Source organism: Trachurus trachurus (assembly GCF_905171665.1).
Source record: "Trachurus trachurus genome assembly, chromosome: 1".
NCBI classification, from domain to species: Eukaryota; Metazoa; Chordata; class Actinopteri; order Carangiformes; family Carangidae; genus Trachurus; species Trachurus trachurus.
The window spans coordinates 16306470-16592301 of NC_139891.1; the positions used below are offsets into that span (position 1 = coordinate 16306470).

Sequence of the window (285832 nt, forward strand, 5' to 3'; positions counted from 1 at the left end):
GAGGAAGATTAAGAAGGACGTCGTGCTCAAGGGAAAGGAGACAACATTATGACGTAATACTGGGGTCACATTTAGGTGCTTGGAAGGGGTCCAACACCAGATCTGAGTGTGTGTGTGTGTGTGTGTGTGAGAGTGCCCCAATCATGAGTCTGTGAGTTTTTTCATTCTTCTGAATGACTTGGTTGATTGTAAATCACACTCTTCTTTCATTGGAAGTATAAAGGTGCCTCTTCTCAGTGACCATAGACTCAAGGCAAACTGATAAAATCACAATGGTCTAAAAAGAGCGTGTCACCATTGTACCAAAAAATACAAAGGTATTCATTCATGCCCATGTGCTCACACTCTCAGTCATACTGTACACACACACTCACACACACTTAAGAGGTGAAACCCCACAACAACCACACGTGCACAGTCAAGTGTTCAACCAAGGCTGGTGATGTTGGAGCGACCACCTGGGGGTGCTACAATACGGTGGCCAGACCGACGTGGGATATTGTCATCGAACTGTGCCCCTGAAAAATAAAGACAAAATTCAAATATTAGATTTATATCTTTCAAATAAATCTGGTTAACAGTATTTCTTGTACAATTCCTCTCCACATCTGCTTTTTTATGTCAATGCATCAAAGAAATCACTGGATTTTAAAACTTCTACAAAATTAAGTATGTCTAGTACCTGATAGGCTGAAGTTGGACTGATGTAGATTGCGTATTGGTGGTGGTTGGTGAGAGGTTGGGGAAGTTTTGGCTGATGGAGCAGGAGTAATGTATTTGGGTGTAGGAATGACATCATACACAGGGCCGTCATACATCCCACGAGTAACACCCTGCTTCCCCTTCACCTGGACGGACAACACAGACACACAAACACAAAGTACTCCTATTAGCACACATACTGCCTGTCACTGAAGACTGATAGATTGGAAAAACACAAATCGTCTGGAATGTTGTGGTTTATTATTCTGCTTTAATAATACTACTGGTATGCCAAATAAAATTAAATCAAATCAAGCATATTCTGTATATTAGTGTTTTCTGTATTCTTTAAGTATGGAAAATAATATAACTAATACATGTCCCACCTTTAATACTGTAATGGACATGTCTTTAAAATTAGTACTGTTCTGTACCTGGTTCCTGAACTTTACACGCTGGTAAGCATAGTCCGGGAAGGCCTTGCGAGGAATAAATCGACCAGTACCCTGCTGAGCCTGCAGCTTGCCTTCCTCATAAACTACACAACCTTGACTCAGCACCAGCGCTGGACCTCCGCGACACTCCAGACCCTCAAAGATATTGTACTCTGCAGCCTGTGTGTGGACACAGAAAAAAATATGAGACAAAGAAAGAAAGCTGAAAAAGGGAATGAGGTAGAGAGACAAAGAAGAGCCCCCCCCACCACCACCACCATTTAGAGCACTGATACCTGACATTGCTGAGGCCCACAGTGATATTTCAGCAAGAATTGTATTAAATCTAAATCCATGCAGTAAATCCCAGCAGTTGAGAAAATGCAGAGGTGAATAAAGGAGAGGGTCGTTGCATGTAGAAGGGGTGACAGTGTAAATACAGGGGGATGGGTAGAGAGATGGTAGCACAGAATGGGTGAGGGGTGAAGACGGATTATAACCTAAAGCCGGCAGCAGTCTGGATTAAAGCCTTTGAGAGTGGCAGAGCAGACAGAATACATTAACCACTCTCTTGTATCGTTCTGTATTGTGTCACATTGCTCAAGGCAAATTTCCACCCCAGAGACTGGAATTGAAATGCACTGCTTGGACTGGCAAAAAGAACCCATTATTTTATTTACATCTAGTTGTGGCTTGCTATGCAGAGAGTTGTCCATCTCTGAGGTATCTGCTGCCACCCCAACATAAAGTGGGTGAATGCCAGTTTCATTTGTGGTGCTCAAAGGATTATTAAAACAACAGGGTTCCAGTAATTTGCGATTCTCAGTGTGAACATTGTTCACAACAGTTTATTTGTATTCAAAAGATGGTTATTTTCAGTGTTCGTTTTAGAATGCAAAATCCCACTTGCAACCATTGTTAAGTTTGTGTTAAATTTTCTCAGATAACACGTCTGACTATTTCATACTTGCAGGATATGAGAAACTGCATCCTTTCACACTTTCGACAAATTGCCTTTTTAAAAGTTAAATATCGTATTTACTTTTCAATTGGCATTGGGGCCTTAAAAATCTTAAATCTAAATCAAATAAAATACAGTTTTGGCTATAATGTAATGCATGCATTTTTCCAATCCCACTGCACTTATGCAATGAGTCACCGCACTGTGCCCAGTGTTGCCACACTTGACTGATTAAGACTTTCACTTTAAATTAGATGTCAGGTTTCTCTTCACCTCCTATGATATAACACTTGGTTTTTTAACGTATTTTACCCTGTGCAGTCTTCCATATGAAACCTTCCCTCCTGCAGCCTGTGTCCCTCAGCAGCTGATTGAACCATCATTCTTCTTTTTCTCTCATCTTTCTGTTTCCTCTGCCCTACTTTCTCTTTGTCCTCACCGACTGCTGGAGTTTGGCCGTGATAGTTTTGACGCTGTCAGGATCCCAAATGACAATGTCGGCGTCGGAGCCCACCGCTATCCGGCCTTTACGTGGATATAGATTGAAGATTTTAGCAGCATTGGTTGATGTGACAGCCACAAACTGGTTCTCATCCATTTTTCCCATGACCTGAGGGACAGATAAATTGATGTTTAACGTGGTAGCCGGCCAAACACAGACTCACAGCTACACACAATATGCAAATGTGCAGGCACTCTCTCTTACACACACACACACACACACACACACACACACACAAACACCCTCATTGCTCACCACAGCCTTGTCCCAGACGAAACCCATTCTCTCCTCCACTCCGTTGGTTCCCTCTGGGATGAGGGTGAAGTCATCTTTTCCAATTGCTTTCTGGGAAGTGCTGTATGCACAGTGAGCACTGCCTACCGCCTGGAGGTCCCCACTGTATCAAGGCAAAAAAAAAAAAAGTTATAAACCTGTAGTTATAAAGCAGGCAAACATTCCTGCATATTTCTAAAATGTGTTTAACTGTTAAATCCATTTCAAACTTTATATGTTTGATACTCATTTAAGGGATATTTGGCTACAAAAAATCAATTAGAGACAAACTGAAGCAAAAATGATGAATACAGACATTTCTACTATTAGCCACCAGGTGTCCTCAGTGAGCGACTGAGTTAAAGCACAAGTCATGTAGTGGCCTGGGGAAAAACCAGCCAGTTGAACTATCTAGAATGGTGCATCACAGCTGCATTACCAGCCCCTTAAGCATTAACAAGAGTACACAAGATTCACTGTGTTATCAAAAAAGAAGCATCAACACATATATTTGTTGTACCTCCTGGTACACAAGAGGCTGAATTTGACTGATAAAGAGCTATCATTATCATCATTTCTCATCTAAGGCCTTTTATTCATTTGTTAATTACAGTGATTACTTCATGATAGGGAGCTAAGGGATCATCGCCCCATTGCCAAGAGAGTGCTTATCATGAAAAATAAAGGGCCTTGCTGAGACATGAGAAAAAAGGGTTCTTTTGTTTGCATCACTGCAGAAGAGCTGAAAAATACACCCTGTCGCTTCAGCGGCAGCTCAAAGACAAAGGCAGGATCGCACCACTGGCGTGACAGCACGGACCCGCCTTGAGAAGTTGGAGTTGCAGATGAAGGAGGAGAAGTGAGGTAGAGGAGGAGGAGGAGCAGGGAGGCACTCGGTAGCCAAGGCAACAGATGATGAAGGATTCTAGTTCCTGTGCTATTTATGGAATCGGGGACAGTCAAAAGTGTATAGCAGGATTGTCTCTGCATTTTGCATGTGTATGTGAGTGTGTGTCTGAGGTGAGAATTCAGGTGGGTTTGGTCTGGGGCACTTTCTCCATGAAAATGAACTTACCATTATCATGTACTGTATTTTTCATTTCATGTTAAAATTGGGTCAAAATTATCTTACAGTCCTTCTTCTACTATTAAGCCTCTCTGGTATTTCTTCTTCCTACCCATCATCTCCATATACATATACTATCACCTACTCTTTATCAATTTTTCTTTTTCACTTAAGCTAGGCTCACAGTGTGCATTGCACAGGCAGTTGTCAGTTTCATGAATACAAAGAAAATACCTAAAGGCAAACAGTGAAAGTTACATCTTTGCTGGAGTCTCCTTCCTTGTCATCCTGCTGATTTGCATTTCACATTGTGCAGAGGTTAAAGCTAAATTAAGCAGCTTTGTCTGTTACCTACCCTGCATTCATCTGTAAAGTTTTTACATGCTCTGATGTTTAGGAAATATACTGAAGAAGGCTACATGTTTTGTCAGGTTTCCTATAGTATTACTGGCTCTTGTGAACTCTGGGAAGTTGCTTTCATAGAAAACCTGTGCATTTACCTAGTAGTACCTATCATGTCTGATGGTTACAGAACCGGTGTTTAAGACATACCAGGACAGGAGGGTGTGGAGATGGTCTGGGGTTGTGGGATCAGGGCTCAGAGGAGGAGAGGTCACATAAGCAGCCGCTTTGGCCCAGTTCTTGCTCCAGTAATTAGAACCATCAGTGGCCAGGCTAGCTGTAATTGGCTCCCCAAATACGACAGAACCTGGATAGGAAGATAGGATGATGCAGTTATGTGAGCAAACCATCTCAGTATATAAATGGGTGGGGGTTGGGGGAAAAAAAGGCTTACCTTTCCTCCTGGCCTGGGTGATGGTGTCGGCCGCACTCTTGCTCATTACCTTGTCAAAGTAAGTCGAGTCCATTTTTATTTGTCAAAAACCATTTTACCACAGAAATGATTTTGAGGCACTTGCCAAATAGAGCATACCTTGGTGATGTAGACTGGGCAGTTCACACGGTTACCAAGAGTGATGGCACGAAACACCGCCTCAGCCTCCAGCTGCATGGGAAGGAAGGAAGGAAGGAAGGAAGGAAGGAAGGAAGGAAGGAAGGAAGGAAGGAAGGAAGGAAGGAAGGAAGGAAGGAAGGAAGGAAGGAAGGAAGGAAGGAAGGAAGGAAGGAAGGAAGGAAGGAAGGAACTGTTAAAACCTACACAATGATGGATAACTAATCTGACAGTGAAGGTGTGTGACATATCACCTCCTCAGGTCGACTCAAAGGATGTCCTTCAGGTCCAGTTACTCCCATTCCAAGGATTTTTCTCTGTTCCTAAAATTCAAATGGAAATGGTTACATAATTATCTCACTACACAGCACAGTAACTGTTAGCATTAAGTTCAGTACCTGTCAAGTCATGTTTTACCCACAAGACTCACATTTCAGCATTTTTGCTGATATCGCATGGCTGTGAAATGCAAATCTCACAGTGTGTCACACTATAAAAAGAAAATGAAGTGTGTACTGAAATCATTGCATGCCAATGCTCCATAGGGAGCTTGCGTAGGCTTCAGCCACTGTGCTTCTGACAGTGCTGTCTGGAGGACAGGGAAATTAAGATGAAAACCAGATCCCCACTCATCTCGTCCTTTTTTCTGGTTCCACTACTTGTTTTCAAAGGGATTGGTACTTATACTGGTTTTTCACCACCCATTTCCCAATTTCCATTACAGCTAGGTTAAGTAGTATATCATTATCATTTTTTATCAGCATGACCATTCATTACCCCCATTGATCTTCACAATAGATCATGTTTTTCACCATAATTCCCCCTTTAATCAGGACCAGCATCTCCATGACCACGACTACCACTATTCATCACTGCTGTCAGCATTATCAGCACCTTCACCCTCACTAGCTTAATCATCATTACATCATCATTAGTACAGTAATGGTGGCCTAAGATAAACCTGTCATTCTCAGCAGCAGCAGCAGAAGCAGCAGCAGCAGCATTAATCCTCTCTCTCTCTCTCTCTCTCTCTCTCTCTCTCTCTCTAACTCTCTAGGAGCTGGAGAGTTATACAACAAGAATATATTTCAACTGCAGTGCAGGACTATAAAGGTAGATGACTGGTCATGATTTAGTTCAGCCATTATATGTTGTTGGTTCTTTCACTACAGTAAACTGCTGTCCTTAGAGGCTATAAACCGACAGGTTGTGAAGGTGCTATAAGAGGAATGGGTTGCCAGTTGCCACATCAAGACGAAAGAGGAGGCAATAAAACACTTACCTGAGCAATTAGGTCTCCATTTTCAGCATGAACTAAGACCACAGCACCCAACTGCTTCAGGAAGGAGAAAGCCTCATAGAGCTGAGGGAGGGAGGGAGCGAGGGAAGGGGCCAGGGGCCAAGAAAGAAATTAATAGTGAAAGTGCATAGTCACAGATTTACTTGAGGAAATTAGCACAACATTTGTGATGAGCGTAATAGGTGACTTTTGAAATATACCTGAGAATCAGACATCTGGTACAAATCCTTATAAGCCATGTATACTTGGAAGGAGTTGACACCTTACAAGAGTAGAAACAACAAATGTATTTGTGACAAGAAGGTAATGAGGCTGCAAATTAAAGGAAAAAACATATCTACAAGCACTTCATCTTGCATGAAAGTCAAGCAGAGCAGAGTCAGCAATTACAGCCTCTTTATTCCTGACAGGAATTGGTCACACACGCAGCTGCTATGGCTCTGTTGCTAAAATATCTTGTAGTTGCCCCAAAAGAAATGTGATTTTTTACTTACAACAGATTACAAGCGAAATTTATACACTGCCGCCATGACAGCACCATAATGAGAACAATGGCTTTCAACTGTGCCTTCACTATAAGAGGATTCAGCACTTGGCCAAATTATTTCTAAATCTGTCCCAATTGTTCTAGTGCAGTGGTTCCAAAACAGGGATGAACTTGGAGCTGAAACAAGAATGACAGCAATGACAACACTATATAGAATAACTAGAAATTGTCGTACCCTTCTCTTGCACCAGCAGCTCCAGCTCATCTTTCACGGTCTCATTCCACTCGGGGATGTCTACGTGCAGGGAGTAGTCACAGCATGCCTTCTTATCTGCAGCCTCTTGCCAGTGCTCAAACGCCTCCAGCAGGCTGTCCCCAGGTTGGGGAGTCACATGGTCAACTGAGGGGGGGGGGGGGGGGGGGGGGGTGAGAGAGGTCAAAGGTGAAGATGGAAAGAGTGCAAACATCCCAGCATATTAAGTGTAGTATTCTTGTATCCAAGCATCCATTCTCACTGATCATGGTGGTGCCTCCAGCAAGTGCAGCCTTTGTGCCTTGGAGGAAATCATCAACAGGCTGTGTGCCCAGAAAGGGCTTCATTAGACAGGTGTTGACATCTATTCCTCCTGGTATTACCATGCGGCCATTAGCCTCGATCACCTTGACACCACCCGGAACAATCAGATTCTCCCCCACCTGACTGCCAAGAGCAGATACATGACGAGACAAAGGGGAGGGTAAACAGAAAGCAAAAAAGGAGGAATGGTGGGGTTGCGGATATGGAGTGCGGGAAATAACATGGGTTTCGGATGAAAGTTTGCAGAGCATGAGAAGATGGAAAACATAAAGAGAATAAAGAAGCAAAATCAATATCAATGTCAATCAATACTCACAATAATACAATCTTTAATGCCTCTGCAGTGATTGAACATAGCTAGCGCCTCATGTACATACTTGATGAGCCCGTCCTCGATGTAGACATCTGCAAAGAAAGACTGGTCATCATTGACCACCCGCCCTCCTTTGATCAACAGCTGCTCACTCTGCACAGGAGAGGTACAGAGAGAGAGAGAGGGGAGAGAGAAAGAGGAGGGAAGGGAGGAGAGAACATGATGATATATTGCACAATCAGTTATATAATCCCTGACTTTATAGCAATATTATGACGGTGCAGTGGATGAGTGTGGAGAGAAATGTGTGTGCATGGGTGGGGTCTCTAGGGTCTCCAAATAAAACCAATGTCTGACTACAAGACCAATTTGCATTCATTGTATAGGGTCATCTTAATGGCACAATCAGAAAACAAGCACATTTTTGTCAGACTGCTGTGTCCACACCCTCCACCAGCATGGAGGGCGCCTGGCAACAGCATTAGGGAGATGTTATGTTGCCATGGTAACTAGTGATCATCCATGGTTCAGATGAAGGCCGCTGAGAGCCCTTCTTAATGCTCAGCATATATAGCCAATACTGATGCTTATAATAGAGAAAAAAAACGTGACTAGAGTGAGAGTGTTGTTTTATTTCCCCACCATGAAGTGAAAAGCTTTGGTTTATTAATTATAGGCCTATATATGTTGCCTTTGGATTCATTTGGCACTTAATAATAGCCCTCATTGTGGAGCTCTGGGAGGGGAACTTTCTGCAGAATGCACTCTTCCAAAGATCACACCTCTCTGTTTCATACAAGTGTTTCCTGTGCAGCCCCTGGTTTGACCGTCAAATCAACCGACTTAATCCCTTTGACAGGCGGTGAGATTACACAACACTGTCCAACCCTGAGCAAGAATACGCGCTCGATTTGACGCACAGACACTGAGAATTGTCACCTCTCTGTCTCGGGTTTGCTGTTTGACACGGGACTAAACAGTAGCCAACGGGGGCCTTCTGCTCTTTGCCGCCTCACTAAGAATTTAATCCCTGCTCTACCGGCGTTGGAAGCGGGGATTTGCATACGATCGGAGAGCCTCTGACCGCCAAGCCGGGTCTCTTACCGTCAGATGGGGGATGCTGTTCTTCCCCTGGTAACCGGTCTCGGACATGCTCTCTCTGTCGCTCTGCCCCTGGGCAGTCAACTCGGTAGCTGCTTACAGTGACTCAGGCGCCCCGTGCTGCGCTCTACGCCCCTTTGACTCCCCCCGATGTTTCCCGGTTATTGTTTCCTTATGTAGAAAAGGGAGAGCGATGAATCCGCCGCCGTGCGGCTGCGTCAGGGTGCGTGGAGCGCGCACAGTGAGATGACAGGTGACGATGCTGTGCGTGCGCGCACGGGAGCGTCTGCATCGCACCGAGAATTAAAGATGGGTGTGCGGACGCGAGCGCCCTCACACCTCCTGCACAACACACAACACGCGCAAACACGAACGAACAGCTCACGTGAGGGCACAAAAACATCACAGCAAGAGGGGGGGGGCGTGGGGGAGCGATGTCTGGCGCTGTCCAATTCAGCACCACAGACTAAACACGGCGCCTGCAGGCCATGTCTCGACGAACATGCATTTGTCTAGATTTGGACAATTTTAATCGAGCGACGTGGATGTAAACCCATCAGGCCAAACTGCAATGCAGCACAGAAGTTCATAATTTATGCAGATTGAAGATTTTCACTCAGAATTACTTTCCTGCCGTTTTGTTGATTCAAAAGAGATGACAAATATGGTCTCCAAAAAGTCGTTTTTTTATTTCTAAATAAAAAATAAATTCGAAATGTTCATTAAGTGGACCATTTCTCCACCAGTTTACTAATTATAGGCTCTTTACAAACTGTTAAACATAGATAAACACGGATAGTTCTACCTTTTCATTCGGGCTTTCCTTCCCCGATGAACATCTGATCTCAGCCCCGGTGCGTGCGTTGTCCCTCTCCCCGGGCGAGTTGGGCAGTGACCCCTCCCGGGCCTCGCTGGGCGTCTTGCCGATAGGGTCACCTGTGTCCAAAAGCCTCTCCCGGCTCCCGCTTCTCGGGGTGCGGCTGCCTTTCCTCCCCACCGCGTAGTTATCGAAGTCTATGGTCTTGCTCTCAAACGCCCCCTCCACGGAGCTGAACATGCCGAAGGATTTTCGCTGGTTCGGCCCGGTGGTGATCGGCCCCGCCAGGTAGACCGGCAGCTCATCCTCCCGGTTCCACTGTCTTCTGCAGTCAGACATTGTGGCTTTCCCACGGGGAGACGGAGACTTCCCCCAATCTGAAACGATGGAGACAGCAGCCTTGTTTTTAACCGGGTCACAGTCCCGCCTCTCAGGCAAGCGCGCTCAGTCGATGATGTGAACTGTGAACAGAAGCTCTCTCCGGGCTACCTACTGCAAGAATCCCGCCTCTCAGCGCGCGCGCACACACGCACACACACACATGAAACAGTGCAATGATGCAGTGCTCCAGTTTTGATAGGAGGTGTGTCTGTGTGAACTAGTTTTAATATGAAGCATTAGCTCTGCTAGAGCCTAGTTTGTGACAACACGCACGCAAACAAAAAGAGAGCAAGTCTGGGTCTGTGTCCCCTCCTCTTTGTCTTTGTCTCTCTACCACCCCTCTCTCTTTCCTCTTAATGTGGGGGGCTGTGCATGAGGTCACCGGATTAAAGCAGTCTGTGTCATCTTTTAACCCACATCTGCAGGGATAGACAGATTGGAAAGTACTCTGTGTGCATTCAGTGTTAGAAGATGGTGTCAAACAGATTTACACAGTGGTTAAGGAGTTTATGAAATATAAGCTAATGGTGTTCTTTTTTCCCCAAAATCCAAAGATTTGACACAACGAAATTGTGTTTCAGAGTTTAGTTTTTTGACATCTCCCTTTAATCATCTCACAACCCCTTAATTTTTTCAGGTTTTTGTAGAGGTTTCACTCCCAGAAGCTACAACAGTAATGCGGCTTATGTTCAGTATTAATCATGAAAAAAATGTACACCAAGGGCTTCTTACAACTTCTGCTGTCAAAGCCCGGTAAGATGAGTATTTAATGTGCAAATCACATGGCAGTAATACGGTAGATGTACTGTAGTAGAGGTGTAGGCTGTGGTAGTATATGAGGTTTGCCTATAAGATTCAACACAGAACATCAGGAGAATTTTTAATAAAAAAAAGTCTGTTAAATCATTATCTCTGGATGAGGTGCAATACCAAAGTGATTAGCACACTGATTTTAAGAATTGCATCCTGCAAAAAACATGAAACATATGTGGCAATACATGCAACCTACTGTTGTTATACCAAAACACTTTAAAACGCACACAACAGTAATCGGATCTACATTAGAACTAAACCTAAACCTTCTTCAAGAAACAGAAAAGGTATGCCAATGGCAGTAAGTATTATGAGAAAACCCTTTGCAAATACATATGCTTTTGTGAAACCTAATGCTTGACTTGTGATGATCACATGCCTGACTGCACAGGATGTGTCAGGAGTTAGTATGACTTTATATTAATGGTTAATGCTTCTTGGATCTTCTTCTTAACCAACAATAATGCATGTTCATTTATATGCCATCAAATCCATGTCAGACCCTTGACAAGCCTGTCTGGAAACAGAATAGTAGGCACCCCATTGTCATATATTGTAGATATGAGGCTGTTCTTTATCAAACTTTATTACAAATGCAGATATCTTGCCCTACTGTACAACAAAAGCAATTTCATACTGGCATATAATTTAACATCCATAGTAACTAAAGAGCCATTAAGCATTAACCCATCACATAAACTTATACCAACTTGATTGTTTCCCAACAATGAACAGCAATGCACCTGCACTACTTTGTGCATTAAATCATCATACTTCGAGTATTTGCATTTGATTTATGCAACAACATTCTCAGCATTTCAGCAGACAGTCTTGTTGCCGTCTGCTGCCATATGGGACAAAGACTTACTCAATTAAGGCTGGGCCAACAGTACAGTATATGGCTTTTAACCTGGGACCTCATAATCTGCTTAAATGCTGTGACCCTGCAGTTGAAATAACCACACACAGCTTCACTGAATATCAGCCCCCCATTATTTTAAAGCATTTGTTGTTTTATGGGATATGATATTGAATACCTTTAATGTAAAACAAGATAAGAAGAAGATAACTGATTTTTATTGATTATTGATTGATTTTATTATTTAGGCCCTCACTGGTTAACAAAGCAAGATGTGCTTATTACCATTCCGACAAGTTGGCAATTTGAAGGGCATTTATAACCACCTATTAAGGGAGAGTCTAGTTCAAGAGGGCGGGTCACAAAGTTGGGGTGTTTTTTATAGACCAGAGACGTGCAGAGTTTAACCACAGCCAGTGTCCGTCTCTGGTTTCATGCAACACTGTGGAGCAGAATGGACCCCAGCATGGAGAGCAGTCACAACATTTGAACTCAGAAGAGCTATTTACTTTGTATCCAGGAGAAATCTACTTGAAACCAGGCAAAGTTTACTTTTCCTTATTTAAGTGTTGACTTGATCCAGGTTTGGTGTTGAAAACGCACTTGGGAGAGAAGTTCACGGTTCCTGTCTGTAACAGCATGTGCAGGATGACGCTGAGTAATTACACTGTTGTAAATAACTGTTTTAATGTTAGCCATCCATGTTTTCCAGTTCTGCATAGCCTACATGGTTACTGGTATGTTGCTGCTTCCAAATTTTCCTCTTTGTTTGGTGTTATATTGTTGCAATAGATATTCCATTGAGTTAATTTAATTAATTTTATCTAATTTCTTCCCTTGCAAAGTTGACACAATGAGTTGAACAAAGTTTTGTTTTCATTAGTTTCCCTTCTTTCAAAGTGAGGTATTATATATTAGTTGTAAAATACCAAGAGGAAATTTTCCTCCAAGCTCTCGGGCAGGGAGTTCACAGAGTCCACCTGCCTCTAGCATTTTACTGCAGTTGTGTCTGTCATGACATATTATTTACTCTCACTTTTTTTCCTCCCAGGCTTTTAAAATGGAGAAGGATTTCCCATAAACACCCACACCTGTCAACACCCAGGGGTCAAGCCCTATACTGGATGGACCCTCCCCCAAACAGATTCCTCCCCCACCCATCTCCAGTGATCTCTCTGCTCCACCGTCTCAGCTGGCCAAGTCTCCATCCTCCTCAGAAATCACAACAGAACCTAGAAAATCCTCCCATTCCTCCCCAAAATCAGCTCAGGCCATGTCTAAACCAGGCAACCCCCATCCTTCTCCAGACGAGTTGAAGCTCTCATCTGGTGTTGAGACTGTTTCAACTAAACTTTCTTCAGCCAGCATGGCCAACACTTCAACATATTCCTCTCCCTCACCCTCCACTACTGCTCCCACCACGGCTCCTGCAACTCCTTCCACCGCCCCCATGAAACGCACCTTTGCCTCCATGGCCAAGAAGGTGATAATCCAGGAAAGACTTAAAAAAGCAGAGGAAGAGGATCCCAAAGATGACGATGATGGTAAGAACGCCTCCATTGTGAGTTTGGGATTAAATCACACACTGAATTTTAATGACCTTAGGGACTGATGTAGCAGACCACACACTCATTGCTGAGTCGAGGTGTTAAGCCTTGTGCTACATTTTTGAATGTCTTTCCATGTGTGGCACAGTACTTAACATTCAGTTAACATTGTTTTCTTGTTTGAATGCTGCAAAACATTAATACTACAAAAGATCTTGTTATTATCATTGATGATGCCTTTATTTGTGCATCCCTGCTTGTTAGATCACTAGTCTGATTCAATTACATTTTGGGTGTTACTAAGGAAGTGCGGAAAAGCAGCTTTTCTCACCTTCTCCACTTTACTGTGACTGGCAGGTGAAAAGTAGTGAACATGCAAATGTGTGGAACACATTCCCTGTTGAACCTTTTTTGTCTTTGGATAGCAATGTTAATGTGATTGTCAGTCAGCCTATCACTTTGGTTCACAATGGAATAACTATCAGATGGATGAATGTAGGATGACCACCAGCAGGTTGACATTTCTGACCTCTAGTGAAATGTCTCAACAACTATTGGATGGATTGTCATTAAATCTGGGACAGACAATTGTGATGCCCAGGCAATTTAGACAATGAACTTTATTTCCTATAGCACCTTTTGGAGGTTCACATTTCTGCTTTTGAGGGAAATATCTCAGTCTCAGTGTGAAGTCGACTTGATTGGCTTGAAATTAGGTGTGCAAATTCATGCCCACCACAGGCTGGATTCTTAAAACCCTGGGGATCCTCTTGGTGACTAAAATTGTCTGTGCATCATCATTGGGCCAAAGGCTATAATTCCAATATTTTTGTTGTTGTGTAACACTTGTGAAAGAAATTAGTCTCGATTGTACTTTGTTTCTATGTTAGCATGATGTTTGAATGGGATGTCAGTGTGCAGCTCAAAGCACTGCTAAGTAAAGTCCAACATTTTACAGAAACTGAATAGGGCTAAACAAGTTATAGTTGGTAATCCTGTTCAGAAACATGTTTTTCTATACTGGGTGAAATGGTCCGTCTATCCTGAGAGTAGTCATTACATTATGTATTCAGAAAAAGGAACAAAAATAATGAGGCCTCTGTGGCAGCTGCAGGACTGATAAAACTCTGTCCATGCTTTTCGCTCCAAGAGCAAAAAACCAATCAGATGCCTTCATGTCTAGTTCTGCCCTCGCCCAATAAAGCTGCCATGTCTCTCCCCCTCTCGCTCGTCCCACTTGCGCAACCAGAGTCTTCCACTAGGTCCGCGGAAAAGTGAAGGCGTGGCTTCAGAGAGCAGTTTGAGGAAAGGGGCTGGGACTTTTGACCTCTGTGTTTTCAAAATGTAGCCTGCCAGAACAGTTTTTACAGAATCTCCAAACCTATACCTTTAATCGAAATATTATTGCAATCTGATCATACATGCCATATTCAAATTCAAGGAGCTGCAAGTTTGATATGTATAGGAGTACAAATATAACAAGCTTGTTTGGGGCAGGTTGGAGCAAAAGTCACATAATTATCAATTATTAATTTTTTATTTTAGAGAGAGCATTTGCTCTAAAATTGAGACTTATCACAATAGCAATATCAGACAGAATATTTGGCATATGATATATATAATCTTTTTTACTTGCATATCGTTAAGCTCTGTTGCTGAAATTTTTGCTGTGGATGAGAGACTGTGGCATTTGAAATAGGGTTACAGGCGAAGAAGCTGAACCCCTGTGCTTAAAGGACACAAGGGCGACAGTAACTGTTGCGAAACTGGGCACGGTGTTGACGAAGCCATGGGGTCTTGTCACAAGATATCAGCATAGACGGACAGATACAGACACGTTTAAAGTGAACACAATCTCACACATAGAGTGGATGTACACACCTTTGACTTCTTCTTATTCTCATGTTACAAGTTGTATGACAGGTGACTTTGATTAGTTGATGGCTGTGAACACAGCATGTGTAAAGACCAGCAATGAGGCATGCTGCTCCTCTAATGAACATGCCATTACAAATTTGCCAGCAAGGAGAATGTGCAGTGATATAGGAGGATTTAAGCCATTTCCCCTTCTCTCCTCCAGATGAAGAACCAGAGGAGGATCTGACCATCGAGCAGATGGAGGAGAAGGCCAAAGCTGGTGATGCCAGAGCTCAGACCCGGGTGACTGAAAGCACATACATCAAGACTGGCACTTGGCATTGTTTTCTGTCCTGCTGCATGATTCAGTCTGGTTGAGAGCAATTCTATTTTTGACCTCTGAGACCAGACTTTGAATATGATACACAAGATACTGTCACACATACAAATCATTAAGAACGCTATTACAGCGTATTGCAGCATGCACTGAATTTGTGCAAATAATAATGAAATATTCACATTCGCTTTGCTCCTCATTCTCTGTGCCAACCCATACAAATGTGCTGGTACTGTATAAGAAAAGGGGGGGAGTTGGGGGTAGGGGTTGGAAGATGAGACCAGACTTTACATTTAATACCCACCAGCTCTGAAAGGGTAAATTCTTAAGTGGCCAGCTATGTGGCTTGTCGTCAGGCTATAGGAGATGTGTGTAAGGGGACGTTACCAAACACGTGACCCCATAATTTCAGTAATTTGATATATACTATAGGCATCGAGGAATGGTTCACACACATTGATGTCTCATTATATCAAACGACACATGCTCTACACACACAGCATGAAGTCATACACAGGTAACCAGTAATGTTTTATGTTTATATCATCATCATAATAATAAAAGTGTCTTGATTCATGCTAATGAAATTCATGCTACTGAAAGATTTATGAGGCCTAATGTGTATTGTGTGTTCCATGGACACAGGCACGAGCGCACTAAATCAGAGCTGCTTCAGATTCAAACGTATAACCATTCAAACAGACACATTTGATGGTAACTGGGAGAGAAGGAAGTTATGAGATGACAGTTAAGATTAGAAAACAGTCACTTGATATGCCATTGGGGCCTCTGCTACCCCTGGAAAACACTGAAAGACAGAGGCACCGATAGTCATAGAGGCTGAGAATTAACTGTTCTGACTCAAGCTATTTTCTACCAAAGAAACAATCCCTATCATACATGTCTGTTCTGTGCATTGTCCAGAGTAACTGGGAAAAGTATGTCTCCAGTTCTCACCAGTAATAACCACATTGTCTTATTCTTTAATTTGTTCACTTTGTTCTTTGATATAGGCAATATATAGGCAATGCTTAACAATTCATATGAACTACATATGGCATGACTTAATTGTCAGATATCATGCAATAGATCTTACTGTAATGACATCAAATATCATACATGCTGTGATTTGTATGATGTAATGATGTGAAACTCTCTTATTCAAATACTTTATATTGTATTCCAATACACTTCAGGGCCCTTTGCGTGTCTGAGCCGCACTATAAGGTGGACTTAACTTATAAGTGTACTGACAGGTTGAAGAATTAATAGTTAATACTGGATGAATCTACTTTTACCCCTCTTCTGTGTTTCAGCTGGGTCAGCACTACTTAATTCTTGCTGAGGAGAAAGATGCAGAGACCAACAATCTCCTGGCTGTTAATTGGCTGATTCAAGCAGCCAAACAGGGAAGAAAAGGTGCAGCAAGGCAATTACAGCGCTGTTGGATCCAAAAGAAAGGTACAGAGTAAGAGTCCATGCATATCCCAGCTTATGTTATTGTTTTTGTTTGTTTTTTTGCTCCTGAACATTTCCCTGTCTGTCATTCTCTGCTAGGAATTACACCAGAGAATGAGGCTGATGTGCGCAAGTTGTCCACAGAGAGTAGGTTTGAGCTAGCAGTACGTAAAGCGGCCATGATGATGTACTTTAAGCTCAACCCAGAGAGGAAGAAAAAAGTGGCTATGACTGAGTTGCTGGAAAATGTCAGCCAGGTCAATGCAGTGCCAGGTACGATGCACAGTACATTTGTATTTTTACAACAATCCTTCATGTTGTATTACAGGCTGCCCCCAAAAATTTTGTAGATATTATATCTATAATTACTGTTAAATATATTGATTATTCCCCTTTGTGATGTCAGTGTTTGCAGCTGTCATGGTGAAGAATATCATATTACATGCAGGCAGTGTTTTGAAACTCAATGGTGCTGTGGTCATTTCTCACCAGTAGGTGGCAGTGCAAGCAGGATTCCTGGCCCGACTTCGAGCCAGACCCAGAAAGTGTTGGAAAGCATGGTCAGCAATGAGGGTAGGTGTCCAGACAGAGAGAGCGACAGAAAGCAGCAGAGGCGTTACTGTATAGTCTTGTATAATCCCCTGCATCATCTTCTCAGACAAACAGTTGGTGGACCTGGATGAGTTTGTTGAGATGACAAAACAGTATGCACAAGGCATTGTCCCCTCACAAAATGACAGTGAGGTCACAGCCAAGACTGAAAGCCCCGCACCCCGCAGCGGTGTTCAGAAGGTAAAAGACCAAATTAAAAATACGATAAATCATAATGAAACGTTTGACATGCAATGTGTTTGTTAAATATTCAGATAAAACCATTAAGGGTATTGATTGTGTATGTGTGTGTGTGTGTGTGTGTGTGTGTGTGTGTGTGTGTGTGTGTGTGTGTGTGTGTGTGTGTGTGTGTGTGTGTGTGTGTGTGTGTGTGTACAAGTCTGAGTTGGTCCCATCAGGCAAGAGGTCCTCGAAAAGTTCTTGGACTTTGGGCCGGACTGGGATGATATTGGGCACTAAGCAAAGAGCTCTGGACATGAAATCACGTCTGATGGTATCTAAATTGTATTCAGTATTATAATTGATTGTGTTTTTGCATATTCATTGAATTACCCTTCCATAATTATCAGTCCTTGTGGTTATGTTTCCTCTTGTTAGATCACATCTCATAATTTTCTCTCCTGATTTTTGCCTTTCATTCTCTCAGCCTCTCTTCACATCTGTCTCTCCTCACTCCAGATGCTGGAGTATCCGCTACACGCCGTCATGGAGATGAAGGAGCACCTGGTTGACTGGGCATCGCGGGCCGGTGTCCAGTGGCTGAGCACAGTCATCCCCACGCATCACGTCAATGCACTTATTTTCTTCTTCATCTTTAGCAACGTGACAATTGACTTCTTTGCGTTCTTCATCCCTCTGCTTGTCTTCTACCTCTCCTTCATCTCCATGATCATCTGCACATTACGTGTTTTTCAGAGCAGCAAGGTGAGCATAATGGGCAGATCTCAATTTTACTCAAAATAAATGGTAATAATAATTTAATTTAGCTTATTGAATGACAGCTGGATTTCTCCTGTTCCCTGTTGCTTTTCAGTGCGAAAACGATGTTGATCCACGTTTCTTTGTTCTGTCTAGCGTTTATTCGGTTAAAGGTTTTGTTGTGTTTAACTTTAACCAGAAAAGATAAACATATTTGAAGTTTTCTACTTGTTTTTCCATCTTTTCTTGTGGGATTCAAAGTAAAGTTATACAGTTTTACATGAAATCTGACTTGATGGAATAACATGCAATGAGGTGGTGCACTTTAGTAGTAAACATACTAAAGCCTCAATTTTTGCAGTAATGGTTAAATACAGTTATGCATATTGAATAATACATGCACTGTTTTTCAAGATTTCCATTTTTCCTTTCATTCCCTCTTTATTCTCCAGACTTGGGAGAACTTCAGAGCCCTGACGTCTTTGCTGATACGCTTTGAACCTGGGCTGGATGTGGAGCAGGCAGAGACCGACTTTGGCTGGAACAACCTTGAGCCGTACCTCTACTTTATTCTATCCGTCTTCTTTGTCATTTTCTCCTTCCCTGTAGCTGACAAAGGCTGGATCCCCTGTTCGGAGCTCTCTACTGTGGCCATTTTCTTCACTGCTGTCAGCTACAAGAGCCTCAGCTCCACTGCTGCAATGTACGCACGCCGAGCAATGGCCATAGAGGTCAGAGGGCACTTAATTTTCAGAATCACAGTTGCACAGTGCATGTTGTCACTTTTTCTATTGTGAACACGTTATCATCACTCTAGCCTGAGATAGCATGAGGTAAGTTTGAAGATCAGTGAACGCTCATGAAGTCATTTTATTCTCTGGTTTGCACAGACTTGAAAGGCGTCAAAATGTTCCACATTACCCAGTGTTTTCTTAACCACATTTGTGATCCATGCTTGAAACAGCATTACCTAAGAAGGATTAAATAACTTGTTAAATAAAAAGCAATGGTGTCCGCATAAAAGCCATTGATCTTCTAACATTTTGAAGAAGTAAATACATTCATGATCTGAGAAGATGCAGGGCTGTGATCTGACAGACTTGAATTTGGAATAAAAAGGTTCCTTCATAGCATTTCCAACCCCCTAAGCAATTAGTGGTGCACCAATTTTATATTATTTTATTTTGTTGGACTTTAATTGTAATTTTTTTCAGGTTTTTATACCATAAGCCACAGGATTTTATTTTTCATTGGATGGTGCATCATTAGTCATTTTTCTCCTTGTTTTAACTGTCTTAACTATCTGTACAGCACTTTGTAACTGTAAAAAAAAAAAAAAGCTATATAATGCTATATGAAAACAAAAAATCTAGTTTATGTATATGCTTCTTTTTAAATGCAGGTAGCCTCATCTCTGTGTTGCCTGACGCAGTTTCTGCCAGACAACATGACGGCGCTTCGTTCTCTTGGACACACCTTCACCACGCTGCCACTAGGGGAATCCGTGGTGCTGAAGCTCAGTCTCCCCTGCCTGCTGTATGTTTACCTGTTCTACCTCTTCTTCAGGTGAGAGGAAGCATTTGGTCTGCAGGATTTGAACTGACAAGTTTATGCCCTTAAAATTATTAATTTCTCTGTTTTCTCCTCAGCATGGCAAGGATGCGTGGCTTCAGGGGGACTTACTGCTTCCTGATTCCATACCTGGTGTGCTTCATGTGGTGTGAGTTCTCCGTAGTGCTCCTCCAGAGTTCCTCCGCTGTGGGTCTAATCCGCACCTGTGTGGCCTACTTTCTCTTCCTCTTTGCGCTGCCTATTCTTGCATTTGGCCTAGCTGCCATGCTCTTCATCCAGGTCTTCAAGTGGTTCCTTGAGTTGGAACTGACAAAGGTGATTGTGACCCTGGTAGTGTGTGCGATCCCTGTCACCCTGCGGCTCTGGACACGGTTCAGCATGTCTATTCTGGATGTCTTCCGCTCACTGACCCACCGCGGCCCAGTTAAACTCATCTTACTCTGTGTCTCCATGGTGTTATTGTTCTTCTCTGTCTATGTGTACCATGCAGAGGGGGAGAAGTTGTACAACTCCACGCTGACTTGGAACCAGTACAGCCAGTCATGCGGCCCCCCTGCCTGGGAAACCAAAGGCATGGCCCAGACAGAGATCTTCTGTAGCCACCTTCATGGACACAGAGTCACCTGGGCTGGCCGTTTCAAGCATGTCCGTGTGGCTGAGACAGAGAATGGGGCACAGTCGGTTATTAACATGTTGCCGTTGTTCATGGGAGACTGGCTGCGCTGCCTGTATGGAGAGACTTATCCCAAATGTGAGCCATTGAACGTTACGGTTGCAAACATAACAGCTGCAGAATTTGCCGCTGATTCTGCTCCAGCTCCTGTTTCACTGTCCATGCTTCTCCAAATGCAAGAGGAGGAAGAGTTGTGTCAGCTCAAGGCTCTGGCCAAACACACCTGCCATGTGAAGCGTTTTGACAGTTACCGATTTGAAGTGACAGTGAGCATGATCCGGGATGGAGTTGTGGGGCCAGAGGATATAATCCTAATGGCCAGCCATGAGTTCCGCGTGGTTCTGCTCAATCTTAGACCTGGGAACATGGTACAGTTCAGCACCAAGCTTGAAGGTCGCCTCGGAGCCAAAACCCCAGCCTTCGAGTTGAAGGCTATCCACTGTGTGGACTGTGTTTCCTCACTGTTGAATAGAAGCAGGCAGGTGAAGATAGAGAGAGACTGGAGGCGCACAACAATGAAAGCCCTCAAGTTTGCATTTGATTTTTTCTTCTCTCCATTCTTGTCTGCAAAAATCACTACCTGAGAGGAAAGGCAGCAACACAGTGAAGCCAAAGTAACAATAACAGACTTAAACCTCCTCGGGAAGTCTTTTTCTTGTGATCTTCCGAATGAAGCTCATAGAATTGGTTTTCTCAGTGCGGTCCAAGGACCACCAGGGATCCTTGAGGCTATTTCCGATTAAAAGGAGATTAATTTTTTTTCATTATTCTTAACCCAATGCACATTGACTGTCCGGGTCATGTTTTTTTCAATAAAACATCTAAAGGCCATAATTTAATCAACCTTGGGCAAAATCTTATGAAACAAGGCTCTGTGGTCTAATTAGTGTCAGTTTAAGGGTTCTTGACATGAAAAAGTCCAAGAACCACTGGCTTAGAGTATTGTTTACAATTTGATATGACAGGGATCTATGGCTCATTTTTATGTATCAACATTTTAATGTTGTGGAATCTTCCAGTTTAATATTGTTGACAGTACTACTTCCTGTTACTGCATGAGCTTACAAAGATTTCACTCTCTGAGTTCCAGAAGCCAGATTCCAGCATTCAGCTTCACATACTGGTCAGAGGTAAAAACCTATTCTTTACTCTGTATCATGTCAAGCTTCAGGTCTGTTACTGTAAACTGGTTGAACTTGTTCTTTGTAAGGAAGTTAAGACAGGGTGCTGATCACTTCTGACAACCTGGAGATACTGTCCGTTCCTTTAAAATAAGATGAGGGTTAGGTGACATTTTAAATAGAGTGAAATGTGTCTTTTATAGACCTATGTTGCTGCTGGTTTTTTCTATTAAGGAATTTCTTACATTTATAGTGAATATGTTTGCATGTACAATATGTGTACACATTAGCACAATTTTAAATGTACATTTACCTGCTTATTTATAGGTGTTTGATCATATTGGTTTTGTGCAGCCATGACTTTCTTTCTTTGTAGTCTTAATACGTTCTGGTCTTAATCTTATTTTCTGACTATTGATCACATTTTTCTGTGCCTTAGACTATACTGTACAGTACATGAAGTAGCATTTGGAAAGTCAATGTGAAAATCTGCTCCATTTTCTTATGTTTGCAGTGATACTGTTTAGGGTGAGCCCCAAAACCTATGTATGAAGCTGAAGTCTAGGTTTCATGGTTCTTACACTCTCAAAAACCAAACGCCATATCATAGATATCATGTTTGAGTCATGGTTAATTATGGATCTTTCTATTTATACTGCTGAACCATCTGTACAGCAGTTTATTTTAACCAACTGGGGGTGACTTCTAAATGTCATTTTTTAAATATACTGTACATCACTAGTCCTCACATTACTGGGGTTTATTTTTGGAAGTGTATCTTACAATATAATATGATACAGATATACTGGGGTTTATTTTTGGTAGTATATCTTGCAATATAATATGATTTAGATGCCAACAAAAGATAAGACACTGTTCATTCCCAATAGCTGTCCTCATATCCTAATAATTTAGACAAGAAAGAGGGCAAAATTCAAATTTTGTCACTGATATGATATAACTAGTTTAATTCTTATTCTTAAATTTTTAAAACAGTTAATAGTAGTATAGGTATTTGGAAAATGCATTGCAACAAAGCTGAATATGGGGCCGTACCTATGATTTTCACAGGCTAGCAAACATTTTCCCAAATTGTACTGATCAGATGATAAGCACTGAACACTTACAGTGCATTAAAACCCATCGATGTGAACACTGTAAACTGCACCTGTGAATGACAGTCTTTGAGGATAAGCCTGTACACTGTGAATTTATATAGTGATATATGGGTGTGTGCAATTCCTATAAATTAAAATGCTTAACTATGAAACAAACCCCTTGATGATGGTTTTATTCAGATTCATTTTTCCATTCATTCTTTTGTGAAAAAAATGATGTCCCATTAAATTTAGACACAGACATTGAAACGATCCAACAGTCAGATTTTCTGTTATTTTATTAATGCACATTCCTTTCATTCATCTCATTTGAGTTATGTTTTTTGTATTGTTAAATTTGTCTTTTTTAAAGTATGATAGATATACACGCTAGTAGCATTGAGTAATGGCAACATGCTGCTGCTGCTGTGCTCCTGAACACAACATTTCTCACTGCTTTTATGTGGTGGTGCTTATGATGTGATTATAACTGACTTGTTCTAAACTACAGCTCACCATCATAGGACTGAGTCCTGGAACTTATATAATGCTTTAGGATGGTCCGTCACAATGTAAACTGCTTTCTTGTGAGTCATTTTCATGGATTTAGTTGTGTTTTGTACACTTTGTTGAACCAGTCTGTGAAACACTGTGTCTGCATTCGATAACACCAATGGACAGTGAGGACCAAAATGTAGCAGGGGGGCCTTTAAGAGAGCCCCCTAGTTTAGCCCACAGGCTGCAACATAAACATCTGCGAACAGTGACTTTGAAACCAAAAGAGGTGAAACGTGAGGAGAAAGCAAATGAGTGGAACAGACATTCCCTTCTTCTCTTTAAGGTTAATACAGTGAGCTGCTGTTCATCAAAGTAATTGTCAGGTTTTGAAACAAATATGTGGTGACTTGACACTTTCCACCTCTGCACTGATTATTTTACTCCACCAGCTGCATTAGCCTACACATCAACACCACTTAGAATAATCCCATCGGGGCCAAGGTCACTTAAAAACAAACCATCTCACTGTAAACAATCAAATCTTGACCAGGTTACATAATTAATTCCAACGCAGACATCACCATACTGCTGAACATCCAGGAGTTTCAGTTTTGCACCCCAAAGTAGCATGTGGCACTGTGAGGTATAATGGTGTAATAGCATGTTATGAACCTGTGATATGATAAATTCACATGACATTATTGTTTAAAGACACGACAGCGATGGAGATAATGATTGCACTGAACACAACCTCTGGCCTTCAAACACACAGGACGAAACCTTAGTCAACAAAACTTTGAGTCAGCTGCCTCACTCGTGAACCTGTGCTTCAATTACAACTTTTTCCTGATCATTAGGTCCCTCACCAAATGTGCTTATGCATTATAAAATGAGCATATTTGCTCATATCATATTAGCATTACACTTGATAGCAATTCAACTTTAATCTATATAGATTTTATCACTAATATGGGAGAGGGCTTAACATCAACACCCTGTTGCCCCCATTTTCAATAATTTACCGTAAGAGACCCTGATACAGCAATCAAAACCCATCATAGGCTTAATATACACAACAAAACATAAGTCTTGGTTTGTGCACAATACTCTTTCTCTACACCCAGTAATATCTATACCTATGTATGAACTGCCACAAGCACAAGCTCCATCAATGCAATTCCGTAACCTTTCTATAAATGATATCTCAGTCTATAAGACAAAATAATTTTAGCTCCCTGGGACCATAAATTGGAAAGCCTTGAGAAAAACAAAAGAAAAAAAGGACACTGAATATTTACAGCGGTAAAAAGAGTGTATACATTAATGTTACCTGTAAAGGAAGAGCTTGTGTTTTAAAGCATACTGCTGCAATGTGTTTTTGTAAGTGCTATTATTGCAAAGTGAATAGGGTGAAGATTGGGTCAATTATGCGTGCAATCTCCAAGAGCACTGCTCTTAAGGAGAGGTTCAGCTGCTGTTGTCATTTGATAGAAAATAAACGGTTCAGGATGTTGTTGTGAAGAGCTGTACAGTAACACCACTCCTCTAATTTTCCACAGTTGTGAAAAAATGCTTAGATTTAGACATAGATGCGCTATCTGGCAAAGTTACTTGAATCCATTCCTTCTTTGTTGCTACTAACACTATATCTTCCATTTTGTGTCAAATAGTACAAGAGCACGAGTAAGGAGTGCAACATTGTGTGATCAACAGCACTGAGTCATTACAGATGGAGAGGTGTCCCCGCACCTCTTTTACTGCCCCTACTGTGGGGCAGTTACACAAACATCTTCAAAAAGTGGGAGTAGAGTGGGACCAAAAACCGTGTCCTGTTGGGTACTGGAGACATCAGTTCATCTCAGTGTTGGAAAAAAAAAAAGAAACAACATCCGTGGGGCTCCAATATATCAACAGTCTTGTCATTTTATCATGAATCTTTTATCAACAAACAGATTTTTTATCTCAGTATGTTTTGAGACAGCTTCCCATAGACTTAATCTTCTTATAAAGGCTGTCCACTCCCTATGCCTTCTCTAGGGCTTCCTGATATATTTGAGACACGGTCTGAGTTTCTGCGACAAATTCAATAAAAGCACTGCTTCTGCTGCTGCTGTCCATATTCCCGTCCCCTGTCACTGAGCCTGCGTCTCAGGGCTGACACGGTCCTGGAAGATGTACAGGTTGTTGGTTGCTGCTATGGCAATTATATTCTCAGACGGGTGCCAAGCCATGTGCAGGATTTTCTTAGTGAAGTCCAGGCTATCGACGCCCACATCTCCACGACGACGTTTGCCACCGGTATAGACACGCCGAGTCCGCAGCACAGCCCGAGGCTTGCTGCTTTCGCGCCATGCCTCGAGGGTTACACCTCTGCCCGTCTCCCTGTCAAACATCCGGAAGAAGCTGTTGTACGCCCCTGTCATGATCACACTGAGGAGAGGAGAGGAGAGGAGAGGAGAGGAGAGGAGAGGAGAGGAGAGGAGAGGAGGTAAACAAAATTAAAGGCACAAAGATTGATTTGATGTCTGCAAAGCTTGTCCGTGTGATCGATTTAAATGTCGTATACTGGTAAAGGTAGAGCATTTAGAGGATGGCTGTAAGCAGAATCAGACTGCCACATCGCTCCTTCTTTTACTTTCAAATGTACTTAATTAAAATTTTTCTCCATCCATCTTACTACCCCTTTCCCTCACTCACCTGTCTGAGCTGTTCCAAACACACTCGAACTTGTCAAAGATGCAGTCGTTCTCATAGAGAGAACACAGCTTACTCCTTAGGTATTCATGGACCTGGGAAAGAAGAAGAAACTGTTAAAATTCACCTCATCACCTTCATCACCTATTCCTCAGATTTCCAATGTCCAGAATACACTTCTTGCATATTGATCTGCATGGAGTATTATACCAAACTCATCCAGCACATGACATCTTAGGGGTTCCATCTATGAGTTATTGTATTGTTGTCTTTTTAAAAATCGAGTATTGTAACCTGCAAACTATTTAGCACTCCAAAACCAAAATTCATTTTTATAATTTCTATATTAAAATTTAATCATTATAAATAACAACAATGTTGTAAGTAATAAATAAAAGTCACTGGAAATTCTTCACATTCGGGAAAGAAACCTGTATATTTTGACTGGAAACTAGAACTATTACTTGAATGAATTGAGTCACTGTACTCTGACAGATGGCAGAGCAACATATGAGTAATAACAAGTGAGACTCAATATGGCACTACTACTCTAGAATTTAACAGGCTCGGGCTCCATTTAATCTAACACAGCCAACACAAAATGTAATGAATAAAGGTAAGACAGAAACATAGATGTGTTTTTTTTTTTTTTTTTTACCTGATATGTTTCCACAGGCCCCTTGTCCATGTTCAGGTCCCACACCTTGGCGGTGAGGTAGTCTCTGGTCAGCAGATAGCGTCCACTGTGGCTGAACTTGACATCCGACACAGAGGAAATGATCTCTGAGAAGAAGGACCGGCTACCTGGATCCTCCGGTTCCTCAAATACTGGACAAAGACATAGGATTTACTGTAGCCAAGTCACAGTGATTACTTTGTTGTGAGCCATTATTGTTAATTTAAATACATGCCCCCCAACTCAATATCACTGCTTACGTTTAGTGTGTTTGTCACAGAGTGCAGAGGCTCTCATGTCACAGAGGCGCAGGGTGCCCTTGCTGCTGCTGTACACAAACAAGTGGCAGTGGTGAGGGTGGAACTCTGCTGCTGTTATCACCTCCGTCAGATCCTCCATGTTGGCTGGTTTGATGTCCACAATGTCTGAGAGGAGCGACCATCAAGGAAAAAAAACTGATGGATGCACACTGAAGGATGTTGTGATGGCTGTATTCATGTTATGTCTGCAGGGAGGAGTTGTAATGCACATCCTGAGGGGAAAAACACCCTGGGATCACATGCAAAAAAGGGCACAGTAGGCAGCAGACACACCAACAAATCATTTATGCTTATTCAACATTTTTAGCTGCTTTCCAGTTTTAGATAAACATTTAATTTATTGCTCCATTTTTGCACCTCAATTCTTAATCATAACCCAAAAAACTGCACCCCAACCAACCCCCAATATGCACACACACACACACACTGCTCCTCTCTCTGTTCTATTTGTGGTAGTCCTATGTGGTTCAGTAGAAAGTGTACTGCTGGGTGAATTATTTAAACTCTTCTTCCATAGATGCCTCTGCGATTTTCTAGGTCAGCTTCCATTTGAATGGGAAGTCACCAAGTGCACTGCATCCAACATGCTACCGACTGCACTCAATACACCCTCCGAGGTGTTACATGGCTCTCTGATCAAAACATAAATCCAAACATTGTCATAATATGACTATGTTTGGATGCAAATAGCATATTATGCTATTTGCATTAAAAATAGATTAGAGAAGAATTCAGATGAACAAGAACGAGAGATATACTATTTCAGGAGGTAAAATTGTGTGTTTCATATATTAATGTATCTATTCAGATGTAAGGTTCTGCTAGTTGCATAGTGGCAATAGTAGAAGACTAATAAACACAAACTATACACACAAAGTGGATTTTAAAGTTCGGTATTTCTCCAAAGGAACATATGCATATGTATGTACAATGCATGTTAATCTGCTTCACCATCAAAGAGCATGCATAGTGCATGCTGGTGCAGATGCATTCAAGCTATGCACAGGAGCACACATGGGATTTATCTTGCTCCAGTTTAAAAAGCATATTTTAACAGCATAACTTAACTGGAGATGTTTTGCTCCCCAACTAAAATGTGATTTTCCTTCATGTGACATAATAAGCATTATCTTATATAAAATGTTGTATAAAATAATTTAAATACAATGCTGAATTTAAATGGGAACTCAAGTCAAAAAAATATTATTAATACAAACTTTAAAGGGAAACTTTAGTAGGGAAAGGCCCACTGACATACACATAAACACTGCTTTCACTCTCGTTCCTTTGTTTTATGTTCCAGCAATTGATTTTTCCTTCAAAATGATCAAAGGATGATTTCCTTGTTGCTGTTGAAGAATTGGTGGTGGCTCAGAATAACATAGGCCCAATAATCAACGTTTTGCTTTTATTTCTGGACATTTGCTGCATTGTGGAGAATCCTCCTTTAGTGACAGATCAAGGGAATGAAGAAAAGAAATCCCTGTCATGAAGGATACTGAAGCTCCGGTCTGTGATGCCCAAGTGCCACATATTGATGCGGAGGTCATCAGCAGACAGGTACGTCTCCCCGTCACTGTTGACTGAAATGGAGTTGACATGGTAGGTATGTCCATTGGAAAACACTCGTCTGGGACGAACCTCTACCATCAAATCTGTAGGTTTCAGTACTGGCACCTTACACAGAGAAAGGAAAGGAAGGAAGGAAGGAAGGAAGGAAGGAAGGAAGGAAGGAAGGAAGGAAGGAAGGAAGGAAGGAAGGAAGGAAATGATATGGGGACATTATGTGACATAAGCACAAAAGGCAGACAGTGAGCTTTCCAATGTCTTACGAACACCTGATACATATTTGACTGACCAAAATAAAAGTGTGCATGTTCGTGTGTGTCAGTATGGGTTTGTGTCCGTGCGTGTGTACCTGCAGAGAGGTGATGGTGGAGATGTCCTTGATCCGTCCCTCCTCATCCTTCAGGTTGTATCCCTCTGGTCTCTTGTCTCTCTCACTCACCTTCCACAGTTTAATGGTCTTATCTGTCACAGGCAGATGGATTGTCACAGCAGATGAAGTTGGTTTCATTCAGAAAAACAGAAAAACAATTGTTACAGACAACTTAGTTAGTTAGTTTTTGACAGATGTTCTCCTTCCTTTTTTAAGCACAGATGGCAAGTGTACTGTGAGGAAGCAAACTACCTTCAAAATATGATGCGTAAGATTCATGACAGGGACAGAACCTGGCAGTTCAGGTAGAAATCTGTAAGTTTTACACTGACAGTGTGGTGCCAACATTGTCACGGCTTGATGTTATCTCATCCAATCTAGGTGATAAAAGATGACATCAGACTGGCATAATGTTGGGGTTTGGTATTGCGCAGCAGTATCAAAATCCACACATTTTCACAGTTGATATGGCAGAAACTTGATACTAGTTGAGTTACATCTGAGCTCGGAACTGGAGATATGTACATGCTCCATGTCGCTGACATCTCACCATTGGTGGAGAGGAGGAAATGTGCAGCGTTCTGCTGTGGTAGCCATCTGATCTTGTTAATTTTCTCTTCAATCTCTAGACTCTTCAGGTAGTCAAAGTCCGGTTCATGGCTCTGGAACGTACTGTAGACATTGTACTCTCCAGAGTCCCCCGTCTCCCCTGGCTCGTCTGACTCCCCCTTAGACTGTAAAGGGTGAAATGTAAAGATATAGTGCAAACGCCAAATATGTGTATCACAGTTACAGCATGCTGACTCAGGATCTGGGTGATTGTTGCAAGTTTAACACAAAAACTGACCTCAGTCTCTCTCTGGAAGATGACCACTCGGCCACCTTTATCCCCTGTGGCCAGCAGGTCCCCCGTCTGGTTAAACTCCACCGTAGAGATGACATCAGCTAGGAGAGAAGATGAAAAAGTAGGAAGCAGTTAAGTGTAAAAGAAGTGTCGAGTGAGGGAGAGGAAGACAGAGGGATGATGGAAAATAAAGTGTTGAATAGGCACAGAGAAAACGAGTGGGAGAGAATTAAGAGACAGCAACAAAGGTAGAAAAATATAAAGAGTCTTGATCATATCTCATTTTTTGGGGGGGGATTATAAACCATACATCACACTTGGAGAATACAAGCTAACATTTAAAACAGCACCAACAACAAGCGTCTCTCGCTGAGTGTTCAATCAGTCATGGAGAGATGAATGTCAACATCCATTCCTCTTACCCAGCAGTGCGGGGATAATGCACCCATGAAGCTAAAATGAATCTGTTCCATCATACCGGCACGTTATCTGACACCACAGAGACAGCCATGACACACCGTCTGTTCTACCTTCGGTGACGTAGTCTCGCAGGAAGGTGTGGTTGATTTTGGGACTCTCAGCGTCCTCGCCCATCTGAAGCTGAGGGAGGGTGACCCGCCAGCGTGCCCGTCCTGAGGGGAAGGGTCCAATCCGTGCTCTCTCTCCCCACCCAGGCTCCGCCCATGCTGCTAAGGCCTAGCGGAGCGGCCTGGAACAAGGCATCCTGGGAATCCAGTCGGCCGGAAAGGAGAAGAGGTGTGAAGAGGAGGAGATGGGACGAAGATGGGGAGAGAAAAAAGGGGTTTGAGAAAAAAGGAAAAGGAGCAAGAGGGGGGAGAGAGAGAAAAAATAGATGCAGGAGGATATGAAAGAGGAAATTGGTGAGGTTGAAGATGTGAGGCAGGAAGTGGATGGAAAAGGCTGATGATGAGGATGATTTAGAAAAGGAGAGGAGAGAGCTGTCATTAGGCAGGCTGACAATACATGCACACAGCATGCCAAATGGTGTGACCTTTGTTAGACATTCAACACACTCATTATCCATGATACACATGGGCAGAAGCACGAGGCCCAGTCAATGCTGAAGCAAATCCCAGAGCAGTGGAGGAAAAACAAACACACACCTCCAGCAGATTAATGGAGAATATAAATCCTCATGTATGGATACAGAAGCACAAGTACAAAATGTAGAGCATGAGCATGTGAGTGTGAAAATATCCACTGCAACGTTCACTCTGCGTTGCTCCGGCAGTGGCACTAAATGCTCCCAGGGTGTGGTAGTCCTCTCTGCCTACTTTCCAGATCCCTGCTCTCTCTCTCCCTCTCTCTCTCGCTTTCTCTCTCTCTCACACACACACACACACACTTCTCAGATAGTCCTTGACGGAGATCAGGGGAGAATGCAATGTCTTGCCTGCGCTGCAGGAGGGAGGGAGATAGGCCTCAGCACACCTACCAGTCTGCCTGCTGCTGCTGCTGATACGACTGCTGCTGGTGCGGCTGCTGCTGCTCTCCTTTCTGGCGTGTGTGTGTCCTCTGCTGCAGTGTGCTCGAGCAGGCCTATGTGTCCATTGGAGGGAGAGGAACAGGGAGAGAGAAGAGAGAGCAAGGGTGGCGGTGAAAGGAGGAGAGGCAAAGGAGGAGAAAAAAGAGAACAAGAGAGGGATAATGAGGAGGATGGAGGTCCGCTGGCTGCCTGCTGATGCTGTAGAACTGATTCTGTGCAGCATCCAGTGTGTCATGGCAGCCTCCTCCTGGAGCAGCCAATCACAGTGCAGCTGTCATTGTTGGACCCACCCACTGCAGGTGATGAGAAGTGAGGGGCCAGCAGAGGGAGCAGTTACACGCTGAATAGTGTGTAGTTAAACAGTGATGAAGGTTCACAAAAAACTGTTTGCGTTTTGTTTTTTTTAAAGGAAAGATCTGAAATACACAATAAAATGATTTAACCACTCACAAAGCAAGTCCCTGGCTGCTTCTGCTGCTGTTGAATAAGCCACTTCTGATTACAGCACTGCTTGTCATCCCTGTAACTTAAACCACAGTCCCTGTGACCTCTGCCCTACACTTTTTTTTCTTTTTTTTTTGTTTACACGAACGTGATTTCACTCATGATGTCATTTAATCTAACAAAGACACTTCTTCAAAATTAAACACAGCCTCCATCCTTCATTCTTTTTTAAGCTCAAATATTTTACAACACTAACACTGTACTAGTAAAGGTCATAGTTTTATCACGGACATGTCTTAGTGCACTTTAAAAAGAAACCGAATGACATGTAGGCCTTAAGTTGATTTTTAAAAGCCTTATTCAGATTCCACATTATATAAAATTTTACAAAAATATCCAGTTCAAGATATATCTTTAATGTTATCCACCAATTTATGTACAAACCAGAACAATTAAGTAAACCAAAACGAATGACATAATTCCAAATTATTTTTTATTATATAGGCTAATGCAAAACTGCAGTATTTTCACTTCAAGTAAGGTTCCATTTAGGTCCGTGTACCTTCCATTTTTTTACGTTTTAGCAAAAAATATTCAAAGAATCTGACTTCAAGAGACTTCAAATATAGATTCTATTGTAATATTGTTTGTTTTATGCGTGTGTATTTAAATGCCTATCTAGGTGCACTTCCAATTAGTCTACCTCAGATCACTAAACTCTGATGAAGTTGGAAAACTCGAATTTTCGACAGATGGCAAAACTAGTCACCAACCAGAGGACTAACCGCCGAAGTCAATTCATAGGGCAGCAAAGCCCGAGTCCATTAGTTCTGTAATGAAATTTAAATCGGATCCCTTTAACGAATAAACCTGTGGTGCCAGTTCGGGCTAAATAAAGGTCAGGGGATTACCTTGACGCAATCGTTTCCACGGGCTTCTCCACAGACAATTAAGCTCTCCTCTCTGACACGACACTTTCAGTCTGCCTCGCTTCCTTCTGTCATGGAAGGTGTTTCTCCTATATAACGCCCCGGGCGTAAAAACAGAAAATCCTGAGTTTGATCGATCTTTTTTCACATTACCTGAGTGAGGGGATGCCCTGCCTCCACTCCGAAGCGCTGCAGTCCATGGAGCCCGGCAGCGCGAGTCTCGGGGCATCTCCTGCCGCCGAGACAGAGGAGTCCCTCCGCAGTGAGAGAGTGAACGAGCCGCCGATGGGGAAGGGGATGGGTTGGTTCTTCTCCCCACTGTGGAGCCCCCGCTCCAAGGCGCGTAGCAAGAGGTTTGGAGACGGTATGAGGAGCGACCAGGTGGAAGCATGGTTGGATGACCACTCTGACTTCACGAGGGCGTACTTTTTAAGGAGAGCCTCAGCGTAAGATATTTTGCATTACTTCTGACAGCTGTGAATGAAAATGAAAATGCACAACTACACTTGATATTAGTAATGACTAAGAAAAGTGTTGTAGGGATGTTAATGAAATTATGTAGCCTAATGCAGTAAATATAATTTCAAGAAAACTTGTATATGTTATTTTGATCTGTGTTTTCCCAGCACATCTGTCATGTATCCTAATCTCCCTCTCTGTCTGTGACTTCAGGGTCAGTGGTTCTCAGACAGAGGTGGCTCCAGTGCTGACCAGTCTTCCCCGGAGCAGCTCTGATCACTCTGACCTGCTCACAAAGGCTCGTTATCGCAGGACTTCATCTCCACTGAGCAACTCACACCTAAATGTCTCATCTTTAACAGACAGGCTCAAACCGCCCACCCCCACCCTCAGCGCCCCAGACTGGATGGATCCTTACAGTCCAGATGTGCTGGGCTGTCATTCACCTTGCTCTCCACGCTCTGCTCGTTCCTTCTCTTTTTCTCCCTGTCGTCCTCTTTCCCCCGCTTGCCCTTGCTCTCCTGACATGTCCCACTCTCCCCAGCTTGTGCGTCCAATTCCTACAAAGCCTGCCGCCTGCGGCCATGGGGATGGCTGCCTGTGGATGATGGAGCTGCTGAGAGGAGGTCTCACCTGGATGAGTTCTGTAACAGAGCTCTGCCTGGGGGCTGTCCTGCACGCCGGGGAGTTGCTGGGAGCTGAGGTCAGCTCCCTTTCTCTGGTGAAAAAAAATAGTGGTGGAAGGAGTACCTTGGAGGAGGTGGTCGGCCCAACAATGTTGGGGTGCCTGAACGAGGGCAACATCTGCAGCCAAGCGCATCTGGATCTGATGAAGGGTATCATGGGATGTGTACTGGCTACAGGGAGCCCAATGAACATGAGAGACACATCAGAGGTAAAAGCATAGACTGACACATAGGTTGTAGTTGTCATGACTCAACAATCTGCAGTTACCTTTGCTTAACATTTCTTTTCATTTATTGTTTATTTGTTTGAGGACAGTGCACATTAATGAACAGTTAACGCCGTGGCGTCCTGTAAGTGTGCCGGATTTAGCTCAGAGCTAGTTTCCATCCGCAGTCCTCACATTAAAAAAAACAGACAGACATATCACAGAGCACAGGTAATAGTAACAATAATAATTACAATGGAAGAGAAGACGGCATGCAACAAATCAGTTTCTACACATGATGAAATTAGTTGGAATTAGTTTTTCTTCTTTCTCCTTCCTTTTAGATGAGGAATGAGAACAGTTCATTGAATCACTCTTCCTATTTCCTGATGACCAGTTTGTAGATGATGACAAGGTTATTTCATGGAGCCTGAGGGCGTGTCAGGGAATCCCAGATGGCCTGCGTCCTTCTAATCCTTTTAGCTGCTTCTTGCACTGATTAACCTCTGATTATTGAGATGGTGATGTCCTGTACTAGGCTACGCATGTCCTTCCCTTGCACACACGCCCACGTACACACACCCACACAAAGAGAGAGGATAGCACAGTGCATTAGAAGACTTAACAGGAGGTGCCCACACCACCACCACCCCCCCTTTTGCCATCACAAATGTGATTAGGAATCAGTGCCAGTGCCTGGCAGAGTTGTACACCGGGTAATCCCTCGTTAGGCAGGAATGGATGGGTACGTTCTAATAACCTCTGGGGCGGAAAGGTCAGCGAGAAATGTGGGTATTCCTGGCTGAATGTGTCCGATGCTGATGAGGACGACTGATGAAAGTTCTCATCATGAAAGAGTAGGAATTAAATGAAAACCGAACACAATGTAACAAGCTTTTTGTCAGTGACATATTTTATGAGCAACAATATGTCATCTGTTTACTTCCTCAGGACCCAAGGTTCGCCTTAGATGAAGATCAATCAGACTTAAAAATCAGGACTGTTTTGAGTGTGCCCATCAAGAAACACAGGGGAGAGGTAGCATTTCTATCAGTTCTCTCATTTCACTTCAAGAGGCATGTGTGCATGTTCAGTGTTTCACTGTTTTCTGTTGTGCACATGCAGGTGGTCGGTGTAGTGATAATGATCAATAAGAGATTTGGAGATGGATCGGTTTCTGCTTTCACCAGCATGGATGAGAGGGTGAGGACCTGGAGATTCTCAAATTTGAAACAAAGCCACATATTAATCATGAAAATCTGACATTTGAATTTGATTGACCAGGTGCTGTCCAATCACATGGATGTGTTAGGGATGGTCTTGGACAATGTCCAGCTGTACGAGAGCTCAAGACAGGAGGCCAAACGCAGTGAGGTAACATTATAAGGCACTATCCACTAATCCAGTCATGTGTTCATATCATCTCTTTGTCTTCTGTGCACTTTCCTTCACTGATGCACTGAAACTAACAGAACTTTATGCTTCTGTGTCAGGCCTTGATTGAGATGGCTAAGGTTTTGTCAAAGGAGCACCATTCCTTTGAGGTTCTGCTGAGTAAGATGGCAGCTACCATCATGCCCTTCACACACGCTCAGTACTGCACCATCTTCATCCCCGGCCCACACAACTTAGTTACAGCACAAGAGGTGTGCCAATTTGTTAGATCAAATCTGTTGTTTATTGAGTCATTCATCTCATCTCACTTGCTTAACTTCCTACTCCACTGTTGGTATTATTTCAGATTTCCTTCTCACGAGTGATACACCTGGAGTGTGAGGAGCTCGGATCATCCTGCCAGATCTACAGAAGGTACTGACACTCTGCACAAGTCCCTATCACTAGTCTACATGAATAATAAAATAATATTTTATTGTATTCTTGTAGGCTATTTCATATTGTATAACAGTCCCACATTATCTTTCAGGGAACGTGACATCAGCGATATAGATCCATCACATGCCTTCCGAACTCTGGTCACTATGGCGACCCTTAATATGGCAGAGAGTTCTGAAGGATCAATAAAGAGTCTGATCTGCTGCCCTGTTAGAAATGAGAGGTCTGAAAATGTTCTTGGTAAGTCGCTCTCATAAGTTATTTTAAATTAATGAACAGTCAGATTGTACGCATTGTTTTATATAACAAATTATTATGAAGTCTGCCTGCTCTTAAACACACCATTAACTTCACTGTTAATGCTGTTGTATCTATCATTGATAGATACTAATGTGATGTTTACACCCTTGAAAGGGATGTCAACTATTAGCCAGGTAATGTGATTAAGACCATTAAGGAAGGATTTAATTTAACCCTTGAAAATACCGATCATGTGCTGAAAGAATAGAAAGGTAGATACAGTTCCAGTTCCTGTTTAAACTGGTCTTACTAAGATCCTGCCATACTTTACCATCACATGAGATGACACAAAGGCTATAGATGTAAAACTCTCTTAAAATTCACCTATTTTTATCTTGGCTTTTATAGCGGTGTGCCAGCTGATGAACAAATGCAGCAGGGACTCAGATGACCTGGAAGCCTTTAACAAATATGATGAGCGTCTCCTGGAAGACCTGGCAGTGTACTGTGGCCTGGCCCTGCAGTATGCTCAGGCTGTGCAGATCGTTGAGGAGCGAAGGGCCAGTATAGAGGTCACACAGGAGGTGGGAAAACTACCTGACCTTATTTGCCCACATCTCATATCATAACAAGCTCAGAGTCAGAGAAACCTAAATACTTAAAACATTGTGCATTTGTGTGTTGATTCTTTTCCTGCAGGTTCTTGCGTACCACATTACAGCAGCAGAACAGGAAATCCAGGCATTACAGGTGATTCTTCTTCTCAGCTGTCTGTGGGAGGGCAATCATCTTCTTCCGTATTCTTTACCGTCTTTCTCCATGCTCAATATTCTGCCTCTTGCAATCTCTGTAACAGTCCAACTCTGTTATTCTTAGTCCTTCATTCTTCCTTTTTTTTGTCATCCTGTCATTAGTCCTTAATGACAGTTTATTTCCGCAGGTCAGATTAACTGGCATAATGCTAACAGACAACTAATGCTCTACCCACTTAAACCTCTTTATTTGATGCTATCATTGTCTGTGGGTGGCAAAGGTGACATTATACCAGATAGAGGTCTTCCCTGGTCCTGTGAGTTGTGTGAACTGGAGGTCAGGAGAGAATTGGTTCACTTGATGTGTCTTTTTTTTCTTTTGGTTTCCAGGAGCTCACCATTCCTTCTGCTGAAGAACTGCGCATACTGGACTTTCATTTCTCTGATTTTGGCCTCTCAGAGGACCTCACCACACAGGCCACCGTCCGTATGTTCCTGGACCTCAATTTAGTGCAGGATTTTAAGATTGATTACAAGGTTAGTGACATACTAATTACTTGGCTTCTTGGAAACAACCGCAGTCTTTCTGAGAATATTTAAGTCCAAGTCAAATATCAAGGTCAAGGCCTACATTAGCACAATGACACAACACCAAACAAAAGAAGTCAAGTACAAATGCATTCAATGCTCAAGTCTGACTTGAGTCACAAATCAGGACTAGGGTCAGACTTTTAAGTCCAAGTGCTTGACTAGAATACCACAACACTGCAGGGTTTACCTGAATATGATAAAGAGATCGGGTTCATTTAGATTAATGATAAAAGTTGATGGAAATGGTGAACATTCATTTTTAGCCAACATTTTGGGGATTTCCTTTAATCTTTCTGCAAATTGCTCTCAAAAATAAATTGATATCATTATGAATGATAATTATTTACCACCTCATGGAACTTTCTCTTGCCTTCAGGATCTGTGCCAGTGGGTCCTGACTGTGAAGCGTGGTTACAGGAACAACGTGCCTTATCACAACTGGAACCATGCACTGAGCACTGCGCAAAGCATGTTTGCTATGCTCATGGCCACAGGCCAGCTCCAGGTCAGTGCATGTGTTTAAACAGATATTACATATGTGTACATACTGACTTTCACTTTTAATAAAGAAATGATATGCAAAACTGGTCTGAAATTCCCAGAAAATGTGATATACTGTATTTGAGATACAGTTGATTAAAAAATATCCAACTTTTAGTATAGTGGAGAAAATGATGTACCAACCATCCTCCACACTGGAAAAGGGGAGCTCGTTTGCACTTGCACATGCACTACTTTCCCTGCTAATGTTTACAAAACACGATTTTAGTAGGACAGTGCCAGGCACCAAATTAAGCCCTGACTGGCCACGTGCTAAAGCTATAATTAGTTACATTTTAAGAAGAAGCAAGAATTTAAACAGGTATTTCTGACCTCTCATTTAAATCAGCAGCAGATGCATTGTGTTATACTATGAATGTATTTCCTCTGTTTTGTAAAGATTGTGGAGGAGTCATTTCAGGACCGCAGGCTTCCTGCAGTACGGAGCACTTTTAATTATTTGAAAGAGGATTCATTTTAGACTCTCCTAAAACCTCTTATCTGCTTTCCATGGGGATAACAGGCTAGCCTAAATCTCTACGTAACTGACATTTGCCTCTCACTTCTTTTAGTCTCTTGCTATTTAGCCTACATGATTAATTGTAACTGTGAATTATAGTGTCATGAAACTGGTCACTTCATCCTGTTTGATTTGATGTATTTAAGGGATTGCAATGATAATAAGTCCAAAGAGCATGTTGGCAACATGTGCTTTATATATATTTAAATATTTCACACAAAATGCATTGTGAGCTGAAGTATTGAGGTTTCACACAGATTGTATAGGTGTGCCTACTTTCTTTGACTTATCGACTGAAAAATATGTGACTTTAACTTTAATGTACAGAAGCAGGGACATAACTCCCTTCATTATTTCTGCCTCTAACTCACTCTCAGTTTCTTTTTTGTTTGTATCTCAGACTATTTTTTCCCGTCTGGAGATCTTAGCATTGATGATAGCCACTCTGAATCATGATCTTGACCACAGAGGAGTCAGTAACTCTTATATAGAAAGGTAAATATTTAATTTTGTAACTATTTACAATTCAAATTGTTACACATGGTTATTTCTATTCATGTATTCCAAATAATTCATTATTTTAATATTTAAATTATATTTTCATATATATTTTTTCTTCTATTCAGGCAATATAATTGATCTCTCCCTCTCTCTCAGGAGTCAACAGCCTTTATCTCAGCTGTATGGACACTCTTCTCTTGAGAACCACCACTACAATCTGTGCCTATTCATCCTAAACAACACTGTAAGACTTCTTTCATCCATCTTTTCATTCACTCTGACCCCTCTCAAACTCACTTTACAGATTCAGTTTCATTAATATAATTTTCACAGCAAAGGTAGAGAAGAATCATTAAGAATAATCCTTTAACCAGGAATTATTCTGTTGTTTATGGGTTACAGTCAGTGTAGAGGTGAGCTTGTGTGTATTCCTGGCTGTTTCTGCATGTATCTGGTGATGTCACCTCCACTGCACCCTCTCACTCTACATCTCTTTCATCTTCTCCCAGGGGAGTCAGATTCTCAACGGTCTCTCTGCAGAAGACCACAAAACTGCGCTGCAAATGATTAAAAGGGCAATCCTCGCCACTGACCTAACTGTGTACATGGAGTATGTAAAAAAAAAAAAAAAAAGGGAAAAAAATAAACGTCAAAGTACCTGTTGGTAAAGCTATGTGTCAGAATTGTTTTAACTCACATGACATTTTGTTTGTGGCTGTGTTTTTAGGAGAAGGAATGAATTCTTTTCTCTCACTAAGAAAAGCAGAGTGAGCTGGAAAAATGAGAAACAAAGAGACCTGTTAAGGTGAAAATGATTATATGTATAGGTAGAATAATATGATAACCATGTGCATGACAAAAAACAGTGCCAGTGAGCTTTCTATTAAGATATTTCTTCACCCCGCAGGTCGATGTTAATGACAGCTAGTGACCTCTCTGCTATCACAAAGCCTTGGCCTGAACAAAAAAGGGTAGGTCTTATAAAATCCACTTCACAAATCATGTCTAAATTCATCACAACCTTAACCTCGCTCTTTCACTGAGACAGATTGCCAGGCTGGTTACCATGGAGTTCTTCGCTCAAGGGGACAAAGAAAGAGAAGAGTTCAAAATCAAACCTATTGTAAGTCTTGATAACAAAAATGCTATCCTGTCATATTCATCCTAAAATTCATATTTCTCTCTTTTTCATGTTATATTTGAGTGAATTAATTAAATTTGAATTAATTTAATATTGTTTTACAATATTATTGCCCTTTAATTTAAAAAATAGAGAAGAAATTGAGAAATATGAATAGACTCACTCTACAGTGGCTATTCATGGATTGTTATTGCTTCTCAGGTTGCACTTTGAGAACCACAAAACATATAGGCCTAATCTTTGACTAGAATACCGGTAGATCAATATTTCAATATAGTTAAATAGATCAATCATTAAGTGAACTTGTTCTATCCTTACAGTGCACAATGTTATTTTGTAATAAGGTCTAATTGATCTTTTCTCTTGTTACAGGACATTATGAACAGAGAAAACAGCACCCGCCTGCCTAACATGCAAGTGGAATACATAAATGACATCTGCTATCCCCTTTACAAGGTGCGTGAACCCAAATGTAAACCCAAATGCATGTAAACCCAAACAGAATAGCAGAGAGGATCCCTTTTATTCTCTTCTTTTTCCCCACCGTTTCTATTTCAGGCTATATCAAGACTGTTTGATCCGTGCTCCCCGCTGCTGAGTGGCTGTAAGAAGAACAGGGAAAACTGGCTTCGTCTTACTGAAGTAGCAGAAGGAGAAAACAGCGACGCCAATGAGGAAGACATACAGAAGGAGCAATAGAGGACTGGACACTTTAGCATATATCAGTTTCTTTCTACCCTCTCTTGGCCTCACCTTTACTAAATGCTGCCCATACGTTAACTACCAAATGTGTAAACTGTTCTAAACTTGTCTAATGTAAGAAATGTTGTAATTATGTCCCAAACTTTTGGCCAAGAGAATACACCCGAGCATACTCATTGTAAACCAAGTCAGCAGTGTAAAGTCTCACATTTTACCCCTTTTCTAACATGAAGCTGTGAAAGTCTGCAACATTTTCTCCGTGCGGCACCGAGTTTTATGAATGTACAGTATATCTAGATATGCAAATGTGTTCAAAGATTTAAAATGTTTATTTAAATTTGAAAATATTTAAACGAAAAGTTTAGTCTCAAGTCCATTTGTTTATGTTGCCATCGTTTGGTAAATATATATCCAACATTTGATGCTCTCATAGACATTTTTATGCAGTTTTTGGGAGTCATAGCAACAATCAACCACTGCCGCAGACCCACACTGATCTGTAAGGCTTAGTATAAACAGTCCTGAAATTTTGACACTGCGCTAATGCTGTCACAGTCTGAAGTTAAAGGAAGATTAAGGAAGAATTATTAATCACCACACATAGTGTATTGATATATTTTCTGAACATTATCATGTTATTCGTTATTATTGCAAACCTTATCTGTAGACATATAGGCTATTATAGCAAATATTAAACCAGAATTCTTCAAATTAGAAACCTACTGCGTGCTGGGACATTCTTATTCTGATATATATTCATTTTATTTTATTAAAAATTAAAATGAAAAAAAAAAATACTACTAATAATAATTGAGCCAGAAATACCATCACAATTGACACTTTTCAACACACATTTTTCTCCACAATCGTTTCCAAAATATATATTTTATTTTCAGTCCATGATAACTTAAAACAAAAAGAAAAAAGCTGCAGACTGTCCGCTGCATGTCTGTCCGCTGCTCGTCAGATGCAGTCCTGACAGATGCAAATACCTCAAAGTGAAACCCCACTTCAATGGATGGATAAACGAACTCAGAATGTATAAAAAATCTTTGCATTACATGAAAAGCAAAAATGCCCTAAAGTTATTTTCTTTGCTGGACTTATTTACTATTGTGGACTGAGACCCTCACGTTCTCTTTTCTTTTTCTTTTTGTTCTTGATTGATCAAGATAGCTGATTCAGCACTGTCAATTTATCCATTACCAATGTGCCTTTATGTTTGTATTTTGAAGTTACTTCAATAAAATAAAAAAGAGATGCAGTCCTGATCCCCGGCCACTGGGGGGCAGCAGTCTGCTTTAACGCGGCGCAGACGCCGTGGAGTCAGAGCTGCAGAAGAAGAAGCCGACGAGGAGACAAGAGGAAGGAAAATGACAGGGCGCGCAAAAAGAAAACCCAAATCAATTCAGGTAATTTTTACACTGTTTTCACCACGTTGGTTGGGTCGCCGACGTCTTTCGTTTGAAACAAGTGGTTTAGCAGACGTAAAAAGCCGTGTCGTGGTGTCGCCGAGGTGGCGACTGAGCAGCTTGTGTGAAACGTTGCGGGCAGAGCAGTTTGGTCCACGCCGCGAGAGCAGCAGCGGTCAGACGACAACATGGCAGCAGCTCTGCTGACTGATGCCGATAATATAATACATCCATGACTGATGCCCGTGCAGTGACGTTCACGGTGCACAGCAGTTTGTATCATCGTTACGTTTGGACGGTGCTTACATTACACCTCGCGCTGGATAGGCATTACACAAGTGAGAGGTGCTGAGTCATAACAGTATGTTTAAATCTCAGCAATGTGAGCTCGGTTTAACTTGACTCCTGCAGGGGGACGGGTGGTGCGGCTTGATTTTATCCGTTGTTTGATACAGTAAACGACCAAAAAATGCAGTGACCTAACTGCTAACTTTAAGTTAAAGCAGAAGTAAGCAGAATGTCTGTGTTAATATAAGTCTTAAATAGTTATATCTTCTGACGGCAATTACGTATATGGAGTGTTTGGTCCGAAACACGGGTCTGTCAGTCACTCTGCTCTGCTGTAAGCCGAGGAGAAAACTTTCCTTGTATCCTACAACCTTTATCCAATGAGGAGAGAGAACGACATAAAGGGGCGGTCCTCTCTGTGTGTGCAGCCAAGGGATGCGCGTGAATGTGGTGACGTAGGGACGAGGGCGGGGACTGCTAACTCCATCGGCTGACAAGAAGTTAGCCAAAACGACCGGATCGCTTACTTCTGCTTTAACTGTTGTATTTAACCTTAACTTGTAAGAGAGCTCTGTCACTGTGCCTGGTTTGAAATACAGAGCACACACTACCACTGAACTCACAAAGGCCTTATGCAATACAGTTGCCAGCTTATTGATTCATTTCAATGACAACTGTGCAATAAATCCTACCTCCATGATGGTCATAATGTTCACATGTGTCTTATTTTATTTAGCTGGGTATTTTGTTCATGTGGAGAGGATGATAACATGTGGAAACACCTACCAGTTTGTTAATCATCATTGCATTGTGCTGTTATCCTACAATACATCTCTCTAGGAGTCGGGCACAGGCAATGGAGATTCGAAGAAATCCCGCACTGATGAACCCAAAGTTGTGGCAGTGTCAAAGGTGGATGCAGCACAGCGGGATGAGTTGATGCAACTGTACAAGCTTCAAATGCCAGATGATCTGTACCACTTCTGGGATTTCTGCATGGAGCTTTGCCCCGACAACCCACGTGGTATACTTTCTAACATCATATAATTTTACAATAATACTGATGAGGCAGAAGGTGCATCTGACATTAAATCAATTCTTCAGTATATAGACACAGACATAACAGGATGGAGCCACTTGGTTTAGTGTTGCTTAGCCAGTGGAAAATCTGTCTGGAAGGGCTGAATGGACATTCACACAGTACCAGCCCAACAGCTGGGAAAACCTGCTTAGGACAAGACTGTTTGATGTTGGCTTTATATTTGCTAGTTTAGCATGGAGAAGCTGTTTCATGATCACACATCTCACATTTGAGATGCAAAGAGTGTAAAATGATGGAAGCTTTCCAGTTTATTGATCTTGTTAAATATCTTTCCAAAGTTGCAATGCTCTTCATTGTTCAGTAAGATGATAACCCTGCTTTTGTGTTTTGCAGTTATTAGTCACTATGTATGTCAGTTGATCTCAATGTATTGTTTTTATGTATATAGGTGCACTGAAAGACACGCTGGATTTGCGGCTGGTTGGTCCCTTCGACATTCTGGCTGGAGCTCACAAAAAGTCAGCGAATCTTCAGCCTAACTTCCATCTTCACTGGAGGTATATTTATGACCCACCGGAGTTTCAGACCATACTTCTGGGAAGTGAGGACAGCCAGCATCACATTGGCTACTACAGGTATAGCACACAATGAAGGTTTTTGATCTGCATTGAACCAGTATAGATGTTTTTATTTCAGAGTTTCAGCATCCACTAGACTTCACCTTGTAATAGTTATCGTGCCAGTTACAGTGTGGGGACATAATCTGGGCAATGAGGGAGTTCTGTTTTATTTTTTACTTGATTTTATTTTTCCCAAAATTCGACAGAGATACACCAGATTCCCACCCTTCATTTGTCGGGGAAAATGAAGCCAAGAAGGGCTGCACTATAACACAGATGGGGGAAAACTTGTTTGCTGCTGTCCTGTGAGTACTAGCCACCACATATTCACCACACAGGATAATATGATGTGTGTACATCTTCACATGTGTGGGAGCAGATGAGCTTTATTGAATTAGACTTTTTTTTCCTCTTTATCGTTCCCCGTCCATGTATGTCATTTTACCTACTGTTGATCTTTGTGTTCCCTTCTCCTCCAGCCTGTGTCTGCTGAAGAAGAGGAAAGAAAGGGGCAGCAAGAAAGCATGGGGGGAAGCTTTAGAAAGCTTGGAGGCAAAACTGAGAGAGAAGGCTGAGAGTCTGGGGTTGTCTCTAGAGCAGAAGACCAAAGGCATGAAGCAGAGGGACAAGAAGGTAGCTTACACAATACAGCCAACAGAGTTCTTATTACCAACATGATGTTGGTCATAGAACTCACTTGTAACTGTCCTACTTTGCACCTCATGTGCTTTGTCCCCTTTACTGCAATCTTAAAATACTACGTTGTTTCAGTTCAGTACCGTTCGTAATGTCTCACTTGTCTGCTGTAAGACAGCCAACTAATATCTTTGTTGGATTGTGTTTGCCACATTTTGCAATGGCACCTACAAGTATACTCCAATCACCTAAAACAGAGTGTATATTGGTTTCATGTCTATAAGCTTATTAGTGTTTTGGACACATTGCCAGCCTCATCACATCCTTTATCCCTCCCCCCTGCCTTAATGCAATAAAACTAAACATCCAATAAGATAATCACAGCCATCTTGCAAAATGGAGTCCAAATCATTCAGCAAAGTATGGATCACTAAATACAGTGGTGGTGGCAGCAATGTGTTCACAACAAAAATCATGTTTTTATAAAGTGCTTCATGAGAAACCTCTTGTCACACCACAGGTGGTTACCAAGACATTCCATGGTGCCGGCATTGTTGTGCCTGTAGACAAGAATGATGTAGGATACAGAGAACTACCAGAAACAGATGGTAAGCCTATAAAAACACATGAATCCTTGGTGATCGTGAAGGTGCCATGGCTGCATTTGTTTTTGATTACCCTATCTCCAACTTTTTCTGTTGCTGGTGTGAGCTATTAATTTCACCTAATGGGATTTCACCTTTTTGTTTAATACACAAATTTGTTATGAAGACTGGAGAGATTTGCATGTTTAGAAATACAGCCTAGAAACATCCCCCCCCACACACACCTATTTATCCTTATGTTTCTAGCTGGCCTCAAAAAGATCTGCAAGGCAATTGCTGAAGCGAAGAATGATGAAGAACGAGTCAAAGCCTTTGGACCACTTCAAGAGATGATCACGTTTGTTCAGTTTGCTAATGACGAGTGTGACTACGGCATGGGTTATGAACTAGGAATGGACCTCTTCTGTTATGGATCTCATGTAAGTCTCAAAGCTCCTACCATACTCAAACACATCAAGCAAAATAATCATCCCTGTGAGCGTCTCAGTAACTTACTTTTGTCATAATGTGAGTTGAAGAAATATATTAATTGTTATTTGGTTCCTTGTCCCCACAGTATTTTCACAAGGTCATCAAGCAACTTCTGCCAATGGCTTATAACTTGCTGAAGAGAAATTTATTTGGGGAAATTGTGGAGGCCCACCTCTCCAATCGTAGCCATGACAACCTGGACCAACTCTGTGCACATTAAAAAGACAAAGTTAATTTCAGTTCTTGTTCTCATAAGCTTTTCCCACCATGTGTCCTTGTCTTCTGTTTGTCATTGTTAATGTCTCTTGGTGGTTTTGGTGCTGCTGTCATTGATTGGAACCAGTTCAATGATATTTTGTTTGTAAAAGGTAGATGTCTAATAAAGTATTTTTATATTTTTACCTGTTCAATTTCTGTATGAAAGGCAATCTCAATGAATCCTTAACCAACTTATATTGATTATATAGCAGTGGTCGTGTATACTGTCCAGCAGTATAATCTTTGTATTTTGCTGCTGGTTTGACCACTGAATTGTGTTTTAAATGTAATACTATGCAGTGAAGACAGAGGGCAGTGTTTCCTATAAAAATGTATGATGACTTGTTTGTGAAAGACATCCCTACTTTCCCAGTTGAGTCATGATTGAGCAGTTATGAATTGGGTAAATGATACAATCTGTTCTATTCTTTATGTCATGCAGTCAGTCTTTCCTGTAACCTGGAAAATGACATTGCACTTAATTTGGATAATTATTTCCAGCCAGGGATTAGCAATAACTATTGTGGAAATTACACATGATCAATCATGCACAGTGGAAACAGCACACAAAAAGTTACATTTTCACTATGTTGCGAAGTGACTTAAAAGCAATCCGTTCTTTTGTTTTCTGATCCTACCTAGAAACACAGTTTGTGTAATTTGAAACAAACCAATAAGCTGTTATGTCTATAGACTGTGACACAGGCACCTTTAAGTTACAAGATGGGTCACAACATAAAGAAAGACAAACCTTTGCAGAATAAATGATGAGCAACCAGTAAGGTTCAAAGGCTTTTGGGTCAGTTGCCCTCAGTTTGCCCGGTAGCCCAGACTTGCTCCACGCCATTCCCAAAACACGAGGGGTAAACAACAAACTTTTTGGACATATTATGCCAAATTTAGTTTTTTAATTTGTCTATCTATCTCACAGATGTCTGCATCTTACCTGGACGACCAACATTTAAATCCAGTACTTCTGTTTAGTTTCCTTTCAGTTTATTTCCTTTAGAATGAGCATGAATCTGTGTTTACCTACTGGCAGAGGAAGACACATCCAAAATTAGTCTATTTCAGTAGCCTACTCATTATTTTGATGCTCTTTTTTTTTTTACATAAAATAATAAATCCAAAATTATTACACATTTTCTGAAATCATTGTTTATCCTAATTCCAATATTCACATAATTCACTCTGACTTTTGAAGAAAAGGTAAATGGTTACATCATCTGATCTAGAGCAATTTGATTTTACTGTCTAGTGTCTACTCACTCTGAAGATAAATCTAATGGCAAAGTTTTGTCAATTCAACATGATTTCTTCTTCACCCTATAGCCTACACACATACTGCCTGGTTTCTATGTCTCTAAGACATTGTCATTGATTTTTGCCCTGTCAAGTCCCATTAAATTTCTCACTCAGTGAAGAAACCCAGGCCAAGGCGAGGGCGTAAGAATACTAAGTGGGAGATGTAATGTTGTAGGCCCAACCCCACCGTGTCCTGGGCTGCGATGCTTTCGGATTTGTGTGACCAATTTTACGGCATTTATTTAATCATCATCATTAATAACGAGGCGCGCTGTTAACTTTCTTATCTGAAGCTGCTGCAGCAGAGGCACCAAGGGGTGGGGTGGGGTGGGGTGGTGGGGGACAAAGGCAAAACATGAGCGCACTAGCACTGGTTGAGGTGCATTCAGGTGACAGTGGTTCAGGGTGGTCTAGTCATAATATGTATTCTTATAAGTTTATCAGGCTATTTTATGACAACTGGAGCACTGTTCTGCTTAGATGTAGAACTCAAATAATAAAGCTGCTGTGGTGGTGCAGTTACTGCTATGTTTAAATGTTTTACTTATTTGTAAGAAACACAAGTTAAACGTAAAAAAACAAACAACAACAAAAAAAAACTGCTAAATGCCTCTTTTTTCTTCTTTTTAGAATACCAAACAATCACAACACATGTTAGTCACTTGCCCGCTTCAGGTTGTAAGTTTTGAAAATGGGATGTGATGAAAAATCACAGTTTATTTTTCAAAATTCTCAGATTGATCCACCAATCAAGATGCGCAGTCGATGTTCCCAGCTGTCCGTGAAGGCAGCATTGGTCCTGCGGAGTTTCGGGAAAGCGCATGACAGGCGCGTTCACACCTCCCCACATACACATACACTGGCAGGCAACACCGCGACACACCGGGAGCATCCCTTGAACGGAGGGAGCGCTCTGTTTGGTTTTGACAACCTGGAAGAATCACTGTAGCTATTTATCACGCCTGATCACTGACTGACGGTGACGCCGCAGAATGATCCGGGGCCCTGCCGAGCCTTTAGGACTCTGAGGCCCCGCACAGATATCCACCTTGCTCCGGCAAAAGGACCCCTCACTGGCTCCGTCGCCTCCCTCCGCAGCAGAAGCAGCAGTCAGCCCGAGACAGAATGGCAAGTAGCCCCGAAGAAAGTCATTCCAGGGGCGGCGGCTCCGACCGTGACTTGAAAATGGCTTCTTCGGGCAACACGTCTCCTGAGGGTGGACCACCACCACCGCTGCACCAGAACCGTATACGGCAGGTGGGTGTCTTGTCCGCAGCCTGCTACCCGCGCTTTGACCACCACCACCGGCCCAGTGAGCCGTGTAAACCAGCTGCACAAGCCGCTGCTGATGCTTTGCGCTCGGGGAAGAACAGTCAAAGGCGTCGCCGCGTTTAAAGCACGTCGGCGCTGTGATGTGACAGGTTTTCTTTGATGTGCATCAAACTCAAATTAGCTGCTTAGAGGAGGAAAGCTTTCTGTAGAGGAGATACCATCTGTTTTGATAAGAGACGCGAGCGATGTGCTTCGGGAGGGGTGTCATAGTAGAAATAGGCCAATTGCGGGAGTTTGTTATGGTCGTCAAAATAAACACCACCAGGCCTGCACCAACTCCTCTAGTAACTATAACGGGCTGCAGTGTAGAGCATGTTTACAACCTCACACCCAGCACTGTAGGTTTACTGTTTACATGGACCATCTTGGGCTTTACTGGCCAGAGGATGATCCTTGGCTCTGACTTCACAGCTGTCCACTTTGCCCCTTAAGTATGGTGTATTGTAGCTTTCTGAGAATACGGTTATAGAGGCTTAATAGGTGGGATGGGTTGTAGTTTCATAGCATTCTGTCTGAAACATATGAGCTCACACATTCATATACAAGTTCTTGATTGTGGTTCTATCACTGCATAATGCACAGCTGGTTGAAGTGTCTTTGTGTAGATGTGCCTACAGTACGAAGTGCTCTCTCAGGGCACTCTTGGGCAGGGCTGGTATGCCAGTAAGTCTTTCTGGTCTTATGTGAACTAAAATTCTGGTTACAAAGCAGACATCTCCAGCTCTCCTCTCCTCTCCTCAAAACTTCATCATATCCTTATTGTTCAGACCAACGTGTGTTTTGACAAATTCAGCACACCATTGCAAATTTTTTGCAGGCAAGAATAGCAGAAAAGTGTTACAATCTGTTTTTGAGCAGTGTGTGTGTGTGTGTGTGTGTGTGTGTGTGTGTGTGTGTGTGTGTGTGTGTGTGTGTGTGTGTGTGTGTGTGTGTGTGTGTTTGAGTGTTTGAGTTCAGTGAAAGTGAGTCAGGAGATGGTGGATGGTTGTTTCCTGTCTCAGTGCACTCTCTCAGGCTAATGTGATTTAGGTAATGGACTGTAGTATCATACACACACGCTGCACTCAGACACACACCTTAGTCTTGTGTTTTAGGGTGGGGTCCCAGCTGAGCTCATATACAGTACTTGGATGCACTCAGAGGTTTTTGTATAATTCGTGAAAAATCAAAAAGCACACTGTCCAAACAGGTAGTATTTGTTGGTCCACACAACCACGATGGAGTGGTCTAACCTGGAAAATAAGTCTCACTTTGACTTCAACTCGAGCACAACTGTATTCTCCAAGATCTCGATGCAAAACTTACAGCATCTCATAAGTTTTTAGCCAGGAAGTGCTGTTGTATTTTTTTTATTAATTTTTTACACGCTCTATAGCAACTGGTTACTGTTAAATAGTGTTAAATGTTACACAATGGACTGTGTGCTCCGTCTGATTGACCACAGTGGTGAAAAGGTTTTATATTTGTTGCTGCTTATTTGTTATGGTGGCACACTAACTGAGGGACCTGGTTGTCACATGGAAATAGTCAGTTACCACTGCAGAGTTCAATGTCTCGTCCCTAGCAGCAGCACAGTGGCCCTGACTTGGCCCCCACTGATCGATAATGAATGGCAGCACTGATGAATGATCAGTCAATGATCCTGTAGTGATTCCTCCTGGTTTATTTGTCTGTGGCTTCTCCTCAGACGGAGCCAGTAACCATCAGGCACTAACCGTAATGACCAGACTATTTGTAGAGCTGGACATCAGAAGCCAAAAGTAACATTGTACTAATAGAGGCATCAAACTTTCAACATTTTCTAATATTGATAGTGCTGTTGTTTAAATCATCATGTAAAGGCTGGGTGGGGCCATGCTGGGAATAATGTGATGTCACCACACCTATCTGCCATGGAGACTGAGATGAATAAGAATGGGATAAAGGTTCAAGTTGTTTGTTTTTACAAGATGCAGCAAGGGATGAGGAGGGTGTAGATTTGTACACATTCACAGTTTTGCCTTGTAGATTCAGATTCAGATTCATGATCTATGATTTTAAAATGTTAGAAAACATTTACCTATTTCTAAATCCAGTCTTGTCGTAAGTCATGGCTTATGCAGTTTCACGACAATGGATCACATTATTCAGTCATTTCTTGCAAAATAAACTGAATGTTAAAGGTGCATTTTGATTTGCTGAAGCCACACAATTTCCTTTTCCACACAGATCTTGTTGTGTATGGTTTTTACTTTTTCCTATTAACCTTTGATAGGCAGCACGTTGCAAGGAAGAACAGTTTCTGTACTGCGACCTCGAAGATAACCATGAATGAATATCACATTGGTTCATGAAAGACATTTGTAAAGTTTCTTTTAGCAGCATTTTCAATATTTAGACACCCCAAAACGAATTACCATTCAGTTTCATTATGTTGTGTTGTGTTCTGTTTGCACAGTGGTGCGCACTAAACAGGTGTGAATACACCCTAACATCATCTTAGAATTCTGCATAAAACTAATGGTTGTTTAGGTGCAGTCAGAGAGAGCTACTTGAGAACCATGTTTTGTGTGATTTGGGGGAACTGACTCTGCGATAGGGGGAAAAGTGCAAGAGAAGCACAAAATGATTTGACAAGTGAAAGATAACGTTTAGATTCATTCAGATAAAAAGTGTCTGGGAAAAGCTCAAAGTTTACATATAGCTCAGTACAGCAGTGATGGGTCTGCATGTGTGAACCAAAAAGAGAAAATGACAGGAGGATACTGTGATGTGAGGCTCTGACTTTCCGGTCTAAAAATACTTCCCGTGTATCGTGTGATTGTTCTGGAGAGAAATAGCTCTTTCCATGCCAAGTGGCTGTGTGTCCATGTCTCTGTGCTCACTGAACCTGTGTCGCTGGCCATCTACACGCTGCTGTGGGCTGGTGTTTAGCCATTTCCTCCTGCTTTCTCCTCTCTCCTCTATCTGAACAATACAGAGATGTGTCTTATTACTGTATGTTAAACCAATTCACTTTCCTGCAGGTGATGGATACTTAGAGTTTAGATCACAGAGATCAATCCAGAACTGGATTTTATATCATACTGCAGTCTGATATTGATACTGCAAATCTCTGAACCTCCAGACATGCTGGCCACATTTGGATATGTTTTCAGAGATAACTTAGAATGCAGCAGCACATTGCACTATTTACTGACTTTGTTTATCTCCATATACAAATGTCTATATTCAACGTGTGCCAGTCCTACGTCTGGAGATGCCCCGTGTTTAAGACTTAACCTTAACCTATTTCTTACCCATTGCTTGGTAGGAATATCCCATTTCCAGTGAACTTACTGTTTCCCTCCCTGCACCAAATTCCCCTGTTCTTTTTTCTATTTGGCTTGCCTTCCATCTTTCCTCCTCTACAGCCTCACTTCATCTCACTGCTTTAAAACCAAGGTTTGATCCTTTACCCTAGTTTTCTCCTTGTCTTCTTGGCTGTCATTTCTAGTCATCTCCTGTTTCCCTCCAAAATACCACCCTCCCTGTATCCCTCCCCCCTGTCTACCCTGCACTCCTCTCCACCACTGGTCCCTCCTCTGAGTTTCTGATGTGCCAGGAGGTCAGATTTCATTGCAGCCTTTGAGATTTCCATCTCTCTCTCTCTCTTCTACCTCTCTTTCTGTGTCTCCTCTGCCTTACTTTGTCTGCCTGCCTATCTGTCTCTCTCTCTCTCTCCACTGGGAGTGGTAAGATGGGACTCTGCAGGAAGAGAGTCCTAATGGAGCCATGGCCTTCATTACATTACCCCTGGAAAGGCTACATCCACACATACACCCACATATGACCACAGCTGTCCTCTACTGCATGGTGCCAAATAGGAACAGGCTCTCCGCTGGTGCAGATGTACAGGGTGTATGTATGATACACACACCCCAAAACACTCACAGACAGCATTATATAGCTGTATTTACTAGAGCTAGTAGAGCACCTGGTTTTAAGTGCTTAGACCTACTGGAAGATCACTACTTCTATTGATGGTCACCAATTGCCATTAAGAATTAATGTATGGTTCTTGTGAAATTCCTGCATTGTTTTTGCATTGTAGGCATGACTCAACAAAGTATGTCTGTCCATTACATATCTTAAATGATCAGCCATTTTATAGATTAGTTAACAACAGACAACAACAACGGTAATCAGTTGCAACAGGTTTTCAAATGTGAAGACTTTACTTTATTGTATGTTTGTGGACTTTTGGGTATCTGGCAAGACAAAACAAGCTAGTGAAATTTGCTACCTTATATGCTACTTTGCACAATAGCTCAAGTTCAAGAAGATAAAATTACTGAAAGTTTGGCAAAACTTATCAAAAGCACTTCTTTCTAGTAACTAATTATAGTGACTACATTCACCTGCAGGAGTGACCATATTAGGTATGAAGGTCAGCCCTCCAAATACCAACACCAACCTGTCAACCAGCTCTGATGCAACATACAAGCAACAGTCATATGATATTATATGTAGGTTGGAGTTCATTTGAGTTTCTATACTGTGTAATACTGATAGGGTGTTGAGAAAAACATCGGCATTCCTTGTCCCAGATCCAAAAGGAGCATCAGCATGTCTATATTTGGGCACAAACAACATCCTGCATTGGAGTTCTTGGTTGTCATAACCAGTTGAGGTGTCCTAGTTACATCTGACACCATCTTACATTGGCCTGTGTTCCCCTGATGGATGTTTGCAGGGCAGAGATAGCATCGCTTGATGAGTCATAGCTCGTCATCATCGTCATCACCTTCCTCTCCTAGTTTTAATGAAAGGCTCTTCATTAGAGGAGCACAGACAGTCGAAGTTGTGGCAATAAAAAATTGTCATAAAGAGAGAAAGTGCGAGTACATAGTGCACAGAGATGAAATGACTGATGTTAATGAACTGACTTCCACTGGCTTCAGGTGCATAACAACTAGAGGTTCATATACTGAAACCACGACAGAAACACAATCTTATACTGCAGTACAGGATGACGGCTCAGCAATGCCCCAACCACCAACCTGCTGCCACCACTGCAGGTGCTGCCTTTTGATCTCTCATTTCTTTTCTTATGTAACAAACATTTTCCATTTCACAGTTAACACTGCAATACATGTAATCTATTATTATATTTAAGTTCAGGCAAACCCTCTATTTTTACTCATTGTCCCTACTGCATTGCCACCCAACTGCACTGTGTTGGCCTGAATCACACCTTCAGTAAAGGTCAGTCCGGGCAATCGGTGCAAAATGGACAATAACCCTGAGATTGCAGAGGCACAATCAAGTCAAACACTGTTTATGAACCACAACTGATGGATTTATTGAATCGATCCACCCCTAGTTAGGAATATAAGCACAACGTTTGAAACGGAGCAAACAGGGAAGGATATGGAATTATTATTTACTGTCATAAGATGCTTCCTTTGCTAGTCTTGCTTCATAGAGGGCAGGTGTTTTTGGACTGAGGGCAGTGGGAGTCATTTAGATGTTAATTATTCATCATGGCCTTAGAACTGTTTCCCGTTAGAGAAAAACAGAAAGAGAGAGAGAGAGTGGAGGGTGTGGTCAGTGATCAATGGACTTCTCAGAAGCTCAGCTCCAACACCTTTGTGTAAATTAGCTCTCTCTCTCTCTCTCTCTCTCCGTCCCTCCCTCTCTCTCTCTTCTCCCTCTGTCTTTTTTTTTGCTGCCTCTCATCATGTTTGAGTTGAGTAAGTGAAGGACTTCTCACAGGGAAACACATCAAAGCTTTTCACTGTGTTGTTGAGTGTGGCTCAGAGCACTGCACATAGACAAACAGGTGCGCATGCACACACATGCACACACACACACAGGCCTATGCCAGCTCACCACCAGACTGCTTTTGCCACATGCTTAGGAAGACGCTGTGACGCAACTGTGAACTCCCACAGTTGGAAGATGGGAGCGCAGTTTACCTCAATGCCTATTTGTAATTTTGTGTTACCCAAAACAGAACTGACAAGAATGGCCACTTATTAAATGTTCATACTTTTGCATCTGTTTTGTTATGTCCTGACTCCCAGTGTTATGGGTGTTTGTTGGACTAATTGTCTGCCTGGTTATTTCTCTCTCTCTCTCTCTCTCTCTCTCTCTCCGAGTCGCACGCCATCACTCAGCATTCCTAGTATGACTGTGGGCTGCAGTGAATTTTTAGGTCACACGCTTCATTATTCATCATACATTCGACTTGGAGGTTAAATCGGTTTCTGCCTCAATACCCTTTGTCATCTGACGCTGGATGACATCAGCCCTCAAAGGGGAGTGCAATCTCTCATCATTTATAGCGAAACTAGCACATGAACAGTGGGCCAAATTGGAAAAACAAGGATTCTGTCTGTGTACTGTAACGGTGCACAACAAGGACATCAGAGTAATCAGATTTAAGATAAGTCACACAGATGACCATTTGAACTGTTTGTTTCCATGTCCACAGTATCAGATTTTTTCTGGTTAATTCAGTTTAGTCTCATGTCCAGATCACTGTATGGCTTAAATATTTGCCTTAGTGGTCCAGCACATTACAGACTACCTCAGACAGTCCTCACTCTGGTTTTAGGAATATTGACGTTCCTCATCAGCATGTGGCGGGATTACAGGTCCAATTGGAATATGGTAGTTTTTTTTTCCAGTGGGCTCAGAGCCTTTCTCTGATCTCATTAACAGAAACAGCAAACTGACGTCATGTGTTCCTTGGGGACTTGGGCAGCTCTCCAAGGAGGAAAAGAGGGAAAGCCGTAAATTAGTATGACGGCCATTTCCAATGCAGTGGATATCACACCAGCACTGCCGCATCACAGAAAGGCAGTCGGTGATGGTTGCAGGCGTTGCATTTTCTCCATAGCCTTTCTACAGAAACCTGCCATCACTTGCAGGAAGTGAATAATGAATTTACAGATGTAATCAGGTCACCTACTCTGCATTTTTGCCCATCTAGATTCTTTTAGAGTGCTCTTAGCTTGCTTTGAGAAAACAAATATGTTGAGGGCTGCGGCCTAATGTAGCAAAAAGCAAAAGCAAGCAATCCGTTAATGTGGCACTGGTGTCTGCCTATAGGGTAGGGTATAGCTTGTCTGTAAATGGAGAGAGCTGTTGATGTGGCAACACTGAAGGACGAATACAGCAAGTCATGTTACCAGTCAATCAGTTAAGTCACAAATCAGATGTATCTATTTGTACAGCTGCTCTGACAGGGCATGGTCTTCTCCACTTTCTGTCGCTCCAGTTGTCTTTCTCTTGGGGCGTATTATGTGACTATCAAGGTTATGTTCCATGCACACTCCATCTCTCCATTACCTCTCTGCTCATTTCAGGCGCCCACTGACCAACCCACCCACCCTGTCTCGGTGTGTTTGGGTGTGGTCTGATCTGGATTTTTAACTGCCTGCTTGGTTTGCTTCTTATTAAATTTGACTCTGTGATTTGGTTTTGTGGAAACCAGACAGACAGAGAGAGAGAGACCGAGCGAGAGAGAGAGAGAATGTGTGGACTTTACGGCTCTGACCTTTCTTAAGCAGTAAAAGTGGCCGCATAGTGACTTGACATTTAAATCACATCATTGAGCCAATCCATTACTGTCTCCACTCTCCTGACTATTTTGTCTCTGTGCAAGGCAGACCTCATGTATAGACTGGTGGTTTAGGCATTAACAATATTTACACTGACCTATGTACAGAATGGCATGCCATCCATTTAAGCGCACCATACAGTAAGTTGTTTTGAGGGGAAAAAAACTGCAGAGAAACCTTGTAATGTTACTATTCAGGGACCTCTCCAGTGTAAACTATTGGAATTTGCATTGAAAATAATCAGGCAAAAGCATAGTGTTGATATTCCATGTTACAGTCATGTGGTACAGGGTTCAGCTGCAGTTTGGAATCAATATCCTGAAGGGAGAGGATGAGAAATGTGTGTCTGTGTGCATCTTTGTGTACGCATGACATGTGCATATTCTGAGCTTCACTGTGGTCCCTGCAGATCTCCTTTGGTTTTCTGAATGTGGTGTCTTTTGTTTTGAAACCACTGTCCTTATTTGCTTATATTGCTACAATTCACTATGATGGACTACAAACATACAACTCTGTACCAACCACTCACGTGTCTCCATTAAGTAGCTCAGTGGCATAAAGATGGAAAACAGAGAGAAAGGATGTGTGGTTGTGTTTTATTGGCAGAGAAAAGTGTTCCTTTAGTGTTCTTTTTTATTTTAATTTTTTTAAAAGACACCTTGACACAAAAGTTCAGTTAACTAGTAAGACCTGAACTTTCTTTGGGGCAAAACCATTTTTTTGTGAGAAACTGGCATTGTTTCATTGTCTTCTGTGCATGAGGTTTTGTGGCCAGCAGTGTGTTGCCTTAGAATAACCCATTCAGTGATGCACTTGTGTTGACAGTAATGGAAAATGTATTTTGTAAGTGTGGAAAGCAACTGGTTCTCTTTGGTTTTAAACTTCCAGTCACCTCCTCTGTATCTGTGTCTTGTGTGGGGAGTTAGTTTCTCACTCTCTCACCACGTTAAAGTGATTGGGGTTGTGTGAGGGAGTTACATAGTCAGTGTTTTACTTGCAGTAGATTCTGATTGGGGAGCTGCCAGTTTGAAGAAGTGGGCACAAGCACCTGTAGAGAAGCAGAGTGATATACTGCCGTGGATGGGGTCAACTAAAAGAAATGTGCCACTCCTTTTGCTGCCAAACAGCCCTTTTCTTTGGAACTACACTCTCTCAACAGTTGAGCTGGCCTACAGTATTTCTAATAATAGCATTTTCTGGGCCAAACAGCTGATCTACAGTGTAATACAGTGCACACTGTAGGTCTGCCTGTGCACAGTCAAATTGTGGAATGTCTACTTCTCCAAACCGGCAGCAAGCTCATCTGAATAGCAGGTAATACATAGACTGTGTATAACTACCTGACACAACCCTACGTGAAAAAACCTGAACTATCCCTTTACTGTAACATAAGCATAATGCATCACTTAAACCAAACAAATGTAAGCACAAATGAAAGTGAGCATTTCTGGATGAGCTGCAGTTGTCATGAAAAATGTATGAGCTTCTTGAAGTCTAAATGAGTCATCTGAAACAGAAAGATCCTTCCTGCATTAAACCTCGGATGCATTATATTCTGCCAGACACTCATCGCTAACATTACTCCACTAGTCAGCAGTGTAGCTCCATTAGCAGGCAGACAAATCATAAACAGAGGCAACGGCAACAGCCAAAACAACCACACCAATCTTGGCAAAAACAAATAAGATACTGGCTAATGGCTATCAGAGAGGTAAGTTAAAGAAACACACAGTGGTTTTATAGTTTTTAGCTTGTTTGCTATGCATAGTTTAAATGTTTGAAAGCATAATTGAGGCAGCCTCTGGTTCATTTTAGTAGTTAGTTGATAGACAATATTTTGTTGAAAAAATCAAACAACATTGCCAAAAGACAAGGAATAATCATAACTGTGAAATGTATGTAATTAATATCCAAACATATAAGAGAGAGTGTGTTTATACATATAGATGTAGATGTGTTGAAGCTCAATCATCCAATCACAGTTTGAATCACATGAACAGGCACGGGAAACGGATATGTGTGCTGATCTGTGCGTCTCTCATATCTGTCTATCAGAGAGTCCTAATGGGTCATATAAAAGCCTCTGGATCTATAAAATGGAAAGCAGACCATTAACCCCTCCCCATCTAGAGGATCCACTAAACCAAGAGAAACAAGAGCTCGTACGTATCACCTCTCTGTGGAGTGCCCTCCCTAAATGTAATCTGACTCCCAAATGGCCGCGCGAGCACACACACACATTAGTTTATAATGTATTCTCCTAATCCTCATCATCTTGCTTGAGTGATGGAAGGAATCAATGGAGGTCATTGATCAGCTTTTGGTGTTGCATAGACACAAAAAAGTTCATAATATTAATATAGAAATACTGCACACATAGTAGGCTACATATACACACACAAACTGCTGTAACAATATTACTGTAAGAACAGTGTTTTAGGATCAACTAACATGCTGATCAATATGCTTATAGATTTTGTCTGTTAACTCTGAAACTCAAGAAGCCAGGCAGCAGCCAGTCACTGTTGTTGTTAGAGTTTAGATTTTTCAGAGTCCTGTATGTTTAGTTTTCTTTGTGTTTCAGTTTTAGTTATTGTGACTTTCATGACTGAAATATAACTCAAGGAGTTATAATATTAGTTATATTATATGATATTCAGTTGCAGTTAAAAGGTTCATAGGCAAGACGATACAAGGTGCAAAAGACCACCTTAAAAATGTCAACTAGTGTCAAGCACTGGGGGTGGGACATAAGGACATGATGTGGGCTCATGGAAATAGCAAAAACAGATTCACAGGTATCACTGCAAAGCTGAGAAAAAAGCCATTACTTAAACATTGATAAACAATTCTGAGAAATAAAGTACATCTGAAGATTTAATCTTTTAAAATCTTGTTTTGAATGAGATAAACACAAATAAGTGTGAATGAGTATTATCAGAAACAAGAATGAATCTCTCTTTTCTCTTCTTCATCTTCTATTCATTGTGCTAAATCAAGTAGCAGTTTGCTCAAGAGAACAATAAGTTATTCTCTGTTTCACCAGCAGAGAGTGCTAGAGGAGCAGAGCACAAACACAGAATGATGTATTTCCTCCAACAACAGGATCATCCTGGAACTAAATGAAGCACTCAGGCTGAATGCACCATGCTGCAACATTTTAGAAACCATTACAGTGCGGGGTGACTCAGCAGATCTGTCCCCATTCATTAATAGCAGTAGAAAGAGATGTTGCGCTGGAGCCCGTGGAAACATAGCAGGCAAAATGTGTGAACAGAAATAGAGGTGTGAGATAGTGTCCCTGTCCCTGGTGCTGAAATTTCAAACTCTTAACATTTGTAGCACTGACAGAGAGAGAAGCTTGACATTCATCTGCTGGTGGTGGACACACATGCACACGCACACAAACAAACACACGCACGCGCGCATGAGCTGTCAAATAATATTCAATCAGCTGCCCGTACTGAGGGTGCAGTGCGGTTGAGATTCAGACCAACCCACTTTCTCTCCGTGCAGAGGGGAAGCCTGTTAGCTGCAGGTGATTGGGAGCCTATGCTCAGTGCTAACTGGTCCCCCCTCCCAGACTAAGTGGAGTGTCCCGTCTTCTCTGCTGTCTCACAGAAGGACAACCTGTACCCAGTTTCTCCATCCTAGTCCTTCTCTCTGTTATTATAATAACAGTTTATTCGATAATTAACTTGCTTATATACATTTGTTATAACTCAACTTTATTCACTTTCCCCTTTGTTGATTTATTGCTCAGCTGATGCAGATATTTCTTTACTAGACTTATGGGTTGGATTTATCTTCCTAAAATTATTTCTGATAGTAAAAAGTCTTGCTTTTCTGCTACCACCACTAAGGGGGGTGCCATCATTGGGCAATGGCTTATACATTCACCTTATTTCCCCTGTTTTCAGCTTCTAATTCACCCCGCTCCCCTCCTCACCCATTAACCTTTCCTGCTCCTCATGTGTCTTTCCCTCGGGATAGTGTGCAGCAGTAGTGAGAGTAGCTGTTGCTGTAGCAGTCAGCTGGCTGTTGGCATGCAGCCTCCTTAAACCCCTTACACAATAAACACTTTCCTGTGACTGTGGCTTGCATACACAACATTAGCATTCACATGCATGCACGTGCACATGCTGCACACACACAAACACGTTTTGTTGTCACATCTGTTCGCATGAAGCAGGGTTTTGATGTACATCTGGACCGGGTCATTCCCTGTTTGTGTGTGTATGTGTGTGTGCTTGTGTGTAAGTGGATGGGTTTTACTCTCATCATTTACCACCCTTTTTTCAGTCCCAGTTTCCTGCACTCTCTCATGTTTGCACACATGGATGTCAGTTTCCTTATTGTGTGGATGTGTGGACCTGTGTGTGTGTGTTTTTCTGAGAATATGATCGTCTAGTATCGGTTTCCAGCTTTGATGTGGAACTACCACTGATGGAGGATAGAAGAAAAGAAAACATGGTCGGACAGTTTATTTCAAGTTTGTATTGAAAAGAGGAATCATTTTTGGACCGAAAATACTTCTACAAGTTCTTCTAGTTTTTCTTTGCTTTGGGAATTTTTATATAATTTTGATAAATATTTTTGGCTAAGGATGATGATTTGGATTCGGATGATCATAGATTTGAAGGGGGTTTGCTGTAGTAATTTTAACATTATCAATTTTTTTTTCATATTCATTGAAGAATTAATTTAATAAATGTATTTGGCTTCATGGCAAAAAAGTAGAGGTAGTCTGTCCATATTAGGTTAACACAGTGAAACTCCAACATTTTATAAAACAATTTTTTGGGACAGACACGGGTAGAAAAGTGAGGTCATGGCTCATGCTGCTGCCCACCTGAAGAAAGCTCGTGAGCTTGAGCAACATCCAGAATATAGGGCTCTGCAGAAAGCCAGGGAGAGGAGGAGACGGCATCGTGAAAGAGCTGAGCGAAAGCGGCAGGTAATCATTCATAGTTTGTGTCATGTATCCTCTCTACCATTTAGATTTCATGCTCCTGTGGATTCAAGACTACAGTGTAAGCATTGGTATGGGGACATTGTGCATGAGAGTGGGCTGTGGGGGGTAGCACAGATGTGGATTGTGGCTGACCATGCATGGTGCTGAGGCTGCTGTCCTCTCAGATCCTTTAGTAGGGAGGCGGATGGTGGTGGACTAGATGACAGATGTGGAAAAGGCTTGAACTTAGAAGAGAGAGGGTCACAGTATGGGACATTTTATGATGCAAACCTTTGATGACATCTGTGATTACAGCTATAGTCTGTGAAATAAAAAATGAAAGAGACCATTATAATCTTTTAATATCAGAAGGATTAGGATTTAAGATGTAATTAATGGCTCCAATAATGATTAATAAATAGTTTTCCAGTGATGTACAGATCAATTTTATGCCATTAATGCCAACTTTTGAGTTGCCATGTTGTGGAAAATCCTCCTCAAGCATGGCAATTAAATGCATGATGGAGGACACACCATTAAATCTACAGTCATAAATGTTATCAAGTTATTAAAATAATATTACCGCATTACCTAATTATTAATTGTGTATGCATTTAAATGTTAGTATGGCATCAATTTACAAAGCATCGTAAAAGCACTAACTATATTGTCAGTCAAGCATAAATGTTTATCAATCATTATTAAAGGATTACAATAATCCATCAAGTCTGCAGCTGTGAATGTTAATAAGCTTTTATAGATTGTACCACCACTCACCTATTGGGGAAGAGCTGCAGCACATCTGGACTGATATCAGTCAGTTAGAAAGGTCTCACTACTGATATCAATATCTTCATGTTTGAGGCAGACTATATAAATAGTGCCTTATCAGGAGGTGGCAATGATATATGGCAATGGTGTAAGTAAACAACTAAAACTAACTAGAAAATTTCCTCTCGGGAAATTTTGAATGGGCCACGGGGCTACTGCCGGTTTTGCCATCTCTGTCAACATGGGAATCAAACCCACGATCTTAAGGTCAAGACAGAGCTGATCAGACAGACACATGATCATCTTTCTATAAGCACTGATAGAGGAGCTGTAACCACATTAGGTTAACTGCGTGTGTGTGTGTGTGTAATCACATGAAGTTACCTGTGTGTGTTAGAGTGTGGGAGAGGAGTGCGCGCTTCCGCGCGCATTTGTATGTTACCTGTGTGTTTTGATGTGTGTGTGTGTGTGTGTCTGTAACTGTAATCACATGAAGCTGGTTCTAGAGTCTGTGTGTGTGACTATGAGCTGCATCCTGTGTCAGTCTGATTTAGCTGTGTGTCTGTGTGCATAAACATTTAAACAAGCGCCAGGTGGTTTGTTTATGAAGTTAACGAGCTCTGGCCTGAGAATCAGACATTACCACGGCAACTCAAGGTGGTTACCACGGCGATAGGGGCCCCCCAGGCTGAGACAGACAGAAACGTGGAGAAAAAGAGCCATTTTCTGCCTCTGCACCGGTCTCACATTTAGGCTTACTGTGACAAAACGGTAACTCCTATCAGAACAAAACACAGATCACATTGCTCTAAGGACTTCCTGAAAAAATTGGTACGATTTGGTGTTTCTACAGTAAATATAGATATTGGATATATATATTTGTATTGGAGTCAATGAGGAGCAGAGACAGATGTGGCCGCACTCAGAGGCTTATTCTGTAAATTCTGTAAGTCTCTCTGATATTTTGAGCACATGATATGAGAGATAACAAGTTTGTCTTACAAATTCTGAAAAAATTATGTGTGTAGAGTGTAAATTGTGGCCGGGCCGAGTGTGGAAAGAGAAAAAATCTGGAGTTTTTCTGGCATCTCTCCCACTCTAACCGATGATGTCACGCACTCTGACACGAACATTCCGTGCAATACACAACCATTATAATCTCATAATTTCTCCAAAAATGATCATGGTCATTGAACAGGGATTGATCAAAAACTATATGACCTATCAAAACGTGGAGTAATACAACAATACACAAGACTTGTGTCTACTGTTTAACGTTTAAATGAAGTCTCTAGGTGAAAGTATGCCTGAGCAGTAGACGTTTGTTAAACTCCAATGATTGGTCTTTTTCGCTCTTTTTTTTTCGCCCGTCCCATTGACTTCAATGCAAAATTTTGCGCAGTTTTTCGTAAACTGTTGAGAAAAGTAATAGCACCCCGATCCCGATCGAACCGCACGTTTTGATATATAATTTGTCCTGCAACTAGTAGCGAATCGAAAATCGTCCGGAAGATGAAGGAGAATAATAAAAAAAAAAGAAGAAAAAATCCACACAATAACCGTGGCCCTAATTACAAAGTAAGTGATCTTAAAAGGTTTGTGAGTAGAATAGTAAAAGTTGGCCTAATTTGCAAAATCAAGTATACTATCATACACTTTGCTCTCTCTATTTAAATCAAGCCTGTCTTTTACAGCAGTTGTCCTCATCATGGTTTTGGTCTTGTAATACAGACATAGTTGATAGTGCTTAAAACATGGTGCTCTTGTACACTTAAATTAAGCTGCTGATGGGATGTGTATTGTAGCTCCATTGTAAGCACACACATGGACAGAGTACAGTGTATAATCCAGTATCCTTCATTACATGACCGTTTGCGGGTCAATCTACACAAATCCTGCACAGAAACACAGATTACAGCTGGTTTTCAATCAATCCAGTCTCTACTGGTGCAGTGTGCTTCATGGCAGAGAAACATAGATACCTAAAAACACACACATACATACATACATACAGGAGACACAATACAAAACACAACACAATACAAAACATGCAAATAAATAAATACAATTAAATAAAATCTGTGCCTTTCCTACCTAATCCTAATGGGATTTCTTGGTTTCCCCCATCAAACTCATCAAATACACAATCCAACATCTCCAAAACACTCTGGTGGACAAATGGTGGCCTGCACAATCACCACGCTATAACGGAACTTTATGAGACAGAGTTGTTTTCGAGGCAAATGCAGAGACTGCTTGCTGTATAACTGCCCCCGACGGGAACGCGCATCAGCTGTTTTGCATGAATTTACCTCTAAAACAACTCTGTCTCGTAATGTTCCGTTATTATCTCATAGTGTGGTGAATGTGCAGGTCACAACTTGTCCACGAGAGCAGTCTGAAGTTGTTGGATTGTGTATTTGATGTGTTTGATGAGGGAAACCAAGAAATCCCATAAGCCTCTGTAGCGTAGCTCTGAGCAGCTCGCCACTTGGCTCGGCGGTTCTGAAAATAGCTTGCACCGACAATTAAAGGTAACGAAACTACTCCTAACACTATAGGGAGAATGGACCAATTTATTGAACTATCCCTTTACTAATTGCAGAGCCCAGAGTTGTTTTTGCATTTTAACAATCTGTTGATTTGCACTTCTGTTTGGATGCAATCTGAAGAATCATACGTCAATCATGCTGTCCTGAGTTTGAACCAGTACCTGGAATATTCTGCATTTGTGGTTATAGCATTTAGATAGATAGATACGTTTATTGTCATTGTCATTTCCACAACAACGAAATTAAAAGTGCATCTCCTGCAGTGCAAAATTTCATAAAAACATAAAAAAAAAATTAAAAAAAGCATAAAACACACATTGACCACTCATCATTACTCAGTGTTAAGTGCAGTCACTGCTTTGGGGTAAAAACTGTTCTTAAATCTGTTTGTGGTGGCTTTAATTGTCTTGTATCTCCTGCCAGAGGGGAGTAGCTCAAACCGACAGTGGCCAGGGTGTGTTGTGTCTTTGAGGATTTTTCTTTGCCTTTGTGAGGCATCGGGAGCTATACAGTTCATTCAGAGTGGGGAGAGTGCAGCCGACGATCTTCTGGGCAGTGGTTATGACCCGCTGAAGCGCCACCTTCTCTGCTACTGTGCAGCCGGCATACCACACACACAGACAGTACTGTATGTTAGCCAGCTTTCAATGCAGCAGTGGTAGAAGGCTAACAATAGCTTCTGGGAGAGGCAGTTCTTCCTGAGGAGTCTGAGGAAGTAGAGTCTCTACTGTGACCTCCTCACCAGTTCTGTGGTGTTGTCGCTCCAGGTCAAGTTATCTGTGATCTGAACTCCCAGGAACTTGAATGTTGTTGCCCTCTCCACACAGACCCCATTTATGTAGAGTGGATGAATGTCCGTTTTGTTCTTCCTGAAGTCAACGATCAGTTCCTTGGTCTTGGTGGTGTTGAGGACCAGATTGTTGTCCCTGCACCACACCCACAGCCGCTCTACCTCATCCCTGTAGGCCGACTCATCTCCCCCAGAGATGAGTCCAACCACGGTTGTGTCGTCTGCAAACTTTATGATGGTATTTCTCAGATGAAACTCTATGCACATGGCTAAAACGTTACCTGTCTTCTGAATCATGTCTACATCTCATAACATTTTCTTAATTCCTCCAATGTTGAACTACACATTCTGTGGATTGTTGTAAGTCAGTGAAATTTGATCTAAGTATTGTGTTCGGGCTCATTGAACCTTGGCGTTCCTGGGAAGCACCACAGGCCACACAGTCTCCGGCACGACTCAAACGCAGCTGTCCCCGCTTCTGGACACACTCAGCAAGGGGTTGGGGACTTGGTAGGATAGCAGGCCTGAGAAGTTTAAAAATAGCCAAGGCGGGGAGATAGTTAGGGTTAAATGTTTATGGTTGCAGTTGTTATCCTACAGAGAGAGGGGAGAAGTAGTGGAAGAGTAGGCAAGGCATGGGCCTCGGTTAGACTCTGTTCTCATACTGAGATAGAGACAAAGATATGGAAAGCTAATGGTTTTTAGCTGGGCAAGGGATAAATGGGCACAGAGAAGGGATAGAGTGATGGTAATAGTGAAGTAAGTGAGATTTGGTTACATTAATTATGTTTGGATAGAAGACATGGAGAGATTTAATGGATTGTAAGATTCATTGATGCAGCAAGGAAGTGAGCTGGAGAGGTTTTTATCAAAGGATGCTGAGTGAGAAACTACAAGCTTTGCATTTTGGTGGACCATACAATACCACGCAGTCATAAAGCGAAAGAGCAACAGCCTCTGTTTTAAGATATAGCTGGGAAATTGTTAACAAATTTGCAAGGTAACAATGGGTAATGCGGCAACATGTCAGGCCTGTGGATCAGATAAAGCTTTAAATACTACTGGGAATGACAGCAATTTAAACCAACACGCTGACTACTATGGAGCTGCTGACCCTGGACCTGAAGTTGATGATTCACTGGTAAGAGATGGAGAGACATGATTATGCTCTTTTAAGAACTTCCATAGTTTGTTACCCATGCTGTACTTAGTCTCGTCTTCAAGGAAACATGTTAATCTCTTTGCCGCAGGCGTGTTGTCTATGTGTGTGGTGACATCACATGTGAGGGGCTTGACCCTTGATCCCTTCACAGGGGTGTGGCCTCAAACCAGACATGCACGAGGGAGTTTGTTTGATGTTGCTGACCCTACAGACTAACACCCAGTGGTGAGCAGCTGACATGTTCCTGCCTTAACCCCTCTGAAAAGACACTGATATCTTGTCAACACTATCCAATCAATAGACCCAGTGGTACTGTAGTCTGCAAAGGAAGTCTGACAATTCACTTACTATAGCACAATTGGATTAAGTCTGCAAGTGTTGCTATGTTTCCGTTATTATTATGATGCCCTATGTAAACCTACTAGGTGTGTGTATGAATCGATCAGCAGAAGTTTTGAAATTCAAAATTTTGTTGTGATCTTACTCACTTTGGATTCTCGTGGACTGACTTTGGTATTGGCCTCAATAATCCCATATCAGTTGGGCTCTTAAGTTTCATTCTTGCTGCAGAGATATTTCTGCTGATCGCTGTGAGTAAAACTTTGAGGAGGGCTCAGGTTGTCTTGAGGAGTCTTCAATGCTGATATTGAATCCAGGTCAGAGGAAGAGGCCCTGTGGATCATGAGTTACTGTACATCCTTTAAAGGGAACTAGGTCAACATTATTGAAGACTTCGGAGTGAAACTCAAAATTTGCGTACACATAGATTTTTTTTTCTTCTAAATATTCTTTTTCATTTGTGCGTACACATAGATGAGGCAAAATATAGATGACCACATACTGTACTTGCCGTGTGTGTGTGTGTGTGTGTGTGTGTGTGTGTGTGTGTGTGTGTGTGTGTGTGTGTGTTGCCTTGATGTCTGGTGGCTAAATTTAGATTAGCCAACTCAGACAAATTATTGATACAAGGAGGTCTGACCTCCATAAAACCATTAGACATTTTCTGAATCATCATGTAAAATAAACTATGCACAACAACAAACAACTATTTCATTTTCTTCTTTTCATCACTTTCCATCCCTTTTATATAATAAACCTTAAGACTTATTTATAATAATAAAAAAATGTCATACATAGTTCGTTCAAGATAGCAAATGTGTTTTGTGTGTTTTATCTGCAGGGTAAGAAAAAGTTCTATATACTTTTGGTGTAATAAATGGCGTTTGACCTAAATATGCCTGAATTGACCTTTTACACTGTTCCACTGCCATCTTTACCAGGCATACCAAATGGAGACCTGAAATGTAATTAATTTTAATTAATTTTCAAAATGAGTATGGTTTGTATTCTGGTTTCTAATATTAGCCTTCATTCTGTCTCCATCCCTCTAGTCTGACAGCAACACAAGTTTCCTTCGAGCTGCCAGGGCTGGAAACATTGACAAAGTCCTTGAATTCCTGAAAAATGGAGTAGACATCAGCACCTGTAACCAGGTAAGTCAGCCTCTTAACAGCCATACCTTTAACCTTTTTATTCCTTCATACAGCAAATTCATTTCAATGCTAGTGACAGTGGTGTGTTTGGTTTATGTTATTTGAGATGGAGCGTGTTTATATAGTAAGCATTTTTCAGTATGTTGACATCAAGTTGGGTTTTAGCTGGAATCTATAGTTTAATTGTCTCACTCAATCTCCATATATTCATTGGTGCAGCATGATTGACAAGTGACACATAACCCCTGAATCATCAGCAATGTGTCACTGCTTGGGAGAGCAAGCATGTGCCAATGATTTGTTGTTGTGTACTGTAGATGACAGTCAGACTTTGTCGTTATATTCAGCTTATATTAAGAAAACATTTATGAAACAGCTGTAGCTTTTCGTGCAGTTGCGTGGGAGCATTATAGACTATTTAAATTCCAGTTGTTGAATTTCGACTAAGCTGTACATATTTGTAGTCAGTTGCCATCTTCTTGCAACGTGCAAATACTAACAGGCTCAGCAATAAATGCCTTAGAGGGCAATGTAGAGTCACAAAGTCATGGAGGGATTTATGCTTAAGTCTTAAGTCTTGTGACTCCAGTCAGGGTTTTAATTCATTGTGCCCTCAGTTTAAGTCTAAATCTTGCCAAAGAAAAACAAGCTGTTTTATTGTCGACTGTCAAATTTATTCTTATTTTGAAGTGAGCTCATTTTTAAAATAACAGTTTTGACATAGTTCTGAATACTATCCACATGGTCCCCGTTTGCTTCATAATGTTAAATGACGTTATGAGGCACATAAAGGCCAGCATACAGCGCATGTAATACATGCTCTCATTAGCAGCACAGACGGTTAGAGCTGTAAACTCGTCTGTCGGTCTAAAACCTGTTGAAATGAACATTCACTGTCTGCTGTGTCATGGCAGCGCGGTCAGCACATACCTTAACCTGCCAGCCCCCCCCCCCCACAGCATCATAACATCTCCTCTCCCTGCACCACACCCTGCTTTCCAGTCTCAGCTGCACTTGAAGAGTCTCTCTAACAGCTGCTCTCACCCCCACCTCCCTCACCCACCCGCACCCAGATTCCTCTGAGGAGGAGGGAGTTGGGAGTATGCCAACCCCCCCCCCCCGCGCCCTACAGTTCTGCACACACCCCCTTGGCCCATGTATGTCAGTGTGATTTACAGCAGTCACAAGGTAGCTTAAAGGAAGGGAGCTTGGCTACATGACTGTGTGTGTGCGTGCGTGTTCATCATCAGCTCTTCATATTTGCTACTGTGTCATTGGTGGTGGCCTTTTCTAAGTCTCCAGCAGTTCAGTAATGACTGTTTACACTTGTCTGTGATTGGCTGGCGGACAGGAATTGACAACTGCTCACCCACAGCTCTACTAGCTGTACTGTTGTTGTCATAGACACCCCGGGGTTTGTTTTGTGCACCAAGAGGGAGGCCTGACTATTAATTGCTGCTCATTGCACTGAATTGGCATCGACCTCTCAGAAACACCTCACACACGCGCGCGCGCACACACACACACACACACACACAGCCCCCTGCCACACACAGTCAGGGCACCATTGGGATATATATGAAAATGTCACTGACATTTTTGGTCACCTGACAAGGGCTCAAATGTGATCATCTGACCCCTGACAGATACTATGAAGGCCACGGCTCTCCTGTTGCAAGTGTGTGTGTGTGTGTGTTTCCAAGGGACCAATGCCAACATAGTGTAATACCGTAAATTTAATCTTGTAAGGAGATTAGATAACAGACTTGCTTGGATTTTGCATGTGCGCGCGTGCGGGTGCACACACACAAACACACTTTAATTTGAAATAAATATCCAAATTTGTATGGACACACATTGCATACAACATGTTCTCCTAGTGTTATTGGTTCCATGTGTCAATTTTAGTCTGTTTTTCTTACAGACCTTTACATGCATATTTTACCAGTCTAGTATTTTATTCCTCCTCCAGGCATGTACCGTAGGTGGACAGTTATTTTGTCTGATTCTGACAGACTGTGATACTGTGAGGGATCACCATCATCACCAGCTGTTCAGACTTCTGTGTTGTCATGGTCATAGGTTTTTGACTCCATTGTCATAAGCTGTTTAAAGCCAGAGCTAATGTACCTTTTGTAGGAAGGACATTTAGCACGCGGCCAAACAAAGCATCCAAGCATCACACCGATGTAACTTTCTGGTGAATATGCCTGATGACATTTTCTGGCATAGAGATATTTTTTTATACCTGATACATTGGCAAACTCACCACACTGTGGTATACAGTATAACCATCCTAAATGTGGTAATTGAAATGTACCCAGACATGATGCCATTTCATACCGCACAAACACTACACTAATACAGTAGACCACCCAGATGATCATTCAAAAGCATCATGTTACTCTTGATTAGCAGCAAAATTGCTCTCAAGGAAATGAGTGGATGAGAATCACGTCAGTGGAAAGGCACTCCACACAATTACAGAGACATTATCAGTAACTGCTCTGTCAACATTGCAGTCAGAAGAGTCAGTGCTCTGATTATTATAAGAGCATCAACAGACATGAAGTAATATTCATTAAAATTCAGCGGCCTGCCTAATTGAAAGAAACAACTCAGTAATTTGCGGTGACTTTAAAAACATGAAAGCTCATGTTTGTATCTAAACACAAACTGGATTTTGTAGATTATATTTTCACATTGTAAGAGCTGTTTACACTATGATATCAGCAATATAAATTACTTTGTTGTTATTAGATATGATCCAATAACAAAATGAATGGCTTACATCACTAATGATTAGTCTGTATGTCTGCAAGTACATGGGGCACGCTGGAACGTCACACAGGAGTTTTGAGTGTTGCCCTTGTGTGCCTGTTCATTAATAACTGAAGAGTCAGATCCTAGAAAGCAGCAACATTGTAGCGGCGGCCAGAGTCTGGCGCCAAGGGCGGAAAGCTGTCCAAGTCAGTTTAAGAGAGGGAGAGAGAGATATATACTCCCTGTCTTCCAAGTCCACAGTCAAACTATCCTTCTCTATTTCACTGGCTTTATGAATGAGACAGGCTGTTTAAGCCCCCAATTTGTGACTTTATGAATGCACAAGCATGTTTTCATCTGTTTATAATATAAGATCTGGTTAGACACAATATGTTCCATATGAGTGTGTTAACTTGTCAATGTGTGACTTTGTATAGAGCTTTGTCATGTCCATGTCCTCACAATTGAAGGACTTCCTCTCTAATCTACTCTCTAAAATGTTAATCCTTGGTGAGTGATATTACTTTTTAATCTGCATTTGCATTATTTGCTCTCTTTTCCTCTGCCATTTATCCCCTCTGACACTTGGGTGAAAACCTGACATTTTTATTACCATCTGTGATTATAACAAAGGTCAGCGGTCATGACTATTTATCTGCTCTGGACAGAGCTCCCTCCTGCCAGGGGGAGCTACAAACTGCCTGCAGGGCTCAACGTCCATTAGCTAAATGAAGCCTTTACTTACAGCTCAGAGGAAAAGGAGATTTAGATCAGTTTGTGTGTTAGTGTGTATACTGTATATGTGTGTGTCTGTTGTGGGTTGTACTTGTGTCTTTTGGAGAACATAATAGTTGAAATGTGATTGAAACGCTCTAATAAGATTGCGTAATTAAGTCCATCATTTCAGAACGGACATGTACAGTTAAAGCTGAAACTCAACTTTCCGCTCGTTCAGACTGCAGCAAAGAGCACTTAGTCGCACATTTGAAAGTTGTGTCACCTTGTGTCTTGGCGCTGCTGTTGAAATGTCACTGGCTGACTGAATGACTGACTGACATGATGACACCAGAAACAAGACCAGTGCAATCTGACAAAAGCAAACTACAAGCATTTTCTTCTTAGTGTGACCACGCCCTTAACCTGCCAACAGTTATGAGGATGATAATGATGTTTATAATAGATCTGAAATTGTTAAATGATTTACAATTCTGATAACAGACTAATAGTAAAAGTCATTTATCAAGCAGATTGCTTTAAGTGATTTTCTGCTGACTCAGTCCAGAAAGAAATTGCATGGAATTAAAATGCCAATGATAAATCAATTAAGGTTTTCCAGTTCCTCACTGAGAGCTCATTAGAAATATTAAGCACGTGAACGTAAATGTTTTCCTGTATTTTATTCTAGGACATAGACAGGAAATGATGGTGGCTCTCACTTGTACCCTTTTAAAGCCATGTCATACATCTGGGACACAGTCGCTCACTTGACTGGACTCTCACTTACTGTACACACATACGCCTCTGAGGAATTGCCCTCTTTTTTTCATTTTGAAAGGTTGACATTTTCAGTAGCTTCTATATATGACTACCAATGTTTGTGTGTGTGTTTATGTCCTACATACCCTCTATGACTGTGCAGAAACATGACACCCCTTTGACTGTTTGGCATTTGGCAAGTCAGAGAGAGAGAGAGGGAGGGAGAGAGAAAGAGCGTGTGTGTGTGTGTGTGTGTGTGTGTGTGTGTGTGTGTGTGTGTGTGTGTGTGTGTGTGTGTGTGTGTGTGTGTGTGTGTGTGTGTGTGTGTGTGTGTGTGTGTGTGTGTGTGTGTGTGTGTGTGTGTGTGTGCGTGTGTGTGTGTGTGTGTGTGTGTGTGCATGAAGGAAGGAAAGGGGCAATGATAGAGGTGTTAACAGTTCCTCCAAAGTCAGGATCCACAGTTCCTCACTCTGACTCATCTCGGAGAGCTTGCAAGGAGGGAAAAGGAAGCAGGGACCCAGAAGCTTGGGCCTCACCCAGGGCAGTGGAGGAAAGAGGCAGAGGACCTGTGCTGATAGCCGGTGCTCCATCACTTTGAAAAGCAGCTTGGTGCAGCATTTAAGAAGGCAAAAGATTAAGAAAAAAAAGAGCAAAGACACAATTACGAAGAAACGGAAAGCACAGAGAGGAAGGAAGACGAAGAGAGATTGGCATTTGGTTTGAAAGAAAGAACGGAAAGGATTTGAAATACTCTCCTTAGTTGGTTGGTTTCAGAGAGACACAGCGCAGAATGGAGGAAGAGGATGATGAGGTGAATCATGCGTCTTTGTGTTTATATATATCTGTCTCAGAGGAAATGTGTTCATGTGTCTGTTGTATAAATACATCAGTTATGTTGTGATTGCATGTCAGAGTGAAACATTTACTCCACTTTCATCTCCCTGTGCTGCTGCTGCTGCTGCTGCTGCTGTTGACCTGTAGCTCTGGTTGATGGACCAGAGGCCTTTGTTGGAATGTTCACACTAATTCTACCTCAGAGGAAAATCAGACACAGTTTCTTTTTAGGTTGTTCTTTGGTGCATAAGTTTAAGTTTTCAAATCTTTTTTCATAATTCTACCCATTTTTAAAAATGATTTAATGCATTCATTATTTTCCACTACTGTTAAGTTCAATGTTCAAAGAATGGATTCAATGGGCTTTATGCACAGCTCCACTACTTCCTGAACTTAAACAAGCTCCTGATTAATCCAGGTGTGTCTGAGTAGTCACAATGGTCAGACACACCTGGATTAATCAGTTTGTCCAATAATGTAAAACAGGAAATAAAGGAGCTTGTTTAAGTTCAGTGGAGCTGTGCATAAAGCCTATAGTACAAATACATGTACAATATGATGCATGAATCATTACTATGACTTATAGCTTTGCCTTAAGTGCCAGCATATTGTATTCTCAATTCAATAGATTCAATGGAGTGTGCAGTTGTTGATTCTTGTTATTGCCCTAGCTGGGGATTACTGTAATGTTGTTATGTAATAATCACATAACCATATTTGTTTTCTTGAAGTCTTATGTTGATGTTTTCTGTTGGCTTTCTCTCCAGAATGGCTTGAATGCATTACATCTAGCAGCTAAAGAGGGGCACACAGATTTAGTAGAGGAACTATTGGATAGAGGAGCACCTGTTGACTCGTCCACCAAGGTATGTGCATGTATTAGTGTTTTCATCATGCTGTATCAACCTTGCAGATATGAGCATAGCACAGTTCTATCTTTAGCCCCACTAAGGGGATATTTGTGGGGGGAAAAAGACAGGAGGGAGGGAGAAAGTGATAGCTGGGTAACAGAGAGATAAAAGGAGAATCCTTAACGTATGGTGGTATCAGTTGAGACGTACTGTGTAAATCATCATGAAGAGGTATTTTACTTCAAGTGGAAAGGAGAAAGGGGAGTGGGAGTGACTGTGGGGTAAGCTCTGCGGACGTCCACTGCATCACGTTCAACTGCTCGCAACGGTAAACAGCCAGGAAGGAATTTGTCGCCCTTCCTGCCCATGTCCTTGGATTGACTTCAGTATGATCTTTGGTATTATTCAGTGTACAACCGCCACATCCTTAAAATATCTACAGACACATGAGCAAAACATTTGCGTGTTATCTCTTTGCAGAGTTGGGTTTTCAAGAAAGTATGAAGGGATTTGTACCCACACAATACACACTCACACAAAATATATGACGTTCTTTGCAGAAAGGAAACACTGCCCTCCACATTGCCGCGCTGGCAGGACAAAAAGAAGTAGTAAGACTACTCGTGAAGAGAGGGGCAGATGTCAATTCTCAGTCACAGGTGAGAAGACTCAATAAATGGAAGCTACACTAAACTATATAAAAGTGTGTAAGGCAAGACTCTGATCTTAAATTGTATGTGTGTATGTATTTATTGTCCTTGCAGAATGGCTTCACCCCACTCTACATGGCAGCCCAGGAGAATCACCTGGAGGTGGTGAGATACATGCTGGAAAATGAAGGGAACCAAAGCATTGCAACAGAGGTTGGTGTCTGTGTGATCAATACACTCACGTATACATTTTTCATTTTCATTTTCTTCTGACTTTTTACTTCTTGTCTTCCTTGTCTCTGCTCATCCAGGACGGCTTCACTCCGTTGGCCATAGCTCTCCAGCAGGGCCACAATGCAGTGGTCTCCCTGCTCCTGGAGCACGACACCAAGGGTAAGGTCCGACTACCGGCCCTGCACATCGCAGCCCGCAAAGATGACACGAAGTCTGCCGCGCTGCTGCTCCAGAACGACCACAACGCTGACGTCCAATCTAAGGTGAGGGAAAAAGCGGCAGGAAGAAACTGAGAGAGCAAGAGGGTGGGGTTGTGATGGGCGCAGTGGAGCGAGAGATTGCAAGAGAACAGGAAGGAGTAGTTAAATACAAAATGGGAGAAGGAAGGAGAAATGTAGAGAAGGTGCCAGACAGTATGAGATAATGCATCTGACTGAATGGATACATTTTTCATGTTGACAGGTTTATTCATTTTTATCGATTGTGTGTGTGTTAGTTTAGAAATATGATCATATTAATGGACTGAGGCAACCATTTTTGTTCACTTCCTTGTATTTGGATTTTGTTTTCTATTTGTGTGACCTTGTAAACTTACCCTGTGTGTCATTTGAACGTCGTGATAAGCCCTTTCCTTAACAACCCAACTCCCTATCCCCCACTTCTCTCCCAATGCATCCCAACCAGATGATGGTCAATAGAACCACAGAGGTATACAGACTCATCACCTCTTAACTTGTTTCCTATCTCTCACTTCTGACCATCTTTTTCAGCTCTTTCATCCTGATCTTTCCCTTATTTAATCAGGAATTGTAAAATCCTGCACGTGAGAAAAATGTGTTACTAATATGAAAGCATGCAGCTAACTACGCTGTAATACACACTCCTGCATGGCTGACAGTAAAACACAGTATGTTGTATTAACAGATCCCAGATTATGTCAGTTTATTGCATTTAGTTACTGGTTGTTTTTTTATTACTCTATTTTATTTTCAAAATTATAAACAATTCTTTAAAATGTGTTAGCATTACATATTTCTATACTTACTTTTATTCTGATAGTTTTACTTCCTCATTTATTGCTCTTTTTCTCTGCATAATCTACAGCATGTATACTTCTGAGCACGTAAATATCATTGTTTTTCCTCTCTGAAACACCTCGATCTTTAAGTTAACTCTGTTTTTTAATTAAATTGCACCATGTCTATCAGAATGGGAAGGTAAGGACTGAACCCACCCTATGATTGTGTACTGTAGATATTTGTCTGTCCAAGCAGATACACATAGTTTTGTGTATTTGAGTTTTGGTATTGAATGTTTTATTTTGACCTTAGATCTTTCTGCTTCATTTGTTTGCCATTTGTTGTGTGTGGGTTTTTTTTTTTAACAAGCTTTGCGGAATTACAGGGTTTTGCATGCATTATGTATAGCATGTGCTATTCGGGGATATGCTAATTCTTATGCTTCTTACACCAACATATCTGATTTCTTTTTTCAGCATGCAGCCTCATCATGATACTGCTTTGGCAGAATCAAGTTTCTTTCCTGTAACTGCTACAGAAAAATCTGGTCTTTCTTTCTTTCTTTCTTTCTTTCTTTCTTTCTTTCTTTCTTTCTTTCTTTCTTTCTCTCTTTATTTCTTTCTCTCTCTCTCTTTCTTTTAATTTTACCTTTGCTCTTTTTTTGCAAGTGTTCTCCTTTTTCCTCACCTGCTGTTTCAATCATTCTTCCATTCCGCCTTTTTTGTGACATTCAGCCTCTGCTTCTTTCCTTCTCACTCTCTTCCTCCAACCTCTCTCCTTGTCTGTCTCAAACAGAGTGGGTTCACCCCTCTGCACATCGCGGCTCACTATGGTAACGTGAATGTCTCCACCCTGTTGCTGAACAGAGGAGCTGCTGTGGACTTCACAGCCAGGGTAGCGCCCTATCTCCACTTCCTAGCAAATCAAGACACTTTCTCAACCGCTGTCTGTTACTGTAAAACATGACACGCGTGTTTGCTGAACAGTGTTTTTGCTATTGTCCATCATAACTTTCCTATTTAATCTAAGCCTTTACTAACAGCATTTCTCTGTAGCATTTCAAATATTGCATTTATTTCTGCATGTTTTCAGCTAAGTAGCCTATGTGAGTCTGGTGCCCAAAATTAGTTTATTTACTATAATGCATTTGATAACTTAGAGATGTGTATTGCTACTACCACATTCAACTCAACAGATACACACATTTAAATACAGTGGAATTAGAATGAGATTTGAATAGTTTCTGCTCACTGTGACTTATATTTTTGTGAATGTGTATGCTGTGGTAAATCTTCCTTTCTTTTCTTTGATTTCTTTGTTAGAATGGGATAACTCCTCTCCATGTGGCCTCCAAGAGAGGCAACACCAACATGGTGGCCCTGCTGTTGGACCGAGGGGGACAAATAGATGCTAAAACCAGGGTGAGACTCTGATTTTAAGTCTGGACATCAGCTTTTAATAAACTGTCATAATTATCTAACAACTGCTTAAGAGAGTACAATCACAACTCTATTAATGCCTGTAATTTGTGTATATTTATGTGTTGGTGTTTTTATGTGACTTTGTGCATATGTGATTGTCCTTCAGGATGGGTTGACCCCCCTGCACTGTGCAGCCAGGAGTGGACATGATCCTGCAGTTGAGCTGCTGCTGGAGAAAGGAGCCCCCATCTTAGCCAGGACCAAGGTATTGTACGGCAGTGCCAGCACCACTTTCATCAGATTAAATGTGTCTAATATGTGTTATTAGATTTTAGTTTTCCTTATTGCTTCTCTTCTCTGTCACCTTTTTCTTCTTGATATAATTTTTTCTGATCTGTGGCACATGTCCATGTGTCCACACAGAATGGACTGTCCCCACTGCACATGTCGGCCCAGGGAGACCACATAGAGTGTGTTAAATTCCTGCTGCAGCACAAGGCGCCTGTTGATGATGTCACCCTGGACTACCTCACAGCACTGCATGTCGCAGCTCATTGTGGCCACTACAGAGTCACCAAGCTGCTGCTAGACAAGAAGGCCAATCCCAATGCCAGAGCACTGGTAGGTGTTCTCAGGAAGTATTGACTGTACAAGGACAAAAATAGGCATCACACAAGCTCATAAAAATACACACATGTTGCAGGTATACAGTATATTAACATTTGCAAACACAAGTGACAGACGCTATTGTCAATACCAAGACCTGATATTGAGAGAAGTTGATCATTGTTATGGTTAATTTTGCCACAAAGAAACCCTGATAATTAGGACAATGATTGAAAAATTAAAGGATACAAAATGAACTGCTCAACAACAGCATAATTTTCTCCAGGAAGAATTAATTGGCAATTTGTCATTTCTGGAAAAAGTAATATACATAAGTTGAGTAATTAGTCACCAGAATGTCAGCTGTATAAAAAGCTAATGTCCATAAAAATGCTCCTCAAAAGTGTGAAGAATAATTGTAGATCATACAGACATTTATTTTACGCCTATTAATTTTTCTCCCACTCGCTCCACCAGAATGGCTTCACTCCCCTCCACATCGCTTGCAAGAAGAACCGAGTGAAGGTGATGGAACTGTTGGTCAAATATGGCGCCTCCATCCAGGCGATTACTGAGGTGAGATTTTTTTCTGGGAAGGCCTCAGGTTGGCATAATACTGTACATGCTTCTATTGCCCCTTTTATGTAATGCATATCCTTTCTGTTTCCTTTTTTTTCTTATTCTAGTCTGGTCTGACCCCCATCCATGTATCAGCCTTCATGGGTCACCTCAGCATCGTCCTCCTTCTGCTGCAGAATGGAGCCTCTCCTGATGTCCGTAACATTGTGAGTAGGAATCTGTCAATTTATTTGTAACTTGCACTCAGTGGTCAGAATTACATATGTCAGGTAAGTAAGCATATGTCATTCAAGTATCAGTTTTCATAGTGCGAGCGCCTGGCAGCTGCTGCTTGTAAACGTTCTGTCTTTGCTTATCAGCGTGGCGAGACGGCTCTCCACATGGCAGCACGGGCAGGTCAGATGGAAGTGGTTCGCTGTTTGCTGAGAAATGGAGCGTTGGTGGATGCCATGGCCAGGGTGAGTCAGCAGTCCCATCATCAGTTCATCACTGTTTCCTCCTGTTAATTATAAAATGAGCACATTTTACCCACTGGATTGCATAAACACAGTCTATTCATGGTTTATGTCGCCGGCCTCAGCTCTGGTTCCCTCGTGTCAGCTCTCCTAATTGCACAACCTATGTCTCTTTCCATGCCTTTTGCTTCTCTTCCAACTCACACACGTTTGTTTTATCCTTCATTCACAGGAGGAACAGACTCCCCTCCACATTGCATCCCGTTTGGGAAAAACCGATATTGTCCAGTTATTGCTGCAGCACATGGCCTACCCAGATGCTGCCACCACGAACGGTTACACCCCCCTTCACATTTCAGCCAGGGAAGGCCAGGTAGAGACTGCCGCTGTGCTGCTGGAGGCGGGAGCTTCACACTCAATGGCCACTAAGGTGAAATATAGAGAAATAGTGATAACAAAACAGTTTGGACATGTACATTTGAAATAACCAATGTCTCCCTTTTTACTCTACAGAAAGGATTCACTCCATTACATGTAGCAGCAAAGTATGGAAGCCTTGACGTAGCAAAACTTCTCCTTCAACGCAAAGCTCTGCCTGATGATGCTGGAAAGGTAAGCTAAAGATACTTGTACTGTATATTATTTAAGGGTAATCCTGTTCATTTCAGTGCTCTGAAACAGAAAAATCAAATTTTTCCATAACAGAAATATCATTGCTTTTAATTAAATAATTTTCCTCTTACAGAATGGCCTAACTCCTCTACATGTGGCAGCTCATTATGACAACCAGGAAGTAGCTCTATTGCTACTGGATAAAGGGGCATCACCTCATGCCACTGCAAAGGTTAGGCCAAGCATGTACTACACACTCACACTGTTGTTTATATGTGATGCATTGTGCTACAGAAGTTATTTCATAATAAAGCACTTGTGTTTACTTAATGAAAACTGTTATTTCAAATTATACAACCTTGGGAATGTAATATTTTCTTGTGGATGGTGTTACATTAAAGGAGTGGTGGCATAATGAGAGAGTGAGACTGATACTGAGAAGCTCATGTTTTTGGGGGGAAGGTGTTATCACAGTATCTAACGGCTAACCTCGCTTCCTGTGCAGAATGGCTACACTCCTCTCCACATTGCAGCCAAAAAAAACCAGACGAGCATTGCAGCAGCATTGCTGCAGTATGGAGCGGAGACCAATGTCCTAACCAAGCAGGGAGTCAGCCCTCTACACCTGGCAGCCCAGGAAGGACATGCTGAGATGGCCAGCCTGCTGCTGGGCAAAGGAGCTCACGTCAACACAGCCACCAAGGTCAAACATGAACACAATTTAATTATGTCAGACACTTGTTTTGATGTAGTTAGGATGCTGTATCTGTAACTAATTACCGTCAGTTCTTACAATCTCACTAGGAAAGAAACATATTTGCCATGACAATATTCACGTGGAGAAACCTTTCATAATAAGCTGCAGTGATTTAGTTAAAGGTTTGAGTGCATGATGTGATATATGCTTGCTTTATGTGTTACAGAGTGGATTGACTCCTCTGCATCTCTCAGCCCAAGAGGACAGGGTCAGTGCAGCAGAAATCCTGGCTAAACATGATGCCAACTTGGACCAGCAAACTAAGGTAGCGGGAACAGAAATTCCTTCTACTAGCTGTTTTATAAATGTAACCCACACACACACACACATACAAATTTAGCATACCTGCCACCTCCTGGTTGTTGAGATGCATGGCAATGTCTACATCATAGAGCGATATCAGATGAGAGGCTTTGCATATGATAATGTGTTCTTGGTGTACATAATGGTCATATTTCAGCAATGGTTGTGAATCAAAGAAGTGCTTACTCACTAGTTTTTTTTTTCTTTTCTTTTTTTTAAGATAATTCATTTTAAAGATATACCTGCTTCTCACAGCAAACCAGCAAACCAGCCCAGTTTGAAAATAACATTTTTTCCCCTGCATCATCACATCCTCATTCTACTCTTTAGCTGGGATATACCCCTCTGATCGTGGCTTGTCACTACGGAAATGCCAAGATGGTGAATTTCCTATTACAGCAAGGTGCTAACGTCAACGCCAAAACCAAGGTAGACTTCATATATCATATCTGAATCACACTAACTCTGCTCAGTTAAATCTAAAAACACCTACTTTTTACATTTTTAACATTTTTAACTTATTTTGCTCTACAGAATGGTTACACACCACTTCACCAGGCAGCACAACAAGGGAACACACACATAATCAATGTTTTGCTGCAGCATGGAGCCAAGCCTAATGCTACGACAATGGTAAGAAAAAAAAATCCACTTTTCACTCATAAACACAAAAAAGCTCTGTGAATATGGCATCACACAAGCACTGTGTCTGTCTTTCTGTTAGAATGGAAACACTGCTCTGTCAATCGCTAAACGTCTGGGTTACATCTCTGTGGTTGACACGCTGAAAGTCGTTACCGAGGAGATTGTCACTACCACAACGGTAAACCTTTACGTTGCAGAATTTGGATCATTTTTTTTCAGTTTTGACTAGCATTTCCCACAGAGTCCAGTTACATTTCTATGTTCTCTTTATTTTTTTCCATCATCTTAACCGGATGTCACAACAGACGGTCACAGAGAAACACAAGCTCAACGTCCCGGAGACCATGACGGAGGTCCTTGATGTTTCAGATGAAGAAGGTGAGTTATTCTCAACAGAGCAAGCAAGAACCAGATTAAAAATAACACAATTTATTTCTCCACATCAAACTCATTGTTCTACTGGCAAAAGAAATGTGCAAATACTTTAGGTGAGTGTCAGATTCTGTGAGACATTTTGTGTAGCTGTGGATGTTAAAGTTGTGTATTTCATAGCTCTGAAGCTGGAGGATGAGCCATTGTTTGAGATGTCTGTGAAGCTGGAAGGTACTGCACAATATCTGCCCTGCCCTGTCAGCTTGGTGTGGGTTACATTTGTGTTCTTGTAACAGTGAATGTATTTGTAATGCCAATTAATTTTTCGCTAAGAAAATTAATTTTGACAATAATGTTTCCCGCGTTTTAGTCTCACCTTGATACCTAAATGCCTTGGTTGTCTGCCCCTTGACAATCGATGGGTTGTTGCTGTTGTGCAGCTACAGACCTAATTTTACATAAGCACACCCTCCTTCATCTAACATCTTGTTGGTCGTGTTTTATTGCAATGATGGAATCAAACCGCATGCAGTGTGTGGGGATGTGGATGTTATCATTACATTAACGATGGTTGTGGATGATTGATTACTGCACTGTCAAATGTAGCAGTTCACTTCTGCTGCAAGTATGTAGTTTGTTCTGATGACTGAAACATGTAAAAATGATCTCATTTTCTCAAATTGCAGCTAGTGTGGCCCAGTCTGCAAGTTCTCATGTGGTTCATCAGGCTAAGCTATAAATTAAAAAAGCAGCAGGGTTGTGAGTCAGTTTAATTAAAATCAGTCCTAAAAGATCTGGAACTTCTAGGCCAGGTGTCAAAAATATACATTTTGTATGCTATATCTGAAATGGCACATCTTTGTTTCCCAGGCGAGGACACTATGACAGGTGATGGTGGGGAGTATCTGAGAGCAGAGGATCTCAGAGAGCTGGGGGATGACTCTCTCCCAGGACACTACCTGGAAGGCCTCAGCTACATGACCCACAACCTGGACAGGTCACAAACATCCCATTTGCAGTAACACTTATACATCTAACTTTGGTAAGGACAACACATGTGTAATTTAGGGTGATCACTAAAACAAAAATCTGCCATGCTTTCCAACAGGCAGCAGCACACTCCCATTCACCAAAGTTTCAATCCAAGAGAAGGAGTTCTTATTGAAGAAATGCTCACAAGCCACCAGGTGAGAATAAAACATGTACTGATATTGCTCAGTATTAGCCTATTGACTCAGCTAACCTCTGATAACCTTGTTTAATCTATTGTTAGTTTAAAATATTTTATATTTATTTTCTGAATGTGTGAATGTTCCTTTGTAGATGTCAGCGTTGTCGAGAGAGCACGAAAAGGAGTCGTATCGTCTGAGCTGGGGTGCTGAGCATCTTGATAATGTGGTGCTCTCCACAAGTCTGCTACACTCTGGGTATAAATCTCACTTTATCTCACACATACAAACGACCTGGAGTAAAAGTGACACTAAAGGCACTTGCTATTGCTCATTTTCATGTATGTGTATGAATCACCTGTGTATCACTTTTAATTTTTCCTCACATTATTTTTGGTGACACTTAATTTGGATAGTCTGACTACAGAGAGTTTACAGAGTATTTGTAAGATTTAACAAAAGGTTATTAGTTGAGAGATTTCACAATTCCTTACCAAAAGCCTAATCACTAAATGGCTGATTACATGTTTATTAAACATTTGTATATATGTTGGTGAAAATTAGGCGAGCATCTGAATGTTCAGCAAACGTAAATGAAATGCTACAAATAGTCTCTGTAGGCGGACTATCCAGAGAAAGTCTTACCTTATTTTTCACTTCACATTTTCTATTCTCTTTTTATCTTTGCTTATATGTCTTTTTCTGTCAAGTTTTTCCTCTCTTTTACTCTTCATTTATTCTCTTTTTGACAATTCTCTTGTTGCCTCTTTGTGCACACTCTTGTCTTGTTGTGTTTGTGATTGTGTGTGTGTTGTTGTTGTTGTATTCTGCTTCTAGCCGTTCCTCTCCGTGCCTAGACAATGACAACAGCAGGTGATACTCTTTATTTTTGGCTACTCTCTTTTTTATCTCTCCTATGTGCTTTTTTTCCTCATCCACTACTAATTGACCCTCTTGTCCAACATCCTGTCCGTGTGCATGATTTCACAATGCATGACTTAACATTTCCCGGGTTGAGATGTTGTTAACTAGAGATGTTCCACCCAAGTTTATTGTTTATTCTTGATGTAGATCTGACCCATTTACTCGTGGCAATCTGCGAATACAGTACATAGAACCGAGATGCTAGCTACTTATATTATTCCATCTAAAATAACATTGCATAATGTCACACAGTTGGGCTTTTATGAAAGCTGCAATTTGATGGTCCATAAAGAATATGTCTGGTATTCAGTATTGTTCTTATTGTCAACAAATCCCACAAAGAAATATTATTCAATGATGTGGTAGTACTTCTCTCAATATTTTCCAATGTCCTCCATGCTCCAAGCCTATTTGTTCCTCATGGAGACAATAATGTGTAGAGACTAGTAACAAATAAAAAGTTCCATTAAAAAAAGACCTCAGGTGGGCACTGTTGTTTTAGCAACTAAAACAGGAGTAAACTGTGTATTTGTTGGACTATGTTCAGTGGTAGATTAAAATATGTTTAAGACAGAATGAGATATGGGGGATTGGTTCATAATAAACTGCCATCTTCTTTTTCAGCACAGTGAAGTCAGATATTGCCCAGTGCAACAGTGCTGCTCTAGTGTGTTATTTGGTTCTGAAACACAGAGCTATAAACTCACACAGAGTTTGGCTACACAGATAATACTTTTTCGATCAATTCTGGATAGTTTTTCAGTGGGTTTTGATCTCAATAAGAAGATTATAGAATATTGCCAGCCTTTTTCTATTTGATAGCTGGGTCATTATCAAAATACGGTGATTTTCCGAGAAAGAATTTCACTGTACTAGCTGTATATGTGACAAATAAAGTACCTTTACCTTTACCTTTACTCATGAAAGAGACACTCACAATGTATTGTCTTAAATGGCTCTTTTTCTTCTTCTCCTTTCTGACCTTGGGAGTTCTCTTACATATTCTTAACCTTTCAAAATAATGGTCTGTGATACCAGTAACACCAATGACACCAAATCGAAGGACAGAATTCTTTTTAAAATATTTTTATTATTAAACAGCCAATTTAGATTTAATTTTATTCATATATTAAGCCCAGTGTTTGCTCATTATTGACCACTTATTTTTATACTATTTTTACACTGTCCAATAGCGTTGAACCATGGCAGTGGGACAAGTGTTTTTTTAGGTACAAAGGAAATTAAAACTGAAAAAAATAAAACAAAACAGTAAATATATAAACTGAAATTATCATCATCATTTAAAATGGTTTAAATTACATAATTTTGGTTTAATGTGGATGATCTTTTTAAATTTTCAAGCATTTGTGTGTCTGGAAAGTGCAGGGACATGTTTTTCACCGTATTTTGATAATGACCCAGCTCTCTGTTCCATGTCCTCATCAGTTCCCGTACTGGGCTCGCAGTTTGACTATGGACACCTTTAAGTTAACATGTGTTAACATTTTGTGTTGTAAATGAAATGTGAATATAACTTTTAGCATTTGCCTGCTGATGACATTCAATATCTGAATTCATACTTATTTGCTTCTAAGTACATACAGTATGACCCTCAAGACTTGTCTTGCAAGTTTAACATTAAGTGGAATGAATCTCGACAGGCTGGAATGAAATATTATCCTGTTTGCTGAGACCTGTTCATTAATGTATCATTACTAACTGATTTCTTCAAAGTAGGTCCTTCTTTGCTTTAGTTGGCTTCTCTTGCATGGTGGCTTATAGTCAAAGATTTGAGTTTTTAACAACCACTCTTTCTTTAGCTTCCTAGTCAGCTTCATGGTAGATGCCAGGGGCGGGGCTATGCGTGGTTGCCGTCACAATGGCCTGCGAATCATTGTACCACCAAGGAAGTGTTCTGCACCTACAAGGGTAACATGCAGGCTGGTGAAGAGACACCGTCTGGCCTCTATGCCCCCTATGGTGGAGGGTGAGGGGCTGGCTGGCCGCATCATTGAAGTAGGACCCACTGGAGCACAGTTCCTGGGGTAAGTGTGTGTTTGAGTGCATGAGTATTTGCTGGTGTGATTGTGCATACACAGTTGTGTGGTGTGTTCATAATTTCTTCTTCACTCCTCCTCTGTGCTGCGTACGGATCAGTAAGCTCCACCTCCCCACAGCTCCACCCCCTCTGAATGAGGGTGAGAGCCTGGTCAGTCGTATCCTGCAGCTGGGTCCACCTGGAACCAAGTTCCTCGGGTAGGACCATGGGTGGAGGACACCCTGTCAATCTGGAATCCTGGTCACATGCTCCCCCACATTTTTCCACCACTTCCACCCAAAACTATAATTTTTTGAGTTTTTACATGGATATGCTGTGACTTTTTTATTTGTATTTTGTTACTTTCTGTCTTTCTTTGTACTTTTAAAGTACAAACTGAAGTCTGAAATCTTATCCTATGCCTTGTTTTGGTTTTTTTTGTGTTATCCCCACCATTTTCTCAGTCTCCAGTGCCCAATGCCAACCCCCATAGTTTTGTTTGGTTAGATTTTGTTCCTGATATAGAATGGAGGTTTCTCTCGTTTTCTATGTTTGCAAGCATGCACTACAGGATGCTAGATGATCAAATTTGATGATCAAATGTGTCTCTTTTGATTGCTTTTCTTTTTTTGTCAGGTCATGCATAATTCAACCCAAACATCAACGTTTGCCCAGTTTGTGTTTGACTTTACCTTGTTACCTGTTTTAGGCCTGTGATCGTGGAGATCCCTCATTTTGCAGCCCTGCGAGGCACAGAGAGAGAGTTGGTGATCTTGAGGAGTGAGACAGGGGAGAGCTGGAGGGAACACCACTGTGACTTCACAGAAGAAGAACTGAACCAGATACTTAATGGCATGGATGAAAGTAAGGGATCTCACTGGACTGTGATGCCAAACAATAATTGTTTATAGAGGATTCAAACGTCTCACACCTACAACTCCATAAACTTTACATAGGATACACTGACTATTTCTCATCTTCACAGAACTTGATTCTCCAGAGGAGCTTGAGAAGAAAAGAATATGCCGCATCATCACCCGAGACTTCCCTCAGTATTTTGCAGTGGTGTCACGAATAAAGCAAGACAGTCACTTGATTGGACCAGAGGGTGGGGTCCTTAGCAGCACTCTTGTGCCCCAGGTCCAGGCAGTTTTCCCTGAAGGAGCCCTCACCAAGAAAATCAGAGTTGGACTACAGGTACATACAGTCACACATCAGTTAGATGTAAGACATCAAAGGAATCAGTGAAGCTGTTAGATTTATGTGGTTTTTGTACTTCGTTTTAGGCTCAGCCCATTGGTGTGGAGTTAGTGCGAAAGATTCTTGGTAACAAAGCCACATTCAGCCCAATTGTCACACTGGAACCAAGAAGAAGGAAGTTCCACAAACCAATCACCATGACAATCCCTATTCCCAAGAGCTCCAACAGTGATGGCCCGGGCGCAGTATGCAGTGGGGAGACTCCCACTTTGCGTTTACTTTGCAGTATTACAGGTATGTTTTGGCTTTTTTCATTATTAAGCTTGGAAAGCTCAGAGAAGTCCTGCAATAATTCTTCCTTTCTATAAACCAGTTGGTGAACCCCTGTGACGGTTGGGTTAATGTTCCTGTTTCTGTACTTTCAGGTGGAACCACTCCTGCCCAGTGGGAAGACATCACCGGATCCACACCTCTCACATTTGTTAACCAATGTGTTTCCTTCACCACAAATGTATCAGCAAGGTTAATACTGCCTACATTCTAAAATATGCACTTTGCATAATCCTTGTTCTCTTTGATTTAGGGGATGACTACCTTGCAAGTTTTCCAAATAAAAGCCTTGTTCTTATTCCTAGGTTCTGGCTGATAGACTGCAGACAGATCCAGGAGTCTGTTAGTTTTGGCTCCCAGCTGTACAGAGAGATCATCTGTGTTCCATACATGGCCAAGTTTGTCATTTTTGCCAAGACACTGGATCCTATTGAAGCCCGCTTACGGTGTTTCTGCATGACAGATGACAAGATGGACAAAACCCTGGAGCAGCAGGAGAACTTCACCGAAGTTGCCCGCAGCCGGGATGTTGAGGTGCAGTGTGAGGGGATTATGGTGGCAGAAAGTTGATCAACTGACAGGGGTTTTTAGAAATGTGAGAGGAGTAATACTGAATAAGTCTGTTGCCAAAGTGCAAAGATATGGAGAGTCAGGGGATACATTTTAATCATTACAGCTCATGTTTTAAACATTAAAGGTTTGTTTGAATCATAAGGACAGCTGTCAATCCACACACAGGTGCTCGAGGGAAAACCTATATTTGCTGACTGCTTTGGAAACCTGGTGCCTCTTACTAAGAGTGGACAGCATCACATGTTCAGCTTCTACGCCTTCAAGGAGAACAGACTGGCCCTCTTCATCAAAGTATGACTACGAATATGCTCTAGATCAAAATGTTTGAAAACAATGGCTGATTATCTCAGAGGTTCTGAGATCTGATATGTGTGTAATTAATGGATTAAATTGTTGGTTCACAGATTAGAGACACAGCGCAAGAGCCATGTGGCCGCCTGTCATTCACAAAGGAAGCACGGACATACCGTACTCTTAACCACAATGCAATCTGCAACCTTAACATCACCCTCCCAGCATACTCAAAGGTTCGTTTGAATACGATTTATTTTTTGTGTATTTAACTGTAATTTATTCCTAATTCCAGTAACTGCATTGTTTGCTTTTCCTCTGTTGCATTTTACTCTTTAGGAGTCTGACTCAGACCAAGATGCAGATGATGAGGTAAATACAGCTCTCTCCATACAGTTGTACACGAAAGAAACAGTAATGTCATAATTAGGTTGCATCTAATACAATACTTTTTTGATCTTTTTCTACAGAGTGAGAAGAGTGACAAGAAATGTAAGCTGAACTCTTTTGTTTGACATAGGTCAAATAATTGCATGATAAAGGTCCATGCATTTCAGTCATTTTACATTTTCAGTGGTCAGTGTTGGTAGTGAGGGAACCAGTGTATAGTTTTAAGTAATTGTATATTATGCAGTTATAACAGTCTAAATTGGACATGAATATGAAATTTACTGGCCACAAAGATTGCAAATGGCAGAAATTGTTACGTGCCTAGAGATGCACTGACTGATGTATGTAGCTTTCTGTTTGGATTAACCCTGCTCTGTTATTTTGCTTTACTAACACTATAGTTACATGTTTGTTAATGGCAGCTGTGCTATGGCTGATGTACTCCACATTCCCCTCACACCAAACCTCACTGAATTTCTTTCACCCTTGACATTTTTATTTTCTGAAATTGCTATGACTTTTTTTTTTCTTCATGAATCATAAATGAAGGTCAAAATAATACTTTTTATCAAATTGGCTAAAAATGCTTCTTTTAAAAAAAATTTGTGGTAGAATTTTATCTTGTCTTGAGAAGATTTATGGTTTTTGGTCATATGTAAGAAGTATTCATTTTGACCAATTATTGTTCTCCCAGATATCATTTTATAGCAGTTTTACCAGTTGCATGCTGAAAAACTTTTCATATGGAAATAATTGACAAACAATATAATGTTGTTTGTTCTTTGCTTAGGAGTGTAAATGTATTTCTGGTTAATTTTTTATCATCATTCATTTTGTGTGATTTTGGCCACTGCTATCTCTTTTGAAATATTTACTTTAAGTACACATTCCCTCTTAATTTCCCTTACCTCAGTTTGTTTAATTCATTCATTGATTTGCACTATTAATTTAATAGTGCTATTGATTATTTTACATCATCATTTCACATCACCAATTTTTTCTGTATGTGAGCTAATAAAGGTCACAAAACAGAGTAAATGAACTATGTAATAAAACTGACAAATTAACTAACTAATTGAACTTTTCATTATATTTAATACCACAGACATTGCAACTAAAAATATTAATTTTTCCACCTTAGATGAAGGAAATAAGTAATTTTCAAAATGTTAGAGCACACAAACTTAGTGGCAACACCCTGACATTAATTACACCACTTCCCACAAAAAATACAATTTTTATATTTAAGTTTATTATAGTTTCTTTGTTTTGAAACTTTAATTTGCAAGCAGACATGACTATTCATGTCAGCAACAATCTTGAGAATTTTTGTTTGTTATGTCTTCCTTCCTGTCCCTTTGTTCCATGTTTAAGTTTCTCTTTTTCCTTATGGTTCCATTTGTGTATTTTACATTAGATTTCTGAATATGTAGACAAACAAATTAAGTAACATTATTCTTGTCCATACGCTACCTGTTTTGTTACTCCTTCTGGCTTTGCTTATGCTGTTGCTGCTCTACTCCCCTCCAAAATCTTCTGGATCACTTTTATCATCTCCTTTTTGGTCTTCTTTTCAAGACTCCGTTATCCTGTGCTCTATGAATCTTCCTCTTACTCTGTGAACTGAAGATGGATTTTTGATGACAATGTCTTGATCACAGTTTTCTGATGTCTCTCTTCCCCACTTAATTTGTCCCTTATGTTTTTTACCCTTTTTGGTTGTGATTCTCTTAATTTAAGATGATGAATCAGAATCAACTGAGACATTCTCCCTGAGAACTAACCAACCTCTTGACCCTGCAACCCTTGCAAGCCCAGACCTTCTCTCAGACATGTCGGACGTCAGAATGTGTGCCATTTTGACCACAGAGCAAATAAATGAAGAGGGGGTTGAAGCTGGAGGGTTGGAAGAGCGGTTGAACATAATGGGACAGTTTAAACATGGGCTAGAAAAGGTTGGGGAGACTCAAAGAGATGGAATAAACATCAGTAAACAGGAACTACAACGAGGTGATGCTAAAAAAGAGAAATGGGCTTCACTCTGTGAAACTGAGGTTGACATGAGGAGTTCCCTCATTGAAGAACCAGTCATACAGGAGATTTGCATTGAGAGGAAGACTGTAAGGACAACTACCACAGAGGACAGGGACATGACAAGAATGGTCTCGCACCTCAGTATGGACATAGAAGAATACTTTGAGCAGAGCCCTGTATTAAAGAGTGGTTCTCAAGAAGATCTTGTCCAAGATACGTTTGAACAGATTATTATAAAGCGTGATGGCAAAAGGCGCCCCCCAGATATCAAGAAACCTATTAGGAAGAAACTTAGAGACAGGGAACGTTCTAGATGTAGCAGCTCTGAGGGAGAGCTGGAAAGGGTGAGCTCAGAGGAGTCTTTAGATGGTGATGTTGTTCTTAAGGAGAGTGGCCTTGTACCTACCCCAGCTTTGGATCCCCCAGCTTCTCCTTTAGTGGTTGAAACACCTATAGGATCTATTAAAGACAGAGTTAAAGCTTTAAAAAACAAAGTTGAAGAGGAAGAGGAACAGAAAAATAAAGTTCTCATACAGGGGGAAAAACCCTCTGTCACCAAAAAGTGGGAAGAGGAAGTCATGCCAGAACTTCCCAGGGTTCCCAAGTCCCCTAAATCTCCCAGATCTCAAACAGAAAGATTGGAGGAGACTATGTCTGTTAAGGAGCTAATGAAAGCTTTCCAGACTGGGCAGGACCCTTCAAAAAGTACATCTGGGCTGTTTGAACACAAAGCCATGGATTCTTCACAGGAGTCAAAATCACAAATCCCGACAACACAGAGCCTGACATTTGTCCTCAATGAAAATGATGCCAAGAAATCAGACATTGAGGATGAAGCAGATATGTTAATCCAAGATAACTCTGGGGAATCACAATTCATGTCAGATAGTGCTCATCCCAGAAAGACAGTAACATTTGTTGATACAGTTCCATGTGATGATGGATGGGTTAGTCCACAGAGAGAAACCCCTGAGAAGGAGACTATGTCTGTGAAGGAGCTGATGAAGACATTCCAGTCTGGACAAGATCCCTCAAAAACTAAACCAGAGCTTTTTGAACACAAAGCCGTAGCTTCTTCTTGTATTTCAACATCAAAATTTGAATCAGCAGATTCTGGAGACAGACAGACATCTGAGAAAAGTCTCCCACAAGAGCGAGAATCACAAATCCAAACTCAGAGCCTCACAATTTTCCATGAAGAGAGTGATGTCAAGAAACATGACAAAACAGACTCAGAGAGTCAGCCTGTCAGTTTAGACAACTCGGAGGAATCACAGTTAATATCAGATAGTTCTAATTTTGGAGAGATGGAAAACATTGTCAGTACAGTTCAGTGTGATGGTGGAAGGATTAGCCCACCGAGAGTGACCCCAGAAAAGGAGACTTTGTCTGTGAAGGAGCTGATGAAAACATACCAGACTGGACAGGATTCATCAAATACTAAAATAGAGCCTCTGGAATCACAATCAATGGCTTCAACACACTCTGAAGAGATACAGGCACCTAAGCAAAGTCTTCCGGAGGGGCCAGAATCACACATCCAAACTCAGAGCCTCACAATTTTCCATCCACAGAGTGATGTCAAGGAGTATGACAAAACAGGCTTTGACAATCAACCAGCTGGTCCAGTCAAAGACAACTCTGATGAATCACAGCTATTTTCAGATGATGCTGACTTTAAAAAGACAGTAACATTTGTTGATACAATTCCGTGTGATGATCAATGGGTTAGCCCACAGAGAGAGACACCAGAGACGGAGAATATGTCTGTGAAGGAGCTGATGAAGACATTCCAGACTGGACAGGATCCTTCAAAAACTAAACCAGAACTTTTTGAACACAAAGCAGTGACTTCTTCTTGCATTCCAACATTGATATCTGAATCAGCAGATTCTGGAGACATAAAGACAACTGAGAAAAGTCTCCCACAGGAGGGAGAATCACAAATTCAAACTCAGAGTCTCACAATTTTGCATGAAGAGAGTGATGTCAAGAAACATGACAAAACAGACTCAGAGGGTCGGCCTCTAAGTTTAGATAACTCTGAGGAATCACAGTTAATATCAGATACTTATTTTGGAAAGACAGAAAACGTTGTCAGTACAGCAAGAGAGACCCCAGAGAAGGAGACTTTGTCTGTGAAGGAGCTGATGAAGACATTCCAGACTGGACAGGATTCATCAAATACTAAAATAGAGCCTCTGGAACCAAAATCAATGGCTACTTCTTCTATTTCAACATTAACATTTGAATCAACACATTCGGAAGAGATACAGACCCCTGAGGAAAGTCTTCCACAGGGGCCAGAATCACAAATCCAAAATCGGAGTGTCACAATTTTCCATCAACAGAGTGATGTCAAGAAATGTGACAAAACAGGCTTTGACGATCAACAGATGGGTCCAATCAAAGATTACTCTGGTGAATCACAGCTAATTTCAGATGATGCTGACTTTAAAAAGACAGTAACATTTGTTGATACAGTTCCGTGTGATGATCGATGGGTAAGCCAACAGAGAGAGACACAAGAGAAGGAGACTATGTCTGTGAAGGAGCTTATGAAGACATTCCAGACTGGACAGGATTCCTCAAACACTAAGGTGGTGCTGTTCACCACACAAGCAGTTTCAACACTGATAACTGAATTAACAGATTCTGAAGAGATACAAAAACCTGAGCAAAGTCTTCCATATGAGCCAGAATCCCAAACCCCGAATCAGAGCCTCACAGTTTTCAATGGAGAGAGTGAAGAAGTCAAGAAGTGTGACAAAACAGACTTTGAAAATCAGCCAGAAAGTTTAATCAAAGATAATTCTGAAGAATCACAGTTGATGTCAGATAGTGCTCATCATGAAAAGACACTTCAATTTGTTGATATGGTTCAATGCAATGAAGGAAGGGTTAGCCCACAGAGGGAGACGCCAGAGAAGGAGACTAAACCAGAGTTTTTTGAACAGAAAGCAGTGGCTTCTTCTTCAATCATATCTGGGTCAGATAATTCTGGAGAGATACAGAAACCTGAGCAAAGTCTTCCACTTGACTTATATCAACCAGTAAGTACGACTGGTAAGTGTGATTCTGAGGAATCACACTTGATCTCAGATGATGCCTATTTTGTGGACAGTACTGATGCAATTCAATTTAAGGATGGAAGTGCTAGCCCTCAGAGCAAGGGGCTAGACCTTTCAGGGAAGAGCCAGGGCATGATGCAATTAAAGGAACCAATCATAAGTACTGATAGGAGTTTATCTGAAGACATACAAATAAGCCCTGATCGCAGACCTTCTGAGGACTTCAGTGCTGACATAAAGGCAGAGTTGGAAGAAAGTCCCGAGTACCAGCTGTTCAAGCAGACATCAGCAACTGCAGACATGAGCTGTCAGCTGGAGCCACCTGAGCTGGAGACCCTTGGTGATGATTCTGATATAAATCCAGCATCCATTTCAAGTCCCTATTCTAAAAATTATTTTGAGAAAGGTGTCTCTCTTATTGAGAATCAAATGAAAGATGATGATCTAAGTGCTGAGTGTCCCAAGCATGAAGGATTGGCTGAATCCACAGACCCTGTTGTTGATATTAGGACCCCTTATTCCAGCTCTGGAGACAGTGAAAATTACGAAGACCTCACACTGACCCATGAAATGACCAGTGAAATAATTACTTATTCTGCTAAAAAAGAGGAAAAGTACACTATACCTTCACCAGAGGAGAAAATTCATCAGTCAAAAGACAAAGACAATACAACAATTACACATGAAACACTGTTAACACAAATAGGCACTGAAGTACCAGATGTCAATATTGAGGAGCCTGTACTTACAGAGGTCCACATTGAGAAGAAAACATCCATACAGGCATCCACAACAGTAAAAGATATGTCAGGGTTATTATCCCTATTGAAGACTGACTTGGATCAGTATCTTCAAGATAGGCATGTGGAAAGCCAGCCATTGGAGGAAGATACTCTTCAGGAGAAATTTGAAGAAGTTGTTTTAATAAAAGACAAAGATAAAGAAGGTCTCACAGTTGTCACAAATGACAGTAAAGGAGCAATAATCGATGGCACAACAAAACAAATGGACCATGAAACTATTTTAGAATCAACAATCAATAATCAGGGGAAAGATTCATCCGAGATGCTTTCAGTGATGCATAATGACTTCGAACACTATCAAGAACCAGGACCTGTGACTGGTCAACCAATAGAAGATAATGTGCAGGAGCAATGTGAAACTTTACCATTTTTCACTGATGAAAATGAAGAAGTGACACCAGATGACTCAGCTAAAGAAACAGATTGTGCTGGATTGAAAAATACAGTCATAAGTGGTGGTGAAGAATTAGTGTATGACTTTGAAGAAATCCCCTCAAACTTGACTGAAGAACTCCCCATGAAGGAAATATGGGTAGAGAAAAAGACCTCATACCAACAATCTACAAAAGAGAAAGACATGTCAGGTATGCTGTTACTTCTCAATACTGACTTGGATCAGTATCTGAAGGACAGGCCAGTAAAAAGTAGGTCTCCAGAGGAGGATGTTAGCCAGGAGAAATTTGATGAAGTTATTCTTAGCAAAGTCCGAAAATCCTCAAGTGAGGAGCATCAACTAAGAGTGTATGAAAAAACAGAAATAGTAGCTGGTACCAGTGTGGATGATGAGATAGAAGGAGAGACATATGAAAAGATACAGACCCATGTGGTTGAAGTCAAAGAAGTGACACCAACTTCAACTGTACTGGAGAAACCATTCCAAGAAGTCTGTATTCAGAGAATGACAGATGACCAACGGTCTACAACTGAGAAGGATATGTCAGGCATGTTGTCACTTCTCAGTAGCAATTTAGATCAATATCTCAAGGAAAGGCCAGTGACAATGTGTCACCCTGAGGAGCCTCTTGTCCATGAGAGCTACAAACAAGTTGTACTAACAAAGGACACTAAAAGAGAAACCACTGTTATCTCTGTACATAAGATGATGGTACCAGAAGATAAAAATATAGAGACTGTAGAAATAGATGAAAAGGAAAGTGATTCAAAGACATGTACCCGTGAAGATGAAAGTGATGACTTGGACAGTGATCATTCAGCTTGTAAAACATACACATTTTCGCAACGCCCAAGTAGTTTGGACACACAACGTCCAACTGATTTGGAGAACCTAAACACTGCGTTTTTTGATGACCCAGCCAAAGAGCTGTGTCACCAGGATTCACTAGAGGCAAGTCCTCTCACGGAAGATAAATCTTCAAAAAAATCCCCTGATTCAATTGAGCCAAGCCCTATTGGAGAATCCCCTTGTCCAGACTCTCTTGAAGGAAGTCCCACAAACTCAAAGGACTCAGAACTTCAGATGCCCACCAAGACAGCTGTGTATGAGGATTATACTTCCCAACTCAAAGCGTGTTTTGCTTATGACAAAAATGTTTACAAGGATGAAAGCGAGTATGATGAGCAAGAAAATACAGGTGAGAATATCCAAGGTGAAAATGAAATTAAAGATGACAGATCTTTCAACTCGGCAGTGGCAGTAGCTGATGACAACACATCCACTGACCCCAAAATGTATGACAGTCAGAATCTTCATATGCTCATAAGGCAAGACTCTCTTGACACAAATGAAATTTTAGATGATATCGTTGATAAACAATTCACCCCTGAAGAAGAGATGTTTAAAATGGCTGCAAAAATCAAAACATTTGAGGAAATGGAACAGGATGCTAAAATGAAGAGAGACACGTCTTTAGAGACAGGTGATCACAAAGACAATGAACTAAATCTAGATTTTGACCCAGTTGCACACTCTTCCTCAAATGATACACTACGCAGTTTTGAACAATGTGTTACAGAAGATACTTACACACTTACTGAGACAACAGATATTTCCTTGAACATTACAGAGACAGTGGAGTGTCAATCACAGCTGAAAACTACTGAATCAACTGATGGTTCATTGTGTTTAACAGCAACAGAGAGAGAGGAACAAGATGAAATTGAGGAGCCTGTGGCACTATTGACAGAAAAGGCAGCTCAAATACACCAAGTTGAAAATATTGTAACAGGTGACTGTTCCTCAGTCAGTGACACACATTTTTCAAGCTGTGTGGCAGATGAGCATCATTCAAATGAAGACAAAATAAAGTTATCACCGGCAGATGATTCAGATTCCATCAGCAGACCTGGGGACATAATGTGTGCAAGAGAGCTAGAAAATGTTTTCTCAGGTTGTGAGGGTAATGATGAAGCCTTTGATGCGCAGGTTGAGACAGAGAAAGAGATGAGTCTTGCAGAGGACATGCAAACACCTCATAAAACACCTGTTCGAACTCCAGGTGATGTGGCAAGCCCTGACCCATTTCAATTTCAAGAAGGAAAGCTGTTTGAAATGACCAGAGGGGGAGCTATTGATATGACAAGAAGAAGCTTTGATGAAGAGGATGAAGGATATGCACTTCTTCATATGGGGGAACATCCAGTTGATGAAGTTGTGCCAGAGGAGATGGAGGAAGGCCAGTCACTCAGAATATCTGTAACTTTAGATGATAGTGATTCTACTATTGACACAACACTTCAAGAGACCCCAAAATCACCTCTGAGACAAGATGTCAATGACAAAATTCCTACACCCAAACCAAGAACTCTATTGACACCCTCAAGTGAAAATTCCAAGAGTGAAAAGCCACTTTCTGAAGCTGTCCTTGGTAGCTCCACAGAGGTTCAGCTTGGTTCCCCCAATACTTTGGAGAGACTAACCAATGTTCAAGTTGAGGTTGGAGCCATGGAAAGCCTTGGCCTAGGCTATTTAGACTCTACCATAGCTGACCTCCAATCAGACACATCCACAGCTGGCCATTCAGTGTACTCAGAGCAGAGCCATGATTCTCCAGACTCATCTAATGATGATGATGATGATGATGAGGAGGAGGAGGAGGAAGACCAATGCTCAGTCATAGAAATGTGTCTTCCAGCTGCACAGGGTGACATCTCAGCATATCATCAGGATTCACCCCAACCTTTGGAAATCAAACAAAGCAACACAACAAAAGAAGCTCACTATTTAAAATCTGAAATAATCGCAAAGGCTTTGCAGATATCTGAGCCTGGTCAGGTTCAGAGAAAAACAGAAAAAAGCTCAGCCTTTGAACGAAGGACTAGATCTGAGGCTGATGGTGACACAGCTAAAGCATCTAAAAAAATCAAAAGGAGTTACTCTGACAGAAGTCAATCCACGCATAAATCAAACTTTTCACCCTCCAAACTTCCTGTAATGAAGCAACAGAAAGCTCATCTGATCTCTCCCTCTTCCCCCCAAAAGAAAGAAATCCAAATCTCCAACACTACAGAGACATCTGTTAGGTCTTCTTTTGATACAGATGAAATAAGCAGTGCCAGTCAAAGAAGCCCAGATTCTGTTATTTTCACATACGAAATCCCAGCATCAGACAGGTCTGATGGCAATCTGTTGCCAGGTGTGCAACCATCCTCTGGGAAAGAGGATGTATTTGAATCAAGGCCTTCCTGGGATGACACAGTGGAAACTCAGATGCAGAGAATCACCGATGACCATACTCCAAAATGTGCGTCAGGTATGGCCAGACCTACATGGGCTTTTGCTTTTCTATCTCTTCTCGGCTACAAGACCCTTATTTCTCTTCTTTAGAACGTAATATCACCATTTGTCGTTTTATGTAGTTTTAATGTGGTGTGATTTGTCATGCTCCATGTTGCATTGAATTTCTTTGTCTGTATTTTTTTTTTCATTCATTCATTTAGTGTGGATGTGTGTATGTGTGTGCATGTGTGCGTGCGTGCGTGCGTGCGTGCGTGTGTGTGTGCGTGCGTGATGATTTGTGTGTCGATAAGTTACTGTTCCATTTGTGTTTGTGTACGTGCAATCTCAAGATTGGATGACCATTTTGGTTAAAGCAGCTTCAACAATATTTCTGCAGACTTCCCCAGCTAATACAGCACTACTAATGTTAGCGTGCACCTTGCTCTAAATAACTGACATGCTAATTGTGACTACATAATTATAGTTCATAAACAAGCCAATTCCTGCTCACAGTTTATGAATCCAACATTTATCATCAGTTATCATCCATGTGATCATCACAGATCCACAGTTTTCAATATTGCAGTATACAGCCAATAACATGGTGTCATCTGGACATATGATATATCTACACTCTTGCACATTACTTATACCTGCAATGTGACAAAACTTTTACTTTGAGCTATGACTTAGAGCTTGAATTTCAGAAAATGTAATGTTTGGTTTTGGACGCATTTTTTAGTGGATTGGCAGGATGATGCTGACAGGAAAGAGGAAACACTGGCTATCATTGCAGATCTTCTTGGCTTCAGCTGGACTGGTAAGATTTTAAAATTATTTTATGTTTCAAATTTGAATGTCAATTTTATTCACTGGAATATATGATGCACTTTATTTATATATATTTGTGAGCAAAAGTGGGGGAATAGTTGAAAATGCTATGAAAGACTATCTATGTTCAAGCAGTAAAACATAAAAAAAAACATACATATAAAAGCATATAAAATATATATAGTTTTTACATTTTCATCCCTTATGTATTATTTATCACCCCAGAGCTGGCAAGAGAACTGGAATTCAGTGAGGATAATATCCAATCAGTGAGAACAGAGAATCCCAATTCCCTCCAAGAGCAGAGCCATGCCTTGCTGCAGCGCTGGGTTGAGCAGGAAGGTAAACATGCCACAGGTACATGCCATTTTTATAATAACTTTCAGTTTTACTCATTTGTCAATGCAGAACTTCAAATCCTGTAAACATTGCACATTAGTTTGGAGATGCTGAAGGCACTGTTAGTTTTTTTTTACTTTGATTTGTGTGTTTAGTAGACATATTTTCATACTGTAGATCAAGGTAATAATCAGGTTTTCATCTTTTTGATTGTGTTTAAATGTTTTTCTATAGTCTAGTAATGACTGATAAATCTTTTCACAGAGGACTGTCTGATTAAGAGACTAACCAAGATCAACCGCATGGACATTGTCCATCTTATTGAAACCCAGATGAACAAGTCAGTTCAAGAGCAAACATCTAGAACCTATGCAGAGATAGAGAAGACACTGGATCACAGTGAAGGTAGCAACACTAAATAAAAAACTTGATTCAGCGATTTTGAATTTCGATTTGTGTTAACTTGCATTCTTATTCATCATGTGTATTTTTTTCAGTCTCAGTAGCCCTATCATCAGTGCAAGAGGATGCAGACAGCCCCAGAGTTGTGAGAAGGGTGGAGTCAGATCGCAGACCACCTCCAGCTGTTTCTGAAGAGGACCTCTCAGTTGCTTCCCTACTGGATATTCCTTCCTGGGCAGAACCTGTTGGACATACCCCCTCAGAAAGCATGCATGGGGACCTGTTGGAGGAGCTCGAGATCCCTCAGTAAGTCATTAATTTGTAATGATTCCTGAATTTGCAAGACAACATGTGGTGTTTCATAATTTTTCTCACTTTATTGGACATACACCAGACACAACACTACCAAAAGTAGTCAAAACTTGCCTCTCACCCATTCAGTCTTTTCAAGAGTATGACCTTGATTTATCACATTCATGCAAAGGATTTTTTGTGACCTAACTTTCCTTTTGTGTTACAGTGAATTAAACCCTAACCTGTGGACCTCTGAAGATGTAATTTCACCCGAACCTAGATGTTATGACAACTCAGATGAGCAAGTAAGTACGCTTCCCACTTCAGAAGAGGCAGCATTGGGAAGCCAGACAATTAAGGCTCATGACCCCAAAAAGAAAGACCAGAAACGCTGCAATGATGAAGTTCATTTCGCCAGGCCTTTCCAACGTGGCACTCAGTGCAAAGTCAAAGATGACTGCAGCCAAACCATACCATCAGAACAGCGTGGTTGTGAAGATGGGCTAAGGCAGTCACCTAAAATTCTGAAGTTATCATCAACCATAGCTGTTAGAGACTTTAGTCTGAGCCTATCAGAGTCAGACCAAGCTGAGACTGACTTCAGTGAACTCTATAATGAGTTTGGCTATGCACCACAGCATGGCGATACAGACACATTTAAAACCATCAAAAGAATATCTGACCCTATCCTGTTAGCATTGTCAACAGAGGACCACCAAGCAACTTTGGCCATGACTGAAGATGACACAGAAACAGATGTAGCTCACAAAAGCAAGCTGTCTCAGAAGTGTGATGAGGTCACAGCCAAATTCATCAAAATTTCATATGGTAATGACAAGATCCCTCAAGTTTCATGTGTGGATACAAGCTTCCAACACTTCAAGTCGAGCAAGAAAGAAAATGCAAAACATCCAGTACACAGTGATGGCTATCCAGATAACATGCCCTTCATTGATGATAGTGATGATGTCCAGTCAGTTCCAACAGCTAAGGACAGCATTGTGAAACCATTCAAAATGAAGGTATCAAAGCCCACATTTCCACAGAGTCTGACATTCAGTGACCCTGCTTACATGGCTTGTGACTCAACTGATAGGTACCATACTGACCATGTCAGGGAAAAGACATCCTACATTTCTGAGCCAAAAATTTCATCCTCCAGGCTATTTCTACCCATCACCAATCTCATGCCACAATCACCAGAGCAAGAAGTGGCATTACCTTTAATTAAAGAGTGTAACACCTTGACCCCTGATTCTTTTGAATCTGAGAAGCAGTGTGGTTCATTTTCACCTGAAAATGAAAGGGGTCTCCTCCCAGCAGAGGCATGGATATTAAATGACTCCATACATAGACTGTCATCCCCAGAATCTGTCATGTCAGTTAATGATTATAGGGCAATGTCACCTGACTCCCCTCGGGCGGAAAAAAGAGACTTATTTGCAGACTTTTTTAGCATATTGGATGACAGCCGGGCGTTTTCTCCTAGGTCTGATCCATGTAGTTCACCTGAAGTTACATTAAATTTTACTGAAACATCAAATATTAGGTATGACGAATTTGTGCAGAAAGATGCTTCTGATAAAAGAGCATGTTCACCTGACCCAGTCATATCTATTTATGGATTTGGATCATCAGAAGAGGATTGTCGCCCATACACACCAGAATCTCAATCCTCTCAGTGCAGTTTTTCATTTCTTGAACTCTTGCTGTCAGAAACCGTCCGTGCTCAACTTATGAGTCAATATTGTGATTATTACTTAGAATATTCAGGGGGAAGTCTGACTTCACCACCACTGATGCCAACAACGAATAAAATAGTCTGCAATGAAGAAACGTGTGAGAGTAAGCCCTTGACACCAAAATATGTAGCTTCTGTTCTTTCATCACCTCTTGATGAATGTTTCAATGAGAAAAGCACACGTACAGCAAATGAAAATAAAGTACCGCTGTTTGCTGTGTCGGATGTAACATATCTTACACAGTCAAATGTCAAAAGTATCCAGGGTGAGGAATCAAGTTGTTCAGTTAAAAACAAAAGATTGCTTGAAGTTGCACCACTGTCAACTGTAACCCCAACAACAGATGGGAAAAATAATCAATCTTTTCTTGATTACTGGTTTTCTAAATTACAACATCAATCTAATGAGTATATAGAATTACCAAGGCAATCAAATGATAACTTCACAGACAGTAAACAAAAGTCCTCAAACGACAATGACAATGACGACAAAAACGTAACATTATCCAATCCAATTGTGTTTAAGTTTGTGGAAAGACCAAAATATATTTTTGAATTTCAAAACAACATTTTTTTAACATTGTCTGACGACAGCAGAGCAGATTTGCCGGATTCACTTAGTTCCAAGGTCGAAGGCACAAAAGTCAGCATGACCACCTCCCAACCACTGTCTTGGGACAGACCTCTTACGTATGCAGATGTTGTTCGGGGCTTTGGACCCACAAAACCAGCACAGGCTTTGTTGAGGTGTCAAGAATGGGAACCTGTCTGCGCTCCGTCAGTGTCATCGGACATAGAGTGCCCTGACACCTCCACAGAGCATTGGGTGAGCGAGTTCAGGCTGCATTCTCCCGAGTCGGTGGCGTCTGAAAGTGAACTCAGGCCCCTCTCCCCTGACTCGCCTGTCCCACAGTACAGACCTCACCACATCGCTCACGATGTAGAATTGTCAGATCTCAGGTCGTTTACACCAGAATCAACATTTTCAGACTGGGAGGGGACTGATTTGTGTCTGGAGACTTTGTTTAACGAGACTAGGCCAGACTCTCCGCAGTCAGTTATGTCAGACTTTGAGCTTGAGAAGTTGTTTAGTAGTAGGGCGTTGTCACCAGAATCTGTGTCTTCCGATTTGGACTTTTCACTGCTGCAGGACTGGTTGGCAGACTTTAGAGCGTCCTCACCGGAATCTGTGGCATCATTTGAGCAGCGAACTTTGTCTCCTGGAATTACGTTTGGCCAGGTGACAAGTCAACGTTGCAACTATTACTTACAGTACTCTGGCAGTAGACCAGTGTCACCTCGTTCAACACTGTCAGATGTTGAGTATTCCACATATTGTCTGGAGGAATTGTCTGACAACAACAGAGCAGATTCGCCAGATTCACTTAGTTGCGGGGTCAAAGGCACAAAAGTCAGCGTGACCACATCCCAACCACTGTCTTGGGACAGACCTCTTACATATGCAGATATTGTTAGGGGCTTTGGACCTGCGAAACCTGCACAGGCTTTGTTGAGGTGTCAAGAATGGGAACCTGTCTGCGCTCCGTCAGTGTCATCGGACATAGAGTGCCCTGACACCTCCACAGAGCATTGGGTGAGCGAGTTCAGGCCGCATTCTCCCGAGTCGGTGGCTTCTGAAAGTGAACTCAGGCCCCTCTCCCCTGACTCACCTGTCCCACAGTACAGACCTCCCCACATCGCTCACAATGTAGAATTGTCAGATCTCAGGTCGTTTACACCAGAATCAACATTTTCAGACTGGGAGGGGACTGATTTGTGTCTGGAGACCTTGTTTGACGAGACTAGGCCAGACTCTCCGCAGTCAGTTATGTCAGACTTTGGGCTTGATAAGTTGTTTAGTAGCAGGGCGTTGTCACCAGAATCAGTGTCTTCCGATTTTGACTTTTCACTGCTGCAGGACTGGCTTGCAGACTTTAGAGCGTCCTCACCGGAATCTGTGGCATCATTTGAGCAGCGAACTTTGTCTCCTGGAATTACGTTTGGCCAGGTGACAAGTCAATGTTGCAACTATTACTTACAGTACTCTGGCAGTAGACCAGTGTCACCTCGTTCAACACTGTCAGATGTTAATTTTTCCACATATTGTCTGGAGGAATTGTCTGACAACAACAGAGCAGATTCGCCAGATTCACTTAGTTGCGGGGTCGAAGGCACAAAAGTCAGCGTGACCACATCCCAACCACTGTCTTGGGACAGACCTCTTACATATGCAGATATTGTTAGGGGCTTTGGACCTGCGAAACCAGCACAGGCTTTGTTGAGGTGTCAAGAATGGGAACCTGTCTGCGCTCCGTCAGTGTCATCGGACATAGAGTGCCCTGACACCTCCACAGAGCATTGGGTGAGCGAGTTGAGGCCGCATTCTCCCGAGTCGGTGGCTTCTGAAAGTGAACTCAGGCCCCTCTCCCCTGACTCACCTGTCCCACAGTACAGACCTCCCCACATCGCTCACAATGTAGAATTGTCAGATCTCAGGTCGTTTACACCAGAATCAACATTTTCAGACTGGGAGGGGACTGATTTGTGTCTGGAGACCTTGTTTGACGAGACTAGGCCAGACTCTCCGCAGTCAGTTATGTCAGACTTTGGGCTTGATAAGTTGTTTAGTAGCAGGGCGTTGTCACCAGAATCAGTGTCTTCCGATTTTGACTTTTCACTGCTGCAGGACTGGTTGGCAGACTTTAGGGTGTCCTCTGAGCATTGGGTGAGCGAGTTCAGGCCGCAATCTCCCGAGTCGGTGGCGTCTGAAAGTGAACTCAGGCCCCTCTCCCCTGACTCACCTGTCCCACAGTACAGACCTCCCCACATCGCTCACGATGTAGAATTGTCAGATCTCAGGTCGTTTACACCAGAATCAACATTTTCAGACTGGGAGGGCACTGATTTGTGTCTGGAGACCTTGTTTGACAAGACTAGGCCAGACTCTCCGCAGTCTGTTATGTCAGACTTTGAGCTTGAGAAGTTGTTTAGTAGCAGGGCGTTGTCACCAGAATCAGTGTCTTCCGATTTTGACTTTTCACTGCTGCAGGACTGGCTTGCAGACTTTAGAGCGTCCTCACCGGAATCTGTGGCATCATTTGAGCAGCGAACTTTGTCTCCTGGAATTACGTTTGGCCAGGTGACAAGTCAATGTTGCAGCTATTACTTACAGTACTCTGGCAGTAGACCAGTGTCACCTCGTTCAACACTGTCAGATGTTAATTTTTCCACATATTGTCTGGAGGAATTGTCTGACAACAACAGAGCAGATTCGCCAGATTCACTTAGTTGCGGGGTCGAAGGCACAAAAGTTAGCGTGACCACATCCCAACCACTGTCTTGGGACAGACCTCTTACATATGCAGATATTGTTAGGGGCTTTGGACCTGCGAAACCAGCACAGGCTTTGTTGAGGTGTCAAGAATGGGAACCTGTCTGCGCTCCGTCAGTGTCATCGGACATAGAGTGCCCTGACACCTCCACAGAGCATTGGGTGAGCGAGTTGAGGCCGCATTCTCCCGAGTCGGTGGCTTCTGAAAGTGAACTCAGGCCCCTCTCCCCTGACTCACCTGTCCCACAGTACAGACCTCCCCACATCGCTCACGATGTAGAATTGTCAGATCTCAGGTCGTTTACACCAGAATCAACATTTTCAGACTGGGAGGGGACTGATTTGTGTCTGGAGACCTTGTTTGACGAGACTAGGCCAGACTCTCCGCAGTCAGTTATGTCAGACTTTGAGCTTGAGAAGTTGTTTAGTAGCAGGGCGTTGTCACCAGAATCAGTGTCTTCCGATTTTGACTTTTCACTGCTGCAGGACTGGTTGGCAGACTTTAGGGAGTCCTCTGAGCATTGGGTGAGCGAGTTCAGACCGCATTCTCCTGACTCGGTGGCATCTGAAAGTGAACTCAGGCCCCTCTCCCCTGACTCACCTGTCCCACAGTACAGACCTCCCCACATCGCTCACGATGTAGAATTGTCAGATCTCAGGTCGTTTACACCAGAATCAACATTTTCAGACTGGGAGGGGACTGATTTGTGTCTGGAGACCTTGTTTGACGAGACTAGGCCAGACTCTCCGCAGTCAGTTATGTCAGACTTTGGGCTTGAGAAGTTGTTTAGTAGCAGGGCGTTGTCACCAGAATCAGTGTCTTCCGATTTTGACTTTTCACTGCTGCAGGACTGGTTGGCAGACTTTAGAGCGTCCTCACCGGAATCTGTGGCATCATTTGAGCAGCAAACCTTTTCTCCTGGAATTACGTTTGGCCAGGTGACAAGTCAACGTTGCAACTATTACTTACAGTATTCTGGCAGTAGACCAGTGTCACCTCGTTCAACACTGTCAGATGTTGAGTATTCCACATATTGTCTGGAGGAATTGTCTGACAACAACAGAGCAGATTCGCCAGATTCACTTAGTTGCGGGGTCGAAGGCACAAAAGTCAGCGTGACCACATCCCAACCACTGTCTTGGGACAGACCTCTTACATATGCAGATATTGTTAGGGGCTTTGGACCTGCGAAACCAGCACAGGCTTTGTTGAGGTGTCAAGAATGGGAACCTGTCTGCGCTCCGTCAGTGTCATCGGACATAGAGTGCCCTGACACCTCCACAGAGCATTGGGTGAGCGAGTTCAGGACGCATTCTCCCGAGTCGGTGGCTTCTGAAAGTGAACTCAGGCCCCTCTCCCCTGACTCACCTGTCCCACAGTACAGACCTCCCCACATCGCTCACGATGTAGAATTGTCAGATCTCAGGTCGTTTACACCAGAATCAACATTTTCAGACTGGGAGGGGACTGATTTGTGTCTGGAGACCTTGTTTGACGAGACTAGGCCAGACTCTCCGCAGTCAGTTATGTCAGACTTTGAGCTTGAGAAGTTGCTTAGTAGCAGGGCGTTGTCACCAGAATCAGTGTCTTCCGATTTTGACTTTTCACTGCTGCAGGTCTGGTTGGCAGACTTTAGAGCGTCCTCACCGGAATCTGTGGCATCATTTGAGCAGCGAACCTTTTCTCCTGGAATTACGTTAGGCCAGGTGACAAGTCAACGTTGCAACTATTACTTACAGTACTCTGGCAGTAGACCAGTGTCACCTCTTTCAACACTGTCAGATGTTGAGTATTCCACATATTGTCTGGAGGAATTGTTTGACGACAACAGAGCAGATTCGCCAGATTCACTTAGTTCCGGGGTCGAAGGCACAAAAGTCAGCGTGACCACATCCCAACCACTGTCTTGGGACAGACCTCTTACATATGCAGATATTGTTAGGGGCTTTGGACCTGCGAAACCTGCACAGGCTTTGTTGAGGTGTCAAGAATGGGAACCTGTCTGCGCTCCGTCAGTGTCATCGGACATAGAGTGCCCTGACACCTCCACAGAGCATTGGGTGAGCGAGTTCAGGCCGCATTCTCCCGAGTCGGTGGCTTCTGAAAGTGAACTCAGGCCCCTCTCCCCTGACTCACCTGTCCCACAGTACAGACCTCCCCACATCGCTCACAATGTAGAATTGTCAGATCTCAGGTCGTTTACACCAGAATCAACATTTTCAGACTGGGAGGGGACTGATTTGTGTCTGGAGACCTTGTTTGACGAGACTAGGCCAGACTCTCCGCAGTCAGTTATGTCAGACTTTGGGCTTGATAAGTTGTTTAGTAGCAGGGCGTTGTCACCAGAATCAGTGTCTTCCGATTTTGACTTTTCACTGCTGCAGGACTGGCTTGCAGACTTTAGAGCGTCCTCACCGGAATCTGTGGCATCATTTGAGCAGCGAACTTTGTCTCCTGGAATTACGTTTGGCCAGGTGACAAGTCAATGTTGCAACTATTACTTACAGTACTCTGGCAGTAGACCAGTGTCACCTCGTTCAACACTGTCAGATGTTAATTTTTCCACATATTGTCTGGAGGAATTGTCTGACAACAACAGAGCAGATTCGCCAGATTCACTTAGTTGCGGGGTCGAAGGCACAAAAGTCAGCGTGACCACATCCCAACCACTGTCTTGGGACAGACCTCTTACATATGCAGATATTGTTAGGGGCTTTGGACCTGCGAAACCAGCACAGGCTTTGTTGAGGTGTCAAGAATGGGAACCTGTCTGCGCTCCGTCAGTGTCATCGGACATAGAGTGCCCTGAAACCTCCACAGAGCATTGGGTGAGCGAGTTCAGGCCGCATTCTCCCGAGTCGGTGGCTTCTGAAAGTGAACTCAGGCCCCTCTCCCCTGACTCACCTGTCCCACAGTACAGACCTCCCCACATCGCTCACAATGTAGAATTGTCAGATCTCAGGTCGTTTACACCAGAATCAACATTTTCAGACTGGGAGGGGACTGATTTGTGTCTGGAGACCTTGTTTGACGAGACTAGGCCAGACTCTCCGCAGTCAGTTATGTCAGACTTTGGGCTTGATAAGTTGTTTAGTAGCAGGGCGTTGTCACCAGAATCAGTGTCTTCCGATTTTGACTTTTCACTGCTGCAGGACTGGTTGGCAGACTTTAGGGTGTCCTCTGAGCATTGGGTGAGCGAGTTCAGGCCGCAATCTCCCGAGTCGGTGGCGTCTGAAAGTGAACTCAGGCCCCTCTCCCCTGACTCACCTGTCCCACAGTACAGACCTCCCCACATCGCTCACGATGTAGAATTGTCAGATCTCAGGTCGTTTACACCAGAATCAACATTTTCAGACTGGGAGGGCACTGATTTGTGTCTGGAGACCTTGTTTGACGAGACTAGGCCAGACTCTCCGCAGTCTGTTATGTCAGACTTTGAGCTTGAGAAGTTGTTTAGTAGCAGGGCGTTGTCACCAGAATCAGTGTCTTCCGATTTTGACTTTTCACTGCTGCAGGACTGGCTTGCAGACTTTAGAGCGTCCTCACCGGAATCTGTGGCATCATTTGAGCAGCGAACTTTGTCTCCTGGAATTACGTTTGGCCAGGTGACAAGTCAATGTTGCAGCTATTACTTACAGTACTCTGGCAGTAGACCAGTGTCACCTCGTTCAACACTGTCAGATGTTAATTTTTCCACATATTGTCTGGAGGAATTGTCTGACAACAACAGAGCAGATTCGCCAGATTCACTTAGTTGCGGGGTCGAAGGCACAAAAGTCAGCGTGACCACATCCCAACCACTGTCTTGGGACAGACCTCTTACATATGCAGATATTGTTAGGGGCTTTGGACCTGCGAAACCAGCACAGGCTTTGTTGAGGTGTCAAGAATGGGAACCTGTCTGCGCTCCGTCAGTGTCATCGGACATAGAGTGCCCTGACACCTCCACAGAGCATTGGGTGAGCGAGTTGAGGCCGCATTCTCCCGAGTCGGTGGCTTCTGAAAGTGAACTCAGGCCCCTCTCCCCTGACTCACCTGTCCCACAGTACAGACCTCCCCACATCGCTCACGATGTAGAATTGTCAGATCTCAGGTCGTTTACACCAGAATCAACATTTTCAGACTGGGAGGGGACTGATTTGTGTCTGGAGACCTTGTTTGACGAGACTAGGCCAGACTCTCCGCAGTCAGTTATGTCAGACTTTGAGCTTGAGAAGTTGTTTAGTAGCAGGGCGTTGTCACCAGAATCAGTGTCTTCCGATTTTGACTTTTCACTGCTGCAGGACTGGTTGGCAGACTTTAGGGAGTCCTCTGAGCATTGGGTGAGCGAGTTCAGACCGCATTCTCCTGACTCGGTGGCATCTGAAAGTGAACTCAGGCCCCTCTCCCCTGACTCACCTGTCCCACAGTACAGACCTCCCCACATCGCTCACGATGTAGAATTGTCAGATCTCAGGTCGTTTACACCAGAATCAACATTTTCAGACTGGGAGGGGACTGATTTGTGTCTGGAGACCTTGTTTGACGAGACTAGGCCAGACTCTCCGCAGTCAGTTATGTCAGACTTTGGGCTTGAGAAGTTGTTTAGTAGCAGGGCGTTGTCACCAGAATCAGTGTCTTCCGATTTTGACTTTTCACTGCTGCAGGACTGGTTGGCAGACTTTAGAGCGTCCTCACCGGAATCTGTGGCATCATTTGAGCAGCAAACCTTTTCTCCTGGAATTACGTTTGGCCAGGTGACAAGTCAACGTTGCAACTATTACTTACAGTACTCTGGCAGTAGACCAGTGTCACCTCGTTCAACACTGTCAGATGTTGAGTATTCCACATATTGTCTGGAGGAATTGTTTGACGACAACAGAGCAGATTCGCCAGATTCACTTAGTTGCGGGGTCGAAGGCACAAAAGTCAGCGTGACCACATCCCAACCACTGTCTTGGGACAGACCTCTTACATATGCAGATATTGTTAGGGGCTTTGGACCTGCGAAACCAGCACAGGCTTTGTTGAGGTGTCAAGAATGGGAACCTGTCTGCGCTCCGTCAGTGTCATCGGACATAGAGTGCCCTGACACCTCCACAGAGCATTGGGTGAGCGAGTTCAGGACGCATTCTCCCGAGTCGGTGGCTTCTGAAAGTGAACTCAGGCCCCTCTCCCCTGACTCACCTGTCCCACAGTACAGACCTCCCCACATCGCTCACGATGTAGAATTGTCAGATCTCAGGTCGTTTACACCAGAATCAACATTTTCAGACTGGGAGGGGACTGATTTGTGTCTGGAGACCTTGTTTGACGAGACTAGGCCAGACTCTCCGCAGTCAGTTATGTCAGACTTTGAGCTTGAGAAGTTGTTTAGTAGCAGGGCGTTGTCACCAGAATCAGTGTCTTCCGATTTTGACTTTTCACTGCTGCAGGTCTGGTTGGCAGACTTTAGAGCGTCCTCACCGGAATCTGTGGCATCATTTGAGCAGCGAACCTTTTCTCCTGGAATTACGTTAGGCCAGGTGACAAGTCAACGTTGCAACTATTACTTACAGTACTCTGGCAGTAGACCAGTGTCACCTCTTTCAACACTGTCAGATGTTGAGTATTCCACATATTGTCTGGAGGAATTGTTTGACGACAACAGAGCAGATTCGCCAGATTCACTTAGTTCCGGGGTCGAAGGCACAAAAGTCAGCGTGACCACATCCCAACCACTGTCTTGGGACAGACCTCTTACATATGCAGATATTGTTAGGGGCTTTGGACCTGCGAAACCTGCACAGGCTTTGTTGAGGTGTCAAGAATGGGAACCTGTCTGCGCTCCGTCAGTGTCATCGGACATAGAGTGCCCTGACACCTCCACAGAGCATTGGGTGAGCGAGTTCAGGCCGCATTCTCCCGAGTCGGTGGCTTCTGAAAGTGAACTCAGGCCCCTCTCCCCTGACTCACCTGTCCCACAGTACAGACCTCCCCACATCGCTCACAATGTAGAATTGTCAGATCTCAGGTCGTTTACACCAGAATCAACATTTTCAGACTGGGAGGGGACTGATTTGTGTCTGGAGACCTTGTTTGACGAGACTAGGCCAGACTCTCCGCAGTCAGTTATGTCAGACTTTGAGCTTGATAAGTTGTTTAGTAGCAGGGCGTTGTCACCAGAATCAGTGTCTTCCGATTTGGACTTTTCACTGCTGCAGGACTGGTTGGCAGACTTTAGAGCGTCCTCACCGGAATCTGTGGCATCATTTGAGCAGCGAACCTTTTCTTCTGGAATTACGTTTGGCCAGGTGACAAGTCAACGTTGCAACTATTACTTACAGTACTCTGGCAGTAGACCAGTGTCACCTCGTTCAACACTGTCAGATGTTGAGTATTCCACATATTGTCTGGAGGAATTGTCTGACAACAGAGCAGATTCGCCAGATTCACTTAGTTGCGGGGTCGAAGGCACAAAAGTCAGCGTGACCACATCCCAACCACTGTCTTGGGACAGACCTCTTACATATGCAGATATTGTTAGGGGCTTTGGACCTGCGAAACCAGCACAGGCTTTGTTGAGGTGTCAAGAATGGGAACCTGTCTGCGCTCCGTCAGTGTCATCGGACATAGAGTGCCCTGACACCTCCACAGAGCATTGGGTGAGCGAGTTGAGGCCACATTCTCCCGAGTCGGTGGCGTCTGAAAGTGAACTCAGGCCCCTCTCCCCTGACTCACCTGTCCCACAGTACAGACCTCCCCACATCGCTCACGATGTAGAATTGTCAGATCTCAGGTCGTTTACACCAGAATCAACATTTTCAGACTGGGAGGGGACTGATTTGTGTCTGGAGACCTTGTTTGACGAGACTAGGCCAGACTCTCCGCAGTCTGTTATGTCAGACTTTGAGCTTGAGAAGTTGTTTAGTAGCAGGGCGTTGTCACCAGAATCAGTGTCTTCCGATTTTGACTTTTCAGTGCTGCGGGACTGGTTGGCAGACTTTAGGGAGTCCTCTGAGCATTGGGTGAGCGAGTTCAGACCGCATTCTCCTGACTCGGTAGCATCTGAAAGTGAACTCAGGCCCCTCTCCCCTGACTCACCTGTCCCACAGTACAGACCTCCCCACATCGCTCACGTTGTAGAATTGTCAGATCTCAGGTCGTTTACACCAGAATCAACATTTTCAGACTGGGAGGGGACTGATTTGTGTCTGGAGACCTTGTTTGACGAGACTAGGCCAGAGACTCCGCAGTCAGTTATGTCAGACTTTGGGCTTGAGAAGTTGTTTAGTAGCAGGGCGTTGTCACCAGAATCAGTGTCTTCCGATTTTGACTTTTCACTGCTGCAGGACTGGTTGGCAGACTTTAGAGCGTCCTCACCGGAATCTGTGGCATCATTTGAGCAGCAAACCTTTTCCCCTGGAATTACGTTTGGCCAGGTGACAAGTCAACGTTGCAACTATTACTTACAGTACTCTGGCAGTAGACCAGTGTCACCTCGTTCAACACTGTCAGATGTTGAGTATTCCACATATTGTCTGGAGGAATTGTTTGACGACAACAGAGCACATTCGCCAGATTCACTTAGTTGCGGGGTCGAAGGCACAAAAGTCAGCGTGACCACATCCCAACCACTGTCTTGGGACAGACCTCTTACATATGCAGATATTGTTAGGGGCTTTGGACCTGCGAAACCAGCACAGGCTTTGTTGAGGTGTCAAGAATGGGAACCTGTCTGCGCTCCGTCAGTGTCATCGGACATAGAGTGCCCTGACACCTCCACAGAGCATTGGGTGAGCGAGTTCAGGCCGCATTCTCCCGAGTCGGTGGCTTCTGAAAGTGAACTCAGGCCCCTCTCCCCTGACTCACCTGTCCCACAGTACAGACCTCCCCACATCGCTCACGATGTAGAATTGTCAGATCTCAGGTCGTTTACACCAGAATCAACATTTTCAGACTGGGAGGGGACTGATTTGTGTCTGGAGACATTGTTTGACGAGACTAGGCCAGACTCTCCGCAGTCAGTTATGTCAGACTTTGAGCTTGAGAAGTTGTTTAGTAGCAGGGCGTTTTCACCAGAATCAGTGTCTTCCGATTTTGACTTTTCACTGCTGCAGGACTGGTTGGCAGACTTTAGAGCGTCCTCACCGGAATCTGTGGCATCATTTGAGCAGCGAACCTTTTCTTCTGGAATTACGTTTGGCCAGGTGACAAGTCAACATTGCAACTATTACTTACAGTACTCTGGCAGTAGACCAGTGTCACCTCGTTCAACACTGTCAGATGTTGAGTATTCTACATATTGTCTGGAGGAATTGTCTGACAACAGAGCAGATTCGCCAGATTCACTTAGTTGCGGGGTCGAAGGCACAAAAGTCAGCGTGACCACATCCCAACCACTGTCTTGGGACAGACCTCTTACATATGCAGATATTGTTAGGGGCTTTGGACCTGTGAAACCAGCACAGGCTTTGTTGAGGTGTCAAGAATGGGAACCTGTCTGCGCTCCGTCAGTGTCATCGGACATAGAGTGCCCTGACACCTCCACAGAGCATTGGGTGAGCGAGTTGAGGCCACATTCTCCCGAGTCGGTGGCGTCTGAAAGTGAACTCAGGCCCCTCTCCCCTGACTCACCTGTCCCACAGTACAGACCTCCCCACATCGCTCACGATGTAGAATTGTCAGATCTCAGGTCGTTTACACCAGAATCAACATTTTCAGACTGGGAGGGGACTGATTTGTGTCTGGAGACCTTGTTTGACGAGACTAGGCCAGACTCTCCGCAGTCTGTTATGTCAGACTTTGAGCTTGAGAAGTTGTTTAGTAGCAGGGCGTTGTCACCAGAATCAGTGTCTTCCGATTTTGACTTTTCAGTGCTGCGGGACTGGTTGGCAGACTTTAGAGCGTCCTCACCGGAATCTGTGGCATCATTTGAGCAGCGAACTTTGTCTCCTGGAATTACGTTTGGCCAGGTGACAAGTCAACGTTGCAACTATTACTTACAGTATTCTGGCAGTAGACCAGTGTCACCTCGTTCAACACTGTCAGATGTTGAGTATTCCACATATTGTCTGGAGGAATTGTTTGACGACAACAGAGCACATTCGCCAGATTCACTTAGTTGCGGGGTCGAAGGCACAAAAGTCAGCGTGACCACATCCCAACCACTGTCTTGGGACAGACCTCTTACATATGCAGATATTGTTAGGGGCTTTGGACCTGCGAAACCAGCACAGGCTTTGTTGAGGTGTCAAGAATGGGAACCTGTCTGCGCTCCGTCAGTGTCATCGGACATAGAGTGCCCTGACACCTCCACAGAGCATTGGGTGAGCAAGTTGAGGCCACATTCTCCCGAGTCGGTGGCGTCTGAAAGTGAACTCAGGTCCCTCTCCCCTGACTCACCTGTCCCACAGTACAGACCTCCCCACATCGCTCACGATGTAGAATTGTCAGATCTCAGGTCGTTTACACCAGAATCAACATTTTCAGACTGGGAGGGGACTGATTTGTGTCTGGAGACCTTGTTTGACGAGACTAGGCCAGACTCTCCGCAGTCAGTTATGTCAGACTTTGAGCTTGAGAAGTTGTTTAGTAGCAGGGCGTTGTCACCAGAATCAGTGTCTTCCGATTTTGACTTGTCACTGCTGCAGGACTGGTTGGCAGACTTTAGGGAGTCCTCTGAGCATTGGGTGAGCGAGTTCAGGCCGCATTCTCCTGACTCGGTGGCGTCTGAAAGTGAACTCAGGCCCCTCTCCCCTGACTCACCTGTCCCACAGTACAGACCTCCCCACATCGCTCACGATGTAGAATTGTCAGATCTCAGGTTGTTTACACCAGAATCAACATTTTCAGACTGGGAGGGCACTGATTTGTGTCTGGAGACCTTGTTTGACGAGACTAGGCCAGACTCTCCGCAGTCTGTTATGTCAGACTTTGAGCTTGAGAAGTTGTTTAGTAGCAGGGCGTTGTCACCAGAATCAGTGTCTTCCGATTTTGACTTTTCAGTGCTGCGGGACTGGTTGGCAGACTTTAGAGCGTCCTCACCGGAATCTGTGGCATCATTTGAGCAGCGAACTTTGTCTCCTGGAATTACGTTTGGCCAGGTGACAAGTCAACGTTGCAACTATTACTTACAGTATTCTGGCAGTAGACCAGTGTCACCTCGTTCAACACTGTCAGATGTTGAGTATTCCACATATTGTCTGGAGGAATTGTTTGACGACAACAGAGCACATTCGCCAGATTCACTTAGTTGCGGGGTCGAAGGCACAAAAGTCAGCGTGACCACATCCCAACCACTAACTTGGGACAGACCTCTTACATATGCAGATATTGTTAGGGGCTTTGGACCTGCGAAACCAGCACAGGCTTTCTTGAGGTGTCAAGAATGGGAACCTGTCTGCGCTCCGTCAGTATCATCGGACATAGAGTGCCCTGACACCTCAACAGAGCATTGGTTGAGCGAGTTGAGGCCACATTCTCCCGAGTCGGTGGCGTCTGAAAGTGAACTCAGGCCCCTCTCCCCTGACTCACCTGTCCCACAGTACAGACCTCCCCACATCGCTCACGATGTAGAATTGTCAGATCTCAGGTCGTTTACACCAGAATCAACATTTTCAGACTGGGAGGGGACTGATTTGTGTCTGGAGACCTTGTTTGACGAGACTAGGCCAGACTCTCCGCAGTCAGTCATGTCAGACTTTGAGCTTGAGAAGTTGTTTAGTAGCAGGGCGTTGTCACCAGAATCAGTGTCTTCCGATTTTGACTTTTCACTGCTGCAGGACTGGTTGGCAGACTTTAGGGAGTCCTCTGAGCATTGGGTGAGCGAGTTCAGACCGCATTCTCCTGACTCGGTGGCATCTGAAAGTGAACTCAGGCCCCTCTCCCCTGACTCACCTGTCCCACAGTACAGACCTCCCCACATCGCTCACGATGTAGAATTGTCAGATCTCAGGTCGTTTACACCAGAATCAACATTTTCAGACTGGGAGGGGACTGATTTGTGTCTGGAGACCTTGTTTGACGAGACTAGGCCAGACTCTCCGCAGTCAGTTATGTCAGACTTTGGGCTTGAGAAGTTGTTTAGTAGCAGGGCGTTGTCACCAGAATCAGTGTCTTCCGATTTTGACTTCTCACTGCTGCAGGACTGGTTGGCAGACTTTAGAGCGTCCTCACCGGAATCTGTGGCATCATTTGAGCAGCAAACCTTTTCTCCTGGAATTACGTTTGGCCAGGTGACAAGTCAACGTTGCAACTATTACTTACAGTACTCTGGCAGTAGACCAGTGTCACCTCGTTCAACACTGTCAGATGTTGAGTATTCCACATATTGTCTGGAGGAATTGTTTGACGACAACAGAGCAGATTCGCCAGATTCACTTAGTTGCGGGGTCGAAGGCACAAAAGTCAGCGTGACCACATCCCAACCACTGTCTTGGGACAGACCTCTTACATATGCAGATATTGTTAGGGGCTTTGGACCTGCGAAACCAGCACAGGCTTTGTTGAGGTGTCAAGAATGGGAACCTGTCTGCGCTCCGTCAGTGTCATCGGACATAGAGTGCCCTGACACCTCCACAGAGCATTGGGTGAGCGAGTTCAGGACGCATTCTCCCGAGTCGGTGGCTTCTGAAAGTGAACTCAGGCCCCTCTCCCCTGACTCACCTGTCCCACAGTACAGACCTCCCCACATCGCTCACGATGTAGAATTGTCAGATCTCAGGTCGTTTACACCAGAATCAACATTTTCAGACTGGGAGGGGACTGATTTGTGTCTGGAGACCTTGTTTGACGAGACTAGGCCAGACTCTCCGCAGTCAGTTATGTCAGACTTTGAGCTTGAGAAGTTGTTTAGTAGCAGGGCGTTGTCACCAGAATCAGTGTCTTCCGATTTTGACTTTTCACTGCTGCAGGTCTGGTTGGCAGACTTTAGAGCGTCCTCACCGGAATCTGTGGCATCATTTGAGCAGCGAACCTTTTCTCCTGGAATTACGTTAGGCCAGGTGACAAGTCAACGTTGCAACTATTACTTACAGTACTCTGGCAGTAGACCAGTGTCACCTCTTTCAACACTGTCAGATGTTGAGTATTCCACATATTGTCTGGAGGAATTGTTTGACGACAACAGAGCAGATTCGCCAGATTCACTTAGTTCCGGGGTCGAAGGCACAAAAGTCAGCGTGACCACATCCCAACCACTGTCTTGGGACAGACCTCTTACATATGCAGATATTGTTAGGGGCTTTGGACCTGCGAAACCTGCACAGGCTTTGTTGAGGTGTCAAGAATGGGAACCTGTCTGCGCTCCGTCAGTGTCATCGGACATAGAGTGCCCTGACACCTCCACAGAGCATTGGGTGAGCGAGTTCAGGCCGCATTCTCCCGAGTCGGTGGCTTCTGAAAGTGAACTCAGGCCCCTCTCCCCTGACTCACCTGTCCCACAGTACAGACCTCCCCACATCGCTCACAATGTAGAATTGTCAGATCTCAGGTCGTTTACACCAGAATCAACATTTTCAGACTGGGAGGGGACTGATTTGTGTCTGGAGACCTTGTTTGACGAGACTAGGCCAGACTCTCCGCAGTCAGTTATGTCAGACTTTGAGCTTGATAAGTTGTTTAGTAGCAGGGCGTTGTCACCAGAATCAGTGTCTTCCGATTTGGACTTTTCACTGCTGCAGGACTGGTTGGCAGACTTTAGAGCGTCCTCACCGGAATCTGTGGCATCATTTGAGCAGCGAACCTTTTCTTCTGGAATTACGTTTGGCCAGGTGACAAGTCAACGTTGCAACTATTACTTACAGTACTCTGGCAGTAGACCAGTGTCACCTCGTTCAACACTGTCAGATGTTGAGTATTCCACATATTGTCTGGAGGAATTGTCTGACAACAGAGCAGATTCGCCAGATTCACTTAGTTGCGGGGTCGAAGGCACAAAAGTCAGCGTGACCACATCCCAACCACTGTCTTGGGACAGACCTCTTACATATGCAGATATTGTTAGGGGCTTTGGACCTGTGAAACCAGCACAGGCTTTGTTGAGGTGTCAAGAATGGGAACCTGTCTGCGCTCCGTCAGTGTCATCGGACATAGAGTGCCCTGACACCTCCACAGAGCATTGGGTGAGCGAGTTGAGGCCACATTCTCCCGAGTCGGTGGCGTCTGAAAGTGAACTCAGGCCCCTCTCCCCTGACTCACCTGTCCCACAGTACAGACCTCCCCACATCGCTCACGATGTAGAATTGTCAGATCTCAGGTCGTTTACACCAGAATCAACATTTTCAGACTGGGAGGGGACTGATTTGTGTCTGGAGACCTTGTTTGACGAGACTAGGCCAGACTCTCCGCAGTCAGTTATGTCAGACTTTGAGCTTGAGAAGTTGTTTAGTAGCAGGGCGTTGTCACCAGAATCAGTGTCTTCCGATTTTGACTTTTCACTGCTGCAGGACTGGTTGGCAGACTTTAGGGAGTCCTCTGAGCATTGGGTGAGCGAGTTCAGACCGCATTCTCCTGACTCGGTAGCATCTGAAAGTGAACTCAGGCCCCTCTCCCCTGACTCACCTGTCCCACAGTACAGACCTCCCCACATCGCTCACGTTGTAGAATTGTCAGATCTCAGGTCGTTTACACCAGAATCAACATTTTCAGACTGGGAGGGGACTGATTTGTGTCTGGAGACCTTGTTTGACGAGACTAGGCCAGAGACTCCGCAGTCAGTTATGTCAGACTTTGGGCTTGAGAAGTTGTTTAGTAGCAGGGCGTTGTCACCAGAATCAGTGTCTTCCGATTTTGACTTTTCACTGCTGCAGGACTGGTTGGCAGACTTTAGAGCGTCCTCACCGGAATCTGTGGCATCATTTGAGCAGCAAACCTTTTCCCCTGGAATTACGTTTGGCCAGGTGACAAGTCAACGTTGCAACTATTACTTACAGTACTCTGGCAGTAGACCAGTGTCACCTCGTTCAACACTGTCAGATGTTGAGTATTCCACATATTGTCTGGAGGAATTGTTTGACGACAACAGAGCACATTCGCCAGATTCACTTAGTTGCGGGGTCGAAGGCACAAAAGTCAGCGTGACCACATCCCAACCACTGTCTTGGGACAGACCTCTTACATATGCAGATATTGTTAGGGGCTTTGGACCTGCGAAACCAGCACAGGCTTTGTTGAGGTGTCAAGAATGGGAACCTGTCTGCGCTCCGTCAGTGTCATCGGACATAGAGTGCCCTGACACCTCCACAGAGCATTGGGTGAGCGAGTTCAGGCCGCATTCTCCCGAGTCGGTGGCTTCTGAAAGTGAACTCAGGCCCCTCTCCCCTGACTCACCTGTCCCACAGTACAGACCTCCCCACATCGCTCACGATGTAGAATTGTCAGATCTCAGGTCGTTTACACCAGAATCAACATTTTCAGACTGGGAGGGGACTGATTTGTGTCTGGAGACATTGTTTGACGAGACTAGGCCAGACTCTCCGCAGTCAGTTATGTCAGACTTTGAGCTTGAGAAGTTGTTTAGTAGCAGGGCGTTTTCACCAGAATCAGTGTCTTCCGATTTTGACTTTTCACTGCTGCAGGACTGGTTGGCAGACTTTAGAGCGTCCTCACCGGAATCTGTGGCATCATTTGAGCAGCGAACCTTTTCTTCTGGAATTACGTTTGGCCAGGTGACAAGTCAACATTGCAACTATTACTTACAGTACTCTGGCAGTAGACCAGTGTCACCTCGTTCAACACTGTCAGATGTTGAGTATTCTACATATTGTCTGGAGGAATTGTCTGACAACAGAGCAGATTCGCCAGATTCACTTAGTTGCGGGGTCGAAGGCACAAAAGTCAGCGTGACCACATCCCAACCACTGTCTTGGGACAGACCTCTTACATATGCAGATATTGTTAGGGGCTTTGGACCTGTGAAACCAGCACAGGCTTTGTTGAGGTGTCAAGAATGGGAACCTGTCTGCGCTCCGTCAGTGTCATCGGACATAGAGTGCCCTGACACCTCCACAGAGCATTGGGTGAGCGAGTTGAGGCCACATTCTCCCGAGTCGGTGGCGTCTGAAAGTGAACTCAGGCCCCTCTCCCCTGACTCACCTGTCCCACAGTACAGACCTCCCCACATCGCTCACGATGTAGAATTGTCAGATCTCAGGTCGTTTACACCAGAATCAACATTTTCAGACTGGGAGGGGACTGATTTGTGTCTGGAGACCTTGTTTGACGAGACTAGGCCAGACTCTCCGCAGTCTGTTATGTCAGACTTTGAGCTTGAGAAGTTGTTTAGTAGCAGGGCGTTGTCACCAGAATCAGTGTCTTCCGATTTTGACTTTTCAGTGCTGCGGGACTGGTTGGCAGACTTTAGAGCGTCCTCACCGGAATCTGTGGCATCATTTGAGCAGCGAACTTTGTCTCCTGGAATTACGTTTGGCCAGGTGACAAGTCAACGTTGCAACTATTACTTACAGTATTCTGGCAGTAGACCAGTGTCACCTCGTTCAACACTGTCAGATGTTGAGTATTCCACATATTGTCTGGAGGAATTGTTTGACGACAACAGAGCACATTCGCCAGATTCACTTAGTTGCGGGGTCGAAGGCACAAAAGTCAGCGTGACCACATCCCAACCACTGTCTTGGGACAGACCTCTTACATATGCAGATATTGTTAGGGGCTTTGGACCTGCGAAACCAGCACAGGCTTTGTTGAGGTGTCAAGAATGGGAACCTGTCTGCGCTCCGTCAGTGTCATCGGACATAGAGTGCCCTGACACCTCCACAGAGCATTGGGTGAGCAAGTTGAGGCCACATTCTCCCGAGTCGGTGGCGTCTGAAAGTGAACTCAGGTCCCTCTCCCCTGACTCACCTGTCCCACAGTACAGACCTCCCCACATCACTCACGATGTAGAATTGTCAGATCTCAGGTCGTTTACACCAGAATCAACATTTTCAGACTGGGAGGGGACTGATTTGTGTCTGGAGACCTTGTTTGACGAGACTAGGCCAGACTCTCCGCAGTCAGTTATGTCAGACTTTGAGCTTGAGAAGTTGTTTAGTAGCAGGGCGTTGTCACCAGAATCAGTGTCTTCCGATTTTGACTTGTCACTGCTGCAGGACTGGTTGGCAGACTTTAGGGAGTCCTCTGAGCATTGGGTGAGCGAGTTCAGGCCGCATTCTCCTGACTCGGTGGCGTCTGAAAGTGAACTCAGGCCCCTCTCCCCTGACTCACCTGTCCCACAGTACAGACCTCCCCACATCGCTCACGATGTAGAATTGTCAGATCTCAGGTTGTTTACACCAGAATCAACATTTTCAGACTGGGAGGGCACTGATTTGTGTCTGGAGACCTTGTTTGACGAGACTAGGCCAGACTCTCCGCAGTCTGTTATGTCAGACTTTGAGCTTGAGAAGTTGTTTAGTAGCAGGGCGTTGTCACCAGAATCAGTGTCTTCCGATTTTGACTTTTCAGTGCTGCGGGACTGGTTGGCAGACTTTAGAGCGTCCTCACCGGAATCTGTGGCATCATTTGAGCAGCGAACTTTGTCTCCTGGAATTACGTTTGGCCAGGTGACAAGTCAACGTTGCAACTATTACTTACAGTATTCTGGCAGTAGACCAGTGTCACCTCGTTCAACACTGTCAGATGTTGAGTATTCCACATATTGTCTGGAGGAATTGTTTGACGACAACAGAGCACATTCGCCAGATTCACTTAGTTGCGGGGTCGAAGGCACAAAAGTCAGCGTGACCACATCCCAACCACTAACTTGGGACAGACCTCTTACATATGCAGATATTGTTAGGGGCTTTGGACCTGCGAAACCAGCACAGGCTTTCTTGAGGTGTCAAGAATGGGAACCTGTCTGCGCTCCGTCAGTATCATCGGACATAGAGTGCCCTGACACCTCAACAGAGCATTGGTTGAGCGAGTTGAGGCCACATTCTCCCGAGTCGGTGGCGTCTGAAAGTGAACTCAGGCCCCTCTCCCCTGACTCACCTGTCCCACAGTACAGACCTCCCCACATCGCTCACGATGTAGAATTGTCAGATCTCAGGTCGTTTACACCAGAATCAACATTTTCAGACTGGGAGGGGACTGATTTGTGTCTGGAGACCTTGTTTGACGAGACTAGGCCAGACTCTCCGCAGTCAGTTATGTCAGACTTTGAGCTTGAGAAGTTGTTTAGTAGCAGGGCGTTGTCACCAGAATCAGTGTCTTCCGATTTTGACTTTTCACTGCTGCAGGACTGGTTGGCAGACTTTAGGGAGTCCTCTGAGCATTGGGTGAGCGAGTTCAGGCCGCATTCTCCTGACTCGGTGGCGTCTGAAAGTGAACTCAGGCCCCTCTCCCCTGACTCACCTGTCCCACAGTACAGACCTCCCCACATCGCTCACGATGTAGAATTGTCAGATCTCAGGTCGTTTACACCAGAATCAACATTTTCAGACTGGGAGGGCACTGATTTGTGTCTGGAGACCTTGTTTGACGAGACTAGGCCAGACTCTCCGCAGTCTGTTATGTCAGACTTTGAGCTTGAGAAGTTGTTTAGTAGCAGGGCGTTGTCACCAGAATCAGTGTCTTCCGATTTTGACTTTTCAGTGCTGCGGGACTGGTTGGCAGACTTTAGAGCGTCCTCACCGGAATCTGTGGCATCATTTGAGCAGCGAACTTTGTCTCCTGGAATTACGTTTGGCCAGGTGACAAGTCAACGTTGCAACTATTACTTACAGTATTCTGGCAGTAGACCAGTGTCACCTCGTTCAACACTGTCAGATGTTGAGTATTCCACATATTGTCTGGAGGAATTGTTTGACGACAACAGAGCACATTCGCCAGATTCACTTAGTTGCGGGGTCAAAGCCACAAAAGTCAGCGTGACCACATCCCAACCACTGTCTTGGGACAGACCTCTTACATATGCAGATATTGTTAGGGGCTTTGGACCTGCGAAACCAGCGAAGGCTTTGTTGAGGTGTCAAGAATGGGAACCTGTCTGCGCTCCGTCAGTGTCATCGGACATAGAGTGCCCTGACACCTCCACAGAGCATTGGCTGAGCGAGTTCAGGCCGCATTCTCCCGAGTCGGTGGCTTCTGAAAGTGAACTCAGGCCCCTCTCCCCTGACTCACCTGTCCCACAGTACAGACCTCCCCACATCGCTCACGATGTAGAATTGTCAGATCTCAGGTCGTTTACACCAGAATCAACATTTTCAGACTGGGAGGGGACTGATTTGTGTCTGGAGACCTTGTTTGACGAGACTAGGCCAGACTCTCCGCAGTCAGTTATGTCAGACTTTGAGCTTGAGAAGTTGTTTAGTAGCAGGGCGTTGTCACCAGAATCAGTGTCTTCCGATTTTGACTTTTCACTGCTGCAGGACTGGTTGGCAGACTTTAGGGAGTCCTCTGAGCATTGGGTGAGCGAGTTCAGGCCGCATTCTCCTGACTCGGTGGCGTCTGAAAGTGAACTCAGGCTCCTCTCCCCTGACTCACCTGTCCCACAGTACAGACCTCCCCACATCGCTCACAATGTAGAATTGTCAGATCTCAGGTCGTTTACACCAGAATCAACATTTTCAGACTGGGAGGGCACTGATTTGTGTCTGGAGACCTTGTTTGACGAGACTAGGCCAGACTCTCCGCAGTCTGTTATGTCAGACTTTGAGCTTGAGAAGTTGTTTAGTAGCAGGGCGTTGTCACCAGAATCAGTGTCTTCCGATTTTGACTTTTCAGTGCTGCGGGACTGGTTGGCAGACTTTAGAGCGTCCTCACCGGAATCTGTGGCATCATTTGAGCAGCGAACTTTGTCTCCTGGAATTACGTTTGGCCAGGTGACAAGTCAACGTTGCAACTATTACTTACAGTATTCTGGCAGTAGACCAGTGTCACCTCGTTCAACACTGTCAGATGTTGAGTATTCCACATATTGTCTGGAGGAATTGTTTGACGACAACAGAGCACATTCGCCAGATTCACTTAGTTGCGGGGTCGAAGGCACAAAAGTCAGCGTGACCACATCCCAACCACTGTCTTGGGACAGACCTCTTACATATGCAGATATTGTTAGGGGCTTTGGACCTGCGAAACCAGCACAGGCTTTCTTGAGGTGTCAAGAATGGGAACCTGTCTGCGCTCCTTCAGTATCATCGGACATAGAGTGCCCTGACACCTCCACAGAGCATTGGTTGAGCGAGTTGAGGCCACATTCTCCCGAGTCGGTGGCGTCTGAAAGTGAACTCAGGCCCCTCTCCCCTGACTCACCTGTCCCACAGTACAGACCTCCCCACATCGCTCACGATGTAGAATTGTCAGATCTCAGGTCGTTTACACCAGAATCAACATTTTCAGACTGGGAGGGGACTGATTTGTGTCTGGAGACCTTGTTTGACGAGACTAGGCCAGACTCTCCGCAGTCAGTTATGTCAGACTTTGAGCTTGAGAAGTTGTTTAGTAGCAGGGCGTTGTCACCAGAATCAGTGTCTTCCGATTTTGACTTTTCACTGCTGCAGGACTGGTTGGCAGACTTTAGGGAGTCCTCTGAGCATTGGGTGAGCGAGTTCAGGCCGCATTCTCCTGACTCGGTGGCGTCTGAAAGTGAACTCAGGCCCCTCTCCCCTGACTCACCTGTCCCACAGTACAGACCTCCCCACATCGCTCACGATGTAGAATTGTCAGATCTCAGGTCGTTTACACCAGAATCAACATTTTCAGACTGGGAGGGCACTGATTTGTGTCTGGAGACCTTGTTTGACGAGACTAGGCCAGACTCTCCGCAGTCTGTTATGTCAGACTTTGAGCTTGAGAAGTTGTTTAGTAGCAGGGCGTTGTCACCAGAATCAGTGTCTTCCGATTTTGACTTTTCAGTGCTGCGGGACTGGTTGGCAGACTTTAGAGCGTCCTCACCGGAATCTGTGGCATCATTTGAGCAGCGAACTTTGTCTCCTGGAATTACGTTTGGCCAGGTGACAAGTCAACGTTGCAACTATTACTTACAGTATTCTGGCAGTAGACCAGTGTCACCTCGTTCAACACTGTCAGATGTTGAGTATTCCACATATTGTCTGGAGGAATTGTTTGACTACAACAGAGCACATTCGCCAGATTCACTTAGTTGCGGGGTTGAAGGCACAAAAGTCAGCGTGACCACATCCCAACCACTGTCTTGGGACAGACCTCTTACATATGCAGATATTGTTAGGGGCTTTGGACCTGCGAAACCAGCACAGGCTTTGTTGAGGTGTCAAGAATGGGAACCTGTCTGCGCTCCGTCAGTGTCATCGGACATAGAGTGCCCTGACACCTCCACAGAGCATTGGCTGAGCGAGTTCAGGCCGCATTCTCCCGAGTCGGTGGCTTCTGAAAGTGAACTCAGGCCCCTCTCCCCTGACTCACCTGTCCCACAGTACAGACCTCCCCACATCGCTCACGATGTAGAATTGTCAGATCTCAGGTCGTTTACACCAGAATCAACATTTTCAGACTGGGAGGGGACTGATTTGTGTCTGGAGACCTTGTTTGACGAGACTAGGCCAGACTCTCCGCAGTCAGTTATGTCAGACTTTGAGCTTGAGAAGTTGTTTAGTAGCAGGGCGTTGTCACCAGAATCAGTGTCTTCCGATTTTGACTTTTCACTGCTGCAGGACTGGTTGGCAGACTTTAGGGAGTCCTCTGAGCATTGGGTGAGCGAGTTCAGGCCGCATTCTCCTGACTCGGTGGCGTCTGAAAGTGAACTCAGGCCCCTCTCCCCTGACTCACCTGTCCCACAGTACAGACCTCCCCACATCGCTCACGATGTAGAATTGTCAGATCTCAGGTCGTTTACACCAGAATCAACATTTTCAGACTGGGAGGGCACTGATTTGTGTCTGGAGACCTTGTTTGACGAGACTAGGCCAGACTCTCCGCAGTCTGTTATGTCAGACTTTGAGCTTGAGAAGTTGTTTAGTAGCAGGGCGTTGTCACCAGAATCAGTGTCTTCCGATTTTGACTTTTCAGTGCTGCGGGACTGGTTGGCAGACTTTAGAGCGTCCTCACCAGAATCTGTGGCATCATTTGAGCAGCGAACTTTGTCTCCTGGAATTACGTTTGGCCAGGTGACAAGTCAACGTTGCAACTATTACTTACAGTATTCTGGCAGTAGACCAGTGTCACCTCGTTCAACACTGTCAGATGTTGAGTATTCCACATATTGTCTGGAGGAATTGTTTGACGACAACAGAGCACATTCGCCAGATTCACTTAGTTGCGGGGTCGAAGGCACAAAAGTCAGCGTGACCACATCCCAACCACTGTCTTGGGACAGACCTCTTACATATGCAGATATTGTTAGGGGCTTTGGACCTGCGAAACCAGCACAGGCTTTCTTGAGGTGTCAAGAATGGGAACCTGTCTGCGCTCCGTCAGTATCATCGGACATAGAGTGCCCTGACACCTCCACAGAGCATTGGTTGAGCGAGTTGAGGCCACATTCTCCCGAGTCGGTGGCGTCTGAAAGTGAACTCAGGCCCCTCTCCCCTGACTCACCTGTCCCACAGTACAGACCTCCCCACATCGCTCACGATGTAGAATTGTCAGATCTCAGGTCGTTTACACCAGAATCAACATTTTCAGACTGGGAGGGGACTGATTTGTGTCTGGAGACCTTGTTTGATGAGACTAGGCCAGACTCTCCGCAGTCAGTTATGTCAGACTTTGAGCTTGAGAAGTTGTTTAGTAGCAGGGCGTTGTCACCAGAATCAGTGTCTTCCGATTTTGACTTTTCACTGCTGCAGGACTGGTTGGCAGACTTTAGGGAGTCCTCTGAGCATTGGGTGAGCGAGTTCAGGCCGCATTCTCCTGACTCGGTGGCGTCTGAAAGTGAACTCAGGCCCCTCTCCCCTGACTCACCTGTCCCACAGTACAGACCTCCCCACATCGCTCACGATGTAGAATTGTCAGATCTCAGGTCGTTTACACCAGAATCAACATTTTCAGACTGGGAGGGCACTGATTTGTGTCTGGAGACCTTGTTTGACGAGACTAGGCCAGACTCTCCGCAGTCTTTTATGTCAGACTTTGAGCTTGAGAAGTTGTTTAGTAGCAGAGCGTTGTCACCAGAATCAGTGTCTTCCGATTTTGACTTTTCAGTGCTGAGGGACTGGTTGGCAGACTTTAGAGCGTCCTCACCGGAATCTGTGGCATCATTTGAGCAGCGAACTTTGTCTCCTGGAATTACGTTTGGCCAGGTGACAAGTCAACGTTGCAACTATTACTTACAGTATTCTGGCAGTAGACCAGTGTCACCTCGTTCAACACTGTCAGATGTTGAGTATTCCACATATTGTCTGGAGGAATTGTTTGACGACAACAGAGCACATTCGCCAGATTCACTTAGTTGCGGGGTCGAAGGCACAAAAGTCAGCGTGACCACATCCCAACCACTGTCTTGGGACAGACCTCTTACATATGCAGATATTGTTAGGGGCTTTGGACCTGCGAAACCAGCACAGGCTTTGTTGAGGTGTCAAGAATGGGAACCTGTCTGCGCTCCGTCAGTGTCATCGGACATAGAGTGCCCTGACACCTCCACAGAGCATTGGCTGAGCGAGTTCAGGCCGCATTCTCCCGAGTCGGTGGCTTCTGAAAGTGAACTCAGGCCCCTCTCCCCTGACTCACCTGTCCCACAGTACAGACCTCCCCACATCGCTCACGATGTAGAATTGTCAGATCTCAGGTCGTTTACACCAGAATCAACATTTTCAGACTGGGAGGGGACTGATTTGTGTCTGGAGACCTTGTTTGACGAGACTAGGCCAGACTCTCCGCAGTCAGTTATGTCAGACTTTGAGCTTGAGAAGTTGTTTAGTAGCAGGGCGTTGTCACCAGAATCAGTGTCTTCCGATTTTGACTTTTCACTGCTGCAGGACTGGTTGGCAGACTTTAGGGAGTCCTCTGAGCATTGGGTGAGCGAGTTCAGGCCGCATTCTCCTGACTCGGTGGCGTCTGAAAGTGAACTCAGGCCCCTCTCCCCTGACTCACCTGTCCCACAGTACAGACCTCCCCACATCGCTCACGATGTAGAATTGTCAGATCTCAAGTCATTTACACCAGAATCAACATTTTCAGACTGGGAGGGGACTGATTTGTGTCTGGAGACCTTGTTTGACGAGACTAGGCCAGACTCTCCGCAGTCAGTTATGTCAGACTTTGAGCTTGAGAAGTTGTTTAGTAGCAGGGTGTTGTCACCAGAATCAGTGTCTTCCGATTTTGACTTTTCACTGCTGCAGGACTGGTTGGCAGACTTTAGAGCGTCCTCACCGGAATCTGTGGCATCATTTGAGCAGCGAACTTTGTCTCCTGGAATTACGTTTGGCCAGGTGACAAGTCAACGTTGCAACTATTACTTACAGTACTCTGGCAGTAGACCAGTGTCACCTCGTTCAACACTGTCAGATGTTGAGTATTCCACATATTGTCTGGAGGAATTGTTTGACGACAACAGAGCAGATTCGCCAGATTCACTTAGTTGCGGGGTCGAAGGCACAAAAGTCAGCATGACCACATCCCAACCACTGTCTTGGGACAGACCTCTTACATATGCAGATATTGTTAGGGGCTTTGGACCTGCGAAACCAGCACAGGCTTTCTTGAGGTGTCAAGAATGGGAACCTGTCTGCGCTCCGTCAGTGTCATCGGACATAGAGTGCCCTGACACCTCCACAGAGCATTGGGTGAGCGAGTTGAGGCCACATTCTCCCGAGTCGGTGGCGTCTGAAAGTGAACTCAGGCCCCTCTCCCCTGACTCACCTGTCCCACAGTACAGACCTCCCCACATCGCTCACGATGTAAAATTGTCAGATCTCAGGTCGTTTACACCAGAATCAACATTTTCAGACTGGGAGGGGACTGATTTGTGTCTGGAGACCTTGTTTGACGAGACTAGGCCAGACTCTCCGCAGTCAGTTATGTCAGACTTTGAGCTTGAGAAGTTGTTTAGTAGCAGGGCGTTGTCACCAGAATCAGTGTCTTCCGATTTTGACTTTTCACTGCTGAAGGACTGGTTGGCAGACTTTAGGGAGTCCTCTGAGCATTGGGTGAGCGAGTTCAGGCCGCATTCTCCTGACTCGGTGGCGTCTGAAAGTGAACTCAGGCCCCTCTCCCCTGACTCACCTGTCCCACAGTACAGACCTCCCCACATCGCTCACGATGTAGAATTGTCAGATCTCAAGTCATTTACACCAGAATCAACATTTTCAGACTGGGAGGGGACTGATTTGTGTCTGGAGACCTTGTTTGACGAGACTAGGCCAGACTCTCCGCAGTCAGTTATGTCAGACTTTGAGCTTGAGAAGTTGTTTAGTAGCAGGGTGTTGTCACCAGAATCAGTGTCTTCCGATTTTGACTTTTCACTGCTGCAGGACTGGTTGGCAGACTTTAGAGCGTCCTCACCGGAATCTGTGGCATCATTTGAGCAGCGAACTTTGTCTCCTGGAATTACGTTTGGCCAGGTGACAAGTCAACGTTGCAACTATTACTTACAGTACTCTGGCAGTAGACCAGTGTCACCTCGTTCAACACTGTCAGATGTTGAGTATTCCACATATTGTCTGGAGGAATTGTTTGACGACAACAGAGCAGATTCGCCAGATTCACTTAGTTGCGGGGTCGAAGGCACAAAAGTCAGCATGACCACATCCCAACCACTGTCTTGGGACAGACCTCTTACATATGCAGATATTGTTAGGGGCTTTGGACCTGCGAAACCAGCACAGGCTTTCTTGAGGTGTCAAGAATGGGAACCTGTCTGCGCTCCGTCAGTGTCATCGGACATAGAGTGCCCTGACACCTCCACAGAGCATTGGGTGAGCGAGTTGAGGCCACATTCTCCCGAGTCGGTGGCGTCTGAAAGTGAACTCAGGCCCCTCTCCCCTGACTCACCTGTCCCACAGTACAGACCTCCCCACATCGCTCACGATGTAAAATTGTCAGATCTCAGGTCGTTTACACCAGAATCAACATTTTCAGACTGGGAGGGGACTGATTTGTGTCTGGAGACCTTGTTTGACGAGACTAGGCCAGACTCTCCGCAGTCAGTTATGTCAGACTTTGAGCTTGAGAAGTTGTTTAGTAGCAGGGCGTTGTCACCAGAATCAGTGTCTTCCGATTTTGACTTTTCACTGCTGAAGGACTGGTTGGCAGACTTTAGGGTGTCCTCAGAGCATTGGGTGAGCGAGTTCAGGCCGTATTCTCCCGAGTCTGTGGCGTCTGAAAGTGAACTCAGGCCCCTCTCCCCTGACTCACCTGTCCCACAGTACAGACCTCCCCACATCGCTCACGATGTAGAATTGTCAGATCTCAGGTCATTTACACCAGAATCAACATTTTCAGACTGGGAGGGGACTGATTTGTGTCTGGAGACCTTGTTTGACGAGACTAGGCCAGACTCTCCGCAGTCAGTTATGTCAGACTTTGAGCTTGAGAAGTTGTTTAGTAGCAGGGCGTTGTCACCAGAATCTGTGTCTTCCGATTTTGACTTTTCACTGCTGCAGGACTGGTTGGCAGACTTTAGAGCGTCCTCACCGGAATCTGTGGCATCATTTGAGCAGCGAACTTTGTCTCCTGGAATTACGTTTGGCCAGGTCACAAGTCAACGTTGCAACTATTACTTACAGTATTCTGGCAGTAGACCAGTGTCACCTCGTTCAACACTGTCAGATGTTGAGTATTCCACATATTGTCTGGAGGAATTGTTTGACGACAACAGAGCACATTCGCCAGATTCACTTAGTTGCGGGGTCGAAGGCACAAAAGTCAGCGTGACCACATCCCAACCACTGTCTTGGGACAGACCTCTTACATATGCAGATATTGTTAGGGGCTTTGGACCTGCGAAACCAGCACAGGCTTTGTTGAGGTGTCAAGAATGGGAACCTGTCTGCGCTCCGTCAGTGTCATCGGACATAGAGTGCCCTGACACCTCCACAGAGCATTGGGTGAGCGAGTTCAGGCCGCATTCTCCCGAGTCGGTGGCGTCTGAAAGTGAACTCAGGCCCCTCTCTCCTGACTCACCTGTCCCACAGTACAGGCCTCCCCACATCGCTCACGATGTAGAATTGTCAGATCTCAGGTCGTTTACACCAGAATCAACATTTTCAGACTGGGAGGGGACTGATTTGTGTCTGGAGACCTTGTTTGACGGGACTAGGCCAGACTCTCCACAGTCTGTTATGTCAGACTTTGAGCTTGAGAAGTTGTTTATTAGCAGGGTGTTGTCACCAGAATCAGTGTCTTCCGATTTTGACTTTTCACTGCTGAAGGACTGGTTGGCAGACTTTAGAGCGTCCTCACCGGAATCTGTGGCATCATTTGAGCAGCAAACTTTGTCTCCTGGAATTACGTTTGGCCAGGTGACAAGTCAACGTTGCAACTATTACTTACAGTACTCTGGCAGTAGACCAGTGTCACCTTGTTCAACACTGTCAGATGTTGAGTATTCCACATATTGTCTGGAGGAATTGTTTGACGACAACAGAGCAGATTCGCCAGATTCACTTAGTTGCGGGGTCGAAGGCACAAAAGTCAGCGTGACCACATCCCAACCACTGTCTTGGGACAGACCTCTCACATATGCAGATATTGTTAGGGGCTTTGGACCTGCGAAACCAGCACAGGCTTTGTTGAGGTGTCAAGAATGGGAACCTGTCTGCGCTCCGTCAGTGTCATCGGACATAGAGTGCCCTGACACCTCCACAGAGCATTGGGTGAGCGAGTTCAGGCCGCATTCTCCCGAGTCGGTGGCTTCTGAAAGTGAACTCAGGCCCCTCTCCAGTGACTCACCTGTTCCACAGTACAGACCTCCCCACATCGCTCACGATGTAGAATTGTCAGATCTCAGGTCGTTTACACCAGAATCAACATTTTCAGACTGGGAGGGGACTGATTTGTGTCTGGAGACCTTTTTTGACGAGACTAGGCCAGACTCTCCGCAGTCTGTTATGTCAGACTTTGAGCTTGAGAAGTTGTTTAGTAGCAGGGCGTTGTCACCAGAATCAGTGTCGTCCGATTTTGACATTTCACTGCTGCAGGACTGCTTTAGAGACTTTAGAGCGTCTTCACCAGAATCTGTGGCGTCAGAGAAAATCCTCACCCCGTCCCCATCTAAACTTGTATCTAGCGAATCTATACTATCTGACTCCACATTATTATCTAAGAAATTTCAACCTTTACCTAACAACCTAATGTCACATGTATTTGATCCACTTTATAAGGGAAAATGCTCTTGTTGTGATATAAGAGCCTTTGAATGTGCCCCAGAAAAAGCTCTATGTAGTGCTTTGCCAAAAAAAACATTTGACAAAATTGCCACCTCATTTGCAGAATATTCTTCAAGTTTTCCCCATTGCACATCAATAGACAAAAGATTTGATGTGTTGTCAAGAGCTGATTCTGTGTCAGCACATCAAAGTTATTCTGGTACATTACAGTTTGTAACAGGTGACACAAGATGCTTCAGCCCTCACCAGCATGTTGACGAATGTTACTCTAATGAGAGTACTTCACTTTCAGACTATACGCTTTCACCTGAAATGTTGTATTCAAAAGATGGAAGTCCATCATATTCATCTTGCGTATTCATTAATCAGAGGCCACCATCTCCACAATCATTTGCTTCAGTTGATGAGTTCACTGCCCTTTCTCCCGACTCTCAAATTGGTCAGTTTGACTTTCAACCTTGTTATTACATGCATATGTTTGAGTACAGATCTGTTTCACCAGACTCTATTACATTGGAAAGAGATTGTTCTGATTCTTGCTTTGATACTTTGTTTGATGAGATGAGACCAGATTCTCCAGAGTCCATTGAGTTTTACAGTGAATATAAGGAGTCCTTCAATAACATGCCATCAGACCATGACTACTCACAGTCATTCCTTGATTACTGGCTGGCTGCTTTAAGACCTTCTACGCCTCCAAGTCCTGAATCAGTAGATGGAGTTTTAAACCAGGTGCCATGTGGTCAAAATGGCCCAGAGAAAGCTTGTGATTTTGCAGTCAGCATGGAAGAGTCACATAGCCAGGCCAAATCTTGTCATTTTGAGAGCATGGTAGCAGACCCCAAACCATCACAGGATTCCACTCTCTCTGACTCTACAGTACTTAATCTCACAGTAACAGATTCATATCCTGAAATGACAATGCCACCAACTAGAGCAAGTGAGTTAGGACCCATAGCACCTTCCTCAAATACAAATGACCTGGACTAGATCACATCACATTATATAGAATTAGCCGCTTTTAGTGAGTTGAGTCACATTCCATTTGTAGTATAAAATTTTGGATTTCACCATGCTGTCTGGTTGGAGGTTTCCCATGAATACAGAAAAAGAAAATCAGAGAAACGAAGACAACTTGACCATGAACATAAATGGAGAGACCCCGAATCACAATTAAAGGTGACATGCCCCCAAGATTTGATTTACAAGAACGTGAAAAGAAAATCCATGAGTGAGGACGAGAGCAAAAGTTCCATGATTGGTAAGACAGCACAAACTCTTGCTCAGCAGTGATTGAAGTGTTGCTTTTAAAAGCAATAGATATGGCAATACTAAAAGCGTGAATGTAGAACTCTTGCATAAAGCTTTCCCACAAGGGCTTCGCTGTCTTGCTGTGGCATGTTTTCATTAGAATAGACGGAATGATCTTTCAGTGAACTACAATTCATGGACATTAAAGAGTGACCCACTTGAAGTGACACAAGCCTCTCTCCCTAATATGAAACGTTCTCATAAGCTGCACAGAGCTAACCAGTGATACCTTCAACTCACCTGATTTGACTGCGTCAAGCATTAGGGATTCAAGTGCCTTAATCAGATATTATCTATAAGGCATACATTTTCTATATTACAACCTACTGCAGTGGGGCGTCGCAGAGCTCACTGGGTAGAGCAGGCACCTCATGTACAGAGGCTATAGTCCTCGCTGCAGTGGCCCCAGGTTCGATTCCACCCAGTGGCCCTTTGCTGTCTCCCTATTTCCTGTCTCTCCTGTCAGTTAAAGGCATAAAAGTCCCCCCCACAAAAAATACAATCAACAGCAGTTCTACAAAGGTATATAGTACTATTCAGATCTTTGCCAAACATGTTTTTTTTTAATCTAAACTATGTGATGTGCTTGCCACAGCTGGAGGCATGTATTGTTTTGTTTTTTTGTCTTACTATTTTAAGGCACAGGATCCCACTGTTTTCATAGCAAATGTAGAAACTCCCAGATCTTAGAAACATCCTACTTTATTGATGCCTGTCATGTTTCCTAGCATGACTGTGACTAGTGACAACCATTTCCAAAGAGGCGCAAGTTAGAATTCAGGTCATTTGCAACTAATGTGATGACAGAATTGCATGTCTGCACATTGCATCCAACTATTGCCCTTCTCCCACATTTTGTTTTCTCAAATGTCTGCAGATGGGACTTTGTACCAGTTAGTGGTTGTTTATTTAAATGGTGTATGGTTATTTGTTGTTGATCTTTTTACAAAAATAGACATGGTTTTGGCTGTTGTTTCTTCTGTTATGGCAGAAGTAACTACCTTTTGGGAAAAGGGCAGACCAAGATTTTCATGGCAAGTCGATGTTTCCTGCTTCTACGTTAAAACAGGACAGCAGCCACCACCACGTTACAAAAATTCTGATATTGACTCAACTTCATTTGCGCCCCGCTTTAAAGATATTGTCACTGATGTACTCCACACAATATCTCCAAGTGTGCCATTATCAAGAACATTTCAAAAATGTTTTAAAATGTAATCGGTAATTTTAGTGCATTTTAAATTGCATTTGCATTTGTTTATTAACATGTATACATACTACTATGAATGGCCAAAATATGCTGAATTTACTCATTTGAGATGCTGCTTCTATGTATAAATGCAGAACTTGCCCTGAGAAATGCATGTTTCATTTGATCTTTCATCATCAAAAGAATTCACAAATCACATTTGTCTATAATTATTTCCCCATTCCACTGTATCATTTCTTGCAGGTATCAACTACATCTTTCAAGACAAATCTTTCAGAATCTTCAAATGAAAAAAATGTTGGTTTAGGACTGAGTCAGGTCTTTCCAATCAAGATGCCACCCTCTGCAAATGATTCAAACAAACTTCCCATTGAAAAACTAGATTTTCCAATTCCAGGTACCTTTGTCCCAAGTGAAACACAGTCTGAAATCCCATTGATCAATCAAAGTAGCTCACCACAGGAAAAACTGTCATTCTCCAGTCAAAGTGAAGACAACGTAGCTAAAACAAGCTCACTGAACCCAGACTCACACTGTCAAACAGAACACGACAGTCCAGATGATAAAATCAAGTCCCCTGATTCCACTCCAACACCACCAGGGTCAGGGTCCCCTCAGCTTGATCAGCTGCTGTCAGATCTGGAGGAGATGAAACTCAAGTTTAGACAAGAGACACTTGACCCATCTCTTTCAATATCCATTGATGAAAGTCCAGAAGTTGATCAAATTTATAAATGTGAAGACCTCTCACCTGAAGATAAATGCCCAACAGAAGACGGTGACAGTGTCAGTATGACAAATTCAGCAGTCACTGAGCATCTACATTTCAAGACATCCATTGAAGAAATAAATTCATTGATCTCAGTTGCTCATGAACCAACAAGAACCCCTGAAACAAGCGCACTAATAGGTCTTGGTAAACAGAATGATAATCCTGTGTCCCCTACTGACTCCCGTTCAGTGCCAGAATCTCCCCAAATATTTAGTAAAGCTATGGAACCATCACTGAACTCAGGTTTTTCTTTGAACATATCCCAGTCCAGAAAAAAATGTGACCATGCTAATGAGACATTTTCTTCAGTGTCTTCCTCCAAAATTGCTGTACAGATTGAATCAGACATACCTGAAAAAAATCTGGCTAATGTGTTTGAGGTTGATTGTACAACTAACTGTCTTCAAACTCAAGAAGAATGTGAATCAACTTTACCATCTGATGACACAAATGGTTTGAAAGAAGAAACTTCAACACAGAGTGTCCAATATCAAATTCCACATTTATGGGAGGTGACTTCTGTTGAAGACACTCAGACTGAAGATCTTTCCACTCAGTCTGTTTCTGATTTGACCACTGAGACAGTTACATCTGCAAGACGTTTTAGCTTTGAGGAATTAATCCCATACCACTCTTCAGGGAACTTTGAGACATCTTCAGATGAGGACAGGGCAATGACCAGTGGACAATATTCAGAAGAATCTCTGACTCCAGAAGATTATGATTGTTTTGCTTCCAAGTCCAACTCAGTTAAACCTATAGCAGAGATGACTTCATCAACCTCTGATGAAGAGTACAGCATCCCACCTGGGTATGCAGAGACCTCTTCTACTCACATGCCTCCAGGATATGCAGAGGTTGTGCATGGTGGTATAGACAGCCCTACCTTTGAATACTCTGACCCAGAGCCTTACTTCGACTGCGAACAAGCTGCATCAGATTTCTCAGAAACTGAGCCTGATGAACCTGAGTCAAAAGCTAGGTCAACTGAAAGTCAGCATCAGGATCATCTCAGCCATTCAAGAGTGCCAATGTTGCAGGACAGGGTGACCCGAGGAGTGCTGTTGTCGTCCGGAAGTGAAGATTATGAGGATGCCCTTTTTGTTCACAAACCCCTCCATACTGTACATGAAGAGAGAGAAGAATTATTGCACTATTCAGAAGCATCCGATGAAGAATTCATCTTATGTGAGGCTTCACAAGTGCCTCCTGTCTGTGAAATTGGGGCATATGATACAGATAACACTCTGACAAGGGTAAGATGAGATTTGGTAAACCATTCCAACCTGCAAGCTTCCCCAAAGCTGAGCTTAACCAAATACAATTTGCTTAAGGAAGGAATGACTGCTAACCCTCTGGCAACATGGATGGGATCTAAAACTCATCATAACCCTCATTTTGTTTTTATTTTAGATTCAACCAGTCCTAACTCAGCATGTCACTTTGCTGCCTGTAACCAGCTATACCAATCACAGTAATCGCATAAGCTACATGTTTTCCATCAGCAATAAGCACCCCAGTTTTTTAATTAAATAAAAGCATGGTGTGTTTTGCAGATATTTTTTCCAAACTACAGACTGCCATGTTGTTCTTTCCGATGAAACACATTAAAATTCACTGTAAATTCTCAAAAATTGAAGGAAAGTGCACCTTGTCACTCTGCTTATTGCTTACTTTGCTGCAAACGTAGTGTTCATATTGTCATTCATTAAATCTCATCGATTTCTCTTGCTTGGTCAGGAGATCACCGCAGAGCTTGGACCAGTGTCAGAAAGTTCAGATGATGAATTTTTGACCACCAGAGTAGTGAGAAGGAGAGTTGTCATTCAGGTATCTGGTTTAGCATGACTGATTGTGCTTTAAAGGCCGTGAAGGGTGTGGCTTCCTGTGTGCAACTTTAAGCAGGCTAGGTTTTCACTGTCAAGTTAAAATATTTTACTCTCTAACAACCTTTAATCTCATCAAAGTAGGTGAAAAAAATAAAATGTGTATATGAAGAGGATTTAGGGTTTAAAAGAAATCACTTGATTTGCATAGATGGTTTGACCCCATGAAGATCTTTTATGCTTTTGTGAGCATTTCTTTGTTGGTTTATTTGACAACATAACTGTTTTCCCCTGAGAATGCAAGTTTGTATCCCAAAGTCCCTACTCTCTCACTGAATTACAACCTAATATGCAAGTTTTTGGGTCCTTTTTTGTTTTTACTCTAACATGTGGCATTTTATTTTTGACGTAAAGAATTAAACGTTTAAACATAACACTGATCTGAGTTAACATTCCTGATTATCGTTTGTCTTGTTTCTCTTACAGGCTGATGAAATGCCTGATCTCCCTAGTCAGTCAGTGAGAGAAGAAAAATACAAGGATGAAAATGGACACATTGTTGTCAAAAAGGTAAAGCATTATTCTACATTCTTCACATACATAACTATGCCACTTTTAAACAGGTGGTGACAGTAATGCTTGACAAAACAAGGTTGCAATATTAGAGCTATACCAAAGGCAATACCTTGGCAATACCTTTTCCCTTAAACAAGAGCATCACCACCTAATGGTCTTTTACTCATGATATTCCTCAGGTTACCCGTAAAATTATTCGCAAGTGTGTTTCTGCCGATGGTGTGGAGCACCAAGAGGTGTCATTAGAAGGAGCTCCCCAGGGGTCCATCAGTACGGCAGAGGGAGATGGTTACTCGAAGGTTGTGAAGCGGACTGTAGTGAAAAGTGAAGGAGACCATACAGAGGTGTGTGTCTTTATACTGTATATTTGTTCATTACTATAATCTTGCCAATCTTGTCTTAATCCGAAAAAACATTTATATTGGTAGTAGTGTACAAGTGTCACTTAAATAACAAACAATTTTTTCCTGTGATGTAGGTAACATTTACTGAATCTGGGGGGTTCTCAGCATCAAGGCAGGAGACATCTGAGGGCGGTAAGGTCAGCTGTGTAGAGACAACAACAGTGGTGGAGGGTCAAAGGACAATGGCACAACAAGGTGATCCATCTTTGTCTTCTGACCTCCCCTCAGCCCAGGATGACTTCAATCAGGTTTGTTAAAAACACTTGTCACAATTATTTCAAATTTCAAATGAAGCAGATTATACAATGATACCGAACAGATTCCCTGTATGTAATGGGGACTTTATTAGCAGCAGCTCAGCTGTTTAAGTAGAAAATCACCATAGCAGCAATTCATTACTAAATCATTCTAATTTAAGTGAAGGATGTTTTCTTTTTTTTATGCCACCAGGCACTAGGTTATATATGTGGTTTTAGCAGAGCAGAGCTCCCTCATGTGGTAGAGAGAGAGACTGTCAAAGAAGATGGAACTGTGGTCAGGAGGTGTGTGAGTGTTGGAGTGCACCTTGAATGAGTCTGTGTGTGACTGCTTGTATTTTTTGTGTGTGAACTTTTTATTGTAACAGCTGTGCTCTGGTTTGATCAGTAACACTGACTAATATTTCAGTATCTAACACTGCTGTGTTTTGTGTAGGCTAGTCAAGTAGCGAACTGAGATTTTTAATTTTTTTTATTTTAATCTTTCACCATCAATCAAAGAGACATTACAAAACAATGAAATCTGTATTTGTAACTTTTCATTTACAAGACAACATTTTCAAGTCTACCACTTAAAGTACTTAAAGTGTGGAAAGTGTGTGCAGCAAATCATAGTTTTATCTTATGTCTTCTATTACTCCCATCATTATCTGTGTTTTGCTACATACTTGTAATACTGTGATAGCCCTGAGTGTTCCACATAATTAGGAAGTACTACCTCAATAGTTCTACGTTATTATCATCAAGGTTTAGAAACATTGTCAATAAAACATATGGTAAAGGTGTATGCAGGAACCTAAAATAAACAAGAGGAAAAACATGAATGTAGATTCCAAAAATGGCCAACATCAACTTTTGATATGAATTTGGTCAACAAAATCTTTAAGTTTCTGCAGACAAATGTAGGCATGATGTTTTTGTTTTTGCCTTCTTTTTTTCCATCATATTTGCATGCTGGATTGATAAGGCATAACATAATGTGTGGGTTTTTCTTCCGCGTGGAGATGTTACAACTATAGCAGCATCCATTACTACAATTTCTTTTCCACAGAGCCACAGATGCATGATTTTGAGGATGTTGACCTGTCCTGTTCCTCTGGTCATTTACTCTCCCTATTTTTTTGTCTTCAGGGCTCACATGCGTAAAGGTGGCACCCTCAGAAGAACACAGGCAGAAGGAGCTGGACAGCGCAAACAGGTTCTTCTAGAACGAATGGACACCCCCAGAAGAGGGTCAAAACCAAGTGATCTCCAGCAGCATCTCCACCAGCTCTTTCACCGTTACTACGAAGACGACAAGGAGGACAATGATGAGGACGAAGAGAGAAGGACGAGTAGGAGGAGGAGGAAGAGTAGAAGAATGTGTAAAACTCCCCCAGAAACCTGACTCCCTGACTCGGTCTATACTAAAGTCCCCCCTAATCCTATGCATTAGCCAACTGCAATCCCGGTGCACCACAGCACCTCAAAGCTACCACGGTCTTCCCATTTAAGTCTTGGAAGATGGTATATTGTACAATTTGGAGCTTTCATGTATTCATGATTTTCTTTTCACGTTCTGATCATTTTTGCCTTTTTTGTGACCAAAGAAAGCCTTCTGTTGTTTTCCTGATTCATTTTACTTTCCATGTCATAGTTGTCTTTGATATTTGTGTTCTGATTCTGTGGTAGAGCAAAGAAAAAACAAGAAAAAAAACACACAGAGAAAAACAAAGAAAACAGTGGGAAACTATTCACATCAACTAACTCACAAACCTCTTGACGGTAAAGAACACTTTACCTGCAAAATACTGGCACTACCGTCTGAGTAGGCGCTTGGACTCAAAAGACAATATTTCACACTGCACTGCCTCTCACAACCAGAGTTTCTCAGATATTGCTAACTGAAAAACTAAAACTGTCTTACTCACTGTACTAGCCTCTCCACTCTTTTGAGTCAGGTGGTCAAGATGTCACGCAGAGAAAACCAGACTGCATCAACACTGAATTTAACTGCTGCTGCTGTGTTTTGTGTAGGCTATGTGTACTCTGTCTTCGGGAATTATATATTATCTATACTCTAGACATTACTGAACATCTGTAGCCTAGGAATTAATAATCACCCATGTGAAGTAGAGCAGGCATGACTAATCAACATCTGTCATTATGATCCTAGCTTTGACTGCTTTGTAGTTATATGGATTGCCCTTCTGCCTCTCTTCCCCTTCTATGTGTGTCTTTCTCTGTATTGTTATGTTTAATACTAATTGTTTTTTGTTTCTTATTGTTTTGTTTGTTCTTCTTGTTGTTTCTTTTCCTCTTGAATTGTTGATCTTGTATTGTATGGCTGGTGAATGTGTGAGTGAGGTTGTACTGCAGCTCCTCTATGTCTGAGTTCATCCATGCATGTGTTGAGTGAAATACTGCACTGACAAGTGGTTTAGGAATTATTTATAATGCTGATGTTTGATGTCTTATTTCAGAGTTTATTTTTTTGATTCTTAGTTTTACTCATTAGTTATTATAAAGAACTTATTTAATCCTTAGTTTAAATGCCAATGAGAAGAAGAAGAAGAAGTCACCAGTGACAATTATTGGCACCGGTGAATAAAGGGTGGTTTCACACATGTCTGATATTACATATGTGGTAAGGTGATCAGGTGTTTAAGCTTTATTTTATTTTAGAGTTTATCTGTTGAACCAGAAAGTGTCGGACCAGATGTTAACAGTTGTATGGTGGGTATTTGTGAGTGAATGTGTCCGTGCGTGATGTTGAAGATTTTCGCTAGTTTCTCTCAGCAAAGAAAAAAAACACATTTATTTTACACACACCGCATTTGCACTCCTGAATGTCAGGAGGGAACACCTCCTTGCTTTTTGTGCACAGGGATTAGTCTCAGAGAGTTGACAAATACAAGATAATGATACACCAGAGGCGCACGTAATGAAGCAGGTTGAGAGCTTAGATATATCATTATTCACAGCTCTGAGTATCGCTACTGTATGTAACTACAACAAGTAATGTATTTATTTCACTATCACTGTTTACTTTGTGAATTCAGAAAAATGTAAAATGCAAACTAGTGGAAGTTCACTGTGACAGATATGCTTTTAATTTGAAGAATCAGCATCCCTTTTCTTTGATGATGACAGTTATATACATATACAATGCATATATTGATATCTATAAGGGCATGTATTACTGTATCAAAAAGACAAAAACAAAACGGCTGCTGTGTCTATGGCTGATAGAGAATAAAAGTCTACAAATGTACTATAGTGGTGTACCTTGTAAATTTCTCTGTGTGCAAGTGTTTTTCGCTTGCATAATCCTATAATTCCACTGATAACCTCCTCTTCATCTTGAACATTTACATTAAGATAAAACGTAAAGCTCATGTTCAGTTTTTTATCAACCAACTGCTGCTGCATTGACAGCTCAAATTACTGTAAATAAGCAGGGCAGGTCTGCTCTGAGGACTGACTAGACCTGGTGCATCCCTCTGCTGGGTATTTGAGGTAATGCAATTAGTGCAACTACAGATCTGGGTTAACATCAGTATGAGAAAAAGTGACATAAAATGATGACAATTCTAATGGCATAATTGAATAATTATGTTCTGAACTCTGAAGGTCAAAAAGACATAACACATAATACATTCAAATCAACCTTTAAGGGTGCTGTGCAGCCTCTTTTTTTAAGTCACATAAATCATTTGCTTGGGAAGAAGTGTCACTTGGTATGAATAAAGCAACAGCCATGTCAGTGGAGTTGTAATCAACACTTTGTTTTGGTTTTAAACCCTACAGTTATCAATGAACAGTAATTCATTTACTACTGTTACATACACATACAGTATTCTACATCTAGGAGGTCAAGATGTTGCAAGAGGTTAAGTCAGAAAATCACATGATTGCAGCATCTTTGTACTTTAATATTTAAATATATTGGTTAATCTAAGATTTCCATATTTAATCTAAATTTTATAATTACTGTAATAATCTGCCAAATAGAAAAATAGGCTACTGAAATTTTGAGAATTTACCTAGAGTAGTCCAGCTGGTGTTACCTTAGGGACAAATATATCACGTGTGTACGCCTGAAGAGTGTATTAGTATAGAGCTAAAATAGCATAGAAAAGTTTCACATACTGGATTTGGAAATCTAACACACAGCATTAGGACCCCCATTCCCACACTGAGCTAATGACGAACAACCAACAACATAAAATAGGTTCAAACTCATTCATTATCACACCTTTAGCTGATTTATTTATTTCTTAAACATGTTAAGCCATCCATTGCCGTGCTGGCAACGGGTACACACCATATAAGGAGTGGTGCATTGCATTGACATCATACGTTTCGTCAAAAGAATTATTTTTTTTCATCATATTTTTCCCCTTAAAAAAGAAGAGACAAACCAATTGAAAAGAGCAAACAGTACGGATGACAAAGACACTGGCATTGTCCTGCAGTGGTAAGGACACCACTGGCTAGTAGAAGCACTGATCGTCAAGGAAGACATCCCAACATTTATTACAGTCCAACTCTCTTTTGATCATCTCCTTCACTGTCCTCTCACCATACTCTTGTATGACTGCAATCCAATGATTTTATGACGCTTCCAGACGTATTGGCCCAACCATCAGGTTGACACTTCAGCTGACGGAGGGTAGAGACTGTAGTGCCTTTGCTCAATCTTCATCTCCACCTTCTCCCTGCAACTGGCAAAGTAACACACTGGAAATGACAAGAATAAAATGACAACAAAAACCCTACATACTGTCATACAATACAAGTACAAACATTATGAAAAATGAGCTTGTTTTCCTCTCATTTTTATACAAAATGTAAGGGGTGCTTCTGCAACCAGGAGTTTATTTTGCCTCCTCGTAGATATGGGGTTTTGATATTTACGCTGGATGTCAACCATAAATAACTGTGTTATTGTTTTTACAGCAGTTCCATGATATTGGAGGACATTGGAAACATTTGGGACAGGACTGATGCACAACATTAACAAATGCAAACAAACAAGTAAGTGATTCACAAATCAAACAGAAGATATTATAGTTTCATATGATCTTACTCACAATATTCCCCCCCATGCACTACACAATAGTCTTGAATTTTCATATATTACATATATGCTACATTCTCTTATTTCTTATTTCACTGATATAAAGGCAAACATACCTCAATGCAAAGTGTAAGCTGCTCTGCTTTTCTTTACATTTAAATTAGTATTATAGGTTGAAATCGGACAATTCAAACAGTATGACTTAGCTCATAGCAAACATAAATGTAGCTCATAAACTGGATTTTACGTAAACTCTTAATTCATCTGATAGCAAGAATAGCAATTTCAATGTTTGTTTTTGTTCTTATCAACAATCACAAGGTATATACATCACCAGAACTAAAGCAAGCTCAATTTTAACATTCTGATCTTCCAAATGTTTTTGTATTGCACACACATAAATACACATAAAAATACAGAACTAATTTTTGGGAGAGGTTACAGTAGTAGATTTTTAAACATCTCTATTTTATATTTAAAATGCATACCAAAACATCTTAAAAAACAAACAAAAAATGTCGTCAATATGCTTGTTTCATAATGTCCAGATACGGTGTGCAGCCACCCGATGGTGGTTTTGAATGATGTCCATTAATAAAATGCCATAACAGTAAAATGTATTAATACTTGTGTCCTGTGCGATGTCATGTCCTTATAGAAGGGTCAAAGGTCAGAGTCATGGGGTGGCTAGTTGGCTGCCCTACTAGATTTGCTGATGGGATTTTTTGATTTTTTTTTGGACCAGATGTTGATATTCCATTAACTGCAACAAGGGGGAGACAAAACATACATTTTAGTCTATACTGCCAGACTGCAAAGAGAAATGATGTTTACTGTGCCAAGAGATTATCAAAATACTAGCCTTTTTTTCAAAGCAAAATCACAACATGTAATAGCAAGAAAATCTGGAGTGTGGTCAATAAAAGGCCCTGGCATGTTACCTTTGTGCATGCTCTCACCTGGAATGCCCCTTTCCACACCTGTAACCCACCCACACAGGTAATTTCATTTATTTGGCATCTTCTTGGCAGGAATCTCACTTAATTTCGTCTGTCTTTTGTTAAACTTGCTGATGTGAAATTCAATAACCTTTATGATTCACATGTGTTTGTGGTGTTTGGCGACCTTAGGTAATTCTCATCATAACTCCATGCAACATTTGTCTGGGAACAAAATTACTTTTCATCAGTGAAATAATTAGTGACAAGACAAGGGTGCGCAATATGTCATGTAAATGTTGTAGAGCTGTTGTCAGCTTATAGGTCACACCTATTCCTTTCCTGCTATGACAAGTTAAAATGTAAGAAAAAAGACCTGCTAAACCTGCTGGTTCTTGTGATACACTGAAGTATTGAGTCTTAGTTCTCATAAATACTCCACCTTTGAAACTGACTGTTGAATTGACAAAACTCCTCCATCCAGCTGGTATTGTCACAACCATAACTGAGCAAAGTGAGTCTGTCAGGCTTTGGATTTGCCCACATGTTGAAGCTGTGTGCTAAATCTCAGGAGTTAGCAAGGTGCAGTTTTTTTGTATTTTAAAACATACCTGCAGCCATCAGCCCATTCAGCTAATAAGATTAGCCTATGGTTAATGGTATAGCTGAAAGAATATGCTAGCAACAACTGTCCTTCTACCTGACAAAATGGTTGGTTGTTCACATGGTTGTTCACTAAAATAAAAGTCGAAATACCTGTATATTCAGAGGAATAAATCTGTTCCCTTTTAAAACTGTAAACTACATCATGAGGAGTGATCTGTGACCTCACTCAACAGTGATGTAATGGTGTACTGACCAGGGTGTATGCTGTGTGTTTCTTACTGTCTCTTACTGGGAAGGGATGCTGGGTGAGCCAGAGCGGTGGAAGTGGATGTTCTGCCACTTGCCGTCGCGGCGATGCCACACACGGGTCTCCTCAGACTGCATGGTGCGGGGCATGCCGCTGCCATCCATGTACTGGGTCAGTCGAATATAGGCAATACACGCAGCGTTTTCCCCAATTAGGTGCACATGTGGATTCAAGAGGATGGTGTGCACCGGCTTATTCCCTTTGGAGAGAGCTGAGAATGAGAAACAGCTGCTGATTATGGGGAGGTTATGAAAATCTAATACAGCTGCATGGTTATACAAAACAAAACACTTCAGGGTCAGTGTTTTGTTCCTTAAAGGGATTATTAATTGACATGAACTAAAGTGTCTATATGTTGATGCTAGCACGGGCTTGCCAAGTGATTGAGGTTTCTGGGACATATCTAGTTTATCTGAACTATTTTTACAGCGACTGAGAACATTCTGCCATTTATAGAAGTCATTATTCATTAGTGATTTCATGTACCAAGGTTAGTCCATAATCACAGCTGTGCCCTTGTAGTACACCAGCAAACATGAACTTTAAAATGGTGAGGTTGATTATTTATACAGAACAAACAATTTATCAGGTACCCACTAATGCACAATTTACACTCAACTTTTGCTGTATGTTGGTGACCTTCCTTGTTATCAGTGAAATTCTCTCCACACTTGCTGCCCATCAACTGATGACATGTGACATGTCCCCACCAGTGTTGCTTAATTGTGCCTACCACTGTTTTTACAGTCTGTCACATGAAATTGCCATTTTCACTCAGCTCTGTTTTTAAAAAAAGCTGGACATCATGATCAGGAGTGAAATGGGATGATCTGGAAACCCATTTTAGATTAGATGACTTCATTTTGTCATGTTTCTCAACTAATATCAATGTATTAAAATAGTGAGTAATATGGTGTATATTGTGTACTTTTTTAAATATATTTTTGGGGCATTTCATGCATTTATTAAATAGGACAGTATAGAGAGACAGGAAAGCAGGGAGGGAGACCAGATAAATGACATGCTGTGAAAACTGTCGCGAGTTGGGAGTCCAACCAGCGATCACCGCTTCAGGCATCAACATGGGATGTCCTGTGTAATCTGGACTCTTAGCTGTAATGTGATTCTTGGCCAGGTCATTAAAGTTCTACCCACTAAGAATCGGGCAGGAAGGTTTCTCACATATGGTCCAGATCAAAGTACTCAGCCAATGAAAGCAAACAAAAAGAAAATCCATTAAGCACATCTGGAAAGCATCAAGCTCGAGTTAATAGTCAACTCACAACCTTTATACTTCTAACACCCTGACGAAGACCGTCTGATCAAAACCGGTCGGTGTCTTATATATTTTAATAGAGATATGCCCTAAATAAAATAAAGGCTTTTTAAAGAATTCCTTGGCTCGGTCGGAGTGCCTGAAGTAAGCGTTTCGCATCTGCTTAACCTTTATTTATTGTTCTATTGTTCTGTTGTGTAAAAGATCAGCCCACCTGCAACTGTGCTTGTGGTATTGTTAAAAAATTGCTATCTCACAAAGTCACAACTGCTACAGTATTTTTTTCAACTCACCATTCTCAAAATAAAAGCGATGAAAGTCATGTCCTTCCACCAAGTTACCCAAAGCTTCAGGCTCAAAGGAAGTCAGACCAGGATCACAAATCTTCCTGTGACGACAAAAGAAAGAAAAGAAGCCTCAGTAAAGGAAGCAGTAAATCCATTTTAAGTTCTACATTATCATATATGTAAATGCAAAGAGAAAGAAACTTACGCATATGCCTCAAAGTCTCCATTGTTGATAGACTCAATCAACTGCTCAGTTACTTTGATAATTTCCTGTTTGCGAGCTATAACACAAGATCACACAACGTCAGCAACAGAAACTGATGTAAAAATTACCAGTTGTTACTGTATATCAGGCAAACATAGGGTCTGAGTGCAGATAAAGAGAGTCTGACATCAATTCAGCTTCAAACGGGTTCTAGTCTATGAAATCAGCAAGATTTCAAAGTTATTAGAAATGGAAGGCGCTCAAAAATGTATTTCACAAAGTCATTTCATGTCTGTGTAACACAACAACAAGAAGGCCTCCCATGACTAATAGGGATATCAGGCAGGAAAATGCAGGCTGACACGATTCCTTTCACCCAACAAAGCTCAAAATGAACAAAGACAAACCAATGCTCAGATGCAAGTATTTTCTACAAAAGCAGTTTTAACTAAGTAATGTTGACAGTTACCTTTATTGTTATTGGTGCAGGCTGGGGGATATTGAAAAAAATACTTAAAATGTGCAACAAAAATACATTAAATAATAAAATAAAATAAAATAAAATAAAATACTGTATCAACATTATTCCTCCACATATATAAACTTCAATGCTGAGTGTCTACATACAGTATGTATGTATATATAAATCAGCTTTTTACTGTTCAGTCAGTCTTTTAATATCTCAGAACAAAAGGGAAATGGAGGCATGGGAAAGAGAATATGTATACAGCAAGAGAGCATCCTCTTCAAGTCGTACACAAAAGAAAGAGGGAGCGGGGCAGATAATTCAAGGGTCAGAAACAAAGGGTTCTTCTCTTTCAGGGAGGGATACTGTAGTCAGTGGAACACAAGGAGCTACATTCAATCATCTAAATCAGGGAAGTAATTTGAAAAGTAGGAACACAGGATTTTAGGCACTTTGCATGTTGGGAGCAGTCTCCTCCAGTGATGACTGACTAGATAATAAGGGGGGAACAAAACAGTGCACCTCCCTCGCTGTGGAGGGACTTACTCTGAACTGAGGAGGTGGGAGTCTGCCTTGAGTCAGACATCTGTGAGGAACGGCTCTTAGAGCTCAAGAGACCACTCACTAAGCTGCCCAGACGAACGGCTGCCGAGTGTGTGTTGTGGTCAGCGATGTGATAGAAATACATATGTATGGGTCAAGCCCGGGTAGAAATTATGGGGAAAACATGTATATATTCAACAACAACAAAAAGACGGAGAAAAGAAAACAGAAAGGAGACATTTAGTAATACTGAAAACAAGAAGGCATATGCAAATGAAAAAGAAAAAGTGTGCCGCGCTGACAAATGTCAGCATCAACCTCAGACATAAAATGGGAGAAACATGAGGATGCGAGGGAGGGTATAGGACAAAAAAAGAACAGGGCGGACAGCTTTTTGCAATAAGAGTTGACAGCCAGAGGGGGAGTTGCAGTGGTGATTTTGCTGTGCAGTTACAAAACAGGGTAAAGAGAAACATACAAAACAGTGATCTGTCTGAATGGACATGGTGAGAGTGACTGCTGTTCGTGCACAGGGTAGTTGGCAACTGTAAATATGAGACAACAAACAGGACGAACAAGTTTCCCTACCTTTTACATCTTCATCTTCTATGGTAGTATTGGCACTCTCAATGGACTCCTAAGAATGACAACATACACATTTTCAGTACTCTGGATTTGTATGTACTAATGATGATGAATGATGTGTGTTTTACAATATCAGTGATTGTTGAAATAAAGAAGTTGCAACCGTGTTAAAGCTACCTTTTCTGCATCCATTATTGCAAAATAGCACACAACAATAAGAAGATTGAGCGAGTTAATGACATGCAGCTAAGACCCCAGCTGGGTTTAAATCAGGGCTGCTGTAAATACATGGCTAGGGTCTTAAACCCGGAGGCCACCAATATCCCCCACTGAACATAATTTATTAATTTTAGGTTACATAACAGTCAAAGTTAAGAGCTATTTTTTTGGTGTCAGGGAGATGCTGTTGTTGTTACTGAGTGTACTGTGAAAAGAGACAGCCTGAAGTATCGGAGCAAACAGCTTTAATATTAATGAGTGCAGTTTACAATGAACATTGTGGTTTTGTTGTAATACCTTGTTTCCATCCACAGGGTTGTGAATCACAGTTGTCTGTGGTTCCTGAAGAAGAAGAAGTGACAGAGAACTTGTAGGAACTGAAGAAACACAGAAAAGGGCATGATGGCACAGAAACCGGTGAAGCGTGTGTGTATGATCTACCACTTTTCTTTCTTTCTTTCTTTCTTTCTTTCTTTCTTTCTTTCTTTCTTTCTTTCTTTCTTTCTTTCTTTCTTTCTATCTATCTATCTATCTATCTATCTATCTGTCTGTCTACACGGTTGCCCATAAAGTTAAATTAAAAATAATTTAAAAAAAATAATTTAACCTCTTCTAATGAAATGATGACAGACAGATATGTCTAAAAACAAAATAATTACAACTTTATGGGCAACCGTGTATTTCATTTATTTGTCCTTTTGCTTTCTTTCTTTCCTCTCTTCCTTGTGAATTGTTTCTAAATGTCTTTTATGTGTCTTTGTGTTTTGTCTTTTTTCTCTCATCAGCCCTCGCCAGTGTCCTGCCTTGGTAATCAGATGTCTGAGCTTTTGTGGAATCGATCCTGATGACCAGCTCAGTCCTTCTAATCACTCACCCAGATTACACTAGATTATAAAATCAGCAGCCTGTGTGTGTGCATGTGCGCGTGTTTGTGTGTGCATGCGTGCATGATGATTATGGAGAGAGAAAGGAGGATAGAGAGAGAGAGTAAGATATGTCATGTGCCTGTGTTCATGCGTAATCCTCTAGACAGCAAATGGGGAGACAGGAAGCTTTTGACATCATGCAGAGCAACAGTCATGTGGCCTGACGTAGGCAGCCAGTCAGGTGACACCATGCACAAGCCAATGAGTGATGACCAAACCACTCGGGGAACGTGGCATCGCATAGAGCCCAAGTAGCTGACAACTTCACTCTCCAGCCATGCACAGACAAACTCTATGATCGACACATCCTTGGATTCTTGTCAGGGATTTCATTTTTCACATGCAACACTCAAACAGTGAAGTACTTGTCATGAAATGGGAGGCGTTCATGCATGCTGTAGATGTGCAAAGAGGAAGGACAGGGGTGGGGGATCTTGCAGAGGAAAAGAGAGTAGGGGGTGGGGTTGGGGGGCGGTTGAGGTAGAGGTTGCCCCTAACTACAGTTTTAGGACCACACTACTCAAAGCTAAATCAAAACGTGTATGTGAAGTCTTATTGCTCAAGCCCTACATTAACACTATACAGATCCAGCAAATCCAAAATGGCCCAAACTCACGTATACCCCATGCATGCTTTGCTAATTCAGATGAATGAATGAACACATCGATCTGAATTATGAACAACATATCTTTCATATTTAGCTGTATCAACTATGGTGCAACTGAGACATGCTGTGCAGTGGCAAAAGCTTTCAAATACTATTTCATTCAGGGATAGCCTAAAGTTGAGCTACACATTCTTTTTTACCCTGGGTTATCACCCATTTTATTTTTCTAAATTGTAACAAACAAGGTTGAGATCAAACAGGAGCTGATCTGACCCCCTGCACTGTGAAAGGGTGAACCTGTACCTCCTCCACAGTTGAGGGTGTGAGATGGGGAGTTGTAGAAGTTTTGCAGATGAAGGTGCAAGTGTGGGTGAGGTTGTGTGTGTATACCAGTGCAGGGGCAGGGCCAGTGTCTTTAGGACTGGTCACTGTGTTGGCTTTGTTGTTGACCTGTAGGGGGCAGTGTAGAGGGGACATGACACACATACACACTTTTCTGACCCACTCATGTGCACACACGCATATACAAGCATACTGTGGCCACAGTCCATTCCATAGAGATCATCCCAAACTATGTTTCAGGTCCGATGTTGCTGACTGTTACACACCATCATCTCTTCATGAAATCTGAGTATGTCACAACCCAGAGAGGGCTATCCTGAAAAGTAATTTAGGAAAAACTTTGTGTGTTTCTAAAACCACATTTTTTGATCAATCACACATTGATTGAATTCCTATCTGCTAGAATCGCAGAATATAAATAAAATACAAAAGGGTTTGTAACCAGATGGGAGGTATGGGAGGACTTTTCTTTTTGACTCCACCTCTGTCAGATAACATACAGGCAAGAAAACAACTCAATAGCTGCTCAACAATAAATTGGGAACTTGCTATGCTGACAGGCGTTTGTCCAACTGAGATCATTCCAATACAATATTAAAATAAGTAATAATAATAATGTACACAAAAAAATGTGAGTATGACTGTCATATTCAGTGGACTGATACACTTGGGTGTTTATTTATAGGAAATAGTGAAGACAGAATTCAGCACTGGGTATAGTTCTCATGTTGATTCACTAATTCAGAAGCAATTGTTTTCCTGTTAACTTTACTATAGTCACTCTCTCCTTTCAATTTTGACTTTAATGAGGACTTTTACTTTCTCACTTTCCTTCGTCTATGTGACCACATTCACACTCCCTGCAATGGATCACACAGCATGACATTCTATAGGCCTGAGTAAGACCCAAACACGGTGACGCTGATTAAGACAATGTATGCAGAGGTCCAACCTCAAATTAAAACTCATTTAAATGCAGAACAGGCATACAATAAGTAAGTAACACAAAACTCTCAACACAGTTGTGCACATGTGGACACATGCACCTTTGTGTCAGGTGTTAATTTCAGATCGGACCCCAAACACACAGAGATATTACGACAGAGCACAAAAGGGGCTCTCCAGTAAAGATTAAGTGACTATGGAAACTATGACATGTGGTTTGTTAAGGAAATACACAGGAAGAGACACTATAGACACCGGTATTTGGAAAAAAAGAAATGATGATTGAATAAATATAGTCATTGATTTAATCAATGTGGTCAAGGTGTGCCACAAAACTAGTGTGGGATCAAGCTAAGAAAAAAAAACACTGCCTGCCCCACGGCTTGGAGTGACTGTCCCTGAATGATGATGCTGTTAAGTGCAAAATGCATAATAAAAATCCATAAGGCTCTTCTGACACTGAGCGTTCCAACAGACTAATGCAAGTAACAAGGCATTCTCTTCACTGTGCAAAGCAGCTCACCTTTACGCCGTCTGTCTTCTTGTTGAGCAGACTCTTGGCTGCTGTAGAAGGAAAGACAGAGACAGCACTTCAGCATGAGAGCTGACAAACAGAGTCCTGAGCCTGAGGCTACACTAACATGCAGCAAGCATATCAGTCAACTGTGCTTATCTTCAAACTCCAGGTGCAAAAAATCCAACTGCAAGATCCATGATGCAATGCAACAGATGCTCTGGATGGCATCCTTATTTATGCAAGGTTGTTCTCCTACTACATATCAATTCACATTTGAGGGGCTGACGGGTGGTTGACTAGGTGTATAGTTAGGTGGTGATGAAGAGGAAAATTTTCCTAACTCTAGGAGGCTAACATAGCATTCTTAAATTAACATTTGCACGCACACATGCACTTAACCACTAGCACCCACATCACTCATCTCGCAGTTTTAATGGCATAAAGAATAAATTGCACTTCAATATACATGCTGTATCCTTGTCTGAATTTTACTCTGATTTCTCTGATCTTATATTGGCACTTTGGCGTGAGATTCAGTGAATACCAAACACCACACCTCATCTTCATGCATTATGTGATTCGCTATAGAGTGAATTAAGACTAAAAAAAAAAAAATCAACTCATTGGCTGGGCCCAACCCCACATATTTCCCTGTCATTCCAAAACTCTTACCTCAAATGGATACCACAATCCAAACAAAAGAAGGAAAGAAAATTGAAAAAGGAAGAAGATGTTGAATAAAAAGAGACACAAATGCACTAATGCATTTTTACTGTAGAATGAAGAGAGAAAACAGGCTGGCAAGAGCCTGAGAAATTAGAGATAGGTCAAAGGAAATACATGCAAAAAAGTATGACAAGAGTGCAAAGTAGGGAGAGAGCATGGTAGAGCAACAGCTAGAAAGATAAAAAGAGATGACTTTGTTTATCATTGGCACATTGTGTTTGTGCCAAGATCATCTTTGTTTTGTAGAGAAACAGATCAAAGGCATTCCAAAATGGATTAACAAGCCCCTATTCTTTTTTTTTCAGAGTAAGAGATCGACTACATACTGTATATGTACCTATTTTGTAATGCCTCTGATTTGTGTCCTTGTGAATAGAAGATGAACTTTTCTTAGAGCACCTAACCAAACTACCTCCAATATCAAAGGTTAAGAAGTGTTTCCAACCACCTGCTTTTTTTCTTAAGTATAAATGTTTTTAGTTTTGTTTGGAAAAAACAAGTCTCAGACACTAGGCTGAGAGAGACATACCTGAGAAGTTTCTTGTGACCAGCAATGTGGTCAGTATGGCTCCCTGCAGTGATAGAACAGAGGGAAAGAAAAAGGTAATGGTGATGGAAGGAAGGAAGAGAGAAATAGGAATATTGATTAAAGGTTACAGCAAGAAAGTGGAGCACAGCAAAAGGGCAACTTGAAGGTTTAAGAGAACAACTCATCATTTCTGAGTTACCCTGAGAAGTCTTGAGTGAGGAAGACAGAGAGAGAGGGATGGATGGATGAATATTTCTACATAAATAGAAACACAAAGGATTGCCTGAAGCTCACCTTGAGTTTCCTCCTGGCGTTGAATTTCTTCAGGCACTCCACAGTCTCCTGCCTGTGCATCATGGAGGCAACAGTGGACCGTTGCTGCAGAAAGAAGATGAAAGGATTTGGGGATTAGGAGGACATGGAAACAATGGTTGGCATGAATGTATAGTTGTACATGTGTGGCCAATATGACCTTTGGAGATGTGCATTCATGGAAGTAAGAAAATATATAATTTAAGCGCCACATACGCAGATCCAGGGGTGTTTGAGGGCCTCTGCGGCAGTGATGCGTTTACTGGGATTGATGGTTAACATCTTATTGATCAGATCTTTGGCCTCAGGAGTAACAGTGTCCCACTCTGGTGACGGGAACTGGCAAAAAAATGGAGTGACAATAAGAACAACTTGAAGCAAAGGACAGAACATTTATAAAACGAAGATCCTCTGATGGAAAGAGACACAAGAGATAAAGTAAACATGTATATTTAAGACTATCTGTGTGTGCGGTAGGGCTCCTGTTTGAATTGGGTTTAACCGTCTACTGGTATTGATCTTGCTCATATTACGTAAATTCAATATTAACCCTATGTATGCAAGTACACACTTACATCATAGGCTCCAGCCTTGATTTGTTGGTAGAGTCGGTGCTGATCCTCATCCCAGAAGGGAGGGTAGCCCACCAGAAGGATGTATAAAATTACACCTGGTGGGTGGTGATATGTTAAGTTAACCAGGAATATTAACAGCAATATAGTGCAGCACTACTTTCAGAAAGACAATACAATTCAATCTTTTGATACTGCATTTTTCACTTGTAAAAACATTAAGCTGCAGTGTAGGAACAGAGCACATTTCTTCACACACCTGTCCAGTTCAGACAAAGCCTTAAGACTGAGGCTTTAATTACAGAGTCAAGTTCATTCAAACAGTTGCAGTGAGATAATTTTAATGTTATTTACCACAGGCCCACATGTCCACTGGTTTCCCATATGGATCTTTCCTCAGAACTTCTGGAGACAAGTAGCCTGGGGTGCCAGCAAAACCTGGAGGAGTGACATGGAGGGAGGGAGGAAGGGAGGGAGGAGATGTGGAATGGTAGGTGGTAGTGGGTATTTCATTGACTAGGCTAACTAAATGAGTGACTGCTTGATTGCTTGGTTGGTGGATTATTTGATTACTTGTTTGATTGATTGTTTGACTGTCTGATTGATTGATTGATTGATTCAGGTTGAGAATGGATGGATCGATACTCACCAAACCATGCCTGCTGGTCCCCCTGCACCTCGATTGCCAGCCCAAAGTCAGCCAACTTGACCGCCGCCCCCTTCAGCTTACTGGCCAATAGAAGGTTCTCAGGCTGGGGGGGGCGGAGTCAAACAGGTTAGAGGTGAGAGGTCACACGCTCTGGGAACAAGCCGCCCACAGACACAGATCTAAAATCAGATTAGCCAAACCAAATCCTAATTCAAATCATTAGGGGTCAATGATGCTAAACTGCTCTTAAATCAGTGTCTGGGGCAACTCCCTTTCTGCCACACATATGACAGAGAAACAGAAATGTGCACGGGACCAAATCTCTACGTGACCACGGACATTTCCATGCTGGAGCTGTGGACTTGCTCCCTCAGTCTCATGGATTCTGAGAGAGTGAATTGGTTGCAGACATGATACATTTGTCCAAAGGAACACCAATCCACTGTTAAAATCCATGAGTGGGAACAAAGTGCACACTGCAGGGAGAAGGATACAGGGGGAACGTGTGGTGTAACAGGAGACGTGGGTGTAAAAACAAGTGACTCGGCCACATATGGGTAACCAACAAACACACACTGCACACTAACACAGTTTAGCACAATTGTAAATATATGCAAGCCCCCAGCAAGCACACACACACGAGCGGACACAGGTGCAGAAAGGTCTTTGCTAACCTAAGGCCAGTTAGACAGTGGGCTCTAATGAATAATACATTTCCTAACATTTAGACTTTAACGCAGCCAGCCTGTGTGCAGTCAGTTTATGGCAGACATATGACTCAACAGGACATAGACACTAACTGACAACTGGACACATCTACATAAAGATTTACATAGTGATGAATAAATCTTCCTGATTATGAGGCATCTGAAAACTTTAAATCACTTAAGCAAATAACAATCTCCCCTCATAGAGTCGACAGATTGGAAATCTCATGAAGCATCATGGTTACTCTGTATTTCTATATTCATTTATCTATTTTCTTGGTTGCATTACGGGCTTACAATCCATCTGAACATATCCAAGAGAGCTTTCCTCCACTCCCTTCCCTCTTTCCCACACATAAAAACGCCCTTGAGAGGTTATGAGAACACAGACTAAGAATAGAATATTCATGACCTTGGAAAATCTTTCACATCTCAACATGATTTTAATATAATTATGCAAATCATGATCATTCCTGAGGTTCTGGTTTGTGGTTGCTCCTGTTCCTGTCACCGTAGTATTACAGACAGAGTACGACACACTCATACAAAGATGCTAGCATGCCATCTGAAACATAGTTGTAGTATTAGTAAAGGATCTTCATTCTTGACATTGGCAAAACAAATACAGAACCAAGACTATAGACTCGCCTAACAAGGAACAATATAGGAGGGCAGAATCTAGGACAAGGCCTTTGGCAAAATTTCTTTTTTGTTTCTAATCCAGCAAATCAGTATTGTAGCAAATCTCAGAGTTGAGGTCAAGGTCATATCACCTTCATTAATTGCCCAAAGCTTTCAAAGCCCATATAAGGATAAAGGTAGGATGTAAAAACAAAAGCAATCTCTATACTGTGCGCGGTTTCTTGTCACTGCAGAAAACACTGGAAACTTAATCTTTATTTCATCAAACAAACTATGAAAGAATGAAAGTGTCAAGATGCAAAGGTTAAGGACTACAAGGGAATTGCCATCTGTTGCACGGAGTCGAGACTAAAGAGAGCTGCACCTGCGCCTGTGGTGATACAAACCTTCAGATCCCTGTGGACGATCCCATTAACATGGCAGTGATGGACACTCTCCAGGATCTGCTGTATGCAGTGGCTGAGGGCAGGCGAGTAATGAACGAGTGCAGGATTGTGATGGAAGAAATGGAAGGAGAGACCGAAAGGCAGGACAGAAAGGTAGAGAGAAAGAGATGGGAGGGAAAATTAATTGAGAAGAAGAGAAGAGGAAACAATCTCATAACAATGTATCATATGGTCCTTTCATTAGACTTCTTATGAGTGATGCTGTTTTCCTGATGGATGACATTAAGTCACATGACGGCAGGTCATTTTTCACAGGATATAATGTATTACACTGTATGGACAAACCAAAGCTATGCAAAGTCTATGACAAGAAAACACACACACACACACACACACACACACACACACACACACACACACACACACACACACACACACACACACACACACACACACACACACACACACCCTTTCTGGTAATGTAATATAGGCAGAGAATGATTAATGCCTGAGGCTATATGTCGTTAATCACCTTTATAAATAACTCTACGAGATGCCTCAGAGACAAGGCAGCTGCATCACACCTCTGAGACGACCATATGTGAAACACACAAATATACACACACGTATATAGGTGCACACAGTTGTTCTCTCCAGCAACAGACAGAGATTCATAGCAGCTGCTGTGCTCAGCAGTGTAAGTGGGTGTGCGCTACCTGGCGTCAGCCTCACTGTAGTACTCCCTGGCTACGATGTCCTCGAACAGCTCCCCTCCTGTCACCCTGTGGGGAGACAGAGACAATATTAGTGTGTGGAGAGATCCTTACACAACATGAAGTTATTACATCAAGGATGAATTAGGCCAAGTAATGTATTGATGTTATCTGTCTGTTACTGTAATGTGCATGAGTTGCTGCTTGAGAATGTGCAAGAGGGTGTTCATGTGGTTACACGCTTCTCAACTGGATTTTTATATGTGTGATGTGAATGTGTTGAGCACATACAGTGCACATGCACAAAGGGCGATAAAGGTCAGGAGCCTGTTGCAACAGCTCTTCAAACTTAAAATCACAAAAACATGTTCTTACACAAGAGATTAACTGATACTAAATAGCATTCACCTTATAACTTCCAGGCTAATTGAGCTGATCAAAACACCTCTCACTCCAAAAACACTGCTTGGTTCTCACGGTGTAAGTAACTACATTCAAACTGCGCAGAAGCAGTTTCAATGTAGTTACTTACACCGTGTGTGAACCAAGGTAAGTACTAAGAACTTTTCACAAACTTGAGATGGATTTATAAAAGGCTAGATTTCATGAGAGCTAAAAACAGTACAGCAAAAGCATGGAAAGTAGAAGAAAACATGTGAAACTGGTGTGTGTGAGAGAGTCTCTTACTCACAGATCAAACACCAAATAATGGAAACCCTCTTCTGATATGCTGTCATGGAGTCGTACTGTAGAGGAGATTTAACACACACACACACAGAAAAAAAGACAGAAGAAGAAGCCAAATAAAAGAGAAATCGGTTAAAAGTAAAATCAGTACTCGTCATTTATGGTGTGAAGTGAAATCAACGGGCAACATTTGTGTTGATGTGTGATGATTTACCGCAACACCTATATTCTGTATGATCAACATATTAGTGGTGGTTCTTTGACTTTGTTGGATTTAAGGATGGTATGTTAATTGCTTCTGTTGAAGTCCAGTCATTTGTATATAAATTAAAAAATAACTTTCTGACTTTAGGCCTTGATCCCTATGCTATCGCTACTGTGTTAATCTGAAGTGTTACAGTAATCTACATAGGAGTTTGTATTGACATTAAGACATCAATAATGCCCTCAAAGCCCACTAAGCTTTTGTGCCTGAGAAGAATTGTCCCATGTAATTTCTTTGTTTTCCTCATACATTGTCTTTTGACATAATAGTGTTTTTGATTTTTCAAATTTCAAAGTCTGAGAGTCAAAATGATCAGTCATACTTTATTCTTGAACTTTAGAAGAGCAGATATGTCTTGAAAAATGATTGGAAATGCTGCTATGATGCCGAACTGATTTGGAATCAGAATTAATGAAAGTGAAGGAGAGGAATAACATGAGAGGATGAGTGTGAACAGAGGAAAAGAGAAGAGACAGATTCTGTCAGAGGCGTAATGAGGACGAAAGAGTGTAAAGGGTCAGTGGTTTAGAGAGAGGGTGTAGGGCTCCCATGTCTTTTTGATGACGCAGCTGGGAGAGCACGGAGATATATCATCATTAGATACCTGTGTAGGCACACGCGCACACAGTTGGTTTCTCTCCCTTGCTCTCTCACAACTGTATCTGGAAGATGAATCGCCATAGCAGGATTCACCAGAGACCCGAACAAGATATGTGTGTTTTCATTTGTATCTGCGTACTTGTGTGTACATATTTTGAGATCGAGAAACCTGCAACTCACCGATGTTGGGATGCTTCAGTAGACGGCAGATCCTCGCCTCTCTCTCCAGCTTTTGATGATCTGTAAAAGAAAAGAAAAAAACAGAGAACAGAGACCGGTTATTTTTAATATTCTTCATTATTCCCTGCTATGACTGGCTTTCTGAGTCATCTAACAGGAAGTTAGCTGCAAGTTAGTTTTGACTTCAGTGGAGGACACAGCACAGCGTTTGGGGTTGTTGTTGGCGTCAGTGTGTGTTTTTGTACCTGACATTCACACTACTGTATGCGTTGTGCATGTTTGTGTGTTGGCTTCCTGTCAGCCCTGGTCTTTTCCTTATCACAAGAGAAATGCTTGACAAAAATAATGTGACCTGATATGTGCTTGGTTATGTGCCACAGGCAACAGCGAAAAGCAAACAGTGGCCTCATTTTGACCTCCAGCGTCGGGCTTGATATGGGCGCCCTGCAATGAGTTTACAGGTTCCTTTGGCTAACCTAAGGACAAAATAAATGCACAAGGACGCAAAAGCTTCAACCAAATAAAATATAAACATCAAAGGTTTTTTTTCGTGCTATTACTATAATCAAAATTATTTGATCCCTGAATTAGTATCCCTGAACAAATGAAAATATCCATCCTTGATCAATGTATGTTCAATGCATTGATTTTATACATACAGTATATTAGCCAAAAAATCTAACATTTCTTCATTTCTAATTGCATGGAATGAACACAAAGCTCTTTATGGTGAGGCAGACAGGAGAGTAGCAGGGGTTACTGTACTCCTGCAGCAATAGAAGCAGGTCACATGGTATCCCAGAAAGCCTCTCCCCTCTTTTGAGACCACACTGATCCTATCTGACTTCTCAAGAAGTGATCAAATCACCCCCCTTCAGAAAAAAACAAGGTCCAGTAACTCTGATTAGGAACAACTGAGTCGGAGCTGCAGTCGTTATAATGAGTGATACAGTATGGTGCTAGGGCGACCCATTTCAGCTTCGCCTTGGGACATAGAGAGCAAGAGAGAGACAGTAAGAGAAAAAATGAGAGAGAGATAGAAGAACAGCGGGTTCTACTTTTTTTTCTCCAAATAAAATAGGACGCCTATTTTTCACTCTCATCCTTGTCTCCTTCCTCTGCTCTTCTTGATGCTATGGCAACTGTGGACTCAGTGCAGCTCAGAGGCAAGACCAACAAAGAACACCAAGCAGCTTGTTCCCATTATAGGTACAGGTATCTGTTTGTTTGTTCGTGTAGTGCATCTATAGGAGACGACAGACACACAAACAAACTTAGCTCCAGTATACAGTACTTTAAACGAAATGGAACTTGGCGTGCTCTCAAAGGCTCTGTAAAAATGCCAGTATAATATGAGTACTGAGACTGAAGGACTGAGTGAGCACAGCAGCACGTGGAGTTTATCAGTCGCAGTGAGATAGATGAAGCCAGAATAAAATCCCAACAGTGAAATGCAAAACAAATACAGCACGAGCTGTGGCTGCAGTACAAGTAAAGCTAAAAATACAGGGGGAGAAAGTATCTGCCGTGGAACTGAAAGGGAGATGAAGGCAAAATGTGCAAGTCAGTTGATGATCTTTTAAAGCAAGTCATATTACTAAAACTCTGCCACATCCCGTCATGCAAGTAGATGTGCAATTCATCAAACTGTAAACTTGCAGGGAGAACAGAAATCACACGACTGTAGGGCTGGTGAGGAAAACATCTGACCAAAGGCACACACACACACACACACACACACACACACACACACACACACACACACACACACACACACACACCCATTGTGTGGTCACACGTGAACCATGTCTGTGAGAGAACGCCAATTTCTTGTTTGAAGTACAGTATACTACCAGCTTTAAAGACAAGCACAGACTGGCACCCTGACAGGCAGAGCTAGAAACAAGGGCGGCTCAGCCATTATTTCATGATTAGCAGGACCCTCTGAGCAAGGTCAGTAATCTCTCCATCTCTGCCTCAGTCTTACCATATTACTGAATGGTTCATAATTCCCATTGCCTCTCAGACAAGCGCGCGTACACACACAGTATTTCCTATGCTAATTTAATTTGTTTCATCTTTATGTCACCTTGTTTTTGGTTATGCATGATTCTTAATTTTAGCACATTGCATGCTGCACTGGCTCTACAGTGTTTTTTTATGCATGTGTTGGTGACAAATTTAAATGACTTTTGTATTTATATCTCACTTTAGTAATGTTGCAAGATTTTCCACTGTAGTGGGTCTCCACTGCATTCATAATCGTTTAATCAATAATACGTCGCAATCATTTTTTAAATAAATGATTTATTCACATATAAATAATCAGATTCCATGTGTTACTGTAATTTGAAATGTCCTTACTGTTTTAAATAATAGCTCCACTAGGTCCACAAGTTACTAGAAATAATACAGTACTGCTGAATTTGGACTGGTCTTGATTTTTTGGGGAAGTAGACAGCCTTTCTCCTATTGTAACTTTCAACACAAACACAATTGCCACACTGCTGTTTGGTGTCTGAAATGTTGAAATTGTGAAACTTGCATATTTGTGGATTCACCCAGAGCTTAACATCCCCTTTCAGACGCAATCTTTTGGATACAATATTTTGCAACCAGCCTTGGGATTTTTCGTGTGAGAGCTCTTAGAAGTCAACCATCACAAAAAGAAAAAATAAATCGTAATCAATGTTGTTTTAGCCCTATTAGAAAGATGTATGTATATAGTTTCTCTGTGAAGCAATAAGGTCACCCTTGCAAACACCGCTTTGACATGCACAGGCAAGTCACGTTTGGTTGGTTGGTTTTTTTCACTGTACTCTAACTGTACAGCATGTCATACGATTCCCTCACTCCCACTCTCCATCAGTTTCCACCTCCACTATTCTTTCTTTCTCTCTCTCGCTCTCCCTCCTCCACAGGTAGTCCACCTCACAGCCGACCGGACATCTGTTGTCTAGCAACTCCTGCACCAATCAGAGCGTCAGGCCTATCCTCTCCTCTGCAGTGGAACCAGCCTTGCATGCAAATGGCCGACATGGGTAGTTCACACACAACTATCAAACTCTACAGAACTAGAGACAGAAAAGCACAAGTAACTAATCCTGTAGAAACATGCACACATAAAAAAAAGGCCTATTAAATTTTAACACCTCTCCTCTGTAACATAGAGCTATTTAACCCTTGACGAGTGCAGAGAAAAGGAGAACACACAGAACACAGATACCAAGACCAATCTAAATATTTGTCTGCAACTCCGCATAAGATGCTTTTGTGACATTTGCATATTTATGACATTAAGATCTTAGCTTTTGCAATGACAACATGTGTTGGACATGACAGAAAAGATGAGGCAGTTGTTGTAATGCTATTGGGTAAATGTTTTACAGTAATGTATAAAAACATTAAGGTCTGCTTAGGTTCACAGTAAACACAGACTCTTCAACTTTTCTCACTTAGGAGTTTGTATGTTCTTCTTGTCTTCCTGTGGTTTCCATTTGTTTATTATGTTACTCTCAAAAAATGTTAAAACCACAAACGTCCCCATAATTGTGGAGAGAAAGTTTAACTGAACAACCTGACTGAACAAACAAACCTCTGCTGCAGTCGACTTTGAAATCTCCCTGACTCTCAAAAAGTCTCAGACTGACAACAATGGGTTGTGACTGCTATGCTTTACAAACTGTTAATGTATATGTGTGTGCGTGTGTGTGTGTGTGTCCTATGAGAAACATTCTGCTTACCTGGTTAAAACTGACAGCAGCATTTCTACATAATGTGAGACAGTGTAATTGTGCAGACAAATGTGGAGCTACCGCAGTCAGCTGTTATCATTCAGGACTGTCTGGATGTTTTTTGGCCTGAACTAAGCTGCTTTTCTAAATACCAGCTTGTACGTATATTCTCTGCCCAGCAGTGCATAAATTACTATTCACATCGAAAGTGAACAATGATGAATGGCAATTTAATTTACAACATAAAAAGTGGCTTCCTGTTTTTAACTTTTTTTTTAAAGGCTGTTTTTTCTGATGACAGTAAATGAGCTATTAGTTAGGTTTACAACATTTCTTCCTGTTAAACAATTTAATGCAATAAAACATTACTTTGGTAAATACTGTTGGACACAGCCACATAAAGTGCTTCACTTATGGTCTTGTTTGCTCATGGCAAAAACTCTCTTAAAAGTTTCTGTAGTCCTAACGTATTACTTTATTATGGATATAGCAGCACATTAAAACGCATGCACACCTCTTATGTGAACCTGGTTAAATGTGCTGAATGCTGCATCTCTGTCAGCTGCTTTGCAGTCGGTAGAACACTGACCTCTAGCATTTGTCATGTCAAACCATCTTGTCTGAAACAATCTATTTCTTGACATCAGAATTTCAAGTATGTAGAATGCCCATATTAGGACTTTGTACCATATTTTTGGTGACAGTCCACTTGTCATCACGTCATACTGTATGTGTCACTTAGTCAAGTCTGACCTTACTAAAGAATTACCAATCTACAGAAATCTTACGAAGTTGTTGTTTTTTATTTTTGAGTCTTTCATGGAAACACTTAGTAATAGACGTGGGATTTTTAAAGTAAAAACAAATGGAAATATAACTCAGACCCTTCTTCTTTAGAATACTGTGACAAATAATTACTTATCGGGCCTTTTTTAAGTATTACAATGACACTGTTGACTCACCATCCATCTGCTTTCTCTTTGACCAGCCTGGTTAAAAATAAAATTAGCTGAAATCAGCTGTCATAAATCACTTCTCATAGAAAGCTCTCTCCTTTTACTAAGAAAAGAAAATGAATGATTAAAAAAACAAAACATTGATCCTCTATTAAAATTAACTGTTAAAGAAGGACAATATATGCATGTGATAAAAAATAAAAATAAAAAATAAAGAATATTAGTAAGATTGATATTTCCAAACAGGAGAAGACAATGTAGGCCTACAGGGAAGTGATCCTTTATCCAAAATACACCCCTGAAAACTTTAAAGGCTTTAATGGACAGTGATTTGATTGTTTTCTTTGACTTGTATCATCCTTTTATCCTTCATTTTCCTGCTATTGATTTGTTATTACCTACTGTATTATTCTCTGACAATTTGTTGTTTTTAATCTGCCATTCTGGTTGTCTGCCTTACTTTTTTAATGCACTTTAAAGACAGGAAGACATTGTCCCTCAGAGAGAAACATTCCAAGTCCAGAGACCTGCTTGCTTGCCCTTCAGAGTGATGTCTTTAAAAGTTGCTCATGCATTTTCTTAACACTGTAAATCACAGCTGTTACTAGACAAATTTCAAAAGTTAGAAATCTGACCCCAACAGACCCCTACCTCTATTTCCCCTCCTGTCTGTCTCTTTCTTTCTCTCCTGCTGCTTGTTTCTCTTCCAGTTTCTGATGTGTCACGTCTGCAACCGCACTGCAGCAGAGTATAGTGTACACACAAGTGTGTATGTGTGTGTAATTTCTTTGCCTTTTTGTAGCTTGATGTCCTGTTTGTCTAAGATGACCAAATTTAGGGACAGACAGAGAAGACACAGGCAGACAAGTGAGGGACAGAGACAAAAATAGAGACAGAACAAACACCTGTCAGAGATAGGTAGGGAAATACACACACAAAAAGATAACAAGGAGACAGACAAAAAAGATTGCATGTGAACTTCAAACATCTTTTCTATTAGGCTAAGTAACTGTCTGATCTGATCCTTTCAAAACCAATATATATTTTAAAGCTTTGTTCATTGTAGTACTCTGTACTATACTTTGGAGTATGAGGAGTTTTGGGAACTTGCAATATTATGCATAATTAGATCAATCTGTTTAAACGATCAATAATCTAATCAATGATGAGTATAAACCTCGCTTGACGTCCTAAACCTAATCCGCACACAAATTCACCCACCGTACACACTGCAACAGGGTGCTGCAATTGCTCTGCTTCAATTTAATTAAGAGTTTTAATTAAAAGATGTAGTGGGTTGAATGTAACATCCTCTGTGGCCAGAAGCTAAGTAGTCCTCCTCCATATATTTCCATTCTACCCCCCACAGAACCCAGGGGTCTAATGAAACCATCCAGGACGCAGAGACACAGTCACCCTTCGCTGGTTCCCAACAGAGGAAGAATTATGAGACTGATAACTCCCTTGCTTTCTCCTCTAAGGAGAAACAAAAGGTGGCTGGTGTCAGAGATAAAACTGCCCCCGGAGTATTGCTGGGAGTCTCATAACATACGGTAATGCCTGCCTTTATCTTATCCAGTGTAATACAGACACACACATTAGACTAATGTTTAAAAGTGCACTGATCCAAGAGACATCCTGGCAGCTGAACAGACACGTTTCTAATCATATACCCTATACATACACATAAAGCAACAGATTTGAATGCAGAGATGAAGCCCTACCATGCTATAGGGGTTATGCTATACTACTGAGGTAACATTTTAGTGCATGTGATGCACCCAAGGAGCATTGGATGCTCAAAGTACCAAACTACTTTACCCATCACATACTATTCTTCCTGATGATCTTATGTCTGCTATTGAAAGTGTGAAAATTTCCAGTAACTCAACAAATAGGGAAATAAAAAGGCAGATAACGAAGAGCTGCCAATGCATGAGACTTTGTTTGTACAAGAAGAAAATAGCCCGCGTTGCCTGATACTATGCAACTACGGACATTCAAGTGTGCAAAGAGCACTGTTGCTCTTTATACTTACAGGAAAATGCCACCTTGTCTGCATCTGCTTGTTCCTGTATTTACCCACAATACCTTACAACAAGCCCTTAGATATGTACCTGAATTTTCCATTTGTCTTTACATAAAGTGGAGGAAAGCATTAGTGAAATAACAGGATGTTGCTGCTACAATATGTTCCTGGTCTGCCTACTGCAGCTACTTTGGTCAGGAAAAACTGTACCTCTCTACCTTTTTGCTCCTTATTTCGGTCTGCAAGATTTTGGGGCATCCAAGGAAAATTGAACGTCTGGAAAAAAGAAGTTGCAAAGTAGTACTGACAATCACATCTGATATCATCAGGTGATGTTTTAGAAATGGAAAATGTTTTTGCAGCATGTGGCAGCAGTGCTTCATGGATCTATAGTATTCATCACCAGCTTTTAATGTTTAATGAAACAGAAATATAAGGCACTATAGCATTTAATGTTGATAATTACTATAATACTAACTATAATAAACTATAATAGGCGCTCATACTCTTGATATGGTTTTGCTGGGAAACTAATACACAAACACATTTGTCTGTGTATCTTTTGACAAACAATCTGATCTTTTTCTCGTTTGTCTATTTTGATGGCAACGTTATCTGTGGCCTCTGTCTATCAATATGTTTTCTGTCACTCAGTTTCAGAGCAGTTTCTTGTTTCACAGTTGAGCAAGTCTGATAAAGACTGCAATGCAATGAATTGTAAACACTCGAGGAGGGAGACCAGACTTGTGATTTCCAATATGAAACTCATAGAGACGCCAGAGAAGACTGTCATAGTTTGTGTCTCTCGTCCCTTTAGTTGCTGTTTTATTCTGAAGTCGGTGTCCTGTCTTCCTGTGTAAACCCTGCTTTCATTTCATTTATTTGTTTATTTGTAACGGGACTCTGCGTATTCATGAACATACAAAATGTAAATATACCAGATTTAGCTCTAGGCTAATTTCCATCCGTAGTCCCGCCGCTGTGATTACCTAATGTGCCTCACCTGTATTGTCTGTCTCTCATGTACTTAAAGTTATGGTTGGTAATCATGTTCAGAAACACTTTTTGTGAAATGGTCCTTCTATCCTGAGAGTAGTCAATACATTATATATTCAGAAAAAGGAACAAAAAAAATCTTTGCTGACAAAACTCTGACCAATCCATGCTTTTTGCTCCAAAAAGGAAAAACCAATCAGAGTCTTCACCTACGTCCACGGAAAAGCCACACTCCAGTCTGATGGGTGGCAATGTAGCTCTGGCAATGCGCATTGGGTGTCTTCACCTACGTCCACGGAAAGGTGAAGGTGTAGCTTCAGAGAGCAGTCTGAGGAAAGGGGCTGGGACTTTTGACTTGTGTATTTTCAAAATGTGGCCTGCTAGAACCGTTTTTCGAGGGCATACCTTTAACCTCAGTGTTTTCCCATTGACAGGTTTTCTGCGTTGTTGCCTGTTGTCTATGATCTTCGTTCGTATCTGCATGTGCTGTGGTCAACCTGAGTTTTTCCTGCATGTTCTGTGAGTTTAATAAATCTTGTTGTTCCCTCAGACCTGTTTTTGTCTGCATTTGAGTCCAGTCTCTAGAAAACCTGACAAAGACGTGAGGAGAAGAGGAGGAGGAGGAGGGTGGACAGTGCGGGGGAGGATTGTTAGGGAGGGAAAGGGTAAAATCAAACAGATAAAAAAAGAAAAATGGGTTGAAAAGGACACACAAAAGGCATGAAAGGGAGTGAAAAATAGTTGGAGAAAAGAAGGTAGGAGAAGACAGAGGCAGATGTACTACTCTGTAATTAAGAATGCCCTCGCTTTCAGCAGAGTCCATTACCCTTGTTAGTCATAGGCTACTGAAGGTTCTTTTCGGGCTCAACAATCAAAAAAAAAATGCAAGAGCTGCAGTTTTGAATACAGCTTACATTATTAACAAAGTTTTAAGAGCTGAAAGTTGTGTCTGATGACTGCAGATTTAAGGGTCCTTCGCTTAAAAGGATTGATGTTAAAACCTTCAAAATAATTAGCGGGTTCTCATAATGTCAAAGTAAAGCTATGATTTATTACTATCAATAAATTGGTCTATATTTTTCAGTAGTTAATGAGTGGTGAGTCTTCTTCTCTGTAAATAAACCAGCTGATTGCATCCCTTTCTTTCAGGCAGGTGTTTCATGGCTTGGGGACTGATGAGTGTCAAAGACAAAGACCTCCGAGTCAGACCTTTAAATACATGTAATTGCTTTTCAGAGCTATGAAGTAGCTTGTTTTGTCAGTCTGTGAAGCTAGCATTGTCAAACTGCCTCTTATTGTATGTGTTTAGGTATCTGTCAGGTATCATTAAACCATGCTTCAAGGCTGGGGTGGACAGTTCACTCTTGACCTTAAAAATAGTATTTTGACAAAAAAGAGGGAAAAAAAGATTTCAGTTAGGCGTATACATTATCTAATGGTTTTCATCAGTGATATCAGTCATTTGCTCAGTTGTCATGGTGACGGTTCAGCTGTCATCACTGAACAAACTCTGTCTGCTGGAGAGGATGAATACTGATAAGGGAGGTTGCTGAAAGCTTTGAAAGAAATCTAGAAGGAGGAACTCGATTTACGAAGTTTTTTGGCAAAGTCACATGTAATGTAATTTTCTCGTAAAATGTGAGCTGAACAGTTTCTTTACAAAGAAGCCACTGGGATTTTCTTTGGCACTTTCTTTGACTGGCTGATTGATTTGAATAGGAGACGGCAGGACCGGTTTCAAACAGCATCATTTGAGTTTATCTGACACTTTGTAAACCACCACAAAATGAGAAGTTAAAGGACAATGAAAAAAATATTTTCCCTCAAGTTGCCATAGAGGTACTGTAATCTGAACTGTCTAAATCACAAAGACATACACATGAATACTTTAGATTCACACAAACAATACTACCATAGTGTCAGGTACAGTTTTATGTGTTTTAATCCTCATATGCACCTGCTTATCCAGACAGATTAGTATTGACTGAAACCAAAAACTTGAGTCCTTTCAAAAATATGTTTTCAATGCTGTGTTTGAGTGTGTGTGTGCATGAGAAACAGAGACAGAGAGAGAGAGACCCAGAGTGAGAGAATGACCAACATTTATTTTTAGCCTTCAAGTACCCGGTGAGTCATGTGATCCCCCTTCTTCCTACTGATCCCTCCTTCCTTTCCTACCCTCCCATTTTTCTGTCTCTCTCTCACAATCACATCTCTATCTCTATCTCTCTCCCTCCCTCCTTCCCTTCACTTCAAAGTGAGGCGAAACAGTGTCACAGTGACACGGAAGAAAACAGGAAAACGATAGAAGAGGGAAAGGAAAGCAGAAGGGAAGACAAATCTTTATCTTGCTTAATGAAGTAAAGAAAGAGGAAGGGGAACGATATGCAAAAAGGAAACATGCGCACAAGCAAACATGGATCATCTGTATATGTAACACCGAGGCAGACTTGCTTACACCTTGGCAACAGCTATTATCTCTGTTACCATGACACCTCCGCATTACAAAAATAACAATGGCACAGCCCAATTACTGCCGAAACTGTCCACTCTGAAGGAGGGTCAGTAATGAATCAGTGGACTGAATGCCATTAAGCCAGAACAGTGATGATAATGATACCACCGGGGTTCGCTTTCAGTCAATTAAGAATGAAAACACACATAAGAAAAATTGGGAGTAAGATGATGGAAAGCATCATCAGTGTCAGCATAAAAATCTTATGAAATCTTTGTTTGGATTCCTCCCTTCTTGTGAACACAGACTCCCACTGTGCAGTTTATTATTCACACAGCTGCCTTTTTCAAAACATCTTTATTGTAATGGTTCCATCTCTGCAAATCTGTCCAACTGTTAAGACAAGCTGAAAGGGTCAGCAACGAGGCTACACAAACAAGGGCATTCACACTGCACAAACGCACGCACACAAACAGATGAGGGATTACAGACACACAAACACATGCACACTTGTATACATACACACAGCAGATCACAAGGAAATACAAAGTGACAAAAGACAGCAGACAGAGTTATAGTGACAGGACACTGAAGCATGCATGAAGGGAAAGGACAAATATTCAAGTGCTGTGAGGGATGCACACACAAACACACACACACAAACACACACTCAAGTGTTGACTTTCTGTTCTCTTTTTCTCTCTCATTATCTGTCTCTCCCCCTCTGCCTCCCATCTTTTTCTTCCTCTTTCATTCTCCCTCCACTGCTTCCTGTCCTCCACTGACTTATCTGCTGCTCTTAATGAAATGCTGCATAATCAGGATTGCAGATTGCAGGACTGCGATTGGTCCTATCGGCGAAAATGCACACGTGTGCATGCATAACCAGAAACACCAAACATAAACGCACACAGCGCCTTGATCTTCCCGCATTTCAGCCACCAATCCAACCCTAAACCTCTTTCAATGATATACACTCACACACACATGCACTTGCGTAGGCAAACACATACACACACAGTGGTGGAGCAGGGTTGGGGGGAGGTCATGATCCTGCCAGAGAGAAGGGAATCAGAGTTGCAATTCTAGAGCTTATCGCTGAAAGAGGGTAAGACCATATCTGACACGCCAGCATGCACAGTATGTAAACCTCTGTGTGTGTGTGTGTGTGTGTGTGTGTGTGTGTGTGTGTGTGTGTGTGTGTGTGTGTGTGTGTGTGTGTGTGTGTGTGTGTGTGGGTGTCCACAGCCTCACATGCATATGTGGTGAGATAACCCTTTGCAGTATTTTTGGAAAATCTATCCCAGCATGCAAGTGGTGAGACACTGATCCGTCTGCCGAGGTGTCTATTACCGACACTGCACTCAGCAAGCGGGAGGGTCAGCATGGGCAGAAGAGAGATAGAAGGAGGGAAAGAGCAAAGGATTTGTGAGGGAGGAGAGAAGAGTAGACAGAAACGACACGCAGCATGAGGGGAGCAAAGAAAGGAAGAGATAAGGAACAGAGCGATGGAAGGAAGGGAGGGCAGGGAGGGATAGATGGTGAGACATTAGTACCTGGGTGAGAAATATTAACAGTGCCTTATAAATCACCAAGAAAAAAAAAGCTAGAGAGATATGAAAGAGGGAGAAAAAGAAAATGCTAAATAGGGAAGAAGAGCAAATACACAAGAGCAGAGAACATGGAGAGGGAGGATGCTGAGGAGGAGGGACACTGGGAGCTGCTGGAAAGGAATGAAAGGTAAAACACTGCAAAGGGGGGGAGGGGTTGCTTGTTCATACACATACTACAGCACTACAACAAACCATAAATTTGCATCATCACAATCAAACTACAGGCAGTGGCACAACATAACGTGTGCACAACACCCATGGCAGTTTCCAAAAAATTGTAAACAATTAAATTTCAGTTAGAAAGCTCAGCTCACACGCCCGACTCCTTGTGTGGTACGGCAGCAGTCATTGGGCATCACAAACTAGCAAACACTGACAGAGCACGCTATTGGCTTACAGAAAAAGGGGGACAGCAAAAGGCACAGCACACCATTGGTTAGTAATCACCAATATGCTTTTGGCGGTTCCTGGGTCAGCCGTGTGCTTGCATGTGCACATATGTGTGTATGCGTGTGTGTGTGTGTGTGTGTGTGTGTGTGTGTGTGTGTGTGTGTGTGTGTGTGTGTGTGTGTGTGTGTGTGTGTGTGTGTGTGACTAGGCCTATATATGTGTGTGTGTGTGGGTCCCAAGCCTGAAGCAACCAGGCCAGCGGCTACAATTACAGTGACGGATGTGAAAGAACTGGGTCGGCTTCGCAAGAGATCTGCCCCTGGGACGACAAGACCAGCCAGAGCCCTGAATCAATACGCAACACAAGCACACTCACAGGAAGGCACACACACACACACAAGGTTGCAAGTGACAAACATTTACATAGAACACCAAAGGACAGAGATATGAATAACACAAAAAGGGGTACATACTACATGGACCACAGAAGTGCAAACGGACATTCAGCTGACATATTTTTCACCTTTCTTCCACAGAGACAGAAAATCTTAATCAACCAGAATCCAGATGGATGTCTGCCCCTGTGTCCCTGTCTGACTCTCACTCACTAACTTTCACACACACTTTCTCACAAACACACACACATAAACTTGTTCTCAAAGCCCCAAAGCCTGTTTCAGGGGCAGTAATGTTCACAGCTCATCCACACCTAATTCAGTGACACTGGGGGACATGTTTTTTTTTTCCTGTTCATGTGTGATGTGCGTTTCTGGAGGCCTATGTGTGTGTTTTTGAACATGTTTACATGTGTGTTCACGTTTCCTACCTCTGGCAGAAAGCTTCTTGGTGTTGATGATTTTGGCAGCATACTCCTGTCCAGAGGAGATCTTCACGCACCTCCTGACCACAGAGAATGCGCCTCTGAAATGAACACACACACATACAAGGAGATGCATATAAAAGGTCAAAGTAACAATATACAGAATGATCTATACTGACCCAATGAACAAACATGTGAGAGTTTCAAAACAGGAGCTCAGAAAAATTAAATTAAATTTGCCGATGATGGGGGTCTGTGTCAAATCATCATGAATATGACATTCATTGCAGTTTGTGAGTACTAGACAGGAGGGAGATGTTTCCATGGTAACTTATTTAAAGCTGCTTGATAAAACAAGGGTTTCTCGTTTAACGGAATAAATCTGGCTGAACAAATAACCTTACTTTGTGGTACAGTTCTCAGATGTCATGACTGACTAATCGTAAATGTGGCTGAGCTCAAATCTGATCTTTTACTGACACATTTTCACATAGATAAAGATAAAAGTCTAGCTGCAGTAGCAATGCAGCACACAACCCCACTCACACACACCACACCACCAGAAGATATTGTCTTTATCATCACCACAGGAGACCACCAACACCAAGCGAACATGCCGACTATTGTTTCAGCCGTATTTTGGTGTATGAAGGCACATGTATGAAGATCACAAAACTAGGTCAGCTATATTTGAGGGAGGAGAAGAGCAGAGTGCTGCATCTCTCATCTCTAAATGCAACCATGGAGCGATCCGCCTCAGCTCCGCTCTGCTCTGCAGCCATGCAGGCCGCTTTACTATTCAACCTCCATCTCTCGTCTTTCCCTTCAAATCGAATATGTTCCCTTCCGCAGCAAATTCCCGTTGAGCTTCAGACAACATCAGAGATATCACAAACACTTGGAGACAGACACAAGATAGACAAGGCTAAGAATGGCCATAACCTTAAATGAACCCTGTTCTTCCACTTACTTTACTTCTAATAGCTTACAACTGGAGCATGACATTACCACCCAGCGTTATATTATATTATTATTGGTAAGAAAATGTCTGTGCCAATCTAATTACTAGCTACAGTACTGCCATATATATACTGTATAGTATATAGGCCTACATGTAATGTGTATCATGACTATGTTATCTAATGTTCTCTGGGGAGAGCAGCTTGCCACTAAAGCTTACCTCTTATTTATAGGGGATTTGGTAAAGGAAATGATAATAGCATAACATGTTACATAAGAATTTTGCTTGACTATTCTGCATAGTTAGGCCTATGCTGCCACTGTGCATAATATTATGCCAACTGTGTCTGCTAAATGAGTCTCTACAGTGCTAAATGACAGAACCTAATATCAGTTAAGGTACATGTGCTTTTGTGTTTTAAAATGGATGGCATGTTAGCCAGAATAAGGTGCAGTGTTATCAGCTAGAGCATTATGAGGAACATTGTGTTTATTGGGGGGGTGCAGTCAAGCCAAATAAGGCTGCTAAATTAGACAGTGTACACTGTACATGATTGGCTGGGAACATCTGATGATGTAATTACATAAGATGCCTCACAAAAATAAAAACATTTTTTGCACAGGGATGCAGAGAGTGGATTTATATGGTCACAAACCAATTTGAGAATATATTTATCATATTTTTTTCTGGTAGTAAATTGATTAAATGTAGGCCTAAATTATCCTCTATGGTAAATTAATTTATCAGTATATTTAATGATATCTACCTATTGATTTTTCCAACATTTTAGAGCATGTAAAATGTAAAACAATCATTTGGTTATGGAAAAATTACCTACATCCACATATGTGGTCAAAAAAGAGAGGAATTTTGTTCCATCAGTTGCCTATAGCTTGTCTAGTGTCAGTATGGAAGGGAAATGGTGCTACACACAGTAAAGGGATCAGGTGAGTTAAAAGGTACTATAAAAGCAATAGGTATGGCTGCATTATTAATGACAGGCGGTGTAAGATGAACACAGGATAGGATCATAAAGACAGGGGGCTTAGGCTGCACAGGAGATTCCACTTTCTATCAGGGATTTCCATGTGGGGGGGGGGGGGGGGGGGGGGGGGGTCTTGGGAGATCAATTCCTTCAGCAAATGGGAGACACTGGGTATTTAGTACACCTCCATCTACTGAAGCTATCTCTGCTTTGGCTGAATGTCAACCCAGGCTGCAGACTTCTGGGGCTGTGTATATACTGACCACAGGGTGCTGGGCAAACTGCAGGTCAGGCAGTGCATGACCACATAAATAGCCTGCACACACACATGCACGCGTACGGACGTGCGTGCAAACCTATAGACACACACTGGTAGCTATACGATACACGTTCATGCCTCCATGAGCGCGCGCACACATGCAGGTAGGTGCGGATCTTTGTTTCCAATTCTCTCTCTCCCTCTCTCTCTCTCAGGGGTGAGGAATTCCCTCCCTGTGTCTGATAATTGACCGCAGCTCGGTGCTTGGCTAAGGAATGTGTCATCGCCGAATACATGCTGTCGCATTACAGAGTGTGTATTTCTGTCACGCTGAAGGGGGGAGTGAGGGAGTTGGGGGATGGGGCCGGGGGGGTTGGGGGGGTTAGATGGAGGAGGTGGGTTACCATATCACCCCCCACCCCCGGTTCCATTTACAACCCGGGAGCTCCGCGTCCTCCCGTGGCACCCCAAATGTCGAGATGCAACATCAGGTGCTGCACAGGATGGAGGCGAATGACGACACGCTCGACTCGACATCTTTCGTAATCATAAAACGTAAGCAGGGCTTCAAATGTGGGATTAAACGAATAAGATGCCACTGCACAGGCCTGTATAATAGCCGAAATGATTCGGCCTCCCTGCATCATATGTTTCAAGGCAACACTATCAGCAGCGCGCACACTCTCCAAAAAAAAAAAAAGAAGCGCACAGACACACAAGAGCCCGGAATCCGCGTCCTTAAACCAAGGCGGCCCATTACATAACAGGCTGACATTTCATACACGGATGATGCCAGATGATAAAAACATGCTTCCTTACTTCCCCAGCTCCTCGAACAGCTGATATTCGTCGGTAAATCTCGTGCAGATCGTTAACGCCATCCTGAAGGAGTCGCCCAGGGGGGTGTGCGGAGAAGCGGATAAGGTGCACTCACAAACGGTATCCACCACACACAGTCGTCTGCACCGCCCGGTTTTGTCCTGGACCTGCAAGCCAAACGGAGGGATTCATGCACAGCTTAAGCGCATCGACAAGAGCTCTGGTGGGATGACTTCTGCGGCAAAACACTGCCCTGCGCGAGTGCTTCAATCGGGGCGAGGGGGGCTTCCGGCGTTGTCGTTTGCTCTTTCTTTATTTTCTTCACGTGCAGCGGTCAGTTTGTCACAGCTCGTGGACGCAGCATTTTGTGTGCATGTCGGTATCTGGTGCGTGTCCGTCCAGCAGCGCTGTGAGCGTTGTCTCTCTACGCGCCTCAGACGCCGCACTACCGCACCTACCCCCGGCTGTGGCCCCAGTCCCGCCCCTTTGCCTGCATCCTCACTAGGCCAATAATAATAATAATAATAATAATAATAATAATAATAATAATAATAATAATAATAATAATAATAATATGGGAAATGTGTGTACCATGGAACAATATAGCCTACATCTATTTTTGCATAATTAATCAGAAAATATTATTTTTGTTATTTATTGTGACACCACGTTTGAGAGAATATTTGCTAATCACAGGAAAGTATAGATTTCTTTAAGCAGGAATCCACCTGTGTAGAATAGTTAGAATAGTTCTCCAAACTTTTAAAGAGGTGTGCAATCTCTGGATATCTCTCTCAAATGTAGGTTATATTGTAATTTCCTCTGAGGACATGTCATATCTTTATAAAAAAGTGACTGTTTGAGAAAGAGTTGGTTGCTCTTTGTACTCTTGCAGTGTGAAAATGTCAGATTGTGGTAGCCTCATGTGACAATAAACTCAAAAACATATTGTGAGCCTTGCTATTACAGAATTTACTCAATGGTTGATTTCAAAAACGTCAAAGTTATCAGAATTTGCAGAATGTGGATGAAGGCCTACCTTTTGGCACAGAGAGAAAAGTTTATGCGCTTTAATACACTGGCTGGAAGATGTTCTGTTCATGCACCCCAGCTTTCTGAGCAAAAGTTAAACCAGGGTTAAATTAATCTAAAATTAAAAAAAAAAAAATAATCTTTATAGTCATTTTAATATAATCCAGAACAGAATAAATCTCTGACTACTAAAGCCGTGCAAGTCACTTTGAGTTGACGCGGGTCAAACAGACACTTAAGTCTAGACTAAACTGGCCTATTGTCTTTAGTAATTGTGTGGTTTGTTCACCTGCTAATGGCTATTATTGATCCCCAAGGGGAAATTTATTTTTGTTGCAACAACAACATCTCCAGCTCAAAGTGTACAAGTTAAAGAGCAAAGTGGTCAAGAAATATAAAAGAAAGAAATATAAATATATATAAAATAAAATAAATAAAATATGTATGTGTAAAATATAAAAAAATATATGTACAATGCAAACATGGACAGGAGTTATTGTACAATAAATATGGCACTGAATGTGGATTATTGCACAGAAAGGAATGACTCAGAGCGTCTGACATTCAGAGTGAGGAGTTGTACAGTTTGATGGCCACAGGCAGGAATGATTTCCTGTGTCGTTCTGTGGTGCATCGTGGTGCCATCAGTCTGGTGCTGAAAGAACTCCTGTGTTTGACCAACACGTCATGAAGCGGGTTGGACACATTGTCCAGGATGGCTTTCACCTTGTGAAGCATTCTTCTCTCTGACACCACTGTCAGAGAGTCCATCTTTACCCCCACAACGTCGCTGGTCTTGCGAGATGGAAATTAGCGGTTCCGCTAAATCTGGTGCAGCCATCTTTTTATTGTCTCAATAATTAATGTCACTGCACAATGTCCTTTTTAAATAAAAAAATAAAAAAAATAAAAAAAAATCAGTCTGTTGGCGTCCGCTACCCTCAACTTGCTGCCCCAGCACACCACAGCATAGAGGACAGCACTGGCTACCACAGACTCATAAAACATCCTGAGCATAGTCCTGCAGATGTTGAAGGACCTCAGCCGCCTCAGAAAAAAGAGGCTTGTACAGGGTATCAGTGTTCTTCCTCCAGTCCAGTTTATTATCAATGTGAACCCCCAGGTACTTGTAGTCCTCAACAATGTCCACATTGACCCCCTGGATGGAAACAGGGGTCACCGGCACCTTGGTCCTCCTCAGGTCCACCACCAATTCCTTGGTCTTTGTCACGTTGAGCTGCAGATGGTTCTGCGCACAAAGTTGCCCACAGTAGTCCTGTACTCCACCTCATCTCCCTTGCTGATGCATCCAACTACTGCTGAGTCATCTGAGAACTTCTGGAGATGACAGGTCTCTGTGTGGTAGTTGAAGTCGCTGGTCTACAGGGTGAAGAGGAAGGGAGAGAGGACGGTCCCCTGCGGGGCCCTGGTGCTGCTGACCACCCTGCCGCACATTACCTGACTGCCAGTCAGGTTATCCACAATCCAGGACACAAGGAGGGAGTCCACCTGCATCGCCGTCATCTTCTCACTCAGTAGAGCCGGACGGATGGTGTTGAAGGCACTGGAGAAGTCAAAAAACATGACTCTCACAGTGCCCCCCGTCTTGTCAAGGTGCGTGTAGATGCGGTCGAGCAGGTAGAGGATGGCATCCTCAACTCGGGGCTGGTAGGCGAACTGGAGGGGGTCCAGATGTGGTGTGACCACAGGCCGGAGCTGCTGCAGGATGAGTCTTTCCATGGTCTTCATAATGTGGGGGGTCAGCACCACCGGAGTTTGGCGATGCGTCCTTTACACATAGCTGCTTCTGATTTCATCCCTGTTACGCGTGGTATTTGTTTAGTGGTGATCTGTGCACACTACTCATCTTTGTTACACGGGTTCAAATATAGGTTACTAAATGTTAGGGTCTTTATAAGTGGAAGGAGAGAACTTACATTTTAAAGCTGGACCAGCGTTTCATTGTTTACACTTGAGGTTTATTTATCCAAGTGAGAGTGAATTCCCGGAAAGTCCTGGCGCCAGGATTGTGAGGTCATTAGATAGCTAGCATCATGTGTTTTAGTTCTGTTTAAGATGACTGCTACAGTGATATAATAGCCCATACGGTGAGGAAGTGGAAAGAGGAAGTGAAATTCGGGAGATAACATCAAATGATTCTTTATCTAGGGTATCACAGTATTACATATGTTTGTGTTATTGTACAATATAGGTAATTACATGTTTGTGAGAATAATTGTCTGATTACAATGCACAGTATGTTACAGTGACTGAGTGATGATAGTTTGATTACCATGTTAATGGTAAAATGATCAGGTAAAGCTGGGAACACATTTCCATGAATTAATTACATGAAATTCTTGATTCATATTGATCATTTCATGCTTGCAATGAAAATATGACATTATAGTCTAACCAATAATATACAAAGTAATATCATTTTGAATTTGAAGTGATTTTTTTATTGGTCATTAGTATCAATAGATATAATACATAAATATATCAATAAATAATGCTAAATACATATTAGAGACAAGGGAGTAGTATCAAAAATAGATACAGGGCTGTCGAGCAGTCGAAATTGCATCAAAAAGTAGCAAGAACATTAACAGTTTTAACAGAGACGTGTTCATAAATAGCATGTTTGATACAAACAGGATTGGAGTGCATATATTCTGTTGAACACTTCAACAGTAGGTGAGGACATCACGTAGTTCCCAGGTCATGATATGAAATGAGGGCGATGGCTTCAACATCTGATCAAACACATACATTCGGGTATACTTTCATTTGTCCAAAAATGGCTCAGCTCAGCGCCTCCTGCTGCAGAGGTAAAAAAAAAAGAAGAAAAAGAAAAAAGGAGATAATCATTATTTTGTGTTTCTAAAATACTTCTGACATAACATATCACATTATCTAGTCGAACTTTTAGGGACTGCATGATTGACCTGTACTTACTTGGACATGATCCTCTGGATCACTTTCTTCACCCAGGGAGCCTCAGGGTCCAGGCAGACCTCTTGGCCGGTCTTTTTCAGAGTGGCACTGCAAGACCCAACAAGATGCAGAGATAGGGTCAGACCTTGTACACTTTGACAAAGACCTCATGCACTCATGCAGAAGCCAACAAGTGACAATGACAAAATCTCATAGTACCAACATCATTGCTATTGCTATATGGGATGAGGGCTTTTAAATGGGGTCTTACATGATCTCAGTTTCTTCGCAGTGAGAGTTGGCAGGAATCAGTTCAACCTTCTCGATGTGGCGGCCAATGGGTTTGCTCTCTGTCTGGATGCAGCGACAGTGCAATTCTACTCCCAGGCTTCTCAGACTCATACCTGTTAGGAGACAGGAAGCACATGCAGTCACACAGTGCAACAAATGTTTGCTGGTGTCTCTATATGCACTGCAGAAACAACAAAGTAGTGAGAGTGACACAAAATGATCTTACCTTCACTGATAGACAGGGATGCCACGAGCACCAGCATAGCAATAACCATAACTCTGCCGCTTATCATTTTGCCCTTTAAAATTCTGCAAGTTAAACTTATAAAAAATAAAAATGTCCTTCAGAAAGCCTGTAAAAGTAAAGTCAAGGAGGTGTTTTCTATACAGCTCTACTCTTTTTCGTCTTGTTCAGCTGCCTCTGTCCTTTCCTTTTTCTTTGCTCAGCTGCCTTCTCGCTCTGTTGTTTGAATCTAGCGCTGGGGGAAGGCTCTTATATAGCCAACTCCTGGAAGTGAGTCATTTCCCTGGCTAGGTCATATTGCGAAACCTGGGATTCTTGGCACATGACTGGGAAATTACACTGAAAGAAGAAGAGGGATGTCTGTGATTTATCCTGAAGACTTATCCTAACCTATCTGATAACAGAGTGACTAAAATAGGTAATAAACTAACTGATCCCACAGGAATGCTAATGAAAACTTCTCTATAACTTAGATATGTATGATGGTATTGCTGTTAACGCTGTATAATACGGAAGCGTATTGCATTCACTTTAATAAATAAAAAAGTCCGGTTTTTCTGGGTAATAAATTTTTATGGTCTGTTTTTCGAAGTAGGCCTAATTATTTCTGTTTTTCTAATTTATTTTTTGTTTTTTTTTTATTTTTTTTATTATTATTATTTTCTGTTTTTTGTGGTAATTTTTTTCCTCCTGTTTTTCAAGGTAATTTTTTTCTAACTTCGAGATTTCAAAATCCCGTGACACGCTCCCACCTGCAAGTAACGTAAGGACTGATTTCAAAATAAAGGTGCTACATCAGACTGTTCTGAGTGACACTCTCTGAGGAGGTATTCTCAGTAACAGGTAGTTTCCTTCCTATATCTGAATTTACTTGGAACACAGTGAAAATAAGACTGCATTTTTTTTGTGGAGCATATCCATGGATGTATGTTAAGCAATGTAAAAGAAAGCGGCTTTACCAAGGGGGCAGTTGTCGGTCTGAGAAGTGAAGCTCACTTCCGCGTTCAAAAAACTGCAATCCTCTCAGCTGCCACTGGGGGCTGGTGCCAGAAAGCAGCAAATCTCCATAGACCCCTATGTTAAAATCGCAGATTTTACATCCTAAATAAACATGATCAAACCAATAGTTTCTACCCCCGCACACACTCTGAGGGGGGTGAATTTTTTTTTAACTCTACCGTTTTACTATTATTAGGTTTAAAATTCTGGCCAATTAGGGCCCGAAAACGTTGAGTGACAGGTCCGGAGACCACTGCTTCGAGGCCAGTGGGCAGGTTCTAAATCCAACATGGCGCTGTTCAGGCCACCATATTTGAGTCACAAAAACGACTCCCCAAAACCAATGGGTGACGTCACGGATGCTACGTCCATATTTTTTACAGTCTATGGCCTTTACTCATTGTGTTATGAATACTTTTATTTTGAAGGCGCTCCCTGATGTGACGTGTGTAGCTTGTGTTCGAGCCATCAGTCTGGAAAATAATGGTGGAACCTGTACCAAAGTGGAGTTTGAATAAAACAATGTATCTCATGGATCTAAGATGCAATAGATCCTACCTGCCTACTTGCAGGTGGGAGATTGTCACGGGATTCTGAAATCTTGTTACTGCAAGTCAGAAAAAAATTACCACGAAAAACAGGAGGAAAGATATTACCACGAAAAACAGAAATAATTACTCAAAAAAATAAATTACTCAAGTGAATGCAATATGCTTCCGTAGTATGACACCATTACTCACTCAAAAGTCATGAAGTAGAGATTGGTCAATTTATAACTGATTCATAAATGGCATGAAATTAAATGAACTGTTAGATGCACTCTGTGAATGAATGGCTGACATAGGTGATTGTCATCCAAAGATTTTACCCTCAGGAAGGGACATTTATTGACTCTATTCCAAACTTTGCGTTTCACATAATAAGCTGCGTCACTGTCTCACACACTTTTTTAAACTGCTGTAGTTCATCACAGACTTCATATAGATAATGCACGCCTGCCTAATGTGCACCAACTTGTTACAAAGAACGTGTTTGTGCATACTTGGTATTTAGAAAGAGACAGGGAGAAAGCTGGGAGTTAGCAGCCTGGCAATATGATTTGACATACAAAGTAGTCTAATATACTGTATCTCAAAGATGAACCTTTGACATGTATGCATCATAGTCTGAAAGCACATTATTGCAAGGTAAACTTGTCAACTGCCAACTCATGTGTTTGACACATCTAAAGCAACTCCAGTAGACATGCCAAAAGCCCTCTGTGAACTAAAGTCTGACACAACCCCAGCAAGCACCAACAAGTCCGCTCACAGCCCTGACGTCACTACAGTCATTGTCACACTGCAGAAGAGAAGTATGGGCCAACTTCTGACAAGGGGGGTAATCTTGTGGTTTAAGACTAATGTGTCAGTTGTTGCACCACACAAACAATACATGCTGATTGAACGGTTCGTTGTTGTGAAAATAATATAACAAATGAACTGAAGTTTTTTTTTATTGAACATGAACTAAAACCATGGAGCTTAGGAAGTATATCCCTCTGAAAACACTCATTTCCTTTTGTGATCACTGCTGGTCATACCATACTGAAATTAAAAGTTGATGTGAATATCACGTTCCGGTAAATAGAGGATGTGAAAAACTTTTCTGGAAAATTACAAATCTAAAGTTAGTTGTTGTTCTTTTTTTGCCGTTAAGTTCATCCATGTGGTGTCATGAAATGGCATGACACTCACGTGTGTCCAGCATACATCACCTATTGGTTTCCCCCAGATTTACCCTGGGTCCAGAGTATCAGATCATTTTTGAAACTGAAATCAGGTTTCACATGTCTTTAGGTACATAACAAAAAAAAATCATATATCACCAATCTAAACACTATCATTAGTCTACTGTAACAGATATGGAAAGTTCAATTTGTTGAGCAGGCTCACTGTCCCATATATGTGATTCGCAACTTGATGCTATCACAGAGGATGTCGGCCTAATCTTGTTTGCTCACATCATACAAGATTTTTTGGGGGAAATTTCATAACTTCCCCTTGACCTCCGCTACAACTATATAGTAAATTGTATATAATACAGTATACACTAATTTCTAAAATTGGCCCTGCATTGTAATCATGAGTGAGTCATGTTACTATAATTATAGAAATTATTATTATCATAACAGTTTGCACAGACTTTCACATTCGCAGTGGATGAGTTCTAATCAGTGACACGATTGCTCTTCTTTTCTCTAATGCTAGGTGACAAATGGTGACATTTTAGGTTGGAAACATTTATCATTGCAGCTGCTCAGTGGAAAATCCCAATGTTTGATCTTCTGATATACTTCAGATAGTATCACCATTCACCTGAAACCAGCAGCTCAACAAATGATATTAAAGTGAGTTTTGAAAACACCAGACAATTGCAGAGAAAAGGCAAGAAATATTTTGCCATTGTTCTAATGGTGGCTTTGACCAAACAGGGCCCTTGGTCTTGTTACTTCAGTCTTTTAACATGTTACCTTCTTCTGCATAACAATATATTGCCTGTAATATACTGTATAGCATTCCACAAAAGAGTATGGTATAATATGGATAGCATTCCCTTTAACCATGTTTCCATCTATATGTTTTTATTCACAATAAGCAATATCAAATTAAAAATGCCTTATGGAATGACTGCCTTATCAGAAAGCAACCAACCATGCATGCTGACAAACCACACACTGATACCAATCACAAAAGGCACTGGGAAGTAAACAGGATCTGGGAAAATCGGGGATGAATCATGAACTTGTAATCACTTTAGCTTGCTTGTGGTTTCTGCTTTGTGTTTGAATTATAATCCGAGAATGAATACTTAAGCATGTCTGTGTTGCTTTAGTGGAAACAAACTGGTTACATTGAGAAATATACAAAAGTAAACAAGTGGTTTCACTTGGATGAGGAGTGCAAGAGGTGACTGTTGACACCTGGGATTTTCAATAATGGTCAGGAATTTTTTTTTTTTTTTTTTTTTTTTTTTTTACAAATGGCTGGTAAAAGATACAAAACTTTAACTTGAAGTATCAGTCTGATAGCAAATGGCCCTGCAGCAGTTTACATACCTCATCTGTGTAAAAGTGTGTGTCTCAAGTTAAGTATCATGCCAGGACATGTTTGCTGGCTTGTCATAACCAACAAATATGTAAATGAAAAGACTTTTAAATACCACATATTCTACACATGCATACTTCTTTTTTGCAGCACATATTACACTGAGATTAAAAATAAGAAAAAAAAACTTTGTCTTATTCTTTGAGAAGATTATATCTGTTATCTACATGTTGTACTACTTTTTTTCTGTGCACTGATTTTTTTCATGCAATTTCCTTGAAAGAGAGCAGAAGTGAAATTGCTCAAAGAGGATGTTAAAAATGAGGAACATGGGGGCATAGATGATACGGTACAGTTTCTCAGCTAAATCACTAAAGCTCCAGCAATGCTGTGTCAGTTTTACTGGGAAAAAAAACTTTAAATATCTTATTAGTTTGTTTGACAAACACAGCCCACTTCCAGATGTATTCATGTTGTGTGTGTGAACTCAATAGTAGAAGTATTTCTATTATATCATTCTTCCATGGAAATTTGGAAGAAAATGGGCTTGGACCTGCAGTTTGTCTCTTCAGAGACAATATCACTTCTGCAAGAAGAGTCATGTTATTGTAGGATTAATGATTCTTGTTATTATACGTAGTCGAAATAAACATGAAGAAAGAAGAACGGAAAAAAAGATGAATAGAGTAGGCTTCTTGTCCAACACTGTGTTGGTGGGGGGGGGGGAGAATTTCTTTGGAAGTGAGAGAGGGTGCGGAAGAAAAGAGTTTACACAGCAGGCTTGCATCACAGTTAAGGAGTGCAGAGGGAAGAGCCAAGCATAGTATTAAGTATATCTCTGACTTCAACTTCAGCGCAGATATGTCTACCATCACGACTGTGGCACTTCTGGTTTTGCTGATTGTTCCTGGGGGTGAGTCTAATCTCTCAGTCACTGTTGCAATAAGTGATTAAAAATATATATGTCTCTTGGTATTTAAACACTTCATTTCATAATTTCTTTATTGTCAGCTTGCATGCACTCTGTGATTTATGACAAATGCCTGTTTGCATTTAAATGTGCACCCAAATGTTGATATCCTTCTCTGACCTCTCTCAACCTCAGGCAACAGTCAGGGGGATCAAAGCATCATAAGGAGATGCCGATGTATCATCAAGGAGAAAAAGCCTATTGGACGTTACATAGCGAAAGTGACAGTGTACCCTGCCAGCTCCTACTGCAACGAAATGGAGATTATGTAAGCCTTAGGACCAAAGTTAATCAGTTTTACTGTTCATTTTTACTCACATGCCTGAGATGATTACCTGTTGTAAAATAATGGATTGTTATACTACATGTGATGTTTTTGATCTGTATATGCTCCTGCAGTGCCACTCTTAAAAGTGATCGGCAACAAATTTGCCTGGACCCTGATGCCCCATGGGTTAAAAAAGTTCTTGCCAAGAGACTAGTTGAGTATGTCCATTTTCCATGTCCATACTCGTGTTTCTTTTTTATTATTATTATTATTACTATAAATGTGTGAATATATTGAATTGAGAAGAAGGCTTAATTTGAGTTTCAGTATGACACAGTAAAATTGCACAGTCTAAGGCTTGACTTTTTACAATTTCTGGTTGAGTCACTGAGCTCTTAATCTGATGGCAGGAGTGTAAAGACGTTTGCATATCAGGGAAAGGCATGGCAGTTCAGAGAAGTGAATTTAAGGTGTCACTTCCCATTTCCCTTTCCTGGAACTTGGCTGATAATAATTAAACATTAACTGAAAAAATGGGTGGGGTTGTACCGTTTGCTGAATACCTGAGGACACTGTTTACAGTAAAGGAGCAGTGTAATGTCTTAAAAGTTACTCTAAAATGGAGTGTAAACAGTCAGACTTGAAGTGCAAGACCGGGACAATCCAAATACCTGAGTAGTTTTACATGGAAAAGTCCTCAGAGGTCAAATGTTTTCGGGATAAGGTTGCGTCTGATTTCTTTTTTTTTTGGATGTGTCTGGGGAAAGATAAATATAGGCTGTAACTGAGGTCATTGATAAGCAGTTATGGAAGAGCTCTTTTTTGATTAATCATTGATGTTGCTATATCTATTCAATTATCTGATATTGAATTTATTTAATTGTGATCACAAAGTGAACAAATAGGTCATCTGGCATCAACTTCATATTCATTATGTCTATGTTAAATTAGCTACCCTTAATTATTTCTCTATTTTTCCCTTCAGGCGGACGCCGTGAAGAATGGACCCTAACAGTCTGGGGTCACATGTTGTATTCATTACCACTAATGTACAAAGTGGATGTAAAGATTGCACTTATGGAACACAAAGATCTTGTTTTGCATCATGTGAAAGATTCATGTAGCAGCTGTGAGGTTGTATCTAAGGGCATTGACACAAACCTGTACTATAAAATATGTTAAACATCATATCTGTACTAAATTTTCAGAGCAATTTCTCAGTTTGCCCTGTATCTCAATTATAAAGCTTGCTAAATGTAAAGTTCTGTTGACTTATCCTGGGATAATAAGACTGAAAATAAACACAATATTAAAATCACAAACCTATGTCATGTGTATGGAAGATATGGTAGATATCACCATGTTTAATTTGATATTGTCCAAATATTAAACATAATGTTTTTAGGTGGGTCTCCACATTATTCTCCACCTGCGGTCAAGGCAAAGCCCTCTGTATTTTGTCTCTTGAAAGGTCATAAAGAAAAAATCAGCAAATTATTTTTTATAAAGCCATGTTTTACAAAAGGGTTGCCTGAAAAATACTGTGTTGCACTAAACACTCCAATATGTCCCACCACATTTAGTATATCCTGAGACACTGCTCAGTATTTGTGGAGGTCATTTTGGTATTTATGACATGTTAAACGACAAAAACTGCTGTTGGTAAACAACAAAGTTTCACATGTGGGACATGGTGCCTAGAGTCAGGTTAAACTCTCAGTTGGGGGACATTGCCACCTCTTGGACGGTGTGCACATGATCAGGATTCAAATTAGTTAATTAGTTAGTTCTTTAAAACTCCTTTCTTTACGTTTGTCTTTAAAAATCCTTCATATGCCCACAATCCTGAAATCATATTTATTATTGCCACATTGTATTGTAACATGAGTCAAGTAAACATTCAGCCACTGTACAGCTGTACTCAATCAACAAAATGCACAGGGCAAGAGCCAACAAAAGAATTTTAACATACTTCCTGAACTTGCTGTTGTGCAATGACCAATGCTCTTCTAAGCCATTTGTCATATTCATGTTGTTTCTTTGGGTAAACTCCACTCAAGGGAGTTAGACGTCCCTTGTGGTTTATTGTTTTTTATAAGGGTCAATGACCTGATGCAACCCAATGTTAAATGGTGTAAATGGTATTTTTTGTACATTATTTTTGCAATGCAACACTATGTTTTTGACAAATTTTACATTTGTTGCACATTATTTAGAAAGAAAAGCGGATATCCTGCCCAGTGTTGCTAAAATGCATTAAATTTTAAATATAGAAATACACACACACACACAAAAACTTCAATTTAATGTTTTCAGAAGAAAGTAGGCTATACTTAAAATTCACTCTAGGTGGATAGAATATTTAATGGTAGGGTTGTGGATCTTATTCTGTGGCCTGTTTTACTGAATTGCTTTAAATCCTCTCCAAACCCGATTGCAACCAAGTAATTTAAAGGTGTACAGAAATGGCCGTTTGTCCTGTTTGTCGCGCCGAGTTGTCACGAGTTGCCGCACGAGTTTACCCGAGTAAGGAAAACGAATTTGATTGGTCGTTATCGAGTGGGCGGGATATTCAATGTTTGGGGTGAAACCGAGCTCAGTGTGTGTGCGTGTCTCAGACGTTTGATTTACGGATGACGGATCCAATATCAGTGGCTGATGAATCATGAGCAACGTGACGTATAATCCGTGCGCCTGCATTATCCAATGCGAAAAAATGCATACCCCACTTTCATCACGGATTTACTCAAAAATAGAATTTTAGAATTTTTCTTGTTTTGTCAATCAAACTCCAATCTCTGTTCATACTGCTCTTTGTGCACGTGTGTACGATCAGAGTGTTCAACGAGTTCGCCAGAAAAGACAACGCAATGATCCAATGTACACCACTGAAGTCTGGTAGGTGGTGATGTAGCTCTGAGCTTGATGCTGGATGGTTTATTATTAGGGCTGGGACGATATGCTTTTCTCCTGATTCGATTCTTCTACGATTTTTTGGATGGCGATTCGATTTAAATTGCGATTTTACGATATTGCAGATTCTCTCGATTTTTAGTCAGCATTTTTAACATTTATCTGCACACAAATACTGTAGGAGCCTATAAATTAACATGCTCCATTATAAAGTGAACTTAAACCCTTTTCAAAACCTGTACTCTCTGTATGTAAAAAAGGCTAACAAATGCACATTGCACAATATTTAAAAAAAAAAGTAAAAAAAAAAATAAAAAAAAATGTTTTCTAATTTATTTATTTTTTTCAAAAAAAAAAATCAATTTCAAAATCGTCAAAAAAGATATTGCGATATATATGTGAATCGATTTTTCTCCCACCCCTATTTATTATGATGTCAGGTGTTTTCTTATGGATGTGGATTTTAAAATACAGTCGAGCTATCACCAGCATTGTAGATTTTCAAAGGAAAACCCCACTAATTTTTCTTATTTTCACTGTGTTCCCAGTAAATTCTGATTTATATTGAAAGGAAACTATGGTACCTTACAGAACACCACCTCCCGCTTCTCACGGAATTTTGAAATCTCAATCAAAGGGTTAGGGTTATCAGAAACCCCAAATCAGAAAAAAAATTTCCCCGAAGAACAGGAGAAAAAAAAATACCACGAAAACAGAAAATAATTAGTCAGAAAAACAGGGGAAAAATTTGTCAGAAAAACATAAAAATGTATTCAAAAAAACAAACCAAAAAATAAATTACTCAGAAAAACAGAAATAATTACCCCCAAAACAAGCCAAAAAATAAATTACTCAGAAAAACTGGATTTTTTTATTTATTTTTTTATTATTCAAGTGAATGCAATAAGCTTCCGTAGTTCTTATTTCTGAATTTCTCATGTTGCCAATATGTCACTGGCCCATACATTGATGAAAATCAGACCATTTCTCAGCCACCCATTTACTGTGTCTTAGATGTTATAGCCTACCTTGCAACATCAAATCAAGTCCACTCTTGCCTTAGCTAAACTATGCCAGAGTGGTCTTACTTTATAAATTTGTTTGCGCAGTCAAACATCATACAAACTAATGGAAGTTTACTGCTAATTCAAGTGTACATTTCCCCAAAAGTTGCCAAATTAATCATGCTGGTCCTTTCAAATTTGCCCAATTTGTTTTGTCATTTCCTTTCCCCCAGATTGCATTATAGCATGCGAGTTGGACAAACATGTGAGTTGGCTGTGGCTGATGTTGAAATAGCAAAGCAGAAAGAAAAGGCTTTATAACAATAATATAATACATGTTATAAGCCTTTAAAGACATTATTTTCTATTTATAAAGCACTTTTCGAGCCAAAGAGACACTTCTGAACTCAATTTCTTTGTCTCACATTAAAGCAGAAGTAAGTGGTCCGGTCGTTTTCGCTAATGCTGCGTTCCAGGCAGGCTTTTGAAATCGTAAATGACAGCTTCAAGTCACAACTTACGACTTTGTAGCGTTCCAGGCAACCCACTCGTGTTTTTCCGACCTGTTTTACCGGTGAAAGTCACTATAACGGCCGCTCGTAACTTCTGACCCGTGAACTCGTACCAGATCGAACTGGTACGACTTCACGGTTGGAAAAATACGAGTTTCCTTGAACGCACCATAACAGTCCTCGTCCCTTCGTCGCCACATTCACGGCGTCCCTTGGCTGCACACACAGCCCTGCATGCCGTTCTCTCTCCTCATTGGATAAAAACTGTAGGATATATGTTTTCTCCTCGGCTCAGAGCAGAGCAGAGTGACTGACAGACCCGTGTTTCAGACCAAACACTCTATGTAAGTGATTGCTGTCGGAAGATATAACTATTTAAGACTTATATTAACACAAATATATCACTTACTTCTGCTTTAAGCCACTCGTACCTGTCCTTTAAAAACCAAAGTATGACGTGATGCACCTAGGAGGATAGACGCACCGCTGTCGGTCTCCTCACTGGTTTTAACTAAAACAATATTTCTCAGTTTACCCGTTGCTAAAATTGTGGTGAAATTAGCGCTAAACCTACAGAGACGTTGGACATGTCACTGGACAACTTTTTCATTATGCCCAAAAAGCGAGACACTCGGAAAAAGAACAAGTTGGCGGCTAACGAAGCGCTAGCTAACCCAGACGACCGAGCCAGGAAAAGAGTTTTCCAGCCCCACTAACGATGACACAGTGGTTCAGCAGCTGACGCGTAACATTAAGGAGATGTTGGACACTACACTCGCTAATATCCTGAAACCAGTCACAGAGATGTCAGAAAAGCTAGACAAAATAGTTGACAGACTGGGGACGGTGGAACAACGAGTCTCCGACTTGGAGGATAATGCAGCGACTAATACACCACGGCTTGAATCGGTGGAGTCAGCGCTGAAAAAAGCAATGTAAAAACTGGAGAATTATGAGAACCAGAGTCGACGACAAAACGTCAGAATTATTGGACTGAAAGAAGGCGCTGAAGGCAAGAATCCTCCCGTGTTTTTTGAGAAATGGATTCCAGAGGTCTTGAACATGGACATGCAATGGGAGCGGCTGAAAATAGAACGAGCTCACCGCGTGGGACCTCCGGTGGGTTCCACCGGCAGACACGGCCCCCACGCGGTCCTGGTGAGGCTTCACGACTACACGGACAGACAGAGGATCTTACGCGCAGCGAGAAACAAGGGCAGAGTTTCCACGGATGGTCAAGTTGTGTCTTTTTACCAGGACTTTTCTGCGGAGATTGTAAAGCGGAGGCAAGAATCTGCAGGCGCGCGCAGAAGGCTCCGGGAAGCGGGGATCAAACACGCCTTTGCGTATCCAGCTGTAATTAAAGTTCTCCCTCCAAATGGAAAACCGATCTCCCTTTCCACGATGAAGGAAATCAACGACTACATGACACTCCCGACCTAGTGACTCTATCAATCCACAAAAAAACAGAAAAAAGACTTATTATATGAATAGAGAACAACTCGCACAATGGACAGTGAGTACCATACAACGGTTCCAGGGTGCCATTCCGAACGTTTACTTTAATGTGTCGGAATGCCGGCCCTTAATTATTTATGGAAAGGGGTGCCTTTCCGAACCTGAAAAAAGTCCGCTATTAAAAGGTTTAAGGCACTGGGTACACGCATCGCAGCGAATGCTTTGGTGGGACGGCGCGGGAGATCAGGGTTCGACTCCCGGAGGTGCTGCATATTAGCAGAGACTTTCTTGGCCTCTACCTGATCTTTTTACTAAACTTAACCAACTCCTTTCTACATTGCCTAAACCCAACCAAAGCACAGAGCAAGGACATTTATTTTTCAGCAGGAGCGCCGCAGCTGCATCAGACTCTCGCACCTGGGTGAAACTTTGGAGGGGGAGGGGGGGCTGTCCCCGCGGCGCGATCGTGTCAAGCCGGGCAGGAAGTCAAACCACGAGAGAATCTGGTCAATTTTCTAAATAAAACACATTCGCAACAGCGGCCCCTCTGAAGGAATTTTCGGACTGCCAGACCGTCGGAATGGCGGTCCTTCGGAATGGGGGTCGCCCCCCCCCCCATACAACATCAAAATAACTTCTGCTCATCTTAATTTAAACACACTCACACGTGGATATTTCTCAGTTTACTTGAGTTGCTGTGTATCACTAGTATTTACACAGTCGTTGACATGCTGGCATTATAATTAATAATCCAGATGGAGAGACCCAACATACTCTTTCCTTTTTTCTTTCTCTCTCACTTTGATTCATTTGCCCCCTCAGCTGTACTGATATAGGCTAGCTAGAGTATGACAAGGTTTTTGTTTTTCGTTTTTCTTAGCTCTGTTTTAGCCATGGTAGATAGGTATTATCCAAGCTTTAGTTTGTTTTTGCTTGGATTGTTGGTGTTTTTTGTTTTGTGTCCAAGCAGGATTTCGGTTTAAAAGCATATCCAAATTATGTTATAAAGCAAAGGAGACTATGCAGCATGATATAATGTTACACTATTTTGAATATTAAGTTTTGTACCTGGAATATCAAGGGCTCCAACAATGTTGTCAAAAGGAAAGCTATTCTAAACTATCTTAAAAAGGAAAAAGTCCAGGTTGCATTCCTCCAAGAAACCCATTTGAATGAGGAGGAGCACAAAAAATATCTTAGGGAGTGGGTCGGACAGGTATATTTTACATCTTATTCTACAAACAAAAGGGGTGCAATTATATTAGTTCATAGATTGTTGCCATTTACAGCTAAAGATAGTTACAAAGATACAGATGGAAGGATAGTTCTAGTAAAAGGAGAACTACAGTATATGGAGAATCAGTATTGTTAGGAAATGTTTATGCTCCTAATGTCTATGACGAGGACTTTTTGGCCTTCCTACCTAAAATTGCTGAAATGGACTGTACAAATATGATAATTAGAGGTGACTTTAACTGTTATCTTTGTCCCTCTTTAGATAAAGACCCCCCTCATAAAGATCAGTCAAAATCTGGCAGAGCACTACAAAATTTCCTTGAGATATTGAACTTGTTAGATGGTTGGAGATACATGAATCCTAATAACAAAAACTACACATTTTATTCTCCACCTCACTTGTCATTCTCACGAATTGACTATATACAGTATTTATATCTGTACACCTAGCCCATTTAGTAGAACAATCTGATATTGGATCCATTACCCTTTCAGACCATGCTCCTGTCACTCTGGAAATGCAACCTTAGGCCTGCAGAGCGATCGTTCTCTTGGAAAATTAATGCATCACTGTTTCATGATGATAATTTTATCAAATTCTTGGAAATGCAGACGGACCTTAGAAGTAAATGACTGCAACGACTCTGATCCAAGATTGGTGTGGGAAGCTTATAAAGCTTACATGCGAGGCATGATAATATCATACTCTAGTAAGAAGAAAAAAGAGCGCACTCAGGAACAATTACGAATTGAAAATAAAATCAAAAAATAGAGGAAGATTTTCATAGATCCAAATCGGATGGGGTGCTTAAAGGGGAGACGAGACTGCTGCTGACTAACTTACTAACAAAGAAGGCTGAGTCTGATATTTTGTTTGCTAGACAAAGAATGTTTGAATTTGGAAATAAGCCAAATAAGTTCTTAGCTCGTCTTGCAAGAAACTCTCCCCAAAAAGCTTTTATTTCTGCAATATCTGATGAGGATCAAATTCATCAAACAAATAATACAAAGATTAATGAATGTTTTCAGAGATTTTACAAAACGTTGTATACCCCAGAACTGGACAATGATACACTTACTAGTAGTCATTTTTTAGATGGCTTACAGATACCTCAGCTAACAGATGAACGAGCTAAACTGCTGGAAGGACCTGTTACAATAACAGAAATTGATAAAGCAATCTCCTCACTCCAGTCAGGTAAAAGTCCAGGGGCTGATGGATTCTGTGCTCTGAGTTTTATAAAAAGATGAAAAGCAAAATTAACAAACTACTACAACGTGTGTTCAACAAATCTTTTGAAGAGGATGAACTCCCGAAATCTATGTACTAATACTGCTCATATTATAGTTATCCCCAAAAAAGGGAAAGATCCAGAACTATGTGCCTCTTATCACCCCATTAGCCTACTTGGAGTGGATGTAAAAATACTCTCAAAAATTGTGGCTAATCGATTAGAAAGAGTGGTGACTGATATAGTTAATGCAGACCAAACAGGGTTTGTAAAGGGCCGTACTTCATCAAACAACACAAGACGTTTAATTAACATTATTCACTATCTTAATTTTCATCAAAGTGCTATAGTAACGATGGATGCAGAAAAAGCATTTGATCGTATTGAGCGAAAATACATGCTTGAAGTGTTGAAAAGGTTTGGCTTTCAATCTGATTTTGTTCGATGGGTACAGCTTTTATATAAAATACCTACTGCCTCAGTCTTAACAAATGGTCAAATTTCTGCCCAGTTTCAACTTAACAGAGGCACAGCTCAAGGATCACCACTATCACCTCTGTTGTTTTCTTTAGCTATAGAGCCATTAGCAATTGCTGTCCGGCAAGCTTCCAATATCAAAGGAACAGTGATAGGAACAACACAGCACAAAATTCTGCTGTACGTGGATGACATCCTCCTAACATTAACAGACCCACAAAACTCAATACCTGCGCTAATCAATTGTGTGAAAGAGTTCGGTCAAATATCTGGATACAAGGTCAATTTTACAAAATCTGAAATCATGTCTCTCAGTTTTTCATATGAGCCCGACTTTGTAAAACCTTTTCGGTGGCCACCAGATGGATTCACATATCTGGGAGTTAAAATAACACCTACAATTAGTCAACTTTATGCTGAAAATGTTAACCCTATGGTAAAACACATTAAAGACAAGATGTTGAGCTGTAGGCTAACCTTTCTTGGCAGAGTCAATCTTATTAAGATGACAATTCTCCCCCAAATTATTTACCCTCTATCTATGCTCTTCATATCTTTAAAGAGAAACAACATCAAAGATATAAATAAAGCCCTCTCTGACTTTATATGGGCTGGCAGAAAGCATAAAATTAAATTAGATATTTTACAATTACCAAAAGAACAAGGTGGATGTGGCCTCCCCAACGTTACAAACTATATAACCTCAATGCAAGCCAGAATTATCTCAATATGGGCAACTGCTAAACCGAAGCCGCCATGGTTTGAAATTGAAGCAACATTCTCCAAACCGTACTCTCCTGTCAATTTACTTGATAAATGCAGGAGCGAATTACCAATTATGTCGAAAGACAATTATTTAATTACTAATGTGTGTGGTACCTGGAATTCTTTACGGAAATTATTTGGGACTAAACATAAATTGAGTTGTTTAACAACACTGACTGACAATCCTGAATTAACCAAGGGGGGCATTGGGCCCAACTTTCGGAACTGGTATGAAGCAGGAATTTACCATATTCATGACCTTTGGGATAGGGGAAAATTTAAAACATTTGAATCATTACAGGCTACATACAAACTACAAAGAATTTTACAATACCACCAGGTCAGACACTATGTGTATACTAAAATGGATACGCTCAATCTTCCAGATGACTTTAACTCATTAGAAAAGACTCTTTTAAACAAGGTCACTTTGTCTCCAAATTTTACTCCAAATTGCAATATTTGAAAACAGACAGATTATCATTCCTACGGAAACTATGGGAGACCCAGTTGAAAACAACGATAGACGGTGAAATATGGGAGGAAATCTTACTTTTACCTTCGAAAATATCCATATGTAACAGATTCAGAGAAATGCAATATATTATCTTACAAAATGTTTATATATCTCCATATATGTATAGTAAATATACAGCAGGGGCCTCTCCAAACTGCTCAAAATGTAAGACTATTTTAGGGACAAGATTTCACTGCCTCTGGGAATGTGAAAAGATTCAACGGTTTTGACAAACTGTATGTTCTGAGGTTAGTGTGATAATTAAACAGCAACTACAGCCTATTCCAACATTGTGTTTATTGGGATATATCCCTGAATCAATAAGATCACATAAGAACACTGTACACTTTTTGCTTATGTTGGGCCGAAAGGCTGTTATGACCAAATGGGTAGGAGATGAACCTCCTTCAATACATCTGTGGAAGTCTTTGATATCAGACTATATTTCTCTGGAAAGACTAAGATTTCATCGTTCAGAATGACCTTTTTACAGCAAAGTTTGACAAAGTGTTAAAGTACCTGGGAACTCAGAATGCAACTGCCTGAAATGTAAGACCTAACAAGGACCTTTGAGATCATTGCTGTGAAATATACTCTGGATTTGCTACATACTGTATCTATAATCTGTATGCACTGTACTGGACTGTTATAATTTTGAAAATGTTCAATAAAAAGAATTTTCAAAAAATAAAAAAAAATAAAAAATAAAGTCTTCCCAACACTCCCTGTCACCTGAGACACATATCCACCCTCAGATCTGTTCCCCTTCATCAGTTTACTGGTATGTATACAGCCCATTTCCCAACTTTCTTTGCCAGTTAATCTTTTGTTCTCACGACCGAACAGCTGTTTTTTTCTCTTTCTTGCTAGTTTTCACCTTCTCTCTATCAGCTTTTTGGACTATTGCCCATCTGCCTCTAGCCTATTGTGTGCATTTAATCAACTTGAACTCTTTTCTCACTGCTCAGAGAACTGTTTACACAGTGCATGGTGTAGCAATCGTGTACTCAAATAAACTATGGTCATTTTGTGCTGCAGTTAAGATTTTAATTTCTGATCCATTAAGCTGTAGCTATCCAGCCAAGTCATACATTTGAGTGTCCAGATTTCCAATTTGTCTTGTAAGAAGCCTGTTCAGTAAAAGACCACCTGTTGTTTCTGTGTCCTGAGAAAGCACTGTACCGTTAGTCAAAACTGCACACACTGTTACGCCCCAGCTAGGGGTCTCTGAGGAGCAACATGAATACGAGACCCTCTTCCCAGAACTCAAAACAGCCACCAGGATTCAAATGGGAAATAACTCATAATTTATTGGTACAACAATAAGTAAAGAAGATATAAATAACTGAGATGACTTCAGGGTGGACCCAGGCCAACATAACAAACAAAAGAGGAATCTAACTCAAAATAACAAACTGACCTGCAAAGAAAAGAAAAGGAAAGAACATAAACTGCCCTCCCTGGCTAACCACAAAACATGAGAAAACTGGTAACTGAAATGGCGGTCCACCCCTACAAAAGAACAACATAACTAAAGGTGGCTGGTTGGGTTGAGGAAAGGAGTCTTCTGCCGTGCTCTGCCCCTCTCCGACTGCTCAGCTGGAGTTTAAATGCCAAGCCCCCAGACCCACGCCCAATCCCCGACCAGGCTGAGGACGCCGCACCAATCGCTCGGGAGTGGGAGGAGTTTGCTGTTTTGTCGTGAAAAGTTTGTTTTATGGGTAAATCCACAAATTTCCAGTTTGAACTTTGAATCGGTCCGGACCGGACTTTAGGAGCCGGGGGAACCTTTACGAGCGCTGCACACAACAGCCTGCACGTCACACGTTTCAGGATTCTGCTGATTCTGATTGGCTGCCAGTACTGTCAATCACATCAACGTGGGTATTAGCCTCATTCTATTGGCTCTAACGGTTCGAATGACCTGCCTGTCAATCACTCAAATCAACCAATCCGCTGCAGAGATAGAGCCAGGCGTAACTGCACCCAAATAAGCTGCTCTCAGTGATTTACATAGGGGGACACAGAGGGCCTAGAAAGTATTTGTTATTTAGTCCCAGTTGATTCTTTTTCAGTTAGTTTATGCAAATTGTATGAAAATAAAGATTAAACAATGGTTTATAGTGGCAGGTGGTTCCAAGCTGTGCCAAAAATTGACATTTTGGAAAGCTCGCCCGAATATTTTGTGGTAAAATCTCAATAATTTTGTAGCCTACTGCTTCACTTTATCAGAATCAACCACTGCAGAGATAATGTTACATACATTGTACAATCATTTGATAGAGGTTTTGAGCTTTGGCAGCATCATCTTCATTTACTCTTCACCAGTAACACATATACTGAAATTTACACATCTCAACAATTTCTAATTTTTTTCCCTTTACTATGACACCAAAAGTATTCAAATAGACCTTGTGGTTGCATTATTATGGATATGCAATTTTTGAGAAAAGGCCTAGAAAATAGGCTTGGTTTTGCCGAAATCAGGTTTATTTTTCATTTATTTATTTATTTGGTGGGGGGTGAAGTCATCACTGACACAGAGCCACCATGGCGTACCACAATAGTATGTACAATAGTACAACAATAAATGAAGCAACATACAGCTGCCTTTGTGAAAAGCCAAAGTTGAGACCAGCCATGTCAAAAATTGACAGTCCCGGAAGAAAAGTGGACCATCAGGGACAGTTTTTGGCCAAGATAACAAAAGGTGACAAAAGTCAAAATGTGACAATTTTCTGAGCAGATCAGTTGCAGCTTACCTGGGCTTGATACAGCACATTGGATAAGTGGGTGTGTATGCAGAGTTGGGATTGCTTAAAGGATCCTGTGAAGACAGTCCTTAAAGAAAACGCCAAACCATACAGTGTTGCAGCACCCCGCCGCATACTCAGTCCACTCCTACCATGAGGTGAGGAGTTAAAGCGGATGGAGGAGAACAACATTATGAGCGTGTGACAGAGCCCACAGAATGGGTTGTGCCTATGGTGCCAGGGATGGCGGCCAACTGGCAAAGTAAGGATTTGTGTAGGCCATACTTAGATGAACGAAAATGTAAAAAGAGAAAAGTTTGTCCTGCCAACTGTCGACAGCATTCTGCATAAATTATCTGGAAGCTCCGCGAACACCACGCTGGATGCAGTGTGGATTTTGGCAAATAGCCCTGGATGAAGAAAGCTCAAACTTGACCACATTCATAACTCCAAATAGTCAATACTGCTTAAAACGGCTCCCTTTTGGAATAACATCAGCACCAGAGATATTCCAGAGAAAAATGCAAGAGCTATTGTAGGACCATGAAGGAACAGTGATCTATCTTGGACTATATTTTAGTATTCGGAGCCAAACAACATGAACACCATCTGGAAAGTCATGGAAACCATCCACAGGTCTGGCTTGAAGCTAAACCGCCAGACGTGTAAGATCAGAGACAGAGCTCACTTCACTTTCACACCCTGGAAACACCCAAAAATGTGTCTAAATTGAATGGTATGGTGAACTGCATCCTAAATGAACTGTTGAAAAGAACTGTGACATGGATGTGGGGCCCTCAGCAAGAAGAAGCCTTCAGGAAATTTGAAAAATGTATATCTTCTGGCTCCTGTGCTCCAGTACCTTGACCTGAAGCAGCCCACTGTAGTAGGCGCTGACACATCCAGTTATGGTCTCAAAACTGTAGCTTACTGCTCTTGCTCACTCACTGAAGCAAAAAAGAAATACACACCAATAGAGAACCACAGATACCTTGATAGAGCACCGTACAGATGTCAGCGATTTCTCATCCGTCTCATTAAGTTCAACCTAGTCACTGAGTATGTTCTTCGCAATAACCTGATTGTGCCTGACACCCTGTTAAAGGGATAGTTCACCCTAGAATGATATTTCGCTCATTATCTACTCACCCTCATGTTGACTAAGGGCTGGAAGAATTATCAGAGTCCACCGTCCCTTCTCTTAGTTACAGGGGGTCTCGGCGTCCAAATACCTCCATGATGCTCGTATGTAATGTCCGTCTTGTGCTGAAGCCCCAAATTGCGTAATTGTCCCGAAAAAAAATTAAATAAGTCTATATTTTAAGCTTGTTTGTAGCGGAAGCTTCTCGTCTTCTTCTTCTTCTCCTCTTCCTGGTCCGTCCAAATATCGCGTGATTTGCGCCGGCGTCAGTGCGGTTACTGCGAATCACGCGATATTTGGACGGACCAGGAAGAGGAGAAGAAGAAGAAGACGAGAAGCTTCCGCTACAAACAAGCTTAAAATATAGACTTATTTAATTTTTTTCGGGACAATTACGCAATTTGGGGCTTCAGCACAAGACGGACATTACATACGAGCATCATGGAGGTATTTGGATGTTTTTTTGTGTGTGTTTTTTTACGAAGAGCTCCGGTGTCCCTTTGCAACCGTTGCATTGAAATTCACTGCTACGCCGAGACCCCCTGTAACTAAGAGAAGGGACGGTGGACTCTGATAATTCTTCCAGCCCTTAGTCAACATGAGGGTGAGTAGATAATGAGCGAAATATCATTCTAGGGTGAACTATCCCTTTAAGGCACCCCGAGTCCAAAGGGGAAGACAATGGACTAAATGAGGACATCCAAGCATACATGCACATGAAGGAAATGCCGCCAAGCCTGCTATGGACTATTTCAGGGAGAGAGGTAGTAAAGAGCTAGGCTAAGGAGAGCAAATTAGATAGTGATTCCACAAACCTTAAGATCCGAGATGCTGGAAAGGATTCACCATGGGCATCTGGGTCTGAACAAATGTCAAGAGAGAAATGTCAAAAATCAGCCAAACCGTAAAAGATAAGGTGCTGTCATGCCCTCATTGTAATGAACACAAACCAAGCCAGCACTGAGAACCACTCATCACCACACCACTGTTTGAGATCCCTTGGCAAAAACTACTAAGGGAGAGAACTTTCTAGTAGTCATGGACTACTACTCGAGGTGGCTGGAGATAGGCTACTGAGCCTCACCAGAACCACAAGTCTGAGGTGAGCAAGCTGCTGAGTGTATTCACACGATTCAAGGATTCTATACAGCACAAAACATCAAGCTCGTACTACCCCCATGGGCTTGCTGAGCGTGCACTTTTCACAGCCAAAAGTAGTCACTTCAGCGTGTCCTAGGTCTTCCTCTGGGCCTCCTCCCGGTGGGACATACCCGGAACACCTCCCGAGTGACAGAGCTCCTCACCCTATCTCTAAGGGAGCGCCCGCCACCCTGCGGAGGAAGCTCATTTCAGCCGCTTGTATCTGGGATCCCGTTCTTTCGGTCATGACCCAGAGTTCATGACCATAGGTGAGGGTGGGAACGTAGATTGACCGGTAAATTGAGAGCTTCGCCTTTCGGCTCAGCTCCTTCTTCACCACGACGGACCGATACAACGGCCGCATTACTGCGGCCGCTGCACCAATCCGCCTGTCAAACTCGCGCTCCATCCTTCCCTCACTCATGAACAAGACCCCAAGATACTTAAACTCCTCCACCTGAGGCAGGAACTCTCTCCCGACCTGGAGGGTGCAAACCACCTATTTCCAGTCGAGAACCTTCTCATCCCTCATTCAAATTAAAACAATATTGCGAAATCTTAAACCTTAGGCCTTTTTCACAGCAGACATTTTGACTTGTCATTGTTAAAACAAGGCCTTAATGTGCTCAAGTTAGTAAAGATCCCCAGATTATCAATGGATTACCTCTGTTTCTATGAGAAACCTTCTACAATAATTACGGAGTAGCCCCCCCTTCCCTTTTTTTTTACCCCCTATTTCACCCTTTTTTTTAATTGTTGTCTATGTTCCTTTGTTTTCTCTTTCTTTTCCACTTTCGTTCTAAGCATGGTTGTTAATCATTTTTACGATTTTTATTCTGACTATGATTTATATTTATTTAATTTTTTTTTCTCAGTGGTTGTATGAGTATGTCCATGTTCGGGTTATATCCGAGATAGCCTCAAATTAGTGTAATGAATTTTGTGTACAACTTTACACTGTAGGAGGCTGTGCCTCACACAGATTGAAGAGGAGTGAACCAACCGTAAAACTTGTTGCCAATAATCATCAGGCAGTGTGGTTCCAAGTTCTTGCTCCAAGGAATCCTTGGGGACGACTAGGGAATTTGGGGTTCTGCTTCTGAATAAAATCCTTTGTCTGAAAAAAATTAAATAGCCTAGGTGGGATTTAGGCAGGTCATATTTTGTTGGAAGCTCAGAAAAGGACATAAAAGTCTCTTGGTTGTAAGGTCCCTAAAATTAGTTTATCACTTTATCAAACCAAGTCTGAAAGGTCAAATCAGTGCAAGAGAGCAGAAATAGGTGATTGTTTACAATGGGGGAGAGGTCTGAGGCTCTATGGAGGCCTAGGCTTTTCCTAATTTGAATCCAGATTCTAACAGAGTAATATTTTTTGACGCAAGCTATAGGCCATAACATCTGGGTTGAAGGTATGACATGACAAGTTGAATGTATATTGCCCCTTTTTTTGTTTTCTTTTTTTAAATATGGAGATAGAAAATTACAGTACCAGTAGTGTGGAGGTGAAGGAGCAGCTTTAGCCCTATGCTATCTCGCCAGGACATGTTGGTTGGTGAGAGAGGGTTAGTTGTGGGGCAGAGGAGTCCCACCATAATCCTCAAATTACCTGTCACGAGCTGTAAATGCTTGCTAGGAACAAAACTAAAGAGAAACAAATAGGCCTATTAAAAATAAAATAAAATAAAGATGCGCGGCCACAGAGCCAAACTGAAAATAGAGCTCTCAAGCCATCTTACCTTTCTTTTGGGGTTTCTAGAAACAACCCTGACTTCCTGCTCATTTAATGTTCTTGGTTCAAATTACCATCAGCGCTAACATCTCCACTTCTCCCACCATCAGCCAGGTGGACGCCCACTTTGGGGAAGCGGAAGATGGACCAGACTTGGTCTTCTGCCGTAAACTGGAAGCAAACGTCTGAACTCGTGAGTCGATGGCACATCAGCTGCTGCTGCTGCTGCTGCTGCTGCAGTCACCGTGGGTTATTGAAGGCTGGAGGCAGCGAGAAGTCGCTAATATCGCAGACATGTAGGCAAACGCCACAAGATAAAACCCAGCAGGTCTGAACATGTGCTGATAATATCAAACTGTGGCCAACCAGTAGAGGGTAAGCCTTTGTTATGTATGTTTTTGACGGAGGTGATGCTCTGCTGTGTTTTTGTTTTGTTGTGGCTTGCGTCCTTTACACAATGTTTTGCATTTAACGTGTGTTACCTCGCTAGCTCACCGTTCATAATCGTAGCAAACTTTCAACACGATATAACAGGCATAAATAGAGGTATTGGATACGTTAATTAAAATTACAGCAATGTTACAGAATTCACGACCTCGTTTCCATCTTGTCTCGTTGGCTGTGTGTTTTCCTGTTTACACGACACAGTATAGCTAGTTACGGTCTTAGCTGAGCGTCGAGATGACTAGGATGTGCCTGTGCAGACGTTTAAAAGCGGCGTTTTATGTTTGTTTATCTTTATTATTGTTGTTGTGTAACGAGTGGCGCTAGCGGTTTCCTGTTGCTTTATGTGCGCCTGCGTGTGTCTGTCTGTTTCCAGGTGTGCCTGCCGTCACTGCGCTCCCCAGCCGGTGTGTGTGTGAGTGTGAGTGTGAGTGTGTGTGTGTGAGTGTGAGTGCTGCCATGGAGGTGGGCAGCCTCCCCGTGGAGCTGTGGAGGGTTATCTTGGCCTACCTGCCTCTCCCTGACCTGGGCCGCTGCTGCCAGGTGTGCCGTGCCTGGCGGGAGCTCATCCTCTCTCTGGACAACACCCGCTGGAGGCAGCTCTGCCTGGGCTGCCCCGAGTGCCGCCATCCCAACTGGCCCAGTCAGCCCCACCTGGAGCCCCCATCCTGGAGGGAAGCCCTGAAGCAGCACGCCCTGGCCACACGCACCTGGACTCAAAACGGGCCAGAGCTTCAGTCTTCCGCCTGCCTCCTCTTTTTCCGCAGGCGAAAAGATCGCAGGGTCTGGCATGTGGGGCCTGGATGTGAGTTCGAGACCCTGCGTGGGGCTCTCGGGGTGGTGGGGCCGTACGACCGTGTGGTCCTCCATCCCGGGGTGTATGAGGAGCAGGCAGAAGTAGCACTGAAGGTGCCTGTGGAGCTGGTTGGGCTGGGACGACTGGGTGAGGTGGCCCTCCTGGTGTGTATGGAGCAGCAGTGTCCCACTGCCAGGCTGTGTAATCTGGTGTTCATGCCACCCTGGTTCTCCACTGTGGTCTACAAGGTGAAGTAACAGCTTATGGTGATGGTCTCTTCACATAGCCATGTTTTACCAACTGCTCAAAGCTGTTGGTATGTCGCACATCTTGGTTTGCTGCAACAGAAGTAACACTAATGGTTATTTCCCCATTAACCAGTGACATGTTGACTGTATAATGTCAAAAAATGATGAAGAATGGCTATCACAGTTTCATCAAGGTGATGCATTTAAAATGCTTTCCTGTCATTTAACCAGCCAAAACTATAGGTCAGTTTACTTTCACAAAAGACTAAAAAGCTGAAAAAAATATCTAATTTGAGCTGCTGGAACTGGGGTTAGTATTTATTGTCAGAGTAGTTTCACATCATATTTGTACTCATGTCTGTATCTGTTCTGATATATCTGTGTGTTTTTTGCTGAAATTATCTGTCTGACTTCGTGCTCTCTCTCCTTGCTTTGCTGCAGACGTCGTGGGGTCACGTCCAGCTAGATAACTGCAACTTTGAGGGGGCTCAGTTGCAAATCCGTGGCCCAGGAACCTGCCAGGCTCGCTTCTGCTCCTTCTCACAGGGCAGCTCTGCCCACTTGCTGGGTGTCGTCCTCAGTTTATTGGACAGCTGTGACTTCTCAGGAAGTGACACGGCTTCAGTCACTGTGGAAGGTCCTCCAGTGACAGAACGGAACTGGGCTTGTAAACACTTGGCTGCCCTGACCAGGACGTTCCCATCATGTAGCATGTCTGGGAGTAACAGTAGCCCTCCCAGAGGTCATCTGGCTGGCTCAACTGGTGGGCATCAACTGTCAGGGAATACTGTCCAAAGGGAACATGTGAGCATAGAGGACTGGCAGAAGAGGACTGGGGTAGATGCAGTGTGTCAGGGCACAGTGATTGAAGATGGCTGGAGTGATGGTGAACACAGCGAGGGAGAGGAGGAGAGTCGAGATGGAGAAAAAAACAACACCAAAAACACATTTACATTGGATTACAAAATTCCATGTGACAATCATGGCCTATCCCATTTGCTCAAACCCCGGGCGGATGGGTCTCTGCCACAGGCTTCATCCCCGAATCCTCCACCTGTAACCCCTGAACCTCTTACCCTTCAACAGGAACTAGACAGGGACCCAGAAGCTCAGATGTTGGCAGCATCAACCCTTGGCTGCATCCTTAGACGCTGCCTCTTCAGGGAAGGGAAGGGGGGCGTGCATTTGTCTAATTATGCACAAGCTCGGCTGGAAGGCAATGTTTTCCGGGGGCTGAACTACGCTGTCCGCTGCATCCAGAACTCAACAGTAAATAAATCCTACATTAATGCATCTTGACAAATTTAGGTTTTCCATGCTCAGTGACTTTTATTTCCAGCATGCCATCCGAGTAGTGTATCGAATTAAGGGAGTAACTCCAGATCATGAGTAATTAAGCAGCAGTTTCCTATTCTGTCATTTGAGCTGTCTTTTGCTTTCTCACTGGCTGCAGATAGTGATGCTGAGAAACGAGGTGAGTGAGTGCCGGGCGTCAGGTGTGTTCCTGCGTCTCTCAGCCCAGGGCCTCATCGCAGAAAACAACATCCACTCCAACGGAGAAGCGGGACTGGATATCCGAAAAGGGGCTAACCCCAAAGTTGTGGTAACTGCCGCTTCACTGTCTACATAAGTCCACAGTTTTAGGGAGGTGTACACTGTGCGATTGTGGGCTAACTTCAGACGAAATATGACCAACATAAAAGAAACATGATGATTTCTTGATGTCTACTCCAAAACAGTGGTCAGACTTTGAAAAAAGTTAAGTGATGGCTGTTATCACAGTCACAGAAATAAAGATGAACATACCACAATGTGTGCTGCTACTGTACAACCTGAGTCTGCTATTCAACAACTAGGAATGTATGACTGGCATCCCAAGTTTGCCTTTTCTCCATGGCCAAGGCCATTTCCCTCCTTCCTCTCTTCTTTGGGTTTTTTCCACATACAAAAAATACCATTATTGCAGTGGCAGGATTCTCTCGTTAAGCGTCATTGTTTGAATGTCATGCACCCATGGTGTTTTATTCTAGTATATTCTATGAATCAAGTGTTAATCATCATACAGTCTGTACAAATCCATCATGGTGTCATACCCAAGTAAATTAGATCCATGTTTCCCAGTGTGGCCCACAAAAAAAACCTTGTAATATTTCTGAAATCTCACAGTCCGTAGATGCCTTTTACCTCGTTGGGAGAAAATGAACCCGAAGAGCCATTTACTAACTGATCCCAGAATCTCAGTTTCCATGGAATTTATTGGGATTGTTTTGAGGTCCCAATCCCAGACTATCGATAATTATGAAGCACAATAAAAGAGGTGTATAAAAGCTGGTATTTGATTTAAATAGTTTAACACCAGGAGGTAAACTGCCGAAGATAACTGCTCCTAGCTTGATTGTCCTTTCTTTTCCTTTTTTACAATTCATTTTGTCTTTCATTCTGCAGTGCAACAAAATACATAGTGGTTTGCGTTCTGGAGTTGTTGTCCTTGGCAATGGGAAAGGCTCAATTCGGAGTAACCAGATCTATAACAACAAAGAGGCAGGCGTGTATATTCTCTTCAGCGGGAATCCTGTGGTCAGGTAGGCTGGACTCTAAAAACAAGCTAACTTTCCCCAAGAATGTAAAGTCATAATATTTGCATCAGTTATAGAGGTCAAATTAAAACAATATTGTGAAATCTTAAACCTTAGGCCTTTTTCACAGCGGACATTTTGACTTGTCATTGTTAAAACAAGGCCTTAATGATCCCCAGATTGTATCAATGGATTCTGTATATTCATACAAGCCTTTAAATATTGTTTCTATGAACCTTAACCTGCAAACATAACCTTGCATTTTACTGTAAAGTGAGTTACAACTTCTGTTATAAGACAGAGCTGCATAACTAATTGGTAATTAATTAATTAACTCTACAGTATTAGACTCTGTAGTTGTTCTACTCTTGTTCTATCTCTCTCATAGTGGGAATCACATCTTCCAGGGCCAGGCAGCAGGAATCGCTATAAATGAGAATGGCAGAGGGATGATAACAGGTGTGTAAGTGGGTCTGCCCCACCTCCTTAAATCATATGTTGTCCACTGTCACCCATTGCTTTGCCACTTCCAAAAATCACTACTTGTGGTTATGTGCTTACCTGAATTTATATCAGTTTTTTTAATATCCTGTATAAAGGTTTTTTTATTTTTTATTTCAGAGAATGTGATCAGAGAGAACCAGTGGGGGGGTGTAGACATCCGCAGAGGAGGTGACCCCATCTTGAGGAACAACTACATCTGTTATGGCTTCTCGGATGGCGTGGTGGTGGGAGAGAGAGGACGTGGACTTATTGAAGGAAACCATGTCTACTGTGTGTAATTTCAACCTGATAAGGGCAGCGACTTTATTTACCTCTGCCCATCAGTTGCACTGGTGTTTCATCTCTGTTCCCTTTTGTTTCTTCAGGTAACAAAGGCTGTGGTGTGTGGGTTATGTCGTCCAGCCTGCCGCAACTCCTGGGAAACTATATCACCCATAACTGTATGTATGGGCTGGCAGTGTTCTGCAGGAAAGACCCAGAGAACATCGAAGCGAGAGAGGGGAACTGGCCAGGGCAGGAAGGGATTGGTGGAGATGGAGGTAGCGGGGAAAGGAGGGGAGTAGAAGGAGAAGGAAGAGAGGGGCAGGAGAACTTAAATGAAGAAGGGGAATTGTTTGCGTGGGAGAGTGACCTGGACAGCGAGGACGAGCGCCATTCTGCACGACGCTCCATTAGTGTGGCCCTGGTGGAGAGTAACTGCATGAGTTACAATGGAGGTAAAAAAAAAAGACACCTGTTGCATCAAATACATCTAGTCTCAAATACAAATAGTCACTCCCTAACCTCTCCATCTTTCTGTTTCCCTCTCTGTAGCAGTTGGTTTGTACGTGAAGAGCAGTGAGCCCTTGAACGTTTTTGCTAACCTTGTGAACAGTAACCGCGGCACTGGAATTGCTGTGCTGCAGAGCAGTCAGCTGACCCGCCTGGTTACTAACTGCATACTTGAAAATGGTCGAGGTGGTGTTACGGCAGAGAAAGACTGCAGAGTGGAGCTTCGTGGTAACGGCATCTATGAAAACAACGGCCATGGCGTCAGTTTCAGCGGGAACGGGCAGATCGTGGAGAACGATATGGTTGGAAACTGCGGATATGGGATCCAAGTCTCGGGCAATGCAGACATCAAGGTGAGTTGGAGTGAGGCATGAACACAGACTAATGAAGTCTTAGTTGCTATATTATTTGTTTTGTTTTTTAATTATAATTCTTATCATTAGGTGCTGCGCAACCGTGTCCAACCAACACAGAGCTGTGGTATTGCTGTGCTCGGGCCAGTAAAAGGAGTTGTCCATGACAATTTCTTGTTCCAAGGCCACCCTGCAAACAAAAAAACACTGCTACATATGGATCCTGGCAATGATAGCTGTGTGCTGCGCAACAACAGTATTCTGAGGCATAATAACAGGTAATTAACATCCTAGACATTCAGATACCACCAGGATCTGTCTACTACTCCTTCTCTTTGTTGTGCTGCCTATGCACTTAATGTATCAAATGGTATTAATTAATATCACTTGTGATGATGAATGTACAGTGAATTACCACCTTGTGGGATTAAGGGAGTTGTCTTCACCGCTGTTGCTGTCAACATCTCCTGGTTTGGATTCCTTCTGTGTCAACTGGAGGTTTTTATTGGGAGCACTGCTGTGCTCTCGCCTCTAAAATAAGCCAACTAGCTGATTGTAACTGGAACACTGAATAAAGCAGTTAACCATTTACAGTCAGTGTTTCACCAATGCTGTACAGCTACCACAGGATGTCAGGAAAGGGCTGAGAGCTGAGACGGCTAACCTTTGTTTTAATTATTTATCTTAATAAACCTGGGCCCATATTCACAAAGATTCTCAGAGTCGTCTCAGAGAGCTCCTATAACTTAGCCTAAAAACTCCTAGCAAGGAATCTTAGCTTAAGAGTGATTTAGGAAGTTTCTGAGAGCAACTCTGAGTAAGGAGCGGACGGAGACTTTTATCTTAGCGAGGAGGTGTGGTTGACCCTGTTGCTAGGGGTGACTCATTTTTAAAAAATCTCTGATTGGTTGTTAGAAAAAAGGAGGGGAAAAAACAAATCCACTCCTAGTGATGAATGGACAGTGAAATTCACAAAACTTAGTTAGGCTATTACTGTAAGACATCGTGAAAATGATTTTGTATCATGAACAACTATTCATTTCATTTCATTCATCACAACTAAACAAATTTCAATAAATTGTTAGTCAGATTTAAAAGAAGCTGCAAATAGTTTGGAACATATACAAACTTGGGGCCAATAGTTATTAGATGTTTATTGCTTATGTTTAATCGCCTTTCTGGTCATTTCACATAACGATTTGAGAGGGAAATTCAGCTCTGGAGTTACAGCGAAAGCCAAGAGGCAGACTGGAACACATTGCACCGGAAACCCTGCTATGTCCATGAATGTCCGTTTGTGAGCCGGTAACGTGTGGACACATCCAGCGGAAAAACAAACAGCGCTACAGTATGAGGTTTTAAAAAGTGCTGTAATTGATCACTGTGCTGACCGGTCATTTTTTTAGTTAAACATTATAATGGTGTGATTACCTTCATTTCTACTGTAAATGCGTGGGCTATTTCACGGTGGGAGGTCGACCACAAAGATTATCCATGCACAGTCTAATATGTAGCATTTCATTAAATAGTTGTTAATCAATGTTTGGAGAATATATCTCTGACCTCTCTGTCTTTCTGCCATTTCCTTCTCTGATTAAGAAACTCTTAGGCCTCTTAAAAGTCCTCCTTTCTCCTCTTAACAGTTTGTCACCTTAGGAGTTAAATGCACTTCCTGGTCTGAAGCATGACTCTCAATAATTGTTTCTACCGGATATGTTAACAAGCAACTTCTTGCTAAGAAGTTCAGTTTATCTTATCAACTTGAAAGGAGTTGATGTCAATGTTGTGCTCACAACATGTTTGCTCCCAAAATGCCAGACACCCTAAATTATTTCACAGTTAACAGCTGCACTACTCAATGTTTCTCATGTCTCAATATTATTGTCTTTATGTGAAAAAATACCTTTAATTTGTGTCTTTGCATTCTGTAGCTGTACATCTGCTCCTCCATGGGTATTGGAAAACCCTCCTCCTCGTCCACTGGCCAGCTCCCCCTCTGGCCTGTCATCATCCCAGTATCCTTCCCGACTTGGGATTTCCATGACAACCAGGATCAGCGCCACAGTGGAGAGTGGTTGCCACAGTGGCAGCATGTTTTGCTCCATCCTGTGAATGCTGGCAAGCACTTACAAACCAACATGAACAAGAGGTCAGCATCTGATCACTTCTAAATTAGTGTTATTGTACATTTGTAGCACTCTAGACTTCCTCATAGAAGACCCTTCGCAACGATGCCGTTGTTGGGGTGGAGTAACCACCAAGTAGTAATAGCCAGCACCAAGTATAACCACTAAAGGGGCCATCCACCTTCTAGTATGTTAGGGTGGCACAACATTTAGTGAATCTGAAATCAGACTTTTGTAATTTTATGATAAAATGCCAGTGCTTTTATCAAATGTGGACTCATGAGGTGAAGCTGAAGTGTAAAATATTTAAGCATTTTCACCCACCTACATATGCTGTTTCCATACTAAAGCTTTAACTTGAAAAATCATGTTCTCTTTTAAATGCAGATTTCATACATGTGTACAGGACTGCTGTAGACTTTGTTGGTTTTGTCAGTTTGCTTCTCAGACTTACTGGTTAGGAAGTGCACATTCTTAAGTCCTAGCAGAAGTCAAAGGCATCAGAGATGCCAGCATCAATCATGCTACAAAGTAAAGCTGTGCCTTGTTGATTTTTTTAATCAATCAGTGATTGTAGCTGGGGAGATGAGTTGTCATAGTGTGAGGTGTATATGCAAAAAATAAAAAACAAAGCCAAACTTATGTTTCTGCCTCTTGCACAGCGCTGTTTCCCGGTGAGTCTGTGTTTCTGTATCATGTCCTCCAAATATAATTCATTCAAATTCAGAGAGGGAGGACAAGTCATCATTCTAGCTATATCAACACACTGCACAGTGATACAACCGCACAGACTCAGCTGGTAACAGTCAGTTAAGGAAGGAAAAAGATGTTCAGTGTGCAATATGTGATGTCTACAAATGTGCCTACACGTTTTATCTAAGCTAATGTTTTCTGTCATCTAGAATTTGTTTACAGTTCATCATCACTCTGCTTTTTTGTAACGTGCACAATAAGAATGAACAATATCATGTATTAGTCAAAGTCGACCACTTTATTTGTCTACAAAAGTCATCAATAAACAGTTCTTATTTGTGGCATTTCCACTTCTCACAGTCATGCCGATACAGTTCTTGTCTACACTTGTTGTGGTCTTCAGTGCATTTTCTTGCGTTTCCGTCTCTCCATGAACTGATCATATTTGACCAGAGGCAGAACAAGAGACGCTTGCCTGTGTTCGTCTCGCAGACCAGACTCCTCATTCTTCCCCCGGGCTGGTTTAGTTAGGGTCAGTCCCATTGACTTTGCAACTTCAATTATCCTGAAGGAAAACATGAATCAGATATGCTATGTTTTTTCCTCCATTGCACCACACGCTTACAGTGCTTTATGGGAGAATGGTAAGAATGGCACTATCACTGATAACCATATGCGGAAAGAAGAAAAGCCCATAAACTTAGTTCACAGATCTGACATGACATCACTAACTCTAACAAGAGTCCTGTATTATTTAGACGCTAGTATTTAGCAAATACTCAACAAGTACAGTATATCGAATACACAATGTGTACTGAAGTTTTCACATAAGCATGCAGAGTCTTTTTATTTTTCTTACCTGGACTCGGTGATTCCAAGGTCACGGTGCAGTAATGTGAGATCAGCAGTCATGTGACTCATATGCAGCAGGATGGCCAAGCAGTATGCGGCTATTTTAGCTTGCATTGATGATGACACCAAGTTCAGGATCCTTGAAAAGTAAAATGTTTGTTTGTACAGAAGAGTGAGTAACCATATCAAAACTCAACTTAATTTCATAAGTTGAAGAATAGAAACTGTCCAATTGGGTGTCATATGGACTATCAGATTGTGAAGCCCTCTGAGGCAAATTTTTGATTTGGGCACCATAAATAAAACTGCATTGACCCACTGGGTGATCAGTAAATATACAATAAGGTGTAGAAAGTGGTGTAAAATAGTATGAGAGGCATTTGTGGCCATTTTGCTCTTGGTAATCTGAATTTTGACCGAAAAAAGCAAGCAGATGTCATGTGTTTTTACTGTTCTGTTCCCAATTAAATTCATTCAGCCAACTCAGATGTACTCCCTACAGATATATGAACACATCTTACCTGCCATTGCTGAAAGTCTCCACAGTAAATGTTTTGAACAGTTTGGACAGGATGATGCGAGGACAGCCTTCCTCCTGCCCAACTGCACATGAAAATGTAAATCACTATTAGCACTGGTCCAAGGTGAGGGTAACACTCAAGGTATGATGATGACAAACAACAGTACTCACATTTACGGGTAAGGTTCCTCTGTTTCGCCAGTTTGAGCAGCACGGAAAGGTAAAAGGTGCATCGTGACACTTTATCTCTGTCTTCACCTACAGTTGGCATTTTCTCTAGTTGCTTCACAACACACAGACACCTTAAAAAAGTACAAACAAAGGTTTGAATGCAAGGGAACACAATCAGCTTGATAAAATGTTTTAGTAAGTGTGGTCTGTGTCATTGGCCCACCCTCCATCATTTCTCATCTTCTGCAGCTCCTCGGGGGTGAGTGCTGCCATCTTGGAACCAGCCTGCTCCAAAGCTCCATATTCCACTGGAGTCAGGACTGCAGGTATCAATTAAGGACACCGATGCAAACGAACAAACCCGGCTGTAAGTTTAAAACTTATAATATATAATCTGGTCATCTACAGTGTTTCTGTAATAACACACACACACACACACACAAAACAAATGAAGGATACGATCATCAAACAGGTAAACATTCTCAGGTGTGTCTGCATCTGTGTTGCAGGGGGGTAGGTGGAGAGCCAGATCTCCTTGGGCCTCTGTCTCATCAACTTCCTGTTGGAGAGCTGAGGAAGAAAATAAAAAATAAAAAAAATAAAAAAATTGACACAAGAACAGGGGGAAGAGAGCGCAGAGAGTAAGATGGTTGACAGACAGAAAATCTAAAGATGACATTACATTTTAATGCCAACCCTGTTCTTTTTAACTACTGGACTTTCTTTAGAGTAGTAGTATCCACAGACACCCACTGACTCGAACTATGTAGCTTACCTTCCACACCCTTTTGGTTAATCACGGTGTTAGCAGCCTTAGCCACTGCCTGGTGCAGGGTGTCACTGCCCACCTGATTCAGCCTGCGAGAGCTCAAAGCCCTCTTCTGTTTGTTAGTGCCAAACGCCTCAATTAAAGAGTCAACCTAAAGAGAAAATGTTACATAAGATTAAAACACCTTTATCGTCATTTAAACCCTGTATTTTCCTATTCTTTGACAAGATAACAAACCACCTTACCTTGTCTCTGTAGGTCTGAGTAACGTCCTGGGGTTTTGCAGCTTCTGTTGTCTCTCCTGGTGAAGAAAAGTTGCAAACATGGAAAATTTGCATTCATGAACCAAAACCAAAGTATCATACACTTCCCTACAAAAATGATGTTTTAGTTGTTTTAAAAAGTCATCAGTCACTTTGGTGATGAAGATGTAAATGTAGCATTCAATACATGCCGCTGATTGTTTTCCTTACCTGGTATAAATGGTTGCATGTTGAAAACCTGAGCGTTGTGTACCTCCATTTGCATGGTCTTTTTGTTCAGCACTCCAACGTAATAGCTAAACACAGACAATTCATTCTAATTCAATCCTGCACACACCTTCTGTGATCAAAATACTTAATTTCTTTAAAATATACTACATTTACTTACTTGCAAAGGTTGTTGCATTTAAGTGACCCTGATCCAAAATTACTTCCAACATAAGACAGTCTGTCGGATTCAGCAACCTAGTAAGAGGAAATTGTACGCAACAAAGCTATTAAAATAGAACATCATCTGCTCAGGCCTGTTAAAGGGTGTAATGTACAGTGAAGACATAACACAGCGTTTAAGGGTAGATAGTCTTCAATTTTTCCTTACCAACATCCTTCTGCTCTTTTTTCTGGGGTTGCTCGTATCTGCGTTCTTGTAAATGGTGAAATCCAGCCTGTCTGAATGTCTGACGGTGCCGTTTGAAAAGCGTACTGTAAGGTAAACACACACAGAGATGAGCTTTTCAACGCCCGTGATTTAAAAAAAAAAAAACACGTTTATGGTGCGTTTGTGGCCTTTTACTAACTCAGTATACTTCACACACCACACGCTAGACAGCTATCAGGCCAGTTGCTAGCACCCACGTGTGCAACACAGGTTCTTAAACTACAGGTCGAAACATGACCCAGCTTTTATTAGCATGAGTACAGACACAAATTTGTTCTGAAATGGTTTAGACAAGCAGAAAGTGGGATATAGTCACCAATAACAGCTTTGTCGTCATCTTTCTCCTCTCCACAACCCACTAGCGTGCAGGAGGCAGCCATAGTTGTTGTCATGCGTTACTACGGGAAGCAAGAAGAGTCATTCCTTCCTACTTCGCCAAGATTCTCAAAGGAGTCCACCATTTCTGCACATGATAGGCTAGATTTTCATACATTTTAGACAGATTCACATACTAGACAAAATGGTAAATGAGGATTTTATCTATATTATTCGTTAATTAATGATTTATTAGTGGTACTGGCGAAAAAAGATGCTGATTTAATTATTATATGTAAAACAGAACTGGTTCTACTTTGCTATTTGCTGATTTTTTACAGTGCTGTTAAACAAACCACTATGTTTGTTTCAGTGACAAACAGGGGTGAAAGTAAGCCGGTACGGTCCGGTACTGCGTACCACTAAAAGATTCAGAGGCGGTACGCAGTACCAGGAAGATCATGAGAGAGATAAAAATAAATAAATAAAATAAAAAGTAAAACATTTAATAAATCTAATTTAACATGAATTCCCTGTGGTTTGGAAATGATTTCTGTGAAATTGTCTCGGTTATTATTATAACACAGTGTTACGAGATCCCGACCCGATCAAAGACAGAGACATGATCTACTTTCTGTGCGCAGCAGCGCTCTGCCCTGGGACGTCAGGAGCACCACCTGCAGCAGCTGCAGTGTGCAGCTGTGCAGCTGTGCACCGCGGAACGCGCGCCGCTCGCTCACTGCTGCTGAAGACTGAACCTTTTTTTCCGGTACCGTGAAACTTTGCCCTCAGTGTGTCGTGGCGAGTCCTGTCGGGACCGACGCGGACGTTACACGCGGGCCAGAGCACGCGCTGGGTCTCGGTGCGGCTATGTCGAGCTCTCGGTCTGTTTATGTGAACGCGGCTCCAGCTGCTCGGTGTGCGCCACAGCGGTGGTCCGCGTTTAGACCATAGTAGGCTACATCCATGATGGTTTGAAGCAGAGAAAAAAACAAACGTGTGTAAAAACAAAACGGAGCTGAAAAATGAAACAATAAGTCAGTTTTTGCACCAGTCTGTGGAAACAGCCTAAAGTGAATGAATGACAGCAACAGTTGTATCATTGAACTACTGCAGATAAAAGTAATGACTACATGACTTTCCGTTTGTGTTGGGGCATATTTACCATTTTAACTCTGTTTTTACTTCATTGTTAAACCACAGTAGGCTAGAGCTTAAATACAAGTTTGATGAGAAACAGTTATTTATTTATTTATTAAATCAAGTAGCCAATTTAGAAGCACATGTTTTTTTCTTCTAATTAAATCGTGGTATTGTATAGCTAAGTATCGAGAATCGTGGAAATTTACTAGTATTGGTATCGATATATAAGAAAGCTCCAGCCTCGATGGCGAGACCGCAGGCTGTTTGCAGGCTATGATATGTTCTTTTTTATTTATTATGGGGATCAATAGACTACCTGACATTGTCCTGGGCCAGTGGTTAGAATGGTGGGGCCAGCGATCTTCAAAATTTCCTTTATTGTCTACCCCTGACCCAGCCTTCGAAACGTGTACCACGTTTAAGTAATAATAACAATAATGCAGAGAAAAATAACTTTTGGTAATAGTACCGGCAAGAATTTAAAACTACTTTCACCCCTGGTGACAAACAGCACTTTCTTGAGATGTATTCACATGAATCAAAAATAAATAAATTCAGGTTTTTTTTTTCCTTTTCTTGTCAACAAACTTTAATAAACTTTAATAAGTAATGGGTAAGGGGAAAAAAAGCTTTTGTCACAGGTGCAGCAACTGAAAGCCATAGACAGGACCAGACTTGTGGTGTTGTACATGGCTTCTTTCCCCCTGTTGTGCAATATATTTTCGCTCAAAAGAAAGACGATTTTACCTTTATTCATTGATAGCCTTACTCAAAAATTTCCACATGCAAAAAAAACTTTGACACAATCATCGATTGTGGGAGAGAAAGAAGAGTGTAGTGTGTATATCGTGTGTGATTTTCTAGTGCAACCCATAACATACTTCGGCAATGACTTATTTTCTTCCCACATGATGAGTATTCAAATGCAAGGTGTCATTTTGTTCACCATCTAGAAATTATACAATCCTACATAATACAAAATAACAGCAAACAACAACTTATACCAATTTCACAACATTTATGTAGGCCTACTTGCTCGATAGATAGATAGATAGATAGATAGATAGATAGATAGATAGATAGATAGATAGATAGATAGATAGATAGATAGATAGATAGAAACCATACAGTCTATGATAAAAACAAAGCATGCTGTCTGTGAGATCAGCAGCGCCGCCGCGCGGTGGCTCAGCGGAGTTGCAGCGCTTCACCCCGGCGAGGTCACGGACATGGAAGTGAAGCACAGCGCCACCCTGTGAGTCTGGTCGGGAAAACCCGTCTGAGCGAAGAGATTATTAGAAATTATAGCGTCACACATGTTGGACCCGGATAGCAATTTACAGTCAGTGTGTCATTTTGACTTGTCTCCTCCGCCGGCTGTGGGCTGACACCGACCGATGTGTGAGACGGAGGGCTACCGGTCAGCGCGCTCATCACCGCGGGCAGCTCTCACCCCCACGGACCGTTCAGTGTGAGGACGGAGTGGACCGCGGGGCGGGGGGGGCGTCGTGGTGGTGGGGGAGACACGGGGTGCAGCGTGGCCGCAGAAATGTTAGCTATAGGTCACATTTGATGGGAAAAGCTGTATCGATATAGACGAGCGGGTCCAACAACCTGGTGACCGCCTGCTGCTGCTGCTGCTGCTGCTGTAGCTAACAGGCGATCTGCTGGGCTGCAGCCAGCTAACTTTAGCCTCGTCTCACTGGTCAGGGCCCTGCGTGTTTCTGCCTGCTGTTACCGACGCGCTAGGAAAAATTTAAGGTAACGTTAGAGGTTACTTATCTTTCTTCTTATCGCGCCGTGTTTATGCAGATTGTGCTGTTTATATTGACTAACTGGTCCTGGATTAGCTAGTCTCGTTTTGGTATCTTGTGAAGTATCAGGTTACAGGTATCATTAAAACAGTCCAGAGTACACTCCGAGGCTATGCTCTGTAGCCTGTGTTATCATTTAGCTGTACCTTATAGCTTCCATAAAGCATAAATAAACTGTTGGACAAACTTAAGTCTGCCACTTATTATTTCAATATTTATTCCTTTGAGGCAACACTGCTCTTGGTGGTCATTAATTAATATTCCCACTGAAATGTTTTGTAGGCCCTAGGACTACAGTTTACTGTATGGTTTGATGTTTTTCTCAACACCTCCTTTATTATAACTAGCACACAAAAACCTTCATACAACTGTTCCAGGCTGCAACAAATGTCACTTTTATTGCATCATAACCTGTGAATATTTATGGTTTATTTACATAATTAATATATTTGGCTGATGCCTTGAAGATGCTTGTTTTTATGGGGGTGAGGGAAACATTTTAGAAATGGTAAACAACTTTTTTTTTATTTGCTTGGCAAAGGATTTAAAAGTTTTGAAAATTGTTGTTTGGTCTTAATTGATGTCCATGTTTATTTGGGTTGTTTTGTTTTTAAAAACCACTGCTTACTTTTGTCTTCAGGGCCATGGATTTCCCTGGCCACTTTGAGCAGCTCTTCCAGCAGCTGAACTATCAGCGTGTCCATGGTCAGCTGTGCGATTGTGTCATCGTGGTGGGCAGCCGACACTTTAAGGCCCATCGCTCAGTGCTTGCAGCCTGCAGCACTCACTTCAGAGCCCTGTTCACTGTTGCGGAGGGAGATGCAAGCATGAACATGATCCAGCTGGATAGTGAGGTCAGGATCTGAATCATACTGTGTCAAAGAGGGCAACAGATATAATATAACACTCATGTTTATACTGATGATGTGTAATTAGTAAAAGCACTGTCACAGCAGACAAAATTCTGTCTTGTTGCTTGTTCAAACTGTGCCAGCAGGGTCAAGCATCTGTTGTGTTTGCAGGTAGTGACAGCTGAGGCTTTTGCTGCCCTGGTGGACATGATGTACACGTCAACACTGATGCTGGGGGAGAGCAACGTCATGGATATCCTCCTTGCAGCCTCACACCTGCACCTCAACAATGTGGTCAAAGCCTGCAAACACTATCTGACAACACGCACCCTGCCTATGTCTCCCTCAACTGAAAGACCGGCCCATCACCACCCTCAGCAGGACCAGCAGAGGCGCAGACAACAGCAGCAGCAGCAGCAGCAAGTGGCAGATTTGGCAGTGAACCCTACTCTAGCAGCTAATGCTAACCTCGCAGCAAATGCTGCCACGTCAAAGTTGCAGCGCTCGTTCCTGTTGCAGCAGTTGGGGCTCAGTCTGGTGAGCTCTGCTCTCGGTGGGATGGAGGAGGACAGAGTGGGAAATGTAGTTGGCAACAGAGGGGTGGAACAGAGAGCCTCCTTCCCTATCCGACGGTTCCACAAACGCAAGCCCTCTCTTGCACTGGGCCTGTCAGAAGACAGACCCAGGCAAAGGCAGCGCCCCTCAGGCCCTAACCTGGGGTTGCTGGGAGAGGAAGGGGTGAACACAGAGCGAGAGGAAGGAGCACTGCTGTCCCCGGACTCACACAAGATGGGGGATGAATCAAAACTGGATGCTGCAATCACAGGTCTGGTTGGAGTGTCCCAAGATGATCCTCAGATGCCAAGCCAGTCAGACAGTGGACACTGTGAGGGAGAGGACATGGGGAGAATGCAGGGGGTTGTGAGCAAGGAGGAGGACATGGATGAGCACGACCACCAGGATAACAGAGCAGGGGTGAAGATTAAATCAGGAACGGAGGAGGAGGCCGAAGAACAGGAACAGAAGGTAAAACTGTGGCTTGTATTGTTGTGTCAAAGTAGCACACTCTCACTTACGCCCTGTGTGCAAAGTGGTGTGACAGTCATGGGGATGATAATAATTAGGGGGATTTGAATATTACAGTTTTTTTCGATTGCTAACAAGCAGTGGTCGAAACTGAAGTCACATGTTCAAAACTCTTAACACAGCCAGCGTTTCCATCAGGCATCTCAGCTAAACAGTTCATCTCTTCCCCAAAACGGTGCCTCACCAACAAAACACTTCATACATGTCTCAAAATAAGCTCATTCAACCACAACACTAGCACATAGTATCACTTTGGAAACAAACACTGTCACTCTTAGCACACTGAACTACAAAACACTAACAACAAAGAACATTACTTAAAATAAATGTGATCTTTGAAGTTTGAATGATTTTTTTCAAAATCAGTAAATCAGTTTTATTATAAAATAAATACTGCAATATCTTTGCACTTTGAGTGTAGATAATATATTGCAATAAGAATGAATCAGGAATGCAGCAATTTACGTCAAAATGCAGAATCTCCAGAGGTATAGAACACAAATCAAGAGATAATGTAAGTAAAAAAAAAAACACACAACTCTTGGTCTTCCTCTCCTTCCTCTTCTCCCTCTCCTGGCCACTCTTCTCTCTCCCCAACTGGTGCTCTTTGATCCATATTTCCAAAGAAAAAACAAGAAGCCCCCCCCCCCTCCCCCTCTTTTATATGGTTTCTAATGAGGCCAAACACAGATCACCTGGATCGGTCTTGAGCTGGAAACTAACCTCACCTGTGTTTGGAGTTGCATAATATTTTTTATTTATTTTATTCAATAACATATTTTTGATTTGATGTTTTATAGATTTCAATGTTCCTGCAACAGAAATTCCCCATGACCCCCCCTCCTCCCTCCCACCCATCATTCTGTTTTGATTGTGTTTTTAACTGTTTTGAACAAAGTGTGTTAGTATTTGAAAAATGTGCAGTAAAAGTCTAGTGTTTTGCAGGTGGTGAACTAGTAACTGAGAAAAGAGTCCATGAATTTTGGTGACTGTGGTCACTGAATGCATTTTGTGTGAAAGCAATGAAAAGTGATTCACAGTTTGGTCCACATGGACTTGTGTTTTGCAAACTGTGTTAAGAGTTTTAAAAATGGGACTTCAGTTTCGACCACTGCTTGTTAGCAATTGGAAAAAACTGTAATATGCATTCAGTTTATTTTAGTTATTTGGTTTTCATTTTTGGAAGAATAAAGGCATCATTCTTTTAGAGCCAGAAAAGTGTTTTTTACACTATAGGGTGGATGTCTATCTTTACTGGAAAACTGACACATTTGCAACTGCTTCTTCCAATTAAGTCCATTGTCTGCCCATCACAAAGTAATTTAAACTGTATCCACATGAAAATCACGAGCTGCTGAATTTGGATGCTCCTTGATTGTCTTTATTTTTTTATTTTTTTTTTAACTAAGATGAAGCTTTTCCTTTGCTTCGTACAGGTGGTAGTCAAACGAGAACCGCTAAGCTCACCTGAGCCAACGGATGAAATCAGCGATGTGACATCGCAGGCAGAAGGCAGTGATCCAGCCGAGCCTGGAGGCCAGGAGGAAGAGGAGAAGGTGGAGCTCAGCCCAGAGAGCAGCGACCGCAGCTTCACCTCTGAACCCCAACCCAGCTCTGACTCTCTGCTGCAGGCCAGCTCTCAGCTCCTTCTCAAGAGCAGCATGGGAAGTGGCACTGGAGTCGGGGGAGGATTTGCTTGTAATAACGGATTAAGCGGCAAACCCGGATTTAGTATTTCTAGCTTCCTTAGCCCAAAAGATTTTGGAAGTGGCAGAGCAGGGATGGTTGCAGCAGAAGACGACTTGCCCAACACAACAACTGGAGAGGCCGTAGCACATCACTTCCTGCTGAGACAGGAAGCGGCTGGTCCGTCTGGTTCTGCGTCCTCTTCTCTTCTGCAGTCAGGTCCACTCAGTGGGGAGAGTCGCAGTGGTTTTGGAGAAAATTTGCAACCAGATTCTCTGTTCCTTCGTCCTCTGCATGACAGTTTGGGAAGCCCGAGAAGTGTGGGAAGTGCAGGTGGAGGACGTGGAGGGGTGGATCCCTTTGGTTTGGACTTTCAGCGTTCAAGTCTGGGACTACATTCTCTTGGGCGACCTTCACGAGGTGCCGGAGGAGCCACCGCTGCCTCTCTGGGCTATCCAGGCTACAGGCGTATTGCTCCGAAGATGGCCAGCGGTATTGGAGAAGAGGGAGTAGGTGGTGCTCTTCAGGATTCAGCCTCTTCCTCTTCAAGTCTGGCAAGTCCCCTGCTTCTCAACGAGAGTGGTGGGTACGACATGAACAGTGGCAGGCCCACATCACTCCCACCTCAGCTGACCCGAGCTTCAGCAGACGTCCTATCGAAGTGCAAGAAGGCTCTGTCGGAGCACAACGTCTTAGTGGTGGAGGGAGCTCGGAAGTACGCCTGCAAAATCTGCTGCAAAACCTTCCTTACCCTGACTGACTGCAAAAAACACATCCGTGTCCACACAGGAGAGAAACCCTACGCCTGTCTAAAGTGTGGAAAGCGTTTCAGCCAGTCCTCCCATCTATACAAGCATTCGAAGACCACCTGCCTGCGCTGGCAGAATAGTAACATGTCCAATTCCCTGCTGTAGGAGCAATACATTGATTTTCTGAAGCTGTAACAGTAATTGTCTCTGATCAGCCGTCCAAACTAATCAGTGCTGACCAAAGATAGGGATGCTAATGTAACCACACATTTTTTCCAGGCGAACTTGTACTATGAAGGCAGGAGAAGTTACTGTAAACACATTTAGCTTGAAGACAGATTATAGGGATGGAGGACATGCACACATGCAGCTAACTGAGTTAAAATACAATGGTCTAAGCAAGTTCAGGCTTGGTTTTTAAAGCTGCCACATTGCTGGCTGTATTATGTTTTTTAAAACACAAATCATCAAGTGGGCCCTCTCACCGTTACATGATCTGTTGGGGTGCTCCTTCAGTTCTGAACATCGGTAGTTTGTGGTTCACATATTGATGAAGATTGATTTAATCATATAATAATCATTTTCTATCACTTAGTCTGAGTGTTTAGAGATCAGAGGCAGCTGTGTTGCACCGACATTAAGAATAGCAGACATGTAGTAGCATCAAACTGCTGAATCATCCCAACTGTGCATATTGACTGTTCCTTGTTCTGTGCAAGGTCAGTCATAGACTGTTGGCTAACTGATGCATATTCAGTTTGGATGTCTGTTAAGTACTAAGGAACTGTTGACAGATGTCATTTCTTGACACTTGCTTTGCCAAACAAGATTTGGACTTGGAGTCTATCCTGTGAGATGAGGTAATGCTTAGAGATAAAGAGAAAAAATGGCAGAGAGGACTTTACAGTTGTACAGTATATGTGTTTTTTTTTGTTTTTTTTAACTCTGTTGTTGGTATGCAGCGAAAATGTTGTTAACCAAATAATCTTGATTCTTTTACTCACTTAAGTGATGAAGTTTGAGGCAGCTGATGTTTCATAGTAACAAAAAAAGAGATAATTTCTCAGTAGCTGATAGATTTTCATTTATATTCAACCATTAAGTCAAATCAAATAGATGTGAGATGTTTTACCCCTGTAGTAGAGTCCAACCTCCTCAGTTAAGGTGATGGTTTGGTAGTTGGTAATTAATTCAAATTTTGAAATAATGAAGTATTTACATTATTTAATGTCACTGAAGAATAAATGTTTAAATACACTTATACAAGTTTCTGAGAAATGTGAACTAATTACTAACTAAACACACTAATTAACAATGTGCCTCAATGTGCACTCACAAGACAGAGCTATTAAACCTTAAAGTTCCTCAGTTTTTGAGAAATGCAATATATATTATATTGCATTATAATGCTACTATAGTAGAGATACAACAGCTTTGCAGGAAAATGTGCTGTAAGTGCACCTTATTTTGTGTCGTGGTGCGCAAAAGATGCAACTTTTGGTTCAGCTTAACAAGTCTACTGACCACCCACACATTAGTGTGCTTGTATGTGTTCAGTTGGTGTGTCTGCTGAAGGGGTAATGAAGCAGTGCTGAGAGACGGTGTCGTCTGAAGAAAAGTGTTTACAGGATACTGAGGTTCAGCTTGTGTTGAAAAAATGCTTTGAAAATGTAAATATTGCACATTTGTGGTTGGTTTCATAATTTTTCTCTTGGAGAAGAGACAAAACAACTCATGAAGAACTCAACATTGTGTATAAGTTAAGTTTGTTACTGTACTTGATATCAGTGCTTTGTACATGTCTCTTTTTATGTCAAATGTTGCATCTGTCTGTTACTAAAGCACTTAGACATTCTCTTTTATAACTAATATGTTTCCCAGAATGTTGAACTATGTGGAAATGGTGCTGTATTGCAATTAACCAACTTTACTAATACTCAGTTATTAGTGTCATACTGATATTTTGCTGCATTTGAAATCTTAGAGTTACAGCAGTTCTGTTCTTCTCCACAAGCAGTAGATCATATAGGATTTCCACTCAGTGATCAGTGAATTTTAGAGGAATATTGCACATGGGGATGATTTGTAAACACAGTTTTGAATGCATAAATTACATAGATTAAAAAAATCACCCATACAGCTATGTAACTATAATCTACCAATATCAGACTTGCTTAGAAGGAATAAAATTTTGCAGCTGACAGAAAGTAAAATAAAAAGTATTATTACATCATCCCAACCGGGGGATACCAGACATCTAGGTAGTTGTAAATTCATTGCTATAAAGTTGGTTAATTGAAATCAGTGTTTATGCAGTGTTGTAAAGTTTGGTTTTAGTGAACTGAGATGATAAAAATAACACTTTAAATACATATTTGCCTTTTTGTATACTTAATTGCTTGCTATATTGTGTCATCTACACTGTCAATGAGAATCACATGGTCATTGCTTTCAATTCTTGTTGGCACCTTATTGTACTGTAGAGTCATTGCACTGTTAGCCTGTACAAAATGACAGTTATATTTGACATATTTTGATGGATAATCTTGACATTTACCTTCATAGAAGATTATTGTCTTCCCATGTGTTTTCCCTGTAAACATAAGCTAACCTGCTGTCTGCCCTGTAATTCTTGACACAGTGGAGCCAATAGACAGCCGTTATGCTTGGCCACAGGATTTAAAAATGGCTGCTGATGATTCAAACTCAAACGTGATGATCTCTGTGTTGCCTCCTCACACTCAGACCCCTCTGTTATGACGGATAGACCAAGCTGATGTCCTCCCAAGTAAGAGGCCAAGGAAAGATGTAATCCTCGTTCCATTTCTCACACAGTGGCCTGTTAAGAATTGTAATGGTGCTGTCTTGTAAAGCTGTTTAATGTGAAACACTGACAAATGCACTGTATCAGACTGTATCATCCCTGAATGATTATGCCAAAATTTTCAAAACATGTAAAAGGCCTAAATTAAGAAAGTCACTGCCTTATGCCCTCTAGCTTGAAAAGCCGGGCTTTTATTGATATGCCAAATCTGAAGGATTGCTGTTATTTTCCTGTATGAATAACATTGTGTAACCATGAGAGGACTAAATGTTTGTCTTTACTGTTGAAGGCTATGAAGATTGTACTGTATAGTACGTTCAGTTGTTGTATGGACTGAATTAAAAAACAAAACAATGACACTCATTTTGTTGCATTTGGTTGCTTTGAGATTATACAAGAGGGCAACGGAATTTAATGCTATCACATCTGTACATACACAGAGAAGAGTCAAAGTATAGGGAAACATATTATTAAAAACTAAAAGTACTCCCTTTATTCTTCTCTAAAAACAACTAGATATGTGAAGTGAACTAATGGTCCAGTATTCAGCCAATTCTCAAAGTGGAACTTCCCTCTCACAGCTTGAGCTCTTTGATCATAGGCTCACCCCTCAGACCACGAAGGAGGTTGTTAGCTGCCAACGCAGACATGGCATTACGGGTGGTATAGGAGGCACTGGCAATGTGTGGGAGAATGACTGTGGGAAGAGGGAATTTAAAAAAACAAAAACAATTATAGCCAATGGAAATTAAGGACTGAAGATTAAATGAATTGTAACGCAGTTAAAGCACTAAAAAGAATGAAAGACTCACCGCAATTCTTGAGGGTAAAGAGTGGGTGGCTGGTGGGTAGGGGCTCAGGGACAGTGACATCTAATCCAGCACCTGCAATCTGCCCAGTGGACAGAGCTTCATACAGGTCTTCCTGGTTCACTACCCCACCTCTGACACAGCAGAGAGACCACAAATATAACAAAGGTCATCAACATCACCACCATTTATAGTCCCAACTGTTCATCCTAAAGGGGTACCTGCTTGTGTTGATAAAGATGGATGTATTTTTCATCTTGGAGAAGAGTGTCTTGTTGCAGATCTCCTTTGTTTCCGGTGTTAAAGCACAGCACACTGCCAGGAAGTCTGACTGCTTGGCGAGCTCATCAAAAGAGACTAGATCAAGACAGAGGCTTGTTAATGTCATATGACACAGTCTTAGTGCAAACTCTGATTAGAAACAATCTAATTTCCTTTAATTCATCTCATGAACATCTCTGGAGGTCAGCATGTGAAAGGTCAAAGGATATAAAGTGATCTTTGTTTTTGTCCAGCATGTCCACAGTAAATCCATGTGTCCCAGTTAGTCATGGCAGTGTGACATCAAGCCAGCATTAACAATACCAGGACCCTAACTGCAGCCAACTGGAATTAATTCATAATTTATTTCATTTTTAATGCCAGTGCTTTTCCTACTGAGACATTTCAAAACGCCCTCTGTGGGCTGACATGGATCTGGTCCTTACCATACTCTGCATTAATGAGACTGGCCAGCTCTGGCCTGGGCTCCACGTCTGTGTAAATGAACTTCTTTACTTTGAAAGGGGCCAGACGCTCAGCGATAGCAACACCTTTGAGCACAAACACATACAGTGGGGTAAGACGTATCAGACTGACAGAAATGGTAGTTTGGCTGTTGTACACGTTGTGTGTAGTGTGTCAGATAATGTAGACTCACCGATCCTCCCTAGGCCAAAAATACCCACAGTGCTGTTGGCCAACTCATGTCCACACAGCCACAAGGTTCTCCATGTGCCCCAGCCACCACTGACAAGGGTAAATGAGAGCAAGATGTGTATTTGACATTGGACAAAAAACAAAGTTGAGTGTTTGTGTGTGTGTAATATTACATTTTGGCTTCATGTGTGGCCTCTATGAGCCTCCTGGAGGTTGCGAGCAGCAGAGCGACAGTCAGTTCAGCAACAGCATCTGTCAGAACTTCAGGAGTGTAACCTATACGTATTTCTCTGAGGGGAAAACACAGAGGAGCGTAATTTACATCATCATTTTTATATTCCCACAAATGTACACAAATCAAAACTTTTGATTAAATGAATCACCGTTTCTTCAGCTCCTCTAGAGAGAGGTGGTCAAAACCCACCGACATTGTACTAAGGACCTTCATGTTTGGACCTGCAGAAGTATGTCACACACATGCATATAGAAACACGAATAAATGGACAGACTTCTTATTTAATATTAGTTATTTAACTGGCTCAAGAACTGTCCTCACACCTGCAGTGTCCAACAGCTCTGCATCAATCTTCTCAGTCAGCACGCAGAGCAGCCCATCGACACCTTTGACCTTCTTAAGCAGCTCCTGTCTGGGTACAGGGACGTCATCTGAGTCCCATAGCTCCATCTGCACTCTAGGAAAACAGAAACCATCACTGAAGAGCAAATCTTTTTCGATGAATTAAGGGAAATTCATGGCCAAAGGTGCAAAAATAATAAAACATTTCACATATTTGTCAATGAAGTTCAAGCCCCTTCTGAGATATAAAGTAAATCAAACTATAATACACATTGCCTGGGCCTACTAGTGCATTTCTTTCACTCTGTTGTGAGTGGATACCTTTTAGGATACCAGTCTTATCTGTTCAACTTCAGGGAAAATGTTAGCAGCCCTGTTTACTCTAAGTAAATGATAAACTTTCCTAAGCAAACTATGTAAATGTATCATAGATGAGCTGCAGTAAGCAATTGGTCACATTAAAAAAAATGAATAATTTTAAAACCATGACTCACTGTCCAGATTCACGGAGGATCTTCAGACCCTCGGGTGGGATCTGTCGGGTGACATACACCCGCGGCAGGGTTGACATCTCTCTCTGCATGTTGCTTGTTAGACCTCCACTGATATTCAGTGGAGTAATGGCGATCCGCTGGAGTCGACGCAGTGCCATATTACTGCACCACATTTCTACAAGGGAGAGAATCTACGGAATGGTAGTGGCACTTTGAAGTTCAGTGGCTGCTTTGTGCTTGTGCATGAGTTTGGCTATAGTTTAGGGGAGGGGAGGTTCCTGTCTGTGGTTTTGAACCAATATGATTCGTGGGAGGGTGTCTCCAAAGTCTGAAGTTGAGAGGCTCTGTCCCAGAAAACTAAAACACAACAAAATCACTCAACCAAATCAGTGGCCAGATTTATTTTATTTTATGTCACACACACAATTATCATGTCACATGCACACATATACATCATATACACAGAAATCATACTAATTATGCATTACAGACAGCAGTAGACTTGTGTTTTTGTTACATCATCACCCAGGATGATTGTCAGTGGGATGTAAATGTTTCACTTGGCTGTTGACCTTTGTTTCATTAAACAGTGGAGGTCCTAAACATGGTTTTTGTCTCCAGCTGGGACTGGTTCAGCAGTCTGCCTTTAGTTTCCCAACTGGAGATAATGGAGTCTATACAGTGTTATGCTTTTTATGTCCCTAAATGATCCTATAGTAGCCTACATTGTCACCATCCAGATTTACATCTGAACAACAAATACTCTAAAATAGGAACACATTATACAAAAACAGAAGAAAATAACAAAGGGAAAAGATACCAAAACAGAAAATTTAAATTTTACCAATCCAGAATCTTACAAACAAACAAAAAAAGGTCATGCCTAAAACACAGAGGCACTTTTGTAGTTCAAGGATAAATACTTAAGGAAACTTACTATAGGCTACATCTTTCAAACATGTTTAATTAAATCACTGTTTGAATTGGCAAAACTTGTAATGTTTGGGAGTAGGGTCAAATCAAGAAACTGGGAGCAGCCATAAATGTCTTCTTTGAACCTCTTGAAAAGAACACAAACTGCAAGTGGGGGGCAAGGGTTTGTGATGCTGTTGAACTGTGTTTTATTATAGCTACAGATGGATGTGTCTGTTGATTAGCTCCATGAGACATTTCACTGCATACTCTGTGATTTGTGTAGGCTATGTGACAAATAAAGTAATCTTGTAATCTTGAATTGGGGGAAATAAAGTAAAGAAAATTGTCTAATTGAAAGGTCTTCGCTTTTTTTCCATATCTGTGTGACATAGGAACACCTTCAACAATAACAAAAAAAAAGTGAAATAAAAATAATCCCAAACGCAGTCTTGCTGTGTAGGGTATTGTGAATCTATTGGATGGCCTCGGTCACATGACTGTGGTAACCCGGAAGCACTCCAAGTTTTTAACCAGTCACAGCCATTCATTCGCTGTAGCTCTTCGCGCATACTGACAGGTAGCTGCGTATGGTTATTTGGCTATTTATAACAAAATGAATAATACTTTTTTTCTCTCGTCGCTTATCACAATGATAATACATCTAACTGATGTCTAAATTTCGGAGTTATTTGTAGCCTAACGCGCGTGTCACCGCCACTTTTGACGAGTTTATGACAAATGTCCTCGCCACCGGCACCAGGCACTCAGTAGTAGCTAACTAGCTGTAGCGGCTAAGCTTTCCTCAGCAGGTTCATGAAACAACCAGCGTTACTGTGGGCGCTAACAGCTGCAATCTTTGACTGTAATAAGACGTCGCTGCGTTAGTTCAAGGTTGTCTCCGGCTTGTAGCATTACTGACTGAGAGTTGTCAGGCCAACAACATCGCTACCGGCAACTACAGTTAGCCCCGGCATTTACATTCAGTTAGCCACTTGGCTAACCTGTAAGAGGGCGTTGTTTTTTTTTTCACCGCAAAGACCCTAAAAGTTTATAACCCTCTGTAATCACTGTCGGGTTTTTTTTTTGTTTGTCTAATAGATATAGTCGTTATTTCTCAGACAGTTGGATCCCCCCCCTCTTCCCCTCCCAGCATGGCTGCAGACTCGATGGAGATTGATGACTCTCTTTACAGGCAAGTCTACCTGTTCTCTCTCTCTCTCTCTCTCTCTGAAGTGCTTCCTTATGAACTCACCTTGAAACTACAGGCCACTTTACACGACAGTCGAGTGATCAGTGACCACACGCTGTGCTCCTCACTTTCCTCCCTGATCCGTCTCAAAGCAAAGCACACCCCCTCAACCTGCTTTCCCCCCCTTTCTGTCCTTTCAGCCGCCAGCGATATGTGCTGGGAGACAGTGCTATGCACCAGATGGCCCAGTCATCAGTCTTTCTCAGTGGGATGGGAGGACTTGGAATAGAGATAGGTAAGCTATGCAGCACTGTGAGATATTTTCCTCCATAGCATTTATATGATCTACACTGTCGACTGTGATTTGAGACTAAGCAACTCGACCTCTGGTTTCACAGCAAAGAATATCGTCCTGGCTGGTATAAAGGTATGCACTCTCACACTAAGGCAATATATATTGTTTTAATCGGGACTGTGTTGGGAACTGATCTTCCCAGATGCCTTGGCTACAGTTTTTCAGTCTCTGTATGTGTGTGTACAGGTAGTTACCCTTCATGACACCCAGCTATGTAAGACCTGGGATCTGGGCTCCAACTTCTTTATCCGCAAAGAGGATGTGTTGAGCCAGAGAAAGAGGTAATGTACACCACAAAGCTGCACTATTCCTCTAAACCGCGAATGTAACTTGCCTCATAAGATATCACAAGGACACTCTTCAAATACAGGTAAAATCCTCTGTCTTTATTTCTCTGTCTCATCTGTCCTTAGGGTGGAGGCTGTGTGTCCTCGGGTAGCTGAGTTGAACCCCTACGTTCATGTTGACATGTCGTCAATTGCTTTGGATGACAACACTGATCTCAGTTTTCTCAGCAAGTATCAGGTGAGATGCTGCTCATCAGAATGTCGACTGTGACCAACCTGTGGCTCATGGGAAATTTTAAACTAGTAGTTGTTAGTCGTTCTTTGTTTTTTCTTTCAGCCCCTCTAGGGACATAGAAACTTATTTAGTATGCATGTAAGAAAACATCCAGCCCCTCAAGACTTTTAATGTGACTGTAAAGTTTGTTGTCAGTTATTTTATAAGAAACCGAGTGGGGCCATCAGCTTGAATTCAGAGACATTTCAAATGGAGACAAAGTGTTGTTGTGAAAAGTTTCACGATATTAATTAAATGTTTTCATGCATTATGAAACTGGGCGGATGCTACTTAAAGGTCATTTTCCCATTTACTTGTTAATTAATGGAATATAAGAAGTGCCTGTGATTTAATTTCCTTCACCTCGGTTTAATTCACACCTGCATTGCTTTCTAGTCTGGACTGCTGCAGTTAACATTCCCTCTCTGTCTGTCTGCTCTCTCTCAGTGTGTGATTTTGACTGAAGCCAGGTTGAGTCTACAGAAGAGAGTAAATGAGTTCTGCCACTCACAACAACCACCCATCAAGGTAAGATTACTGTTCCTATGATGGTAATGTATTAAAGAGCACAGGTCAAATCAAGTTTTGAGTACACCGAACACATAAACAGTCAAATATTAACTTTACTTTACCAGTGTATTAACCAAAATGTGTTTTGTCTTTGCCAGTTCATTGGCTGTGAAGCTAATGGCATTTGTGTGCGAGTGTTCTGTGATTTTGGAGAAGAGTTTGAGGTGTCCGATCCCACAGGAGAGGAGCCCAAGGAGATTTTCATCCAAACTATCACTCAGGTAGTCTTCTGTCCTCCTAAACCTGTGCCCCAACAATTAACAACTTCACCTCCTTAATGTGTAACTGATTTTCTCTTGATTATGGTCAGATTGAGAGAATGTCTGTTTTACTAACTTCTACTTCTTCTAGGAGTGAGGTGGATTTACAAGATGTTTCATTATCACAAAATTCAGAAACAGGGTCTACAAGGACTGTGTGTCCACTCTAAACATTTGTTGAGTCCTCCTTTGACTTTTGCTCCTCCAGGACAGCCCAGGGGTGGTAACCTGCATGGACAACCAACCCCACGGCCTGCAGACAGGCCAGAGTGTTGTCTTCAGAGAGGTCAATGGCATGGTGGAACTCAACGGCGCAGCACGACAGGTCTCAGGTACTTGATCTGGGCTGCAGTTGGTTTCTGTACAGTTTAAGTCTTTTTATAGATCCTTTGCTAGTTTATAATAGCATTTGTATACCTAACACATCAGAGATATTAATAACATTTATAAGATGGCCATGGTTTATTTTGAATTGAATAAAACTTACTGGGTCATTTATTTTTGTTGTTTTGAATTATTCCAAGAGTACATTCGATGTTTTCTGTATGAAATTGCATAATAGTGTAGTAATCCAATCCAACACATGTTCTTTTTCTTTTGTGTGTGTGTGTGTATTCTGTTTGAATCTGTGTGGTGTTAGTCCTCTCCCCTCACAGTTTTGCAATAGGAGATACATCCCAGCTACAACCACATACGCATGGAGGTTTCTTTGTCCTGATGAAAACCCCCAAGACATACAAATTTGTAAGTTAACCAGTTGCCATACCAACCACAGATATCACAGTTGAACCTAAAACCAGACATACATTTCTTAATAAACAAATTCTTTGTGTGTGTGTCTGTCCGTTTGTTTGCCGGTGTGGTAATGTATTTCAGGAGACAATAGAGAAACAGTTGTGTGATCCTCAGGTCCTGACCCCAGACTTCAGTAAACCAGACGTAAGTGTTAAAAGCTTTTCTTGTTTACTAAATCATAAAATACTGACTGGCGCTACTAAGGTACACCACCAAAAAGCATCAACTATGCAGTATAACTGGTTCCATAACAGGTTCATTTTGGTGTCACATCACATCAGTTAGCTTCCCAGTTTATTCTGCTTATGCCCATATTTTTTTGCATTAACAAAGCTTTGTGCTAACTGTTTTATCCAGGGGTGGGGTTAGTTTCAGTGAAACCAGCTTAAGATGACAAAGACCACAAAGTCTTTCTGTGTTGACTTTGGTGTGTGGTGCAAACTTGAGCTTGAAATGTCGTCGTCATTTCTGGTAAAGCAGCTGTTTCTTCACAATCCTATCTTAAATCTACCCATCAGGCTCCACTACAGATCCATGCAGCCATGTTGGCACTGGACACCTTCCAGGAGCAGCACAGCAGACTTCCCAACATTGGGTAAATACAGCATTTTTCTGCCTCTCACTGTGGAGCTCCAGTCTTTTACCACACATATCGTATCATCGTGTCCTGGTTGTGGTTCCGAGTGTATGAAGTTGCTCAAACGTGACATTCAGAGTTGTGAGCAGTTTTACTTTGATGCCATCAGGTGTTTACAGGATGCTGAGGTTTTACTGACGCTGACTGAGGAAGTGAATGCTACTCTAAAGAATAAAGTGAGCCTTTGTTTTTTGTTTTTTTTATTACATATACTTTTCTTTTTCTTGGATCATCAGAGGTTTGTGCACATCCTTAAAAACACCTCTTTCCTTTTCCTTCCTCTTTCCTCCCAGGCTCCAGTAAATGCTGAGTTGGTGCGTTGTCTGTCAAGGACGGCGATGGGGACTCTCCCTCCATTGGTAGCAGCTGTAGGAGGCTTAGCTAGTCAGGAAGCTCTTAAAGCCATCACAGGGAAGTTTGCACCACTACAGCAATGGGTATGTTATTGAATTTGAACTTTAGATCTCCCTTTCAGAATGAAAAACTATGCTTATTGATGTTTCAATATTAAGCTCAGTCTACCCCGTTTCCAATGCAACACAGCAATGGAAGTCTCTGACTTCAATCGTTTTTTACAAATTTTTACAAAATAATTCCCATAACTATTAACTTCATCTCACCTTTTTGTCTTGTCGTTAGTTTTACCTTGATGCCATTGAAGTGGTCAGGCCCCTTCAGTCACTTTCTGCAGAGGAGTTTTTCCCCAGGGCTGATCGGTATGATGGATTACGAGCCTGCATCGGTGAATCAATGTGTCTTGAACTGCACAAGCTCAGGGTGTTCATGGTAAGGTCTCTTCAGCATTTGAATGTTTTCTTTTTTCACTGAATTATTTTAAGATTCATGTCTCAGTAAACCACAATGTCCTCTTTTCCAGGTCGGCTGTGGTGCCATAGGCTGTGAGATGCTTAAAAACTTTGCTCTGCTAGGGGTCGGATTGGCCAAGAGCTCAGGAGAGGTGGGCATTCCTTCCCTCCTTGTTCTTCCTCTCCTCTTTCTTCATGCATTTCTTCATTTATTTCATTAAATTTAATTTCTCAATAATGCTAATTTACTATAACTCATGACTCTACATTCGTCTATCCTCAGGTGTGCATCTCAGACCCAGATCTTATAGAAAAGTCAAACCTCAACAGGCAGTTTCTTTTCAGACCACATCATATACAGGTGAGTACGCATCCTCTTCCAATTCTGTACACTCAATATTAAATTACTAGAAACACACAATTAACATTTTCTTTGTTTCTGTCACAGAAACCGAAGAGTACCACAGCAGCAGAGGCCACTCACGATATCAACCCAGATTTGCAAGTGGATGCTCATCTGAACAAGGTGTGTCCGGCTACTGAGAACATCTATAGTGACTCCTTCTACTCCCGTTTGAACCTAGTGGTCACTGCGCTGGACAATGTGGAGGCCCGGAGATATGTAGACAGGTCAGTGGGAATATTAAAGGTTGGGTCTGGAGTTTTGTGTCCAAAAATAAACATTAGACTTATACTAATGACATCCGTCTTAATCATCACCTATGGGCTTCTAGTCCTGTGTGGTGGGAGCTGTGTCTGCAGCGCCCCCTCCCCCTGCCTGTATTTTGGTCTTTTGCTCTGTTTTGTTGTGCACGTGGACGTTACTGGGTGGAGAGCAAAAGTCGGTGTTTTCTCTCCAGCCAATGACAGAGCTCAGGTGAAGCTACGTGCAGCAGAGTAGGAGGCTCAGGGCTGCTAGCCGCACTAGCTGTCCCTGATGCTGCTGAGTGTTAGCACGTCTCTCTCTCTCTCTGCAGCGGCAGTCAGGACCGCAAAGAAAAAGAAATGCAGTCTGAGTGAAGCGCTGGAGCCGCGGATTCCCGACCGTCACTGACAACTAAAGCTTCGACTGGTAACAAGTTAGGGCTGTTGTAGTGAGCTAGCTCGATGCTAACTTCAGCTAGCAGTAGCGGTTAGCATCCGCTGCTAACACCGTCTTCCCAGCTCACCACATGTAACAACATAACACGGAGGCTCCCGTTGTTGTTGACAGTCGGTTTTCGGCCCACGGCTCCAGCGCTTCTCTTGGACTGTATTTCCTTTTACTTTGCGGTCCTGACAACTGCTGCTGTCAGGGGCAGGAGGCTACACAGCTCCTCCCGAGAGGAGGGGCGCAGTTGTAATGTTTTCGAACAATACTCCAGACTCTACCTTTAAAGTGGTATAATCAATAATACAATTCAAATCATTTCCTGTGGGCAGAGTTTTTGATGTAAGTATGTCTATGATAGAAATGTTGACTAATTTGGCCATGTGCTGATATTGTGTTTCTTCATGTATTTGATTATTCTCAGTCGCTGTGTATCCAATCAGAGACCTCTCCTCGACTCTGGCACCATGGGCACTAAAGGACACACAGAAATCATTGTGCCAAATCTGACTGAGTCCTACAATAGCCATGTAAGTGTGTGAGACCATGTTTTTGTTCTTTGCTCTAGTTGATTCTTGCATCATTACTGTCCAAGGACTTCATAGGCACAGACGTCAATCTAAGTACAGCGCTTCTCCATTAACTTTCCAGAGAGACCCCCCGGAGGAGGAAATCCCATTCTGCACTCTCAAGTCTTTCCCTTCAGTCATAGAGCACACCATCCAGTGGGCCAGAGACAAGGTCTGCCAGAAGTCTGAGAGAATTTCCCTTTCCTTTAGCAAGTGCTGATTATTCTTACTTTAGAAAGTATCAGACAGTGTCCTAATTTTGACTTTTTTGTGTGTGTTTTTGCTTTATGTAGTTTGAGAATGCGTTTGTCCACAAGCCCTCCGTGTTTAACTCTTTCTGGCAGACCCACTCCTCGGCTGAAGTGGTGCTTCAGGTAAGACTTTATTTTTTGTCTCACTTGCTTTTAATAAACAGCAGTAGTAATGTAAACCACATTTGAAAAACGCGGCTTTGAAAGAGCCTTTGCTTGTGTTTTTAGAGGATGCAGGCAGGGGAAAGTCTGGAGGGCGCATTTCAGGTTATCAAGCTGCTAAGCAGACGTCCCAGGCAGTGGGAACAATGCGTCACTGCTGCTCGTCTGAAATTTGAAAAGTATTTCAAGAGAAAGGTAATTGCTCTCAACCTGAAAATACACGTTTATAACAAAGATACTTTATGTATATATGTGCAATAATATGCCTATGTTCTCATAGCATTGTTGACTGATATTCTTTTTATATTCAGTGCCTACAACTGTTGCACTCTTTCCCCCTGGACACAAGGTTAAAAGATGGAAGTAAGTTTGTATTTAACACATAAGTACCTCTAAAATTACCTGCTTATTTCACAGCAATTAAAATGCATATATTTCTGTAAAATGTACGATGCACAGCATAAACATTTTTTTAATCATTCATAGGTTTGTTTTGGCAGTCTCCAAAAAGACCTCCAACACCTATTGATTTTGACTTGAAAGACTCTTTGTGAGTGCTACATTCATTATATCGCAGTTCAAGCTGATCTGGTATTGTATGTGTCACACCTAAACTTGCCAAACCCCCCTCTATTTTCATCAGGCACTTCACCTTCATTGTCAGCACTGCCCGGCTTTTCGCTGGGACTTATAACGTCACTTACTCAGAAAAGGTAGGTTATGACAACAACTGTTGTCATCTTCTTTTATTTTTGCTTTTCTATTATGTCTGTTTTATTTTCTTTTTGTTGTTTTTGTTTTTTGCACATTTATTGCCTGCCACATCTCAGTTTTTATTTAACAAAAAATGAAGAAATACTTTGTTAATCACAAATTGGAGAAATTTACATCATACTGGGATAACTGGGTCAAATATGTCACGCCTCATAGGCCGGATTTTATTTTCACAAACCAGTAGCTATGATGATGTATGAGAAAGATCACTCCCTACCAGTACATAGTTTTTTTGTTTGTTTGTTTGTTTCAACTGTTGTTATGGTTGTAAGTTTTTCTTCTCATAACTTGGATAAACTAAAATACTATTTCGGCATTTAGGGCAGACAACAGATGCAAGAAGTATGCTCACATGATGTATATGCTGCAAATGTCTGTTTCTGAATGTCAATAAAAAATTAATTACAAACAAAAATTTAAAAAAAATGAAGAAATACAATAAGAAAATTGATTAAAAAAAAAAAGAAAAGGTAGGTCCTGCAAATTAATACCTATATTTTTTCAAGTACACACACTTCCTCATTTACTAGCTGAACCTTTCCATTGATCAGGATCTCTCTGAGGAGGCGGTGACAAGGATTCTCTCAGATGTGAAGATCCCCGAGTACAGGCCCACTGAGAAAGTAAGTCTGTCTATTGGTGTACTCGCTGATGTGAGTGTCTAGAGAAAAAAATACTGATTTTTTTTTTTGTGGATTTGATCCTGTTCCAGTGTATAGAGACAGATGAGACGGCAAAGAAGCCCGATCAGATGAAGATGCCGCAAAGCAGTGAAGAGGAGAGGGAGGCCATCACACAGCTCGAGCAGGCCATTGTTACAGATTGTGTCACACCAGGTACACAAATAAGGAAAAAATACTCAATATTATGTACAGATACATGATTGTAAAATGATTATTCACTACTGTGGGTCTGTACTTTCACATACTTGCAACAGAGAGCTTACAGATGAGTCCAATGCAGTTTGAAAAGGACGACGACAGCAACGGCCACATGGACTTTGTAACGTCAGCATCTGCTCTCAGAGCAAGGATGTATTCCATTGAGCCAGCTGACAGACTCAAGACCAAACGCATCGCTGGCAAGATTATCCCTGCTATCGCCACGGCAACAGCTGCCGTGGCTGGACTGGTGAGAACAGACACTAACTGGACTCCCCTAACTGCTGCTGATGTTTTGCAAATACACTGTAAACTTTCCATGATTTAAATTTTGATAGTGATAATGGGGGAAATGGGAATTTCATTGTATTCATTGCATTCAACATTGCAATCAGAATTAGTACTTGATAATTCCATAATGAGTATTTGCTCAGACTTTTTGTGTTATTACTTTGATACACTCAGGTTGCCGTCGAGTTGATCAAGGTGGTTGGAGGCTATGGGTTTGAATCTTTTAAAAACTGCTTCTTCAACTTGGCCCTCCCTGCCATGGTGCTCACTGAGCCTGCTCCAGTTAAAAGGGCACTCATTAGGTAAGGGCATATATACACACTGTGGGAGACAGTCTGTCTCTCACACTATTTAAAGCTAAGAGCAACCTTGAACCACCACAGTTTACTGTGCAAAGTAGTGACTTGTATTTTATATTTTAACCAGGGACAACATCTACTTCACCATCTGGGACTGCTGGACTATTTATGGCCATGAGGACTTCACTCTGTCTGACTTGATGAATGCAGTGCGGGTGAGAAAAAATAATATTGTGCCCGTGTTGGTGTTTTACCAGATGCATTTACCACATTTTCTCTAAGGTTTTTGACAGCATCTTTATCACATAACATGTTGTTGGTGATTTCTATGTCAGGAAAAGTATGGAATTGAACCCACTATGGTTGTCCATGGTGTGAAGATGCTCTACGTGCCTGTCATGCCTGGACATTCAAAGAGACTTAAATTAACGTGAGTGCCTTACCTTTAAACATGATTTTTTTTTCCTGTCCATATTTTTGAGCTTTGTTGGACGGGATCTCAAATCGGTCAAAAATGAATTTTTCTGTTTCTGAACCAACTCTCACTTGTGCACTTAACTCCCTCTCTCTCTCTCTGTAGGATGCAGAAGCTGATCAAGCCATCAGTGGACCGCCGCTACGTCGACCTCACCGTGTCATTTGCTCCGGAGGCAGATGGGGACGAGGACCTCCCTGGTCCCCCCGTCAGGTACTTCTTCACCCGCGATGGAGAGACGCCCTGACAACATTCTCGATCTCGTCCTCAAACCTCTTACTCCTTAGTCCTTACTTCCCTTTCATGTAAATTACTGTACCCCAATGACCTGGGCCAGGGCCATGAGCTTTACCTCAGGATGTTACCTGACATGGGCAAAGCTCTTGGCCCCAGCACAGGCCCCTCCCCTCCCCCCCCCCCCCCCGTACATCATGGAGCAAGAAAAAGCCAGTCCTGGTTCCAGTTTCTCTTGCCTCCGATCTAGCCAGTGGAACACGAGGCTGCTTGAGTAGCACTTAACTATACCTGTGTACATATATTTTCTCTGTTCTGTTTTCTACTCTGGTGAAACGCACAGCTCCACCTGTGTCGATGCCTTAATCGATTAACTTTTTTTTGTTTTGTTTGTGGCAGTGAGTCTGACTAAAAACAATGTTTACAGAAACCTGCATAATCCTGACATACAGCCCCATTAGTCTGATGTCTGTTTAAAATCTGCCAGGACTGTTGGTGCAGTTGAAGTGGATTTGTAGTCTGTAGGCGTCACATCTTCCTCTTAGTTTTGAAAATATTGCCAACCACAGAATTTGCCAGTTTTTGGTCATCTCCCTTCATAGTAACAGGTTAAGCCAATATTTGTTGTAAAATTTAAAGGTGCAACAGGTCAATGGACAATGGCGAAACCACCAAAGATACAGATTATCATAATATCTGCAGATGATTGTTCTGTTTTTATCATCACTTTGACTGCCTCATGAAATCATTTATATCACGGGGAATTAGTTTTACCCAAACATTAAAGGACGTCACACACCACTGCGTCTCAATGTGCTTCATCAAGGGGTTGATATGAACTTTTGGATAATTCACTGTCCTTCTGACCAGCAACACTTCAATAAAGCAGCAATTTATCACATTACTTCCCAGTCATTGGACGTAAATCAAATGTCGCAGCTGATGTGTGGTGCAGCTTACAATATGGGTAAAACCACCTGCTAGTTGTAGCTGATAATCTTACCTATGTAATTTAATATTTCGGTATTGACTGCACTGACATCAGTTAAATAAACTGTATGTTCTTCATTAGATTAAGCAGTGGTGTGAGTTCAATGACTATTCCTCACACAGACCTGAAACATCTGTTCCATCTAAAAAATTACACTCTTAACACACTTTTTTTCATTTTTAAAGGAAAAATCTTGCTGTTCATGATTTTTTTCTTTAACTTGTTTATGGATGTGTGTCCATGATGTGTATTTATTTACTTGTTTCTCATTTGTCACTTTTTTTTGTGTCAAACTGAGCCTGTGTTGAGCTCTGTTGAGTCATGGTGCACTGGTTGTTAATCAATACTGAACTAAAGTCATCCTTAAGTGATTATCCAGAGGATCTTCTATTTAGCTCCACTTAAAAGTTGTAAAAGGGTCGTCATTGGCATGTATTGGCACCAATGTCGACATTAAAAGGAATCGATTAAATCCAACTTTACATTATTAAGATCCACATGAACAGAGCCCACCAACAGGTTATCATCTGTTTTCACAACAATTAAGACTAAACTCACACAAACTGATTCTTCCACCACATTAATTTCTCTGGCCATTACCAGAGGTGGTGAATTTCGCTCCACACAGAAAATGTCTATCATATTGACGACACTTCTTGTGCAGTGAATGTCATCAGTGTAAAACAAAACAGTGTTAATGAGTGACAATGATAATGATGTATGTTCTTGTGACAGACAACTCAACCAATGGTCCAATAAAATGTGAGACTTCAGGATGTCCTCAAGACCAATGCTGCTCTAAGTGTTTGTTTTCACTACATCACAGTAGAGCTGAAATAATTAGTTGAACAACAGAAAAATAACCAGAAACTAGTCTGATTAATTGTTTCAGTCGTTTTTTTAAAGGAAAAGTTGGAGGGAAAAAATATTTCCAGTTCCACCCTCTTGAGAAAATAATCAACACAATAACTGATGATTTAAGTGATTGTACGAGTAGTCTCAGGCTTACAAAATTGATTTTCAATTTATTACACAACAAAATATCATCTTGCATAAAATCTCATGTCAGATATCAATAAAATAAAAGTTATTTTTCTCAAACACTGTACATCAGAAAATTCAATAGTTCATTTAGAGTTCATAACGTTTTCATTGACTTTGTATATTTCATTATTGTCTATATTGATGATAAAAAATATTTGAGACATTACAAAGTACGGTATTTACATATCACATAACTTTAAGCAGTACATGGAATTTGATTATGGTATTGAACATTAAAATATTCAGGTTATAGATCCAGATCCTGCAGATTCCCCCAGCTGGGTCCCACCTTCACTTTGGCCTTAAGCTTTACATAGAGTTTTACTGCCGACTCCATCTCCCTCTTGACTATCTGAGCAATCTGAGTGAGAGATGACAAACTTTGTATACATGACTGTGTTCAATCATTTTTGTTTGTTGGTGTCAGGTTCATATCTCCACTGATGTTGAAGTGGTAACTTCTGTTTCTTTTTTATCTTTAAGTGATAGATATTAATATATTTCTTAATAATATTCAGATAAATATCTTGTATATTTGAACTTTTCTGCTGAAAAGTTCAAATATACAAGACTGACTTACTGAGAAATTGACAATCCACGAAATAAACATACCTGAATGAGGTCTTCTTCTGTGGTTTCATAGATGAGTTCATCGTGCAACTGCAGCACAAAGTAGGCTCCTCTCATCTGAGACCTCCCAGCCTTGCACCGATTGCTGGCTGTATAAAAGCAACAAATTATCAGACATGATTCATTTGCATTTGCAATGATAAAGCAGGTAACTTGTGTGTCATGTTTGATTGGCGAATGAGCATTAAGTATGTGTCACCTGAGTGTGTGTGTTGGTGAGACAGCGGAGCAGCAGGAAACGTTTTGCGTAGCTGCTTCTGAATGTTCACTGTGGCAGTTTTGACAATGTCTGCTGCTGAGCCCTGCACCGTTGTGTTTACTGCCTGACGCTCAGCCTGGGAAAGGAAGGAAGAGAAACACACACGTACAGCTGATATGAAAAATTGAATAAATTAATAAATCACATGAATTTTACATTTCAAATCTTATAATTGAATTTTGTCAACTTGTGGTGGATTATCATACTTACATGTGCTTTGATGTGTGTATTGGCGTTAGTGATTGCAGGTAGGTATCTCCTTCGGCCCATCAAAGTCTGAACATATCCATTCTTTATACAGTTCTTCACTGTTTCTTTAAGAAAGGCATTAATCCCTGAAACCCAAGAAGACAGAATATGGACGTTTCATGTCTCCTCAGTGGAAATTTGTTTCCAATAATATGATCCCAAAAAACTAAATGTCAAATAAATTAACAGCATATGACTTGTGCACATTCCAACCAAGTGTAGTTGGATAATTTAAACAGAAACGGTAATGTGTTTATACCTTTGTATCTGGCCTTGAAGCTCTCTATGTAGCAGGCTGCGTCGTTTTCTTCCACTCCCATTTGTTCCCCCAAAGACTTGGCTCCCATCCCATAAATAATTCCATAGCAAATCTGCGAAGTCAGAAACACATACACACTGGTGAGCTTCTCATTGAGAATACTCACATGTCCATGTCATTGTCTTATTTTCTGCATTGTTGTACCTGTTTTGCTTGTTGTCTGAGGTTGTCATTCACAGTCTCTGGGTCGACACTTTTCCACTCGGCAGCGATGCAGCGAAACACGTCTGCTCCACCATTCAGCACCTGGTGAACACGTAGAGGCATCAGCATTTATTTATCGGATCATTAATGTCTGATTTACAATGCCTTCTTGCTGTTTGTTCAGTCTATTAACCACTGACCTGTAGAAGTCGCTGATCCTTGGACAGGTGAGCCAGTACTCTCAACTCCAGCTGGGAGTAATCGGCTGCTAATATCATCCCACCTGCAGGACAGTGTGAAACAGTCTGAGACAAAGCCATAGACAGGAAAGGTAAACACCTACACAAAACAATAGTATCATCATGATCATAGTAACCTGAAAAAGGTACAAATGCATGTCTCATGCTGACAGAGAAGGCCGGGCCTTGTTCTGCAGCTCCAGCTGTAACTGCGGGCACCACCGAGTGTCTCCTCTTTCTGTAACACAATAGTAAAAACATTATGACTAATCATCTGATCCTCCCAATCCTACTTACTGTTAATGTCACTGAAAACATCCGAGTTCAATAATAACAATCTGATTTATATAGAGAAGCAGTTGGCTTTCATGTAAAATAGATTAAAAGCTGCTATCAATGCTGTACTAAGAGATGGTGTCTTTCAATGAGAGAGTGCCAAAGTGCAACAAAATTAACTTACGGTAATTTGATCCGCAAGTAGGAGTGAGGAAGTTATGAATGAACAACAGTTCTACATTATTTAATGATATTACACCAGTTCTCATTTCACTGTGAACACATGGGAAGCCCCTCAAGTACCCCTTGAGTGTCCCAAACCCCTGCTTTCTCAAAACCGCTGGCTCTTAAATCAAACCTACCCTGCTTTGGTGGTCATTTGTCTGTTTTGTGAAGGAGGGCTCTCACCCACCACTGTGGGCATGTAAATCTCAAAGTCTTTGGGGACGTTCTGTATGTTGGGTTCAGTGAAGCTCACTCGACCTAAAATGTAGAAGTGTATGTTGACTTCAAATGAGACATTATTGCACGACAGTTTGACTTTTCAAGGTGTGGCTACATGAGTTACATTACATTTACAGACAAGTGTAATATCTTTGCCTATATGTGTGAGTGTGTTTTACCTGTGGCTGTGTGTGTCTGGGCAATGGGGTATATTCTGTCCATGGCCAGTGTAGGGTGGTATTGCTTCTCCCTCTGCAGGGGGAACACCACTTTAGTCAAGGCGTTGGTGATCCGCCTCCACTCCAGAATTACACCTGGCAACGGGTGCATGGGGCAAAGTTTCTCCAGCACATCCTGCCAACATCATTTCAATTTCAGTTTAAACTATGGATATTTCACCTCCCCAATATTATGTTACAGCTCCTCAATGGTATAAAAACAAACAGTGTTATTACTTGATGGCTAATACAAAGTCATTTCACCTTGGTGGTACTGAATTGCTTTCCAAGCCGCACTCTGCCGCCGCCTCTCCTGGTATAACCCAGAGTCTTCTTACTTTTTGATCCACCAACATCACCATTTGGAGGCAGGTGGAGCTCAAAGAACAACACCTAATAAGATACAAATTCGTGTATAAAGTGTAAGTATGACTGAATTTGGGAACCGGTTGAAAAACGTGGCTGGGATAGAGAAAGAGATGCACTGAACCTGAGCTATGTCATCGATACTGGTGAGGGAGAAGCTGTGTCCGGCCAGGTTGTACGCCTGAGACTCCAGAGCTGTGAGTTTGGCCTGCATGACATGTTTTTGTCTCTCACACTCCTTAACACTGAAGCCCAATCCATTCAGTTCCAGCAGAGCCAAACATACCTGGGAAGGCATCTCCACGCTCCTGAAAAAATCTGATAGATGCGTAAATATCATAAAACGACCAGTGACCGGTGCTACGCTACTACGCAAGTGACCGTGTGTGCACTCTTTTTACCGAGCCTGGCGTCTTTCTCCAGCAGGCCGGTGAGATGGTTCATGACAGCGTGTACAAGTACACTCTTGGTTGCTGCCCTGACACGAGGACAGTGCGCGTGTGCGTTCCCAAGTCCGTCCAGCAGAGGTAACTCCTCAGGACAGTAGACAGTCACCATGTTGGGCAGAGTCCTCTCCTCAGTGCCAGGGTCCAGCAGCCAACAGGCCACCTATGGGGAACATATAACAAACTATTTTGCCACAGGTTCAAGTTTGTAATTACTATTATGTGTGTATATTTGTCTGTGTTGTATGTTCTTGTATTTTGTTTATTACACTTTCATGTCACTTGTTGCTGAATGCACTTTTATGTGAATAAAAAGATGTATGGGCATTGTGCACTTACTTTGGGGTCTTCACACCTTCCCTCCAAGCTAATGCCACAGCTCAGGACTAGTGTCTTGTACACCTGGATTATGTCATACGTGACAATCACTCCCCCTCTAGGACCAGCCAACGTCCTGCTCAGACAGGCCTTTGCCTGGTTAAGCCTCTCACTTACTGACAAATCATCATCCAGAGGAGGGGGAGCCAGACTAGAGCTCAAACCTGAGGGTGACAGATGAGGCGAAGTTAGCATTTTCCTTTTGGATAGTGTGCTTGCTTGATCGTGGGTGTGTGGCGTGCGTTGATACTTTTGCTCTGTTCTTGCTGCAGACATATGTAGTATGCATCTCTTGCTCCCCAGCAGACGGACAGTCCGATCAACACCAGTCCGTCACTGTCTCTTACTGGGAAACCATCAGCCCCATTGAGCCTCTGATGAGATGCTGATGCTGCACAGACAACACATGCATGGATGAGGAGATGTACTGTATTCGACATGCATCAGATTTGACTGTAGCTTAAATTTACATTTGTGGTTACCTCTCTTGTGTTTCCCTCCCATTTCCCCCTCATGCTGCTGCCCACGCTCCCTCTTTTCACAGGCCAGAGCCACAGAGTACCGCTCCTTTGTTTTCCACTCTTTAATGAAAGTCTGGAAAAGGTGCCTGTCACTTGCCACATCTATGATGGAGAAGGTCCCAGAGTTGCTGGAACAGAGTGATGCATCCTGGGACAGTTCAAGAGTGAAGCCTTCAGTCACAGGCGATTCTGTATCAGAGGGAGGCTTCGGCCGGGGAGAGGATGGAGAAGCAGGAGAGCTGTGGTTCTCATCACTATGTAGAAGGGGCTTGGGTTTTGAACTTGAGAATGGAGCAGACTTCAGCTCAAATTCAGGTCGAGTCTTTGGTTGCTTTAGCTGATGTTTGTGGTTCCAATCAGACTGTTTAGAGTTGGGAGTTTCTGATACTTGTTTACTGTGTCCTGGCTGAGATTTACGACATTTTGGGGCAGTTGGATTCCCTGGCAGAAGGGCTGAGGGAGTTGACTGGTTAAGTGGCTGGACGGTGAGGGGCGACTGGACCGAGGTGGTGGTCAGTTTTACTCTGGGTGTGACAGGTGGTGTTTCCTGAGTGGGGGGAATAAGGTCACCAGCAGATCCTGGCCTCTCTCTTACATTCTCAGTGTCACTTGTTGGGGATCGTGCTGGTTGAGAGTCGTGCTCAACAGCAGCAGCAGCAGATTGCACCTTTACCTTTTGACCTCTTTTTCTGCTTGCGTGTGTTGAGCTCTGAGGTAGATCTGGAGCAGCCACTGTGTTTGCAGCAGCAGCAGTGTGTGTAGTGTGTGTTTGAGCGGATGCGTGGCCTGTTGTGGTGTTTTCCCAGGACTGGTCAGACATACTCGGCCAGCGGTCAAAGATCTCTTGTAAACCAGGGCTGCAATTGAAGGTACTTTCAGGCACATTATCCGTCAATAAAACATTCATTTTGGCTTCTTTGTTTTTCCTTCTCTGTCTTCCATCTGGTTTACTCTCATTTTTGTCATTAGCAACATTTTTTGCTTTGTCCTTGTCATGCTCATTCTGAATCACAACGCAGTGAGGCGGAGTTGGTATGTGACTGGGTTCAGATGATACATTTAACAGGTGTTTCTCAGGCAGAACATTGTCTGTGTCAGGTTGCTGAGCTTGACAGCGGTGAGCCTCTTGCTCCTGATCATGTTGGGTTTTCTCTGTGTGTCTCAGCAAGCTCTGCCTCTCCAGAAAATGCTCACCCACAAACAGTGAGTCGCCCCACTCTGACAGGTTGAAGGAGGACTCGCCCCACTGGACAGCCTCCTGCTTCTCTGCCTCCTGATTGGCGAGAAGCTCGCTGTGTCGTCGCTCCTGGGTCGATGGGACGGGGCGCTCCTGGTCGACGGCTTCCTCTTCATCAGACTGGTCATGGACCTGTTGTGGACTCAGACCAGCCAGCAGAGAGCTGTCGTACAGGCTGTCAAACAGGAAGCTACTGCTTCTGTTCAGACTGTCGGAAGCAACCTGATTGGCATTGGGGGCTTCATCATCATCATCATCATCATCATCACCACCTTCATGTTTATCTTCATCCACATTATCACTACCACCAGGACCAGGGGAAACCTGTAAAAACAGGAGTTCTTATTAAACAGGCAAATCATTTGATTATACGCTTTTGTACAGTAATTTCTATTTACAATCCAAGCACAACTGATATTTCTGGTCAGTCACCTGGTGGCTGGTGTTAAGGATGAGCTCCATCTGGCTATCTGTGAGAGAGATATTGAATGTAGGGCATGCATTTTGAAGGGCAAGTCCATTTTTCCCCCCATCCGTGTTGTTCTGCTGTTTTATGGCCGTCTCTTCCTCCTTTGTCTCCTCTGTCTCTACCACCTGATCCATTCCTCCGTCCACCCCATGTCTGTGTTGGTATGATTCTTGGGCAATGATTCTCTCTGTCTGAGTGTCCAATTCAAAGCTGTCACCAAAACTCTCTTCTCTGTTTTTTCCATTCCCGTCAGCTTCTTCATCTCTCTCATCTCCTGCGTACAGCTCGGGAGATGAGAACTTATCTACTTCTTTGTCCTCTATCCTTCTTCGCTTGGCTTCAGGAGAACATGAGGGGACTGAGACTGGAGAAACAGATGGTGCATTTAGTGCTTCTGCATTTGTGGGAGTATAAACTGGTGCTGCCAGAAGGGTTGTCTTCGCACTCTCCACATTGTCTTGTAGACATTTATCAGTTTGTATGGAGTGCAGAACTTTGCTTAGGGCTCTTGCGTGCTTCAATCTACCCAACTGCACAGGTGAGGCAGCAAGCCCTTTATTACCACCTTCTTTGAAAGTCCTTGTGGAAACACTTTGTTGTTCAATCCGGGGCATCGGGGCTCTGAAACGAGGCGGCGGCATTGGAGAAGGTGATGGCTGAGGATGTGGCAGCGATTGAGGCAGAGGGCTGGATACAATCTCAGCCAGTTCCTGTGTCAGACTCCTTTCAGGAAGGGTCTGTTTCACTTGTTGACCCCCGGGTCTGGATGAGACTGTACCTTTTTTCTCAACTCCCTTTTCCTCTAATTTTTTGCCCTCTTTTCCATCTTTCTCTGACTGATATTTTGTTTCATTTGCTGTGGATAGCTCTTCTCTTATCTCTGTCTCTTTACCAGTTTCCACTGGCATCTCATTATCTGCCTGTTCAGTGTCTAGCTCTGTCCTGTCTTCCCTCCTGTGCATCCCCAAATTTTTCACCTCAACAAGTTTTTCCTTCGCTTGCTCTCTCATAACGTTGCTGTCTGGTGTCTTCTTTTTTCTTTCCGCCACAATCTTCTCACTTTTATTTTGCTCTTCTCTATGTCTTTCAGTACCTCTGTCCCTACTTTTCTTGAGCCTGTCTACCTCTTGGTGGTCTTTAGTGTTGTCTGTCTGTGCTTCAGGTGAACTGACACATGAGCCAGATGACACTTCTGTGTTGCTGCGGTGAAGATCGTCTGGGCTGTTGACAGCAGGAGCCCCAGTAGGAAGAGTTGTTGGGTCCCACTGAACTCCTAGCTGGGCCAGGTCTTCCTGTAGAAGGAGCCTTGCCTCAGAAACTATCTCAGTAGCTGCTTCCTGCTCCGTCAGGGCCCGTCCACCGGTCACCCACACACAGCGGAGGCTCCGTCTCTCAGCAGCCTCCATCTCACTCTCATCCACCGCACGTTTAGAACTGAGGAAAACAGACAGTGCACCATTGACTTTACATTTGGACTCATTTCAGATTAGGTTTTAAGCAGCATTTGCAAGGCTGTACCGGCTTCTATTTTCTTTGACCTGTGTTAGTTATTGCATGTTGACTACATACATTTAAACATGATTTATTTAATGTAATTTCTGAGGTCCTCATTTCGCCAGGTACTTGAATTGTTCATTGCTATGTTGGATGGTTAACAAAGCCTCTCATCATAGAACCTGTTTGTTTACATTTTCAACACTAAGACCTGACTGGGAGTTGAAAAGTCCATTCAATGTATTGTTGGTCTGGATTCAGTGGTCTGACTCCTAACTTGAACTTACATGTGATACACACCCTCTATGGCAGCAGAGATACATCAATTGAAGTTGAATAATAGTACTACACAGTATACTTCAGAGTTCAGATATACTTCAGCTTCTGCCACTCATGTACCAGCACCACCTACTGGTACAGCACTGTTGTTATTTAAGGTCTTGAGGATGGACGTCATTCTTTATACAGTGCTTTACTTTTTGTTTATATATTAACTTTTGTTCCTTTTTACAAAGCCTAGTTATGTCTTCAGAGTGACACTGTCTGCAAGAGGAGCTAATTGGTCCTGTGACAATTTTTTAATCAGAGTGACGAAATCAAATTCTGCTTTTTTGTCAAAGTAAGGGGATTTTTTTAACTAATTCATTAAGTATTAAAGGGCCTGTGTTTGGCAACAGCATTTGTATTTATATCTTACTGGGAGATCTGCACAAAGTAACTTACACACACCTACCTCTTGAATGGGACTGCGTTCCTTAAAGCTTTCTCCACATCAGCCACAGTAGCCCTGGCTAGTTCAGCAACAGTACACAGCCCTTGTGCGTAGAGTGCTCTGGCTCGTGTTGCATTCAAGAGTGAAACCCTGACCAAGTCCACCAGCTCCCTCTGAACTCCAAAGCTCAGCCTGGTCTGATACTGTGACAACAGCAGCTCCATGTTGTGCCAGCCCAGACGTTTGCAGAACACCGTTACCATACCTAAGGGATAGCACAACGTGACTAAGCGTTTGTGGAAGCTATAGAAACTTGATTTTAAAGTCAGCGAATAACAAATGTCCTGTTTTTTGGCTCCACTTCTCTTTCTTACTGTGCATCAGTCAATGATAATTGGCACCATCATTCTATGTCTATATGTAACAGTAAGATCTTGTGAACCCTCTCACGGTAACTTGATTCAAGGGGTGTGAGCACTTATGTATGATGGATAAATGGCTCTGAAGGAACCATATAGGAGCTGAAACACCAGTTAATGGGGTTAAGTCTGTACATACATCATTCTAAAGTGCTTTTTGCATCAAGTTACCCAGCAACATTTACCTGCATAGGTAGAAGCAGACTGCTGGAGAGATTGTAACTGCCCACGATTGCAGTTGTATTTGGATGCCACGGCTCCCAAAGGCACCTCATTTACCAGATCCTGTAGAACGAGTGTGGTGAAAAACCTGGAAAGTGGCAACAATAAAAGAATCTGAAGTAAAAAAAAAAAAAAATCTTGTATGGCCCACATTTCTAAAACATGACTTGTTCTTTGACTTTCTGGAGATATGTCCTCTAGTGGTTTGTTTTAGGTTCTCTCCTTTACCTCATCTGAGTGAAATAATGTAAGAATTAGCAGTAACACTGTGCTGTGCATATTGTATGTGGTTGTTAGATTTATCAAAAACTATATGCTTCACTAAGGTATCCTGATTAAAGAGCTATTACATTGTGTATATTATTATGGCCTTTGTATTATTTTTGCTCAAAGGTGTACACTATTGGAAAGCCTTCTTGTCAGTGTGTATAGCTTACAGATTTGTGTAACTGTGACTATAATTTAGTATTACATTTTTTTCAAAGCCATGCACTGTTAATATTTTGGAAAATGCAATTACAAAAAAAGACATGTGAGGGGGTATTCACCAATGCTGTGATGTAAAGTATATATAGCTTGTGTAACTAACATAAATGTGTCCCTTTACCGTTTATGAATTGCCATCTGTCTACGCTGCTTTTCTGACTTGGCAACGACTTTGCTGCTGACAGATCGTGCGAGAAAACCTTCCTGGACGCCAACCAGCTCTGCCACTCTCTTCATCGACGATGAGAGCTGTTCCCACAAACAGAAGAACTGATACCAGTCTATGGTAGTCCACTCTGCATACAACGGGGTAATCTGAGGGGAGTTTTGACACAGTTTTGTATTACTATGCTTGCAAAGACTGGTCTGGAGATGTGTTTGAAAAGGGGATGTTTTTGGTTTTTGGTGAGATAGAATTAAGATGTAGTAGTTACTATGAGAAATGTGTGAGTGGGGTTAAATTGACAGATTATCAATGTTACTGTTATAACGTACGATATGTGCATGTTTACCAGGTAGAGAATGTGCAAATCATTTTCCAGTACAAAGCCCTTCATGGCACGCTGGAGGTCTGCAAATATTCCTAGAGCCTCAGGAGGGGAGAGGGAGGAGGACAGGGTGGCAGCACCAAGCTGAGTGGGACAGTAACGCTCTTCTGGAAATGCAGAGACAACACTGGTTTATAATAAATTACATAACACGATATATAATACTACATAGCATAGTATAGCATGGCAATAGTGGCAGTACCTTCTCCGTCCTTCTGGATGCTAATAAATTCATTCTCCATCAGCCATTCAACACAGGCTTCAATAGCGCCTTTGTTGTTGGTCTCTTCATTTGATGTGTGTTTGCCGTCACATTTCATGCTGGCAGCCAGCAGAGAGCACGAGGCATACAACCTCACATCCTGTGGAGTGCTGGCTACACCTCCAACAATGATCTGTGATTTGGGATAGTATGAATCAGAACAAGAAAACAATTCATTTAATGGGGCTAAAATGTGTTTTTGCCACAGTGAGGTATAAACACAACATGGCTATTCTCTAAGCAGAAAATGACATACAGCCTGTTAAATCGTTTCTGTGTGTTCATGAGTGTTCAATGATACCTCCAAGATGGCTCTCAGCATGCTAGTGGTGACACCTTCCCCTTCCCTTCTCACAAGGCAACTGCTGATTGGCTGAAGAGCGCCGTTAAGGAGACTAATACCTTTCTGGCGCTCTGCCTCCTTACAAACTAACACACTTTCACCTGAAAGAGGACCAACGAATGAACAAAGAAGAGAATAGTGTTTTGATGAAGTTTTCATATGCTACAGGCTTAATCATTCATAAAAAAAGAAGTATCATGTTCATCTCTTCCTCATCTCTGTCCCATTTTTCTTTTCTTTTTTGCCCCTGTGCCGACTCCATACCTGTAGTGTCTACGCCTTTTCTCCCTGCTCGTCCAGCCATCTGTTTGTATGTGAGTGGGTCCAACAAGTGTCCGTTGAAGGTCGGGGTTCGAATGATGACCCTTCGGGCTGGGAGGTTAACTCCTGAGGAGAGGGTAGAGGTGGCAGCCAGGACTCTGACCGTGCTCTGACGAAAAGCTCCCTCCAACACATCGCGTTCATCAAATGTCAGACCTGCGGGGAAAGTATGAAACTTGGACTTCCTTCATCTTGTTTACACAGGAAATAACAAAGACCCTAACATTCAGGCCACAGTTTTGCTGTTGTTGTTAATAGGTGATATGATCTTTTCACCTGCATGGTGGAAGCCCACCCCCCACGGCACAGTTCTTTGGAGGGTGGGGTCCAGTCCAGCAGGAGTTCGTCTCAACTGAGCAATCACGTCCACTAGTCCCTCTTGATCTAGACACACTGGCCGGGGTTCGGTTTCTCCCTGACCATCTGAAAGACAGACAGAGCAGTCTGAACTGAGGAAAAAAAATAGCAACCGTTTTTGCCAACATGTTCTGATGGTTAATTATTTCATTTGAATACATTTTCAAATTTGACATACATACCAGCACGTCTGAGGTTATAGAACTCCCTTGCGATACTGTCTGCCAGTTTCTCACACCAGTTCTTCGAGGGGCAGAATAGCAGCACAGAGTGGCCCTCTCTCACGGTCTCATAACACAAACTCACGATATGGTCATCATCACCCTTTTTAAGCAGAAAAGATTATAGTACGTGATTGATTGATTATATTAGATTTCAAGAGAAAGTATGCATCGGTCATGATAAAACACATACTGGATGATCACTCCATCTATATTACCTTAATTTGGAGCACAGGAGTGAACTGGCGGACCACAGAGAGGCTCTTGTCGTAGATGTTGCGGCCCATTTTGAGATGCTCCTGCAGGGGGACAGGTCTGTAGTCTGTCTGGTAAAGTTCTGCCCCTAACCAGCTGGCCAGGAGGGAGAGGTTAGGCAAGGTGGCGCTCATACCTATGATCTGTACACCATCAGACAGAGACCTGTAGAAAAAAAATAAACAGACTTAATTAGTTACTTTTGGGATTAAAAAAAAAAAGACTGTACTTCAAGACAAAGGTAGACAGACAAACAGACCCTGTGGTGTTCTGCTTCTGGGCTATGTAGCGGATTTTGGTGAGGAGCAGCTCTAGCAGATACCCTCTTCCAGAGTCACCTACCATGTGCAACTCATCCACCACCACCATACCTAGCAGCACAAAAAAAAACACACTTTTAAATGCATACTCTTATTCTGTGCTATGCATTCATTAGCACACACACAATTTAGAGTTGTGGCACAGAAATATATTCTTTGTTGTTTTTGTGTTTTTGTCAGTTAGTCTGTAAGAAAATAGTGAATAATACAAGTCACACTCCTCAGGAACTCAAAGTGAAGTCTTGAAATTATTTGTTTGGTCCAAGAAACAGCCTCAGATCCAGAGATAGTCAAACTACTCAGAGAAATGGTCAAATCCTCACAATGCAGAAACTAATACGTTTAAATGGCAGGAACAATTTATTGATTAAGCATCGGTGCAGATTATTTTTTTCTGTCAGTTGACTAATGAGACACTTAATTACAACAGATGTATTACCGAGTAGGCCCATGTTGTCTTCTTCGATGAGCCTGTTTAACAGAGAGTTGGCTTTTTCTATGGTGCAAACAGCCACATCCAATGCTGTGAACCCCCCAGCAGCTGAAGTGCTGCCCATATATCCCTCCACACGGACTCCTGCCTCTTCAAATACACTCTACAGGAGCAGACACACAAGTCAGTTAGACAAGCACAGACACAGACAACATTTTGTTCATAACATCATCATCATGTAACCTTCTGTCCATGCCCCCCTCACCTGAAGATAGTGCATCTTCTCCTTGGCCACAGAGACGAAAGGTAAAATGAAAAGAGCCTTTCTTTTTGTCTCCAACACACGCTTCAGCATCAGCAGCTCTGACACCAGAGTTTTTCCAGCACTGGTGGGGGCTGAAAAAAGGGGAAAATAAAGCTGAAAGGGGAGCTACAGGAGAGGAATAAAACTAACAATTACTAAATGTGACTAACTCATTCATAACTAACTCACTTTCTTACCAGAGTATACCAGGTTACCTCCCTGCAGCGCCTGTCCAACACTGAGGCACTGAGCCTGCCACTCAAACATGTGAGTCACTCCATGTTTCTGGTAGCGCTCCAGGACAGGTTTTGGTAAACCCCAACTGGATAACAACAGCTTTTCAGCTTGCTCTGAGGGAGCACACAGGGCAATGCCTGCAGTAGAGCACACATAACATACTTTCACACATGTTATCAAATCAGATTGGATGCAGTATGAACACTCATATCTGAGTCTATATTAAAGTTCAGAGAGGATGTGAACATGTGTTGGTCGAGAACACTTGAAGACATAAGAATAAAGTGGGAAAAAAAGGTTTTACGACTTCACTACACCGACTATACTTCACCTGGCTGAGGTAAAGTGTCACTGAGAGTACTGAGCTCTAATCCAGTGGGAACTGTGAGAACAGAGGCCGACTGATTCTGTAACGACTGCTGGAGCTTGGCCCTCTTCATGGCAGCCGCGAGGCGTGTGGGGCTGAACAGGATGTAGTCTCTGCGTGCATCAAGAGGTGGGTCAGCAGTTTTAATTGGTTCACTTTCCTCTTTGCTAAGAGGAGAAGTCTTTGTTTTGAATGAATGCTTCTGCTTGCTGAAACATAGAGAGAAAAAGAAACACTTGTTCACAGACAAGTATAAAGATGACAGAAACATACAAGGCGATAATGTGAAAGTCCAGACTCACTTGTTGGAGCTGCCAGCTTGCTGGCTGGTTTTTATTTCTTGACATGGGAGACCATTGTTACAGCTGCTTTCTGGGCCCCTCTGGATGTGCTCCACTTCCTCCGAATCCTCACTGAAGAGAAGCTTCTGAGCAAGGTTTTTGCAGTCAGCTGTCCACCCTGGTCTCTTACCATCACTGCTACGGCAAAAGACCGTCTCCTGGGAGCTGGGGGCTCTGTGGGGTCCTGGGCCTGGGGCTTGAACAGGAGCTTTGTCATTCTCCCTCTCACTGTGTGCAACCGTTGCAAAAGACCGAGCAGCTGAAGATGCTCCTGGCTCCTGCTGTGCATCTCTGTTTACCATTGGTGGACAAGCTTTGGTAGTCGCAGGGTCCACAGGGTCGACAGCATCCAGGACCTGCAGCATCTCTTCATCAAGAGCTAAGGTGGATTCTCCCAGCGGGAATGTTTCCCCTTCGTCCTAAAGGTAAACCAGAAAACAGGTCAGATCATTTGTGATCCAACTTGAGGGGAGGAGGAAAAGAAAAAAAAGAGTTGACAACAACTTTCTCTCATGCTATCTCACTCACCCTGAGGCCGTTTCTATTTGAACTTTCTGACTTGTGTGTTTTGTCTGACAGATAGCGGGTATTCTGCAATCTGTTTTCATCCGGAGGCTCACCAGGAGCTTGAAAGCTGTGCGCAGAAGAAAATACATTCATCGTAGGAAGACACAGACAGAAACTTTAAAAAGAACAGGTCTCATGGCAACAGGACGAGCCTTTGTCTTTTAAATCAAACAACATTATGATTGATTAAAAAAAACTACTAGCTTACCCTTTTTTCTTCTTGATCTGGTGCTGCCCCATGTAGCTTTTCTGTCTCAGAGGACCCATACTGGAAAGGCTGCACTGTTCTCAACAAACGTGAGTAGGTGGATGTTGATTAACATGACATTGTTTTCTCCCACGACACGAGTTTTTTTGTTTGTTTGTTTTTTAAGGGATATTTATCAATGTACGTAGCTTCATAGAATGGCAGTAGTTACGATATGACAAGCGTCGCCAAAGAGTTTACTCGCTAACTGTAAACATTATTGTCCCGTTGAGCAGCGCAGAGTGGACCTGAAATCAAAACGACCGCCAGAGGGCCGCCCCGGTGTTACACAAAAACAGTTCGACGGAACAAATGCTCGCATACGAAGGTTCCCATGGTAGTACAACTACTGCTTATTATCTTATACTAGATCCATGCTGCTACCACTACTACTGCAGCAGCTCCTACTACCGCCACTACAACAACCAAAAGACGACAGAACATAGAGTATCTTTGCTTAATAATAATAAGGCTACTAATACTACCGAAAGAAATAGGCTTACTAAATCATTATAAATAAATCATTCATAAATTAAATATTTATATAAATAATATCATTTGAATTATCTGTTTATGGTGAAAACAATGTGGTTGATAGGCCTATGGTTAATAGAGTGTATTGGCGAGAAACAATTAAAATATTCAATTTATGAACTACAGCGAACTAGATAAAATAGTTTATGAACAACTGTCATTAAACTCACAAGTCAGTGATAAGCAGTCAGTAGTAAAACATAGAGATAAATTTGTTCATGAAATCTGAATGGTGTTCAAAAAAAAAGAGTACAGTCCATACTCTTTGAGAATGTGCTGATAAAATTTTATTTATCTTTTCATTTCGTTTTTAGACACAAGAAAAAATCTAACTCTTCCCTAATAATGGCAAATAAAGAGCAGTGATGTGTGTTTATTCATCTTTGAATCATCTTTGTTCAGTTTAGAAGAGTGGGTAGGAGTCATGTAGTAAAGTGATTGGATGTGGGCGGGGCATCGGTCTCTGTCCGCTCTGGCGTGAGCAGCAAGTGAGCGAGCGGCTGGTGGGCGCGCCCGCTGCTGCGACGTTGCGGAGGCTTCAAGATGGCGGAAGCCCTGACAGCTCAGGAGCAGCTGGTAAGGGGTCTCTTTAACGCATTTTTCCCCCTTATCCCTCACAATGTTCAGTATTTACACACGCCGCATTCGATCTCTTGTCTACCCAGCGATTTGTCCATATATCTTGTCACGGTGACAGAAACCGGGAACGATGCGGTCTAGTCGAACAGCGCTGGCCCGTTCGCAGCCCGACTCCGGTGTGACTGACAGCAGTTAGCATGTGTGTTAGCATGATGGCGTTTGGTAGTAGCCGCTGTACGTTAGTAGTAGGGACCACTTAGCCGGCGGCTGTGTATCACGAATCTACGTTTCACCTAACAACCCCGTTTTACACGGACTCTGCAGACATGTTCATATCGCATATGTTACCTAGCGGTCCATCCATACGTATACACAGCCGCATACACACAGTGCTTCTACTGTCTTCAACGCGACCGTTAACCATCCAGGCACCACATGTAACCTAGCCGCTAGCTGATGCTAATAGCTATTGTTGACTTGCAGGGAATTTCCTCGACAGCTACCTTGCAAGACGTTATTAATTATGCTGCACGATACGTGAATGTTAAATACGACCAACCAATGATTGAGTAAAATGTATGTTATCGTTATGTATCCTGAGTCCTGACACAGAAGAAAAACAGGCCATGGTCATGGGTCTCATCATTGCTACAACGCGAGTGTTTGCTGTGAGCCCACAAGCTAGCAGCGGTGTCCTGCCTATCAGATTTACGGTCGAGAATTCACAGAAGCGATCCTCCGGTTCCTAGCATTGTTGTTGCCATCACTTTCTAGTAAAGGGGTGGGCCCTGACACTGATGGCAAACACCGAGTACCACTCCGCGATTGTCGTGACAGCTTCGTTTTATGGCTACTTGTTTTTATCTTAATCAAGTATTCACAAGGTTAACCGATCAGTTAGCAAAGTAACGGGACGCGCTATCACTGTTCCCCTGATTTCATTTGTCGAGTTGGGTCTCGATGGCTCAGCGTCACTTTCCCAGACCCAGTAACGTAAAACGATTAACGACCATGAGGACAATTTGAGTACATGCTGTTTGTCGTGTCTGGCGACTTGCCTCGTCTAGTCGCACCAAGGCTAGCACCCGTATCCTTGTGCGGGTGTCCTGTCACAGTGTAAATAACGGCATCAAGATAAGGGTGTGATTTAGTCACAAATGTGAAAAATTTAATTGGGAGGGGTTGTGGTAGAGCAACAAAACTTTAAAGGGACGATCCCCTCAATTACTCAATAAAACAATCGTTACAAAATGTGTGATGCACATTTGACACTGTACCCTTTCAGGGTGTCATTAGTGGCTGTGGTATCTCCTTTGCCTCCTTTGCCTCAATCAAAATGACAGCCCAAGGTATTGGATATATTTATTGAATGTGTATGCAGCCATACACTACAATTATTACAATATTCATCCAGTCACAGCGTTAACTCAGCTAGCACGTAATCCTTGCCTATAAATCTTCAACAAAATCCAGTTGTCACTGGATAAAATTTAGTTCACATCAGTGTAAAGACAGACCACCTCTACTGATATAACACACCTATCTATCTATCTTGCACTCACATTCAGGAAAAAGGGGAGCAGAGTTGCTTCTTCACACAGCAAATGTTATGTATTTAATGAATGTGTCTATTGTTTAGGCCATCATCTAATAACAAAACTGATCATGAGATTCATCAGGATGTGGATGACTTACCAAGTCTGCCAAACAACTCATAGGGAAGCCGTGTATTTGGTTTAATTCTTCGCATCCTCTTTTTTTTATTCTTGTCCTATGAGAAAGTAGATTCAGGGTTTGTAAATAGCTAATGAAGTAATTTGTTGTACCCATTCAGCAACTCTCCCCTTGCTGGCTCAAATATATAGAGGACAGATGCAGCCCACTTGGGTGGAAACAGCCGAACTGTTGTCTCCTGGCATACGACTGCACTCATCTTCGAGGAGCAAGTCTGCTGCTGCCATCTGTATCTGAATTATTGTGACTTTGGCAGAGAAAGAGCTACCAAGCTGAGGGGGCTGACAGTTTTCTGTCTTCTCTTTGTCCTGCCAGTTGTCATCCCCATTATTTCTCAGTGTTTCTTTCCTGTTGCTCGATCCCTCTAGATTCTCAGCTATTGTTGTGTTTTTAAGTCTCCGTTCCTTTGGTTGTTCAATTTCAGTTTTTCTGCTTTAATCCCTCTTCACATACTGATGCCTCACCCTTTTCCCCCTCATCTTCTCCCTCACGTCCCCCAGGCTGTGGAGGAGTTCCTGGGTGAGGTGCGTAGCAGGGAGCAGCCTCACAGCGCTGTGTTCGTCTCCCAACCTACCGCTGTAAAGTTTCTGATGGCCCGCAAATTTGACGTCTCCAGAGCCATCGACCTCTTCCAAGCATACAAGGTACGTCGTGCTTCGATTGGTGACACAACCGAAATAACTGTTAGTTAGTTTGTTTTTTATAATCAACATGCGTCAGCGTTGCCAAATGAGATTCAGGCCTGTTTGCAGGTGTACACATTTACACATGTGCACATATGTGATACGTTTTTATAATAATGGAAGGGAGACAGAGTGATGCAGTTGCTTGACCTTTACCTAAGGTTTTTTAGAGTATATAGTTAGCAAAAAATTACATTAGTAGTAGTCAGTCTGTAGTAACATGTATGCTTGCAATAACTATGTCCTGTTATACTGTGTTAGGCCCTGTAATTTATGCGGTTGTACTCGTTGGAATTACTGTATGGATTGACAGAACAGCATAACTCCTTAAGGCACAGTCTGGGATTAAAAAAAGGCTTTTAGCACACACAACTAAAGCCTGCTTTCTTTCTGCTCTGCCATCTTTTATTGACATTAGAACACAAGGATCAAAGAGGACATCATCAATATCAACCCTGACGAGGAGCCTCTACGCTCTGAGCTGCTGAGTGGCAAATTTACAGTCCTGGTAAGTAGTAAAGTTACTAATTGGCACAAAATAACCATTAAGCAAGTACATAATTGGATATAAAGAATATATATTTGCACTGTCAGAGAATACAATGTCAATGATCAAACCTCAGTCAGACTAAAACTGCCTCTCACAGATAACATGGCAGGGAAGCAGAGTGAATTTGCATAGATGTATATGATAGCCTGTTAATGTCCCCACCAGCCTGGCCGAGATGCAAAGGGTGCTGCTCTAGCGCTCTTCACTGCTCGTCTCCATCGGCCAGACGTCACCACCCACAAAGCTGTGCTTCAGGCCATCATCTATCAGCTGGACAAAGCCATAGAGAGGTGATACACAAACCTTAGCTATTTGCACAAAAACAGTTTTTTTTCTCTCTCCCTTCCGCATTAAACTTTGGTGTTGGGCCACATCTGTTCCTCAGTCACTGTTCATTTCTTTCACTGTCTGTTTACAACTTTTATGTCAGTTTCAGTTTTTGGGTTCTTGCTAATAATTAGCAGTGTCAGAATCTCAGATTTAGTTCTGTGTGTGTATATTTTTGTTGTTTGTTTTCCTTTTAAACACCTGGCTAGAAAAGAAACAAATTATCAATTATAATGAGCATTGTCTTGGTGTTTTGTATAAAATTAACCCTTTGTCAAGCCTCTGTGATGCTCCACCTCTGCATTTAATATGAAAATCTTCTTGATTATTCTTTAGTTTACAAACTCAAAGAGACGGACTCATATTTATCTACGACATGACCAACTCCAGCTATGGCAATTTTGATTACGACCTCTGTGTCAAGATCCTCAATTTGCTCAAGGTAAATATAAAGAACATTCTCCATTGTTTTTTGGCTTTAAAAAGCTCTCTTGGGAATGAAAAACGTTGACATGGATTTGTCTGTCTGATGCTTGTGTTTCGCAGGGGGCATTTCCAGCCCGTCTAAAATGCGTCTTCATTGTGTCATCACCTCTTTGGTTTCGAGCTCCTTTTGCGGTCCTCCGCCTTTTTGTACGTGAGAAGCTGAGAGAAAGGGTATGTATGTCTGTTTTTATCAGGGATAAATGTCATAATGTGTAATGCGTTTGTTATTTGTTGTTTGATGTGTGTTTTCTTCTTTCTGCTGTCACCAGGTGTGCACGGTGAAAGCTCATGAGTTGGCCAGTCATATCCCAGTGTCCTCCCTTCCTGAGCACCTGGGTGGGACATCCCAGTATAGCCACGTCGCTTGGATCCAGTCCTGTGTTAACATTCACACAAACACTGTTCAGGGTGACACACAAGAACATGACACACATGACTGCGTGGGAAGCCTGCTACGCTCTTACAGCTTGGAGTGTGGCAACACAGGCGCAGGTGCTACACTGTCCCACACCCATATAAATACGCAGTTAGGTCCCGAGCTAGCTGTGGCTAACTCTAACTGCTACGACGATAGCAATGCTAACCCACACAACCACTGCGCTGTGGTGGAGGGCAGGACTCGAGGCCTAGACCAGTACCAGCAGAGTCCACATTCTGCTGCAAACAGGCCACAGGGGAACCACCAACACTGGAACGGCTCGGCTGTGAGCGAAGCCAGCCAGCCGGCCAGCCTCAATGCTAACATGAACGGTCGTGGCCGCCAAGCCCCTCCCCAGTCAGACACGCCTCCCGACACACCACTTTCCCATAAGGGTGATGGGGACGTGGTGCACAGCAAGACAACAGACTCTGCCCATAAACCTCAAAATGAGGGCGTCAAAGAGGAGGACGAGGAGGAGGAGGGTGGGGAGGACGAGGACGAGGACGAGGAGGAAGGGGTGCCTCCGTTACCCCAGAAATCTCTGCCTCGTCCACCCCACCAGCCTTCCTCTCAGTCCCCGCCCCTGTCTTCATCCTGGGATCCTGATGAGGAGGACCGCTGCATGGAGGTGTCTGTTCACATGCCAGAGCAGGGAGGTATGACGGTGCATGAGCTGGTGGAGCACGTGAAGAGGAAGAAGAAAAAAGGAATCTATCAGGAGTACGAGGAGATCCGCAAGGAGCCACCAGCAGGCACCTTTGACTACTCCAAGTAAGAGATTATATTCTACCTATCGGCCTCCCTTCTTTCCCCTTGAGCTTCTGTCTTTATTGTAGTATCTCCTTGATTTTCTCAATCTCTTACAAGGTAGATGAAAATGTGTCAGATCAGTATTTCAGTCAGTCATATTTCTTAACAAAACAAATCTGCTTTTACAGGAAATTATCCAATCAGATAAAGAACAGGTACAGTGATGTTCTCTGCCTGGACCAGTCACGAGTTCGACTCTGCCAGCTGCCTGATGACGCGGATGAGGTAATTATCAATAAATGAAGCTTCAGTTTTTCTTGTGTATTTATTTTCTACATACGTTTGACAAATATCCCCTCATGACTTTGTTGATGAAAGGTGATTGTTGTCCATTTTTGCTGTTAAATTATGTGACAGTGTTGCTAACATCTGTCATATTCATTCACACAAATTACATTACATTATAATGTTATATGTTGCATACTTTGAATGAGTATTAATGAGTAGTCAACACTGAAGTGATCAGTAAAAGATGGGCTTTAGACCTGAATGTGGACGCTTGATTTGCAGTTACGTTAGATTTCAAGATATTCAAGACAACATTTGCGTGTCAACAACTGAGTCTGTTGTTTATGATGTTTTCGATTTTGTATTTGTCTGCTGCATCTGATATGTGTGATTTGAAAATGGAGCCTTTGGCAGTATCATACACAGTGGCTTTCATGTGGTTAAAAGGAAAGGTCTGTTTTTGGCAACCTTGCTCTTATTTTTGTAAAAGGAGCACTGTGTTATACTGGATAAAACTATAAATATAAGACCCATGTTGTAAAAAATCCTTTAGAAGAATTAAAAAAAGGTGGTTTGGCTCTCGAACAAATGCTGGGATTGGCAACTGACCGAGTCTCGTTAAATCAAGAAACTGAAGATTGTACGAATCCGCTCTGGATTCATAATGCATTGTATATGATAACATTTTTATATGACTCAAATTGAAATGTTAAATGTTTACTGCAAGTAAGTCACAGGCGCAAAATCTAATTTTCCATAGAAGACAAAGCTACAGTGTTGTTATAAACATGTCAGCACCAATCTAATGATACTAACGCTGAGCATCCCACAAGAGACAGTCCTAACACCAAGCAGCCAGACTCAGCCCATCTCCTTTGTGTGTTTTTGCAGACATCCGATTACATTAATGCCAGTTTCATGGATGGGTACAAGAGGAGCAATGCTTACATCGCAACTCAGGGTGAGCAGCTGCTGAAACACACTTTTAATTATCCTTATATAGTCCTTCATGCACGATACACTTTTTCTACTCCAACCCTACTGAGCTCCTCTTAAACCTCAGTAGGGAACAAGCTGGTGTTAATGTGACCTGACTGACTTTTGTGTTCCTCAGGTCCTTTGCCAAAAACTTTTGGTGACTTCTGGCGCATGGTGTGGGAACAGATGGTACTTATCATTGTCATGACCACCAGGTGAGGCTTATTTACATCTTATTTCGAAAGCGTGTTATGATTTGAGCCAAGCAAACACTTACTGCATCAAGTCTGATTTAACCCATAATTGGTTACCCCAGGGGTTTGGTGCGAGTGCACATGTTTGTGGCAGTGTACTGATCAATACAGTGTGGGCATAGAGGTTGCAGGAGATTGAAACAGTGTCTGCCTGGCTTTTGAGATGCACACAGCATACTTACATAGAGCAATCAATAACATGATCAGGTGAAGATGAGATTAAAATGTTTGACTTGTCTTGTGCGTCTCAGGGTCGTGGAGCGTGGACGTGTCAAGTGTGGTCAGTACTGGCCTCTGGAGGAGGGCAGGACTGACCATCATGGACACTTCTTTGTCAAGAACACACATGTTCAGGTGTTCCAGGACTTCAAACTCTCCCATCTTGAACTCTACAACACACAGGTAGGTCATGGCTACCATGTTAGTGCCGGGAAATTCATACACTAGGACTGTTAATTTGAGATTTGAAGATTCTTTGACGGCTTTAAGAATGTAAATAACTTGATCTGACTTTGATGATTTAAGATTGTGGGATTACTTTTCTTGGAGGACTCTTTGTAAAATCGCAGTTTGATATAATCTGCCAAAAAATACTTGGCATGAAGATTGTCCCACAGGCTCGCACATGCCAGTTGAAAAGAATGAGCCTAAAGTCGAACTCTATTCTTCTTCTACAATAACCTGTATGAACCTTCTTTAGTCTGGAGAGAAACGGGAGGTGTGCCACTACCTCTATGTCAGCTGGCCAGACTTCGGGGTGCCCAAGAGTGCTTCTGCTATGCTGGACTTCCGTGAGCACGTCCTTCAAAGGAGGGATGCTGCAGTTCAGAGCCTGGGATCCAGCTGGACGGGGCCCCCAGGAGGCCCCCCTGTGGTTGTGCACTGCAGTGCTGGCATTGGCCGCACAGGTAAACATCATATTATAGGTTGTACAATATGATTCAATGTATAGTTGAGCTCAAATTACTCATCAGCCATTTAGTGGTCACTGTCTTAAGTACATCTCTAGGCAGTTGAATCAAGTCAACTGGACTTTTTATTTTTGTCTTTGAGGATGTTTTGCCCCTTATCCAAGTGTCCCTTATCAGAAGCCACTTGGATAAGGGGCGAAACGACCGTCTTAAGTACACTTTAATTCACCATAGGTCTTTAAGTCATGTAGTTGCTTCTTGTTATACAGACAGAATCTAGAAATGGGGTTACTGTTAAAATAAAAAAAGAACATTTGGCAAGACAGATTTTAGCAACTGAGAATGTTATTCAAGGTAGGTTAGTGGCCTCAACACATTGTCAAATCTGTGGTACTAAGATTTCAGACAGCTTGAAGGAAAAACAGACACGTTCCAGTACTACATAGGTGACCCTGACTTATAGAGTAGGAGGGCAAGTCATCAAGTCCCCCCCCCCCACCCCTCGTTGTTGTATATCTCTTGTAACCTTGTGTAACTTCTCTGCCTTGCGTCTCTTGCCTGCTCTCTGTTATAGGCACATTCTGTACACTGGATATCTGCCTGTCCCGGCTGGAGGACATCGGCACAATAGATGTCCGTCAGACGGTGCGGCGGATGCGTACTCAGAGGGCTTTCAGCATCCAGACCTGGGACCAGTACTACTTCTGTTACACGGCAGTCATCGAGTATGCCCAGCGCCATGGGAAACTGAGCCCAGTGCAGTGGTCTGACTCAGACCTAGAGACTGACAGCGAGTGAGGGACACATGGAAGCATAACTAGACGAATGGGATAGCCAATCTTAACCGAAGTCATAGGAACGAAAGACTGAGGAATGACATGTCAGAGTAGAGGAAGGAGATGACTCTTCCGCTCTAAGAGACAAAGGATTGAGATCTTGTTTTGGCTCTTGATGTAACCACACAGACTCCCACATTTGCTCTTCCTTTACACGTGTGAATGGACAGAGGAGGTGAAGAGCTTTGGGGAAAAAAAATACAGGGAGTGGAGACTGCACGTTGCATCACTGATTTGAGCAAGCTGTCCTGCCAATTTCCGAGCCCCTTTTTATTTAGCAAACTACAGGGGAACTTGGCCTGCCCTGAACCTGTCTTGTTGACAAGAGCGTTGTAAGAGTTGTAGCATTTTTATATTGACTTGCACATGAGGAATGACAAACTTGAACTTTACCCCTTAAAGCCCTCCAACCCCCAATCTCTTTTCCTCTTTGTATTTCTTGTTCCTTTTCAGCCCCTAACAACTCTGCGATCGCAGATAAAATGTGAGGGGTATGAAAGGGTGAAACTTGAAAACTTTTTTTTTTTCTCCTTTTGTGTTCTCATTTTTTTTGAGAGGAAATGGTTCTGTGTGAGCATGTGGCCGTAAGTGATAGTTGATCAGTGTGTGAGCCATTTAGTCCATTTCTGTTTTTACTTTTATTTTCCATGTCCTTTTTTTTCTATGGTGCATTTTCTACATGTGTTTCATATTTGTGCATATGTAGACTAACTTTTCAAAGCCAAAGTCCTCACCTTGAATGCTTGGATGTACTCCTTCGTGAAATATTATGACTGAAGCCCATGTATATTCTTGTAACATACATTTATACATTAGTGTGCATTATAACAACCTCTGAAAGAAGAGCAAAAAAAAGCTGTTTAATATAATTGACTTAACCTTGAGAAGAAATATCTATGTAGCGAGCCAGGCTATGACAAAATATTGAAAAGAGTTCTGGTAGAAAAACTGATATCGTAATGCAAATCTGTGTGATTTGTCAGGTCTAACATCATTTTTACTGTCGGACCGTTCTGATTGGTGGACGATCTTAAGTAATTTGGCCTTAACTTGATTCACTGCCTCGTCGTTCTCAGACCTAAACCATACCTGAAACTGTAAACCGATTTATTTTACCTTTTGTTCTTTCCCTGTTTGAATCTTACTCCCTTGATACCACAACTGTTGTGTTTGGTTCTCGAGGCATGTTCTGCCTCAGATAATTGTGCCTTCAAGTTTTCCTTAGCTTAATGTCTCGCTAGTATAGTAATAACACCCAAAAAAAACTAGTGCACTTGCATAGTACACACTGACTATGTGCCACACAGGACACCCACATTTTGCCTATAGTCCTGTACATAGTACACTACTTATCAATAACATACAAGTAGTGAGTTATCCGGGACTAAGCTCTGGTTTGAGACATGGCTATTCTTTTATCATTTGACCTCAGGGGGTAATTCTAGTGTTTTTTGCCTAATGTCAAAGATCCGTTTCTGGGTTTGCCTCTGGTAAATTATCATTTAAGAAAAAACTATATCAACTTTATTTTGTATTTTTTACTGTATTGTATCCTACTATATTTATGTCTTTGTAAAACTTCTACAATATTGAAATCAGCGAATGTTGGTACGATGCTACAGAGAAAACAAAACCAGTTATTGCATTTGATAAGCTGAACAAATCAGATGGGGAGTGAAATATATTTTTTGTTGTTCAAAATGAAACTTTAGTGGAAAATATCACTTGCCATTGTATTTTCAGAACTGACTTGTGTAAATGGTGACTGTTCGATTTTAGGATGGGGAGGGGAGAGGGGGGGAGAGGGAGGGTGAGGGAGGGAGGGAGGTATGGATGGGTGGGTAATGTGGTGATGTTTTTAGAGAGCTTATCGTTAAACTCTTCAGTAACAGCGACATTAACGTCTTACTGTCTGGTACCCAATGCCAAGGACAACGCAAAAAAAAAGAGCTATCAAGATAAAAAAAAAAAAAAAAACAAGCAAAAAAGACAAGTGGCTGACATTTCTGTTCACAAAAAATCCAGCATGGTGTCAATGAGTTAAAAAAAAAAAAAGAAGAATATATACATATAAATATATGTATATATATATATGTATATATATATATATAGATGGGTTAAGGTTTATCAGCATGGTAAGAGAGCCTTGAATGTTTTCGGGGGAATGGCGTCCAAGCAATTTTTTTCAAGACAGACGTGGATATTATTGGTGAATGTGGACCCTGCATCCCTCCATGCCAAAGGCCCAGGCTCACCCTAAAGATATTTTCCTGTCACACATCCTCAACAGCCCACTATCATTGACCTACCAGTGCAGCATTGCATCCACAGACACAGACTCCGGAGCAACACGGGAACATTACTGAAGATTTTGTATAGCTACAAGATGGGAGAGTGTGTATGTAAAAGAGTCTTAGTCCCCATGCTTTTTTTTTTTTTTTTTTTTGAGAAACAGAGAATGCAATGTGCATTGTCATTGGTGTTCATTTACTGTTTATTTTTGTGCTTTAAGTTCTCGTGATTGAATTATGGCCTTTTACATGCTGTCAGCCCAGCTGTCCCATTAAAGCAATGGTATTACTATCTTGAATGAGTACAAAGCTAAATTGATCTTTTTGACTGAATAGTTGTTCGTGTGCACTATGAACAGGTACACCATGTTTTTAGAAGACGGGCATTGAAGGAGAAAACTCACTGTCTCAAGCTAGTTAAGCATCTCTTCAACATTTCATTCAAGTAAATGTTCACATTCAAAGCAGAACTACTGTTTTTCACTGTGTGGTGTGTCTCCTCTCAGTCAACAAAAGCAACCAGCTCTATGCTTTTATTTAGCTTTTAGTTTTGCTCATTTTGAGTCCCCCCTTTTTTCCTTTTTTTTACTTAACAAATTCAGATTTTACATACAAAACATCTGATGAGATGATAAAATATGAATCATTGTTAGATGAAGCTTGCTAAAGAAAACTAAACCTTGAATCCATCTCAACCAGATCAACAGTAAAATATGTTTTAGTCTACAATCAAACACATCAGTAATTAAAGGTTAATAATAATATATAGTAGAATAACAGTCAGGATAGGCATCAGTTAGCTTTGATGATTCTGATACTGCATAAATTATTTGTCTGAATTTTCCAAGATATCACTGGAGCCTATTTGGTTTGACTAATAAACTCCCTGTCAAACCACAACTGCTCATTTTACAAATTCCATGTTATCAATGTCCCGGTGTATGAAGTTTATTACCTCTGGATAACAGCTGCTTGCTAGTCTTTATTTTAAGATAAGCTGTAGCTCCATATTTGGCATGAATACATAGGAATGGTTATTTCTCAGCAAACTCCAAGCAAAAAAAGAAATTGTTTTTAAAAACCTGAAATAACTCAGGTTAGCAAAAGTGAACAAATAATACTTTGTGTGTTTCAGAGCTCATGTGTAACGTGTCATGTTTACATCATGTTATGGAAAAGAGACCTTTTACCAGATCAGACAACATACATAACTGTTGTCTCAACTTAAACCTAAACCTAATATAACCCATTAACATGTAAATCTTGTACTAACTAACAGTAGCCTATTATCTGGGGCCAATGATGGTTGCAAAAGTTCTTTACAATGCTTTGTCGTTGGCAGCCTTCAACCCTTCTTACTGTGATTACAGACACTATGGACTGTTTTAAAAACCAGACGGATTTCTGGCAGATCAGCTCATCTAATTTTAAGTTTGAGTAGGGGTGTGAGGCCTAAATAAATGCAGGTATATTTTCACTAGGGTATGGGCTGCAGTGGGTCTGTGTAACAAACAGAAAACACTAATATGGTTCCTGTAGAGTAGCCAGATGTGGTTAAAATGTCCATATGTTTTATTTATTGATTCAATTTGCCATCCAGACCATCCATTTAAGTGTCTCTTGATTTAATTACTGATCATAAGACAAAGACTTTTTAGGTTTCTTAGGCCATTGAAGTCAGCTGCACTTGTATGACTTGTATGGCTTTGTACTTTGATCAAATAATGAATTAATTAATTATGTTTTTTTACTGCACAAAGAACAAAGAAGCGTGTGTGTTTCCACGTGAGTATTTGGCAGGACCTCTGAGGCAGTTTGATGATTCAAATAATTTGGATACCCCCTGCAATAATACAATAAGCAAAGCTGATCACCAGAGGTTATACACTTTTTTATTAAGAATAAATATTTAACATAAGTAGATCACCAACTGTGACCAGTCCAGTATGAAAACACAAAACCAATTCAAAGTGAAATTCTTACAAAAGTGAAAATTCTGTGACTAAGTTTCAAACTATTGCCATGAAGTTCCATGTCAAATGAAACAGCACTTCGACAGCAGTAGCTATTCATGCTGTGGTGAGTGTGTGGCCATGTTCACAAAACAAAAGAAGGCAGTTGATTACCTGGTCAGTTTATCTGTTGCAGACTGAGTAAGTGAATGTTAAACTATGCTCTACCCACGGAAGTGCTCTCCAAACACAACAAGGTGTCCTCCAGTTAGTATCACCTGATGATGTGGTTCTTTTGAAATGAGTTGGGGTATGTTTTCTCGGCACGGGTGCAGGAGGTGCAGCAGACACTTCTGTAGTAAGGGTAAATGCAGAGTCGGGCTTGAACCACCACCAAACAGTTATGATACTGGTCACTGCATGATGGATCTAGGAAGCAAAGGAGAAATAAAGTAGAAAGAAGACACTGATAAAAAAAAAAATAGGGGAAGCAAAGCACCTCTCACTGCAGGCAGGTTACATTGCATCTGTCTGGAAGCCGAACTGGATTTAGAAGCATTTAAACAGGGGTCAGCCATGTAAGCAGTCATCTACCCCTCTTACACAAGCAAGAAACAGACCAAAAGAATGACAAAAATGACAAAAAATAAATAAAGGGTACAACTGATTCTGTCTTAATGTCTCAGTAGAACATACATTACATTATAAAACATATCTGTCATGATAAAGGATAGATTTTGGCTGGAGTGACTCAAGACATCATCTGTTAAATTCATAAGTTTTTCAATGTCATAAATGAATTAATATATTGTGTAGATGTGTAGAAGGACAGGCATTATTCCCAGAAACTGATGACTTCCAATCCCACACAATGAATTCTCGCTAATACATTGATGTAATCCAGTGAGTGGTTTTAAGTTTCAGTTCCAAATTCAGTTCCTCAGTGCACAAGTCTAAACCCAAGCCTGCTGCATCAGCACTGCAGCTGTGTCAGAGGTCTAAGACATTTTACTGCTGAGAGAACTGAGAGTGCATTTTAATCTGTTCACCCTAAAACTGAAAATACACATTTGCTGATGTGGAAATGAGAAGTGAATTGTAGATTCCGGCATGACAATGATCTGTACAGAGTTCCTGTCATCTTACAGTAATAAAAAAAAACTGTAATAAAATCCATCACATGCATACATGCGATTTGCCTGTGTGATTTCACACAGATACAGTCCAACTTTGTGTGTTTTTACGTGGATTATTAATTGACAAAGAGCCACCACACAATACAATGTTTCTATAGTGGTACATCCATTCACCAAATGTTGCAGAGCAAGTGAGAGCCCGATGAACAGATGAGTCACATTCATTAAAGCAGATATCAGTGGAATGTTTTTGTTAATATAAGTCCTAAATAGTCCTATTTTCCGTCAGCAATCACTTACATTAAGTATTTCAGCCTAAACACGAGTCTCTCCGTCACTCTGCTCTGCTGTAACCCGAGGAGAAAATTTTCCTTGTGGGATACAAGTGTTATCCAATGAGGAGAGAGAACGGCATGAAGGGCTGTGTGTGCAGCCAAGGGATGCGCGTGAATGTGGTGACGTAGCACGAGGACCAATTGATGCCTGACAAGGGCGGGGGCTGCTAACTCATGGTGCGTTCAAAGAAACTCGTACTTTGTGTTTTTCCTTCCTGTGAAGTCATACCAGTTCGATCTGGTACGAGTTCACGGGTCGGAAGTTACGAGTGGCCGTTATAGGGAACTTTCACAGACAACAGGATGGTAAAAACACGAGCTACGGGTTACCTGGAACGCTACCAAGTCGTAGTTGTGACTTGAAGCTGTAACTTACGGTTTCAAAAGCCTGCCTTGAACGCAGCATTAGCCGAAACGGCCGTGAAGCTGATATCTGCTTTAATAACCCATAATAGGGGTTATTAATTACATACTTATAAATCCTTGTTTACACACAAGCTCTGTTCCACCACTACACCTGAGCATAATGAAATGTTGTATTATGCATTGATAAGTCACTTGCTTATTTTGACCCTATTTTGTTTTTGCAAATATATCTTCTAATAATTTTAGCAGTTTTCTCCAGACATAAGTCATCGAAAACCAGTAACTTTTACGTATTCCTCATGTGATGCATTCCTTTAGGATGTAACAGTAGGTGATGAACAGTTTCACCATGGTAACATTCAACAATGGCAGCATCACAGACATTAATGTCTCACTCCATCGACATTGTCCCTGACCTGGGGTCTCATTTATAACCGTTGCGTACGCACAAAACGGGGCCTGAAAGTGGCGTACGTGACTTTCCACGCCAAGGTTGTGATCTATAAAAAACAAACTTGACGGGAAAATGTGCGCAGCTCTAAGCAAACTCTGACCCATGCGTACGCATGGTTTGGAGGAAAAGGGGAATTGGCGACACAGACGGTGTGGTGGTGAACTGAAGTCAGACTCAGGAAATGATGAGTGAGAAGAACGATTATGTTTTTATTATCGGCCGTCACACATTTAATTTCAAACCGTATGCGTTAGATCCATGTTGCCACGGTGATTTAATTCAACAGCGCCCTTATGTTGCATCGGACTGGTGTTTCAGAAACATCTTAGAATCTAACTTAAAATTCAAAATCAAAATTCCTTCTCTATATTTAATCACCACCATCTCTCCGTCATATTGTTCACTCCCAGAGCGCAGGAGGAGGAGAGGACGCGCGGCTGCATGGGATAAATATGGTGTAAATAACTATGCTCCTATGATACTGTGTGAACATATGATCTTGAGTCAGTTAAATCTCAAACACTGGGGGAAAAATCCAAAATCGTTCGCACAAATGTTACATTCTGTTTTCTTGTTATCAAGAGAAGTGTCATGTTTGATCATTCCTCAGAATGTAACTGATTCTGCTAATTATTCAAAGTTTTATCGATCAGTCTAATTACTGTAAATGTATGAATACAGCGGTGAGCCCCGTGCGTAATTCTGCACCACGGCACCGCTGGAGGAGAAAGGAGGGAGAGGGAGACCATGATGAAGGTTAATAACTCGTTTCAGATTAAAACTGTTGTCATTGTTGTAACGATGTGCCGAACCGGGTCCAGCATGTGAGAGGCAGCGCACCAAAACAACACTGCGTGCGCTCTGAGCCGCTGACGCCGTTAACAGCTGCTGCAACACGTCACGTCGCCACTTTCACACCTGCAGCTGATTCACAACACAGACAGAACAAGAGCACGTCAGGCTCATTGACATGCAGATCACATTCATGTGGTGGTTTGCATTGACCATCTACGGTTAAAACAGGGCGTGTACAGGGCGGAACGTGAAGCGGATTCAGCTGCGCACACTTGTAGGAACTCTGTGATTTATAAAGGGAAGTTTGCTTGCAAGTGTGCGTACGCAGGGTTTTATAAGTCTGAATATTTACTGGCGCACGCAAAACTTGGCTTTTGGGCGTACGTACACTTTTAGTAACGATCCCACGCACAGTTTTATAAATGAGACCCCAGGTGTGTATATACCTGATTTAGTAAACCACTGCTCATTGGACTTACTTATCTCAGCTACACAAGGTTGTGTGTTGCATTCTTCTCGACTTTCTGGGGTTGAACCAGAGTCACACCGGTCACTTAGGGCAATGTTGTCTGCAAGACAGCGCACCTCTCGTACACGGTAGCCGCCATTGCAGGAACGAGAACACTGAGGTGATACAAAGAGGGGGCAGAGGCAGACATAACAGGATTGAGTCACTCAATCTTCACCTTACAGGTGACCTTCCTGAAAAATACCAGTGTTGTAGTGTCATATACGCTTAAAAAACTAGTTCACAAAAACAGATGCAGTTTCAGTTCACTTCTATATAACTGAACTGAAATTCACAAATCTGTCCATGTTTCCAGAAACAATGTCCTCATTGAGAGGCTATGTGAAGGCTGTCTTATTCATTCAGTATGGCCAGACACTACAACAGAGGTTCATAGCATGTAGAAGTAGTTTGCGACACAACATGTAGTTTGGGACACTTACTGCACTCCACTCTGTGACGTACCACTGAACACCACATGGCTTCAGTCTGCAGGTCTGAGCTACGATTGGCTCAGGCAGGCCAGAACACTTTGACTGGTCCACCACCTCCATGTGACCATTGTTGTTGAAAATACAAGCCACGCTCCGAGTCTGCGTGCCATTCCCGCACTCTGCAGAACACTTAATTAAGCCAAACACATACGTTGATGCATTAAATGAATGCTGTTTGAACAGTGTCTCTGAGTGCATGTGTGTATAATGTGTCGATTACCTGACCCCAGGGTCCTGTGTACCACTCCAGCTGGTTTTGGCATGGACCTGAGTCACAAAACGTCACTTCTGGTGGGCGTTCCCCTTCACAGTTGCCCAGTGGGAGATCACTCACATGGTCCATCAGGCACACAGCTGAGCGGGTTCGGTTGCCCCTTCCACACTCTGCAGAGCACTGAGGGTTATCACACATGTACATGGTAAATTAGAGCCATGGCAAGATCAACAACATAATTTCATTTTTGTTTCTTCTCTCCAGTATACACACACACACACACACACATGCACACACACTCAGTAATGCTGTGTTGTTACCCGTTGGCTCCAGAGGGAGGTGAACCAGCTGCGTGCACAGGCTCCCATGTCACAGTTTTGCAGTACGTCTGGTTTTAGGTTCATGTTACACTCCTCATCGTCCTCCACATCACCCTGGTTACTCAAACACACCACCTCCCTGCTGCGCTGTCCCACCCCACATGGCACTGAACACTGGGGGAGACCGTTTACAAAGCTGTTAGTTATAGTTGTTATAGTAGTAATAATAATTTGATATGGTTTACATTATCATATTACTTCTCTTTCCTTTTGTGGTTGTTTTGTGTTTTATGTTTTGTGATGTGCTTTATGTGGAAATTTGACATTCCCTTGTGTCCAAAACATATTTCTCCTAAGGGAGACAATAAAGGGTAACACTTTACTTCAAGGTCTCATCATAAGAGTGACATGTCACAGTCATGAACATGTCATAAACATTATGTCAATGTCATAACACCCGGGTTTGTAGGGTTAGGGTTAACTGAATGACACTTAATAACAACGTTATGACATTGACATAATGTTTACGACATGTTCATGACTGTGACATGTCACTCTTATGACAGTGTCTGATGAGACCTTCAAGTAAAGTGTTACCCAACAAGGTAACTAACTAACTAACTAACTAACTGCTTATGGACAGAGTAAAAAGTGGACCATAGAATAACAGCTTGTGATGAAGGACATTTACTCAAACACTGTACAATATTTTACTATATAGTTTGGAGTTATACAAATAACTCCAAACTATATAGAGTAAAATATTGTACTTTTGAATTCCATTATTAAGTCTATTAAGATTTAATATATAAATATGTGACCATGTTATTGAAATATGATCTCCTCCTGGACTAGTAATACCATTAATGTGTTACTTACATGTTAATGTAATAGTAATAATATTTCTAACTTTGAGGGGCACCATTTGCACAATGAGAAGTTTACATCTGATTCTTTGAATGTATTGTACAAATGACTGTTCTGTACTATGTAAAATCTAGAGAGCATGGTATTTTCTATTGTAATTGAGTGTATTTGTGTGTTCTCTCACTGGGCTCCACTCAGATCGTGTCTGCCACTGGCTACAAATTTTCAGCTGACAGGTTGACTTGGTCACTGGCTTATCAGACGACCCACACAGCTCTGGCGCCACAGTAACCGATGACTCCGTCCCATCGGCATGGACATGTGTGACCTGGCGGCAGATGACCTGGCGTTGCTGAGTGCCTGGTCCACACTTCCTGCTGCACTCTGACCACTCCCCCACATCCCAGCTGTGAGACAATAAAAGATGACAGAGAGAGAGAGAGGAGAGGAGAGGGTGAGCAGCTTGCGGTCCATCAACAAAAAAAACTAAAAAAAATGCAGTGACACATGAGTTTACAAAGACTTTCCTCAGGCATGTCCCAGCCGTTTGTCTTCAGTGTGACCACAGTTTTTGTGTATGTGGACAGCAGGGTGCATTTGAAAGCCTGTTGTTTCCTCAAAAGGGAGATCATACAGGAGTCAAGCAAAAGAAGCCAGCATTTGCTGCACAAGTTCTGATGTTTTTCTCGTCCATCTGTTAGAATTGAAGTTTCAGTTTTTCAGTCCTCTGTTGCTGCTGTATTCCCAGTGGAAACATATTTATTTCAGATCATCATCACGGATCACCGACACTGTGGGCGAAATATCTAACAGACCCACAACCAAACATACAGTCAATACACTAACACCCTGCTATATCTTGGCAATGGTAAGATATAGTGGTATTTTTTACCACAAGACATGAAAACCAAAGCCACACCAAAGTGAGTCAGTGTGATTGACTGTGACTGGTGACTGACTTATTGCTGGAATGGGTGTGAGTGATGAATGTTTCACCCTGAAAGTCAACAGCGCCACGTGGAACTCATTCACTGTGCGTCTGTGTGTGTCTTACTCTGTGTATGTTTCACAATTAATGTATGGCACATTAGCCGTGTGTGTGTGTGTGTGTGTGTGTGTGTGTGTGTGTGTGTGTGTGTGTGTGTGTGTGTGTGTGTGTGTGTGTGTGTGTGTGTGTGTGTGTGTGTGTGCGTGTGTGTGTGTGTGTGTGTGTGTGTCTGTGTGTGTGTGTCTGTGTGTGTGTTACTCACTATGCAGGGCAGGGCTGGGTGTTACACTCTTCTTCCAGGTCTGTTGGTTTAAGGGCAGGGTCACAGTGGTCAGCAGGAACCGTTGCCTGTGAATCCTTCTCAATACACTCCCAGAACACCTGACGCCTGCCTAGCAAGTGCACACACACACACACACACACACACACACACACACACACACACACACACACATACATAGACAGAAAAAAGACTAAGCAAGTCAATTTATGTTCATCTGCAGACATTTGGCTGACAATCAGTACCATTTTCATCCATTCAGTAAAGCCCACATATTTTGTAAGCAGTCCCACCCTTGTAGTTGTAGGAATCTACTGTTGACATTTACACTTTTAGTTACATCCATATGTGTCATATCTGATTCTGTAACATTTCATTGTGTCTTCTTGCTGCAGTGAATGGTCTTCTTAGGGCTTTTTGCATTGGTAAGTTTTCATAAAACAATGCCCCTTTAGCCTAGATACAAAAGTACTGAATAAATATGTGAACAAAGAAAGCATTGGATAGCATTATTAAGTGTATGTGCACCATTTCTCTGTGTCATATGTGATTTCTCACCAGTGCCACAGCTTGTTGTGCACTCGGTGTGCCCACTCTTCGTCCAGGTGTAAGTGGACTGAGGCTCAGAGATCCCACCGTGGTCAGAGGGAACCTGGTTGGGATGTGGCGTCTCCTTGATTATGTCATTGTTGGTGATGTCACCTTGGTGACCTTTCTCGTCTGGGTGAGGTGGATCTACAGTCTCCGCTAGAAGAAAGTGGAAGATTGAGTCGTGGAACAAAAATGTTGTTGAAAGGCAGTGAAGTGAGAGATAAGACCTCGCACACCCACACAGGTGATGTGTTTTCAGGACCATGTAGATGTGTTACAGGCTGTTATAAAGCCCAATGTCCTCTAAGTCTAAGCATTGCATTGTGTCCACATTGGTAGAAAACTATACTCAGTCAGCATGCATACTAAAGAAAATTTACTTTTAAGGGTGCTGATGATTGTATGATGTACGCTACACTCTGGCAATGGGTGAAGCAAATGGAGGAGCTACTGACAGCTGGAAAAAATCAAAACTAATTGTGGATGTTGGCAAAAGAGCCCCAGTAACACCTCAGATGGTGACCAGCAGAGCACATACTGTTTCACTTCTTTTGTAATATAAAACATTTAAGAATTGTGATATGTTGTGTACAAACTGGAAGAGAATATTGTATATGTATATACAATATCACCACGGTTCCACCCACTTTCAACCTGCACGAAGGTCTAATCACTTATTTGAAACCACATGTGAAGTTGTGCAGAGATTTTAAGAATATTTGCTGTTTCTTGATTAAGATCAGAGGATCTATTTAAACTAAGTAATTACAGTGTGTCTGTGAAATGTTTTCCTGCCTAAATAAAGTTTGGATGTCAGTTTGTATTAAATGTTGTCAAAATCCTAATCACATTTTCAAAGGGAAAGTTTCACTCGAATGACCCTGCATGATGACGCAAACAGAAGCATGTGTTATGATTCCTGTGGGCAAACCAGAGTTCGGTAGGCCTATGTGGAAACAGCACTGTGGACATTTGGGAGCGCTCTAATACAATATTAAGAGTGGATTTGTGTGTGTGTGTATGTGTGTGTTATTGTGTGCACTCACCCAGAGGAAGAACATCAGAGGATGTACCTGGCTCAGGAGTCGTGTGTGTGTTTTGTAAGGGTACACTGTATTCATAGTACACACTGGGACCTGGTTGCTGGTAGATCAACTACAAGGCAGAGAGAGATATGAGAGGTAGATCATGGTATGTAGTAATATTGCTTTTGTATTCTAGTACAATGTATTATTTACTGTATGCATTTGTGCATTTTCATATAGGTGACAAATAAGAGGGGGTTTGGGGATTTTTCATCTCACATAAACATGCAGGTCCTCAGTCAGTGGCCCTGGTGCAGTGATGGATTCTCCTCTGCGGGAGCGGATTTCATTTGGTCGTTGGTAGATCAGCTGTGTTCCTACTGCAATAAAGATCCCAGGCCGATCAATTACCCAGTTTCCATTAATGATGGAGACGCCCGTTCCGGTCTGCAGAGCTGGAGAAAAATTCACATTCACCCAACACTGTAGTGTTTGTCATGCTGACAATACTTATGCTGTCAGATACATTGTGTGTGTGTGTGTGTGTGTGTGTGTGTGTGTGTGTGTGTGTGTGTGTGTGTGTGTGTGTGTGTGTGTGTGTGTGTGTGTGTGTGTGTGTGTGTGTGTGTGTGTGTGTGTGTGTGTGTGTGTGTGTGTGTGTGTGTGTAAATGGCGTGTGAGTGTATACCGAGGTAGTTCCGGCTCTTAACTGTCTCCTGTATGCTGATGTTTCGTGCTCCTGCAGGGATCTCTGCAATCTTATGGTAGCCAACACGGAGGAAAGTACAAGAGAAATTCCCCTTCACCACTTCATACCCCTGCCAACACACACATTCACACACTGTTATGCACACAGAGCCACTGGGCACAAACACAGTATCTGCCCGTTTGTTTATATGTACGGACACTCTATGCATGCTCTCTGTACCACATTTTCACCATCACAGGCATGTGTTTCAACAGTACAATCATAAATTCCGCTGGATCACATTGCTGCTCTTTTTCTCTCATTTTCACTCATCCATCCTGCTCTCCAACTTTCTCTCTCTCTCTCTCTCTCTCTTTCTCTCTCTTGCTGGAAATCCCACAGCTCACTCAGTCCAGTCCAACAGTTGGTTTGAGTTGGGGAACCTTTCTGGTCTTCCTCTCCATTCCTCCTCGGCACAAATCTCCATTTTGCAAGTCTAAAGTTTACCTCTGCTGCTTTTTTCACATCATGTCTTTCTCAATGGGCCCCTCTCTTTTATTCTCCTTTTGATGCTTTATGTATCATCTCATATAGCTTGATCTGTTAGTGATTAGTTAGCCTGAGTGGCAAAGACAGATATAATCTAAAACAAACTGGTGGGCTGCCATGCAGTTATGCCCCTCAGCCGGATTTTTGGTTTGATTTTGCTTGTACTTGATTTTACGACAAAACAACATTTGTATAAAACTGACACAGCTCTTAAAAAGCTTGCATAAACGATTGAATTACAGCTTCAAGCATTCATGTGGCCACATATGAATATAAATTACATTTATAGCTCTTTTCGTGGCAGTGTGGCTGTCTTACCTCTGGAGGGGATGGGCTGCCTTTGGTATCCCAGGGAAGAGCACCTGAGGGTGGGCAGAGAAGACAAATGAAGTGGAGGAGAGCCAGAGCTCGACCCTGCTGCAGGGAGCTGAGCTGCTGCCACAATCCAGCCATGGAGAGACTGAGGGAGGACACTCACACACACACATACACACACATGTTTAATGGGGGAGTGTGTGTTTGTGAGGTGGGGTTGGCTTGAGGGGTGGGAGGGAGAAAAGACAAAGTTTGGGAGGGATGTAAGGAGAAATGTTGAGAGAAAGTGTTCAAAAAGTGCAGGCACATTTTTTAAAAGTTATTTCAAGTTAAGGTCACACCCATTGTGCACCTCAGTATGAATGTTGTGATAGCTCAAAATGTTTATGTGTGTGTGTGTGCGTGTGCGTGCGTGTGTGTGTCTCTGCCATGTGGACAGGCTCCTGTAGTGTATTCTAATACTGACGAAAACAAATATCACTGCCTGTAAATTGTCAAGATTGTGAGGCTTTAGACACACATCATTCTTGATCTGTCTCTGATTCCTCCACCCACCTCTTATTTTTTACTTTATAAGGCTTGTACTTGCTCTGGGATATTCCACTTTTCAATTGAGCAACGATGGAAAAAAAAAAAATCAAGGATAAAAAGCCTAAATGAAAAATACCACAGTTTGAAATGGCAAGATTGAGCATAAAAAATGCGAAGTCTGCTCACAGCTCATCAAATGTCCTGTTTGTCATGAACAAAACACATGGAAAGTACCATTATTTTCTCCACACTGATTCAGTTTCCCTTAAACAGTGATTCACACCCAAAAGATGCCCACTACCATGTCAGGGAGTAATCTGATTCAGAATTACAGTAAACCCACTGGCCAGGAGTCAAAACCCACAGTTGCACACTGCCCACATCTTCATCTAGCGGTGTTATAGTAATATTTGCTTGGACATAAATGGTTTGATGAAGATCAAACACATATGGGTACAATATATTCCCCTGGCTGAACATTTAAGTTCTGGGCACAGGACTATTTTATCCTTGTAAACACACAACGTAGCGTAACTTGCCTGGCTCTTTAACTTTCCACTGTTTTACGTCGGAGAGTGAGGAGAGATATGAGTTGTAAATATCAGAAACTACTTTAACTCCTGACTCCAACTTAATGTTGTGGAGAAAATTAGAGCAATGGAGCAAAGATAATATGTTTTCCCCACCTGTTTCATGCTTGTATTGACTGGCTGAAACCACAATTAAATTCAGAGAAAGCACATTTCTCGTACATTGCCAGATGATCCACGTCGCAGCTGTTCACAACATGGGGGTGAATTTGCCAGGACTGAGAATTTCACAACTTCTTAGACTCTGTGATTGTGTGTGTGTGTGTGTGTGTGTGTGTGTGTGTGTGTGTGTGTGTGTGTGTGTGTGTGTGTGTGTGTGTGTGTGTGTGTGTGTGTGTGTGTGTGTGTGTGTGTGTGTGTGTGTGGTCGTGTAGGTGCAAATGTTTGTGTGTGGACTCTAGAGTGAGAGAGACGAGTTTGACTAAGATCCTGCAAAGCGCTGTGAAGCCTTGTGAGGATGCTGAAAGCTGCAGCAAGAGAGGTGATACCAGTTAATTGTTTCCTCTGTCTTTAAGTGTCAGTCTGCGTCTGTCAATGTGAGTCATCTGGCGTATAGCCAGATGACGCTCCTGTACAGTTAATGCTCGGTAGTCACGGAGCTATGACATAGGCGGTGTAGGAGCCTCCAAAAGTCTGTCAGGGAATACTGGGAATTCTGTGCAAGACAGTTGCTGTAGGGGCTCCAATGTCTGTTTTCCAATGTGACAGCTTAATAGCTGCCATGACTGATTAATCAGTTGGAAGTGATAATGCAGCTCCTTGACACGCTGATATGCTCAAATAGTGACATGTACAAGCATGGAGTCCTAAACACTGGCAGTATACAGATAGAATTATATGTCATCATACTGATAACTTACACGTTAATACTACAATGTGTTATACAGATGATGTGGTTATCAGCTAGGGGTGCGATTATTGGGATTTAGCAAAAGACACTGACATGCCCAACTGCTGTGAAGCAGTCTAGTATTGAAGCTTGCATACAGTATGTGAAACTTAACTGGCAAACACTCAGGCCCTCATGCAGTCTGTTAAAACCATTGACTGCAGCAGAACTTATCCTCAAAAGCATTACAACAATTTATTATTTTTCTATTTTTTTATATTCATGAACAAAAGAAAGCATTTCTCTTGAGTCGCATCTTATAAAAGGACCCAGAGGGGGGAACACCCTCTGGCTTGCAGTTTGCTACAGTACATTGAAAATATGTTTCAATGTGCAGTAAAATGTGAGCTCAAGCAGATTTGGGATTTTCTCTTACTTTCCTGAGAATCGACCATATGTAACTATATGATTTAGAGAGTTCCCCTGTGTGTGTGTGTGTGTGTGTGTGTGTGTGTGTGTGTGTGTGTGTGTGTGTGTGTGTGTGTGTGTGTGTGTGTGTGTGTGCGTGCGTGCGTGCGTGCGTGCGTCTCGGTTGGCCGCAACAAAATCAAAGACGAAAGGAAGACAAAATGATACAAGACAGAAAATGAACAATACAGTCAACAGAAATTTAGCTCACCACCAAAATCAAAGATTTCCCTCTCTTACATTCCCTTATTATTAATTTTTCCTCCTCTCCATTTCCCTCTTTTTCTTCTTCTCCTCCTTTCTCTTCTCCTATCCATTTTCTTCTGTCCTCACGCTCGCCTTACCCTCTCTTTTCCTCCAGCTGTGGGCTGTTTGATGTCCCTCTGTCCCGTCCTGGCCAGCTGCCCCAGAAACCAAATTGAGGGTTCTGTCATGCCGCTGACACCTGGTCATCCCCTAACCACCGGTTACTTCCCTAACGACCAACTCTTTCCCTAACGACCATGAGAAACACAGGACAACCACTGATCAATCACTAACATTCCTCTGCAGTTGTCTGTCCATGTTGGCTAAGTGTCAGGGTGTAATATTTTCACTCCATAAACATCTCTTGCTTACATTTGACAGGCTTGTGCGTGACTTGGATGGCCTGTAGTGTGACCTTAAAAGCATGATGTCTTTCTACTTATCACATATCCTATAGTTTTGAGTTGATTTGACTCTGACAAGAACAGCAGCAGCTACGTTTTCCTTTGCTAATGCATTCAATGACTGACATTGGATAGAAACAGTTAGACTGACACTGACTCAACAAGTCAGCTGTGACAGTGAGAGTGGTTATGTGCACTCATTACAAATGGCTAACAAGTAAACAGGGGGTCTGTTAATTTGCATTCAGTGGTCTCTGGGTTCACCTCTCACCTTTTCATAATTACAGGCTTGAGACTAGTTCAGGTGAAGACGCACACACCTTCTGACACCATAAATACACCTCTCTGGTCAGCTACTGCAACTGCATACCTGCAGGGTCAAGCAGAACAGTTTACAGATTACAACATGCAGAATGCGTTTATGCCCTCAAGTTGTGTAATACCTGCCCACGGATGTACATGAAAGTGTGTGTGCAGGTAAATCTTATAACTAACCACTACCTTTCAGAATGGTGTAACCATCCGTGTGCCATATGGTGGACTGCTTTGTTAACCAGTAAAAGCATATTGCACAAAATACATAGGCCTACATGTCCAGCAGCATGCAGATTAGGTGAATTGGTGCCTGTAACAATGGATGTCTATGACATAGGCTACTATGTAGCAGTTTTGTGTTTTACCAGTGACCTACCTGCACTAAGGTAATCGATGGGTGAAGAAAATACAGGTGGGCTTGTGGGTGGGGAGAAGGGGGCACTGCTTGTAGAGATAGTTATAGAAATGTTGTTAAGGAAAAGCTGATTGGCCCCTGGGAAAGCACATGTAAAAGGCCCTCCACCCACCCAGTCGTTGTTATTTTTTGTCTAGCTCATCCTGTCATTTTTTTGCATCTATTTGAGGTCCTTCTGATGTGTTTTCGTTGTTCTTAATAATCTGTTTTGGGTCTATTTTTAATAGATTTTTTGTCTCATTCAGTGACATTCTAGGGGTCAAGCTCAGGCTGACCTCCTGACCCTTGGGATACCTGGGCCTGGGCCTGTGCCTGCTTGGCCCATTCAGTCATAGGAGCCAAGTCTCTGAAATGAGCACTGTACTGTATGTAGGCTGTACTGATACAGTTTACAGTTTTATTTATGACTAATACTACCATTTTTGTGCACAAACTTAACACCTTACTCCTATACACTCCAATACACCCCCCGCCCCAACTGTGCAATAGTTTTCTCCCTTATAACAAGCAACACTGTGTATAAAAAACATTTCTTTTTTTGTACATAGTTGTATACTCTTTAAATATTTTTGTACAAAACTGTACAGAATGTGTGTCTCTCTCTTTGATCTTATATCTTTTATATTTGCCTATTCTTCTACCTTGTTACCTTCTTGCTGTATGCTACTGTAACATCCAAATTTCCCATGTGATCAATAAACAGTCTTGCCTCGTGTCTCTTACCTTCGATGTATCTATTCTCCTCATCATCAAGTATTTCCCACTCAAGATTTTTTTATAACAGTTGTACTTTAACTTAAGTACCGTATCCTACATTTAGAGTGTTTTCTACATTGAAAGCAGAGGCGATAATGACCCAAAATTGCCATGAAAGTACATTTCAAATTCCATCTCTGCGGCGCTGCTTTGTTTAAATGGCTGCAGTACCGACCATTCGCCACGAGGGGGTGAATTGAGCAACAAACGGAAACCGGAAATGCCGTCAACGTCAACGTCGACGCACGAAATTCAAACTTCTGCAACAAAACATCTTCGTCAGAGGGTTTTTCCATATGGTTGCTGACTGATTTTAACTTTCTTTCGTTCCCGACTTCAATCAAAATTCAGGTAATGTCGACAAGTTGGTTTATGGCAACACCGCTTTTAGAGTATCGTTGTTATTTTTGGTGTGGTATCAACGACTTCTCTTTGGCAACAGTTAAACGTTAGTTGAGCTAAGTTAGCTGTAAGACAGCCTCACTCATGTTAACGTTAGTATTGAACCATAGATATATGGTATTGAACAAAGTGTGTTTGTGAGTTGAGAGCTAACTTACCACTGCTGCTGCTGCTACAAGCCTCTTTCTCTCGCCGCAGAGAGGTTTATCGTCGTGCGGCTGAAGGAGGGAGGATGCCCGTGGAAAGGACAGAGAACCGCGGAGCCGACGAGCTCTACAGATACTATGAGGTTTACGAGACCATCGGCTCAGGTAACTTAACATCAGTATTAATGACGCATTCACAGCCTTGTGTCAGTGTCGTTTCTTTCGACAATGTGAATTTTTTTTTTAAACGTGTGTCTTTTCAGGAGGTTTTGCCAAAGTCAAGTTGGGTCGGCATATCCTGACGGGACAGAAAGTTGCCATTAAAATCATGAATAAAAAAGATTTGGGGGTGAGTAAGAATGAGGTACTTTAACTAAAAGGCTATAGAAAATATGTTAAAAAATCAGTAAAAGGTTTATCATTATAAAACAACCAGTTTTCGAGATTGCAATGATTGTTTCTAAAAGATTAATGACAGTTCAAAGTTGTTGAGTACCATTATTACCATTAGTACCATCATTAACTCTTTGCATAACAATAATAATATTTTTTCCATTCATTACAATCTTCCTTTTCCTACCATAGTTTCAAAATAAAATGCAGAGCAATTTAAAATTAAACCAGTAGAGAAAGGCATATGAGACATTCACATGCCAGACTGATAGTTTTGGAATTGGAAAAAGCAAATCACAATAGTGACTTAACATGAAGAAAAAATGCTCTCCCAGGATGACCTGCCCCGTGTCAAGGTGGAGATTGAGGCCATGAAGAACCTGAGTCATCAACATGTCTGTCGTCTTTATCATGTCATAGAGACCTCCACCCAGATTTTCATGGTGCTTGAGGTAAGCACACACACACACACACAAAAAGAGAATTAGTTTGAGTGTGTATGTGATAATGTCGTATTCATCCATGTGGCCCTTTTGTGTTCCTCCCTTCTTTTTCTCCTCTCTCAGTACTGTCCAGGTGGGGAGTTGTTTGATTACATCGTAGCAAAGGACCGTCTGTCAGAGGAGGAGACCAGGGTGTTTTTCAGACAGATTGTGTCTGCGCTGGCCTACGTCCACAGCCAGGGATATGCACACAGAGATCTTAAACCGGTAAAAACAACCACCGACTGACTGAGAGAGAAAGTGGTGAAAAATGCTTACATCCGAATTAAATATCTGCTGCTTTTTCTGTGTCTTTGACCTCTAGGAAAACTTGTTGATTGATGAAAACCACAACTTGAAGCTGATAGACTTTGGCCTTTGTGCCAAACCTAAGGTACAGCATAACATTCCCTGTCCCACTTCTGTTGGTGTTTAAAAAAAAAAGAAAAAAAGAAAAGGGAATAGTTATACATAGAAAAATATATATTTTTGTTTTGGGAGGAGGCACATTTAACAGGCCAGTCACTGTCTAGTTTCTCTGTTTCCTCACAACTTGCATGGTATAATAGACAAACTGATAATGAAGCAAAAGAGCGTACATATGTAGCAGTTACTGAATACAAATGCAGTATTCATGTACATTTTGTCTGGTCTGACTTTCATGTGATTGTCTCTCCTAGGGAGGTCTGGGTTATGAGCTTATGACATGTTGTGGCAGCCCTGCATATGCCGCTCCCGAGCTCATTCAAGGAAAAGCATACATTGGTTCAGAGGTGAGAGATGTGTGCTGTTTACATCTTTTAGAAACAATGGATTTTCAAGAGTTGTCTTCATTGAAACCCCCAATAGCTAAATTTCCCCCCCACTGGGGCAGATATTACCTGCCTGTTCCACAATTTTTGCTTTTTCATGGTGCCCTGATCATATTTGTTGGTGCATGACTCAGTGCAACTGAGCTGTGAAATCCTGGCTGTAACACTTGAAGTTGAAATATTGCTGTATGATGTGTAACATCCAGGCTGATGTGTGGAGTATGGGGGTACTGCTGTTCGCTCTGCTTTGTGGATACCTGCCTTTTGACGATGACAACTGCATGGTCCTTTACAGGAAGATTACAGTAAGAGATCTGCAGTGTTAAAGATGACTTGAAGTTTTTTGGAGGGGAATTAATTTGAGGTCATTCTCTACAGTTGTTTGTCTCTAAAATCCGATTCAGCACTGAAATATTACCACTTATAATCTCAGGGAACCATTGGGTTATTTTCTTGGATAATTCTGTGTAATGACGTGTTTGTCTTTAATATCTTCAGAGAGGTAAATACGACAACCCTCAGTGGCTCTCTCCAGGCAGCGTCCTCCTGCTCAACCAGATGATGCAGGTACATATCCACTCATCCACTTTCCCCTTTTATTCATC

The 285832-nt window shown here is 42.3% G+C and overlaps 18 protein-coding genes across 33 annotated transcripts in view; 10 read left to right on the plus strand and 8 right to left on the minus strand.

Moving 5' to 3' along the window:
• Positions 1 to 426: 426 nt before the first annotated feature.
• crmp1 (collapsin response mediator protein 1) lies at positions 427 to 9907 on the minus strand (the record flags this gene model as incomplete). 3 transcript variants are annotated; one of them, XM_083979730.1, is made up of 15 exons in its annotated part: positions 9474 to 9907; positions 7632 to 7720; positions 7193 to 7377; positions 6913 to 7077; positions 6391 to 6452; positions 6173 to 6253; positions 5145 to 5213; positions 4873 to 4944; positions 4735 to 4783; positions 4491 to 4647; positions 2855 to 2996; positions 2537 to 2707; positions 1137 to 1316; positions 683 to 848; positions 427 to 518 (listed from the first exon to the last, which is right to left on the minus strand). In XM_083979730.1, exons 1-15 carry the CDS (start codon positions 9822 to 9824, stop codon positions 427 to 429), a joined length of 2031 nt encoding a protein of 676 aa, XP_083835856.1. In that variant the 5' UTR covers positions 9825 to 9907. The 3 variants fall into 3 exon arrangements, with proteins under 3 accessions (XP_083835856.1, XP_083835857.1, XP_083835858.1); XM_083979731.1 differs by having other exon boundaries at positions 9462 to 9907; XM_083979732.1 differs by lacking the exon at positions 9474 to 9907 and adding an exon at positions 8672 to 8799.
• A 2054-nt stretch (positions 9908 to 11961) lies between these two features.
• wfs1a (Wolfram syndrome 1a (wolframin)) lies at positions 11962 to 21649 on the plus strand. 2 transcript variants are annotated; one of them, XM_083977581.1, is made up of 12 exons: positions 11962 to 12196; positions 12590 to 13082; positions 15166 to 15245; positions 16596 to 16740; positions 16837 to 17010; positions 17230 to 17310; positions 17396 to 17529; positions 17729 to 17842; positions 18028 to 18273; positions 18720 to 18998; positions 19670 to 19833; positions 19917 to 21649. In XM_083977581.1, the coding sequence occupies exons 2-12, from the start codon at positions 12812 to 12814 to the stop codon at positions 21094 to 21096; spliced, it is 2868 nt and encodes a 955-aa protein (XP_083833707.1). In that variant the 5' UTR covers positions 11962 to 12196; positions 12590 to 12811; the 3' UTR covers positions 21097 to 21649. The 2 variants fall into 2 exon arrangements, with proteins under 2 accessions (XP_083833707.1, XP_083833708.1); XM_083977582.1 differs by having other exon boundaries at positions 11962 to 12104.
• A 3711-nt stretch (positions 21650 to 25360) lies between these two features.
• On the minus strand, positions 25361 to 30295 carry ppp2r2ca (protein phosphatase 2, regulatory subunit B, gamma a; the record flags this gene model as incomplete). Its single annotated transcript, XM_083984023.1, has 9 exons — positions 25361 to 25658; positions 25926 to 26017; positions 26581 to 26750; positions 26859 to 27023; positions 28418 to 28595; positions 28837 to 28949; positions 29408 to 29591; positions 29705 to 29802; positions 30232 to 30295. 9 exons carry the CDS (start codon positions 30293 to 30295, stop codon positions 25361 to 25363), a joined length of 1362 nt encoding a protein of 453 aa, XP_083840149.1.
• A 2451-nt stretch (positions 30296 to 32746) lies between these two features.
• pde5aa (phosphodiesterase 5A, cGMP-specific, a) lies at positions 32747 to 40749 on the plus strand (the record flags this gene model as incomplete). Its single annotated transcript, XM_083983714.1, has 20 exons — positions 32747 to 33027; positions 33254 to 33935; positions 34884 to 34970; positions 35058 to 35135; positions 35217 to 35306; positions 35426 to 35578; positions 35674 to 35741; positions 35857 to 36005; positions 36414 to 36589; positions 36705 to 36755; positions 37148 to 37294; positions 37725 to 37853; positions 38809 to 38903; positions 39066 to 39153; positions 39419 to 39519; positions 39637 to 39714; positions 39817 to 39880; positions 39958 to 40032; positions 40423 to 40506; positions 40609 to 40749. The coding sequence occupies 20 exons, from the start codon at positions 32747 to 32749 to the stop codon at positions 40747 to 40749; spliced, it is 2817 nt and encodes a 938-aa protein (XP_083839840.1).
• A 1354-nt stretch (positions 40750 to 42103) lies between these two features.
• Positions 42104 to 46124, plus strand: hpf1 (histone PARylation factor 1). Its single transcript, XM_083973005.1, has 8 exons — positions 42104 to 42164; positions 43293 to 43476; positions 43943 to 44129; positions 44321 to 44419; positions 44594 to 44747; positions 45271 to 45358; positions 45602 to 45774; positions 45912 to 46124. The coding sequence occupies exons 1-8, from the start codon at positions 42126 to 42128 to the stop codon at positions 46044 to 46046; spliced, it is 1059 nt and encodes a 352-aa protein (XP_083829131.1). The 5' UTR covers positions 42104 to 42125; the 3' UTR covers positions 46047 to 46124.
• A 15017-nt stretch (positions 46125 to 61141) lies between these two features.
• On the plus strand, positions 61142 to 141862 carry ank2a (ankyrin 2a, neuronal; the record flags this gene model as incomplete). Its single annotated transcript, XM_083983764.1, is given in 51 exon segments — positions 61142 to 61267; positions 67931 to 68032; positions 73873 to 73971; positions 74517 to 74615; positions 74721 to 74819; positions 74918 to 75103; positions 75525 to 75548; positions 76594 to 76647; positions 76649 to 76753; positions 77182 to 77280; positions 77447 to 77545; positions 77704 to 77901; positions 78364 to 78462; positions 78573 to 78671; positions 78825 to 78923; positions 79153 to 79350; positions 79434 to 79532; positions 79666 to 79764; positions 80038 to 80235; positions 80456 to 80554; positions 80923 to 81021; positions 81127 to 81225; positions 81317 to 81415; positions 81543 to 81615; positions 82480 to 82606; positions 82718 to 82796; positions 82933 to 83036; positions 83616 to 83651; positions 85523 to 85747; positions 85860 to 85958; positions 86450 to 86604; positions 86726 to 86937; positions 87027 to 87234; positions 87366 to 87462; positions 87576 to 87804; positions 88009 to 88134; positions 88248 to 88370; positions 88474 to 88506; positions 88605 to 88626; positions 90265 to 91466; positions 97830 to 98142; positions 98851 to 98928; positions 99165 to 99296; positions 99543 to 99683; positions 99776 to 99986; positions 100201 to 100279; positions 137859 to 137942; positions 138128 to 138292; positions 138427 to 138600; positions 138803 to 138894; positions 139741 to 141862. Coding segments are annotated over 51 exon segments (7452 nt in total). The 3' UTR covers positions 139997 to 141862.
• A 985-nt stretch (positions 141863 to 142847) lies between these two features.
• On the minus strand, positions 142848 to 175859 carry camk2d2 (calcium/calmodulin-dependent protein kinase (CaM kinase) II delta 2). Of its 10 annotated transcripts, XM_083974983.1 has the most exons (22): positions 175426 to 175859; positions 172408 to 172502; positions 159409 to 159468; positions 158368 to 158422; positions 157680 to 157745; positions 156964 to 157036; positions 155229 to 155331; positions 154934 to 155017; positions 154583 to 154677; positions 154224 to 154346; positions 153990 to 154073; positions 153696 to 153738; positions 152447 to 152487; positions 151027 to 151086; positions 149401 to 149445; positions 148888 to 148936; positions 148303 to 148401; positions 147760 to 147780; positions 147291 to 147366; positions 147092 to 147186; positions 145505 to 145733; positions 142848 to 144434 (listed from the first exon to the last, which is right to left on the minus strand). In XM_083974983.1, exons 1-22 carry the CDS (start codon positions 175485 to 175487, stop codon positions 144431 to 144433), a joined length of 1662 nt encoding a protein of 553 aa, XP_083831109.1. In that variant the 5' UTR covers positions 175488 to 175859; the 3' UTR covers positions 142848 to 144430. The 10 variants fall into 10 exon arrangements, with proteins under 10 accessions (XP_083831109.1, XP_083831111.1, XP_083831108.1 ...); XM_083974985.1 differs by lacking the exon at positions 148303 to 148401 and having other exon boundaries at positions 152447 to 152484; XM_083974982.1 differs by lacking the exon at positions 148303 to 148401.
• Positions 175860 to 178918: 3059 nt separating this feature from the next.
• cxcl8a (chemokine (C-X-C motif) ligand 8a) lies at positions 178919 to 180144 on the minus strand. 2 transcript variants are annotated; one of them, XM_083974579.1, is made up of 4 exons: positions 179912 to 180144; positions 179666 to 179798; positions 179416 to 179502; positions 178919 to 179280 (listed from the first exon to the last, which is right to left on the minus strand). In XM_083974579.1, exons 1-4 carry the CDS (start codon positions 179976 to 179978, stop codon positions 179268 to 179270), a joined length of 300 nt encoding a protein of 99 aa, XP_083830705.1. In that variant the 5' UTR covers positions 179979 to 180144; the 3' UTR covers positions 178919 to 179267. The 2 variants fall into 2 exon arrangements, with proteins under 2 accessions (XP_083830705.1, XP_083830706.1); XM_083974580.1 differs by having other exon boundaries at positions 179666 to 179771; positions 179912 to 180137.
• Positions 180145 to 184811: 4667 nt separating this feature from the next.
• LOC310994936 (alveolar macrophage chemotactic factor-like) lies at positions 184812 to 186544 on the plus strand. 2 transcript variants are annotated; one of them, XM_083983849.1, is made up of 4 exons: positions 184812 to 184927; positions 185120 to 185252; positions 185384 to 185470; positions 186238 to 186544. In XM_083983849.1, the coding sequence occupies exons 1-4, from the start codon at positions 184876 to 184878 to the stop codon at positions 186248 to 186250; spliced, it is 285 nt and encodes a 94-aa protein (XP_083839975.1). In that variant the 5' UTR covers positions 184812 to 184875; the 3' UTR covers positions 186251 to 186544. The 2 variants fall into 2 exon arrangements, with proteins under 2 accessions (XP_083839975.1, XP_083839974.1); XM_083983848.1 differs by having other exon boundaries at positions 185384 to 185465.
• Positions 186545 to 202376: 15832 nt separating this feature from the next.
• On the plus strand, positions 202377 to 210648 carry fbxo10 (F-box protein 10). The gene is made up of 11 exons (XM_083977721.1): positions 202377 to 202504; positions 202950 to 203617; positions 204059 to 204886; positions 205071 to 205220; positions 206063 to 206199; positions 206582 to 206652; positions 206815 to 206967; positions 207063 to 207413; positions 207511 to 207821; positions 207912 to 208099; positions 209753 to 210648. Exons 2-11 carry the CDS (start codon positions 203033 to 203035, stop codon positions 209931 to 209933), a joined length of 2955 nt encoding a protein of 984 aa, XP_083833847.1. The 5' UTR covers positions 202377 to 202504; positions 202950 to 203032; the 3' UTR covers positions 209934 to 210648.
• Positions 210649 to 210923: 275 nt separating this feature from the next.
• Positions 210924 to 214265, minus strand: polr1e (RNA polymerase I subunit E; the record flags this gene model as incomplete). The annotated part of the gene is made up of 12 exons (XM_083977732.1): positions 210924 to 211205; positions 211500 to 211631; positions 212014 to 212095; positions 212184 to 212314; positions 212407 to 212503; positions 212643 to 212753; positions 212959 to 213103; positions 213198 to 213253; positions 213426 to 213511; positions 213604 to 213680; positions 213814 to 213917; positions 214190 to 214265. 12 exons carry the CDS (start codon positions 214263 to 214265, stop codon positions 211040 to 211042), a joined length of 1263 nt encoding a protein of 420 aa, XP_083833858.1. The 3' UTR covers positions 210924 to 211039.
• A 2240-nt stretch (positions 214266 to 216505) lies between these two features.
• zbtb5 (zinc finger and BTB domain containing 5) lies at positions 216506 to 224549 on the plus strand. The gene is made up of 4 exons (XM_083980014.1): positions 216506 to 217092; positions 217786 to 217999; positions 218168 to 219022; positions 220519 to 224549. Exons 2-4 carry the CDS (start codon positions 217790 to 217792, stop codon positions 221680 to 221682), a joined length of 2229 nt encoding a protein of 742 aa, XP_083836140.1. The 5' UTR covers positions 216506 to 217092; positions 217786 to 217789; the 3' UTR covers positions 221683 to 224549.
• Positions 224550 to 224704: 155 nt separating this feature from the next.
• Positions 224705 to 227377, minus strand: grhprb (glyoxylate reductase/hydroxypyruvate reductase b). Its single transcript, XM_083980025.1, has 9 exons — positions 227140 to 227377; positions 226627 to 226760; positions 226452 to 226524; positions 226242 to 226358; positions 226070 to 226158; positions 225858 to 225962; positions 225372 to 225507; positions 225154 to 225284; positions 224705 to 225038 (listed from the first exon to the last, which is right to left on the minus strand). The coding sequence occupies exons 1-9, from the start codon at positions 227310 to 227312 to the stop codon at positions 224917 to 224919; spliced, it is 1080 nt and encodes a 359-aa protein (XP_083836151.1). The 5' UTR covers positions 227313 to 227377; the 3' UTR covers positions 224705 to 224916.
• A 1227-nt stretch (positions 227378 to 228604) lies between these two features.
• Positions 228605 to 239889, plus strand: uba6 (ubiquitin like modifier activating enzyme 6). 2 transcript variants are annotated; one of them, XM_083980856.1, is made up of 32 exons: positions 228605 to 228631; positions 229173 to 229246; positions 229444 to 229538; positions 229642 to 229670; positions 229785 to 229879; positions 230012 to 230123; positions 230607 to 230687; positions 230828 to 230950; positions 231198 to 231321; positions 231630 to 231733; positions 231866 to 231928; positions 232303 to 232379; positions 232531 to 232597; positions 232715 to 232858; positions 233061 to 233207; positions 233299 to 233379; positions 233511 to 233588; positions 233676 to 233857; positions 234742 to 234847; positions 234969 to 235058; positions 235180 to 235260; positions 235366 to 235494; positions 235611 to 235662; positions 235786 to 235849; positions 235943 to 236012; positions 236625 to 236696; positions 236786 to 236909; positions 237011 to 237204; positions 237420 to 237547; positions 237672 to 237759; positions 237880 to 237974; positions 238125 to 239889. In XM_083980856.1, exons 2-32 carry the CDS (start codon positions 229206 to 229208, stop codon positions 238264 to 238266), a joined length of 3078 nt encoding a protein of 1025 aa, XP_083836982.1. In that variant the 5' UTR covers positions 228605 to 228631; positions 229173 to 229205; the 3' UTR covers positions 238267 to 239889. The 2 variants fall into 2 exon arrangements, with proteins under 2 accessions (XP_083836982.1, XP_083836981.1); XM_083980855.1 differs by having other exon boundaries at positions 228611 to 228631; positions 229153 to 229246.
• A 646-nt stretch (positions 239890 to 240535) lies between these two features.
• On the minus strand, positions 240536 to 255097 carry polq (polymerase (DNA directed), theta; the record flags this gene model as incomplete). Its single annotated transcript, XM_083984581.1, has 35 exons — positions 254901 to 255097; positions 254654 to 254759; positions 254087 to 254544; positions 253749 to 253993; positions 253378 to 253554; positions 253142 to 253272; positions 252883 to 253039; positions 252383 to 252494; positions 252087 to 252288; positions 251830 to 251971; positions 251567 to 251713; positions 251234 to 251446; positions 250928 to 251070; positions 250567 to 250759; positions 250329 to 250471; positions 249938 to 250131; positions 249294 to 249418; positions 248711 to 248954; positions 246447 to 247917; positions 244739 to 246338; positions 244507 to 244647; positions 244218 to 244420; positions 243834 to 244041; positions 243557 to 243750; positions 243331 to 243459; positions 243028 to 243202; positions 242767 to 242887; positions 242266 to 242366; positions 242090 to 242172; positions 241890 to 241991; positions 241686 to 241797; positions 241388 to 241512; positions 241118 to 241253; positions 240901 to 241007; positions 240536 to 240649 (listed from the first exon to the last, which is right to left on the minus strand). The coding sequence occupies exons 1-35, from the start codon at positions 254957 to 254959 to the stop codon at positions 240536 to 240538; spliced, it is 8313 nt and encodes a 2770-aa protein (XP_083840707.1). The 5' UTR covers positions 254960 to 255097.
• Positions 255098 to 255989: 892 nt separating this feature from the next.
• Positions 255990 to 267031, plus strand: ptpn9b (protein tyrosine phosphatase non-receptor type 9b). The gene is made up of 13 exons (XM_083976433.1): positions 255990 to 256049; positions 258287 to 258430; positions 258888 to 258977; positions 259185 to 259309; positions 259683 to 259788; positions 259893 to 260003; positions 260102 to 261024; positions 261192 to 261288; positions 262183 to 262252; positions 262406 to 262484; positions 262775 to 262925; positions 263224 to 263431; positions 264009 to 267031. The coding sequence occupies exons 1-13, from the start codon at positions 256017 to 256019 to the stop codon at positions 264230 to 264232; spliced, it is 2361 nt and encodes a 786-aa protein (XP_083832559.1). The 5' UTR covers positions 255990 to 256016; the 3' UTR covers positions 264233 to 267031.
• A 1671-nt stretch (positions 267032 to 268702) lies between these two features.
• adamtsl7 (ADAMTS-like 7) lies at positions 268703 to 278576 on the minus strand (the record flags this gene model as incomplete). The annotated part of the gene is made up of 12 exons (XM_083983822.1): positions 268703 to 268942; positions 272079 to 272223; positions 272551 to 272730; positions 272822 to 272995; positions 273136 to 273309; positions 274187 to 274409; positions 275253 to 275382; positions 275829 to 276017; positions 276908 to 277016; positions 277166 to 277341; positions 277575 to 277704; positions 278442 to 278576. 12 exons carry the CDS (start codon positions 278574 to 278576, stop codon positions 268788 to 268790), a joined length of 1920 nt encoding a protein of 639 aa, XP_083839948.1. The 3' UTR covers positions 268703 to 268787.
• A 4693-nt stretch (positions 278577 to 283269) lies between these two features.
• melk (maternal embryonic leucine zipper kinase) overlaps positions 283270 to 285832 on the plus strand; it is a 7513-nt gene continuing 4950 nt past the window's right edge. Inside the window, exons 1-9 of the mRNA XM_083976995.1 lie at positions 283270 to 283343; positions 283593 to 283705; positions 283804 to 283889; positions 284269 to 284385; positions 284500 to 284643; positions 284741 to 284809; positions 285096 to 285188; positions 285434 to 285532; positions 285726 to 285794. Coding sequence (XP_083833121.1) covers positions 283627 to 283705; positions 283804 to 283889; positions 284269 to 284385; positions 284500 to 284643; positions 284741 to 284809; positions 285096 to 285188; positions 285434 to 285532; positions 285726 to 285794 — 756 coding nt within the window. The 5' untranslated portion in view covers positions 283270 to 283343; positions 283593 to 283626. The remainder of the gene's footprint in view (positions 283344 to 283592; positions 283706 to 283803; positions 283890 to 284268; positions 284386 to 284499; positions 284644 to 284740; positions 284810 to 285095; positions 285189 to 285433; positions 285533 to 285725; positions 285795 to 285832) is intronic.

What these genes read in the sequence shown, in the direction of transcription:
- wfs1a (XM_083977581.1), top strand. Translation starts at nt 12,812, where the DNA reads ATGTCTAAACCAGGCAACCCCCATCCTTCTCCAGACGAGTTGAAGCTC. An exon ending in ACATGAAATCACGTCTGATG is followed by an intron (nt 17,843 to 18,027) that starts GTATCTAAATTG and finishes TCCTCACTCCAG; the next exon opens with ATGCTGGAGTATCCGCTACA. An exon ending in GTGTTTTTCAGAGCAGCAAG is followed by an intron (nt 18,274 to 18,719) that starts GTGAGCATAATG and finishes TTTATTCTCCAG; the next exon opens with ACTTGGGAGAACTTCAGAGC.
- LOC310994936 (XM_083983848.1), top strand. Translation starts at nt 184,876, where the DNA reads ATGTCTACCATCACGACTGTGGCACTTCTGGTTTTGCTGATTGTTCCT. An exon ending in TGCAACGAAATGGAGATTAT is followed by an intron (nt 185,253 to 185,383) that starts GTAAGCCTTAGG and finishes ATGCTCCTGCAG; the next exon opens with TGCCACTCTTAAAAGTGATC. An exon ending in AAGTTCTTGCCAAGAGACTA is followed by an intron (nt 185,466 to 186,237) that starts GTTGAGTATGTC and finishes TTTTCCCTTCAG; the next exon opens with GCGGACGCCGTGAAGAATGG.
- fbxo10 (XM_083977721.1), top strand. Translation starts at nt 203,033, where the DNA reads ATGGAGGTGGGCAGCCTCCCCGTGGAGCTGTGGAGGGTTATCTTGGCC. An exon ending in GCTGCATCCAGAACTCAACA is followed by an intron (nt 204,887 to 205,070) that starts GTAAATAAATCC and finishes CACTGGCTGCAG; the next exon opens with ATAGTGATGCTGAGAAACGA. An exon ending in AGCGGGAATCCTGTGGTCAG is followed by an intron (nt 206,200 to 206,581) that starts GTAGGCTGGACT and finishes TCTCTCTCATAG; the next exon opens with TGGGAATCACATCTTCCAGG.
- grhprb (XM_083980025.1), bottom strand. Translation starts at nt 227,312, where the DNA reads ATGTGGTGCAGTAATATGGCACTGCGTCGACTCCAGCGGATCGCCATT. An exon ending in ATCCTCCGTGAATCTGGACA is followed by an intron (nt 226,761 to 227,139) that starts GTGAGTCATGGT and finishes CTGTTTTCCTAG; the next exon opens with AGTGCAGATGGAGCTATGGG. An exon ending in AGAGCTGTTGGACACTGCAG is followed by an intron (nt 226,525 to 226,626) that starts GTGTGAGGACAG and finishes ATACTTCTGCAG; the next exon opens with GTCCAAACATGAAGGTCCTT.
- hpf1 (XM_083973005.1), top strand. Translation starts at nt 42,126, where the DNA reads ATGACAGGGCGCGCAAAAAGAAAACCCAAATCAATTCAG. An exon ending in AACTTGTTTGCTGCTGTCCT is followed by an intron (nt 44,420 to 44,593) that starts GTGAGTACTAGC and finishes CTTCTCCTCCAG; the next exon opens with CCTGTGTCTGCTGAAGAAGA. An exon ending in TCTTCTGTTATGGATCTCAT is followed by an intron (nt 45,775 to 45,911) that starts GTAAGTCTCAAA and finishes TTGTCCCCACAG; the next exon opens with TATTTTCACAAGGTCATCAA.
- zbtb5 (XM_083980014.1), top strand. Translation starts at nt 217,790, where the DNA reads ATGGATTTCCCTGGCCACTTTGAGCAGCTCTTCCAGCAGCTGAACTAT. An exon ending in TGATCCAGCTGGATAGTGAG is followed by an intron (nt 218,000 to 218,167) that starts GTCAGGATCTGA and finishes TTGTGTTTGCAG; the next exon opens with GTAGTGACAGCTGAGGCTTT. An exon ending in CCGAAGAACAGGAACAGAAG is followed by an intron (nt 219,023 to 220,518) that starts GTAAAACTGTGG and finishes TGCTTCGTACAG; the next exon opens with GTGGTAGTCAAACGAGAACC.
- cxcl8a (XM_083974579.1), bottom strand. Translation starts at nt 179,978, where the DNA reads ATGATAAGCGGCAGAGTTATGGTTATTGCTATGCTGGTGCTCGTGGCA. An exon ending in ATCCCTGTCTATCAGTGAAG is followed by an intron (nt 179,799 to 179,911) that starts GTAAGATCATTT and finishes GTCTCCTAACAG; the next exon opens with GTATGAGTCTGAGAAGCCTG. An exon ending in TGCGAAGAAACTGAGATCAT is followed by an intron (nt 179,503 to 179,665) that starts GTAAGACCCCAT and finishes TGGGTCTTGCAG; the next exon opens with TGCCACTCTGAAAAAGACCG.
- ptpn9b (XM_083976433.1), top strand. Translation starts at nt 256,017, where the DNA reads ATGGCGGAAGCCCTGACAGCTCAGGAGCAGCTG. An exon ending in ACCTCTTCCAAGCATACAAG is followed by an intron (nt 258,431 to 258,887) that starts GTACGTCGTGCT and finishes TATTGACATTAG; the next exon opens with AACACAAGGATCAAAGAGGA. An exon ending in TGCTTACATCGCAACTCAGG is followed by an intron (nt 262,253 to 262,405) that starts GTGAGCAGCTGC and finishes TGTGTTCCTCAG; the next exon opens with GTCCTTTGCCAAAAACTTTT.
- uba6 (XM_083980856.1), top strand. Translation starts at nt 229,206, where the DNA reads ATGGCTGCAGACTCGATGGAGATTGATGACTCTCTTTACAG. An exon ending in GTTTTCTCAGCAAGTATCAG is followed by an intron (nt 230,124 to 230,606) that starts GTGAGATGCTGC and finishes GCTCTCTCTCAG; the next exon opens with TGTGTGATTTTGACTGAAGC. An exon ending in CACAAGGTTAAAAGATGGAA is followed by an intron (nt 235,663 to 235,785) that starts GTAAGTTTGTAT and finishes AATCATTCATAG; the next exon opens with GTTTGTTTTGGCAGTCTCCA.
- camk2d2 (XM_083974983.1), bottom strand. Translation starts at nt 175,487, where the DNA reads ATGGCGTTAACGATCTGCACGAGATTTACCGACGAATATCAGCTGTTC. An exon ending in CATTATTTGGTGTTTGATCT is followed by an intron (nt 157,746 to 158,367) that starts GTGAGTAAGAGA and finishes GTCTCCCCACAG; the next exon opens with GGTGACAGGAGGGGAGCTGT. An exon ending in GGACCAGCAGGCATGGTTTG is followed by an intron (nt 155,018 to 155,228) that starts GTGAGTATCGAT and finishes TCACTCCTCCAG; the next exon opens with GTTTTGCTGGCACCCCAGGC.